At 40.1% G+C, this 288,358-nt stretch overlaps 3 protein-coding genes, 2 long non-coding RNA genes and 1 other non-coding gene across 16 annotated transcripts; 3 read left to right on the forward strand and 3 right to left on the reverse strand.

Annotated features, from left to right (window-relative positions):
- Positions 1–906: 906 nt before the first annotated feature.
- Positions 907–74,459, forward strand: SP140L (SP140 nuclear body protein like). Of its 2 annotated transcripts, none has more exons than XM_063713112.1 (18): positions 907–1,078; positions 28,928–29,090; positions 30,086–30,254; positions 32,712–32,795; positions 41,885–42,001; positions 42,633–42,686; positions 54,232–54,294; positions 55,947–56,027; positions 59,293–59,367; positions 60,647–60,751; positions 62,829–62,971; positions 64,157–64,204; positions 67,516–67,557; positions 70,854–70,969; positions 71,682–71,790; positions 72,093–72,170; positions 72,391–72,534; positions 73,526–74,459. In XM_063713112.1, the coding sequence occupies exons 1-18, from the start codon at positions 1,047–1,049 to the stop codon at positions 73,622–73,624; spliced, it is 1,722 nt and encodes a 573-aa protein (XP_063569182.1). In that variant the 5' UTR covers positions 907–1,046; the 3' UTR covers positions 73,625–74,459. The 2 variants fall into 2 exon arrangements, with proteins under 2 accessions (XP_063569182.1, XP_063569181.1); XM_063713111.1 differs by lacking the exon at positions 907–1,078 and adding an exon at positions 2,462–2,559.
- On the reverse strand, positions 64,773–71,053 carry LOC129058156 (uncharacterized). Its single transcript, XR_008523058.1, has 4 exons — positions 70,847–71,053; positions 68,505–68,655; positions 66,202–66,319; positions 64,773–65,049 (listed from the first exon to the last, which is right to left on the reverse strand). It is a non-coding gene; the product is annotated as an uncharacterized LOC129058156 (long non-coding RNA).
- Positions 74,460–88,791: 14,332 nt separating the features above from the next.
- Positions 88,792–217,873, forward strand: SP100 (SP100 nuclear antigen). Of its 9 annotated transcripts, XM_054548485.2 has the most exons (30): positions 88,792–88,959; positions 90,225–90,299; positions 115,793–115,955; positions 117,033–117,201; positions 119,691–119,774; positions 121,959–122,021; positions 122,432–122,581; positions 123,044–123,127; positions 133,758–133,910; positions 134,943–135,026; positions 136,559–136,642; positions 138,839–138,892; positions 139,659–139,754; positions 141,616–141,669; positions 142,280–142,363; positions 145,586–145,702; positions 146,654–146,707; positions 165,531–165,584; positions 166,576–166,620; positions 170,651–170,725; positions 175,370–175,414; positions 176,495–176,599; positions 178,612–178,754; positions 180,293–180,331; positions 183,326–183,367; positions 211,467–211,582; positions 213,075–213,195; positions 213,529–213,600; positions 214,141–214,284; positions 215,090–217,873. In XM_054548485.2, the coding sequence occupies exons 1-30, from the start codon at positions 88,928–88,930 to the stop codon at positions 215,198–215,200; spliced, it is 2,712 nt and encodes a 903-aa protein (XP_054404460.1). In that variant the 5' UTR covers positions 88,792–88,927; the 3' UTR covers positions 215,201–217,873.
- Positions 217,874–253,841: 35,968 nt separating this feature from the next.
- LOC112131963 (tropomyosin alpha-3 chain-like) lies at positions 253,842–256,700 on the reverse strand. 2 transcript variants are annotated; one of them, XM_054549959.2, is made up of 2 exons: positions 255,756–255,838; positions 253,842–255,621 (listed from the first exon to the last, which is right to left on the reverse strand). In XM_054549959.2, exons 1-2 carry the CDS (start codon positions 255,821–255,823, stop codon positions 255,141–255,143), a joined length of 549 nt encoding a protein of 182 aa, XP_054405934.1. In that variant the 5' UTR covers positions 255,824–255,838; the 3' UTR covers positions 253,842–255,140. The 2 variants fall into 2 exon arrangements, with proteins under 2 accessions (XP_054405934.1, XP_054405933.1); XM_054549958.2 differs by having other exon boundaries at positions 253,842–256,700.
- Positions 256,701–261,880: 5,180 nt separating this feature from the next.
- LOC129058157 (uncharacterized) lies at positions 261,881–266,918 on the reverse strand. Its single transcript, XR_010136116.1, has 3 exons — positions 266,751–266,918; positions 264,197–265,630; positions 261,881–262,015 (listed from the first exon to the last, which is right to left on the reverse strand). It is a non-coding gene; the product is annotated as an uncharacterized LOC129058157 (long non-coding RNA).
- A 2,159-nt stretch (positions 266,919–269,077) lies between these two features.
- On the forward strand, positions 269,078–269,181 carry LOC112132425 (U6 spliceosomal RNA). Its single transcript, XR_002914198.1, has one exon. It is a non-coding gene; the product is annotated as a U6 spliceosomal RNA (small nuclear RNA).
- The last annotated feature ends 19,177 nt before the right edge of the window (positions 269,182–288,358 follow it).

Below are 288,358 nucleotides of genomic sequence, written 5' to 3' on the forward strand. Positions count from 1 at the left end.
TTCTATTTCTTTACCTATGACTTTATACTGATGTAAAGCGAGTCTTCTCGGTCACTTCTTGTTCTTTGAGGAATGATGAATCAGAATCTAAATGGAAAATCTGGGCAGAGGTAGAACCCCCAGCAGGAGCCACCCTGCCCTTCCATGTCTAGATCGTCTGGGTTCTAACCTCCATCCTCCTCCTATGAGAAGCTTTTGTTCTCTCAATATTCCAGTGAGTTCTCCGAAGCTCAGATGTCTCTTCACCCCTGGCTGTTCCAAGGCGGCCCCATAGTCAAGATTCCTTAAACCCTTGCACCTAAAATGTTTGCCTTTCTTACCATGTTGGCTCCAGCCTCTGGTCCCAGGAGTGTGGAGAGTTCTCTCTTACTTCTGGCTGATTTCCAGGAAGGCTAAGAACACTTTCCCCAGGTTATAATGCTGAGCATTTTGGTTCTCTCCAGCCCCGGGTCCCAATGTCAGGACCTACCTTAGTCCAGTCCATGCTCTCCCATGGGCCTGAGAGAAGATTTGAAGTTTCTATCTTTCCCTCCAACCCTCCAACTCCCACCCCCAGCCATGTCAGCAAGGGGAAGAGGCAAACATGGAGTCTCCCCCCAACTCCCATGTAAACTATGCCCCCTCTTAGAGGGCAGAGCAGCTAAGGACAATTTTGGTTCAAGGACTTTTTTTTTTTTTGCTGTCTATTGCATAAACAAGTGGACTCCCGGGAGCCGGCCCTGCTAATCCTCTGGGCCCTCCTTCCCTGGTCCTGCAGGTCTTGCTGCTTGTCAGGCCTCTCCTCCAACCCTCTGCCACATTTCAGAAAAGCTGAGAACCGCTTGGAGTGAAAAAGGAGGAGAAACACGGTGTCTGTATCCCAGCAGGAAGCTAAATAAATACTTTCACTTCTCTTTTCCCCATTTGGGCAGAAACCTCTGAGGGTGAGTCAGTCTGTCGGCCGACTTCCTGCTCCAGGTCTGGGCAGCCACACTGCATGCGGGCTGGGCCGACTGGGGAGCTCATAGGCCAGGCTCTGAGACCCAGGCAGGGCCTAGGGTGGGACGATGGCAGGTGAGGGCAGCAACCTGAGCACCAGGTGAGTCTTTAATCTCTCTTCCTTTAACCTTTATCTCTGGCAGTATTGGAGCTTTCATGCCTTTAGTTCAGTTTCTGTCTAAAGCTTCAGTTTAGTCCTGCTTTGAAAGAACATAGGTAGGTAGTGTAATATAATGAAATAAAAGAGAATATAATAAGGAAATCAGATTTTTACAACTGCAGCAGGACAGCTGTTGGTGTGAGTCCAGCTTGCCATAACACAGATGACTTTTCTTGTTTTGAAACTACTGCTCAGCTGGCCGGGACACTCTGAACAGTTGTTTCAGTCATTTGTGACTGACAGTTATTATTTCCTCATGATCTCCGAAACCTTTCACATCCCTCTGCCCTCTCTACCTTCACCTACGTCATGTCAAAGAAGGTAGGTTAGGAAATAGACACTCCAGGGTAAACAGCTGGCTTTCTTTTAAACATTGGAAACTGTGGTTTCACCTGTCTTGGCAAGGGGCCTCGGTCAGCTTTGGGGCTATTTCCTTGACTGACTCAGGGTGTGAATTCTGATACAATTGACCTTGATCCAAAGAAGGAAAAAGAAGAAAAAGGCCCAGGATGGCAGAAAGCTAAATATTTTTATTTTTACTTCAATTTCCTGTCCCAAGATGGGGGATGCCTCTGACCAGAAAAGAAATGGAAATCCTATCTTTTCTCTAGTAACGAGTTTATAAACAACATTACTTAATCTTTTTATTTTATTTTATTTTTTTGAGACAGGGTCTCACTCTGTCACCCAGGCTGGAGTGCAGTGGCATAATCCCGGCTCACTGCAACCTCTGTCTCCTGGGTTCAAGCGATTTTAATCTTTTAAATTTTTTAATACAAAAGAAATACATTACATTCTTACTCATAAAATTTCAAACAGTGGAGAAGTATATAAAGAAAAAAGTCTTCTTCACCACTCACTTCGCCTTGTAGCTTCCTTTCACAGTCTTGTGAAGAGTCTTTGGCATAGCTTTCCTCATATTTTTCGATGCATTTATGTGTATGAAGTATGTTTTTGTAAACACATAATTTGTGTTCTCGTTTTGTAATAAATGGAATTACATTGCGCATGCTATTCTGCATTTTGCATTTTTATTCATTTTAATGGTGGAAATCTTAGAGATCTTTTCACCTTAATACATGTAGATCTACCTCATTCTTTTTACACATACTATTCCATAGAATTTACATAGCATAATTTTTTAACCATTCTCCAATTGAAGGACATTTAGATTGTTTTAAATTGTTCACGTTTATCAATAAGCTATAATAATGATTATATATTTCTCTTTTTTTTTGCACGTATACAAGTATTTATCTTGTGTCTAAACCTTAAAAAGTGGAATTGTTGAAGCAAAGGGTGCTGTTATTTACTTGTTTATAGATCCTGCCAGATTGTCTTTTTAGGAGGCTGAACGGAGGTGTTTCACGAGTAGCAAATTAGATGAACCAGCTTCCTGCACACAGCCAAAGTCTGCAAAGGTGATGAAGAATTGCATTTTGTTTTAATTTGTATTTTCCTGATAATGTGGAAAGCTGAACAGCTTTTCATGTTTCTTGGCCACTTAAATTTCCTCTTCTATAATTTTTTTGTTTATTTTTTGCCATTGTGATTCAGTTGAGGTGTTTGTCTTTTTTTCATGATATGGGAGAGTTCACTAAATATTCTGCAAAGTATAAATATACTTTTCTTGTCCCTTACATTTGTATATGGTGACTTTAGTCTTATTAACAGCTTAAAATTTCATGTATAAACATCTTACGACATACATTTTATAAGACAGATGCACCCTCATTATAAATAGTGATGCAGAGAGTTGCTGACGCACTCTGTGAGCACTGTCAGTTTTTAAAGTTGTTCTTGTGTTAAGGTGGCAGGTTGGATTCTGCCTTTGTTCCAGGAAAAGTTCCTTCTCTAAAATCTCTGACATTTTCTTTTTCAATTTTTAGGCAAAATTATTCTCACATTGGAGCAACTTCAGCCTTCACAGCTTTTATCTTCCCCGTGGTGCTTTCATCTTTTCAGTTTTTTACTTTGAGTTCATAATAGTTGTCTCAAACTTTGCCTCCATGACAATTATCTAGTAATATGGTTTGGCTCTGTGTCCCCACTGAAATCTCATCTTGAATTGTAATCAGAATTGTAATTTCCAGGTGTTGACAGAAGGACTTGGTGGGAGGTGACTGGATCATGGGGCCAGTTTCTCCCATGCTGTTCTCACGACAGTGAGTGAATTCTCCCAAGATGTGTTGGTTTTGTAAATGATAGCTTCCTCTGTGCTCTCTCTCTTTCCACCTTGTGAAGAAGATACTTGCTTCTCCTTCACCTTCCGCCATGATTTTAAGTTTCCTGAGGCACCCCCCTCCCGCCGCAAGCCATGCGGAGCTGTGTACCAATTAAACCTCTTTCCTTTATAAATTACCCAGTCTGGGGGTATTCCTTTATAGCAGTGTGAAAACAGACTAATACATCTAGCTTTTAGTAGATTTCTTGTTTCTTGTAATTTCCAACTTAAAAAAATTGATTGTGTTTATTTTTGAGGAGGGATCTTAATTTGTTTCTATAGCTCTGCAAGCTCCCCTGTATTCCACATTTTGTTAATTTCTCATTCATTCAATCTTCATGGTTTTGCTTTATTTAGGTTTTCGTGCACTGTTAAGAGCTTTGGGATATTCTCATTATCGTCTCTGAGATATTATTCCAGACTGATTCTATCTGATCTTGTGTTCCATGTGCCTGCCGTGGCTTTACAGCCCCTCTGGGCAGGCTCGACCAGGGCAGCTCATCCTAAATATCCCATTTGCTCAGTCGTAATCTGGGAGAGTCATGTTTTTTTTCACGGTTCCTATTTTATCTGAGACCAACTTGTTTTTCGTCTGAGCTACAGTTTGAAGACTCTGTTTTTATTCTTATCAAGTTTTCTGAGGACACCATTAATTATCTTATCCTTTTCCCCATGTATTGTGAACCAGGTGGCCATAGAGGCAGGGTGTGTTTCTATGTTCTCTCTTCTCTGCCCCTGGCCTGTGAGAGCCTCTCCTTATGCCAATACCACACTGCTGTAGCGATGGAGTCTTTCCAGGAACTCTTGACATCTGACGAGGCAAAATCTCTTCCTCTTCCTCCAAAATGTCTTAAACTTTGGGTTCCCAAATTAGCCTGTCAAAATCTTGGCATTTTGTGTGAAATTGCACCGATGCTATAGATCAATTTGAAGAAAGCAGACATATTTACAATATTATGCCTTCCATTCTCATGAATATGGCTCATGTACATGATTAATTTAGAAATGTTTTCTATTAAAATGTATTTTTCTCTCTGAAGGTCTTGTACTTCTGCTAGATTTCTTCATAGATATTTGATACCTTTATGCTATTATTAACTATAGTAGTCCTTTATCCACGGTTTCACTTTCTGAGGTTTCATTTACTCATAGTCAACCATGGTCCAAAAACATTAAATGGAAAATTCCGGAAGTAAACAATTCATGAGTTTTAAGTTACTTGACGTTCTGAGTAGTGTGATGAAATCTCACGCTGTCCCTCTCCATCCCGCCAAGGATGCGAACTATCCCTTTATCTATCGTATCCACAATTTGGACACCACCAGTCCATGAATCACTGAGTAGCCATCCTGGTAATCAGATCGGCAGTCATGGTATCACAGTGCTTGTGTTCAGAGAACCCTGATTTTAGTCAATAAAGGCCCCAAAGCACATGAGGACTGATGCTGGCAATTCAGATATGCCAAAGAGAAGCCGTCAAGTGCTTCCTTTCAGTGAAAATGTGAAATTTCCTGAAAGAAAAAAAAATCACATGCTAAGGTTGCTAATATCTACAGTTCAATATTTTGAGAGAGAGAAAAAGACCACATTTACATAACTTTTATTACAGTATATTGTTATAGTTGTTCTACTTTATTATTAAATATTATTTTTAATCTCTTATTGTGCCTAATTTATGTATAGATGGGGGAAAACATAGTATATACAGAGTTTGGTACTATCTGCAGTTTCAGGCATCCACTGGGGATCTTGGAAGCATCCGCTGTGGATAAAAGGGAATGAGTGTACTAAATTCTCTCTTACATATAAATTTGTATAGGTGACCCATGTTGTAATCCATGGTTATATTTTTTATTCTTGTTTCAATACTGAACTGTTTTAGTTGCTATGATCTTCTAGGTAGTGTTCTGTAACCTGTCTTGCTGGGATTCAACTGAGAGACACTAAATGAATAGATAAATCTAACAAGAATTTACGTTTTTAAAAACTCTTAATGATCCCAGCTAGAAACATGGTATATCTCTCCACTTATTTATAATTTTTTGAACTTGAGTCCTTATTGGGTCACTTTAGTGCTAGGCATTTTCAAATTGTATTTGTAAACAGGAACTCGTTTTCCTTTTACATTTTCTAGTTATTTCTTGCTGGCATAGGGGAAATCTATTTGTTTTAGTTTCATGACTTTGTGCATAGGAGACTTTCTAAGTGGTCTTCTCCCTTCTACTATTGTATTTTTCCGGAGAAATAATTACATCTTCAAAATAGCAGCTTTGTCTGCTCTTTTTCAGAATTTATACCATATATTTTTCTTTTTCTTACTTTTTTTCTTTCTTTTTCCCTTCGTGCATTAGGCAGGATTGTCAGTGTAATACTGAATAGCAACAACAAAAATGAGCATTTTAGTTTTATTCCAGTGCTCAGGGGAGCGCTTGTAATGTTTAACTTGAGACTTTCTGACAGATGCCTTTTATCAAGTTAAGGACATTTTCTGCTCTGGTTTACTAAAAGTTATTTCTTTTAATCAAGACCATGTATAGGATATTTATCAAAATGTTTGCTAAAGAATCTTTGAGGTCATCATATCATTTTACTTTTATTAATTTTGATAATTTTTCCAAAGTAAAACATACATAGAGAGATTAAAATATCAAACAGTCAACAAGACCTTAAAAAACAGAAGTAGCTCTTTTGGCCATCTTCCCCAGTCCATGTCCAGTTTCCCAGATGGATTATCTTTAACCTTTTAGCTCTTCCTTCTGTACTTACTTCTGTAATTCAAAAAGATATGCAGATACAGCTCTTTGTAATTTTTCAAGTTCCAGACATTAATCTGTTCACGTAATAGGGCAGACGATGAAGACTTCTCCCCTAATACTCCTTTTCATTCCCCATCCATTCTCATAATACATCACAGTTTGAGGTTCATCAGTAATCAGTGTTATCGTTATGAAGGTTATTTAAATGATGTTCATAACCAAGTCATATATTATGTGATGATCACATTTCCTTTCCTGTGCAACATCTTTCCCAAAAATAACTATTGCCCTCTTGTATATTTGCTTGGATTTTGTGTGCCCTCGTTATGAATTCTTCTCAGGCACCCTGCAGAATTCTAAAATTCTTCTCAGGACAGTGAGGCACATTGTGTAAATTATCAATTCCATTTTATTTTCTTGGGGGAGCCCTTCTGGAGCTACCCATTCTCCTGATCCAATTAGTTCTGGTTAGTTTCAGCTTCCAAGACTGACCTCCTGAAGCTTGACATCTCTCCTGTGTTGGGTCTTGTTTTATGTATTACATGTATCTTCTTTCTTGCTTTACTGTCTCATTTTGGCTTACCACATTTTCCAGCAGCCTCCTGACTAAGTTCATAGAAGGTATATATCTTAAGATCATTCATATCTGGAAAAAAATTTATTGTTAAACCTCACAAGCATATGAAAATTTGGTAAATCTAAATGTATAGTTTGGAAATTAATTTGGTTAACTGCCTTGCAGTTTTCAGCATTGCTAATAAGAAGTCGAATGCCATTCTGATTTTTTTTTTTTTTTTTTGACGGAGTCTTACTCTTTCTCCAGGCTGGAGTGCAGTGGCACAATCTCAGCTCACTGCAACCTCCACCTCCCTGGTTCAAGTGATTCTCCTGCCTCAGCCTCCCGAGTAGCTGGTGTACAGGTGCCCACCACCACATCCGGCTAATTTTTTGTATTTTTAGTAGAGACAGGGTTTCACCATGTTTGCCAGGAAGGTCTCGATCTCTTGACCTCATGATCCACTCGCCTCGGCCTCCCAAAGTGCTGGGATTACAGGCATAAGCCACCACACCCAACCCCCATTCTGATTCTTGATCCTGTCTTTCTATGTCACCTGTTTTGCCTGTCTGAAACTTTCTGGCTCTTCTCTTTAATCCCTTGATTCTAAATTCTCGTGATGGTTTGCCTTGGCGTGGGTGTTGTGCTTAGTTCTCCAGCGTCCTTTCAAATGGAGACCAATTTATTTCAATTCTCATCATTTTGCTTGTGATATTATTTAATTATTTTCTCCCTTCTGCCTTATCTCTCTCTCTTATGTTTTGGAATTCCTGTTAGTTGGATATTAGGTTTCCTAGGTTGATCCTCTAGAGACTTCTTTTTTTTTTTTTCTTGACAATCTTGTATGTCTTCTTCTTTTGAATCTACCTTCTATGACATTCTCTCAGGACCTTCATTTCTTCTAGTGATTTAAAAATTTCTGCCACGATATTTTTAATTTCCAAAATCCCTTTTAAAAAGTTGTTTCTTGTTTATAGCATCTTGTTGTTGTTGCTTCAAGAAATCCAGTATTTTCTCTCTCCTAATGAGGATGATGATTTTTAGAATTGCATCTGTTCTTTCCAGGTTTCTTTCCCAACTCCTGCTCCATTATTTGCTTGTTCTGAAAGAATTCATCAAGTGTCCATTGGGTGTCCATTCACATTTCAGAATGAGACGCTAGAAATCTGACTAGAAGCTCTGTGTAAGGAATGCCTCTCGTTGACTGTGCCCCATTTTGATTTTCATCTTCCAATTTATCCTCTGAAGGAACAGTGCCTCTAATTCCTAACCACTTCCAGAGTTCGAAAGCATACATGGGCTTACTCCTTGTCAGCATTTCCTCTGCAAGTAATCAGGTATTTTATTCTTTCATTCTGTGAAAATAGCTGCCATGTACACATCTATCTTCTGAAATGTTTGGTTATCTCTTATTTGATATCCTTTCCTCTCCTGTTCCCTGGTTCTCGCTGCTTTTCTGCCTGTAACTCTCTATTACAGGTGGTTTCATGGGATTTCACAGGGAACAAAGATGAATGCAGATGTGTTCAACTCGCCAGGCTTAACGAAATACATAGATCGATTATCTAATGTGATTTGTCCTGGAATTCCTGAGATAACACCTACGTGGTCATGTCACATGATTTTTTCATCCATTCCTGTGTTGGATTTACATATATTTTATTGTGGGATTTTGCCTTATGTGTTTTTAAGCAACAGTTTTTATTTTATATTTGCCTGATGTTGATAGCAAAACTATAACAGCCTTATGAAATAATTGAGGGTGATTAAAACTATATATATATATATATTTATATATATGAATGGTTTGTTTAATACAGACATTACCTGTTCCTTGAAGGATTGCTAAAAATTGTCCATTAAATGATTTGAAACTGATGTCTGTGTGTAGGTGTGGGGCGAATGTAGTTTAGGGTAGGTCTGTAAGCATATTATGCATTTCTTCTATTATTTTTAGTTCTTATGCTGACCTTTGAGCCAGTTTTGATTGTTTATATTGTCCTAAAAAGTAACTGTTTCCCTAGATTCTCTTCTTATTGGTAGAAATTGTATAGGAATTTCTTGTATAAAGTTTTAATCCTTTCCTTCTCTGAAGACGTGTCCTTTTTCCTATTCCTACCATTGTTTATTATTGTTTTTTCCTTTGTTTTCTTGATCAATCTTTCCATTTTGTTGGTCTTTTCAATGAACCACCTTTTGGTTTTATTGATCCACTACTCTTATTTTCTGTTTGAGATTTAATTAAATCTTGATTTTCTTTATTATATTTTTCTGTATATTTCTTTCCTAATTCTTTACTTCTCCTTCGTTGAGGGGATTACCTTGTGTTCTGTTTCTAATACATTGGTTTAAAACTTAATTTACTTGTCAGTGTTTCTTATTTTCTAATAAATGCACTTTAGGCCATGAGTGTTCACCTCTGTGCCTCTTTGGAAATGTTTGGCCTTTATAATGTACAGTGTTTTCATTGGATTTTATTTCTTACCATTTGTTATTTTGATTTTGATTTGCTGGTTAACCTAAGAAGTGTCTTGAAGCAGCTTTTAAAATTTCTCAGTGGAACGAGTGGGGGAAGTCGTCCTCTGTCCTTTGGTTGTTTACTCTGATCCTATCACATTGTGGTTAGAAAATGTGTTTTTTAGGATTTCGGTTTGTGAGAGTCTACTGTTGTTTTTTTGTGTGGCCTACTGCATAGTCATTTTTGAGGCTTTGCCACATTTGAAAGGCAAAATAATGTAATGATTAAGAGTGTAGTAACTAATGCCAGATGGGAGAGAGAGTGGGAGGGGCAGGGAGGATCGACACTAGGACGATTGGAGAGGGACGGCGTGAAGTCCAGCTCTGCCACTGCATAGATGTGGAGGTGGGGCAAGCCTTGTTTCTTCCCTATAAAATGATGGTATCAATAATGGTGTTACCAGTGGGCTGGTACAGGTTCTTGTCTTCACCCCAGAAAAGAATTTGAAGGCCAGACCAAACTGAAAGTACAGAAGATTTATTGCAGAGTGAAAGCAAGTACATACTCAAGAGAGGATTGTGAGTGTGCTCAAAAGAATAAGCTGAACCCAATATGGCCAGGACTCACATACTATACAGATAAGCATAATGAAGGTGTGGAATATTCCATCATAAGAGGAGGGATTTTCTGGGCAATGGGCAGGCAGTTCCCAGAATCGGATTGCCACTTTTTTCTTTACTAAATATGCTTAATCCAGAATTGACATGGCATCAGATGCATGATGGGATTGGGAGGTTTCCCCATGGAAGTTTTATAGTAATAGGGGCATAATGCAGTCAAGGGTCCACAGCCAGTCAAGTTTTTGGCCATCTTGGATTAAACCAGTTGTGGTTGATTTCTTCTTTGTTACATTCTTATCTGTGCCTACTCTAGAACGTCTAAAGTGTCTTTATTTTTGCAGCCTGTTGCAACAGTTCCTTTCCACTAAGGGGTGGGTCCTTGCGCTAACCTATTTGGCCCCATTTGTTTTGCTTTTAGCTACCTGCAAGTAATTGTGTCTTGTTCCCTCACTAACTGCCTACCACCTGTTTCATGAGAATCTGTGAGGAGGAAACAAGTTAAACTATGCACCAAGAACTTAGAAGAGTGAGTACCTCATACGGAGTGAGTACTCAGAAATGTCAGATATTTTTAATGTACTGAAACAAGTTATAACCTCTTCATTACACATCTACTTAACCCAGAATGCTCATTATTTTATTCAAATCTTTTACTTGATTTAATTTTGACTTACTGGACTTGTCAACTTCTAACAGAGATGCCTTAACGTTTTTTTACTACAATTGTTGAGTTTTTCAGTTTTCCTATATCACTGTCAGACTTTCCTTTCAATATTTTAAAGCAATTTTCTTACAGATCATGACTTCTACTACATAGACTGGTAGAATATACCTTTTATCAGTATGCAATAAACTTCTGTGCTGTTTGTATTACTTTTCAGTCTAAATTCTGTTTGTTTCTGATGTCAGTTTTGCCAGTCTTTTTTTTTGCATTTGCCTGGTATGTTGTATTAGTCTGTTCTTGCACTGCTCTAGATAAATACCTGAGACTGGGTAATTTATAAAGAAAAGAGGTTTAATTGGCTCATGGTTTCACAGGCTGTACAGGAAGCATAATGCTGGCATCTGCTTGGCTTCTGGGGAGGCCTTGGGAATCTTACAATCATGGCTGGCAGAAGATGAAGAGGGAGCAGATACGTCTTACATGGCAGGAGCGGGAGCAAAGGGTGCTACACACTTTTAAACAAGCAGACCTTGCAAGAATTGCAAGAACTCACTCACTATCAGGAGAACAGCACCAAGTGGATGGTGCTAAACCATTCATGAGAAACACCTCCATGATCTAATCACCTCCACCAGGCCTCACCTCCCACATTTGAGATTACAATGCAACATGAGATTTGGGTGAGGACACAGATCCAAACTATATCATATGTCTTCTAATTCTTTCATTTTAAATCTTATTGAGTTGTTTTATTTTTCATGTGTCCCTTATAAATGGAATATAGCTGAATTCTGTTCATTCAATTTAGGCATCTCTATGTTTTATGCATCACTTTTGTTTTATTGGCATTTATTTTTATCACCACTCTGTATATATTCTTGCTATCTTATTTTTTAATGAATATTTAAAAGAATTTCTATTTTTTCTCTCATATTCTTTCTTACCTGTCTTTGGATTGGTTGCATTTCCTTTGATCCATATTTTTTCCTCCAATGCATCCTTTTTTTTGGTTAAAAGTTAATTTTTAGTGAACAATTAAAAGACTGTTGTTCTATGAATGTCTGGAGTCACTTGGTATCTTTTCCTAAACTAAAAACTGTAACTTGATTTTATTTCCCTCCTCCATCCTCCTATCCCATCCATAAACTTTTTGAGTCCTTGTAGTCTAAAAATACCTTTATTTCACTTTCATACTTGGGTGAGTACTTGGGAAGGTTCAAAATGATTTTTCATTTAAAAATTGGACATTTTTCTTCGTTGTATTCTTGCATTGTGACCCTTATGAAAATTCCAAGTTTAATCAGGTTTTCATTCCTTTGTGGGTAAGCTGCTTTTACTTTCTAAAATCTTTGTGATTTGCTATTTTGGTCCTTGATGTGCTAGATTTTCATGATAATATATCTAGGTAAAAGCATTAAATATTCATTTTCTACACTGACAAGCTTTTTTAAAAAAATGCATGTAAGACTGTTGACTTATTTAGTTATGAGGGGTGTGGAGAATGTACATATTTCAGTTAAAATCATACCTAAAGTTTAAGAACACATTTGTCATCCTGCAGAAATCATCTAAATGTGTAAATATAATCAATAATTTAGGAACACGGAACATGATATAAATTGCTTGAATTAAAAAATGACCTAAAGTGAAAATATTTAGTTGTGATTACATTTTTCTTTTTATTTTCTTTTGTTCAGTGATATTGAGTTATAATTGACAAATTGTATAAATTTAAGGTGTACAACATGATGATTTCATATATGTTTATATTGTGAAATAATTACCACAATCAAGTTAGTTAAAATATTCATCTCACAGAGTTACAATTGTGTGTGTGATAATGTTTAAGATGTACTCTCTTAGCAAATTTCAATTGTATATTACATCAGTGTTAACTATAGCCCCCATACTATCCATTAAAATACCACTAAATTTTATCTTATAGCAGAAAATTTGTACCCCTTGACCAGTATATTTCCCCATTCTTCCCAGCCCGTGGCAACTATCATTTGCCTCTCTGTTTCTATGATTCAACCTTTTTAGATTTCATAATATGATTTTTTTTTTTAGACAGAGTCTTGCTCTGTGGTCCAGGCTGGAGTGCAGTGGTGTGATCTCGGCTCACTGCAACCTCCACCTCCTGGGTTCAAGCGATTCTCCTGCCTCAGCCTCCTGAGTAGCTGGGATTACAGGCACGGGCCACCACACCCAGCTAATTTTTGTATTTTTAGTAGAGACAGGGTTTCACCATGTAAGCCAAGCTAGTCTCGAACTCCTGACCTCAAGTGATCCGCCAGTCTTGGCCTCCCAAAATGCTGGGATTAGAAGCGTGAGCCACCACGCCCAGCTTCCATAATCTAAATCTAAGACTAATGGAGTCTTATAAAGATTTCTGTATATAAGATCATGTTATCTGAAAACAGGGACAATTTTACTTCTTCCTTTCTGATTTGGATGCCTTTCATTTCTTTTTCCTGCTCAATTAATCTGCCTAGGACTTTCAGTACTGTGTTGAATAGAAATGGCAAGAGTGGTCACTGTTGTCTTGTTCTTCATCTTAGAAAAAAAGCTTTCATCTTTTTATTACTGACTACGATGTTAACCATGGGCTTGTCATACATGGCCTTTATTGTGTTGAAGTATATTTCATTTATACCCAATTTGTTAAAAATTTTCTTTTTCATGAAATGATGTTGAAGTTTCAAATGCTTTTTCTGCATCTATTAAAATGTTCATATAATTTTTGTCCTTCATTCTGTTAATGTTGAACATTACATTTATTGATTTACATGTTGCATCATCCTTGCATCCCAGGGATAAATCCCACTTGATCATGATAAATGAACATTTTAGTTTATTGTTAAATTTGGTTTGCTTTGGTTGTATTTTGTTGAGAATTTTTGTTCCTATGTATATTAGAGATATTGGCCTGTAATTTTCCTTTCTTATAGTGCCCTAGTCTTAGGTATCAAGACAATGCTCACAAAATGAGTTTGGAAGTGTTCCCTGCCTTTCATTTTTTTGGAAGAATTTGTATTAATTTATTCTTAAATCTTTGGTAGAATTCACCAGCATAGCCATCTGGTCCTGGGTTTTTCTTTAATGGAAAGGTTTTTTTCCTACTTATTCAATCAGTTTACTTATTATCGGTCTCTTCAGATTATCTGTTTTTTCATGATTCAGTCTTGGTAGGTTGTATGTTTCTAGGAATTTATCTATTTCTTCTAGGTTATCCAATTTGTTGATGCATAATTGTTCATAGTAGCCTCATGATTCTTTGAATTGCTATGTTATTAGTTGTAGTCTTTCCTGTCTCATTTATAAGTTTAAGTTCTGTCTCTTATTTCCCTTGGTTAGTCTAGCTAAAGATTTGTCAATTTTTTTTTTATCTTTTCAAGGAACCAAGTCTGAGTTTTGTTGATCTTTTCTACTGTTTTCCTATTCCTTATTTATTTCTGCTCTAATCTACATTATTTTCTCCCTTCTCCTTACTTTGTGCTTAGTTTGCCTTTCTTCATCAGGTGTAAAGCTAAGTTGTTTGAGATTTTTTTTTTTCCAAGTGTTTATAGCTATAAACCTGATAGAATTGCTCCTGCTGCATCCCATAAGTTTTGGTATGTTTTGTTTTCTTTTATTTGTCTTTCCTTTTTCTTCCCTTCAACTTTTAAGTTCAGGGGTACATGTGCAGGATGTGCAGGATGTGCAGGTTTGTTACATAGGTAAACATGTGCCATGGTGTTTGTTGCACAGATCATCCTAGGTATTAAGCCCAACATCCATTAGCTATTCTTCCTAATGCTGTCCCTCTCCCTACACCCCCGACAGGTACCCAGAGTGTGTTGTTCCTCCCATATGTTCATGTGTTCTCAACATTCCACTCCCACTTATAAGTGAGAACATGTGGTGTTTGGTTTTCTGTTCCGGAATTAGTTTGCTGAGGATAATGACTTCCAATTCCATCCATGTCCCTGCAAAGGACATGATCTTGTTCCTATTTATGGGTGCATAGTATTCCATGGTATATGTGTACCACATTTTCTTTATCCAGTCTATCATTGATGGGCATTTAGGTGGATTACATGTTTTTGCTATTGTGAATAGTGCTGCAGTGAGCATACATGTGGTTGTATCTTTATAACAGAATGATTTATATTCCTTTGGGTATATATCCAGTAATGGGATTGCTGAGTCAAATGGTATTTCTGCCTCTAGGTCTCTGAGGAATTGCCACACTGTCTTCCACAATGGTTGAACTTACACTCCCAAAAACAGTGTAAAAGCATTTCTTTTTCTTTGCAACCTCATCAGCATCTATTGTTTTTTGACTTTTTAATATAGCCATTCTGACCAGTGTGAGATGATATCTCATTGTGGTTTTGATTTGCAAAGGACATGAACTTATCCTTTTTTATGGCTGCTTTCTTAATCTTGGTCTAATTTGATTGTGCTGTGATCTGAGAAACTGTTATGATTACCATTTTTTTGCATTTGCTGAGGAGTATTTTACTTCTGATTATGTGATCAACTTTTGACTAAGTGCTGTGTGATGATGGGAAGAATTTGTATTCTGTTGTTTTTGAGTGGAGAGTTCTGTAGATATCTATCAGGTCTGCTTAATCCAGAGCTGAATCAGGCCCTGAATATCTTTGTTTATTTTCTGACTTGATGATGTGTCTAATATTGTCAGTGGGGTGTTAAAGTCTCACACTATTACTGTGTGAGAGTCTAAGTCTCTTTGTAGGTTTCTAATAACTTGCTTTATGAATCTGGGTGCTCCTGTATTGGATGCATGTATATTTCAGATAGTTAGCTCTTCTTCTTGAATTGAACCCTTTACCATTATGTAATGTTCTTCTTTGTCTTTTTAAAATCTTTGTTAGTTTAAAGTCTGTTCTGTCAGAAACTAGGATCAAAACTCCTGCATTTTACTGTTTTCCATTTGCTTGGTAAATTTTCGTCCATCCCTTGGTTTTGAGCCTGTGTGTATCTTTGCACATGAGATAGGTCTCTTGAAGATGGCATACCGATGGGTCATGGCTCTTTATCCAGTTTGCCATTCTGTGGTTTTTTTAATTGGGGCATTTAGCCCATTTACATTTGAGGTTAGTATTGTTATGTGTGAATTTGATCCTGCCACCATGATGCTAGCTGGTTATTTTGCAGACTAGTTTATGTGGTTGCTTCATAGTGTCACTGCGCTGTGTACTTCAGTGTGTTTTTTTAGTGGCTGGTAATGGTTTTTCCTTTCCATATTTAGTGCTTCCTTTCCATAGTGTTTTGTTTTCATTTTTGTTTGCCTCATAATATTTTTAAATTACCCTTTTGGCTTCTTCTTTGACCTATTGGATATTCAAGAATGTGTTGTTTAACTTCCCTACATTATTTATGTATTCCTTACAGAGTTTATGAATTCTTCAAATTTCCTCCTGTTATGGATTTTGAGTTTCATACCATTGTGGTCAGAAAAGAATTTGATATGATTTCAGTCTTCTTGAATTTGTTAAGACTTCTTTTGTGGCCTAACATGTACACTTGAGTAGAATATGTGTTCTGCTGCTGTTCAATGAAATGTTCTGTATATGTCTTTTAGGTCCATTTGATCTAAAGTCTGGTTCAAGATCAAAATCCTTATGATTTTCTGTCTGATTCATCTGTCATTGTTAAGGGTGAGGTATTAAAGTCTCTTACTATTGTTGTATTGCTCTTTCTTTCTCCTTTCAGATTGGTTAGTATTTGCTTTAGCTATTTAGGTATTCCAATGCTATTGTCAAAATATTTACAACTGTTATATCCTCTTGATGAATTGGCCCCTTTATCCTTATGTATTGACCTTCTTTGTCTTATGTGGCCATTTTTTACTCAATGTGTATTTTGTCCAACATAAAGTTAGTTACCACTGCTTTCGTTTGGTCACTTTTTGCATTGAATATCTTTTCCCATACCTTCACCTTCAGCCTACATGTGTTCTTAAACCTACAGTGAGTCTCTTACATGCAGCAAATTGTTGGATCTTGTGGGGTTTTCATAATCCATTCTGGCACTCTATTTCTTTTGATTGGAGAATTTAATCCATTTATTGATAGGTAAGAACTTACTATTGCTGTTTTGTTATTTGTATTCTGGCGGTTTTGTAGTTCTTTTTTTTTTTCCTTTCTTTTTTTCTTGTGGCATTCCTTTGTGATTTGATGAATTTTAAAGTGATATGCTTCGACTCCTTTCTCCTTTGTGGTTACTAAGAGGCTTACATAAAATATCTTATAGCTATATCATCTGATTTTAAGCTAACAACTTCAACCACATATAAAACTCTACACTTTTGTTTCTCTCCTCTCTCATATTTTAATTGACCAATGTTACAATTTACATATTTTTATATTGGATATCTAAAACCAAATTACTATAGTTATACTTATTTAAATATGTTTGATTTTTAATTTTTATGCTAGAATTGAAAGTGATTTATGCACAATCATTACAATATAAGAGATTTCTGACTTTGACTAAATTTTACCTTTACTGGTGAGTTTTGTATATTTATATATTGTTATGTTGTTAACTAATACCATCTCATTGCAGCCTGAAGAACTAGAACTCACTTTAGCATTTCTTATAAGACAAGTCTACTGATGATGAACTCCTTCAACTTTTGTTTATTTGGAAAAACCTTTATCATGCTTTCATTTAAGATAGGTAGATTTACCAAGTGTAACACTCTTGGTTGGCAGGTTTTTTTCTTTCAATATTTTGAACGTGTCGCCCTAATCTCTCCTGGGCTGAGAAGAGGAGGTTTCTGCTGAAAAATTTACTGTTAGTCTTATGAGGGCTCCATTTTTTGTGATAAGTTATGCTTTCCTTGCTGCTTTCAAAATTATCTTTTTGTCTTTTGATAATTTAATTATAATACTTATTGGTGTAGAATTGTATTGTTGAACCTGTTTGGGGAACTTTGGGCCTCAAGAACCTAAATGTCCATTTCTCTCCCCAAATTTGGGAAGTTTTTAGTCATTACTTCTTTAAATTGACTTTCTGCTCATTTTTTTCTCTCTCTTCTTCTGTAATTTCCATAATTTGTATGTTGTTTCACTTGATGGTGTCCCATAAATGCAATAGGCTTTTTTTCACTCATTTTCATTCTTTGTTCTTTTTGCTCCTTTAAGTAGATAATTTCAAATGACTTCTCTTTCAGTTCACTGATTCTTTCTTCTGCTTAAGTAAGCTGTTGGAATTTTCTGTTAAATTGTTCAATTCAGTCGTTGTATTTTTTAGATCTAGGATTTCTGGGGGTTTGTTTAATGGTTCCTATTTTTTATTGGCATTATATTTTGTTTATATATTGTTTTCTGATTTTGTTGAGTTGTCCATCTGTGTTTTCTTGTAGTTCACTGAACTTTTTAAACAGGATTTTTCTGAATGTCAGTTAGCTCATAGGCCTTAATTTCTTTAGAGTCAGTTATTAGAGCTTATTAATTTCTTTTAGGGGTTTTATTTTTTGCTGATTTTTTATGATCCTTGTACCCTCACATTAATGTCTGTACATTTGAGGAAGAAGTAACCTCTTCCAACCTTTATAGGTTTGCTTTGGCATGGAAAGCCCTTTAGTAGTCAGTATTTCCTGGAGATCTGGACAGGTCAGCTGGTAGCATCCATAAATAGTCACAGTTTGCTTTTGAGATCTCTAGTTGTGCAGGATTATTGCCTCTGCTCTGGTGTTTGCTGGGGCCACTGGCTGGCCTGTATGGTTTGTTGAGTGTTTCGGTTGGACTCTTTGGTTGGGCAGGGCTACTGGCTGGCCTCTGAGATTGAACAAGGCCTCAAGCTACTGTTCAGTGGGACCACAGGCTAGGCTCTGTGATTAATCAGGGTTGCAGGCTGTGTTTTGCAGTTGGGTTGAGTCACTGTCTGGGTTCTCTTCCAGAGTAGAACCACTGGCTGTGCTTCAATGTCAATCAGTATTGTTATCAGGTGCCTGGGTTTGGTGGGGCCACAGGCTATGTATGCCCCAGCTTGCTGCAAGCTGGGCTCCTCTGTCAGATGGGATCATTCTCTGGAATCGCTGGTTAGGCAGAGCTGCAGGCTGTGTCCCATAGTTTGGCAGCATCACTGGCTGAGCTGTGTGATTAAGTGGGGCCATAGGACGTGCTCTACATTTGGACAGGGTGACTGGCTATACTCCCTGCCTGGAAATGGCTGCAGATCATAGACTGGGATCTCTGGTTGGTTGGGGCCACATAGCTGTGCCCCTCAGTTGGGAGGTGTCCTTGGCTTGGTTTACTGTCCATGCAGGTCGTTGGCTGGCCGCTGAGGCTGGGCAGGGTTACTACTTGGGCTTCCTGGTTAGCAAGGCTAGAGGCCATACTCTGTAGTTAGGCAGAGTGGCTGGCTCGATTACCCGCGTGGTCAAGGACATATGTTAGGCTTTGAGGCTGGGCAGAATCTCTTTGGGGGTTCCCTGGTCCGACAAGACAGAAAGCTAAACCCTGTAGCTGGCCTGGATTGCTGACTAGGCACCCAAGCCAGTTAGAATGGCTGACTATGCTCCCTGGCCAAATAGGGTCACCAGCTTGCCTCTGCAGTTGGGCAGAGCTGCCAGCTGAGCTCTCTGCTAGGGTGCTGATGGCAGGAACACAGTACCAGCATGGTGATCCATGCACTGGCCACTGTGAGCCCTGCCCTCACTTCTTCATTTCTAGTCAAACACAGGTGGTCTAGCCCCACTGATTTCCCCTTTGTTTCCCATGAGACAAGACAGAAGTGGGCCTCCTAAGATGTAGCACAGAATGCTAAAGAAGCTGGATGTCCTCCTCAGGCTCTCTTTTCCCCACTGGAGAAACTTTGGGCTCAGGAAAACCCTCTTGATGTGGCGCTTTGCCAGCCTTGGGGAGGAGCAACACAGTCAAAATGAAACTATATGACTCAAGAATTTAACTGCTGAACATCTACCTAGAAATGAAAACATATATCCACACAAAGACTTGCATGCAAATATAGTAACATTATAGTAACAGTAATGTTATAGTTAACTTTCACAAAATCTATCTTACACTGTTTCCAAAAGGCCATTTTATAGCAATGTGTATGGGTTCCAGTTTTTCCACATCTTTGCTAAAACTTGTTATTGTATGTGTTTACAGCCATTCCAATGAATGCATATTAGTATTTTGTTGTGGTTTGAATTTGCTTTTCTGTAATGACTAATGATACTGAGCATCTCTTCTTGTCTTTATTATCTTCCATGTGTCTTTTGGAGAAATATCTGTTCAAATCATTTGCCCATTTTTAAATTGGGTTATTTTCATATAGAGCTGTCAGAATTCTTTACATATCTGAATATAAGTAGTTTATTGAAAATATAATTGGCTAATATTTTCTCCCAGACTGTGGCTAGTCTTTTCTTTTTCTTAATAGTATACTTGAAACACAAAAGATTTCAGTTTTGTCAAATTTCAGCTTATCAATTTATTATTTTAAGGATTATGCTTTTGATGTTGTAGCTAACTCTTCATTTAACCTAAAGTCACAAAGATTTTTGCCTTTATTTTCTTACAAAAGTCCTACCATTTTTGCTCTTTTAGAAGATTACTACATAATTTGGGGAACCCAGTGAAAAATAAAAATGGGGGATCCTTGCTCACAAATTATTAAGGATTTCAGAACAGTGAAAGCAGAACACTAAACTAAGCAGAGTCGTTTGTGACTGCACAGGATGCATGCTCATGAAGCCAGCCCTGCCCTTACATTTAGATGCATGATCCATTTTTAGTTGATTCATGTATATGATGTGAGGTAAGAGTCTACATTCATATTTTTGTATGTATCTATGCAATTGTACTTGTAGTATTTGTTGAAAAGACTATCTTTTCCTCATTTAATTGCCTTGGCACTTTTGTTGAAAATCAATTGCCAAAACCACAAGGATTTTTTTCTGCACTCTCAACTCTGTTTCATTGAATTATGCCAGTACAATAACTGTCTTGATATTATAATAAATGTTGAAATAAGAAAGTATAAATCTTCCAACTTTTTTCTTCTTTTTATAGATTGTTTTGGCTATTCTGGGTTCTTGCAATTCCATATAAATTTTAGGATTAGCTTCTCAATTTCTTCAAAAAAACCATTTGGGATTTTGATAGGAATCACATTGAATTTATAGGTCAATTTGGAGAGAATTGCCAGGTTAAATATATTGAGTCTTCCAATCCATGAACATGTGTATCTCTATTTATTTAGGTTGTTCATTTCTCTAGTAATGTTTTGTCATTTTCAGCATACAAGTCTTGCATTCTGTTTGTTCAATTCATTCCTAAATGTTTTATTATTTTGCCTACCTTTAATTTTGAATTTGAAAACTCAATTTTTACATTTCTAAGTTTACTAGTTGGTTGTTTTACAGAAACAATATCATTGAATAAGTTATGGGGGTATTAAATATACTTACTCTAGGCTGATGGGCATGGTGGCTCATGTCTGTAAACCCAGCACTTTGGGAGGCAGAGGTGGGCAGATCACTCGAGGTCAGGAGTTTGAGATCAACCTGGCCAACATGGCAAAACCCCGTCTCTACTAAAAGTACAAAAATTAGCCAGGAGTGGTAGCACACGCCTGTAATTCCAGCTACTAGGAAGGCTGAGGCAGGAGAATTGCTTGAACCCAGGGGGCAGAGGTTGCAGTGAGCCGAGATCAAGCCACTGCACTCCAGCCTGGGGGCAGAGAGAGACTCCATCTCAAAAATAAAATAAAATAAATATACTTACTCTAAAGTCTTATTCTATTTATTTATTATTTCTCTTTTCTCTGATGTTACCCCAAAAAAATGGTAAAAAGGAAGATCTGAAGGGACCTGGTTAGAACCCTGAAACTGTCCACTAAGCCAGTGTTAACACCTGGGGTGTAGTGGTTTCATGCCTTCCCTAACACTTATTCTGAATTTTATATACAAATGAAAGACTTTTTTGTTTAATTTATATAAAAATGGGATCATAATGTATTAATCTGAACATGATGTTTTCATTGAACAGCAAAACTATTACCTTCAACCCAAATTGCTACAATTAAATAGCTATGTAATATTTCAACAGTGTACATTTATGATAATGCACTCAACCATTCTGCCAAATGGACAATTAGGTTATTTTCAGGTTTAGAAGTATGTGTTATTGTTGAGTTGTTGTTGTTGTTGTTGTTGTCGTTTTGCTACTAAAAACAATGCTTCAATAAATACTTTTGTATTTATGAGAATGTAGTCAACAAATCCTTATTGAACACCTGGTGTATATCAGGTACTCAAGAAAAATCAATGGACAAAACAGATGCCACTGCCCTTATGGCATACATATTTTTGGGAGAAGAGAGACAATGAAGATGACAAACAATAAACAAACAAATGTGTAATTTATTTAAGATGTTAGGGATTGACAAGAGCATGGAAAAAAGAAATAGAGGTAGATGAAGGGATTGGGAGTATGGGGGCAGGATGGGGGATTGTGGTTGTGATTTTAGATAGGTTGGTCAAAGCAAGTCTCATTGAGAAGGTGATAGTGAATCAAGGATCAAAAAGAGACAAGGAAATTAGTTTACTGCATAGATACATGTATCTATGCTAGGCAGAAGAAACAGTCAGTATCAATTCCCTAAGGCTAGAGTATTGTCTGGTTAGTCAAGAAACAACAAAGAGGTGAGTGTGACCAGACAGAAGTGATCAAGGGGAGAGGAGAGAAGGTTGGATCATTACATTACCTTTGAACAGTGTAAGGATCTGGGTTTCACTCTTGAAGAAACGGAGAGCACTGAAAGTTCTGCAGTTCTTGTTTCTACAGGATACATGTTGATCTTTTTATTTATATAGGATACATTCCAAAATTGGATCTGCTGGGTCAGTCTGTAGTATATTTTAAAATTTAGCAGATGTTGCCAAATCTTTTCTGAAAAGGCTGCAGTAATTCATGCTCACACCAGCCATGAGTGTCTGTTTCTCTGAATCTTCTCCCACGTGGCATAGTGTCACTAATGAAATTGTGTTTGCCAATCTAATGAGTGAGAAATGGTTTCTCATTGATGTTTTAGTTTTAATGTATTCATATGTGTATTGGACATTTTAATTTTCTTTTCTTTAAGCTGCCTGTTCAGGTCCATGCTGGAGGGATTGTTTGTTATTTTTCATTAGCAGACTTTAGTCTTTGCCTATTAATATCAGGTGTATTAACCCTTTGTCATACATATTGAAAATGTTTTTCTACACTGTCTTTTATATCTGTATTGCTTTTTAAGAACATTTAAATCTATTAAGAGAAATCTTCCTTTAACTATTCTCATCTCAAATTGTTCTTTATTGACTCAGATATTCTGTCATTTCAATATTTACATTATTTTATCCAGGTTTTTTTTTCGAGACGGAGTCTCACGGTCACCCAGCCTGGAGTGCAGTGGTGTGACCTCGGCTTACTGTAACCCTGACCACACCAGCTGAAGTGATCCTCCTGCCTCAGCCACTCAAGTAGCTAGATCTATAGGTGCACATCACCACATCTGGCTAATTTTTGTATATTTTGTAGAGACAGCATTTTGTCATGTTACCCAGACTTGTCTCGAACTCCTGAACTCAAGTGATCCACCCACGCCAGCCTCCCAGAGTGCTGGGACTACAGGCATTATCCACCACACTTGGACTTTATTCAGTTTTAGTGGGGTTTCTGGTTGCAAGTACACCATGCTTACATAATAATTTCAGAAAAATTGATGTTTTAAAATTACTACTTTTTTTCTAATTGGGAGCATTTTATATATCTCCATTTATTTAGATCTTATTTAATTTCCTTCAATAAAATTTTTATAGTTCTTATACCTTTAAGATATTTATAAATATATACATGTGTATTTGCTATTGAGTCTGAGTATTTTTTTTAACTTACGTCATTCCAAATAAGAACTAGTAAGTTTTATATATCTATTTTTTATTCATACTCCCTGGTGTATTAGTTCGTTCTCATACTGCTACAAAGAACTACATGAGACTGGGTAATTTAAAAAGAAAAGAAGTTTAATTGACTCACAGTTCCACAACCTTAACAGGAATCATGACTAGGAGGTCTCAGGAAACTTACAATTATGGTAGAGGGTGAAGGGAAGCAGGCGCCTCTTCAGAAATCAGAGCAAGAGAGAGGGAGTGAGAGACAGCAAGGAAGGAAGTGTCACACTTTTAAATAATCAGATCTCGTGAGAACTCACTCACTATCATGAGAACAGTATGGGGGAAATCCACCCGCATGATCCAATCACCTCCCACCAGGTCCCTTTCCAACACATGGGGATTACAATTTGCCCTGAGAGTTGGGTAGGGACACAGAGCCAAACAATATCATTTGGCAAATTAATTTTCTACTTCTCATGAATTTTATTAGGTCTCTCTCTAGTTTTTCTATGTATGTAATTATACAACACATAATACTGTACTTTATTTTAGTATTTATACTAATTGTTTCATTTTCATAGCCTATCGCATTAGCTAAAGCTTCCAAAATATGCATATGTGTATGTGTGTATATATATATATTTGTATACACACATGCACACACATACATATATATGTGTGTATATACGTACAATGGCAGTAATAGTAGACATTCCTATATTGTTTTCTATTTAAATGACTTCACCATTCATGTTTGTCATAACATTTGCTGATTTTAGAGAGTTCATGTTATGTTAGTTTTTATTTCATATAGAGTTTTTATTTCATATAGAGTTTTTATTTTAAAAATAGCTGTTAGGACTTATCAAATTCCCTTTTAAAACCATTTGTGAACATATTTAAATACTTCTCCTTTTATTTATTAATGTAAAATTACAGAGAGATTTTATAATGTTGAACTATTTTTTCTCTTATTCAATCTCATTGCCATTACCTTTCTCTTTCTTTCTGTTTCTAAATAGCCTGTAACTACAAGTTTTATTTTATCTTTAACCCAACACAGTGTGTTTTGTTTTGCTTTCTAAAATCTTAAGAAATTTATTTTCCTTATGCAATATGTTTCATTTCTATTGATTGTAACTTTTTGAGATTTCTTTTGTGGCCAAGATTATGCTAAATATTGGTAATGTGTTCTCTGTTTTTAAGTCACAAGATTAAATAATAAATCATTCTTATTAATTTGTATAGAACCTGTATATTTTGTCCATTTTTGATATATGGAAAGAGTAAAAAAACTAGGCGGGAATTGTTTTGCAATGCCCATAAAACATTTGTCCTATTATTTGTTTCTTGAATTTTGAATTGACATTAATGGGAACTGTTCTGCTTTTTGTTTTATTTAAAGTTGCATACCATAAATTGCCTATTTTTGATTTCAATATATTTTGTGTCACTGCATCTTTAGTTGGATTCTATCTTTGATTCCAATTAGTATCAATATCATCAATATTGATGATACCTTCGATATCACTAATATTGCTTTTCAGGATCATTTCTTCATGTATATTCAGAGTTATAATTTTTCAACCTTTTTTCTGTTTTACCTTTTATAATTCATTGTTTTTCTTGTTTTATCTCTCTAAAAATGCAAATTATGTTTGCTCTTTATTTTTATTTTCAGAGTTTCATAGGTTTTATAAGATCTGATTTCACTCAATCAGTAGTTACCTTCAACTTTTCAAATTCATTGTTTAATCTGTATTTCTGTAATTGTTACAGTTGGATCTGAAACCATATTGTTCCACCGTATCATTTTCATACTTGAAACAAATTCCTTAATTCAGTTTTTCTTCACCAACCCTGCTCAACATTTTAAGTTTGTTGATATAATTTGAAGCTTTAATTCAAATAGTTACCATTTGGAATCTTCCCCCATTTCCCATAATATCTCTGTTTCTTCTGGGGTAACTCTTTTCTCTTTTTTCTTACACTAGTCTTTCTTTCTAATATTGAAGTATTTCCTCAAATGTCTATTGATCTGTGGTTATTTGTTTCTACATAAGAGAAGGCTTTGGAAATCAATCAATGTGATTCACCAATTAAAAAATAAAGAAGAAAAATCATATGATTATCTCATTAATGCATTTGATAAAATTTAACATCTATTCATGATAAAATTCCCAGCATATTAGGAATAGGTAGGAACTCAGCAAATTAGAAATAGATAGGTAGGAAAGTCATATGACTACCTTGGTAGATGCATTTGATAAAATTAGTAGTTCATGATAAAATTCTCAGCAAGTTAGAAATAGGTAGGAATGCAAAGCACAGTGGCTAACAGCTGTGATCCCAACTCTGGGAGGCCAAGGTGGGAGGATCACTTGAAGCCAGGAGTTCAAGACCAGCATAGGCCACAAAGTGAGACTCTGTCTCTACAAAATATAAAAATAAAATAAAAAATTAGCTGGGCGTAGTGACATCTGTAGTCCTAGCTATTCGGGAAGCTGAGGTGGGGGTATTACTTGAGCCCAGGAGCTTGAGGCTGCCATGAACTATGATTGTGCGACTGCACTCCAGCCTGGAAAACAGAGTAAAACCTTCAAAGAAGGAAGGGGAGGGGAGGGGAGGAAACCTTCAAAGAAGGAAGGAGAGAGAGAGAGAGAAAGAAAGAAAAAGAAAGCAAGAGACAAGAAAGAAAGAAAGAGACAGAAGGAAAGAGAAAGAAGAAAGAAAAAAGAAAAAGAAAGAGAAAGAAAGAAAGAGAAAGAAATGGAAAGAGGTAAGAATATGTATAAAGGTATAACAAACATCACACTTAGTGATATTGCTAGTTGCTTTTTCCCTAAAATTGGAAATAAGACAAGGAAGTTGTCTCTCACTTCTTCTCTTCAACATTGTATTTAAACTCCTGACCAGTGAAATAAGATCCAAAAAAAGGAAATAATTGTTATTTTGGGGAAAGAAACAGTGAATCAGTCTTTATTTGCTGATGACATATTTATTTTCTTTAAAATATAAAGGAAATCTATAAATACTTTACTAGAACTAATACATGAATTTAGCAATGCCATAAATACATGGTTAATATTTTTCAAACCAATCATATTTCCCACAATGGTAATAAGGAATTTGAAAAGCAGTATCATTTAAAGTAGCACCAGAGAGAATAAAATAACTAGAAATAAATTTAATGAAAGATGTGCTTGATTTTTAAAATTAATCTAAATAAATGGAGAAACAAACGATGCTAACAGATTGCAAGCTCAATATTGTTGTCAGCTCCCCCAAATTTATCTATAGTTTCAAATCAAACCCAAGAAAAATCCAAAAGGCGTTTCTTGTAGAAATTGACAAATTGATTTGAAAAGATATGTGGAAAATCAAAGAATCTAGAAAGTCCAAGACAATCTTTTCTAATTGACTTCAAGACTTTCTTTAAGCCATGGTATTTAATACAAAATCATATTAGCATAAGGATAGACAAACAGATCAATGGTATGGCATAGAAAGTACAGAATAAACCTATGCTTATGTTGTAAATTGCTTTTTGAATATTTTCATGACCTTGGAGTTGCAAATTCTTCTTAGATAGTACACTAAAGTCATTAATTATAAAAGAAAAAATAATAAATTGGACTTCATCAAAATTAAAGATTTTTTCCTATCAAAAGACATAATTAAGAAAATAAAAGGGAAGCTACAGACTAGGTGAAAATATTTACAATACATAAATCAGACAAAACACTTCTATCCATAATCTATAAAAAAACTCCTACCCATCAATAAATAAAATAAAATGCAATAATATAAATGGGTCAAACATTTGAACAGACACTTCACCAAAAAATAAATAAATTGCCAGTAAACACATGAAAACATGCTTGACATAATTTCCTGATTAAAGAAATACAAATTAAAACTAAAATTAGATATCACATTGTACACAATGGCTAAAACTAGAAAGGCCATCACTGGTAGTCTTTGCAAAAATGCTTTGGCAGGTTCTAAAATGGTTAAATGGACTCTTACACAATGACCCAGTAATTCCACTCCCAGATATTTACACAAGAGAAATGAAAGCATTTTGCCACAAAAAGACTTGCACAAGAACAGCAGTTTTAATCATACTAGTCTCAAACTGAATCCACTCCAATGTCCATCAACAGAAAAATGAGTAAGCAGATTGTGGTAGATTCACGCAATGGAATACCACTCAACAACAAAAATGAACAAACTGTTCAACACAGCAACATAGATGATAAGCAAAAGAAGGCAGACACAAAAGCATGTATATGTTTTGCTCATTTATATGAAATCCAAGAGCAGGCAATGTTAACATATGACAGGATAAATGACAGCAGTGGTTGCCCCCTGAGAGGCTGCCTGGCTGCATGTGTTCAGCATGCAGGTTCACAGGCAGTATATGCATTGCTCTGTTCATTTTTCAAATAACAAATCAGTTTTTAGCTATGTGTCTCCCTTCAAATCTCCACTGTTTCTTCCGAATTCAGTAGGGCACCACGACTGCTTTCCTAACCTGTGGGAGCATCCCCTACCTATTATTGCAACCAGCACTTTTCTGACCACTTTTTGTCTTCGAGATTTTATTTGAAATCTCTTATGTGCTCATTGTCCTCCACCATTCTCTTTGTCACTGTAAATCTAATTCCTTTATTATCATTTTAATGAACTTTAACCAGAAACTTTTTTTTCAGGAATTCAAAACAATAATGAGACATCGTTTCCTGCTTTATGTTGTGTACTGGGAAGTGCCAATAATTCTCTTCTGGTTGGATGAAAAGATCTCCCGAGTTTTCATAACATTTAGGAATACTGAGATGTTGATTAAAAACATTATCAGAGCAATAACATGATCAACTAAGAACTAGAATTAGAGACTCAGCTTTAAAATTGCTTTAAAAGGAAACGGCAGCAATTTCTGAAATTCAGATGCCTAAAATGATTAACTGTATATAGCAATAGTATGGACAGATTTATATTAACACAAAGCAGAACCAGATGTTCCAGGAGATATCACTGATATTCTCATGAAATTCTCAATAATGTGGTATTATTATCATTATTAAACCACATTGTATTATTTATGAATTAATTTTATGATATATGATGGTATTTCCTTCCTAGCAGCTATAGATTAGAGAAGGACATCTTATTTTTATTTTGTTAAATTCTCTCAGTTGTTCATTAAGATGCATTTTCAACTTTAGATTTTTATTTATATTCCATTGACTTTCATTTCTCTATGGATGACCTGCTTACTCCATCTAGATTCTGTAGGAATTTAATATTTTTATTGTGAAAAATATTCCAGATATGGTTAGGTGAAGATATCTTTACAGTGACTTTGTTCAGTTTAGACTGGGCTTTTTCAGTGCCCTCTATATTAGTCTTGCGTAGGTTCCATGATATCTTCTGTTACATTTTTGTTTGTTGCTTCAATTCCATTTATTCTGGGCTCTACTGAGGACCACCTATTTTATATATGTTGGTTCTTCATAGCTTATCCTTTATACATAAAATCTTACCATCTCCACAAACATCTCAGAATCTTGACGACCATTTTCACTTGGTGTCCTTTTTCCCTAGGCTGTTCACAGAAGACCAGAATGTAGATGAGGGACTTGTCTATGACACCGTATTCACGCACTTCAAAAGACATAAGCTGGAGATTTCAAATGCAATAAAAAAGACATTTCCATTCCTTGAGGGCCTCCGTGATCGTGAACTCATCACAGATAAAATGTTTGAAGTAAGTAAAGTTTATTTCACAACCTGGCAGATATGCTTTCATATTTTACAAGTATTTCTGTAAGTGCTCCTGTAAAGTAGAAAAGGAGAGGAGAAGCAGAGGTCGCCAGAGATGGTCCTACTTCCAGCTGAGGAAATGGTGTTCCATGGCACCCTCTGAAGTTGGGATGAATGGTACTGGAGAAACTGGAACAGAAACAGGTGTTCTCCATAAATGTACAATGTTTTGTAGAATTCACACACTATAACATAAACTAAAATTTAAAAATAATTTTAATGAATTGATTTACTCAAATCATAATTGACAGAGCATTTTATTTCAATTAACATCAATTTAAAATACCTAGATCTGAGAACATTAAAACCCACAGGGAACTGGTGTCCAGAGAGGACAAATTTGGAAGTAGATGCTTGTTATTCTTTCTCCAACACATTTGTTTTCTTGTCTTTCCTTTTTTTGTGCATTTCTGGAGTCTTGGAATATGAGTAAACTCCACCCATAGGCCCTGTTGGAGATACAGAGCAGCGAGTCATCTCTGGCTATGAATATGCTTCCTCTATGGCCAAGTTCACAGCAAGGGGAGAATGATCACCTGGTTTCTTTGAGCCCTTCAGGCCAAATCAGTCTTGGGGGAAGAGCAGGGGTTGCCCAGCCAACAAAACAGCCACTCATTGATTGCCTGCTACATCTATCCCAAAAACATATCAATCAGGCTCTTAAAGAACTTTGAGCCCACTTTTATCCTTCAAAGTTGCTCCTTTTTCCATCTAATGTAAATGAGGGTAAGGCAATCAGGCTCATCAGTGGGTATTTTTAAGGAGATGGGATTTAATTCTTTCATTACTGGCTATACAAATATGTAAAAATTATAAAACTTTACATGAGAAGATACCTCTGAAGAGAAATTGAAATTCAGTACCATAAAATTTGTTTTTATGGCTCTTCTGTAACTTGAAAGTCTGTATTTGTATTTTCTCCATTCAATATTTTTAAAGGATTCTGAAGATTCTTGTAGAAACCTGGTCCCTGTACAAAGAGTGGTGTACAATGTTCTCAGTGAACTGGAGAAGACATTTAACCTGTCAGTTCTGGAAGCACTGTTCAGCGAGGTCAACATGCAGGAGTACCCCGATTTAATTCACATTTATAAAAGCTTCAACAATGGTAATTAGGTTTATTATCTACCTTTTGATTTCCAGGGCCAATTTTTTTCAATAAGCATATGTTTGAGCCCCTACCATGTGTGATACATTGTGTTGGGCAGTGGGCATAGAGTAGTTAACAAAATGTGTCATGAGTCTTCTTGAAGCCCATGGTATATGGCTATGGCAAAACAAACACCTGGAGGTCTGCTTCACTGGACACTTAGACTCACAGGACAACCAGAGCCACACTGGCATCAGATTTACTTAGAAGATAAGAAACACAGAACACCAATGGGGCAGCATCAGTTGTTTCTTCTCTTTAGTGGGAGTCCTTGCAGTGACCTACACAGCAGTCCACCAAATTGACTACTACCTGCCTTGAGTGACAGCTTAGCTGTGGGTGCAGGATCCACTTTGGCATAGCACCACATATCTGTGGGAGTCAATATATCTTGTAACAACCCCATAGTCATAGCTTTCAGGGTGCCACAGGGACAATCTGAGTTATAAGAGTTATCAATTGAAGGAAGTCCACAATTATTCCTTCCCTACAGGTATTTATAGTTCATGTATAATTTCAGGCAACCAGTCATGGGTCATTTCTAAGCCCAGAGTTTGCCCAGTAAAACCAGGAAAATTCTACCTTTATTAGGTTTCTAGAATAATGAGCAAGAAAATTAACCCTGGGTCAAGTTTGCCTTTAGTGAAGGATAAATAGTTTTGTTAACCCTTTACCCACAAGGGGTAAAAGAAACATTAATCAAATAATCACAAAACTGATTGCTCGGACAGGGACTATACCAAACTAAAGTTTGGTATTGGTGCTATACCAAACTAAAGTTTTCATTCTTGACTTTTTTCCTGAGAAGGCATAATTTATACTCATAATCGTACACAGTAAAGAAGGTGCCCTCTATTTTGTTTTACTTGCCTGGAAAACTTTAATTCTCCTCACAGTTTGATCTCAACCCAGTTCTCCAAATAAGAGATAGAGACATCACAAGAAAAACAGGGACATGCCCTGAAGAGGGTGGATGCTGTGGGGACTGGAAAGAGTGAAAGCATGTCTGCAAAACAGAACAAACTGGATTTGGCTAAATCCCAGTGTGAGAAGCAGTATAGGAGCTGACTTAAGACAGATCAATTGGAGGAAGATGGTGAACGGTCTGGAATAGAAAGCTAAGGCATTTGAAGTTTATTTACTAGGCAATCAAGAAATACTACAGATTTATAAACAAGGAAAAAAGTTTAGGCAGCTATATATGTTTAGGCTTATTGATTTGTGTTAATACTAACATTATCTAGATTAAAAATAAAATAATTTTTGTAACAAGTCATTCAAGTCAGAAAGTGAATAAAAGGAAATCACATATTTGGGCACAAATTTCGAGTCACTGTTATGTTTGTAAGCAGGATGGTCCAGGCTGTGGGGATGAAGGGAATAGTGTTACATTTACTGCCCACATTCTCAGGGGCTCTGTTCCCCTCCATGCACTGCAGGGATTCCCTTCCTAGCCCCAGTGCCTACAACTCACGTGTAAATTTCTGGCACTCCTTATGCTTGGGTGACCTGCACTGAGGCTCACTGTCACCTACCTGGGGCAGCACTGCCCACCGCCCCACCCAGCACAGCAGCCTACCCACCCTCAGGGAGATGCTGAAGTCCACACAAGATGCCCCTGTGTCCTGTGTTATGTATATTTGGGAACTGTTCATCCTCCCTGACCCAATTAAGCCAACATTCTCCTGTTTTCTAGCCTTATCTTTAAAGCTGTTGGGGTTTTCCCTTTTATTTTTTATTTATGCATGTTTTTGGAGAAAGGTCTCAGTCTGTTGCCCAGGTTAGATGGCAGGCTAGTGAGCTATCTCTGCTCACTACAACCTTGACTTCCTGGACTCAAGTAGTTCTCCCGCTTCAGCCTTCTGAGTAGCTGGGACCACAGGTGCACACAACCACATCAGGCTGATTTTGCTAATTTTTTTTCAGACACAAGGTCTTGCTATGTGGTCTAGGCTGGTCTCAAAATCCTAGGCTCAGGCGATGCTCCTGCATCACCATCCCACAGTTCTATGATTACAAGCATGAGCCACTGCACCTGGCCAGTTTTCTCTTTTATAATAGAATCTCTCTAGGACCTGAGACCATCCTTCCAGGGAATCCCTCTGTTTCTTCCTTACACTTGATGTATGCCTACCCTGCCATCTGACGATTTTGCGGGTAACACAGCTCACTATGTTTCCATTACTCCTTTATCCTTAAATCTTGAGTATCCCCTTTCTGCGTAGGACACATAAAAGCTCATTGTTGAGGTCATCTCTTCTCTGTCCCAGAAGATGATAGGAGAAGTTTAAGTCATGTGTAACCCTCTGACTTCTGAGTCAGCCTAATGCTGGAAATTCCTAAAAGCCAGTTTCCAGATGTTGTCCCTGGTTCTCGCAGATCTTTAATTGCTTTCTTCTCTCTCCCACTCTTCAGCAATCCAAGACAAATTGTCTTTCAAAGAAAGTGATCGAAAAGAAAGGAAAGAGAGGCCTGACATCAAACTAAGTCTTGAACAAGGTAAAAATGACAGAATAAAAACGGTTTCTCATCTGCTAAGAGGACAAGGAGACAAGGGAGGTGAGGGCCCAAGGTTCTGAGGGGAAATTGTGAAACAGGGAAGACATATGGAAGGACCATGGAGAAGTCAAGGAGGGGGTTGTATGAGCTCCTAACCAGATGTAGGGTCCTGGAGAAGTGGCCATGACAAGACATTGTTGGCTCAGTAACCATGAAGGAACCAGAGCCAAGTGTGTCAGTAGGCCAGATTTACAGATGCTATCTAGATGTAATTGTGATTTAGAAAGGTCCCTGTGGGAGGTCAGTATGAAGCTGTGAAGTGTTAAGAACCACAGCCCATGGCTCATGGTCAACATCAAAGAGGAGACCCTTAGAGGAAGAAAAGCTCCTGTTTCATCTGTACTCTCATATTCTCAACACTTTTGACACCAAACATGTGGAGAACCTCCCCACACCAACCAGTTCTCCAATTCCCTGCAGAATTGTGTACCCCATCCTTAAGGGCTTTCCAAAAGTCACCTTATTAACATAAACTCAGGTTTGGTTGAAATGGGGTTGTTATGCATAACAGGAAGTGCTCTTTTGACTTTTATCACTTAGGATGTTTCAAGGGTTTTAGGAGCTCTGGCCAGGAGCAGGGGATGAAGACTGAAATATGTATTTCTTATTATATCACCAGAGATAATTGGTGATGGCAGAAGAGGGGACCCATTTAAATGTGGGGATGTTGTTCAAGAGCAGGAATATTCAAAGAGAAAGGCACTCATGTAGAGAGACTCAGAGAGGAAGTGGTGCAGATGTGGAGAGGATGTAGGTATTGAGAGATAGAGAAGGAAGGAGGGGAAATTAAAGAAAGAGTGAAAAAGGCATAAAGGACAACAAAAATAACCATGCTATTAACAGCTCACTTTGATTAAATGTCTATTCTATGGCAATTGTGAGTTTAATGCTCCTGACTGCCATGGAGGTTTGTATTCTGTATTGTCCATTTTGCAGATAAGAAACTGAAATCTGGACAGACCACTTACGAAGTTTGCCTAGGGTCAGATGAGCAAGGAAGAACCCCCCTAGGCATTCTAAACCAGAGCCTTGTTCTTAACTCTGTGATACCCAGGGAACCTAATAAAAAAAGCAGAAACATAAAACAAAAATGAGGAAATTTATGCAGAAAGAAAGATACAGAAAAAAAAAAAATACCATGACTGGAGGAAATGGTGGCAACTCAGACACGGAATCCTCATGGAAAGACCAACCAGAAAATGTGAACAGATGTGGAGTGGGAGGGTGTGGTGTAAACGCAGATAAGGACAAGACATCCAGGGCTTATGATTTTTCAGCTTTACAATGGCTTTATTGAGGTATTAAGTGCATTTTTGACTTATGAGATTTTCAATTTATGTTGGGTTTATGGAGGTGTAGCCCCATCATAACTGTAGGAGCATCTGTGCTGATTTATCCTTTGGCTATATATTCAGCAGTAGGACTGATGGATCGTATGGTAGTTCTATTTTTACTTTTTTCGAGGAAACTCCATACTGTTTTCCATAATGGCTGTACTAATTTACATTTCCACTAACAGTGTCCAGGAGTTCCCTTTTCACCACATCGTCACCATTTATCATCTTTAGTCTTTTTGATAATAGCCATTCTAACCTGTATGTGATGATAGTCATTGTGGTTTTAATTTGCATTTTCTTGATGATTTGTGGTGCTGGGCATTTTTTCACATACCTGATGGTCATTTATATGTGTTCCTTTGAGAAATGTCTATTTGAATCCTTTGCCCACTTTATAATCTGTTTATCTGTTTTTTTTTTTTTAAGTATTGAGTTGGTTGAGTTCCTTACATATTTTAGATATTAGCCCTTATCAGACGTATGGTTTGCAAGTATTTTCTCCATTCTGTAGGTTGTCTCTTCACTCTGCTGATTGTTTCCTTGCCCATGCAGAAACTTTTTAGTTTGATGTAGTCTCACTTCTTTATTTTTGCTTTTGTGATTGTGTTTTTGGTGTTATACCCAAAAACATAATTGCTCAGACCAATGTCATGGAGCTTTTCCCCTGTTTTCTTCTAGTAGTTTTGCAGCTTCAGGTATTAAATTTAAATATTTAATCCATATTCGGTTGATTTTTTTAGTATGGCATGAAATAGGGTCTAATTTCATTCTTCTGAATGTGAAGATCCAGTTGTCCCAACATCATTTATTAAAGAGACTGTCCTTTCCCCATTGCATGTTCTTGGTGCCTTTGTTGAAAATCAGTTGACCAAAAATGCATGGATTCAAGCTCTCTGTTTTGTTCCATTTGTCTATGTGTCTATTTTATGCAAGTACCATGCTCTTTTGATTATTATAGCTTTGTAGTATATATTGAAGTCAGGTAGTGTGATGCTTTCAGCTTTGTTCTTTTTGCTTAAAATTGCTTTGGCTCGTTGGGGTCTCTTGTGCTTTTATACAAATTTTTAATTGTTTTTCTATTTCAGAAAAAAAATGCCTTTGGAATTTTATATGACTTGTGCTGAATCTTTAGAGCACTGTGGATAGTATGAACATGTTAAGAATATTAATTACTCCAATCCATGAACATGGGGTATCTTTCCATTTTTTTGTTCTTCTTCTATTTCTTTAACCAACATTTTAGAGTTTTCGGTGTACAAATATTTCACCTCCTTGGTTAAATTTATTCTTAAGTATTTTCATTGTAAATTGGATTGTTTTCTTGATGCCTTTTTCAGATAGTTCATTGTTAGTGTATAGAAATGCAACAGATTTTTTATGTTGATTTTGTATCCTGCAACTTTACCGAATTTATTAGTTCTAGCAGTTTTTTGGTAGAGTCTTCAGGGTTTTCTCTATATAAGATCATGTCATCTACAATTAAGAACAATTTAACTTCTTCCTTTCCACTTTGGATGTCTTTTATTTCTTTTTCTTGCCTAATTGTCCTGTCTAGGACTTGCAGTACTATGTTGACTAGAAGTGATAAGAATGGACACCCTACTCTTGTTTCTGATCTTAGAGGGAAAACTTTCAACATTTTACTATCGACTATCATGTTAGCTGTAGGCTTGTCATATGTAGGTGGTAGTGTCCTGAGGTACATTTCTTCTATAACTATTTTGTTGAACATTTTTATCATGAAAAGTTGAATTTTGTCCAATGCTTTTTCTGCATCTATTGGGATAATCATATAATTTTTGTCCTTCATTCTATTAATGCAACATATGACCTTTTAAGATTTGTGTGTTGAACCATCCATGCATCCCAGTGATAAAGCTTACTTGATCATGGTGAGTGTGCTGTTGAATTTGATTTGATAGTATTTTGTTGAGGATTTTTCACATACGTTTATCAGGGATATCATATATGTTTATCAGGGATATTGGCCTGTAGTTTTCTTTTCTTATAGCATCCTTGCCTTACTTTGGTATCAGGGTAATGTTGGCTTCATAGACTGAGCCTACAAGTAGTCCCCTTATTCAATTTTTTAGATGAGTTTGAAAAGTATTGGTATTTATTATTTAAATGTTTGGTAGAATTCAGCAGTGAAACCATCTGGTCCTGGCCTTTTGTTTGTTGGATGGTATTCAATTCTGGATTACATCTCCTTACTTATTATTGGTCTGCTCAGGTTTTTATATTTGTGTTGGTAGGTTGTATCTGTCTAGGAATTTACCCATTTCTTCTAGGTTATCCAATTCTTTGGTGTATAATTGTTCATAGCAATCTCTTATGGTCCTTTGTATGGCTGTGGTATGAGTTGCAGTGTCTTCTCTTTTATTTTGGATTTTATTCATTTGAGTCTTCTTTCTTTTTTCTTAGTCTAACTAAATGTTTGTCAATTTTGTTTACCTTTTCAAAAACCAACTCTGTTTAGTTTATCTTTTCATTGTTTTTCTAGTCTTTATCTCATTTATTTCTGATCTGTTATTTATTATTTCCTTCTTTCTACTAATCTTGGCTTTAGTTTTCCTTTTTTGCCTGAAGTTTCCTAAGGTGTAACATTAGGCTGTTTGAGATCTTTCTTCTTTCTTGATGTAGGTGTTTATTGCTACAAACTCCTCTTCTTTGAACTGCTTTTGCTGTATCCCATCAGTTTTGTTATGTTGTGTTTCCATTTTCATTTGTCTCAATATTTTTTTAAATTTCCTTTTAATTTATTCATTGGCCTATTGGCTGCTCAAGAGTGTGTTTAATTTCCATGTATTTACAAAATTAAAAAACTCTTCTTGTTATTGATTTCTACTTTTATATCATTGTGGTCAGAAAAGATATCTGATGTAATTTCAAACTTCGTGACTTTAAGTTTGTAGCCTAATGTATGATTTATCTTGGAGAATGTTCCATGTACAAGTGAGAAGAATGTATATTTCACTCCTGTAGAATAGAATGTTCTTTATAATGCTGTTAGGTCTGTTTGGTATAAAATATAGTTTACATTTTATTTGTCTTTGTGGATTTTCTGTCTTAATGATCTATCCAGTACTGAAAGTAGGGTATTAAAGTCTTTTACTATTATTGTATTACAGTCTGTCTCACCTACAAATCTATTAATATTTATTTAATATATATTTGGTTGCTCAGATGTTGGGTGCATATATATTGGTGTGCAATTATTATGTCATCTTAACAAATTGACTCCTTCATCATTATATAATGATCTTCTTTGTCTTGTTTTAGTATTCAATTTGAATTTATAGCTACTCCTTCCTTCTTTGGTTTGCATTTGCATGGAATATTCTCTTCTATCTTGTCATTTTCAGTCTATATGTATCCTTAAAAGTGAAGTGAGTGTCTTGTAGGCCATACATACTTGAGGTTTTTTTTTTATTATTATTCATTCAGCCACTCTGTCTTTTGATTGGAGAATTTAATCCATACTTAACATAATATAAGTATTTATACTTAACATAATTATTGCTAGGTAAGTACCTACTACAACCATTTTGTTCATTGTTTTCTGGTTGTTTTGTGGATTATTATTATTATTATTATTATTATTATTATTATTGGAGATGGAGTCTCACTCTGTCACCCAGGCTAGCTTGCAGTGGTGTGATCTTGGCTCACTGCAACCTTCTCCTCTGGATTCAAGCAATTCTCCTGTCTCAGCCTCCTAAGTAGCTGGGACTACAGGCGCATGCCACCAAGCCTGGCTAATTTTTTGTATTTTAGTAGAGATGGGGTTTCACCATGTTACCCAGGCTGGTCTTGAACTCCTGAGGCAATCTGTCCACCTCAGCCTCCCAAAGTGCTAGGATTACAGGTGTGAGCCACCATGCCCAGCCTGCTTTGTAGATTCTTTATTCCTTTCTTTCTCTCTTCCTTCGTTTGTGATTAAGTGATTTCCTCTAGTGGTATGCTTTGACTCCTCTTTAGCTTTTGTGTAAATACCATAGGTTTTTGCTTTGTGGTTAACATGAAGCTTACAAAAAATATCTTATAGTTATAATAGGCTGTTTTGAGCTGATAGCCTACAAAAACTCTGTACTTTTACTCTAACCTCTCATTTTCTTTTCTTTTCTCTTTTTTTTTTTTTTTTTTTTTGAGACAGAGTCTCACTCTGTCACCCAGGCTGGAGTGCAGGGGCATTATTATGTCTCACTGTAGCCTTGGCCTCCTAGGCTCAGGCTACCCTCCTGCCTCAGCCGTCCAAGTAGCTGGGACCACAGGTGCGTGCCACCACACCTGGCTAATTTTAAAAATTATTTGTAGAGACAGTGTATCACTGTGTTGACCAGAGTGGTCTTGAACTCCTGGGCTTCAATGATCCTCCCACTTCAGCTTCCCAAAGTGCTGAAATTACAGGTGTGAGCCACTGCACCCAGCCTCATATTAAATTTTTTATATCACAGTTTACATCTTTTTTTATTGTGTGTTCCTTAACAAATTATTGTAGCTAGGCTGGGTGCGGTGGCTCATGACTGTAATCCCAGCACTTTGGGAGGTTAAGGCGGGCAGATCACGAGGCCATCCTGGCCAACATGGTAAAACATATCTCTATGAAAAATACAAAAATTAGCTGGGCAAGGTGGCACGTGCCTGCAACCCCAGCTACTGGGGAGGCTGAGGCAGGAGAATCGCTTGAACCAGGGGGTTGGAGGTTGCTGTGAGCCGAGATCACACCACTGCAGTCCAGCCTGGCAACAGAGAGAGAGACTCCATCTCAAAAATATATATATATATTGTAGGTATTATTATTTTTAAGTTTTGTCTTTTAACTTTTATACTAGAGATGTAAGTGGTTTACACACCACCATTACAGTATTAGCATATACTGTATTTTGACTGTGAACTTATTTTAACAGTGAATTTTGTATTTTCTTGTGTTTTTATTTTATTAGTTAGCATCTTCTTCTTTCAGCTTAAATAATTCCCATTAGTATTTATTGTAAAGCAGGTCTAGTGGTAATGAACTTTCTTAGCTTTTGTTTGCCTAGGAAAGTCTTTATCTCTCCTTCATTTCTGAAGGACATCTTTGCCAAATACAGTATTTTGGTGGGCAGTTTTTTCTTCAGCACCTTTAATATGTCATTTCACTGTCTCCTGGTGTGGAAGGTTTTTGCCAAAAAAGTTCATTGCTATCTTTATTGAAACTCCCGTATGTTATTTGCTTCTGTTCTCTTGCTGCTTTCAGGATCCTCTCTAAGTTCTTGGATCTTGACAGCTCATGTTAGTGTAGTCTTGTTTAGATTGAATCTTTTGACCTTCCAGTACCTGAAGATTTATGTTTTTCATCAGATTTGCAAAGTTTTATGCTATTATCTCTTTAAATAATCTTTCTATCCCTTTGTCTTTCTCTTCTCCTCTATGAATTTCTGCAACTCAAATATTTGCTCTTTTCACAGTCTCATAAATCCTGTAAGTGTTCCTTATTACTTTTCATTCTTTTTTCTTTTTCCTTCTCTAGCTGTATTTTCAGAAAACCTGTCTGAGTTCAAATTCTTTCTTCTACATGATCAATTCTGATATTGATGCTCTTTGTTGCATTTTTTCATTTTATTCGTTGTATTTTTCAGCTCCAGAATTTCTGTTTCTTTTAAAAAATTTCAATCTCTGCTAAATTTCTCATTTTGGTCATTTATTGTCTTCCTGATTTCAGTGAATTGTTTCTTGGTATATTCTTGAAGTTTGCTGAGATTCCTTTAAACAATCATTGTAAATTCTTTGTGAAGCAGTTTGTTATCTTCATTGCTTTGGGGTGAGCTATGAGGAGATTATCGTGTTCTTTTGATGGTGTCATGTCTCTTTGATTTTTCACATTTCTTATTACCTTGCATTTATAGCTGTGCATTTAAGGAAGTAAGGACTTATTTCAGCCTTTGTAGACTGGCTTTGTCTGGGAAAGCCTTTCACCCTACTTAGAAATTCTAGGAAGTACATCTTGCATAGACCAAAGAAAGGCTTGCTGCTGAAGGTGCCTAGGATAATCAGTGGGCAGGTCTATGCTGGGGCAGGCCTTGAGCCAGAGTCTGCAGGAATCTACACCACTGGTGCAGCCCTCTTCAGGCACTTCAGTGAGCCTGAAGACCAGTGCATGAGAGGCAGCTTGGTACTGGGATGAGACTGAAGGCCAGAGCCACTGGTAGTAGTCTGGGTTCACTGAGGCTGAAGTAGTGCTGGGGCAGGCTGGAGACTGCATCTGTAAGGGCTGGCCTGGAGCCTGGGGCTTCAGGATTCAGCTTGGGTTCAGTGTGAGCTTGGAGGTTCAGACCATGTGTACCAGCTGGAGTATCTACAAATAAGGAAACTGCTGATTTTATATAGAGTTTTAGGAAACATAGTTCAGGCACTACAGACTTTCAGAAACAGGAGTGTATGAATAGTTTAGCATTTAGCCATCAACACGGGCTTTCTGGAGGGGGCTGCTGCTGATTGGCTGGCCTTCAGATGTGTAGAACTGCCACTGATGGGCTAGCTCTCAGAAATGTGGTTAGTGATATAAGTAATCAATGGCCAATTAGGACAAGTTGAAACAGTTACTTCTTACTACTTTCTTTTTGTTTGTTTGTTTTCTTGTTTTTGAGACTGAGTCTCTCTCTGTCACCCAGACTGGAGTGCAGTGGCACAATCTTGGCTCACTCACTGCAGCCTCTGCCTCCTGGGTTCAAGTGATTCTCCTGTCTCAGCCTCCCAAGTAGCTGGGATTACAGGCGCATGCCACCATGCCCAGCTAATTTTTGTATTTTTAGTAGAGACAGGGTTTCACCATGTTGGCCAGGCTGATCTTGAATTCCTGACTTAGTGATTCACCCACCTCAGCCTCCCAAAGTGCTGGGATTACAGGCGTGAGCCACCGCACCTGGCCACTTCTTACTGTTTTCAAAGAACATTAGTATTTTCTGGAATGATAAGAGCTTTTTAATTTTTTCTATTTTACTCTCAGGACTACAAGTAGAAAAATAAAAGTAAAGAAAAGGAGAAGGAGGTGCAAAACATGGGGAGAGCATGACTCTGTTATGTGTCAGGTGTGATTATTGGAGCAGGTATATTTTTTTTCCAGAGAGCACTTCACCTTGGCTCAGAATATTAGTGTGCAGCATCATAGCACTGGGAACTCTTCTCTGGTCACTGTCTAGAGGTCACCCAAGGAATGTGTGTGACCTCTGGAAGTTGAAAAGACAAGGAAATAGGTTGTCCTCTCCAGACCCCAGAAAGGAATAAAGGCCTACTAACATAATGACTTTAGGCAGTGAGACCCATGTCACGCTTCTCACTGACATAACTGGAAGATAATAAAATACAAAAATAAAAATAAAATAACTTTTTTGTTTCTCATTAGTATCTGGTGAACTAGAAAATTACCAAATGACCAAAGAAGGAGAATCAGAAGAGCTTGTTTCTAGCTTGCTATGATGTGATGTACCAAGTAATTATGACTTAAAAATGTTAAAAACAGAAACAGCGTTCTGACAATGAAAAAAAGACAAAAGAGGATAAAAAGGGAGACTTAAAGGAAGAGTCAAATTTAGGGAGGAGCAGTGAAAGAAGATTTCGGAGGAAAAAGTAGAGAAGAAGGCAGCAACCAGGGTGCAGAAAAGAGGGTTATTGGGGCAAATTAAAAGTTCATAAATCACAATTTTTCCCCAGGAGCAGAGCGACCAGCATGTGAAAATGAGAAGTGTTCCTATGTCATGTGTTTCTCAGGAGAAGTGCCAGAAAGCCCGGAAGCAAGGAAGGAAAGTGACCAAGCATGTGGCAAAATGGGTAAGGCTGCCTGAGGGCTGCAGGATGGGGTGGCTCAATGGGCCCCACAGACCCTGGGAAGAGGGGAGGCAGGTGCTCCAGTCCGCCCAGAATCCTGTTCTCTGCATTTGCTTCAACCAAGCCTTTGGGGAACTGCAGGGAGGCAAGAGATCATTATAAAGTTTTACTTATCAAGATGGGCTCTGTTGATTACATATGGGTGACGTCATAGAATGGTGCTCTTTAAAGTGGCAGTTACCCTGTTTATTGCATTAATATGTTAAGTCACACTCAATATTCCATGGAACCCAAGATAACCCAGTGAACTTCTGCTAGTAGATAATAGTGTCATTTTGCTACACCTTAGTAAGGCCTCACCCAAAAGACAACTAATCCTGGTACTTAATTGTCAGGGGGAAGACTGCAGGTCTACTCTTAGCCCAACATGTATTTTTGATAGAAGACCCAGGGCCCATCCTAGACTCCTAGTTCTCAGTTCAGTGGGTTTTTGGTTCCTCTAGAAGAAACAGACAAATGAGTATCCAAACATCTTTATAAACTCAAGCCTTCATACTATAGTATGAATTGTCCTAAAATCTATAACTTTTATTTATTAATTTCTGTTTCCTCACCACCACTTGTTATTTTCTAGATACTGTGGATATTGCAAACAACTCCACTTTGGGAAAACCCAAGAGGAAAAGAAGTAAGAATAAATAAGAATTTACTTGCTTTTGATGTTACCAATGCATTTTTAATGCCAGAGTTTTCTTTTTGTGATTGTTACTATTTCTGTTATTATTTGCAATACTGTGGTAGACAGAATGATGGCCACCCCAAAAAATGCCCACCTCCTAATCCCTGGACCTGTAATCTGCTATCTTACATGGCAAACGGGACTTTACAGATACAATTAAGTTAGAGACCTTGAAATGGGGAGATGATCCTGGGTTATGTGGTGGGCCCAATCTAATCTTGTAGGCTTTAAAGAGTGGAGAACTTTTCCTGGCTGTGGAGAAAGGAAAATGTGACTATGGAAGAATTGTCAGAAATATGTAATGTTGCAGGCTTTGAAGATGGAAGAGGGAACCAAGGAATGTGGGTGACCTCTAGAAGCTGAAAAAACAAGGAAATAGTTTGTCCTTTCCAGCCCCCAGAAAGGAATGAAGGCCTACACCTTGACTTTAAGCAGTAAGACCCGTGTCACACTTCTCACTGACGTAACTGGAAGATAATATATTTGTGTTGTTTTAAACCACTAAATCTGTGGTAATTCGTTATGGCAGGAATTAAGAGTAATACAGATTTTAGTAGTTGGCAGTGGGGTGTGGCTATCACATATTCCTGAAAGTGTTGGGGTGTCTTTGAGATTGGGCAGTGGAAAGAGGTTGGAAGAATTTTAAATAGTGTGATAGGAAAATCCTAGATGAAAAAATGGAAATTAAGTCAATTAATAACCCTACAATGGCCTCTAAGTGCTCAAGTTAAAGAAAGAGTCACATGTAATCACTTTAAATAAAAATCTAGAAATGATGAAGCTTAGTGAGGAAGCTATGTCAAAAGTTGAGATAGGCTGAAAACTAGGCCTCCTGCAGAAAATAATTGGCCAAGTTATGAATGCAAAGGAAAAGTTCTTGAAGGAAATTAAAAGTGCTACTCCAGTGAACACTTTAATGATAAAGCAGAACAGTCTTATTGCTGATGTGGAGAAAGTTTGAGTGGTCTGGATGAAAGATCAAGTCAGCCACAACATTCCCTTAAGCCAAAGCCTGATCCAGAGTAAGGTCTTAACTCTCTTCGCTTCTCTGAAGGCTGTGAGATGTAGAAAGCTTCATAAGAAAAGTCTGAAGGTAACAGAGGTTGGTTCATGAGGCTGAAGGAAAGAAGCTGTTTCATAACATTAAAGGGCAAGGTGAAGCAGCAAATGCTGATGTAGAAGCTACAGCAGGTTGTCCAGAAGCTCTAGCTAAGGTCATTGATAGAGCTGGCTACACTAAACAACAGATTTACAGCGTAGACTAAACAGCCTTCCATTGAAAGAAGATTCTATCTAGAACTGTCATAGCTAGAGAGGAGAAGTCAATGCCTGGCTTCAAAGCTCCACAGGACAGGATGAGTCTCTTATTAGAGGCTAATGGAGCAGGTGACTTTCTCTTGAAGCCAATGCTCATTTACCATTCTGAAAGTCCTAGGCCCCTTAAGAATTATTCTAAATCTACTCTGCCTGTGCTCTCTAATTGGAATAAAGCCCAGATGAGAGCACATCTGTTTACAGCATGGTTTACTGAATATTTTAAACCCACCATTGAGACATACTCCTCAGAAAAAAAGACTCTTTTCAAAATATCACTGTTCATTGACAGTGCACGTAGTCATACAGGAGCTCTGATGGAGGTGTACAAGGTGATTAATGCTATTTCCATGCCTGCTAACACAACATCCATTCAACAAGCCCATGAGTCAAAGAGTAATTTCAACTAGCAAGTCTTAATATTTAAGAAATACATGTTATAATGCTATAGCTGTCTTTATACATAGTGATTCCTCTGATGAATCTGGGCAAAGTCAATTGGAAACCTTCTGGAAAGGATTCACCATTTCACATGCGATTAAGAACATTCATGATTCATGACAGGAGGTCAAAATATCAACATTAGCAGGAATTTGGAAGAAGTTGATTACAACCCTTATTGATGACTTTGATGGGTTTAAGACTTCAGTGGAGGAAGTCACTGTAGATGTGATGGAAATATCAAGAAAACTAGAATTAGAAGTGGAGGTTGCAGTGGTTCACACCTGTAATCCCAGCACTTTGGGAGGCCAAGGCGGGCAGATCACCTGACATCAGGAGTTCAAGACCAGCTTGGCCAATATGGTGAAACCCTGTCTCTACTAAAAATACAAAAATTAGCTGGGCGTGGTGGCTTGTGCTTGTAGTCCCAGTTAGTCAGGAGGCTGAGGCAGGAGAATCGCTTGAACCCGGGAGGCGGAGGTTGCACTGAGCAGAGATTGCACCGCTGCACTCCAGCCTGGGCAATAGAGTGAGACTCCATCTCAAAAAAAAAAAGATGTGGAGCCTGATGATGTGACTGAATCACAGATCTCATGATAAACTGAGTGGATAAGGAGTTGTTTATTATGGATGATTAAAGAAAGTGGTTTCTTGAGATGGAATCTGCTCCTGGGAAAGATGCTGTGAACATTGTTGAAATGACAACAAAGGATTTAGAATATATTCGTTGATAAAGCAGCAGCAGGTTTTGAGAGAATCTACTGTGGTAAAATGCTATCAGTAGCTTTATATGTTACAGAGAAATCTTTTGTGAAGTCCATCAACACAGCAAACTTCATTACTGTCTTATTTTAAGAAATTGTCACAGCCACCTCAACATTTATCAACCACCACCATGATCAGTCAGCAGCCATCCACACCCAGGCAAGACCCTTTACCAGCAAAGAAGTTATGATTCGCTGAAGGCTTAAATGATTGTGAGCATTTTTTGAGCTATAAAGTATTTTTAATTAAGGTATGCCCATTGATTTTTTAAGGCATAATGCTATTGCATACTTAATAGACTACAGTATAGTGTAAACATAATTTTCATATCCACTGGGAAACCAGAAAAATTGTGTCTTGCTTTACTGCAATATTCACTTCATTGCAGTGTTCTGAAACCAAACATGCAATATTTCTAAGATATACCTATATGTTTTATTCCAAAGATGTTTGAAATTTTTATCTGATCAAATCTGTCAGTCTTTTCATTTATGGTTTCCAGGTTTTGTGTACAATTTACAAATATATTATCCTCCTCATAATTTGAAAACATTTTTACTTGCTTATAGAATATTTGAAATACTTTTTAATGTTTAAATCTATAACACACATATAATTCATTTATTGGTGTATGATGTGAGATGATAATTAAGAGATATAACCCCAATACTTTTTTCTTCGTGATTTGAAACGTGATTTTATATATGTTTTCCCATATACACAGATCTGTGTCTTATCACATTTCTTTATCCATTCATCTGTTGACGGAGACTTAGGTTGTTTCTATGTCTTAACTACTGTGAATTATGCTGCAATGAACACGGGGGTGCAGATATCTCTTTGAGATACTGGTTTCATTTCCTTTGGATACATACCCCAAAATTAGATTTCTGAATGGTATGTTTTTCTATTTTTAATTTTTTGAGGAACCTCCATACTCTTTTCCATAATGGCTGTACCAATTTACATTCCCACTTACGGCATACGGGGGTTCCTTTTCTCCACACCCTCACCTATACTTGTTATCTCTTGCCTTTTTGATAATAGCTATCCTAATAGGTGTGAGGTGATATTTCATTATAGTTTTGAGTTACATTTCTCTCATGGATGGTTAGTGATATTGAGTGCTTTTTTATAACCCATTGGCTATTTATATGTCTTCTTTGGGAAAACATTTATTCAGATCCTTTGCCCATTTTTAAATTAGGTTATGACATGGTTTTGTTTTGTTTTTTGCTATTGAGTTATGTGAGTTCCTTATATATTCTGGGCAGTAACCCTTATCAAATACATGGTTTGCAAATATTTTCTCCTATTCCATAGGTTGCCTCTTCATTTTTAAAATTATTTCCTTTGCTGTACAAATCCTCTAGTTTGATGTAGTTCCACTTATTTATTTCTGCTTTTGTTGCCTGTGCTTCTGGTGTCTTATCTAAAAAATAATTGCCCAGACCAACATCGAGGAGCTTTTTCCCTGTTTTCTTCTTTGAATTTTGTGGTTTCATGTGTGACATTTAAGTCTTTAATCTATTTGGAGTTAATTGTTGTATATGATGTAAGCCAAATATCTAATTTCATTCTTTTGCTTGTGGATATTCAGTTTTCTTAGCACCATTTACTGAAGAGGCTATCTTTTCTCCATTATTTGTTCTTGGCACCCTTGTCAAGATTAAGTGCCCCTTCTTGACATTTGTATTTATCATACTGCTGCAAGTCCTAGTCAGAGCAATTAGGCAAGAAAAAAAAAGTCATCCAAATTGGAAAGAAGTTAAATTGTCTCTGTTTCCAGGTGACATTATCTTCTATGTAGAAAACCCTATAGACTCCACCAAAAAACTGTTGAAACTAATAAATGAATTCAGTAAGGTTGCAAGATTTAAAGATCAATTGTGTTTCTATGCACTAACAATGAACTATCCAAAAAAGAAATTAAGAAAAAATCCCATTTACAATAGCAACAGAAGGAATAAAATGGGAACAAATTTAATCAGAGCTGAAATATTTGCACACTGACAACTATGACACCGATGAAAGAAACTGAAAAAGATACAAATAAATGGAAAGACATCTCATGTTCATAAACTGGAAGAATATTGTTAAAATGTCCATACTACCCAAAGTGATCTGGATAGTCAATGAAATCTCTATCAAAATTTCAATGACGTTTTTCACAGAAATAGGAAAAAGGAATCCTAAAATTTGTATAGAACCATAAAAGACCCAAATAGTAAAAGTAATCTTGAAAAAAAGGAACAAAGCTGGAGGCATCACACTGTATGATTTTAAACTGTATTACAAAGCAAGAGTAATCAAAACAGTACTGGCATAAAAACACATATAAACCAATGGAATAGAATAGGGAACCCAGAAATAAACTCATTAATGTATGTTCAAGTAATCTTTCATAAGGGCACCAACAACAGGATTTTCTTTATGTAAATGTTCCACACTTTCATTTTTCTTATCTGCTTTATAGAGCTATATATAAAACAAATTCATCACCTTAAGATATAACTGAATTTGTTTTAACAAATGTGTGCAGTTATATAAATACCTCCACAATCATGACATGTGTCATTTCTATCACCCCAAAGTCCACTTGTGTTCTTCTCACCTCTCTCTGATTCTTGACAACAGCTGATTTGTTTTCTGTTCATTTGTTTTTTAAGAAATGAGGCCTCACTACATTGTCCAGGATGGCCTCAAACTCCTGGGCTTAAGTGATCCTCATGCCTCAGGTTCCAGAGTAAGTGGGAATACAGGCATGTACCACGCACCAACCCAAGTTGTTTTTTTTTAAGTGCTGATCGCTTTACATCACTCTAGTTTTGTCTTTTCTGGAGTTTCATATAAATAAATTCATACAGTATTGAATTTACTTATGTTTAGCCCCTTTCACTTAACATAATGCTTTTGAGATACATCCATGTCGTTGTGTGTGTTCGTAGTTATTCTGTTTTTCATCGCTGAGAAGTATTTCTTTATATGAATACATTACAGATAGTTTTTTCACTTGTTGATAGGCATTGAAGTGTTTCCAGTTTCAGCTATTACAAATAAAGCTTGATAGGAACATCAAAACACAAATCTTTGGGTTGGGCATGTTTTATTTTGGGGGTTGAATGCCCAGGAGTGGTGCTATTGGGTCATATGAACATATATACGTATGTTCAGTATTTTAAGACTCTGCCAAAATGTTTTTCAAAACGATTATGCCCTCTCGCATTCCCACCAGTAATGTGTGAAGCTTCTCATTGCTCCACATACTCACCAATACTTGATAGTGTTAGTAAAACTTTAATTTTTTTATAAAGTCTACATTTACCATTTTTTCCTTTATAATCTGTGATTTTGAGGTCCTATTTAAGGAATCTTTTCCTAACTCAAGAACCTATGTTTTCTTCAAGTTTTTGGTGTTAGCGCTTATTTAGATCTATAACCCATTTTGAGTTAGTTTTTGCATGTAGTTTGAGCTAAAGATTGATTTCTTTTCTTTTTTTGCATATGGATATTCAATCATTCCAGCATAATTTGTTGAAAAGAGTATCCTTTCTGCATTGAATTAGTTACTTTGACATCCTTGTTGAAAGTCAGTTGGCCATATAGGTTTAGGTCTATTACTTGACTTTTTTTCTGTTCCATTTATCTGTATGTCTATTTTTATGCCAATATACCATCTTGATTACTACAGTTTTACAAATCCTGAAATCAGGTAGTGTAAGACCTCCAGTTTTGTTTTTCAGAATTGTTTGGCTATTTCAGACCCATGCATTTTGAAGACTCTTCTATCTTGCAGCTCAGCTACTGTCAAGATCACATCATTGTCCAAGGTGCCTGCTAAGCTGCAGCCATAATGTCCATGTTCTAGGCCATCAGAAGGAGAAAGGGTGAAGAGCAAAATTACCTTCCCCAGAGGCCTATTACTTTTGCGAGAAGTTTTCTCCAGAACTCCCCTCCTCTCATAATATTCTGCTCTCATCTTAGTGGTCAGATCTTAAACTGGTGGCCATGTCAGGTGTAAGAGAGGTTATGAACTGTGGTTTTTCTCTGGAAATATTGACATCTGCAGTCTTGGAGGTATTCTGTTAGTTGATCAGGAGTGGAAAGTAGATATGTGGAAAACAGTATGAATTGACTTTGCCAATTATTTAAAATTTGTTGAATGTTCTTTGCATCCTAATGTGTGGTCATTATTTGTAAATGTTCTATGCCACTTGAGAATAATGTACATTTGAACTATTTGTTAGGCTCTGGCTTCATTCCGTGCATATCTTTATAAAGCACAACTTTGTTGTTTAAGTTTGGGTTCATAGTAATTTATTTCCTCCATCAAATTTCTATAGAAACTTGTTAAATTCTCACACAAGGTTGTATATTTGCCAATTCCTCCTTATTTTGTTCATTTTCTTTAAATATGTTGAGGCCATTAATGACTTTATAACTTCTTAGTGGATTTCTTTTCTTTTATCATTATACAGCATTCTGCTTTATCCATATTGATGCTTTTGCATTAAAATCTTTTACCAAGTGCTAATGTTGTTATACAAACTTTTTTTTCATATTTTTCACTCAATTTATGTTAAGCCATCTTGTGCAGCTTTGTTTTATGTCTCTTGTAACAGCCTTAGCTTTTGCAATTTTATCTGATAATCTTAGCTTTTTAATGAATTTTTATTTGTTTTCATTTATTATGATTCCAGATGTATATGGACCTATATCTTCTGTGGTAGTGTTGACCATTCTTAATTTGTGTTTTTTTGTGTGTCTCTTCCCTGATTTCTGATGGATTGATATAAAATTCTATATTCTCCCTTTTCTCCTTGCTAGTTTGGAAATCAAAGACAAAATTTCTGTAATCTTATTAATCATGCCCCAAACCCCAGAGATGACAAGGATCTTGTAATGGTTTCACTACAAATTGAATACCCCATCTCTACCATTTGGCTATTATTGTTTAATATTTAATTTTTAACTCTAAATTTTGAAACTATTATTTTTACAGTTGATATTTACTTAAATCAATTTTTTAAATCATTTTATGTACTCACCATTGTTCTTTTTCTTTGGTTTCACTTTTTGTCTAGCTGAGGTGAATTCTTTAGTTTTTCTAGTGAGTGATCTCTAAGTGGTAAATTCTCTAAGTGCTGTATGTACAAATTTGTCTTTCTTTTGATAGAAATTTTTAGCTAGGTTAAAAATTCTAGGTTGATATTTATTTATTCTCAGTATAGTAAAGTGATTACTACATTGTCTTCTGGAATCTATGGTGTGGCTAATAAAAATCATTCTTTTATTGTAACTATAAATTTTTGGTAAATATTCTGTCCTTTCTCTCTAAAAGCTTTTTTCCCCAATTTTTAATCATGAAAATTTCAAGCATGCAGAAGACTTGGGAGAATTGTACACTAAACATCAATATACTTTCACACAGATTCACAATTAACATTGTATCATTCCTGCTTTACCGCTTTTCTATCTGTATTAGTCCATTTTTACACTGCTGATAAAAACATACCCAAGACTGGGTAATTTATAAGGAAAAAGAAAAGAGGTTTAATGAACTCACAGTACCATGTGACTGGGGATGCTTCACAATCATGGCGGAAGGTGAAAGGCACATCTTACATGGCAGCAGGCAAAGACAGAGTGAAAAACAAGTGAAAGGGGTTTCCTTTATAAAACCATCAGATCTCGTGAGACTTGTTCACTACCATGAGAACAGTACAGGGGAAACTGCCACCCTGATTCAATTTTATCTCCCACTGGGTCCCTCCCACATGAAAATAAGGGAGCTACAATTCAGGATGAGATTTGAGTAGGGACACAGACAAACCGTGTCACTATCCATATATACATTTTTTTATCCACTCAATAACTCATGGTCAAGTTTGAAACATTTCAGGGTTGCAGACATCAGTACCCTTCCCCCTCAAATACTTCTGCATGCATTCTTTTTTTAAGATAAAATTTACAATGAAATGCACAAGTATTAAGAGTACCATTGGATAAGTTCTTATAACCACACTTTTCTGCACCATCAAAATCTTTATCAAGATACAGAACATGATCATCACCCTGGAAAGGTTCCTTATGTCCTTTCTGGTATATCTCCACCCACTACCTATCAGGGCAATCACTACTCTTTGTTTTTACATGATAACTTAATTTGGGTTTTTAAAAAACTTTATATAAATAAGGTTTTACAGTGTGTTCTCTTTATTGTGAGATTTATTTCACTCAGCATGTTTTTGAAATTCATTCATATCATTGGATGTATCAGTAATTTGTTCGTTTTCATTGCTAGCATCCATTGTCTGAATATACTGAATTTTGTTTATAATTCTCCTGATGAACGTCACCTCAAGTATTTCCAGTTTTTTGCTATTAGGAAAACTCTCCTCAGCACATTCTTGTAGAAGTCTTCTTGTTTTCTCATATCTCTTATCTAAATACCTAGGAGCAAAATTGCTGGGATATAGAGTAGACACATCAGTTCTTTCCCCTCAAGACCCATGAAAAGGATGGTGCAGAGCAAGCCCAGGTGGATGGTGCACTCACAAGTGTGTGCTGCAGTGGAGGAATGCTTCATTGAGGAAACCCACGGGGTTTGCTAGCTAGGCGACTGCTAGCAAACCTGCCCAAACCTTACCTCCGAGGGAGATATTATCTTTTTAGCTGGAATGTAAGCAACTCACCTCTGGGGATATTAAGCAAATCTCTCCTGGGGCCATCTCCTCTGGAAAATTTCTAAGGAGGGAGATGTTCTCCCTCCTTAGAACTGGAATACTGGTCAGGGAATAAATTTGCCCTATAATCTGGAGGCTACATGATCTCTAGCTTCCAAGGCTGCTTGCTATTCTGACATCCTTGAAGTAATACCCTGATACCGTGAGTACAGAAATGCCATGGAGAATAGCTTCTCAACAAATTCTTCCCACATTTTTGCTTCTGGCAAATTTCCTCATGAAGACACTACCCCATCAGCCACTCTGATTAATTTGACTCATGGGTCCAGATACATTTGATTTGTTAAATGTTGTAGGAACAAATTGCAAATGTAGGTGCAGTGGCTCACTCATGTTATCTCAGCACTTTGGGAGACCAAGACAGAAGGATCACTTGAGGCCAGGAGTCCAAAAACAAGGAGAACAACCAAAACAAGCTTGGGCAAGATAGTGGGACCCTGTCTCTCTACACACACACACACACATACACACACACACACATTTCATAAATCGCGAATGCTTTAGGTCTTTAGGTCCCTTATGACCAGCTGACCACCTCTAAGGTACAAGTCACCTTACGTGAGGGAAGCAAGTTAATGCCTGGCTTTCATACAATAAGCACAAGCCCCAGAGCACACAAGGTGCTCGAAGAAGGGAAATGTTTCCAATTGTTGAGCTTCCCTGAGGGGGATGTACATTTGTCAGGGGGAAGGTGAACAGTGCCTCCTATATGGCTCCTGGCTGGCTGTAAGCCTTGGGGTTCCCAATTCTGTTCGTTGTGTCCAGTTCTTGATTTGTTTGTGTATGTGACTGGGGAGAGGATGGCATGTGGGGGGACTGCTTGAGGACAGTCTGTCCAATCTATCCTCTTTGTCCATGACACCAACTAGGTAACAGTCACCCCCCCACCTGCCCCAACAAATGACTGAGAACAGGGGTAGGGACAATGTCTAGAGGGTTCTATGTGGGACCTCAGAAGCTGGGCCCAGCCCCTGCCATCTCATGCCTGGTGCGGAGAGGCTTACTCACCATTCTCAGAGGCGGGAGCACTGGAGCAGGGTGTTTTCCTTCTGGACAAAGGATCCAGGGTAGTTCTGAAAGACAGATATCACCAATGCTCCTGCTTCCTCCATACCTCCTAGGGTTGGAGGTGTTCCCGCCTTAGATCTCTGGATTTTTGCTCTTGCTTCACTGCTGCAAAATCTGTGTGTACCATTCTGGTGGCTGTATCTTCATCTTTTTCTCCTAATCGTCTCTTTTCTCACTTAGATCTTCCATCCACAAAATTAGATACAAGTAGAGCAAAAGCATTTTCATTAGCTGTGTCTGGAGTGAAATCTGAATCCCCTGGGCCCTCAGAAGGCTGTGCCCACCAGGCTGATAGGGGAAAGAATGAGACATCATCCCTAGGAATGACCAGGGTCACAACAGAATCCTGAATTTTCAAGATAGGTCTACAGAACACTTGCAATCCCCACGACTTTTGTCCTGGTCACTATCCGGGAAGGAGATTATCCCTTTCTGGGGATTGCTCCCTTCAGTGAGCCTACTGCCCTCCCATAGTGTGCGGACAGGAGGAGATGAGGGACAGTCAGAAAATCAGTGCACTGTGGAGTCACTTTTCTGATAAAGGGCACCTCAGACTGCAAATGGTCCAGATGGCCAGATTCATGACACTGATGAGTTTCTGGGGTCACAATAGCATTCCTGGAGTCAGCTGCTCTGCAGCCTGAAGGAGGGCTGACAGTGTGGAGGCACTGCTATTACTTAATGAAATTATATAGAAATTCTATAATGATTATGTAATTACATAACAAAAACTCTCCATATCAGAGTTCAGAATATCTCCCAATTTCCAATACAGAATATTATCCATAACACCATCAACCTCAAGGAGGATGTCCTCTCATTGCACATTTGAATTTACACAACAAACGCTTGAAAAAGGAATATGCAACAGCAGTTATCATTCACTCTAAGGTGCCAGCAAGAGTTAATTTTCAATTAAAAATATTGTTTCAAAGGAAGGTCATCTCCTAAGTCTCTCCCAAGCCCATGGCCCAAGGCTCATGCAGAATTAGAATAGAACTCTGTACTCAACTTCCACACTACTACACTGATCATAAAGAATTTTGCCCCATTCCTGTGGACCAAAGTATGAAAAAAATCTTGTACACTACTAGCATATAAAGCTCAAATAATTATATTTATTCCTCTGTATAATTAACTTTATTCTCTTTGGTTTGAAGGAAAAAAGGGGCATGGCTGGAGCAAAATGAGAACGAGAAGGCAGAAAAACAGCCAACAAAATGGTAAGCAGGCAAAGTGAAGAAGTAGTTACAGCTTTTGAGTTTATTAGGGCACTGTCCATTGTATTCTGGAAGGCCTGCAGTTCCCCAGGGCCAGGAGAGTTCTGTACCTCCTGTATCTGTTAGGATGTAGACTAACAGGCTGTGACAAAGAGGCCTGAGAATGCAATGGCTTTCACAAAATGGTTTCTAATGCATGTAATAGTCCAGAGGCCCACAGTTAACAGGGAGGTGTTATCATCCTCAGTATGACTTTCTTTAGTAGCTCAATAAATTTTTATTAATTTGGAAAAATGTTCTTAAGAGGGTTAAATGAAGAAAGCAAGGTGTATGTGTATGTGTGTGCAACTGTAAAATATATATATACGTATATATAACCATATTTTATGTGAAATATTTATACTTGTGAAAGTATGTTTTTGTGTATCTATCAATCCTTACATAGATATATGTAATTATTTATCTGTGTGTATGAAGAGATATAAAGCTATAGAAAAATCAATGGCAGTTCATTTATAAAGATATATGCAGTGATTACATTTAGTCAGTATAATAGAGGTGATGTTTATATTTTTATTTGTGGTATTTAAGCGTGTGTGTGTGTATTAAAATTTTTAAAATCTTCAACTTTTATAATGAAAAAGTGGCCTTTAAAAGGTAACATATGCAAAAAGAAAAGCCTAGGAGAATATTTTTTAACAAATCACCATCTGGAGGTAGCCATCCTCATCTGTGGCTATCTCCAGATGATGATGTTTTAGACCATTTTATTTTCTGAATTTTCCATAATTATATATGTTATTTATTTTAGTCATGGTCTAAGGATTTCCTTTCTCCTAGTCAACGAAGGTTGTCTTATTTTCCAAATGATGCTCAGTTTTGAATCAGTGGATCTATATAGTAACATTTTAGAGTCCTATTGAAAATTGTTTATCTTCACCAATCATATATCTTCTGTTCTTCTGTTCTTGCCAGTTTAAGTGTCTGCCCGGTTTGTGGATGTACATTTTTGTTTGGAAAGAAAAACAAGTGGTTGCATTTATTTTAAGAATGGGTGTTTTTGGCTGGGCATGGTGGCTCATGCCTGTAATCCCAACACTTTGGGAGGCTGAGGCGGATGGATCACTTGAGGTTGGAGTTCGAGACCAGCCTGGTCAACATGGTGAAACCCTGTCTCTACTTAAAATACAAAATTTCACTGGATGTGGTGGCAGGCGCCTATAATCCCAGCTACTTGGGAGGCTGAGGCACGAGAATCACTTGAACCCAAAAGGCAGAGGTTGCAGTGAGTTGAAATTATGCCACTGTACTCCTGTCTGGGAGGCAGAGAAAGACTCTGTCTTAAAAAAACAAAACAAACAAACAAAAAACAAGAATGGGTGTTTTCAAATAAAAAAATTATTTGGACTGAGTCATTGTAACATTTTCATTTAAGTCTGTGTGTATTATCCTAACACATTCTAAGAGACTTCAATGTACAGTTAAATTCTGTGTGTAATTTAGAAGTCAACACTCCCCAAAGCAGAAAATGCTCTGGACACCTGCTCGAGGGGATCCAGAATGAAACCCAGGACTCCCTCACTTGCGTTTGGTCCAGCCTGTGAGCTGTTGTTCTGCCCAGTTCTATTAATACATTTTCCCCTGCCTATCCCCAGTTAACAGCAAAGCCGATGGCCAGCTGGTCTCAAGTGAAAAGAAGGCAAACGTGAATCTGAAAGACCTTTCCAAGATTAGGGGTAAGATAAAGTTTGTACCACTTTTCATTTGCCCTGCAGGGCAATGCAAATGTTGAGGTTTTGAGGAGCCTAGAACCTTTATTGTTTACTAGTCAAACTTAGTCAATTTCAGAGCAGTGAAATCTAAAAAAAAGCAAACCCATTAGAAGCCAGGGTTGTAAGTTGATTGTATTCATATCATAGATCTTATCTGTCCAGGTTCTAAAGTTGTTTTCTTCTGTGTTTTATCTGATTTTCCTGGAAATTCCTTTGCCTTAAATCATTGGCGAATTAAAATGGCTGGGCCTGGTAAATTGTAAGCAGAATACAGGTTTATTTTCTCACTGCCCTTTCAAGTCCTCCTCCTAGATGAGTTCTTTCCTGTCCTGAGCAAGTCCTATCGCTTTCCTGTTCACTTTTCACAACAATAAGAGTCTCATTTCAGTAATTGAGAGTCTTTCTGACCAAGTATTGAAATTCCAGTTTCCTCCCCAGCTTAAAGCACCTTCCCTCCTTCAGCCTGGGCAAGCCTTAGTCTGGAACACATATAGTTGGGGGTGACATGGTCAGTGTCTTCTCTTATTCTGTCTTGGCCCTACCCCCACTCCATAGCTGTTGGCTTGGTCCCATCCAGGATTGGGGAGGTGAGAGAGATGGGTGAGATCAGAGTGTGGAAGTGTCTTGCCTGACAGGTGCAGCCGTGAAATGACATTGCAAGTGGTTGATGCACAATCACTAGCTCTTTCTTCCATGAGATGCTTTCATCAAGTCCACTGCAAGGGAAGGGGAGGGGTCAGGCATCACAGCTTGACTTATTTTGAAAGAAATAGAGCTTTACTTCTACAACCTGGATGTGAGTGAAGGGCTGAACCTGGCATAATCAGTTCCACCAACTCTTTCTATGGTCCCATAGGTGGACTGGTACATTGTCCTAGGATGTGGGTGCTTGGAACTTGGATAATCAACTCAACCTACTTGCTTGGGACTTTCTCAATTTTGCCAGTGAAACTCTCATGTCCTGGGCACCCCCTTAGTCCTGGACAGACCAGGACAATTGGTCATTCTACTTGGTACTTATTGGATTGTTCCCAACAGTTGGGACTTGAAGTGAAATTTTGAGAAAACAGGAGGAAATTGAAGACTCTGTCACACTTCTTTCTAGAGGTTAATACCAACCATAACAATTATTTTAAAACAACTTTAAATGATATTCTGACCACCATAGTATTTATTAGGGTTTGTGATAGGGTTTCAGTATTGTTAAATGAGTATTACAGCCTGAGACACAATAATATTTGAATCCTGCCTTGCTCAGCCACTGGATTCTGAGAGTAAAACACAGTAGCGCTGCATTATGAATTTGCTGGATTTAAGCTCCAGATTGTTCTGTACCAAGACCTCCACAGACTAGAGTAGACTTCATGATGTTTCTTTTTTCTCCCTAAAAATATGAGGCCTAAGCAGATTTAATGAAAGCTAAATCCGACATACCCACTAGTCCCAGAAAAGATGTAACCAGACAGAAACAGATAGAGAGAAAGGAAGAAATAACTCTGTATTAGCTGGACTGTTCAAGGTTGTGGCCAGAGCTCTAGTGCCAAGCCTGGCTGGAATATAGGAGGGAAGAGAGCAGCAAGGATATGACATCTGGATCTATTCTCACTGTACGATGAGCGCGGACCCTCAGGAGAGGAGGGAGGGGGGTGAAGCAGTGAAGAGGAGAGACCTGGAGATGTCCTGGACTTCCAGAGTCCTCTTGGCATCTTGCATGGGAGAGGAGGGGAGGAGAGCTTCTCGGAGAGCCAGACCTGTGTGGCTGATGTTCTATTGCCTAGAAACCTCATCTTCCAGAGGCAGGCAGCAAGGTGGAGCAAAAAGATTAACATGCCTCATGGAGAACCACATTTCCACCTCTTTAGTAGTTTTTCTTAGCCCTTGGCTGTTACTATACAAGCCTCCTACCTCCCTATACAAGTTTATTAAACTCTCCTAAAGCTCTTCTTTGAGCGCCTGTTATCTTGGTTAAATATTAACAGGATGACAACTTGCAAATTTGAAACTTGTTTGATCTTGGGATAAGATGTCTGTAATTATCAATATTGGTTCCTTGGGCCATTTGGGTCTTAAATGGGTAAAAACCTGATCAGTAACTGTGTAGTCTAAAGACCAGAAAGTGGAATTATATTACCAAGCCATAGGTCCACTTTGGGTCCGATTGGTCCTTTCTACTTTGCTGGCCTAATATGCTCATAATATGCTTAGAGTTTAGAGCACTTAGGAATAAGTAGGTTGGAAAATAATATTTCTCCATGGGGTCTACATGACCCTGATCAGCACCCCCAGATGGTGGTCATTGGATGGTGGACATCCAACACAAGAAGGAAGGAACATTTTGCTTTCCTGCCTTGGAAAATAAAACACATTTGAACGATAGTAAACATTGAGATGCCCATCCACAGCCAATTAGCATGCGCATGGGAGAACATCGTCGGCTGCAGTGTCTGCCATGTCAGTCCTTAATTACTATTTGGAATGAAGGCTGTGGAAGTCTCAATTCTACCCATTCCTCATGATTAACCTTCTTTTGATTAGTTTTTTAGATCCTAATATTTATTTTTTCCAAAGCCATGTGGACGAAGCCCGGGTCACATTTACGATTACTTTCAGCACAAGGGTACAAATATCTTCCCTCAATGTGATATGTGCAGCATACATCTCACCTATGGAGCACCTAATAGGGTTTCCCTTAACTCACAGAACTGTCATTTATTTTTGTGTCTGCTAAGAGAAACCCAAACGCCTTCACTTAATTTTGTAGTTTTGTCTCAATTTTCTCTGAATATTTTAGTCTCTGTAATGACAGTAATCATAATTTTGATCTTGCAAAGATTAAATAAATTAGTGGATGTGTAAGTGTTTAACATATATTACATGCCATATATATTTCAAATATATATTTGAAATGAAATATGAAATGAAACTTCAAAATATGAAATGAACCTTCAAAATACGGAATGAAGTATTTATACTGTTGCTTGAGATATATGTGAAATACTGATTTCAATTAGTTTTTTTTCTAATGTAAGAATAGGAAAATGAAATATAAAGTGAACCTAATATTAGCTGTCTAATTCTTCATACCTTAAAGGCTAGGGTTTAAATCTTTTTATTTATATATTAAACAAGCTTTTGGAAAGTTACATTTAAATGGAATTTTTGAAAAGCAGCAATATATGTAATACAGCTGCTCATCTGTGACTGTGATTATATTATTCTACTTTCTCAGAGAGAAAGAGAGGCAAACCTGGAACCCGCTTCACTCAGAGTGACAGAGCTCCACAGAAAAGAGTTCGATCAAGAGGTAAAAAGAAAAGAGGATTGCACTTTCAATAACTAAACATCTAATTTCTTGCGCTTTATGCTATATTTTCAGTAATAAACCTATTTCTTTAATTGTTTTATGAAGCTGTACTAACTATTGAAAAACGTATCCTATGAAGTCATTTTCCAAAATGTATCAAGGAAAGAAGGAAGTAAGTTGGTGATGGATCTACAACCAGACCCCGGGGCCCCAGGGGTCACTAAAGTACTACTTCCACTGAAAAGATAAATTTCAAGGCTGAAGATAGTCCACTGCTGTATAAAGGGTATAACCCATAAGTTATTTAGCTGATCTTTCTCTGGCTACACAGAAAGCCATAGGTTGCACACTAAGGTTGAACCAGAGTTGTGGTTAGAGATCTGTGTCCTAAGACTTTTTGGCTTTTTAAAAAAATCTTTGTGTGATGTTGTGCTGACCACTTGGCCTTCTTTGCCTTGGTTTCCTCATCTGAGAAGCTAGAGGGTGAATTAGGCCAACCACCCTTCTTGTTAGTCCATCCCAGTCTAAATAGTGTGCCCTTTTCAAAACCAGTCTCAGGACCAAGGACTTCTTCCCCTGCCCATCATGGCGTGTACACTTCTGTTTGGAAGGGCAGGATTAGCTGCTCATCCTCCTGGAGTTTTTCTTTGAAAAACTTTCACACCTACTTCTGTAGTATCAGGTTCTCAGTTCCCCACCCCCTGCTTGGTACAATTTTCAGATTATTCTAGAGCTCCCTGAGCTCCTTTCTCAGCTGTGGAGAAAGCTGATAGGAGGGGAAAATGGAGCAAAGCAGAGATAAAAGTAGAAGGCAGGCACCGTCTCCATTAGGTTATCTCATCATTAGCCTCTCCCTCCTTGACCAGTCAGTGCTCAAATGGGAGACTGATTATGGTCTCTGGCTTCATCTCTGGCTACCTAACTGCTGCAAAACAGAATAGCTGGAGAGCACTCATCAAACCAATGACAACAACTGTATGTTTCATGGTCATATAAGAATCAGTGGAGCTTACTACATTGGAAGTTAAAACAGTTTTACTGAAGTCTAATTTCTCTGATAAAGCATTCAATTTTCTGTGAAATTTGAAAGGTGAAATTGGGGCACACATTCTGTAGTTACATATCAAAAATGCCACTTGGAAGAAAGACTTTGAAACTCTAGAGATTTATGGAATAGAATTTCCTAAGTACTCTTTGTGCCTTTATAGGATTTACCTCAGTGGGGAGGGGGGATGTGCCTTTGCAAAATGAGACAGAATGAAGAAATCCTCTCTTTCAGCTTCAAGAAAGCACAAAGATGAAACTGTGGATTTTCAGGCTCCTTTACTTCCAGTGACCTGTGGTGGGGTGAAGGGAATTTTACATAAGGAGAAATTGGAACAAGGTGGGTTTCATAGTCTTCTTTAATTTGCAGCTCCTATCTGAAGGCATCACAAGAAATGGTGAAATTATTTGTGTGAATTACACATCATTCAAGGAGTTTTGGGCCCAGTTTGGCTTGAGGGAAGGAGGAAGGGATCCCTAAGATGACATTTTCAGACTTTAAGAAATCACACCCATTAGATGCTGATTCACATATGGAGTGTCCAGGGGGTACCCAAAGAACAAAAGAGAAGGCAGGAACGTCAATTCACAGATGGAAAATGTCAGGTATTTTACTTTGAATCAGACAGAAAAGGGAAGAGGCCCTCAACCTCAAGCTTCATATTCTCTCTCCCTTCTGGAGTGCTGTCACCAAGGCAGGGTGCTTGGCTTAGGGTGATAATGATCACAGGTTTTAACATTAGGAAGCCTGAGTTCCAGCCTTGGCTGTGCCAGGAATGACTGTTCCATTCTGAGTAGAGAAGGGGACCTTTCTGAATGGGAAATTTCTCATCCAAGAGAGGGAAAAATAATTAAAAACCTACCTCATGATGTAGCTGTGAGAACTAATTTACATATTAATGTAAAATATTTTATGATTGAAAATTATAAAACTGTCAAAAATGTCTATCAGAATGGCCTTCATCTCAGACCTCTCTTAACTTGGCTTTTTGAGCACCAATTAATATAAATGTTTTCATTGTGACTTTTTTAATAGCTTAACTGAAATACAGTTCATGTATCATGTAATTCACCACTTAGAGTATACCAATCAATGACTTTTTTCATATTTTCACAGGATTGTACAGCCATTATTATCATCTAATTTTAGAACAATTTGTCCTTCACTAAAGAAAACCCCATGTGAATTAGTAGTCAATGCCCATTGACTACTAATGCCCAGCCCAATGCCCAGCCCTAAGCAGCTGCTAATCTATTTTCTGCTCTATAAATTTGCTTATTCTAGGCATTTTCTGCAAATGGAATCCTATCATACATCCCCTTTCATGACTGGCTGCTTTTAATGAGCATGATGTTTTCAAAGTTCATTCATATTGAATGTATTGGTACTTCATTTCTTTTATTGATAAATCATATATTTCATTGTATAGATATACCACATTTAGTTTATCCATTCATCCTCTTGGGTTATTTTCACTCTTTGGCTGTTATAAATAATGCTATTTTGAACATTTATGTTAAGAGTTTGGTGAGAACATATTTCAGCTCTTTGGAGTGTATATTCAAGAAAGGAGTTGCTGAGTCAAATGGTAATTCTATTCTTAACTTATTGAGGAAACACCAAAGTGTTTTCAACAGTGGCTGCACTATTCTATATTCCCACCAGAAATGTATGAAGGCTCCCATTCCTCTACACACTCACCAACACTTGTTATTGTTTGTCTTTTTTATTATGATCATCCTAGTGGGTGTGACGTGGTATCTCACTGTGGTTTTGCTTTGCATTTCCCTAATGGCTGATGGGGTTGACTATCTTTTATATATAACTTAATTTTTCTATTAGGTAACATTTCACAATTATTTTTTAATATCAGCTACCTGTGACTGCACAGATGAGAAAATCTCTGTTCAATAATGCCCTAAAACTGAATGAAAAATGTTGTAATAGAAGGTGCACATGTTGCTAGTGTGGCCTCCTGAGCCACAGGGCACCTATCTCAGACTGTACCCCTAAGTAAGGATTCTGCCTCCACATTGCCTCCAGAGCCATCTGCAGACTCAGGCCTGGTCTCTACCCCCAGAATTCAACAGCATGTTGGAGTCCTCTCATCTTTCAGAATCACTTGCTTTTCCTTCTTGTAAGTGCTTTTGAAATGCTTGAAAGGTTGCTCTTGCTGATAACCATCACTTTCTTCATGGATGAAGGTCAAAGAAATGTGCACCCCCACCAGGAAATATCCTTAGAGGGGACTTTCAGGCTGGATTTGGGGCCTCTGAAGTCTGAGAGGGAAGGCCAGACCCTCCTGCTATTGATCTTCATCACAGATTGGGTGGCTCTAGATCCAATGTGGTGAGCGGCCACAGTCTGAGTGCTGGGAACAAAGAGGGCTCAGGATCAACTTACCCTGGTCTTACAGGAACCTTCGTGAAGTGTATACAGACTGAGGATGGAAATTGGTTCACCCCCAGGAAATTTGAAATCAAAGGAGGCTACGCAAGATCAAAGAACTGGAGGCTGAGTTTGCGCTGTGGCGGGTGGCCCCTACGACGGCTGATGGAGGTATTCCAATGACAAGGGGCCAGACCTGTGCCCCTTCTTCTTGTTCCGTAATAATGAGGAGATTGTTTATTCACCAAATATTTGTTAGGTTATAGCTAAAGCCTTGATGCCAGTGAGTTTATCCTCTCACTCAGGAGAGAGGGACCCCATATCCATAACCACACTACACTGCAACACACTGATGTTGTACCAGGGGCTCCGTCAGGATAGACTCAGCAGCTTGGAGGAGGAAAGGGTCATTCTGGCTAGGGTCATGCGGACAATTTTGTGCACTGAGAAAAAGAAGAGAGTCAATAGTCAAGCAGGGCAAGAAGACACTTCAGAGAAAGAATGACCTGAAAACCAGAATGGCATTAAAACAAGAACCATAGTAAAAATATTAACAGCTCTGTGGATTTAGGCAGATGGGTTGTGTACAGTAAGGCACAATTCAGCAACTGGGGTTGTTTGTGGAGCACTTTAATGCCAGGTTAAGTAATTCAAATCTGTAATTGAGATAGCAACAATCAGTGAAATCTTCTGAGATTGGAAATGACATTTAAAACAGTATTTTAGACAGCAATGGGGCGTTGAAATGCCTTCACTGTCTCCCCTGCTAGCAAACCTATACTCAGTCTAGAGTGCTTAGCTCAAATGTTACCCTCTTCCTTAAATATTCACTGACCTATAGCCATGGGTCCTCCCTTCCCAGGGTTCCTGAGCCCCTACTAATGCCCTTTTTTCACTATTTATATTTATCCTTCTGTGAGTGCTTTTTGTCTGTAGACCCCTTTAGGTTTTCCCACCTTCATGTACCCAAGATTGATCAGAGTGACTGACACCCAGTAGCATGCAATAAGTGTGTGCTGCTTGGATAGCTCTGGTGTAGGGACTCCAGCTGGAGTGGCACTGGTGGAACTGGAAAAGAGGTGATAGATGGTATGAGATTATGAACGAAAACCTCTTAGGACTTAGGAAAGAAGCCCAAGAGAAGGGAAAATCGTCCTGAAAATGATTTTCTGGCTTCTATTGATTGGAGTCTAGAAGCACAGGTGAAGACAGGGAGATGGTATCTCATTCAGATACCTTGGGTTTGAGCAGGCAGTGGAACACTCAGGTAGAAGTATCTGGGAAGAGGTTGGAAATGCCAGACTGACAAAACAGAAACATAGGCTGACTATGTACCTTGGTCTTTTTATCTTTCAGGAAGGATTTCTACCTAATCCTCCAAGAATATATTACAGGAACAAAAAGGTGATTATTACATAATTTTCTACAGATTCTTCTCACACAACTGATTTAACATGTACAACATCTTATTTTATGGAGTCTCCAATTGGGTAACTATAATTAAGCTTTCACCTTCTCCACTTCCCACTTATAAATTTTTTTAATATATGCCTTCAGAGTTGCTACTTTGAATACTTTGTGTACATAAAGCTAGGTCCTCTTTGGATTAAACCATATTAGATGGAGATGCTGAGGAGCCATCAAAACAAACCTCCTGAATGTGTTTCAGCAATAGATGCAGATGTTCTAAGAGTGTCAAAGTTGGAAAATCCAACACGGTCACGGAATACATAAAAATATTTCATAATAAGGTGAGAGTATCATCTCCAACTCAAAATCAGATTTTTTTCATTGATGTTATTATTTTCTAACTTTCGTGAAATTGATAGAGCAAACGTTTCCTCACAGTCGCTTGAGACATGTATGAAACCATATATCATTTCATGAAATAGGTAATAAAAAGAATATTTCTTTTCTGATCTTTCACGTCCTCTTTCACCTTCCAAAAAAATGTACACACAGATACACAGAATTCTTTCTCAACGGGAAATTATTTTCCTTTGTCAACATGGTGCCATTGGGGAAGAAGATCTCCAGAGGCAAACGTATTTTGCAGGAGGAGCTGACCAGGAAAATCTTTTATGTTGATGCCACCTCTTTGGCTCTATCAGAGGGACTGTGCAGACCTGCTTTTTATCTGTGAAAGTGATTTTTCCTTCACTTAAAGAATGTAAAAAACAAATAGGTTAAGTGCCGTGTATATTCAGGACAAGGTGATGGTTTTTCCAAGACTGGGTGTAAATGAGAACCTGAGGAGGGGGAAGAGAAAAATGTCATCCTTATGCACTTCAGGTAGAAATACGCATTCAAGACATCCACAGACTTCTAAAACAGCTCACACATAGCTAGCCACTAAGCTTCATATTCCACTGGGAACCTGAGATCCAGGCCTTTACATTATCTGATATACTGGCTGATTTGAATTCTCAGCCACTGAGACATTTCATCCACTGGGTTTCCTGAAGGGAAACTATTATGTCACCTATTCAGTGAGTACACTAAAGACCAGCAACTCTACCTTTCCCCAGGTGCCAGGAGTAACTCAGCCTGGATGACCCAAATAAGCTGGCAATTTCCAACCAACCGACTCTCCCTCTATTCAGGGGTGCAACACTTAGCAGCAACAAGCTGCAGTTGCCTCTATATGTTGTGTCTCCTCATGGGGAGAACAGAGGTCCCCCAAGTGGCAGATCCAGGATCCATTATGAACTCCATGGGTCCTCTATGCCTCTCAGAGCTTCTCTTGCTTGCAGAGCCACTTGGCTTCTGGAAACTTCAGTGTCACTATCAGTGCCACATGATAATATCTCTGCTCAGGCTCATGACAAGTGCCACATAAACCTTTTGGTGGTAGCTGCGGTGTTGTAAAACAATCTGATACACTCACCCAGAATAATCGTTGTGTGCTAATGCTTGCTTAAGAGACTCCAGTAATTTTTTTTTTTTTTGAGACGGAGTTTCACTCTTGTCATTCAGACTGGAGTGCAGTGGAGCAATCTCAGCCTCCCAGGTTCAAGCAATTCTCCTGCCTCAGCCTCCCAAGTGGCTGGGATTACAGGTGCCTGCCACCACACCCGGCTAATTATTTGTATTTTTAGTAGAGACAGGGTTTTGCCATGTTGGGCAGGCTGGTCTTGAACTCTTGAAACAATATTCATTTATTCACCCATTCAACATATACTTATCAAGCACATACTAAATTCCAATGGCCATTACAGAAGATTGACCTCAAAAATCATTTCAGGCATGGTGACTAGAGGCTATAATGCCAGCATTTTGAGAGGCTGAGATGGGAGGATGACTTGAGCTCAGGAATTTGAGACCAACCTGGACACATCGTGAGATATCACCTCTACCAAAAAAAAAAAAAAAAAAAAATACCCAGGCATTGTGGTGCATACCTGTAGTCCCACCTACTCAGGAGGCTGAGGTGGGAGGATCACTTGAGCCTGGGAGGTCGAGACTATAGTGAGCTGTGATTTTATCATGGCATTCCAGCCTGGGTGACAGAGTGAAACCCTGTTTCAAAAAAAAGAAAAAAAAAAAAAAGATTGTTTCAATTTTATTGTAAACATGGATGAATTACAAATGGGTGGAGTAGGAGATTCTAGGCTAGTCAGAGATGCAGTCAGTGACAAGGTCACCTCTCAGGTGCTTGTGCTTTAGATCACACTTGTTTATAGCTTCTGTGCCCTGGGCTAGAGACAAAAGCTGAGGCTGCCTGTATCCTAGAAGGGAAAGCTGCCAACTCCTGCAATGGATATCCAAAAGCAATCTAAATAAATCTAGTGGGTTACCTCTTAAAAGACAGTCAACCTGACATCTTCTTGTGATTTGGATAGAAGGGAGAGCAGGAGACTCTCAGGAAGAAGAGCTGCAGCACAGAGGACCTTGGAGGCATTTTATCACCAGGGCTGTGTCCCTAGGGGAGCTGCAGAAAGCAGTGCTCTTCTCTGGGACACTTGCATGGCCTCCAGGACTCTGGGTCCTGTGGTCCCTGGAGGCTGTGGGGGATAAATTATCAGCCTGATTATTATTGCAACTCCTCTGGGTGGGATGACACAAAGGCCAAGTTTAGGAAATATGCCTGAGGGCCCCTTGGAGTAAGAGGACAAGTAGAGCTTCTCCGACTTGGCCTGTGCAAACTAGGTCCAGACTCCCTGCAGGGAATGGGACTTGCATTGGGCTGAACAGTAGTACTTGGGCACTTTTTCTTCCCTCAGTACATATATAGGTCCAAAAAATCAGATATGAGATAAAGGGAAGACTGTTTAAAAAAATAAAACTTCAGACAAAATAAATTTAATAGCATTTATTGGATCAAAGAGCAATTCATGAATTGGGCAGCACTCAGAACAAGAAGAGGTTCAGAGAGCTATGCTGCAGCAGCCCAGACAGTGAGGCCAACACAGGAGTACGTTAGAGAAGCTATATTTAATGGGTTATCATGGAAAGATGCTAATTAGAGGTAGATGGCAGATTCTAGTTGGTAAAGTCTCTAGTTTCATTTTACTGTTTACATCAGTTTTCAGTTTGCTTACATAGGAAATTAAAGCACTGGAGCCACCCCAGCCTACTGGCCTTCATCTCCTCCCAATTATTTTTTTACAACTGGTTCCTGAATCCCTTCAAAGATGACTATTTAAATTTAAGTAAGTGATAGATGGAAACAATGCATTCAATATCATAAATCAATCTTTCTGTTTTTTCAACAGAGAATACCGAAGTCTCAAAACAATAGCTCAGTTGACCGTTGTGTAAGTACAAATTCTGAACTACGGCCCCCAGAATATTCCACTCCTTTCTCCAGGCATATGTTCTGTGTCATGACTGCTGTTGCCTGAAGCATGTTCAGTCTCAATTGGAGTATGTGGCTGTGTGAATTCAGTTGCATCACCCAAGCCAGGTAGATGTGCCTGGGCCTTGGATGTCTTGCAGTGTGAAAGCACCCTTTCCATCTGTTTCAGTGGAAACCCTCCAATATCCTTACTTCCTTATTCCCTTGGGTAGTGAGTATGGGAGGCTGAGCTCTAGACCACTGAGGTCTCTTGAAACAGAGCTTGAAGTGGTAAAGGGTAGGGCTGGCCTGGTGATTAGGGGGAAGGGGTAAATGTGAGAGGATAACAGCATTCTCAAGTAAGGGGTATGGATGAAAGGGAAGATCCCAAAAATGCCCTCCAAGGTGCAGGTAGAGCTGAAGATGGTCTTAAGCATCAGCCAGAAGGAACAGACCAGGCCAAGCTATTATGTTTAAGGTGTGGAGCCTGTCATTAGTCCTGTAAAGGAGTACATACAGGGCAAGAGGTCCTTTACAGAGCCCCTATCACCAGTCTCAGGGAAGCCATTAGGGTGCTGAGCTGGTTAGGACTGAAACCATCACGACCTAGCAAATCCTGAGGCATTTTAACTTAACTGCTTATCTGGTGTTCAGTACTATGCAAACTTTCTGATGCCATGGGCCCCATCCATTCTCTGCTTGCTATATGACTGCCTGCTTTGGGTTCTGCTGAAATCATGGATGAGTTCTTTCTCCGAATGAAATTCTGGTTTGCTCCTTTTCATTGCAGTGAGATGCCAATTTTAGGCAAGGTCACATTCTTGCACAACTCCAGGGGGCAGCACTCACATAGACTATCATGCAATAGCACTGACACATAATACTTAACAGAGGAGGGATGCTCAAATAGTTTTATACACACCTTACCTCCAAAGCAATCCTCCAACACTGATTTTGATGCCCGGCCAACTCAGGGACTTATGAATGGTTAAAACAGCCCTGGAGGTCAGTGTTTGTGTGGCTGATTTTGTATGAGCTTGACGTGGAGGTTTATGTCTCACAGCCCACAGCCAGATGTCTGTGGGAAAAAGAGGAAAACAGTTCCAGTAAAGGTATGGTCACCCCTATTAATAATTTTTCCAAGGCCAATAACAACATCGACTTATAATATCCCCATGCCTCCATAACCAGACTTTGCTCAGGCTGAGTCTCAAATTATCTTGCATCTTGGAGTCACCTGAAGAGCTTTAAAAAATATTGCTGCCTAGATCCCACTTCTAGGGAAATTCTAAATTAATCAATCTGGACTGTGTATGACTTGAACATTAGGATTTTTTCAAGGTCCCCAGATGATGCTGATACATAGAATTGCCTATTCTGTCACCTAAAGAATACCAGTGTCTGTGCCTCAACCCTGACCCAGTGATTCAGAATCTCTGGTGTTGGGTTCAGGACATTAGCATTTTATATACTCTCCTGAGATGAGTCTAATGTACAGCCAGGCCAACAACCAAAGAACCAGAGAAATCAAATCTCTTCTTGAAAAGATACAGGTTTGGAGAAAAAAAATAGCAGATAGGAGGCAGGACTGACTTCCACCTCCAACTCAGACAGAACAGCATGCTGAGACTCACATTGTGAACATTTGCTACAAGAACCACCACAGGAACATTCCAGCAAAACAAGGAATTTACAGACCCTTTGAAAGAAGTGGCTTGCCACTGCAAACTCTGTGAGACAGCCAAAAAACTGTGAGTTCTCAAAGTGTGAGAGGGAAAAAGTCCACCTCTGAACATGCATCCTCACTGGGGAACCTGAAAATCCAGATCACAGGAGGATTTCACCTAACCTAGAGCTGAAATGAATTTAGAGAGCAAAATATAAAAGTAGAAGTAGCAGCAGAAAGAGCCCTGTAGGCACTCCACACAAGGCCACATGGGGGCTGCGCTCAGGAACAGAGGAAACAGCCAGTGGCTGTGGAGGGTGGGCTGTCCCCTGCTTCCAGAGGGAGAGTGTGATTGGCTTGTTTGAATAATTCCATGGCTGGCAGGGAAATGAAATCAGCTATTCAAAAATAAGCAGAAGGTGCAGCGGTCCTCTTGATCAGAAGTGTTGGTAGGAAACCTTATCTGCAGGAGCAGAGCCAGCAGAGGACTTGTAGATAGACCATTCTAGGCCCTTCCAGTGTTACCAGATGTCCAGGCTGCACATAATATTGAACTCTAATTTTAGTCCTTACAGCACTTTTCACTTGAATGACAAAGGGCTCAGTCACAGACCGGTTCTTTGTTGTAAATACACATGTATTTGTCTACAATACAGCATATATGTATTGGTCTCTATATTTGCTCTATAAATTCTGTTGGTTTTTAATGACTGGGATTTGCTCCACAACACGTGGATGCAAATACTATCATATTTTAATTTCCCCAAATGAAATTAAATCTGGCTAAAGGTCTCACATATTGAGACTTGTGAGAAATGGAGAATTAGTTGATTTACCATACTTTTTATGTAACAAAGCACCAGCTCTTTTATGGGCCCAGGAAATGAGGGGAGAGCCTCCGTCTTCAACACTGTATGGTGCTGTTACCACTGTCCTTGGTCATTAGAGATGGCATCTTCACACCTTACAATCCAATTTAGCTAAGTCACGGGGGATGTATGCCAGGCTCCCAGAGCCAAAGAGCTCTGTGCTCCCTGGAGCACACCTGATCATCTCCACCCACAGTCCTTCCCCCTCAGAGGTCGGCATAGAGCCCTCCAGGCACAAAACTTACAGTCTAGGAACCCCTAACTAGGCCCTCTCTTCAACTCATGGGGAACTTATGGCCAAGAATATGGGATGTGATGATATCTCAGAGCTTATTCCATCATATGTAATTATCTAGGTCTCCTTTTCACCAGTTAATTTGTGGTATAGGCAAATGGATTTAACACTTTATTTCAAAGCCTGGTTTTATCTGCAGAATAAAGAAATTATTCAGATTCCTATAAAATCATCATCTTGCTTTGTTGCTAGTCTTTCTGCATTACAATCTCTGGTTTCATAAGGAAAACTTTTCAATTCTGACCCACAACCCTTCCTCCTGAACTTCACTGCAGACCAGGATTTGTTCTGAAATCTCCATGCCATGCTTTTCCTTCATATCCCAGGGAGAAGCATATGCCTGTCTATACAGGCTCACACATAAGCAGTGTGTTCTAGATGCCCAGAGGGGTGGCCTTCCTGAATCTTGCGATTCCCAGTGACATGGACACTGTTTTACCTTCTAGATGAGAAACTTGGATGAGTGTGAGGTGTGCCGGGACGGAGGGGAGCTGTTCTGTTGTGACACTTGTTCAAGAGTCTTCCATGAGGACTGCCACATCCCGCCTGTGGAAAGTGAGAAGTAAGTGACATGCAGGCGCCTCTCTTTCACCCTTTAAGGGACCTTCCACCTGCCATGCGCACTCTCCAGCAGAATGCCTGCTTGTGTCTAGATGGGGAAGGAGCAGGTTCATCGGGTACTGGGACCCAGCAGTGTGATCCAGAGAGCAGTGGGAGATGCTGGCAGCAGGAGGTTAATGTTCTCTGTGCTCTCAGGGACACCTCCTCTGATATGCTGAGGCCAGTGTTGGGGACCTTTGCCTACATACTGGTATTGTCCTTTCCTTGAGGTTTTGCTTTAGGGTCTCCTGTCCCAGGGGGTTGAGGAAAAGAAACACCAGTTGTTTATATTTTGTGCTTATTCATACAAGACAGGAAGCACGGTTTCAGGCTGATGGAGGCCCGAAGTCCCTGGAGTTGAAAGCCCAGTTTCTGACACTCGGGCCTGGCAGGCAGGACTCCTTGTGCTCCCAGCAGCTCAGACAGGGAAAGGATAGTCCACACTCACGGTGACACCACCTTCCTGAGGCTTCCCTCCCGCTGCTACCACTGATGCGAGGGAAAGGCCAGTGGCTGGAGACCTCATGTGCAGTTCTTGGATACTCTGGGAGGTGTTCCCCTCCCTCCCATGACTGAGCCCATCAGCCATTCCTGAAGGAAGACAGTGGCAGCCACAGGAACGGTGGCCATTTCCAGGGTCCCTGCCCTCTACTGACCCATGTCCAATCTCTTAGGACCCCGTGGAGTTGCATCTTCTGCAGGATGAACAAGTCTCCAGGAAGCCAACAGTGTTGTCAGGAATCTGAGGTCCTGGAGAGGCAGATGTGTCCTGAGGAACAGTTGGTAAATCAGATGCAAACCCTAAGCCTTCTCCTTTCCCCTCACACGTGAGAATCATGAATAAGCGCAGGGGCAGGGGAATGTACCGAAAGGAGCCTGCTCTTCCGCGCCACACTTCAATGGCACTGATAGAACACCACAACTTGTTTGCACAAAAAATAACTCAGCCGTGACATGTCTGTTTCCAAGAGCCACACATGTTAGAGAAACTTGTGGAAGAAGAGTGTGAGTCGTGTGCTCTGTCTCATGCATGTGGGCTCATTCTCTCCAAGCTGCTTTTCACTTATGGCCTCTTTCTTTTGCAGAAATGTGAGTTCCTCCTCTTGAAAGTCTATTGCTGTTCTGAGAGCTCCTTTTTTGCCAAGATTCCATACTATTATTATGTAAGTAACAACAGCAACCCATGATTACAGGCTGCCATGACATTACCTGACCCTGAAATGGGCCCTCGTGAGATTTGTGATCTTAATCCCACGGGGCAAGAGCACACGCTGTCGTTAGTTGCCTTCACCTTGTTGTATTTCTGCTGGATTTTATGGGAATCCACAGAAGGTAGACATTGAACTATGCTGGTAGCTTTTCCATTGATATTTTTGTCACCAGATTAGAGAGGCGTGTCAAGGCCTGAAGGAGCCCATGTGGTTGGATAAAATCAAGAAAAGGCTGAATGAGCACGGTTACCCCCAAGTGGAGGGGTTTGTACAAGACATGCGCCTCATCTTCCAGAACCACAGGGCCTCTTACAAGGTAGGTGGCTCTTCCTGCTTCCATTTCATTTCTTTCCATCCTTCCCCTCATTTTCTGGTGCCTAGAAAAATTTAGTTTCCCTCATCCTGTGATAAGCTTGCACGAGCAAGCGTTCTGGAAGTGATTGATGGGTTTCAGTTCAGAACTTCAGCTCTTCTTAGCAAAGAAACAGTGAATCAAAAGGTGTCCCTGCAACCAGAACCCCAGGTCTCTGAGAGCTCCTCCCCCACCTGCCCCAGAGGAGACAGGAGCTCAGAGAGAGCAACTGAGTCCTGCCTGCTGCAGCATATAAAGAGGAGAGAATTTCATCTTAAAGTGGTATTGTGCTTCTTATCTGCACCCAATCCCAGAAATCCCAAACTCTAGATTCCTTTGCATGTGAATAGACCATATCCCAACAAGGATTGCCAGCAAGGAGTAGAAGTGACAGAGAAAGGAACAGATCAGTGATCTTACCTTACACCCTTCCACTATCTGAATTGTTGAAAGAACCTAGATTGCTTTTCTAACCCACTGAAATAAGCAACCAAAGCCAAAGAAGTAATAATCCCAACTGTGGAAATGATTTTACTTTTCTGCCCTGTTAATAAGAAAGGATCATGCTGGTAAGAAATGGAAGTTACTCTTAGCTGCATGAGTTTTCAAGTTTAACCTGGTTAATGTAACTTAAGGTGTTTACGATAAGAGTTCTACCTAACAATAGTGTATTTCACACTTCAACATTGTTAAGAGAGTAAATATCAAATGTTCTCACTACAAAAAATGATAGCTCTTTGAGGTGATGAATATGTTAATTAGTTTGATTTAATTATTCCACATAGCAGTCATAAATCACAACACTGCTTTGCACTCCAAAATACATACCATTATAAATTGTCAACTTACAGTTTTTATTTTTTAAAGACAAGAGTCCTGATCATTCTCGGTTGAAAGGTATCTAATGACACTAATGATAAGGAACATCGTTTTTGTCTTTATTACTTTTTTCCAGTACAAGGATTTTGGCCAAATGGGACTTAGACTGGAGGCTGAATTTGAGAAGGATTTCAAGGAAGTGTTTGCTATTCAGGAAACAAATGGGAACAGTTGACTGGTTTAGTGGATGCTGAAGGCCTTCAGGAAATATGCCACTGGTTTGCCACTGACTTCAAACTGAGAGCGCTTGGGAAATAGCACATGCAGGGAGGGGCTTTTCTCTGAGCCTCCCTCATCTGCCCAAAGACAAATGCTCAAAAGAAATGTGATCATCATGAATCCCATCCCCAAGAATCTCATCAGCCAGGGAAGAGGAACTGAAATCACAGGGAAGGAGATTGGAGGTGATACCAGCACAGACAGACTCTCGCCTCTTCTCCTGAGGTCTGCTCCAGACAACATTTATTACTCACAAGACCTTTTTCCTCTGTTTTTTTTGAGATGGAGTCTCACACTCTCTCCCGGGGTTAGAATGCAATGGCGCAATCTCAGCTCACTGCAACCTCTGCCTCCCGGGTTCAAGTGATTCTCCTGTCTCAGCCTCCCGAGTAGCTGGGATTACAGTGCTTGTCACCATGCCCAGCTAATTTTTTGCATTTTTAGTACAGACGGGGTTTCGCTATGTTGGCCAGGCTGGTCTCAAACTCCTGACCTCATGAGCCACCCGCCTCGGCCTCCCAAAGTGCTGGGACGTGACAGGAGTGAGCCACCACGCCTGGCCACTCGCAAGACCTTTTATCTGAAAACCAGCCAAACTTTATTCACAACACACTTCTTCCCTTCACTCTCCCACTTCTGTGGCCGACTCCCTGCAGAACTCCCAAACAGCCGTTCTTTTCAATAGCTCACGATGGTGTATGAGTGTCCATCATCTGACCCTTCTTGGAGTCTCATATTTCGTGGGACTCCTGTGAAAACATATATTTTTAAAATTTTTTTCCTCCTGTTAATCTACTTACGTCAATTTAATTCATTCGTAGCTCAGCCAAAGAACCTAGCAGGGTAGAGATGCTCCCCTGCAAAGCAGTAGGCATCCTGGCACCATCTCCTCTTCTGGCCAGGTCTTTTCATCCCCAGCTGCTGAGTGGTGGCTGCTGATGCCAGCAGTCCCCAGAGTATTGCCCTTGGTTAAATGGAATCAGCTTCACCTGGAAGTGACGCCCCATGGCCTGAGGCCGGCCCCTTTGCCTCAAAGCAGGACCAAGGGTGTGGTGTGCGGCTACCACGTGCTCCCAGGTATCAGGCTGGAGCTAGTCTCTAGCTGTGGCCACGTCCTGGCTTAGCTTTTGCCCACATGATGAGCTTCCCCCACTCCCTTCTGAGCGAATGTTCACCATCAATCTCTTGCTTAAGGGACTTCATCCCAGAATGTGCTTCTGGGGAATGCAACCTAAAGTAACAGCCCCAGGAAGCGAGCTCTGAGGACAGGATTCTGGAGTTGGATCACTGTCTAGCCCAATGGTGCTAGGCAGAATATGGATAGCCCCAGAAGTGCTATCACTGAGCAGTTGCCCAAATTTTCACCTGTAGTAAATTAGATGAGCTGCAGGTCAAGCTATTTTAGTACACCTATGTACTAAAATACCTGGTACGATTGTCTGGTATTTAAGAAGTGAGGAAAAGTAACTATAAGAAATATGGGTTTTGGTGGGTATTACTAAGTGCCATTAATGTCTTGAAAAGAGTAAATGACAGGCTTAGATCTATTCATTACCAGCCTAAAGAGAAGAGACCCTCATACCTGGAGCTGGAAGGCAGACAGCAAGGAAGGTCTGGTACAGACCTGATTTTATGAATCACAGAACTTCAGAGAACACTGAATTCTAAGCTCAGGATGGTCTCTTATGCCAAAGTCAAGGCCTTAAAACTCAGCATGGGGCTATCTAGATAGATGTACATGAGAACTTTGAACTCCAGATGCCCCCTGAACCTACTGGGTTTTCAGAAAAGTCCTCTTGCCCCTTGTTGGAAGAGAGAGCTACCACCCCCACCCAACTCCCAATTTTTCTGGAATGAAGACTGTGTAGAGACCACTCAGGACAAAGCAAGTGAACAGTCATGGGCAGGGCGGCAAAGTGAAGAGAGGGTTTATCCTCCGAAGGAGCTGTAGGACTGGCCAGCGTGCATCAGCAGGAGCAAGGAGATTGTGTCTGGGAGTGGATCCTGGTCCAGGAAGGGTGAAATGTGAAACCAGATAAGTGAGAATTATTGACAAAAGGGCATGATTCTCTACTACAGAGTTTAACTAGCCTGGCATGGCCCAAAGGTGATGATTCTGATATACTCCTGGGTGGCTCCTAGAGACTTAGTATAAGACATGGTACACATTAAGTCAAGTGGAAGCAGAGATGCCAGAACTACTGTGGCAGAGTCTGGGAAAAGGGGTCCCAAGGATAGGGAAGTTGGTGTGCTAGAATAACTCTGCACTCTACAACTGGAGAATCCGTCCATCAGGCGACTGAGTTCCTCCAAAGGGGAACACTACTAATGTGTCTCAGACACTAACTAAGGGGAGAAGGAATGCACTGCTGACGGGGCAGCACATCCTTGAGAAGGTCAATGGTGGCTGTCCCCTGAAGGCCAGAATAATGCTAGAGATGTTTTACAGAACTGGATCCCCCAGTAGTGAGCAAAATGATAGAATTCCAGAATAACAGAGGCCAAGTGGCAGCATTTAACTGTGAGGGCAAGATAAAGTAATTTCCCTAATGGGCATGAATGTTAGAGTGACAGCTGGGAGGCCTGGTCTGTAGGTGTCCATGAAGATGGCTAGTAGGACATGCTGTTCCTCTAGGCAAGACACATATTGCTTTAGACATATAATCAAAAGAGATTGAAAATAGATGAGCAGAAGGCTGAGGTCAGCTATCTAAAGGTAAAGTCTTAGACCCCTTGCCCAGCTTCCAAACCTCAGCCAGTTCTCAGTGGAATCCAGAACCCACTGATGGAAATGAGGGCAGTTTCTCATAAGGAAGAACTTTGTAAGTGTGCACAGCACTGATTCCCTCAAGTTTTCACGGGAGGGCTCTATGGCCAAATTTTTCGAGTAACTCACATGCTGGGGAAAGGAAAATACACAGATCTTTCAAGGGATGTTACAATATCACAGTTGATGCTAATCCCTGGGGACTCAAAGCCCTTTCGTAGCCCCTGTTAGAGTAGAGTATGTGGAGGTGAGGTAATGTCCATCTCACAATGGGCCCTCTGAATCCACAGAGCCACCCAGCAATCATTTCCCCATTTCCTGAATGTATAATCAGGGTATACATTCATACGTACATCATAAAATATAGCAATTGGCTGACCTGGTTCCTTAACCTCTGGTTTCCTAACCTATGAAATAACAATGACTGTCTCAGGGAAGGCCAAGCAGAAGCCTCTGAAACTGAAGTTTCATGGTGAAAAAAAGTATGTTAAAAGCAATATCACATTCTTGGAGAATGATAGAAATTAGTGCCACCTACAAAGACATGAAGGAGGCAGGGTTGTTATCCCAGTTACACCTCCATTTTAATTCAGCAGTCTGCCCTCTGGTATCTCCTGGTGGTTCATGCTGCTAAATGGCTCCTAAACCTTAACCAAGGAGTAGCCCCTATTACAGTTGCCGTGCCAAACGTGGTATCTTTATTATAACGGGTTAGCACAGCCTTAGCAAGTGATACGCAACTATTAATATGGAAATGCCACTTTTACAGTCCCACCAACAGTGTAAAAGTGTTCCTATTTCTCCACATCCTCTCCAGCACCTGTTGTTTCCTGACTTTTTAATGATTGCCATTCTAACTGGTGTGAGATGGTATCTCATTGTGGTTTTGATTTGCATTTCTCTGATGGCCAGTGATGGTGAGCATTTTTTCATGTGTTTTTTGGCTGCATAAATGTCTTCTTTTGAGAAGTGTCTGTTCATGTCCTTCGCCCACTTTTTGATGGGGTTGTTTGTTTTTTTCTTGTAAATTTGTTGGAGTTCATTGTAGATTCTGGATATTAGCCCTTTGTCAGATGAGTAGGTTGCGAAAATCTTCTCCCATTTTGTAGGTTGCCTGTTCACTCTGATGGTAGTTTCTTTTGCTGTGCAGAAGCTCTTGAGTTTAATTAGATCCCATTTGTCAATTTTGGCTTTTGTTGCCATTGCTTTTGGTGTTTTAGACATGAAGTCCTTGCCCATGCCTATGTCCTGAATGGTAATGCCTAGGTTTTCTTCTAGGGTTTTTATGGTTTTAGGTCTAACATTTAAGTCTTTAATCCATCTTGAATTGATTTTTGTATAAGGTGTAAGGAAGGGATCCAGTTTCAGCTTTCTACATACGGCTAGCCAGTTTTCCCAGCACCATTTATTAAAAAGGGAATCCTTTCCCCATTTCTTGTTTTTGTCAGGTTTGTCAAAGATCAGATACTTGTAGATATGTGGCATTATTTCTGAGGGCTCTGTTCTGTTCCATTGATCTATATCTCTGTTTTGATACCAGTACCATGCTGTTTTGGTTACTGTAGCCTTGTAGTATAGTTTGAAGTCAGGTAGCGTGATGCCTCCAGCTTTGTTCTTTTGGCTTAGGATTGACTTGGCGATGCGGACTCTTTTTTGGTTCCATATAAACTTTAAAGTAGTTTTTTCCAATTCTGTGAAGAAAGTCATTGGTAGCTTGATGGGGATGGCATTGAATCTGTAAATTACCTTGGGAAGGATGGCCATTTTCATGATATTGATTCTTCCTATCTATGAGCATGGAATGTTCTTCCATTTGTTTGTATCCTCTTTTATTTCCTTGAGCAGTGGTTTGTAGTTCTCCTTGAAGAGGTCTTTCACATCCCTTGTAAGTTGGATTCCTAGGTATTTTATTCTCTTTGAAGCAATTGTGAATGGGAGTTCACTCATGATTTGGCTCTCTGTTTGTCTGTTATTGATGTATAAGAATGCTTGTGATTTTTGCACATTGATTTTGTATCCTGAGACTTTGCTGAAGTTGCTTATCAGCTTAAGGAGATTTTGGGCTGAGACAATGGGGTTTTCTAGATATACTATCATGTCATCTGCAAACAGGGAATACTCTGCAGCCATAAAAAATGATGAGTTCACGTCCTTTGTAGGGACATGGATGAAATTGGAAATCATCATTCTCAGTAAACTATCGCAAGAACAAAAAACCAAACACCGCATATTCTCACTCATAGGTGGGAATTGAACAATGAAAACACATGGACACAGGAAGGGAAACATCACACTCTGGGGACTGTTGTGGGGTGGGGGGAGGGGGGAGGGATAGCACTGGGAGATATACCTAATGCTAGATGACGAGTTGGTGGGTGCAGCGCACCAGCATGGCACATGTATACATATGTAACTTACCTGCACATTGCGCACATGTACCATAAAACCTAAAGTATAATAATAATAATAATAATAATAATAATAAAAGAAAAAAAAATATGGAAATGCCACTTTTAAAGGATCCAGCAGGATGTAGGTTGAGAAGAAATTCACATTCTCAAGGATTGGACAACAGTATATCTTTATAGTCTTGCTCCAGGGCAAGGTGAATCCTGCTTTGTGTTACAATATAGCCTTTCTGGACACTCTGCAATACATTACATTGGTCAACTGTATTGGTGACAGTATGTTCATGAGCCTGATAAGCGAGAAATGTTGACTATTCTGAATGACTTAGTAAGTCATAAACACTGCAGATGGTGGGAGAGAAATGTTACAAAGATACAGAGATGTGCCACATAGGTAAGCTTTCAGGGGTTCAATGGTCTGGAGCGCGTCAGAGCATCCCCTCCAAAGCTCCAAGCTGTTGCACTTCATACCTCCTACCACTAAGAAACCCAGAGCTTGGTGGTCCTCTCCACATGAGGAGAATCACCGTGGTTGACATTCTGATGAAAGTGATTCTAGGCTTTGTAATGTGGTTGTGTGTTTGGGAGGCAGGAAGTGGGGAGGCAGTGGGCATACCATCTTAATAAATAAAAATGTGCTAATCAATGTTTTTCACTTAACAATATAAGATGGACATTGTCACATCAGTAAATACAGCTCTACATCATCCGTGCCATACCTTTCATTTATCCTCAAAACTGAATGACAGTTGGCTCTTTAGTTATTTTTGGTCTGGTAAGCATAGTAATTTGTACTGAGAGGCAGCACAGGCTAGCATTCAGGAGCACAGCCTCTGTAAGTAGAAGCCCAGTTCCTGCACTTCTCCACTTGCTGACGGTGTGTCCTTGGGCAAGCTACTCATCCTTCCCCTGTACACTTTCATCTGTAAAAAGGAGACACTAGTAGTAAATAGCTTGCTGGATTATTGTGAGGATTAATGAGTTAATATTTATTATGCACTTTGAAAGCGTCTGGCCCTCCATGCAATACATATGTAATAAACAAGCAAACTTAAAAGATTAACATAAACACCTTTGTATCAATTCAGGCTCTTTGCTGTCAAGAGAAACCCAATATATACCCAAAAGAATAGAAATCATTCTATGATAAAGATACATGCATGTGTATATTCATTGCAGCACTATTCGCAATAGCAAAAACATTCAATCAACCCAAATGCATATCAGTGATAGACTGGATAAAGAAAATGTGGTATGTATACACCATAGAATACTATACAGCCATAAAAGGAAACTAGATCATGTCCTTTGCAGGGGCATGGATGGAGCTCGAAGCCATTACCCTTAGCAGACTAATGCAGGAACAGAAAATCAAGCACCATATGTTCTCACTTATAAGTGGGAGCTGAACAATGAGAACACATGGACATAGGGAGGGGAACAACATACTGGGGCCTGTTGTTTGGGGCAGGGGAAGGGAGAGGATCAGGATAAATAGCTAATGCATGCAGGGCTTCATACCTTGGTGATGGGTTGATAGGTGGAGCAAACCACCATGGCACATATTTACCTGTGTAACAAACCTGCATGTCCTGCACATGTATCCCAGAGCTTAAAATTAAATTAAATTTAGAAAAAAAAAAAAGAATCCAATGTGAAAGAATCCAATCACAAAAGACCACATAATTTATTATTCCATTTATATGAAATGTTTAGAATAGGTAAATCCATAGAGACAGAAAGTAGATTGATTGGTGGTTGCCTAATGCTGGGAGGTTGAGGGGAAATGGGTATGTGGTTTCTTTTTATGGTGACAAAAATGTTCTGAAATTGATTGTGGTGATGTTAAAAAGCCCTGTGAACATACTATAGAACTTTTAATTGTACAATTTAAATGGGTAAATCATATGGTATGTTAATTGTATCTCAATAAAGCTGTTAAAAAAATTTAAAAAAGAGAGACCCAATTTATCTAGGGTAGACAAAAGTTACTTTGATGATGATATACACGGTGCCTCACAGAAAGGGCTGGAAGGCAGGGTTACAGAGTTGGCAAATGGCCCTGGAAAAGGGCAGGAATCAGAGCGTTTCCAGGCAATCATGCACCAGGAATGACGCAGCAATTCCCTCAAGGATAAGATTTTACCAATTGTTGTTGTTGATTTTTTTTAACTCCTCACAATACTTCACTCAAAAGCTCAACTCCCCCCAAACAGCGTCTGGCTGGCCTGGCCTGCTCAATGGCCAGCACTGTGATTAACAGCCCCTCACTCCTACACCCAGAAGGGAGGGCTCCTTCACCCAAAGGAACCGGGGACTGTTAGGAAAGGGGGATGGAGGAGGCTGGACAGCCAAGGAAATCACAGCTGACCAAGGGAACCCACCTGGGACACTCACAGCCTGGACCACTGCTGTCTAATGGAGGAATAGGGGCAATTCCAGGCCAGTCAGAGAGGCCGAAGAGCTGGGGGCTGCCAAGTTCCTTGGGTCCATGGGACCAGGTAACTGTTTCCCCATTGTCCTGTGCTGCGGAGGCAAAGGCTGAGTTGGTCACTGTTCATCTGACATGAAACTACCCCTTACTACATTATATCAACACCGAGATATTTCTCTCCTGAAATATTTGTTCACATTTTCCCCTGAACCCCGTGGTGTGTGGGACTGAAAGAGTCTACACTGGTTCATACAAGGACAGCACACTCTATGGTCGTGTAGTGTGGCCCCAGGAATGTTAAGCTGGAAACTAGGGTATGGCGTGTTCAGGGAAGGGGGTGACTCCTCTCTGAGACACTTGGTTACGTCTTTAACTGTGTCCTGCTGGAGCTGCTGGGAAGCTGGGTAGGACCACTTTCCATCCCCTGATCACCTCATCCTCCAGAGGACTCATCCACAGTTGCCTGAGTCTGGGTGAGGAAGAGGATGCAGGACCTCAGCCTTGAGATCTCAGGACCTCGAGTCTTGGTCATATAATGATGTAGCCACCACTTCTGTCTCTCTCTGGTGTCTGTGTTCACTCCTCTGGGTCTCAGAGAATGGGATTGTGCCCATGGCTGGTGCGCTCTGCACGCCAGTGGACATGTCTGCTCTTAGATGGTTTTGTAACGTCTGTGTCAGTACATGTGGCCCAGAGTGCTGTACAGGAGCTGGCTGGTGCTTTTTGTTTTGTGCTTATTCAGGAAATACAAGAAATAACTCCTGGGTTCCTGCATTGTGCCATTGTCTGAATGATAAATGGTAAATCCCGGCCCCACTTCCTCATGCCCCCAGTGGGGAAGCACCCAATTTCCAGTTCTGGATTCTTACAAGCACAGCTCAAGAATATCATTATTGTCATCACAGCTCAGCCTGGAATCCAGGTTCTGGGATAAATGTGAGCCCCTAACTTCCATAGCTCCACATTCAATGGGCTGAACACCCTCTAGAATTATTCATGAGAGAGGGTGCCATAGGCACCCAGGTATGTGCAGAGGGGTCTCCAATTCTCTCCAGAAAGGAGAGTGTCACCCACTAGACTGAGTCCACTGGCCATTCTCAAGTGGCTAATAGCTGCAGAAATGGATCTACGTCAGGGAACACTTTATTCCCTTATACACCAAGAAAATGGATCAGTAGCAGATGAGATGAATGAGTTCCCAACTTCAATGTCATTGTTTTGGAAACCAGCACAACTGTGTCAGTATGTTGCCCAGAAAAACATCAGACCAGGACAACCTGGAAGCCATCTGCTCCCCAAAAAACGATTCCACCTGGCAGTTTTATAGCCCAACTGCCCCTGAGAGCCTTATCCCAAGGTAAGACACAGGATATCCAGCAAAACCTGGTTCCCAGGGCCACTTCACGACCTGGCCGGACCAGGCGGTCCTCCTGTGTTCATGGGCTGGGGCCCCGTAGGATGTCAACCTGTTCCCTGAGCACAGCATTTGTACCCATGAGAAACAGGTGCACCAGTTAGGAGAAATGCACAGGGCTGTCCCACCAGCTCCAGAGTCGTGCTTGGCCCTGGGGAGAGCTCATTAGACTTTATTTTGGATTTCCCCTAGAGCAGATCTGTTATGACTGGCAGTCTAACAAGACCCACCTCATCCTCAAAACAGGGTCTTCTCAGCCCTTGCTAGGCAAAGGTGCCCTGGGAGAGCCCCCCAGTGCTCTGGTCAGCTGTCTCCCACCCACATTTCCAGGAGGAGCACCTGTGGAAAGGCAGACTCCACCCCTTCCCTGCACATCTCCGCCAGACAATGGTTGGCAGACGGGCATTGGCCTTTGCTGGAACTGTACTTCCTGTCTCATAACCTGTCTCGTAACCACTAAATCTTCATGAAGCTACACTTTGCAACCCTGCCCTTCCTTTATTCTGTTCAGCAATACTGAGGAACCTGCCAGGGACCCTCCTCTTCATAGAAGCACTCACTTGCAAGCCCAAAGAAGCAGAAGCTGCTGCCCAGCAGGTGCTGGCGGAGACCATCTGGAGGGACCACCAGGTATCTCCTTCCCTCGCCACACATGCATCACCCGGCAGTCCTAAGATCTAGGACAGTCTGCGGGCAATTCCAGCTCACCATGGTAAAAGTAATAGACATATGGAGGTTTGCAGAAATATTAGGAGTGCAGACTTGGTAAAAGGCTGTATCGTTCATTCAAGCCTTTCCTGGCTCCAGCCCCAGCCACTAGGCTCCCTCCGCTCCTGGTGGTGTCCAGCCCTGCCTCCTTGGCACCCTGAGGCTCACAAGGAGACCTCAGGCCGACCACAGCTCAAAAGACATTCCTCCTCCTTTCTGAGGGTAGGTCTGACCCCGCAGCTTTAGTTCCATGCTTGTGGAGGTATCCAACATGGAGCTGCCTGGTTCCATATGTCAGGTGACAGCCCCAAGTGCTGACGGGGACCCACTGGTGAACACAGGAACATGCCACCAGGAATCCCCAGAATGTGAAACATAGTGAGCCTGTAGGGTCGTTCTGTTGCAGTCCAGCAGCTGGGGCTCAAAGTGAAACGAAAGGGAACGTGAAGCCCCCTCCCCCTCACTCAGGGAGACTGGGTTTTGGGGTGGGGGGCATTGCCAAACTTCTGTGCATGAAACACACTTCTCTGAAGTCTCTTGTCTTCTAATTCACTCCATGTCACCCGTTTTTGCCGTTTGCCCACTATTTTTTAATCCTTTCAACTGCTCAGCATCGAGTCACATCAGCGTGCCCCGCAAGGACAGCAGGAGTGTCCTGCAGGGCCTTAGGGTGCGGGGCAGGCTTAAGGGCTTCAGCCTCCGGGGAGGTGCAGAAGGCAGGGCCGCTTGTGGCTCCGGACGGAATGAAACTCCTAGGGAAGAGGACACAGACCAGGAGGAGAGAAGGGCGGAGAGAGTCCCCCGCCCCTCACGGGCTGAACAGAGGGCAGGCGGCGACCCGGTGGTGCTCATGAGCTGCCAGACGGCAAAATGATCTCAGAACCCAGTCCTTACATGGGTTCGACTTTATTCAGAACGAACTACGGCTCTTCTACCACACATTTCGAAGTGTTTGGTGAGCTAGAATCCCGATAAGAGGAGGATTTTCGGTTTCTGTTTCTGCCCAGCCCTGAAGAGGCTGCACCGCTATGCGCGGCCTGGAGACTGGGCGCCGGCCCGGCGGGGGCGGAGCCCGGAGGAGCGCGCAGCGGCCGCGGGAACCGGAACGCGGGAGGCAGACACGGGGAATGGCGATCACGGGCCCCTGCTCGTTGCGCGTGCTCACGGTGTGTCCGTGGCGGGCCTCGCCAGCTAGGTGGCCTCGGAAAGGAGGCATGAGGTGGCGTCCATTGGCCACCAGGACCCTGTGCGGTCCGTCAGTTACCAGGGGACAGGGAGCTGCGGATGTTCAGCTGCGGATACAACAGGGACTCAGCTGAAGGACCCTGCGTGATGATGCGGACTCAGGGGTGGCCCTGGGCCAGTCGGTTTCCTCCTGGTGCTGCACAAGGACTGAGGGCGTCCTCCGGATTTCTCAGGAATGGTCCCCACCTTCAGAAGGTGGCCAGAGGGACTTCCTGTGTTGTCCAATGCTCCCCTTGTCTTTCTGACTCCCTACAAGCCTTCACCCATAGCCTCTTCCTCCCCTGCCAGGGTAGCTCTTCCCATTCGCCCCCTTCCAACAGCAATAATCACATTTCCACCTCCAACAATCCCACTGGCATCTTACGGTGTTGCAGGCTCAGGTGTCCAAAGCTCCATCTTTAGGCCAGTCACTGAGGCTCTGCTGAGCAGGGGACCCTGGTGAGTGGGCCGGGGAGGATCAGACCAGCCTGGTCTCACCCAGCTTCCTAAAAGCTGAAATATTGCCACCAAATGCCCGCTGAGCCCAGGGGATAATTGCATCACAATCATGCAATTGCAAGGAACTATGACCCCAGCCTCTACGCATCTGGGACACAGATGGAAGAGAACCTGAGAAGAGAGATGTATACTCATGTGCTCGAACCCTTTGAAATATATGCAAAATGGAGAGACAGATGGCGATCGAAATACCAGCTTTATTCCTGATAAAAGCTGGATTGGGGATGTGGCTTAGATATGTGGCAGTAAAGGGCCCCCCAGCACTGAACTCCAGAACTGGGCTTATCCACATGGCCTCAGGCTGCTCCAACCCTCCCCCACGCTATGCAGGCCCCTGTCCTTGTGCACTTGAGCTTGGAGGAGCCAACAGAGTCTTGGTCTCTGCAGGCAGGATGACTCCAGGGAGACCCAGCAAGGAGCAGGCTCACTCCCACTCCCAGTCAGCGAAGTGTCCCCTAGAAGAGGGCGGGGACAGGAAGGAACCGGGCCTTGATTGATTGATGTTCCACCTCCTAGAAGGAGACAGTTCGGCAGGACTGGCTGCTCCCACTAAAGATCTCAGGCGCCTGCCCTTCACTCATCACTTCTATGTCCCTTGGAGGGTGGCCAGGTTCTCTATTCTCATGCCCCAGTGGCACTGTTGCTGCAGCTGCCTCCTGCCCTGAAACTCTCTCGTCCATGATGCCAATGACCTCATCTCAGGTACAGAACTCTGGTTCCCACATGGGGGTCCCAGGTTGAAGAATCACTCCCCACCATGTTACCAGTAGAGGGTCTTGACTGCAAGTTGTCCAAGTTCTTGGCGTTTTGAACAAAGAATTGGACAAAGCACACAGCAAAGCAAGAAAAGAATGAAGCAACAAAAGAACGAAAGCAGGGATTTATTGAAAATACAAGTACATTCCACAGTGTGGGAGCAGGCCCGAGTGGTATTCAACGGTCCCGGATACAGAATCTTCTCTGGTCCAAATACCCACTGGAGGTTTCCCATTGACCACTTGGTGCTCACCTCATGTAAATGAAGTGGTGGCCTGCAATCAGTCTGATTGGTTGCGGAAAGCAAACAACCAGAGGCTGAAGTGAAGTTACAAAGGTCACGCTCCTATGCAAACATCTCATTGGTTGCAGAAAGCAACCAATCAGAGGCTAAAGTGAAGTTACAAAGTTGCACTTCTATGCAAAGGAAGACTTGGCCTGCAATCAGTCTGATTGGTTGCCAATCAGAGGCTGAAGTAAAGTTACAAAGTTACACTCCTATGCAAACATCTGATTGGTTGCAAAAAAAAAACAACTATACAAAGGTACTTTCCATTTCCCATTGCCCCACAGAAAAGGTGGGGGTTTGCAAAGGGAGTATCCTCTGGACCTTTTGCTACTTAGGCATGGAAAGTTAGGGTTTTCCTTTCAATTTAGTTCTAGGAAGTTAGCATGAAATGGCCTTAGGTTCCCTGCCTCCAGACCCTATTCTCCTGCCTCAACCGCACCACTGAAGTCTGAACTGAAGTTGCTCTTGGTGAAATGTATGAGGCCCATCATCTGGCTGGGTGCCCTGCCTGTGGTCCTTCCTCAGTCACTGCCTCCCCTGCTTTTGAGTTTTCCAGGCTCCAGTAACTGGAACTACTTCTTGACAACAGAAATATTCCCTATTGCCTGTGCTCCTTGCAGCCATGGAAAATGCCCCAGGAGTTCCATTATTTCCTTCTAAACTGTCCAGCAGGATTTTTAGTTCACACGACTTCTTAATTTGGTCCTGTCCCTTTCCCAACCCAGGTGTGTCTGACATTGTTTTCTGGATCAGAGAAACTTTGCTTTCTTCACAGAGGCCTACAGATTCTCCATATACCAGCGGAGCATGGTGCGTGCTCATCTGTCTCCAACCTCATCTGACAAGAACGTCTTCTTCCCTGCTGCCAGGAGGTGCCCCAGCATGGGCATGTCTGCCTGTGAAGTTCAACCCTTAAGGAATTTCCTGCCAGCCTGTGGCTCATTGGTCTGGAATTCCAGGTGCTGCTCTTAGCAGCCCCTAAGCACATCCAGGGAAAAGCTGGCACATTTATGTCAGTGCCACTCAGTGGCCTGGGCCTGCCTGCTGCCCAGAGGCAGCGAGAGGGGAGAACATGAACCACACCAGAGCATACTGGTGTGGTCCATGCCAGGCCTTCTTGGGACCAATGTGCCTCATGGAGACTGGGATCAAAGGACAGCTGTGCCCAAAAGAGGCTCAGCTTGCCAGTCCTTCAGCCCCATAAAGTTGGGGAGTCATGGGGGGTAGGAAGAGTGAGAGAAAGAGAGAGAGACCTACAGGTGAGAGAAAGAGAGAGAGACCTACAGGTGTGCAGTGCCTGATAGAAACAGCAACCTTTGCCCACCGGAAAAGCTGTCCTCACCAGTGTCCTGGTGCCTGGTCATTCACTCATGGGGAAAAGAAGAGCAGACATAGAGTGAGGGTAGAAAGCCCCCTCCCCCACATTTTCAAATGTACCTGGACAAGCATCCTTATTCACAGCTGGAAAAAGCTGGATTCAGTAGAATGCCATTTGGAAAACATCATTCTGAAGCACCATCCCCTCTGGCCCCTGAATCCTCACCGGCTTCCACCCTCTGCTCACCTTGGGCCCTGGATTCCAGCACCCCCAGGCTCCCAGCTGCCTCCCTGTCTCTGCCCCATGGTTTTGCCTGGAGTTCTGGCCCCTGGTTGTGTCCTGTGGCCCCATTCTCATGCGCCCTTTGCTTCTATTTCTTTACCTATGACTTTATACTGATGTAAAGCAAGTCTTCTCGGTCTCTTCTTGTTCTTTGAGGAATGATGAATCAGAATCTAAATGGAAAATCTGGGCAGCGGATTTTCCCCGGCTGCCCAGTGGGAGCCACCAGCGGCAGCCACCCTGACCTTCCATGTCTAGATCATCTGGGTTCCAACCTCCATCCTCCTCCAATGAGAAGCTTTTGTCCTCTCAAGATTCCAGTGACTTCTCCAAACTTCTCTTCACCCCTGGCTGTTGCAAGGCGGCCCCATAGTCAAGATTCCTTAAACCCTTGCACCTAAAATGTTTGCCTTTCTTACCATGTTGGCTCCAGCCTCTGGTCCCAGGGGTGTGGAGAGTTCTCTCTTACCTCTGGTTGATTTCTAGGAAGGCTAAGAACACTCTCCCCAAGTTATAATGCTGAGCATTTTGGTTCTCTCCAGCCCTGGGTCCCAATGTCGAGACCTACCTTAATCCAGTTCAGGCTCTCCGATGGGCCTGAGAGATTTGAAGTTTCCGGCTTTCCCTCCAACTCTCCAACCTTCCATCCCCCATCTCCAGCCATGTCAGCAAGGGGAAGGGGCAAACGTGGAGTTTTCCCCCCAACTCCCATGTAAACTATGCCCCCTCTTAGAGGGCAGCTAAGGACAATTTTGGTTCAAGGACATTTTTTTTTTGCTGTCTATTGCACAAACAAGTGGACTCCCGGGAGCCGGCCCTGCTCGTCCCCTGGGCCCTCCTTCCCTGGTCCTGCAGGTCTTGCTGCTTGTCAGGCCTCTCCTCCAACCCTCTGCCACATTTCAGAAAAGCTGAGAACCCCTTGGAGTGAAAAAGGAGGAGAAACACAGTGTCCATAGCCCAGAAGGAGGTTAAATAAATACTTTCACTTCTCTTTTCCCCATTTGGGCGGAGCCCTTTCTGAGTCAGTCTGTCGGCCAACTTCCTGCTTGGGGCCTGGGCAGCCACACTGCACGCAGGCTGGGCCTACTGAGGGGCTCAGAGGCCAGGCTCTGAGGCCCCCGCAGGGCCTAGGGTGGGAAGATGGCAGGTGGGGGCGGCGACCTGAGCACCAGGTGAGTCTTTATCTCCCTTCCTTTAACCTTTATCTCTGGCTATATTGCAGCTTTCACGCCTTTAGTTCAGTTTGTGCCTAAGACTTCACTTTAATCCTTCTTTGCAAGAACACAGGTATGCGATGTAATGTAATGAAATGAAAGAGCAAGTAATGAGGAAATCAGATTTTTTAAACAGGAGCAGGACAGCTGTTGGTGTGAGTCCAACTTGCCATAACACACGTGACTTTCTTGTTTTGGATCTACTGCTCAGCTGACCGGGACACTCTGAACATAGCAGTTGCTGGCGGCTGGGATTAACTATTTCCTCATGATCTGTGAACCCTTTCATCCCTCAGCCTTCCTCTACCTTCAAATATGTCATGTCAAAAAAGGTGCTTTAGAAAATAAACACTCCAGGGTAAACACCTGGCTTACTTTTAAACATCAGACGCTGTGGTCTCACCTGTCCTGGCAAGGGGCATCTGTCAGCTGTTCCCATGTCTGGCTCAGGGTCTGAGTTACTCCATCAACCTTGATCAAAAGAAGGAAAGGGAAGAAAAAGGCCCAGGGTGGCAAACGGCTAAATATTTTCATTTTTACTTCAGTTTCCTGTCCCAAGATGGGGGATACCTCTGACCAGAAAAGAGAAGGAAATCCTATCTTTTCTCTAGTAGTGAGTTGAGAAATAACATTACTTAGTCTTTTAAATTTTTTAATACAAAAGAAATACACTGTACATTATTGTTCATAAAATTTAAAACAGTGGAGAAGTATGTTAAGGAAAAAGTCATCTTTACCACTCAGCCATTCTTGTAGCTTCCCTTCCCAGTCCTGTGAAGAGTCTTGGGTGCAGCTTTTCTTATATTTTTCTATGCATTTATATATCTAATGCATTTTTTGTAAAAAACATAATTTATGTTCTTGTTTTATAATAAATTACATTACATGTGCTAGTCTGCATTTTGCATTTTTACTTATTTTAATAGTGGAAAACTTAGAGATCTTTTAATCTTAATACATATAGATCTGCTTCATTCTTTTTATACATGCTATTCCATAGAATTGATATATGATAATTATTTAACTGTTCTCCAATTGAAGGACATTTAGATTGTTTTTAAATTGTTCACATTTACCAATAAGCTATCATAACAATGATTATATATTTCTTTTTGGGTTTTTACATCTAAACAAATATTTATCTTGTCTCTAAACCTTAAAAATGGAATTATTGAGGCAAAGGGTCCAGTTATTTACTTGGTCCTGCCAAATTGTCTTTCTAGGAGGCTGAATGAATGTATTTCACCAGTAGCAAATGAGACGAACCATCTTCCTGCACACAGCCAGGATTTGCAAAGGTGATGAATGAAGAGTTATATCTTGTTTTAATTTGTATTTTCCTTATGATGGGAAAATTGATCAGCTTTTCATGTTTCTTGGCCATTTAAATTCCCTCTTCTATAAATTGCTGGTTTATTTTTTGCCAATATGATTCCGTTGAGGTGTTTGTCCTTTTTTTTCATGATACGAGAAATCACTAAATATTCTGTAAGTATAAATATACTTTTCTTGTCCATTACCTTTGTCTATGGTGACTTTTATCTTATTAAAGCTTAAAATTTAACATATAGGCCTCTTGTGATATGGATTTTTTAAGATAGATGCACCCTTGTTGTAAATGAGGTGATGCTGACACCCTCCGTGAGCACTGTTAGTTTTTACAATTGTTCCTGTGTTAAGGTGGCAGATTCGCTGCTACCGTTATTCCAGGAAGAGTTCCTCCTCTAATATCTCTGAAAAATTTTTAAATTTTTAAACAAAAATATTCTTACATTGGAGCCACTTGAGCCTTCACAGCTTTTATTTGCCCCCTATGTTTTCATCTTTTCAGTTTTTCACTTTGTGTTCATAATAGTTGTCTCAACTTTTCCTCCATGACAATTATTTACCTTCTAGTAGGTTTCTTGTTTCTTGTCATTTCTAATTTTTTAAAAATTGATAGTGTTTATTTTTGAGGAGGGATCTTAATTTGTTTCGGTACCCCTGCAAGCTCCATTATCTCTTGTCATTCAATCTTCACAGTCTTGCTTTATTTAGGTTTGCCTGTGCTGTTAAGAACTTTGGGATATTCTCCTTATTGTCTCTTAGTTATTTTTCCAGACTGATTCTGTCTGATCTTGTGTTCCACGTGCCTGTGGTGGCTTTACAGCTCCTCTAGCCAGGCTCGGCCAGGGCAGGTCACCCTAAACTTCCGGCTTGCTTAGTCATAATCTGGATGAACTTTTTTTCTTTTTTTTTTTTACATTCCCTGTTTTATCTGAGATCAAATTGTTTTTTGTCTGAGCTACAGTTTGAAGTCTTTGTTTTGATTCTTATCAATTTTTCTGAGTTCGCCGTTAATTGATTAAATTATCCTTTTCCCTGCTGATTCGCAGTGATACCCTTTTGGGGAGTATAGAGGCAGGGTGTGCGTCTGTGTTTGCTCTTCTCTCCCCTTGGCCTGTGACAGCCCCTCCTTATGCCAGTACCACGCTGCCATAGTGATGGCAGCTTCCCAGGAACTCTTGACATCTGAGGGAGCAAATCTCTTCCTCTTCCTCCAGAATGTCTTAGAGTCCCAAATTCGCCTGTCAAAATCTTGAGATTTTGTATGGAACTGCACTGGATCTATAAATCAATTTGAATAGAACGGACATCTTTACATTCATGAGACTCGCATCTCATGAATATGGTTTATGTATATTATTACTTTAAAAATATCTCCTATTAAAATTTGTATTTTTCTTTCTGAAGGTTTTGCCCTTCTGCTAGATTCCCTTCATAGATATTTGATATTTTTATGCCATTATTAACTAAAGTAGTCCTCCCTTATCAACAGTTTTACTTTCTGAGATTTCAGTTACTTGCAGTAAAACTTGGTCCAAAAACATTAAATGCAAGAGTCCAGAAAACAATTCATGAGTTTTAAGATACTTGGTGTTCTGAGGGGTGTGATGAAATCTCATGCTGTCCCTCTCCATCCTGCCCAGGATGTGAACCATCCCTCTATCCAGGGTATCCACGATGTAGACACTACCAGCCCATGAGTCGCTGAGTAGCTGTCCTGGTGATCAGATCGACTGTCCTGGTATAACAGAGCTTGTGTTCAAGGAACTCTTATTTTAGTCAATAATGGCCCCAAAGCACAAGAAGATTGATGCTGGCAATTCAGATATGCCAAAGAGAAGCCGTCAAGTGCTTCCTTTAGGTGAAAATGTGAAATTTCCTGAAAGAAAAAAATAATATGCTGAGGTTGTTAATATCTACAGTATGATGTTTTGAGAGAGAAAAAGAGACCACATTTACATGATTTTTATTACACTACATTGTTATGGTTGATCTATTTTATTATTAGCTATTGTTATTCATCTTTTATTGTGCCTAATTTATGTATAGATTGGGGAAAACATAGTATTTACAGAGTTTGGTACTATCTGCGGTTTCAAGTATCCACTGGGGTTCTTGGAGGCATCCCCTGTGGATAGAAGGGAACTAGTGTACTAAATTTTACGTATGAATTTGCACTGGTGACCCATGATCTGATCCATGGTTCTATTTTTCATTCTTGTTTCAGTACTGAAATGTTTTAGTTACTACGATTTTATAGATAGTGTTCTGTAACCTACCTTACTGGGATTTAATTGAGAGACACTAAATGAACAGATAAATTTAGGAAGAATTTATGTTTTAAAAAAATCCTGAATGGCCCCAGTTAGAAACATAGTAAATCTCTCCATTTATTCATGATTGTTTGAACTTGGGACCTTGTTGGGTCGCTTTAGTGCTAGGCATTTTAAAATTGTATTTGTAAACAGGAATTCATTTTCCTTTTACATTTTCTAGTTATTTCTTTCTGGCATAAGGGAAATCTATTCATTTTAGTTTGCTGATCTTATGCATAGGAGTCTTACTAAGTAGTCTTCTCCCTCTTAATATTGTCTTGTGTTTTTCTGGAGAAATAATTACATCTTCAAAGATAGTAGCAGCTTTGTCTCCTCTTTTTCAGAATTTATACCTGTATACTTTTCTTTTTCTTTCTTACTTTTTTCTTTCTCTTTTGCCTTAGTGCATTAGCCAGGACTGCCAGTGTAATACTGAATAGTAACAGTAAAAATGAACATTTTAGTTTTGTTCCTGATTTCAAGGGGAATACTTATAATGTTTAAATTGAGGCTTTCTTATAGACACCTTTTTTCTGGTGTCTCTGGTTTACTGGCTGGCTTTACTGGTTCAGCTGGCTCTGGTTTACTAAAAGTTATTTATTTTAATCAGGCCTGTGTATAGGATATTTATCAAAATGCCTACTAGAGAATCTTTGAGAATTGTATCATTTTTCTCTTTTAATCTGATTTATCCAGAGTAAATTATATTGAAACATTTTATTAATTCGGTTATTAATTTCACCAAAGTAAAACATATATATATAGCTTAAAGTATCAGTCAATAAGGCCTTTAAAAACACAAGTAGTACTTTCCGCCATCTTCCCAGCCCATGTCCAGTTTCCCTAATAGATTAACTTTTTGGCTCTTCCTTTTGTATTTACTTCTGTATTTTGAAATGATATGCTGATACAGCTGTTTGTAATTTTTCAAGTTTCAGACATTAATCTGTTCACATAATAGGACAGAAGATGAAGACTTTTTCCATAACACTCCTTTTCATTCCCTGTCCATTCTCATAATACATCACAGTTGGAGGTTCATCAGTAATCAGTGTTACCATTATGATGACTATTTACATGTTGTTCATAACCAAGTCATCTACTATATTATGATTACATTTCCTTTCCTGTGCAACATCCTCCCTCCCCTCCCCCTGCCACCCCACAAATAACTATTGCCCTCTTATATATTTGCTTGGATTTTTTGTGTCCTCATTATGAATTCTGCCCAAGCACTCTGCAGAATTCTAAAATTCTTCTCAGCGAGGCACATTGGGTAATTTATCAATTCCATTTTACTTTCTTGGGGAAGCCCTCCTGGAATTATCCATTCTCCTGATTCCATCAGTTCTGGTTAGTTTCAGCTTCCAAGGCTGACCTTCTGAAGCTTGACATCTCTCCTGTGTTGGGTCTTGTTTTGTGGATTACATGTATACCTCTTTCTTGCTTTACCATCTCATTTTGGTTTACCACATTATCTAGTAGCCTCCTGACTAAGAGTTTATAGAAGATATATGTGTGTATATATATATATATATATATCCTACCTTACTGGGATTCAATTGAGAGATACTATATATATATATATAAACTGTACATGTCTGGAAAAAAAATTTTATCCTTAATCCTCACAACTGCATAAATATTTGGTAAGTATAAATGCAGAGTTCGGAAATTAATTTAGTTCACTGTCTTGCAACTTCCAGCATTGCTAATAAGAAACCTGATGCCATTCTGATTCTTGATCCTGTCTTTCTATGTCACCTGTTTTGCCTGTCTGAAACTTTCTGGCTCTTCTCTTTAATCCCGTGATTCTAAAATCTCATGATGGTTTGCCATGATGTGGGTGTTAAATTCATTTGTTGTGCTTTGCTCTCCAGGGCCCTTTCAAATGGACAACTTTATTTCAATTCTGACCATTTTGCTTGTGATATTATTTGATTATCTTCTCCCTTCTGCTTTATCTCTCTCTTTTATCTTTTGGAATTCCTGTTAGTTGGATGTTAGGTTTCCTAGATTGATCGTCTAGAGACTCCATTTTTTTTCTTGAAAATCTTATATATCTTCTTTTCTTGAATCTAACTTCTATGACATTTTCTGAGGAACTTCATTCCTTCTAGTAATTAAAAAACTTCTGCCATTATGTTTTTAATTTTCAAAAGCTCTTTTGAAAAGTTGTTTCTCTTTTATATCATCTTGTTGTTTCAAGAAATCTGAAATTTTCTCTCTACTAATGAGGATGATAATTTTTTAAAAATTTCATGTTTCTTCCAACGTTGTTTTAAGTGTTAGTTCCTTCCAGGTTTCTTTCCCAGCTCCTGCTCCATTATTTGCTTGTTTTGAAAGAATGCATCAAGTGTCCATTGCGTGTCCATTTACATTTCGGAATGAGACACTAAAAATCTGATTAGGAGCTCTGTGCGAGGAATGCCTCTCATTGACTGTGCCTCATTTTGATTTTTCATTTTCCAACTCACCTTCTAAAGGAATGATGCCTCTAATTCCTGACAACTTCCACAGTTCAAAAGTATACACTGGCTTACTCTTTGTCAGCTTCCCCTAAGCAAGTAATCAGGATTTTTATTTTTTCATTCTGTGAAATTAGCTACCATATATGCACCTATCTTCCAAAATGTTTGATTATCTCTTATTTGATGCCCTTTCCTATTCCCTGATCTTTGCTTCTTTTCTGCCTCTAACTCTCCTTATAGGTGGTTTCATGGGATTTCAGAAGGAACACAGATGAATGCAGGTGTGTTCAACCTGCCAGGCTTAACCAAATGCATAGATTGGTTCTCTAATGTGACCTTTCCTGGAATCCCTGAGATAACACCTACATGGTCATGCCATATGACTCTTTCATCCACTCCTGGGTTGGATTTATTTACATTTTATTGTGGGATTTTACCTCATGTGTTTATAAGCAACTTTGTGACCTACAATTTTCATTTCTTATTTTGTATTTGTCTAGGGTTGATAGCAGAACTATAGCAGCCTCATGAAATAACTGAGGGTGATTGAAATTTTGAATATATTTATATATATATGCACATATATGTATTAGAATGATTTGTTTAATACAGACATCATCTGTTCCTTGAAAGATTGCAGAAAATTGTCCATTAAATTATTTGAAACTGATGTCCGTGTGTGTAGTTGTGAGGAGAAAGTAGATTAATGTAGCTCTGGAAGTATATTATGCATTTCTCCTATTATTTTTAGTTCTTATGCTGACCTTTGAGCTGGTTTTGATTGTTTATATTGTCCTAAAAAGTAACTGTTTCCCTAGATTCTCTTTTTATTGGTAGAAATTGTATAGGAATTTCTTGTATAAAGTTTTAATCCTTTCCTTCTCTGAAGACGTGTCCTTTTTCCTATTCCTACCATTGTTTATTATTGTTTTTTCCTTTGTTTTCTTGATCAATCTTTCCATTTTGTTGGTCTTTTCAATGAACCACCTTTTGGTTTTATTGATCCACTACTCTTATTTTCTGTTTGAGATTTAATTAAATCTTGATTTTCTTTATTATATTTTTCTATATATTTCTTTCCTAATTCTTTACTTCTCCTTTGTTGAGGGGATTACCTTGTGTTCTGTTTCTAATACATTGGTTTAAAACTTAATTTACTTGTCAGTGTTTCTTATTTTCTAATAAATGCACTTTAGGCCATGAGTGTTCACCTCTGTGCCTCTTTGGAAATGTTTGGCCTTTATAATGTACAGTGTTTTCATTGGATTTTATTTCTTACCCATTTGTTATTTTGATTTTGATTTGCTGGTTAACCTAAGAAGTGTCTGGAAGCAGCTTTTAAAATTTCTCAGTGGAACGAGTGGGGGAAGTCGTCCTCTGTCCTTTGGTTGTTTACTCTGATCCTATCACATTGTGGTTAGAAAATGTGTTCCTTAAGATTTCCATTTGTGAGAGTCAGTTGTTGTTTCTTTTGTGGCCCTAGTGCATGATCAGTTTTGAGGCTTCACCACATTTGAAAGGCAATATAGTGCAGTGATTAAGAGTGTAGTAACTAATGCCAGATAGTAGAGAGGGTAGGAGCAGGGACGATCAACACTAGGATGATTGGGGAAGGGTGATGTGAAGTCCAGCTCTGCCACTGCATACATGTAGAGGTGGGGCAAGCCTTGTTTCTTCCCTGTAAAATGACAGTATTAATAATGGTGCTGCCAGCAGGCTGATACAGGTTCTTGTCCTTGCCCCAGAAAAGTATCTGAAGGCCAGACCAAAGTGAAAGTACAGAAGATTGATTGCAGAGCAAAAGCAAATACACACTCAAGAGAGGATTGCAAGTATGCTCAAAAGAATGAGTCATGCCCAACCTGGCCAGAGCTCACATGCTATATGGATAAACATAATGAAGTCATGGAGCATTCCATAATAAGGGGAGGGACACTCAAGAGAGGATTGCAAGTATGCTCATAAGAATGAGCCATGCCCAACCTGGCCAGAACTCACATGCTATATGGATAAGCATAATGAAGTCATGGAATATTCCATAATAAGGGGAGGGATTGGCTGGGTGCGGTGGCTCAGGCCTGTAATCCCAGTACTTTGGGAAGCTGAGGCAGGTGGATCACCTGAGGTCAGGAGTTCAAGACCAGCCTGGCCAACATGGTGAAACCACATCTCTACTGAAAAATACAAAAATTAGCTGGGCGTGGTGGCAGGCACCTGTAATCCCAGCTACTCGGGAGGCTGAGGCAGGGAGAATTGCTTGAAAACAGGAGGTGAAGGTTGTAGTGAGCCGAGATCGCACCACTGCACTCCAGCCTGGGCAACAGAGTAGGACTCCATCTCAAAAAAAAAAAAAAAAAAAAAAAAAAAAAAAAAGTGGGGGTGGAGCAGGGAAGGGATTTTCTGGGTAATGAGTGGGCAATTCCCAATTGGGGTGCTAGCATTTTCTTAACTAAATATGGTTAATTTGGAACTGCTGTGGTGTCAGGTCCGTGATGGGAGTGGGAGGTTTCCCCAGGGAAGTTTTATGGTAATAGGGGCATAATGTAGCCCCTATTTGAAAACTTCAAATTTGTCGTCCTACAGAAATCATCTAAATGTGTAAATACAATCCAGTACTTCAGGAACACAGACCATGATATAACTGCTTGAATTAAAAAGTCTCCTAAGGTTAAAATATTTAGTTGTGATTACCTTTCTTTTGGTGTTATTGAGGTATAATTGTATAAATTGAAGGTGTAAAACATGATGATTTCATATATGTTTATATTGTGAAATGATTACCACAATCAAGTTAGTTAACATGTCCATCATGTCACATAGTTACCATTGTGTGTGTGTGATGAGAATATTTAAGATCTACTCTCTCAGCAAATTTCAAATATGTAATACATTATTGTTAACTATAGTTTCCATACTACACATTAAATACCCAGAACTTATCCAACTTATAACTGAAAGTCTGTGCCCTTTAACCAACATTTCCCCATTCCCCCATTCCCCCGACTTCCAAGCCTTTGGCAACTGCTATTTGACTCTCTGTTTCTATGATTCAACTTTTTTAGATTCCTCAGTCTGAATCTAATCTAGCAATGGGCTTGTCATACATGGCCTTTACGGTATATTTCATTTATACCCAATTTGTTAAATGTTTTTTATCATGAAAGGATGCTGAAGTTTTCAAATCCTTTTTCTGTGTCTATTAAAATGTTGATATGATTTTTGTCCTTCATTCTGTTAATGTTGCACAACACCATTATTGATTTACATGTTGCATCATCCTTGCATCCCAGGGATAAATCCCACTTGATCGTAGTAAGTGATCATTTAAGTGTACTGTTGAATTTGGTTTGGTTTGGTAGTATTTTGTTGAGAATTGTTGCATCTATGTATATCTGGAGAAATGGTCTGTAATTTTTTTTTTCTTGTAGTGTCCTAATCTGGCTTAGGTATCAAGGTAATGCTCATAAAATGAGTTTGGAATTGTTCCTTGCTCTTAATTTTTTTTGGAAGAGTTTTAGAAGGATTAGTATTAGTTTCTTCTTAAATGTTTGGTAGAATTCACTAGCATAGCCAACTGGTTTTTCTTTAATGGAAAGTTGTTTACTTATTCAATCTTTTTACTCATTATTGGTCTGTTCAGATTATCTGTTTTTTCAGGATTCAGTTTTGATAGATTGTGTATTTCTAGGAATTTATCTGTTTCTTCTAGGTTATACAATTTGTTGATGTATAATTGTTCATAGTAATCTCATGATTCTTTGTATTATCATGTTATCAGTTGTAATGTTTTCTCTGTCATTTATAAGTTTATTTATTTAAGCCTTGTCTCTTTTTTAACTTGGTTAGTTTAGTGAAAGAGTTGCTAATTTTGTTTATCTTTTCAAAGAACCAGTTCTGAGTTTTGTTGATCTTTTCTATTGTTTTCCTATTCCCTATTTATTTCTGCTCTAATCTACATTATTTTCTCCCTTCTGCTGCTAACTTTGGGTTTACCTTATCTTTCTTCATCAACTGTAAAGCTAAATGGTTTAAGGTTTTTCTCCCTAATGTAGGTGTTTATAGCTATAAACTTGCCTCTTAGAACTGCTCTTACTGCATCTCATTAAGTTTTGCTATGTTGTGTTTTCATTTTTGTTTGCCTCAGGATATTTATGTTACCTTTTTGGCTTCTTCTTTGAGCTATTGATTATTCAGGAATGTGTTGTTTAATGTCCTTACATTATTTATATATTCTGTACAGAAGTTATGAATTCTTCAAATTTCCTCCTGTTATGGATTTCTAGTTTCATAATATTGTGGCCAGGAAAGACACTTGATATGATTTCACTCTTGAATTTGTTATGACTTCTTTTGTGGCCTAACATATGATTTTTTTTCCTGGAGAATGTTTCATGTACACTGGAGTAGAATGTGTATTCTGCTGCTGTTGAATGAAGTGTTCTATATATGTTTGTTAGTTCTATTTGATCTAAAGTCTGGTTCAAGATCAATGTTTCCTTATATTTTTCTGTCTGATTGATCTATGATTATTGAGGGTGGAGTATTAAAGTCTCCTACTAACATTGTATTGCTGTTTCTTTCTTTTTTCAGTTCTGTTAGTATTTGCTTTAGTTATTTACATGTTCCAGTGCTGTATGCAAAAATATTTACAGTTGTTGTACCCTCTTGATGAACTGTCCCCTTTATCTTTATATATTGATCTTCCGTATCTCTTGTGGCCATTTTTTACTTAATGTATATTTTGTTTGGTATAAATATAGTCACCTCTGCTTTCTTTTGGTCACTTTTTGCATGGAATATCTTTTTTCATCCCTTCACTTTCAACCTACTTGTGTTCTTAGAGCTAAAAGGAGTCTCTCTCTCTCTCTCTCTCTTTTTTTTTTCCTTTGGCCGAGTCTCACTCTGTCACCCAGGTTGGCGTGCAGTGGTGCTATCTCAACTCATTGCAACCTCTGCCTCCCAGGTTCAAGCAATTCTTCTGCCTCAGCCTCCCGAGTAGCTGGGATTACAGGTACCTGCCACCACACCCAGCTAATTTTTATATTTTTAGTAGAGTCGGGGTTTCACTATGTTGGCCAGGCTGGTCTCGAGCTCCCGACCTCAAGTGATCATCCGCCTGGGCCTTCCAAAGTGCTGGGATTACAGGTGTGAGCCACTGCGCCCAACCTAAAATGAGACTCTTATATGCAGCAGATTGTTTGATCTTGTGGGGTTTTTTTAATCCATTCAGTCACTCTATTTCTTTTGATTAGAGAATTTAATCCATTTATTGATGGGTAAGAACTTACTATTGCCACTTTGTTAATTGTGTTCTGACAGCTTTGTAGTACTTTTTTTCTTTCTTTTTTTCTTGTTGCCTTCCTTTGTGATTTGATCACTTTTGAAACGATATGCTTTGATTCCTTTCTCTTAATCTTATTTATCTACTACAGGTTTCTACTTAGTGGTTACTATGAGGCTTACATAAAATATTTTACAGCTATGCCATCCTATTTTAAGCCAACAACTTCAAACAGATACAAAACTCTACACTTTTACTTCTCCCCTCCCTCACATTTCAGTCAATTGATGTTACAATTGATATACTTTTTATATTCTGTCTCCAATAACAAATTACTATATTAGTCCATTCTCACACTGCTCTAAAGTACTACCTGAGGCCAGGTGCAGTGGCTCACGCCTGTAATCCCAGCACTTTGGGAGGCCGAGGTGGGTGGATCACCTGAGGTCAGGAGTTTGAGATCAGCCTGGCCAACATAGTGAAACCCTGTCTCTACTAAAAATACAAAAATTAGCCAGGCGTGGTGGCATGTGCCTGTAGTCCCAGCTACTCGGGAGGCTGAGACAGGAGAATCACTTAAACCCAGGAGGTAGTGAGCCAAGATAGCACCATTGCACTCCATCCTGGTTGACAGAGCAAAAGCAAGACTCTGTCTCAAAAAAAATAAATAAATAAAAAATAAAATGGAAGTACCTGAGACTGTGTAATTTATAAAGAAAAGAGGTTTAATTGACTCATAGTTCCACAGGCTGTACAGGAGGCATGGCTGGGGAGGCCTCAGAAAACTTACAATCATGGTGGAAGGGCGAAGGGGAAGCAAGCACATCTTCAAATGGTGACAGGAGAGAAAGAGTCTGAAGGGAGAAGTGCTACACACTTTTTTTTTTTTTTTTTGAGACAGAGTCTTGCTGTGTCACCCAGGCTGGAGTGCAGTGGCGCGATCTCGGCTCACTGCAAACTCCATCTCCCAGGTTCACGCCATTCTCCTGCCTCAGCCTCCCAAGTAGCCGTCTCAAAAAAAAAAAAAAAAAAAAAAAAGTAGCTGCGACTACAGGTGCCCGCCACCACACCCAGCTAATTTTTTGTATTTTTGGTAGAGACAGGGTTTCACTGTGTTAGCCAGGATGGTCTCAATTTCCTGACCTCGTGATCCACCCACCTCGGCCTCCCGAAGTGCTGGGATTACAGGCGTGAGCCACCGTGCCTGGCCGAGAAGTGCTACACACTTTTAAACTAGATCTCATAAGAACTCACTCACTGTCACAAGAACAGCAAGGGGGAAATCCACCTCCATGATCCAGTTCCTCCTACCAGGGCCCTCCCCCAACACTGGGGATTACAATTCAACATGAGATTTCGGTGGGGACATGGGGCCAACTATATCAATTGCTATAGATATAATTATTTTAAATAGTTTGTTTTTTAACTTTTATACCAGAATTGAAAGTGACTTATGCACAATCATTACAATATTAGAGATTTCTGACTTTGACTATATGTTTACCTTTACTGGTGAGATTTTGTATATTTATATATTGTTATGTTGTGAATTAGTACCATCTCATTTCAGCTTAAAGAACTTCCTCTAGCATTTCTTGTAAGACAGGTCTAGTGATGATGGATTCCTTCAGCTTTTGTTTGTTTGGAAAGGTTTTTATCTCTCCTTCACTTCTGAAGGACAGCTTTACCAGGTATAGCATTCTTGGTCAGTAGAGTTTCTATTCTTTCAGCATTTTGAACATATCACCCTAATCTCTCCTGGGCTGAGAGGAGGAGGTTTCTGCTGAGAAATTTGCTGCTAGTCTTACGAGGGCTCTCTTATATGTAATGAGTTATACTTTCCTTGCTGCTTTCAAAATATTGTCTTTATCTTTTGATAATATAATTATAATATTTCTTGATGTCAAATTTTATTGTTCAATCTGCTTGGGCACCTTTCGGCCCAGTGAATCTAGATGTTCATTTCTCTCCCCAAAAGTTTCCAGCCATTACTTCTCTAAATGTACTTTCTGTTCATTTTCTCTCTCTTTTCTCCTTCAGTAATTCCCATAATTTGTATGTTGTTTTACTTGATGGTGTCCCATAAATCCCATAGGCTTTTCTTAACTCATTTTTATTCTTTGCTATTTTTTGCTCCTCTGAGTAAATAGTATCAAATGACCTATCTTTGAGTTCACTTAGTCTTTCTTCTGCTTGATTGAGTCAGCTGTTAAAGCTCTCTATTTAATTCTTCCATCCAGTCATTGTATTTTTCAGATCTAGGATTTCTGGCTTTTTAAAAATGGTTCCTGTTCCTTTTTGGCATTATAATTTTGTTTATATATTGTTTTCTAATTTTGTTGAGTTGTCTATCTGTGTTTACTTATAGTTCACTGAACTTTTTAAAGAGAATTATTCTGAATTATATGTCAGTAAGTTCATAGATCATTATTTCTTTAGAGTCAGTTATTAGAGCATATTCGTTTATTTTAGTGATACTATTTTTTCCTGATTCTTTATGATCCATGCATCCTATCATCGGTGTCTGCACATTTGAGGAAACAATAACCTCTTCCAGGCTTTATAAGTTTGTTTCAGCAGGGAAAGCCCTTCACTAGTCAGTCCAGCCTGGAGTTCTGGGCAGGTCAACTGGTAGCATCCATGGACAGGCAGAGCTTGCTGTTGAGATCTCTAGCTGGGCCAGATCATTGCCTGTGTTCTGAGGTTGGAAAAGGCCACTGCTGCTCTCTATGGTTGTTTAGATGTTTTGACTGGACCCTTTTGTTGGGCAGCGGCTAATGGCCAGGCTCTAAGATGGGACAAGGCCTTAAGCTACTGTTAGGTATGGTCACAGGCTGGGCTCTGTGATTAGGCAGGGTTGAAGGCTGTGTTCCACAGTTGGGTGTTGCCACTGGATTACTTATTCTCCAGAGTAGGGCCACTGGCTGTGCTTCAAAGTTTATCAGAGTTGCTACCAGGTGCCCAGGTTCAGTGGGACCACAGAATATGCCCCTCCCTTAGGTCCTTGCTACAAGCTGGGCTCATCAGTAAGGTAGCATAAATTTCTGGAATCCCTGTGCAGGCAAAGCTGCAAGTTGTGCCCCACAGTTCAGAAGTGTCACTGGCTGGGCTGTGTGATTGGGTAGGACCACAGGCTATGTTCTACATTTGGACAGGGTGACTTGTTCTACTCCCTGCCTGGGCATGGCCATAGGCTGGGATCTCTGGTTGCTTGGGGCCCCAAAGCTGTGCCCACCATTGAGAGAGGTCATTGGCTTGGTTTCCTGCCCATGAAGGTCATTGGCTGGGCTTTGCACCTGGGCAGGGTCTCAATTTGGACTTCCTGGTTAACAGGGCTAGAGACCATACTCTGTAGTTAGGCAGGGTGGCTGGCTTGATTACCTGCCTGGGCAAAGACATATGCTAGGATCTGAGGCTGGGCAGAATCTCTTTGGGGGTTCCCTGGTCAGGCAAGACAGAAACCTAAATGCCTTAGGTGGGCTGGGCTGCTGGCTAGGCACCCAAGCTACTTAGAATTGCTGACCATGCTACCTGGCCAAATAGGGCCACCAGCTTACCTCTGCAGGTGGACAGAGCTGCTGGCTGAGCTCTCTGATAGGGTGCTGATGTCAGGAGCACAGTACCAGCATGACAATCTATGCATTGGCCACTGTGAGCCCTGCCCTCACTTCTTCATTTCTAATCAAACCCAGGTGGTCCAGCCCCACTGATTTCCTGTTTGTTTCCCATGAGGCAAGACAGAATTTGGGCCTCCTAAGAAGCAGCCCAGAATGCCAGGGAAGCTGGGTGTCCTTCTCAGGCTCTGTTTTCCCCACTGGAGAAACCTTAGGCTCAGGGAAAACCTCTTGGTGTAGTGCTGTGCCAGCCTGGGGGAGGAGCAACACAGTCAAAGTGAAACCATTCCTCTTACCCCTTCTAGTGTGTTTTTTCTCAGGTTTTGTGGTGCAAGGGAGGTGGTTCAGCTTCACTCTTGGGTTCTGAAATTTTCACAAAGGCATCCTTGTCTATGGATAGTTGCTAGTTAGTCTTTCTGTGAGAGAAACTAAAGCCAGAAACCTCCTATTCTGCCATCTTAGTGGCATCCCATCCTGGATGTGCCTTTTAAATCTAAGGTTCTAGCTTCAGCTCTGGAAGACTATCTTTTTTTTTCACTGGATTTCCCTATTCTCTTTCATTCTATTCTCTTCTGGAATTCCCCTTGGCAGAATGTTGAAACATCCTATGCAGTTTAACTTTCTTTTTTCACATTTTCCATATCTTTCCCTGCCTATATTCCAGAAAGAAAAATGTGGCTCACTAAGTTACTCTTCAACTGAGTCTATTCTGCACACCCACCTTTATTTTTTAACAGCTTTAATGAGGTATAATTTACATACTGTAAAATTCTCCTGTTTTAAGTGTGTATCTCAATGATTTTTAACAGAATTACAGAGTTGTGCAACCATCATCACAATCCAAGTGTAGAATATTTTCACTACCCTTATAAGCTCCTTCATGACTATTTGGGATCAATTCCTGCTCCTATTCTCCAGCCCTAGGCAACCACCAATATACTTTCTATCTCTGTAGTTTTCCCTTTCCTGGCCATTTCATGTAAATGGACCATATATTATACGGTCTTTTACATCTGGGTTATTTCATTGAACATAATATTTTTGAAGTTCATCCATGTTTTAGCATGTATTTATATTTTGTTCCTTTTTCTTGCTGAATTGTATTCCATTATATGGCTCTATCAATGGTATTTTTTCATTTGCCAGTCAATGGAAATTTGGATTGTTTTTATTTTTTGACTATTATGAATAATGCTGTCCTGAGTATTTGCATACAAGCCTTTGTGTGGATATACATTTTCGTTTCTAGGTAGATATTTAGGAGTGAAACTATTGGGTTCTATAGTAGCATTATGTTTCACTTTTTTCAAATCTGTCTTACAGTGTTTCCAAAAGACCATTTTACAGCAATGTATAAGGGTTCAAGTTTTGCTAAAATTTGTTATTTTATGTCTTTGTAGTCATTCCAGTGAATGTATTTTGATATTTTGTTGTGGTTTGATTTGCTTTTCTCTAATAACGAATGCTACTGAAAATCTTTTCACATATTTTTATTTTCCATATGTCTTTTGGAGAAATATCTATTCAAATCATTTGTCCATTTTTAATTGGCTGGTCTTCTTATTGAGTTGTCAGAATTCTTTACATATCTGAATACAAGTAGTTTATTAAAAATATGATTGGCTAATATTTTCTCCCAGACTGTGACTAATCTTTTCTTTCTCTTTATGGTATATTTGAGGCACAAAAGATTTAAATTTTGTTAAATTTTAACATCATTTATTCTTTTAAGATTATACTTTTGTTGTAGCTAATTCTTTGTCTTACCTAAAGTCACAAAGATTTTTGCCTGTGTTTTCTTCCAAAAGTCTTATCATTTTTGCTGTTTTACAAGACTACTGCATAATTTGGGGAACCCAGTGAAAAATGAAAATGGGGGGATCCTTGTCCAAAAATCATTAAGGATTTCAAAACAGTGAAAGCAGAACACTAAACTAAGCACAGAGTCTTTTGTGACTGCACAGGATGCATGCCCATAAAGCCATCCCTGCTTTTACATTTAGAGATGCATGATCCATTTTGAGTTGATTTATGCATATAGTGTGAGGTAAGGGTCTAATTTCATATTTTTGCATGTGCCTATCCAGTTGTACTAGTACTATTTGTTGAAAAGACTATCTTTTCCTCATTTAATTGCCTTGGCACTTTTGTTGAAAATCAATTGACCAAAAACCTAAGGATTTATTTCTGCACTCTCAGTTCTGTTTTATTGATCTTTATATATATTTATGCCAGTACTGTCTTGATTCATGCAGCTCTATAGTAAGTGTTGAAATCACAAAGTATAAGTCTTCCAACTTTTTTCTTCTTTTTCAAGACTGTTTTGGATATTCTGGGTTCTTTGCAATTCCATGTAAATTTTAGGATCAGCTTCTCAATTTCTGCAAAAGGCCATTTGAGATTTTGATAGGAATCATACTGAGTCTCTAGATCAATTTGGAAAGAATTGCCATGTTAAACATATTGAGCCTTTCAATCCATGAACATGGGCATCTCTATTTTGATCTTTAATTTCTCTCAGCAATGTTTTGCCATTTTCAGCATACAAGTCTTGCTTTCTGTTTGTTCAATTTATTTTTAAATGTTTTATTATTTTGCCTACCTTTATTTTTGAATTTGCAAACTCAACTTTTAAATTCCTAAGTTTCCTAGTTGGTTGAATATTATTCATAACTTATTCAATATTATTGAATAATATTGACCTAATATTGAGTAATAGACTTTTGAGTAAGTATATTTAATAACCCCATAACTTATTAGGTCTCAATATTATTAAATAAGTTATGGGGTTATTAAATATACTTACTCAAAAGTCTTGTTCTGTTTACTGTATTATTTCTTTTCTCTGATATTACCTAAAAAATGGTAAAAGAAAGATCTGAAGGGACCTGGTTAGAACCCTGAAACTGTCCACTAAGCCAGTGTTGACACCTGGGGTGTGGTGGTTCCATGCCTTCCCTAATATTTATTCTGAATTTTATATACAAATGAAAGACTTTTTTAGTTTAATTTATATAAAAATGAGATCATAATATATTGATCTAAACGTGATGTTTTCATTGAACAACAAAACTATGACTGTCTATCCAAATTACTAGAATTAAATAGCTATGTAATAGTTCAACAGTGTATATTTACAATAATGTACTTAACCAGTCAGCTGAATACACAATTAGGTTGTTTTCAGGTTTAGGAGTATGTGTTATTGTTGAGGGTTTTTTGCTGGTAAAAACAATGCTTCAACAAAAAATTTGCATTTATGAGCATCTAATCAACAAATATTTATGGAACACCTTGTATGTATCAGATACTCAAGAAAAATCAGTGGACAGAACAGACAAAATCTCTGCCCTCATGGCATATATATTTTTGGGGGAAAAGAGACAATAAAGAATATGATAAACAATAAATACACAAATAAGTAATTCATTTAGCATGTTAGGGAGTAGTAAGGGCATGAGAAAAAAAATAGAGGCAGATTAGGGGCTTGGGAGTGTGGGGGCAGGCTAGGGGGGATTGTGATTGTGATTTTTAGATAGGTTGGTCAAAGCAGGCCTCATTGAGAAGGTGATAGTGAAGCAAGGATCTAAAAGAGACAAAGGAATTAGTTCACTACATAGATATATGTGTCTATGCTAAGTAGAGAAAATAGCCAGTATCAAGTCCCTAAGGCTAGAGAATCTCTGGTGTAGTCAAGAATCAGCAGAGGTGAGTGTGGCCCGACAGACATGAGCAAAAGGAGAGGAGCAAAGGATGTATCATTTCAGACCCTTTGAACAGTGTAAGGATCTGGCTTTCACTCTTTTTTTTTTGGAGGCAATCTGCATTTATTTTTTTTTCTTTTTTTTTTTTTCTTTATTAAGAAATTGGGAGCATTGAAAGTTCTGCAGTTCTTGTTTTTATAAGATGGATGTTGTCTTTTTATTTCTATAGGATAGATTCCAAAAGTGGATCTGCTGGGTCAGTCTGTAGTATATCTTAAAATTTAGTAGATGTTGCCAAATCTTTTCTGAAAAGGCTGTAGTAATTCATGTTTACACCAGGGATGAGTAAGTGTCTGTTTTCTGGATCTTCTCCCTCGTGACATAGTGTCACTAATGAAATTGTGTTTGCCAGTCTAATGGGTGAACAATGGTTTCTCACTGATGTTTTAGTTTTTATGTATTCATATGTTTATTAGACATTTTCATTTTCTCTTATTTAAGCTGCCTGTTCAGGTCCATTTTGGAGGGGTTATTTGTTGCTTTTTATTAGTAGACTGTAGTCTTTGCCTATTAATATCAGATATATTAACCCTTTGTCATATATATATTGAAAATGCTTTTCTACACTCTTTTATATCTGTATTGCTTTTTAAAAACATTTTAACCTATTAAGAGAAATCTTCCTTTAACTATTCTCTTCTCAAATTTTTCTTGTCTGACTCAGATATTTGATCTGTCATTTAAGTATTTACATTATTTGACTCAGCTTTTTTTCCAACTTTTATTTAAGTTCGGGGGTACATGGGCAGGATGTGCAGATTTGTTACATAAGCAAAAGTGTGCCATGGTGATTCGCTGTGTGATTCATTGCATCACACAGGTGTTAAGACCAGCATTCACTAGCTCTTCTTCCTGATCCTCTCCCTCCTCCCAGCCCCCACCCTCTGACACACCCAAGTGTGCATTGTTCCTCCTGTGTCCATGTGTTATCATCATTTAGCTCCCACTTATAAGTGAGAACATGCAGTCAGCACTATTCACAATAGCAAAGACATGGAATCAACCTAAATGGCCATCAATTATAGACTAGAGAAAGAAAATATGGTACATATACACTATGAAATACTATGCAGCCATAAAAAAAGAATGAGATCATGTCCTTTGCAGGGACATGGATGAAGCTGGAGGCCATTATCCTTAGCAAACTAATGCAGGAATATTTTATCCAATTTCAATGGGGTTCCAGGTTGCAAGTGCACTATACTTACATAATAATTTCAGAATAATGGATGTTTTAAAATTACTACCTTTTTTGTAATTGGACGCCTTTCATAATCTCTGTTTATTTAGATCTTATTTAATTTTCTTCAATAAGATTTTTATAGTTTTCTTCATACAGGTCTCATACCTTTCAGATGTTTATAAATACATACATTTGTATTTGCTACTGAGTCTGAGTATTTTTTTCAGTGTATGTCGTTCCAAATAAAAACTATAAGTTTTGTATATCTATTTTCTATTCATACTCTCATATGGTTTTGCTGTGTCCCCACCCAAAATCTCATCTTGAATTGTAATTCCCGTAATCTCCAGGTGTTAAGGGAGAGACCAGATGGAGGTAATTGAATGATGGGGCAATTTTGCCCATTCTGTTCTCGTGATAATGAGTGAGTTCTCATGAGATCTGATGGTATAAGGGGCTCTTCCGCCTTCACCTGGCACTTCTCCTTCCTGCTGCCTTGTGAAGAAGGTGCCTTGGTTCCCCTTCGCCTTCCACCATGATCGTAAGTTTCTTGAGTCCTATCCAGCCACACTGAACTGTGAGTCAATTAAACCTCTTTCCTTTATAAATTACCCAGTCTTGAGCAGTTCTTTATAGCAGTGTGAAAACGGACTAATATATACTCCTCGGTAAATTCTTTTTCTAGATCTTATGAATTTTATTAGGTCTGTAGGTTTCCTACATATATAATTATAGAACATATTGTACACTATTTTAGTATTTCTACCAATTATTTTATTTTCATATCCTATTGCATTAGCTAAAGCTTCTAAAATATGTATATGTGAACACATATGTATATGTGTATACACACACACATATATATGTAAAAGACCATGGTAATGGTAGACATCCCCATATTGTTTTCTATTTAAATGACTTCACCATTAATGTTTACTACAACATTTGCTGATTTTAGAGACTTCATGTTGTGTTAGTTTTTATTTCATAAAGAGTTTTAATTTTTAAAAAATAGCTGCTAGGACTTATCAAATTCTCTTTTAAACCCATTCATGAGTATGTTTAAATACACTTTCTCCTTTTATTTATTGATATAAAATTATAGAGACTTTCTAAATTTGAACTATTTATTTGTTTCATTCAATCTCATTGTCATTGGTTTTCTCTTTCTTCTTGGTTCTAAATAACCTCTAACTACAAGTTTTATTTCATCTTTGATCCAACACAGTGCGTTTTCTTTTGTTTTCTAAAATCTAAGTAATTTATTTTCTATATGAAGTCTGTTTCACTTCTAGTGATTATAACTTTTTGTGACTTTTGTGGCTAAGATTATGCTGAATATTGATATATATTTCAAGGATATTGAGAAATATGTGTTCTCTGTTTATTCTTTGTTTTTTTTTTGTTTTGTTGTTGTTGTTGTTGTTTGGGACAGAGTCTTGCTGTGTCACCCAGGCTGGAGTGCAGAGGCTCACTGCATCCTCCACCTCCCAGGTTCAAGGAATTCTCCTGCCTCAGCCTCCCGAGTAGCTGGGATTACGGGCACGCACCACCATGCCTGGCTAATTTTTGTATTTTTAGTGAGATGGGGTTTCACTATGTTGGTCAGGCTGGTCTTGAACTCCTGACCTCGTGATCCGCCCGCCTCAGCCTCCTAAAGTGCTGGGATTACAGGCATGAGCCACTGCGCCCAGCCGTGTTCTCTGTTTTTAAGTCACAAGATTAAATATTAAATCACTCATTAATTTATCCAGAGCCTGTATACGTTGTCCATTTTTGTATATGTAAAGAATCAAAAAACAGGGGTGAATAGTTTTTCAATGCCTGTAAAACATTTGTCTCATGATTTGTTTCTTGAATTTTGATTTGCCATTAAATGGGAACAGTCCTGCTTTTTGTTTTATTTACAGTTGCATACCATAACTTGCTGATTTTCAATTTCAACATTTTTTGTGTCATTTTTTTCTTAGTTGTGTCTTTAGTTGGATTCTCTTTGATTCCAGTCAATATCGATATCATCAATATTGATGATACTTTTTCAATATTATTAATATTGCCTTTCAATATCATTTTTCCTTTACATTCTGTTTAAATAATTTTTCATACTTTTTCCATTTTGTCTTTATTTTATTTCAGTAGTTTTGGGGGAACAGGTGGTTTTGGTTACATGGATAAGTTCATTAGTGGTGATTTCTGAGATTTTGGTGCATCTGTCACCCAAGCAGTGTACACTGAACTCAGTGTGTATTCTTTTATCTGTCACTCCCCTCCCACCCTTTCCCCTGAGTCCCCAAGGTCCATTGTATCATTCTTATGCCTTTGCATTCTCATAGCTTAGCTCCCGCTAATAAGTGAGAACATAATGATACTTGGTTCCATTCCTGAGTTGCTTCACTTAGAATAATGGTCTCCAACTCCATTCAGGATGCTGAGAAAACCATTATTGTATTCCTTTTTATGGCTGAGTAGTACTCCATGATGTGTGTATATATATATACATATATATATATATATATGTATATATATATACACACACATACACACACACATATGGTATATATATGTGTATACATATATATGTGTATATATACATCTATGTGTATATATGTATATATGTGTATATATGTATATATGTGTATATATACATATATATCACATTTCTTTATCTACTCATTGATTAGTGGGCATTTAGGCTTGTTCCACATTTTCTTAATTGCTAATTGTGCTGCTATAAACATGTGTGTGCAAATGTCTTTTTCATATCATGACTTATTTTCCTCTAGGTAGAGACCCAGTAGTGGGATTGCTGGATTAAATGATAGTTCTTTAAGGAATCTTCATACTGTTTTCCATAGCGGTTGTAATAGTTTACATTCCCACCAGCAGTGTAAAAGTGTTCCCTTTTCACCACATCCATGCCAACATCTATCATGTTTTTATTTTTTAATTATGGTCTTTCTTGCAGAAGTAAGGTGGTATCTCATTGTGGTTTTGATTTGCATTTCCCTGATAATTAGTGATGTTGAGAATTTTTTCATATATTTCTTGGCCATTTGCATATCTTCTTTTGAGAATTGTCTATTCATATCCTTTGGCCACTTTTTGATAAGATTATCTGAATTTTTTCTTGCTGATTTGTTTATTTATAGATTCTGGAATTTTTGCTTAGTCTTGCTTTGGCAATGTGGGCCCTTTTTTGATTCCATATGAATTTTAGGATTGTTTTTTCTAGTACTGTGAATAATGATGATGGTATTTTGATGGGAATTGCATTGAATCTGTAGATTGTTTTTGGGCAGTATGATCATTTTCACAATATTGATTCTACCCATCCATGAGCATGGAATGTGTTTCCATTTGCTTGTGTCATCTATGATTTCTTTCAGCAGTGTTTTGTAGTTCTCCTCATAGAGATCTTTCACCTCCTTGGTTAGGTATATCCTAAGGTTTTTTGGATTTTTTGTTGTTGTTGTTGTTGTTTTGCTTTGTTTTTTTGGTTTAATTTTATTTATTTATTTTTTTGCAGCTGTTTTAAAAGGGATTTGATTTGATTCTCAGCTTGATCGTTGTTGGTGTATAGCAGTGCTACTGATGATTTTGTATCCTGAAACTTTACTGAATTCATTTATCAGATCTATATCTTAGGATACTAATCATATCATTGGTGAACAGTGACAGTTTGACTTCCTCTTTACCAGTTAGGATGCCCTTTATTTCTTTCTTTTGTCTGACTGCTCGAGATAGGACTTCCTGTTTTATCTTTTACAACTCATTGTTTTCCTTGTTTTATCTCTCTAAAAATGCAAACTATGTCTGCTTTTTATTTTTATTTTCAGTGTTACATAAGGTTTTATAAGGTCTGATTTCACTCAATCAGTAGTTATTTTCAAATCTTTTAGAAAGGAAAGAAGGAAGGAAGGAAAGAAGGAAGCAGGAATATGTATAAAGGTATAGCAAACATCACACTTAATGGTGCTGCTAAGTGCTTCTTCCCTGAAATTGGAAATAAGGCAAGGAAGTCCACTCTCATCACTTCTCTTCAACATTGTATTCAAACTCCTAACCAGTGAAATAAGACCAAAAAACGGAAATAATTGTTTGGAAAGAAACAGTAAATCAGTCTATTTGTTCATGATATAATTATTTTCTTTAAAATACAAAGGAAATCTATAAATAATTTACTAGAAATACTACATGAATTTAGCAATGCCCTAAATTCATGGTTAATACATTTCAAGCCAATTATATTTTCATATAACAGTAATGAGGAATTTGAAAAGCATTATCATTTAAAGTAACACCAAAACAATAAAATAACTAGGAATAAATTTATTATTTTTTAAATTAAATTAAATTTTTTATTTCAATAGGTTTTTGGAGAGGAATAAATTTAACAAAAGATGTACATGACTTCTAAAAACTATAAGCAGTGCTGGGTAAAATTAAAGACATCTAAGTAAATGGAGAGATATACAATGTTAACAGATTAGAAGCTCAATATTGTTGTCATCTCCCCCAAATTTATCTGTAGCTTAAATTCAAATCCAAAAAAAAGTCCTAAAGTTTTTTCTTGAAGAAATTGACAAATCGATTTGAAAAGATAATGTATAAAAGCAAAGAATCTAGAAAATCCAAGACAATCTTTTCTAATTGACTTCAAGACTTTTGTTAAGCCATGATATTTAAGGCAAAATCTTATCAGCATAAGGGTAGACAAATAGATCAATGGTATAGCATAGAAAATACATATATAAACCCATGCTAATATTGTAAATTGTTTTTTGAATATTTTCATGACCTTGGAGTAGGCAAATATTTCTTAGATAGTACACTAAAGTCATTAATCATACAAGAAAAAAATAATAAATTGGATTTCATCAAAATTACAGATTTCTTCCCATCAAAAGACATGATTAAGAAAATGAAAGAGAAGCTACAGACTGGGTGAAAATATTCACAATACATAAATCAGACAAAACACTTCTATCCATAATATATTTTAAAAACTCCTACCCATCAATAAGTAAAATTGAATAATATAAATGGGCCAAAGACTTGAACAGACACTTTACAAAAAAAAAAAATTGCCAATTAACACATGAAAATGTGCTTGACGTCATTTTATCATTAAAGAAATACAAATTAAAACTAAAATGACATATAACATCACACACACTGGAATGGCTAAAACTAGAAAGGCTATCTCTGATAGTCTTTGAAAAACAGTTTGGCAGGTTCTAAAATGGTTAAATGTACTCTTACACAATGACCCAGCAGTTCCACTCCTATGTATTTACCCAAGATAAGTGAAAACATCTTGCCACAAAAAGACTTGTACAAGAGCAGCAATTTTATTTATACTAGTCTCACAGTGGAATCAACTCCAATGACCATGAACAGAAAATTGAATAAGCAGATTGTGGTAGATTCACACAATGGAATGCCACTCAACAACAAAAATGAACAAACTGCTGTTCAACACATCAACATGAATGATAAGCAAAAGAAGGCAGACACAAAAGTATATATACCTTTTATCCCATTTATACGAAATCCAGTAGCAGGCAGTATTAAGATATAATGGAAAAAATGACAGCAGTGGTTGCCCTGAGAGACTGCCTGGTTGCATGTGGTCAGGATGTGGGTTGACGGGTAGGGCACACACTGTTCTGTTCATTTCTCAAATAACACATCAGTTTTTGGCTCTGTGTCTCCCTTCAAATCTCCATTGTTTCTTACAAATTCTGTAGGGCACCGTGATTCCTAACCTCTGAAAGCATCCATCCCCTACCTGCTATTGCAACTAGCACTTTTCTGACCACTTTTCACCTTCAAGATTTTACTTGAAATCTCTTATCTGCTCATTGTCCTCTGCCATTCTCTTTGTCATTGTGAATCTAATTCCTTTGTTATCGTTTTAGTGATCTTTAGCCAGGAACTTTTTTTACAGAAATTCAAAACAATAATGTAACATTATTGTTTCCTGCTTCATGTTAGATACTGGAAAGTGCCAATAATTCTCTTCTGGTTGGGAAGGAAGGGCTCATAAGTTTTCATAATATTAAGAAATACTGAGATGTTGACTAAAACATTATCAGAGCAATAAAGTAATCAACTAAGAACCAGAATTAGAGATTCAACTTTAAAATTACTTTCACAGGAAACGGCAACAATTTCTGAAATTCAGATGCCTAAAATGATTCACCATATATAACAGTAATACAGAGAGATTGATATTAATACAAAGTAGAATCAGGCATTCTAGGAGCTATCATTGATATTCTCATGAAATTCTCAATAATGTGGTATCATTATTATTATTAAACTGCATTGTATTATTTATGAATTAATGATGTAGGATTATATTTCTTTCTTAACAGCTACAGATTAGAGAAGGACATCTTATTTTCATCTTTCTCAGATTTGTTTTCTCTCAGTTGTTAATTAAGATGCATATTCAAGGTTAGATTTTATTTTTATTCCGTTGTTTTTCATTTCTCTGTGGATGACCTGCTTATTCCATCTAGATTCTGTAGGAATTTAATTTTTATTTCAAAAAATATTCCATATATGGTTAGGTGAAGGTATCTTTACAATGGCTTTGTTCAGTTTAGACAGAACTTTTTCAGTCCTCTATATTAGTTTTTCACAACCTCCATTTCTTCTATTACATCTTTTTTGTTGCTTCAATTCCATTTATTCTGGCCTCTACTGAGGACCACCTAATTTATATCTGTTCGTTCTTTGTAGTTTGTCCTTTATATGTAAACTCTTACAGCCTCCACAAACATCTCAGAATCTTGACGACCATTTTCACATGGTGTCCTTTTTCCCTAGGATGTTCACGGAAGACCAGGAGGTAGATGACAGGCTGCTCTATGACATTGTATTCAAGCACTTCAAAAGACATAAGGTGGAGATTTCAAATGCAATAAAAAAGACATTTCCATTCCTCGAGGGCCTCCGTGATCGTGATCTCATCACAAATAAAATGTTTGAAGTAAGTAAAATTTATTATGTCACAATCTGGTAAACCAGCCCCAAAGTAAGTTATGCTTTGATATCCTAGACCAAAACTTCAGAGTACAATTTGCTAACTGACAGGTCTCCTATGAGTGGGGAACTTTTTCAAGTGTTTCTGCAAGTGCTCCTGTAAAGTAGAAAAGGAGAGGAGAAGCAGAGGTCACCGGAGATGGTCCCACTTCCAGCTGAGGGAACGGTGTTCCATGGTGCCCTCTGGAGTTGGAGTGAATGGTACTAGAGAAACTGGAATGGAAACAGGTGTTCTCCATAAATATACAATGTTTTGTAGAATTCATACACTATAACATAAACTAAAACTTAAAAATAATTTTAATGAAGTGATTTACTTGAAATAGCAAGTGACACAGCATTTTCTTCCAGTTAACATCAATTTAAAATGCCTAGATCTGGGAACATTAAAACCCACAGGGAATTGATGTCTAGAGAGGACAAATTTGGAGGTAGATGCTTGTTATTCTTTCTCCAACACATTTGTTTTGTTTTTCTTCCCTTTTTTTTTTGTGCATTTCTGGAGTCTTGGAATATGGGTAAATTCCACCCATAGGCCCTGTTGGAGATACAGAGCAGCGAGTCATCTCTGGCTATGAATATGCTTCCTCTGTGGCCAAATTCACAGCAAGGGGAGACTGGTTGCCTGGTTTCCTTGGGCCCTTCAGGCCAAATCAGTATTGGGGGAAGAGCAGGGGTTGTCCAGCCAACAAAACATCCACTCATCAATCGCCTGCTACGTCTATCCTAAAAACATATGGATCAGGCTGTTAAAGGACTTTGAGCCCACTTTTATCCTTCCAAGTTTCCCCTTTTTGCATCTAATGTAAATGAGGGTGAAGCAATCAGGCTCATCAGTGGATATTTTTAAGAAGGGACTTACTTCTTTCATTACTGGCTATACAAATAAGTAAAAATTATAGAACTTCACATGAAAATACCTATGTAGAGAAATTAGAATACAGTAACCATAGAATTCCTTTCTAGAGCTCTTCTGTGACTTGGAAGTCTGTATTTATATTTTCTCCATTCAATATTTTTTAAGGATTCTCAAGATTCTTGTAGAAACCTGGTCCCTGTACAGAGAGTGGTGTACAATGTTCTCAGTGAACTGGAGAAGATATTTAACCTGCCAGTTCTGGAAGCACTGTTCAGCGACGTCAACTTGCAGGAATACCCCGATTTAATTCACATTTATAGAAGCTTTGAAAATGGTAATTAGATTTATTATCTACCTTTTGATTTCCAGGGCCAATTTTTTTCAATAAGCATATACTGATCTCCTACCATGTGTGACATGTTGTGTTGGGCAGTGGGCATAGAGTAGTTAACAAAATAGACACGTCATGAGTCTTCTCTTAGCTCATGGCATATGGCTATGGTAAAACAAGTACCCGGAGGTCTGCTTCACTGGCCACTTAGACTCACAGGACAACCAGAGCCACACTGGCATCAGATTTACTTAGAAGAGCATAGGGTAAGAAACAGAATCCCAACAGGGCAGCTTCTTATCTTCAGTGGGAGCCCTTGCAGTGGTCTACATAGCAGTCCACCAAATTGACTACTACCTGCCCTGAGTGACAGCTTAGCTGTGGGTGCGGGATCCACCTTGGCTCAGCACCACATGCCTGCGGGAGTATATGGCTCTTGTAACAACTCCATAGTCACAGCTTTCAGGACCCCCTAAGGGGCAAGCTGAGTTATAGGAGCAAGCTGAGTTACAAGAGTCATCAACTGAAGGAAGACTACAACTATGGCTTCCCCACAGGTATTTGTTGTCCATATATAGTCCCAGTCAACCAGTCATGGGCCATTTCTAACCTCAGTGTTTGCCTAGTAACACTGCAAAAAAGGCTACCTTTATTAGGTTTCCAGAATATGAGCAAGAAAGTTAACCCTGAGTCAAGTTTGCCTTCAATGAAGCAGAAGTGGTTTTGCTAACACTTTATCCACAAGGGGTGAAACAAAGATTGACAAAACTGATTACTCTGCCAGGGACTATTTTTGGTGCTATACCAAACTAAAGGTTTCATTCTTGACCTTTTTCCTGAGAATGCATAATTTATACTATTAAGATGGTACATGTTAAAGACGTCCTCCAATTTTTTTTTACTTGCCTGGAAAACTTTTTACTCCCACAGTTTGATCTCAACCGAGTTCTCCAAATAAGAGATAGAGACATCACAAGAAAAATGGGCACATGCCCTAAAGATGGTGGATGCTATGGGGACTGGAATAAAAGTGTGAAAACATGTCTGCAAAACAGGACAAATTAGATTTGGCTAAATCTGAGAGTGAGAAGCAGTATAGGAGTTGACTTAGATCAATTGGAGGAAGATATTGAAAGGTCTGGAATTTAAACCTAAAGAATTTGAAGTTTACTCGCTAGGCAATCAAGAAATACTACAGGTTTATAAACAAGGAAAGAAGTGGAAGCAGTAGTTGTATATGGCTTATTGATTTGTGTCAATACTAACCTTATCTAAATTAATAATAAAATAATTTCTATAGCAAAAATTCAAGTCAGAAAAGGAATAAAAGGAAATCAAATACCTGGGCACAAATTTCAAGTCAGTGTTATGTTTGTAACCAGGATGGTCCAGGCTGCAGGGATGAAGGGAACGGTGCTACCTTTACTGCCCACATTCTCAGGGGCTCTGTTCCTCTCCATGGACTGCAGGGATCCCCCTTCCTAGCTCCAGTGCCCACAACTCACGTCTTAGTTTCTGGCGCTCCTTGTGCTTGGGCAACCTGCCCTGAGGCTCACTGTCACTGACCTGGGACAGCACCGCCCACTGCCCAACCCAGCGCAGCAAGCCCACCCACCATCAGGGAGACGCTGCTGACTCTTGGGCCCTAAAGTCCACACAAGCTGCCCCTGTGTCCTCTGTTATGTTTATTTGAGAACTGTTCATCCTCCCTGACCCAAATAAGAAAACATTCTCCTGTTTCTAGCCTCATCTTTAAAGATGTTGAGGTTTTCTCATTTATTTTTATTTATTTATGTTTTTTGAGACAGTTCCAATCTGTTGCCCAGGCTGGAGTGCAGTGGCATAATCTTGGCTCACTGCAGCCTCAACCTCCTGAGCTCTAGTGATCCTCCCACCTCAGCCTCTTGAGTAGCTGGGACCATAGGTGTGCAACACCACATCCAGCTAATTTTATTTTTCTTTTCAGAGATGAGGTCTAGCTATGTGGCCCAGGCTGGTCTCAAAATCCTGGGCTCAAGCAATCCTCCTGCATCGGCCTCCCAAAGTGCTGTGATTACAGGTGTGAGCCACTGCACCTGGATGATTTTCTGTGATTACAGGTGTGAGCCACTGCACCTGGCTGATTATAAAATAGTGGAATCTCTCTAGGACTTGAGACCTTCTCCCCAGGGAATTCCCCAGTTTCTTCCTTACACTTGATATATGCCTACCCTGCCATCTGACAATTTTGAGGGTAACACAGCTCACAATGTTTCCATTACTCCTTTATCCTTAAATCTTGAGTGTCTCCTTTCTGTGTAGGACAATAAAGGCTTCATTGTTGGGGGTCTTCTCTTCTCTGTCCCAGGGGATGACGGGAGAACTTTAGGTCATGTGGAACCCTCTGAGCTCTGAGTCACCTAAGGGCTGGAAATTCCTAAAAGCATGATTTCCAGACATTGTCCCCGGTCCCTGTAGATCTCTAATTGCTTCTTCTCTCTCCCGCTCTTCAGTAATACATGACAAATTGCCTCTCCAAGAAAGTGAAGGAGAAGAGAGGGAGGAGAGACCTGGCATCCAACTAAGTCTTGAACAAGGTAAAAATGACAGAATAAAAACTGTTTATAAGAGAGGTTAGGGATCCAAGGTTCTGAGTGGAGATTGTGAAACAGGGAAGACATATGGAAGGACTATGGAGAAGTCAAGGAGGGGGTTATATGAGCTCCTAACCAGGTGCAGGGTCCTGGAGAAGTGGCCATGACAAGGCATAGTTGGCTCAATAACCGTGAGGGAATAAGAACCAAGCGTGTCAGTAGGCCAGATTTACAGATGCCGACTACCTAGAAGTAATTGTAATTTAGAAAGGTCCCTGTAGGGGATCAGTGTGAAGTTGTGAAGGGTTAAGAACCACAGCCTGTGGCCCAAGGTCAACATCAAAGAGGAGACCCCTGGGGAAAGAAAGGCTCCTGTTTTACCTGTACTGTCATATTCACAACACTTCTGACACCAAACATGTCGGTGGTCTCCCCACATCAATCAGTTCTCCAATTCTCTGTAGATACCACCTGATATCTTATAATTTAATTGAATTCTGGCACTAATTGCCCAGACTTGGCACAGACTCCGCAGGTTAAGGTGCATTCCCATAAGATTGCCCCCGACTTCAGATGCCAGTTGCAAGTCTCAGGTTGTGGCCTGTGCCTGTAAATTGGAGGTTCCCGCAAGCCCTTCATTGGCTTTGATACTTTCCTAGTAGATCACACAGAGCTCATGGAAATGTTGACTTATATTTGACATTTATTATAAAGGATACAACTCAAGAACAGCCAAGTGGAAGAAATGCATAGGGCAAAGCGTGGGGAAGGGCACAGAGCTTCTGCCCTCTCTGGGACACGACTTTCCTGGCACTTCCATGTGTTTGCCAACCCAGAGGATTTCTGAACCCAGTCACTTAGGGTTCTTTATGGACATTCTATTATACAGCCTGGATTGATTAAATCATTGGCACCCGATTATTAAGTTAACCTCCATCCCTCCTCTCCCCTCCCTGGAGGTCAAGAGATGGAGCTGAAAGTTCCACCCCTCTAATCTCATGTTCAGCTCCCCTGGCAACCACCCCCCAATCCTTAGGGGGTTTCCAAAAAGCTACCTCATTAACATAAACCCAGGTGTGGTCGAAAGGGGCTTGTTATGAATAACAGAAAGTGCTCTTTTCACTTGTTATGACTTAGGATGTTTTAGGGTTTTAGGAGCTCTGGCCAGGAGCAGGGAATGAAGATTGAAATGTATATTTCTTATATCACGGGAGAAACTTGGTGATGGCAGAAGAGGGGACAAATTTAAACGTGAGGATGTTGTTCAAGAGCAGGAATATTCAAAGAGAAAGGCGGTCATGTAGAGAGACTCAGAAAGGAAGTGATGCACGTGGGAAGAGGATGTAAGTGCCTAGAGGACAAAGGAAGGGAAATGAAACCATGAAAAGGGGTAAAAGACAACAAAAATAACCGTGTCATTAACAGCTCACTTTGATTGAACATCTACTCTGTGGCGGTTGGTTTAATGCTCATGACAGCCATTGGAGATTAATATTACTTATATGCCTATTTTGCAGATAAGGTAACTGAAGTCCAGAGATACCACAAATGGAGTTTACCTAGGGTCAGATGAACAAGGAAAAACCCAGGCGTTCTACCCCAGAGCCTGCATTCCTAACCCTGTGCTATCCAGGCAATCTAAAAAAATAAAAACAGAAAAATGAAACAAAAATGAGGAAATATTTGCAGACAAAAAGATCCAGAAAAAAAGAATACCAAGAGCTGGAGGAAGTAGAGGCTACTCAGACACTGAGTCCTCATGGAAAAGCCAATGAGAAAGCATGAACAGATGTGGAGAGGGAGGGTGTTTTGTGAAAGCAGGTGGGCATGAGGCAACCAGGACTTCAAAGAAACTGAGCTAAGGGCCCTGGGCAGGGTAGCTCTGGGGACAAAGGCAGGATCACTCTACCATCATCAGTTACCAGAGTGTCTCACAGAGGACACGCAGCAGAGTTGTCTGGCCAAGGCCCCTGTCAGCCAGGGGTGCAGCTGACCCAGTCCCCTACTCTCAAGGCTGGAGTCTGACTTCAATAATTAGGTGGCATCTGCCAGCTCCAGGTGGCCTTTGCATTGAGACCTAGGAGGGGTCTTTAACTCCTACATTACAGAGACCAAAAAGGGATTAGGGGAGAATGGCAAAATCCATACCTCGATTTCTGAAATAAACTTCTAATTTCTTCCTGCCAGGAACTGGTGAAAACTCTTTTCGAAGCCTGACTTGGCCACCTTCGGGTTCCCCATCTCATGTTGGTTTGTTCCTGTTTACTACTCTTTCAGCCTCTGCTATTCTTGCCCCATTCTGGAATGTGCTGTGGGGTTGCCTCTTTGTGTTAATGCTTGCCTAGAATTTTCAGTTTTTGCATCTATAGTTTTTCCATTTCTGGGATTTAAATAACAAGTCCTTATCCTCTAGGTTGCCTAGGAGGGTTTCTTCCTCCCACACCCCTTAATCACACTTGCTGCTGGTTCCCGCTGCCACTGAGCCTGATCATTTTACCCATGTGCCTGCTTCACCATTTTCTGCCTGCATCTGCTTGAATCTGGCTGTTGCCTTGGTGCCTTGACCTTTCGTCCATCAGTGGCCCATGCTGTAGTGGTTGGAGGGGAGTGACAGGCAGCAGGGGGCAAATAAAATACCTGTGAATCAAACCATGGTTTAGGTACAACCCCACCTGAAAATGGACTCTCAGAGCACCCCTGTGAAACAGAACAGATAAATGCAAAGAGAAAAGATACAACCAGTGACAAAAATGATTCGCTAGGAAGCCAACAAATAAATGAACAATGTGCTCAAAAGGCTGAGCCAACAGGTAAGACTGACTGGGTTCGCATGAATGGGGAGGAGCCAAGGGGCCCTGGCTGGTGGCAGAGGAAGAGTCTAATGCACAATGCAAGGAGACACCTGTTTAACAAGCAGGGGAAAATCATATAGACACAGAGGGGGCCTGATATACAGATGAGCCTGATACACTGATATACTGATGACAAAGACCTGGAGGAAGAAAGTTAGAAGCAAAAAACTGAGAGAGAAAGGGGAAGAGTTGCAGAGTCTCACCAAAGAAGAGAGACGGAAACAAAAGGCAAAATGAGAAAGTAGAGAGAGATTGGCCAGGAATCAGTGAAGCACAAACACCTTCACGCAGCAATATATGCAGACAGGGGTATCAGTAGAAACAGGAGAAGAAAGGAGAAGCAGGGTGAGGTCTAACCAAATGGAAGTAGGACAGAGCAAGGCTCCACTGAATCTCAGCTGTGATCTCATTTATCTCCAGAGTCCTGCGAACAAGTCACTGTCCAAGTGAATAACGGGGATGCTGGAAGGGAGACGCCCTGCCCGTTGCCCTGTGATGAAGAAAGTAATTATTGCTTACCTCGCCTATTTTCTTTCCTTTCTTGTTCAGATGCTATACATTTGTTTGGTTGGTTGGTTGGTTGTTGTTTTACCATCGTAACCGCTTTTTAAAATTACCAAATTAAAAACTGGATGTATTTATCATTACATGTTGTTTTGAAATATGTACACATTGTGAAAAGGCTAATTAGAGCTAATTAGCATAAATATTACCTCACGTACTTATCATTTTTGTGGTGATAACACAAAATCTATTCTCTCAGTAATTTTAAAGAATACAATACATTATTAACTATATTAATCGTGTTGTATAATAGATCTCTTAATGTATTTCTCTTATTTAACTAAAATTTTGTATCATTTGACCAGCATCTCCCCAGTCCTCTTCCTCATATCCCCAGCCTCTGTTACCACCATATACTCTCAACTTCTATAAATTCATCTTTATTACACTCTACATATAAGTGAGATGCCATATATGTCTTTCCATGCCTGTCTTATTTTACATAACATAATATCCTCCAGGTTCATGGTTGTTGTTGCAAATAACAGGATTTCTTCCTTTTCAAAGGCTAGATAGTATTTCAGTGTGTAGATGTATTTCATTGTGTATATATTTTCTTTATCCATTCACCCACTGATAGGTACTTAGGTTGTTTCTGTATCTTGGCTATTGTGAATACTGCTGCAATGAACATGGGAGAGCAGATATCTCTTCCGTATACAGATGGTCCCTGACTTATGATGGTTAGACTTATGATTTTCAACTTCACAAAGGGCTTATTGAAGTATTAAGTGCATTTTTGACTTACGATATGTTCAATTTATGGTAGGTTTATGGAAATGTAGTCCCATCGTAACTCTAGGAGCATCTGTACTGATTTCATATCCTTTGAATATATATTCAGTAGCGAAATTCATGGATTATATGGGTAGTTCTACTTTTTATTTATTTGAGGACACTCCATACTGTTTTTCTTAGTGATTGTAGCAATTTACATTCCCAACAGTGTACAAAGGTTCCCTTTTCTGCACATCCTCACCAACATTTGTTATCTTTAATCTTTTTGAGAATAGCCATTCTAACCAGTATGTGGTGATGTTCATTGTGGTTTTAATTTGCATTTTCTTGATGATATCTGAGGCAGGGCATTTTTTCACATACCTGTTAGCCATTTGCATGTGTTCCCTTAAGAAATGTTTATTCAGGTCCTTTGCCCATTTAAAAATCTGTTTGTTTGTTTGTTTGTATTTAATATTGAGTTGTTTGAGCCCCTTATATATTTTGGATAATAACCCTTATCAGACACATGGTTTGCAAATATTTTCTCCCATTCTGTAGGTTGTCTCTTCACTTTGTTGATTGTTCCCTTGCCTATGCAGAAGCTTTTTAGTTTGACGTAATCCCAGTTTTTTTGCTTTTGTGATTGTGCTTCTGGTGTTATACCCAAAAAATATTTGCTCAGACCAATGTCGCGAAGCTTTTCCTCTATATTTTCTTCTAGTAGTTTTACAACCTTGGGCATTAAATTTCAGTATCTAGTCTGTTTTAATTTTTTAATATGGCATGAGATGTGGTCAAATTTCATTCTTCTGCATGTGGATATCCAGTTGTCCCAACACCATTTATTAGAGAGATAGATATCCTTTACCCATTGCATATTCTTGGCACCTTTGTTGAAAATAAATTGACCATAAATGCATGGATCCAAGCTCTCTATTTTGTTCCATTTTTCTACATGTCTATTTTATGCAAGCACCATGCTCTTTTGATTAACATAGCTTTGTTGTATATATTGAATCAGGTAGTGTGATGCTTTCAGCTTTGTTCTTTTTGTTTAAAATTGCTTTGGCTAGTTGGAGTCTTTTGTGCCTCCACACAAATTTTTAAATTGTTTTTCTATTTCTCAAAAAATGCCATTTGAATTTTTTTTTTTTTTTTTTTTTTGAGATGGAGTTTTGCTCTTGTTGCCCAGGCTGGAGTATAATGGTGCAATCTCAGCTCACTGCAACCTCCACCTCACGGATTCAAGTAATTATCCTGCCTCAACCTCCCGAGTAGCTGGGATTACAGGCATACTCCACCACGCCCAGCTAATTTTTTGTATTTAGTAGAGACAAGGTTTCACCATGTTGGTCGGGCTGGTCTTGAACTCCTGACCTCAGATGATCCACCCACCTCAAACTCCTAGGTGCTGGGATTAACAGGCGTGAGCCACTGCACCTGGCCGCCATTGGAATTTTTATAGGGATTGCACTGAGTCTTTAGAGGACTTCGAGTAGTCTGGACATTTTAACAATATTAATTCCTCCAATCCATGAACATGGGATATCTTTTCATTTCTTCAGTTTCTTTCATCAATGTCTTAGCGTTTTCAGTGTGCGCATATTTCACCTCCTTAGTTAAATTTATTCTTAAGTATTTTGTTGTAGTTATTGTAAATTGGATTGTTTTCTTGATATCTTTTTCAGAGAGTTTATTGTTAGTGCATAGAAATGCAACTGATTTTTGTATGTTGCATTTGTATCCTGCCACTTTCCTGAATTTGTTTATTAGTTCTAGCAGTTTTTTTTTGGTGGAGTCTTCAGAATTTTCTATATATAAGATCAGGTCATCTGCAAATAAGGACAATTTAAAACTTCTTCCTTTCCAATTTGAATGCCTTTTATTTCTTTTGCCTGCCTAATTGTTCTAGCTAGGACTTGCAATAACATGTTGAATAGAAGTGAGAATGGGCAATCTGTATTGGTCCATCCTCACACTGCTAATAAAAGACTGGATAATTTACAAAGGAAAGGGGTTTAATTGACTCACAGTTCAGCATGGCTGGAGAGGCCTCAGGAAACTTACAATCATGGCAGAAAATGGGAAGCAAACACGTCCTTCTTTACATGGCAGCAGCAAGGAAAAGTGCAGTGCAAAGGGGGGACAAGTTCCTTATAAAACCATCAGATCTTGTGAGAACTCACTCACTGTTGTGAGAACAGCATCGAGGTAACTGCCCCCATGACTCAATTACCTCCCACTAAGTCCTTCCCGTGACATGTGGGGGTTATGGGAGCTACAATTCAAGATGAGTTTGGGTGGGGGCACAGCAAGACCATATCAGCATCCTACTCTTGTTTCTAACCTTAGAGGGAAATCTTTCAGTTTTTTGTCATTAAGTATGGTACTAACTGTGGGCTTGTCATGTATGGCCACTATTGTGCTGAGATACATTTCTTCTATATCTATTTTGCTGAGAGTTTTTATCATGAAAAAATGTTGAATTTTGTCAAATGCTTTTTCTACTCTATTGAGATGATCATATGGTTTTTGTCCTTCATTCTATTAATGTGGAGTATGACCTTTTAGATATGTATATGTTAAACCATTCTTGCATCCCAATGATAAATCTTATTTGATCATGGTGTTTAATGTGCTATTGAATTTGATTTCATAGTATTTTGTTGAGGATTTTTCATATACGTTTATCAAGGATAGTGGCCTATAATTTTCTTTTCTTGTAGTGTTCATGTCTAGCTTTGGTATCAGGGTAATGCTGGCTTCATGAAATGAGTTTGGAAGTAGTCCCTCTTATTCAATTTTTAAGAAGAGTTTGAAAAAGATTGCTATTTGTTCTTTAAATATTTGGTAGAATTCAACAGTGAAACCATCTGGTCCTGAACTTTTGTTTGGTGGGTGGTATTTTATTATGGATTAAATCTTACTTATAATTGGTCTGTTCAGATTTTCCTGTTTCTTTGTTATTCAGTCTTGGTAGGCTGTATGTGTTTAGGAATTTATCCATTTCTTCTAGGTTATCCAATTTGTTGGCATTAAATTGCTTATAAATATATGTGATATGAGAAAGGTAGTGTCTCCTCTTTCATTTCTGATTTTATTCATTTGAGTGTTTTCTCTTTTTTCTTAGTCTAGCTAAAGGTTTCTCAATTTTGTTTATTTTTTCAAAAAGCCAATGCTTTGTTTTGTTGATCTTATTTTTTTCTAGTTTTAAACTCATTTATTTCTGATCTGATATTTATTGTTTCCTTCTTTCTGCTAATTTTTGCCTTAGTTTTTCTTCTTTGTCTAGTTTCTTGAGGTGTAACATTAGGTTGTTTGAGATCTTTCTTCTTTCGTTATGTATTCTTGTGTTTATTGCTATAAACTTCCCCTCTTATAACTGCTTTTGCTATATCCCATAAGTTTTGATATGTTACATTTCTATCTTCATTTGTCTCAAGATTTAAAAAATTTTTTCCCTTTAATTTCTTCATTGACCCATTGGTTATTTGGGAGTGTATTTAATTTCCATGTATTTGCAAATTTTTCAAAATTCCTCATTATTGATTTCTAATTTCATATCATTGTGGTCAGAAAGTATATCTGATATAACTTCAGCCTTCTTTACTTTGTTAAAACTTGTTTTGTAGCCTAACATATGATGTATCCTATAGAATGTCCCATGTACAATTGAGAAGAATGGTACTTTTCTGCTTGTAGATAAAATATTCTATATATGCCTGTTAGGTCCCCTTGGTCTAAAGTATAGTTTAAGTTTGATGTGTTCTTATTGATTTTCTCCCTGAACAATCTGTCCACTGCTGAAGGTAGGGTGTTGAAGTCCCCTAGTATTATTGTATTAGTCTCTCTTTCCTTCAGATCTATTAATATTTGTTTTATATATTTAGTTGCTCAAATATTGGGAGCATATGTTTACAATTGTTATATCATCTTGGTAAGTTGACTCCTTCATCGTTACATAATGACCTTCGTATTTTCTTTCTTTCTTTTTGTTTCTTTTGTTTTTTGTTTTAGTTTTTGTTTTGGAGACAGTGTCTTGCTCTGTCACCCAGTCTGGAGTGCACTAGTGCAATCATGGCTCGCTGCAGCCTCAACCTCCTGGGCTCAGGCAATTCCCCCAAGTAGCTGAGATGACAGGCGTGTACCATCACATCTGACTAATTTTTTTTAGTTATTTATAGAGACAGGATTGCCCTATGTTGCCCAGGCAGGTCTCAAAATTCTGGGCTCAAGCAATACTTTCACCGCAGCCTCCCAAAGTGTTGGGATTACAGATGTAAGCCACCATGCCTGGTTTTATCATGAACTTTTTTGCCTTGTTTTATATTATTTGATTCAAACTGTATCTCATCTGATGTAAGTATACCTATCCTTTCGTTCTTTCATTTCCATTTGCATGAAATATCTTTTTCTATCTTTTCACTTTCAGTCTATGTGTGTCCTTAAAAGTGAAGTGAGTGTCTTGTAAGCCGCATATACTTGGTTCACGTTTTTTAAATTCATTCAGCCACTCTATGTCTTTTGATTGGAGAATTGAATTTATTTACACTTAATATAATTACTGATAGGTAAGTACTTTCTAAAACCATTTTGTTTATTGTTTTCTGGTTGTCTGTAGATTCTTTATTCCTTTCTTTCTCTCTTACTGTCTTCCTTTGTGATTAGGTGATTTTCTCTAGTGATATACTTTGATTCCTCTTTATCTTTTGTGTAATCACTGTAAGTTTTTGCTTTGTGGTTAACATGAAGTTTACACAAAACATCTTATAACCGGCTATTTTAAGCTGATAACAACTTAATTTTGATTGCCTACAAAAACTGCACTTTTACTTTACTCCCTCATTTAAAATGTCTGATGTCAGAGTTTACATTTTTTATATGGTGTATACCTTAACAAATTACTGTAGCTACTTTTTTTTTTTTTTACCGTATATTTACTTTACCAGTGAGTTTTATACTTTCTTATATTTTTATATTATTAGTTAGCATTTACTTCTTTCAGCTTGAGCATTTCTTGTAAGACAGGTCTGGTGGTAATGAATGTATTCATCTTTTGTTTTCCCGGGACAGTCTTTATCTCTCCTTTATTTCTGAAAGACAGCTTTGCCAAGAAAAGTATTCTTGGTTGTCAGGTTTTTTTTTCTTCCTTTGGCACTTTGAATATTTCATCTCATTCTCTCCTGATCTGTAAGGTTTCTGCTAAAAAGTCCACTGCTTTCCTTGTTAAAACTCCCTCATATGTTAGTTGCTTCTTTTCTTTTATTGCTTTCAGGATTCTCTCTTTATCCTTGAATCTTGACATCTCGATTATAGTACGTTTTGGTGTAGTCTTGTCTGCACTGAATCTGATTGGAGACCATTGACCTTCTTGTACCTGGAAATTTATATCTTTCACCAGATTGGCAAAGTTTTATATTGTTATCTCTTTAAATTAACTTTCTACTTTTGTCTTTCTCTTCCCTTTTATGAATTCCTGTGATTCAAATATTTGCTCTTTTGATGTGTTTCATAAATCCTGTAAGCTTTCTTCATGACTTTTCATTCTCTTTTCTTTTTCTTCTCTGACTGTATTTCAAATAACCTGTCTTTGAGTTCATATTCTTTCTTCTGCATGATCAATTCTGCTGTTGATGCTCTCTGATGCCTTTTTAAATTTCATTCATTGTATTTTTCAGCTCCAGAATTTCTGTTTGATTTTTTAAATAATTTCAGTATCTCTGTTAACTTCTCATTTTGGTCATTTATTGTCTTCCTAATTTTAGTGAATTGTTTCCTGTATTTTCTTAAGGTTTGCTGAGATTCCTTAAAACAATTATTTTGAATTCTGTGTAAGGCAGTTTTTTTATCTCCATTGCTTTGGGGTCTGCTATGGGGAGATTATTGTGTTCTTTTGGTCATGTTATGTCTCTTTGGTTTTTATGTTTCTTGTTGCCTTACATTTATGTCTGTGCATTTGAGAAAGTAGGAATTATTCTAGTCTTTGCAGGGTGACTTTGTCTGTGAAAGCCTTTCACCCTATTTAAAGATTCTAGGAAGGCCATCTGGCATGGTGCAAGGGCAGGCTTGCTGCTAGAGTCCTCAAGCAGGCTAGTCTGGTGCCTAGGACAACCAGTGGGCAGGTCTGTGCTGGGGGAAACTTGAGCCAGAATCTGTAGGGCTCTACACCACTGATGCAGGCTTCTTCAGGCACTTCAGTAGGCATGAAGCCCAGTGCTATTGAAGCTAGCTTGCTGCTTGGATGGGCCTAAAGCCCAGTGCCACTTGGTCCAGTTTGGCACTCGGTCTGGTCTGGATCCTGGGGTCACTGAGGCTGAAACAGTGCTGTAGGAGACTGGAGACTGAGTTCGCAGGGCTGGCCTGAATCCTGGGGCTGCAGGATTTAGGTTGGGGTCAGGGTGAGCTTGGAGGTTCAGACCATGGGTACTGGCTAGAGTCTTGGGCTTTGGGAGCTGGGTTTTACTGAAGACAGTTCTGTGGTTTGGGTCTAAGGCAAAGTTTGGTGCTCACTTTCTTCTCCTTTCCCCAAGCATATTGTATCTTTCTCAATGCTGTGCTTCCTGGAGTTGGGGAAGATGACACAGTGAAACTTTTCTTCCTGCCCTTTTCAATGTGCTCTTTCTTATTTCTGTGTTACACTCAGGTGCTGTGATCTTTCATCTGGTTTCCTCAGCTCTTGCAAAGGTATTTTCATGCATAGGTAGTTGTTCGCATCAGTGTTTCTGCAGGGGAAGGAGGGCTGGAGAGTCCTATTCTCCCATCTTGCTCTACTTCTCCCAAATTTTCTAATTATATCTTTGTTTTTCTATAAGCGCAAAACTTTCGTTTGTTTTCTCATACTAACTGCCTACGCCCACCCAAGACACACAGACTTTGTTCACAGCCTCTGGCTGCTTTTAACAGGTATGAGATGGAAGGGAAAAAGAGAGTGAGTCTTTTTAACAGAGGGACTGTCCCTGGTTAGAGAATGCAAGAAGAAAGAATACAAAAGAGGTCAACTAGGGAATATTAAATAACAAAATACAGTTGACCCCTGGACACTGTGGGAGGTTAGGGGTACCAATGCCCTATACAGTCAAAAATTTGCACATAACTTTTACCTTCCCCAAAACTTAACTGCTGTTGACCAGAAGCCTTACTGATAACATAAACAGATGATAACACGTATTTTCCATATGTATTATGTGCTGTATTCTCACAATGAAGTAAGATCTCCAAAGGAAAATGTTATTAAGACAATCATAAGGAAGAGAAAATATATTTACTATTCATTAAGTGGCAATAGATAATCATAAAGACCTTCATCCTCATCATTGAGTAGTTTGAGAAGGAGGAAGGAGAGGAGGGGTTGGTCTTGCTGTCTGAAGGGTGGCAGAGGTGGAAGAAAATCTGCATACAAGTGGATCATGTAGTTCAAGCCCCTGTTGTTGAAGGGTCAACTGTATATGAGTGAGACAGATTTTAGATAAAGTGACATGGTATCCATACATTGCCATGTTGTGGAGTTGTTGAATAGAAATATGTTGCAAGTTACTTTTCAGAAGTTATCATGAAAATGTAGAAATTATGCATGATGCTGCTTGTCAGATTTGCAAAGGAAGGAAGCCCAGGTGAAAGACCTTCAGGAAGGAATGGCAAGTGGAGGGCCTCTGGGGTGGTAGACGATGACACTGGAAGAGACCTTTCGTAATGACTGTAATGTTTGAGATGAGGAAGATATACAAAGACAAAAAGTGATATAGTACTCACACATCAGATGCAAAAGTATTTTTGAAAAAAAAGTGACATAGAAGAAGTTTGCAGGGGTAACATTAATAATTAAGAAATAAAGGCCGACTCAAAGCAGGTAGGAAATGTAACAGAGATGCAACATTACATATGGGACAACAGGCCTGGCACGAGGTGAGGCAGGGAGGCCCCCAGGGCACAGCATGTAAGGAAATCTCACTTGGCATGTGAGACTGAGCTTCCTTAAATTTCAAGGCACCCCATAGCACCACCTTCACCTCACCCTAGTTCTGTCTCTAAGAGACAATAATTTTTAAAAAGTGTAGATAAAAAGAGTATGAATAGAAAAAATATAGAGGGAAATAAATACCAAGAAATAGGAAAAAAGGAGGGAGGCACAAAGAGAAGTATGCAGAAAATGAGTTAAAGGACAATGAATGAAAAATTGGTAGAGAGTGGATCATGCAAAGAAGGGAAGAGAGAAGACAAATCAAGACATTCTCTGATCTGAGGAGACAAGAGCTAGAAAGGAGGCACAGGGTCTCCTATTACTATGGAGAAGGATCAGCTGCCCCCTTATCGAAATGGCCCCTGTGACTCCACCTTCACCCCCAGATTGCAAAGGCCCCTCCTCAGGCATCGCTTCCTCTCCATGGTTCAATCCCCATCTAAGATCTGTTGATTTCTAAACACACGTCTCCAGCTCAGACCTGTCCTCTTGACTCCCTTCCCCAATTGCCTGAAGACCTTTATTTAAAGACTCGAAGAACATCTCTCTTTGGAAGCTGCATCAGTCATCTATTGCTATGTCATGTAACAAACTATCCTGAAACTTAGTGGCTTAAAACAATCATCATTTCATTTGCCACTTCTGTCAATCCCAACTTTAAAATATCTCTAACTTGTCCATTTCTCTTCATCCCCAGCACGAACACCCTAATCTAGACCCCTGTCACTCTCACTAAAATTAGAGTCTGCTGTCTGGCCCCCAATCTTGCTCCTCTCAAGTCTGCACTTCAGCTGAATGGACTTTTCCAAAATAGAAACCAGTTGATATTACTTTCCTGTTTGAAACCCAGTGCCTTCGTGTGGCCCTTAGCAGTAGGTCAACACTGCTTGGAGTGGTGAATTGAAGGATGTCTACCACGCACCTGCGCGTTCCCCATCACCCACCTCTCGCCCCTTTATGCCACATTCCCACCACACTAAGCTTCCTTTACTTACTGGAATTTGCCAAGCTCTCTTTCTTTCGTCTCTGCCTTTATATATGCTTTTGGGAAAACAGTTTGGGGTAATCTTCCAAAGCTGAAAATATACATACCCTATAACCCAACAATTACATTCCTCAGCAGAAACCAACAGAAATGTGTGTTATGTCACCAAAACACATAGCAAAGAATGCTCAGGGCAGCATTATTCATAGAAGCCAAATGCTTGAAATTGCACAAATGAATAAATAATTCATGGCTTATTTCTATAATGGAATACTATCTAGTAGTGAAAATAATTATACAAAATGAATACAGATGACTTTCACAAGCATGTTGGGTAAAATATCCATACAATTTTGGGGGATTTGGCTTCTTTTGGGAGATCTATATATATTGAGAGAGAGGTAAAGGGAGAGAGAAAAAGTGGAGAGAAAAGAGATGATTCCATTTTTATAAATTACACAGCAAGCAAAATTAACCTTGGTGTCGGAAACCTCGATGGTAGTTGTCTTTGAGCAAGTTAGTGGAAACAGTTAGTGGGAAGTGTCACTAGGAAGTGTCTGGGGTATTGGTAATCTGTTTCTTGATCAAAGTGATTTACTTCCTTCGTGATCATTCAAAACCCACTTTTATTCATGTGTCTTATACTGCAATTATAATTTTTATTTTTTTTTTAAAAAAGCGAAATATTAACCATCAAGAATGAGAAGAGTAGGTAAAGGGAAAGGTAAAAAACAAAACAGAGCCAACAGAGGTACAAAGGAAGGGACAGAGTTGAGCAAAAGGAAAAACAGGGAGGTGGGGTGAAGGTCTAGCCCCAGCAGTGGAATTGCAGAGAGGGGGGGTTATTAATGATAGTGAAGGAGGTCCACTGGGGAGACAAATGAAAATTCTTCATTTATTACAATTAGGCCCAGAGGCAGAGCTACACAACTATGGAATCCAAATTAATTCCTGTTCTGTGCGACTGGTGGATATAAAAAAGGAAAAGCCATTTTCTAATTCAAAAGTTGAGTGCCAAGCCCAAGCAAGAACTCATCATAACCAGGCATCTGACATAATAGGTAAGGCTGACTGGGAGAATTTGTAACTGTGAGTCACAGGTTACCAGGTAAGGGGCTCGGGGACTTCATCAGGGACCATCGAGGCAGTTCAGGTAGCCTGGGATGGAGGCAGGAAGGGAAAGGGGCTGGCACCTGATGCAGTAAGTCTTCAGCTTGACAGAAGAAAGTCCTTAGGAGTTGGGAAAATACCAGAAGACAGAAATGGAGGTAATCAGTAAGAATGTCAGAGAGGCTATTTCTGAAGTCAGAGAGGGCTGGGCCTGATGGCTCATGCCTGTAACCCCAGAAGTTTGTGAGGCTAAGGCGGGCGGATCGCTTGAGTCCAGGAGCTCAAGATCAGCCTGGGCAACATGGCGAAACCCCATCTCTACAAAAAATACAAAAATTAGCCAGACAAGGTGACACATGTCTGTAGTCCCAGCAACTTAGGGAGCTGAGGCAGGAGCATCGTTTGAGCCTGGGATGCGGAAGTTGCAGTGAGCCAAGATTCCGCCACTGTACTCCAGCTTGGGCAACAGAGCAGGACTCTGTCTCAAAAAAGAAAAAAAAAGGAAAAAATAAATAAAAAATAAAAAAGTAAGAGAGGAAGGCATGGGAGAGGAGTTTAAAAAAAAAAAAAAAAGATAAGGGAGCCAAGATATTCACAAGAGGAGATTGGGGGAGAAACACATCAAGACAAAGAGAGGTATAAAGAGACACCCTTGCTGGAAACAGAGGCAGAAGCAGGGGAGATGGCAGAACAAAGAGGAAACATGAGAAGTAAAAAGAGAGTGAAAGAAAAAAATAGAATGAGGGTTGGGGTAAGAACAGTGTCAGTGGATGGGCACAACTGCCTTCTGTGTGTCAATTTTATCAGCTTTTGGTTAAGAACTTGGAACAAACTGCAGGTGGCATGCATTCAAGGAACACTCCAGGGTCTTGAGTTAACTTAGCTTCCTGGGTCTTCCTAGTGCTCTTATTGTGGAATTTCCTGGTGCATGGACTCCTCGGTCACACCCTGAGACTCTTAATGGTTTTTGCTCCTTTGTGCAGTCATCAGCAGTGAGGACTCTGAAGGATCCACTGACGTTGATGAGCCCTTAGAAGTCTTCATCTCAGCACCGAGAAGTGAGCCTGGTAAGGAAGTTTGGGAGAGCAAGGCTTGGGCTGTGGGAATCTGATTTAAGAGCTACTGTTTCCTGAGGCATTTTATTCTGAGCTCATTCTGTACGATGGGTCTAGTTTATCCTGGGATCCCATTCTTTGCATTAATTTTACTTGACCTTTTTGGAAAATGCAGGGAGACAAGAAATTGTTATAAACTTATTTTTGAGAATTAGCCTTCTTTCTTGATGGATTCAATTAATCAATATTCATACCCATACATTGATTATATAGTAGGAATAGGCTAGCCAAGTGATGAGTTTGTTTTTAAAACTAACTAGTTGCTATGCCTATATAGTGTTAGATTTATATAGTGATTTTTATGGAGAACAGAAAACTAAATATTCCTTTATGGGAAGATCTTATTGTCATCTGATCACAAACTTTGAATAGGGTCAAAAGACATCTCATCCAACTATCTGGTGTTGGCAAAAACAAATACCTGAGATAAAGTATTCTGAAACCTGAAGTATTGTTTCTGATAGAGTTCTTCAGCAAGTCATGGCACATTTAGTGATTTTTTAAAAGACTTTTGCAAATTGTCTTATTTTTAAATTTACAATAACCTTAAAAGGGTAAACAGAAGAGAGATTCTCGTCCTTGTTTCCTAGATGAGAGAACACAATTGCATAAATGTTTCAAAGTCATCTCCAAAATCTCATGGTAAATTAAAGGAAAGACAAGACTAGCATCCTGGATTCTGAGTTACTTCCTTTGTGAAATGAAAGAGAGAAACATTATTAAAATCCTGTATTATCTCAATCCTATTTGCGGCATGAGTTGTCATAAGATTTATAACTTTTTAGTATGCACATTGGTTGATTTGTTTTGCCCTTTACTTTCTAGATCCAGAGGATATTAGAAACATGCCACTTTAGGGAAAATACACTAGGGAAAGACCTAAGAGCAAAGAAGAACCTCATCTTGATGTTATAAAATAACAATGTAATAATACATTCATTCTAATTGCTCACTGTATTTTTCAAAGTAAAATGTAAATTTGCATTAGTTTTTAGACACTATGTACTCTAACTTTGAACTTAGTGTAAGCAATCTGCTCTAAAAAATAGTCCCAAAATATGTCTTTGGCTCAAATACATGAGGAGATTATTTCTCAGCCTTGTAAACAATTCAGGAAGGCACTGGGTTGGTGGGAGGTAGAAGAAGCTCATGTATTTAACAGAAGATCTTCAAGGTCTCCCTGCATGAAAAATAGAAGCAGAAACAAAGGAAATGTGGAATGGCAAGCAGAAGGGATAAGAAGTAAAAGAAGCGTGGGAAAGCAAAGGCCAAGCAAGGCAAAGTTTCCCTCTGGGGACAAGAATGGAGTATCACTAACCCACAATGCAGGTTACTTGAAAGGAAAGACAAGCATGGCCTGTATACAGGTGAGGACTTGCACAGATTTTCAAGGTTTTCTAGGTTTTCTTATTAGGGAATTTCCTACTGAATTGATTCCTTGGTCACACACTGAGACCTCTAAAGAATCCCATTCTTTTGTGCAGTGATCAATAATGACAGCCCTTTAGGATCAAATGAGGAAAAGGAGGGCCAAGAAGCCACTTGCTCACGACCCCAGATTGTACCAGGTAAGAATATTAGAGTTGCAACCTGAGACTGTAGAATATCCAGAGTACAAATCCAGAGCTCTGTTTTCTTGATTAATTTCATTCTGAGTGGTCTCCTTATGCCTTGATTCCATAAATTCTAGAATATCACTTTCTACATTTAACCTCTCTGGCCCTATTGGGAAAGGGAAGACAATGGGAAGGCGTTATAAACTCTTGTTTAACTGGATTGGTTCAATTGATTGATACATTGAAAATGTAGCAAAAATATGCTAGTAAAATAACAGTCTTTTTAACAACAAACTGTCAAGAGTTATTATTTCAAGAGTTGAAACAATGTACTTATTCTCTACTACTAACCCTTTATATTTGATAGAGCATGATAAGCACAGTCTTCCTTTGGTCATTGATAATATTGTCTTAATCACAAGCTCAGAAAGTCTTCAAAGAATACTTTGTGCTGCTATTTAATTATTAATGGGGAAAAAAAAGTGACTTCAACTACACCCAAACCCAAATTATAGTTTACTCATTGGCTTACCTGTGATTTTTCACAGGGATTTTGAAAATGAACCTTCATTTCCCCATTACAAAAACCTTAACAGGGAGATAGGGTAACTAGTTTATCCCTGCTTTATATGTGAGAAAATGGGAGCTAGTGGTGTTTAAGAGTCATTTATGACCAGGTACGGTGGCTCACACCTATAATCCCAGCACTTTGGGAAGCTAAGGCAGGTAGGTGGCTTGAGCTCAGGAGTTGAGATCAGCCTGGACAACATGGACAAACTCCATCTCTACCAAAAATACAAAAATTAGCCAGGCATGGGCCGGGTGTGGTGGCTTACTGCTGTAATCCCGGCACTTTGGGAGGCCGAGGCGGGCGGATGATGAGATTAGGAGTTCGAGACCATCCTGGCCAATATGGTGAAACCCTGTCTCTACTAAAAATACAAAAATTAGCTGGGCATGGTGGTGCTTGCCTATAGTCCCAGCCACTCGGGAGGCTGAGGCAGAAGAATCACTTGAACCCGGGAGAGGGATGTTGCAGTGAGCCAAGATCATGCCGCTGCACTCCAGCCTGGGTGACAGAGCAAGACTCCATCTCAACAAAAAAAAAAAAAAAAAAAAAAAAATTAGCTAGGCATGGTAGTGTGTGTGCACCTGTGATCCAGCTACTCGGGAGGCTGAGGTGAGAGAGTCACTGGAGCCTGGGAAATTGAGGCTGCAGTGAGTTACGATTGTGCCACTGCACTCTAGCCTGGGTGACAGAGTGAGACCCTGTCTCAAAAAAAATAAGTAAAAAAGAACAAGATCATGTATTTTGAGAGAACGTAAATGGAGCTGGAGGCTATTATCCTTAGCAAACTAACGCAGGAACAGAAAACCAAATACCACATGTTCTCACTTGTAAGTGGGATCTAAATAATAAGAACTTATGAACACAAAGAAGGAAACAGCAGACGCTGGGGTCTACTTGAGGATGGAGGGTTGGAGGAGGGAGAGGAGAAGAAAAGATAACTATTGAGTACTGGGCTTAATACCTGGGTGACGAAATCATCTGTACAACAAACTCCTGTGACACACATTTACCCATGTGACAAACCTTCACATACACCGCCAAACCTAAAATAGAAGTTGAAAAAAATTAATTAAAAAGAGGCATTTCCAAATAATACACACAGAGGATTACAGGGAGAGCTGGGCAGGATCCCAACATTATGACCCTAAACCTCCAGAACTGGATTCACTAGAAGGAGAGACAGAAAAATGCTCATCAAAACTTCGTTATTGGCAGGGCACGATGGCTCATGTCTGTAATCCCAGCATTTTGGGAGGCCGAGGCGGGCGGATCACCTGAGGTCAGGAGTTCGAGACCAGTCTGACCAACACAGTGAAACCCCGTCTTTACTAAAAATACAAAAATTAGCTGGGCTTGGTGGTGCGCAACTATAATCCCAGCTACTCAGGAGGCTGAGGCAGGAGAATCACTGGAACCTGGGAGGCAGAGGCTGCAGTGTACCAAGATTGCGCCACTGCACTCCAGCCTGGGTGATAGAGCAAGACTCCATCTCAAAAACAAAACAAAACAAAACAAAATAAAAACAAAACAAAAACAAAAACTTTGGTATTAACCCAAGCCCATTTGCCATGTCAGTTGTCATAGAATTTATAAGTCTCTTGCATACAAATAACGGTTTTCTCTCTTTTACTTTACAGAGCCCATGAATTTCAGAAAATTATCTACATTCAGAGAAAGGTTTAAGAAAAGAGGTAAGAGAAAGCTTTAGGAAAAGAGGTAAGAGAAAATAACTACTCTTCATGGTTATAAATGAACAATATTTTCTACAAAAGAGTCAGTCTAATTCCTTGCTGTATCCTTCAAAGTAAAATATAAATTTGCTTTAAATTTCAATGGTTCCTATTTTAGCTTTTGTATTAGGTAGGTTGGCTAACTGCTATAACATATGAACCCAAAGAAGTCAATGACCCCAACACAACAGAAGGTTTTTTATGTTTTTAGTAGAAGTTTATATTTTTTTCAACTGAATATTTCAAGGATTTTTAGATGGGGGAAAGATTGGGCTCTGTTTCAAGCAGTTCTTCAGGGAAGCAGGCAGGTAGAAGATCTGCCTTCTCCCATCCTAGACTTTCATAGTTGCCCTGAGAGAGAAGCAAATTTACAAATAAATACAAATCCATATACAAAAACCACAACAAATCCATAAAGGGACAAGTAAAGAAAGAAAGATAATGTGGTGTAAGAAGACAGGGGGCCAAGACAAAGCAGAGATGCCCACTGGGGCTAAAATTTTCTCAGCCTCAGGCTCAGGTGACAGTGAGGGATAAAATACTAACCTTGAGCCACATGAATTTGAATGAAAAGGCAGATCATGGAGGTTTGAGAGCACGGACATTCTTGCCCTGAAGTTTCAGAGCATCACAAATTTTCCTAGTTTCCTTTTCATAGAATATTATTCTGACTTGGTTCCCTTATCATACATTGAGACCTCCAAAGGACATTTGCTCCTTTCTGCAGTAATAGGACAAGACTACGACTTTTCAGAATCCAGTGAGGAGGAGGCGCCCCCAGAAGCCTCAAGCGGGGCACTGAGAAGCAAGCATGGTGAGAAGGGTAAGAACAGCTCCCTTGACTTCAGGGCTCTGACTTCAGAGCACCTCTTCCTTGATGCACTGTGCTCTGAGCGCACACAACAGCTATCCAGGAGTCAGTTCTCTGCATCTACCTCATCTGACCATTTTGAAAAATGCAAAGATAGAAGTCACTCTAAATTCAGGCTTAACAAGATGGTTGTGGTTGAGTGGCAGTGCCCTGTTTACTACAGACTGCCTGTATTAGTCCATTTTCATGTTGCTGATAAAGACATACCTGAGACTGGGTAATTTACAAAAGAAAGAGGTTTAATGGACTTACAGTTCCACATGGCTGGGGAGGCCTCACAATCATGGCAGAAGGTGAAAGGCACGTCTCACATGGCGGCAGACAAGAGAAGAGAGCTTGTGCTGGGAAACTCCCCCTTATATAATCATTCAGAACTTGTGAGACTTATTCACTATCACAAGAACAGCACAGGAAAGATCTCTCCCCATGACTCAATTACCCGCCACCAGGTCCCTCCCACAACACATGGGAATTCAAGATGATATTTGGGTGAGGACACAACCAAACCATATCACTGCCAGACCTATTAACTCTAAAGTGTTGGATTTATGTAGTGATTTCTACTTCTGCCCGTTCCCTGTTTTGTAAAGAAAAGAAAGTACACTAGTCTGTTATTGCTTGATTTTGTCACAAACTTGTTCAAAATTCCAAAGCTTCTGGTCATACTCTCTAGTTATTGACAGAAAGAAAGCCTCCTGTTTCTAACCATCACATTCAATTCATACTTTTGACAGATGGCCCCCAACATGAAATTGGCCAAATAGTGATATTTGAAAATATATTTGTAAATAAGATCTACTTGCATCTTTACAATAACCTAAAAGGTGGGCAAGATAACTATTGTCCCCCCATTTGACAGATGGGGAAACTAAGGCACACTTAAGGATCTTTTTTCTTTGCACATCACATATGGAAAGTTATAGGAGGAGACAAGGCTAACAACCCAAACTCTTAATAAACACTCATAATCCTCTATAAAACCTTCAAAGCCAGATGTACTTCAAAGTTCAAAAAATGTTTTATTATTTTAAAAAGACAATGTGGTTTATATTCTATATAAAACAAAATACCCCAGTAGGATCCAGGGAAGAATCCCATTCTCAAATATACGAATGTTTATACAGCAAATTATATAAATATTCACACCAAATATGATAAGATTTTACATGGACTCATGGCAACTCAAGTCCGGATTCACTGCCAAATTAGTTAGCTGCAAACCTATGAAAACAATATTGATTATTAAAATATCTTTGAGATCGCTTCTCGGCCTTTTGGCTAAGATCAAGTGTAAAATATCTTTGAGGCCAGGTGTGGTGGCTCACGCCTATAATCCCAAAACTTTGGGAGGCTGAGGCAGGTGGATCTTTTGAGCCCAGGAGTTCAAGACCAGCCTAGGCAACATGACAAAACCCCATTTCTACAAAAAAATACAAAAAATTAGCTGGGCATGGTGGTGGTGCATGCCTGTAGTCCCAATGATGTGGGAGGCTGAGGTGGAAGGATCATTTGAGCCTGGAAGGTCAAGACTGCAGTGAGCCAAGATTGCATCACTGCCCTCCAGCTTGGCTGACAGAGTGAGACCCTGTCTCAAAACAAAACAAAAAAAAAGGTCATTGATTTTGCAATTAGGGCTAAAGGATTGTGGGTCTGTGCTCCATTTGATAGTAATCTCTTTCCCTTAGATAGGAAGAGACAGAAATGATCCTCATAGAATATTTATAGTCCAAATTCTGTCAACAATGTAAGCAGTCATAAGATTTATAGATCTTTTAGTTAGATATTATTGATTTGGTTTTCCTTTACTTTCTAGATCCTATGATTTCTAGAAGTACATCTACTTGGAGAATACCCAACAGGAAGAGACGTAAGAGCAATTAAAAACTCTTGATGTAACAAATGTCTTTCTTTGCTGAAAAAGCTACATTCACTTTTTATGTTATATCCTTTAAAATAAAAAATTAATTTGTTGGGATTTTAGATGATTTGCATTTTACATTTTCAATTAGATGAGTTGGGCTGGTATAAAACATAAGCCTCAAAATGTTCAAAGGCACAAGTGCAACATAAGTTTATTTTTCACTCACATAAATAGGATAAAGTAGTTCCTGAGTGGAGGGGGTGCCCACACAGTCATTCAGGGCCCAGCTGATGGAGGCTCTGACATCTTTAAGATGTTGCTTCCATGGTTCCCTTGGATAAGAAACTGAGATGGAAGCAGAAGTATGTGCAAACTGATAATGAAAGGATAAGAAGCATAAGAAACAACATCATCCCCAGCCCCAGCCTCAGAGAGGGCTCCTGGAGCAATCTTGACCAACAGGTCAGATGATCAAAGCCAAAGGATGGCCTAGTGGTGGGAATATTTCTCCCCCTCCTCCACAAGCTTCTCTTCTTCAGTTTTGCTTTTAAAGAATTCCCTGCTGGTTCCTAAGACTCAGACTAAGACTGTTAAGGAATTTTATTTTTTTCTGCAGGTTTCAGCAGTAGTGACTTTTCAGACCTGAGTAATGGAGAAGAGCTTCAGGAAACCTGCAGCTCATCCCTAAGAAGTGGGTCAGGTAAAGAAGATTAGGATGCCAAGACTTGGCCTGCAGAATGTCAGGAATGTGAATTAAAAGCTGCTGTTTCCAGACACTTTTTATTCTGAGCACCTTCACTACCTTGTATCCAGTTCATCTGGGAACTCCTTTTTGCATTTTAGAAAATGGAAAGAGGCAGGAAGTTATGATAAACTCATGTTTAACAGAAAGAGTTTCACTGACTAAATGTATGTAATTATATTTTGCTGTTGTAGAAGAAATAAATAGCAAATTTGTGGTATCCTTTTTTTGAAACCTGCTCTCATTCCTATTAACACTAAGATCTTAGATTTTTATAGTGATACATGGATTGACATCAATGTCATTTGTAATTGTAAAGCCTCAAAAGACAACTGTTCCTACTATGTAATTATAGACAGAAATAAAAACTTCAGATCAAACACTCTCAAACATTAGTATAGTTTTTGGTAGATGTCCTTCATCATGTAATTGGATTATATTGTGTTATTTCAATGTATTTTGGCAAATAAGATCTTATTTTGTCATCACAAAATTTTTAAGACATAGGCAGGCTAACTATACCCATTTTGGGGTGAGGAAATAGATGTACAGAAGTATTAGGGCCAAAAAACTAAAGAAACAATAGAAACTAGCAACCCAGGTGTCTCATGGTGGGTGACTGTTGTATGTAACAGACAGGAGTATAAGAGCTGTGTCATTTAAGTCAAAGTCCAAAGAAGATGCGCAAGGAACTCAGAATATTCACAGGAGACTGTACCAGTGCCTGATGCAAGAAAGCTTATTTAACAACCACTGTGTGCGTGTGTGTGTGTGTGTGTGTACACATGCATATATTTGTTACATATAACATGTATACATACATAAACACACACATATGTGTGTGTGTATATATATATATTGGTTAATACATATAATCTTTATGGGGTGGGAAAAATAAAAATCGCAAAGAGACAGAGATAATAGGAATGGAACCAGCTATATAATATACAAAATACCTGGAAAGATAGAAGCAAAATGGATAAACATAGAAATAAAGGAGAACAGAACATCATTGATGGAAACAGAAAAAGCAACACAGGAGACAAGAAAAATCAAAGGGAGATGAGCTCACCAAATCAAAGAGACAGAGACAAAAATGTATAGCAGCAGGGCAATGGGCAGAAAAATGAGAAGTGAGGAGGAGAACGAGGTGTGGCCAGATAGAGTAGGGCTATGAGGTGTACTCATTGATGTAGGTGTATTTTTTTGTCAGTCTGTTTAAGCTCTGAAAATAGTTCAGCATGACCACATTGAGACAGGTTCGCTGGTTTCCTGGTCACTGTCTATAGTCTATTATTTCCTTGTTTGTCTTCATTGTCCTGTGAATTTAAAGCTCCTCCAATAAATACACAAAGAGAGTCAGAAGAGATGCAGCCCATTAGCTGTGATGCAGAAGCCAATTATGGTGTTCATTATTAATTATCTTTGTTTTCCTACTTGCATGGAGGAAAAGCTCTTTTTTCTTTTCCTTACCTCTCCCCCAAAACATATGCACACACACATACACACCACACACACAAAGACTTGTGCACAGACTCGGGCTGCTTTCAACAGGTTTGAGGGAGCGAAAAAAAAAAGAAGAGCTGGGCTCCTGAATGGAGGGAGGAGACACTGAGCGGATAAAGTAAGGAGGAAGAATGGAGAAAGGTAGGCTAGAGTCACCAAATGAAAAGATATAAGAGTCAGCTTCAAGTTTTTCTAAGTGGACAAGGAATTCAAATATTCCAGGTAGGGGAATTTTGTGGGGGAGGGGGGGATAATTTTCGAGATACTTCTCAGAAATTGTACCAGAAATGTGAAAATAAAGTTGCTGATTGATTAACAGCCTGCAAGGTAGAAAGCTCATAAGGAACAGACAAAGGTAATAGAGATGGCTATGTGGTCAGTGTCCAAACAGCAGGCATTTGGTGATGAAAGTAATAACCTGCGAGATAAAGATGAATATAGATGAAGAAAATGTGGATAAAGACAAAGATTGAAATTGCAAAAAGAGTCAAGATCAAGAAAAGGGCCAGGCGCGGTGGCTCACGCCTGTAATCCCAGCACCTTGGGAGGTCGGGTGGGTGGATCACGAGGTCAGGAGATCAAGACCACCCTGGCTAAAATGGTGAAACCCCATCTCTACTAAAAACAAAAAAAATTAGCCAGGCATGGTGGCGGGCAGTGTAGCACCAGCTACTCGGGAGGCTGAGGCGGGAGAATGGCATGAACCTTGGAGGCAGGTCTTGCAGTGAACCAAGATCGTGCCACTGCACTCCAGCCTGGGCGATCGAGCAAGACTCCGTCTCAAAAAAAAAAAAAAAAAAAAAGTCAAGATAAGATTCAGAGAAACAAGCTAGAAGAGAGAACAGAAGGAGGAAGTGATAGTAGAAAGAAGTTCACCTCAATAATAAAACTAGATCTAAAGATATAAACAGGAAAACAGGTGGAATGAGATACATTCAAAGGGTGATGAGTGGTGTAAAAAAATAGGTACAACAAGAAGTATGTAGAGAAAGAATTAAAAGATGAGAGAAAAATAGAGGCAAGAAGGGGGAAGTGTAAAAGGGTGAGAAGAGAATGATGGAGAAATTGTAGGATCTGAAATGACCAGGAGATAAAAGCAACTTTAGCACAAGGCATGATTCATAATAGCAGTAAGTTTTCAGAATAAGGTGTCCCCTGGCCCCTCTGACTCACCCAGATTACAAAAGGCCTCACCTAGGCATTTCATCCACTCCTGTGATTTCAGTCACCACCCACAACCTCATGATTCCTACATATGTATCTCCAGCCAGCCCTGTCTTCTAAACTCATTCATCCAAGTGTCAGAAGGCTCCTGTTGGAGGTCCTGAAGGCCTTAGACTTCACCACTTGGATGTTACTCAAGACCTTCAAACTTAACACCTCCAAAACTGAGTGTGTCATCTTTTTCCCTACAACCAGCCTTTGCTCCTCCAGTGTTCTTCATCACTGAAACAAACTATTAATTGACCCTTTATTTCAAGATGAAATTCTCAGGGTTATTTATGAACAGAAGGGACAAATACAGTGAGGAACCACAAAAGAAAAAGAGATTTCAGATGTAGAGCCCATCCCTTAATTTAGCTGTGGGGAGTGGGTAGTCACTAATGTTGGGGGAAAGGAGAATCTTTGGAGGGGAGTGGGCACAAATAAAAATGTTTACAAATCACAATTTAGGATCACAGCCACAAGAACCTGAAAATGAGAAGTGCTCCTGTGTCATGTGTTTTCCAAAAGCTGTGCCAAGAAGCCAAGAAGCAAGGACTGAAAGTAGTCAAGCATCTGACATGATGGGTAAGGCTACCCTAGGGTCTTGGGATGGAAGTGGCTCAGTGGATATCACAGACACTGGGTAGGGATGTGGGAAGTGATCAGAGTTGAAGCAAAGCATCAAACAGCCTCTGGATCACCAACAGGAAGTGGGCCCACAGGCCCCAGGCTTCAGAATTTCAAAAGTCTGAAATCATAGTCCCGGTTTCCTGCTGCACTTGACTGTGAGCAGACTGTGACAAAGAACAGGTTTGGTGCTGCCAGAATCCTGTTCTCTACATTTGCTTAACCTGACCCTTTTGGGAACTGCAGGGAAGCAAGAGATCATTATAAAGTCATATTTAACAGAATGGGCTCTCTTGGTTAGGTGGTAAAAAAAAATACACTGGTAAACATAGTAGTATCTCGCTATATTAGCATATCAATAGTAAAGTGTTGAATTTATAAAGCGAGTTCCATCCTTGTTCTTGAAAAAAAAAAAAAAAATGTTCTTCCACTCACAGGTAATACTGTCATTTTGTCACAACTTTGGAAAGGCCTAAAAAGACAAATAGTCCTGCTACCTGTCAGGAAAAAAAAAATCAGATACCTACTCTTAAGCTAAAAATACATAGTTTTGAAAGATATCCTCTGGACTGTTATTGATATATATAGTGATTTCCTATTAACTCTTGCAAGTAAGATATTTAATATTCATAAAAATTTTAAAGCTGAACGGGATAACTGTTGCTGTCCCTGTTTCATAAATGAGGAAATTGGTGCATAAAAGTAATGAAGAGCTGTTTCAAAGTCTCAGAGAACTAGAGGAAGACCTTAGACATCAACTCAGTGTCTGTTTCCTTTGGAAGGAAGACACATAAATTATACTCAGAATATTGTTATAAACGCAGCCTTCCACGCAGTGTGAATTATCATAAGATTTATAAATTTTACTTATAAATTACACTTCTCTGACCACTACCTGTCACTTTCTAGATACCATGGATGTTGAAAACAATTCTACTTTGGAAAAACACAGTGGGAAAAGAAGTAAGAATAAATAAGAATTTACTTAATTTTTATGTTACAAATGAACTATTTTTTAATGCTAAGGTTTACTATCATTATTTTCTTTTTTCAACTTTTATTATAGATTAAAGGGTGCATGTGCAGGTTTGTTACATGGGTAAATTGTGTGATGCTGAGGCTTGGTGTCCCAAAAATCCCGTCACCCAGGCAGTAAGCATAGTACCCAACAGATGGTTCTTCAGCCCATGCCACCCTCTCCCCCTGCCCCATCTAGTGATCCCCCGTGTCTCTTGTTCTCATCTTCACATTTATGTGTATTCAATGTTTAGCTTCCACTTGTAAGTAAGAACATGCAGTATTTGGTTTTCTGTTCTTGCATTAAGTTGCTTAGGATAATGGCCTCTAGCTCCATCCATGTTGCTGTGAAGGGCGTGATTTCATTCTTTTTATGGCTGCATAGTATTTCATGGTATATATGTGTGCCACATTTTCTTTATCCAATTCACTGTTGATGGGCAACTAGATTGGTTCCATGTCTTTGCTTTTGTTAATAGCACTATAAGGAACACATGAGTGCATGTATCTTTTTGATAGAACAAATTATTTTCCTTTGGGTATATACCTAAATGTAGTGGGATTGCTGGGTAGAATGGCATTTCTGTTTTTAAGTCTTTGAGGTATTGCCACACTGTCTTCCACAATGGTTGAACTAATTTTACACTCCCTCCAACAGTGTATAAGCATTCCTTTTCCTCCACAACCTCACCAGCATCTGTTATTTTCTTGACTTTTTAATAATAGCCACTCTGAGTAGTGTGATATGGTATCTCACTGTGGTTTTGATTTGCATTTATCTGATGATTAGTAATGTTGGGCTTTTTTTTCATGTTTGTTGACCACTTGTATGTCTTCTTTTGAGAAGTGTCTGTTCATGTCCTTTGCCCATTTTTTAATTGGATTTTTTTTGTTTTTTGCTTGTTGATTTGTGTAAGTTCCTTGTAGATTCTGGATATCAGACCTTCATTATATGCACAGTTTGCAAAAATTTTCTCCCTTTCTGAAGGCTGTCTGTTTACACTTTTGGTAATTTCTTTTGTTGTGCAGAAGCTATTTAGTTTAATTGGGTCCCACTTGTCAATTTTTGTTTTAGTTGCAATTGCTTTTGGAGACTTAGCCATAAATTCTTTGCCAAAGCCTATGTCAGGAAGGGTATTTCCTAGGTTTATTCTAGGATTTTTATAGTTTTAGGTCTTACATTTAAATCTTTAATCCATCTTGAGTTAATTTTTGTATAGGATGAGAAGTATGGATCCAGTTTCATTTTTCTTCGTATGTCTAGCCAGTTATTCCAGCATCATTTATTGAATAGACAGTCCATTTCCCATTGCTTATTTTTGTTGATTTTGTTGAAGATCAGATGGTTGTAGGTGAGCAGGTTTGTTTCTGAGTTCTCTGTTCTGTTCCACTGGTCTATGTGTCTGTTTTTGTACCAGTACCATGCCATTTTGATTACTGTAGCCTTGTAGTATAGTTAGAAGTCAGGCAATGTGATGTCTCTAGCTTTGTTCTTTTTGCTTATAATTGCTTTGGCTATTCAGGCTCTTTTATGGTTCCAACTGAGTTTTAGAATAGATTTTTCTAATTCCGTGAAAAATGACACTTTTATTCTGATAAGGATGGTGTTGAATCTATAAATTGATTTAAACAGTATAGTCATTCAAACTGTATTGATTCCTCCAATCCATGCTATCTTTGATTTCTTTCAGCAGTGTTTTGTAGTTCTTCTTGTAGACATCTTTCACCTCCTTGGCTGGATGAATTCCTAGGGATCTCATTTTCTTTGTGGCTATTGTAAATGGGACTGTGTTCTTCATTTGATTCTCAGCTAGAACGTTTTTAGTGTATAAAGATGCTACTGATTTTTATGCATCGATTTTGTATTCTGAAACTTTACTAAATTTGTTTGTCAGTTCCAGGAGCATTTTTTTCTACACCTTTCATAAGATAAAACCTGAATGCCTTTTAAAGTAGCCATTTACTTTTTTCAAAATGCTCATGTTGCTTTATTCTGTCTTCATCTTGCTTTTTATTCTGATTTGAAAATAGCTGTTCTTGTGAACATTGGTGTCTATCTTTCCAGAATTTTACTATGCATGTATTAACACGTTTTGGAATATAGTTTTATTTATTTAAATGAGTAATTCTGTACACACTTGTCCTATCTTGCTTTTTAAACTAATATACCTGGACAATAAAAACATTTTAAATTGAAATATAAAAAGTCTTATTTCAGGGCTGCTTTAATGTGCATTGTTTTCATTTTTAGTGTCGTCAGGAATTTTTCATTTATTATCGGTCATTTCTTTTTCTTCTTCATAGAACTCTTTGTCAGAGAATGCTCTCAGTGTTTTTTTGCTTTGTTTTGTTTTGTTTTTGTTTATTTTTGATGGAGTCTTGCACTGTTGCTCAGGCTGGAGTGCAGTGGTGTGATCTCGGCTTACTGCAAGCTCCACCTCCCAGGTTCACGACATTCTCCTGCCTCAGCCTTCCGAGTAGCTGGGACTACAGGTACTTGCCACCACACCCGGCTAATTTTTTGTACTTTTAGTAGAGTCGGGGTTTCACCATGTTAGCCAGGGTGGTCTCGATCTCCTGACCTCGTGATCTGCCCGCCTTGGCCTCCCAAAGTGCTGGGATTACAGGCGTGAGCTACCACGCCCGGCCCTCTCAGTGTTTTAAGTCATGGTGTTTTTCTTATTATTCTGAATGAATATAGAACTCTTAAATATTGTATATATTAAATCTTGGTCATATGCATTGCTAATATTTTGTCCATTTGTTGTTTTTTTTTTAGATTTGTTAAGGGAATCTTTTGTCCTAGAGAAGTTTTAAATTTTTATGTAGTCAAATTTGTCAGCCTTTTTCTGACTGGCTCTTGGGTTCCATATCATATTTACAATAGCTATTTCTTCCTCAATATTTTAAAAATATTGTTCTGTATTTGATTCTGGAAGTTTGATATAACTGATCATTTTTAATGTTTACATATGTAATCTGCATGGGGTTTGCCTTTCTGTGTAAGTGAGGTGGGAATATTAAAAATATTCTCCACACTATGGCATGGTGATTTGAATCACCACTTTGATTACACAGTGCCTTTACCTGTCTATATTCTATGTTCTTCTTTTGTAATTGAAGGGACTACAGAAAAGAAAGAAGAGCTCAGAGGTAGAACCATCCTGATGCCTCAGTGGGGTGAATTTTAGAATGAGCTCAAGAAGATCTCTCCCAATTCCTTCCCAAGTCCATTGAAAGCTCTGATTAGAAATACATTGAACTGGCTAGGCATCGTGGCTTACACCTATAATCCCAGTTTCTCAGGAGGCTGAGGCAGGAGTATCGCTTGAACCCGGGAGGCAGAGGTTGCAGTGAGCTGAGACTGCGCCACTGCACCCCAGCCTGGGTGACAGAACAAGACCCTGTCTCAAAAAAAAAAAAAAAAAAAAAAGCATTGAATTTGAAGGTTAATTTGGGAAGAACAGAGACTTTTTTATTCATGTCTTATGTAATGTTCTTCCACTAAAAAATTTTTTTGTACAATTCTGGCATTTTTAAAAAGTTTTATATGTTGTATAAATTTATGTGTTGCTATGAATATCTTTTTTTCTATTACATAATAACTGGAGTGAATTTAAATGAGACAAGACTCTCAAAAATCTTTATTTAAAAGGAAATCTGTAGTCAACTTATTACCTACTTGCATATGAGAGAATCAGAATGCCACTGAGTTAATATAAAATTTTACAAGCATTTATAAGTTTAGGGATCCAGATATCACTTAAAATATTATGGCCAGGCCCAAAAATTATCAAATAAAACAATCGATCAGAATTACAGGTTTCTTTGGAAATTGGTTTCATGAGAAGTGGCAATAATTTTCTATTTTGTGGGATTATTACAAGACCTCTTCAAATAGCTCTCCTAAGGACAAGTTTATGTTAACATAGAACAGAACAAATCAGTAACGGTTATGAAAAGACACACTTCCATATTTTGCAAGAGAGTAAGACTGATCTTCTTTTGAAATTTCTCAATTTAACACTTTGTCAAATCAGATTGTTTATGTTAGTATTGTGGTGCAGAATGTTCTCTCTCCTTCCACAACTATGGGTCAAGGGGCCTTTCCTTTCATCTCCTTCAGTAATTTCTTTTGTTAGTTATGAAGACTTACATTTTTAAAATCTGGTCTGTGGAATTCATTAGTTAGCCTTACAAGAAATGTAAGCCCATGGAGCTCAATGTTACTGGGAAAAATAGAGGTGCCTGAAATGAATTTCACCTAAAAACAGTGAAATAGGATGCATATAGATTTTTTTTTCTTTTGGAATGGAGTCCAGCTCTGTCACCCAGGCCAGAGTGCAGTGGTGCGATTTCGGCTCACTGCAACTTGTGCCTCCCGGGTTCAAGCAATTCTCCTGTCTCAGCCTCCTGAGTAGCTAGGACTACATGTGCCCACCACCATGCCTGGCTAATTTTTGTATTTTTAGTAGAGAAGAGGTTTCACCATATTGGTTAGGCTGGTTTTGAACTCCTGACCTCAGGTGATCCACCCACCTTGGCTTCCCAAAGTGCTGGAATTACAGGCGTGAGCCACCGTGCCCGGCCTAGGATGCATATAGATTTTTCAACTACAGCTCTCCCATTCTCCATTCTGAATGAGCTCCAGATCCCATATCGCTTTATTTTCAGATTTCCCTTCTGTCTTGTCTTCACCTAAATACATAACGTGAAGTTAGTTCAGTATTTAGGTGAAGATGCTGATGGTGTCTTTCTTTTAACACTACATCTTGTATAATATTTTATAGGCATTGCTACTGTTTATAGGCTATTATTCCCAGCATCATTAAAATACTTTCTGCATTTTATTTTCTTTTATCTCAAAATACTGATGGCCTTTTTTTATACCACTTCCATTTGCCAGACCTCATCCTATGGACCTCATCCTATGGACCTCATCACGCTTCCCTTTTTATTGTTCTACTTATCTATTTCACACTCCCAACCCTCCCACAACTTTTCTTTCCTTGTAAATTAGACCACAGCTGTACTAAAGACTCAGTCTTCCTTCAGGGTACCTGTTTTGGGTTAGGACGTACAAACGGGCTTCAAAACTGTCCATCACTATTGGAGTAAAATAGGAAATCCAGTGAAATGGAAGAAACGGCCAGATTTAAAGGGATCCCCCAACCAATAGTGTGGAAGGCTTCAGCACAGACGCCAAGATTTTGAGAGATTTTGGCCAAGCCCATGCTCACAGTGAAGATGGTGGAATGTTTTTGGTTGGAGATGAAGTCACCATAGCTCAGTCTATAGGACATGGCAAGACAATTCACAGTGACCCCCAGTTCCACAGGATAAGGCAGTGTGCTCAGAGCCTGCAACAGTCTTTCTAGAGCATGATTTGGGCATCTTGACCAATGAAGGACAGGATTCATGGCTTACTCTCTGACTTTTTGTCAGGCCTCTCCTCAAATGCTGACTTATGAGAAGTTCTTCCTGGCTCTTCTACATAAAATAACATATCTTCCTCCCACACACACTTCTAGCCCCATTCACCACTCCCTGAAGTCCTTATTCTGGTTTACTTTTCCACAAAACACTCTGCCATCTTCTGTGTTTATTTCTTCATTGCTGTCTCCCCACTAGACCGTAAGCTCTACGCCAGCAAGGACTTTGTTTTATTCACAACTGTATCCTCAGCATCTAGGATAGTGGGTTGATTCACAGTAAGTGCCTGATTAATAGTTATTGGATGAGTAATTTGCATGAATAAATTAATTCTACCAGCTTGTGAAAATTTAATCCAAATATATGATTGTACAAAATATGTACTTAAAGCCAGCAAAGAAAAAAACATTAAAAATAAAAGGATGGGTAAAGAAACGTCGAGAAACTATAAATTAGAAGATCAGGGATTTTTCATTGCTTGCTCTTTGTCATAAGTAAGCACATGGTAATCAATATTGTCAGCTAATTCAGGTTCTCTGTGGATCTCATTTATGGGGGCCAGTCTGCTTCTAGACTACATGTTCTCAGTAGGCAGCCGGGCTTCTCCCTAGGAGGACTGTACAGATTGGCCAAGGGTGGATGTCCTGCTGGCTTCACAGATGAGGCAGGGGGTAGATAGCAGGTGTGTAGAGCAATGGTGGAAGGGGAGGCAAATCTCCTGCCAGGAGCCTGAGGTCTGAGGCCTGAAAAGATGTTTCCAAAAAGCTGGCTCCTCCAGTCAAAGAGATCGAGCTGGTGTGGCTTGTCTGAGAATGGCCTTCAGTGATCACCTGCTCATGGCCTTTCTGACTGGAAGTTATTGGCTGCCCTTTGCCTCTTAACACCTGGCAAGTATTGGCATGACCATGATCAGGTGAGTCTCCAAAGGCAGAAGGTGGTCTCCTTTGGGCCATGTGGATGGATGCATTCTCTTCTCTTGTCTTCTGGAACACCCCAATCTCCTACTGGCTAATATAGCTCCTTCGTGGCCATTTGCTGGTGATGTTGGTGGTAGTGTGGATAGTGGTATTATTGGTGTTGGTATTGGTGGTGGTGGTGGTGGTGGTGGTGGTGGTGGAGGTGGTCCCTTCGTGGCTTCCTGATGTCTACATATTGGAGTGCCCCACAGATTGGAGCTGAGTGCTTTCCTTGTCTCTATGCTCTCTCCCTAGGAATTGGATCCAGTCCTGTTCTTTAAATTTTATCAATACGTGAATGACTACCAATTATATTTCTCTTCTTCTCTCTCTCCTCAACTGCGAAGTCATAAATTCAACTTCTTACTCCAAACTTCTACTTGAAGTCTAACAGGTGTCTTAAATCTGATGTGTCAAACACATTTCTTGATTCTCATTCCCAAACTTGTCATCCTCATCAGTAATCCTCATCTCAGTAAATGGCACTACATTTACTAAGTTTGAGCCAAAAATGTAGAAGGTGTGCTTGATTTCCCTCTATCCTAACCCCTCGCACTCTCTCCATCATCAAGTTCCAAGACTATATATCAGATTTGTCCATTCTTTATCTCCCCTGCCACTGCCCCGGCCCAAGCCCTATTATCTTGCATGTGGAATACCGCAGAGTCCTCCTAACTGGTCTCTCTGCTTTCATTCTTGCCCACTAGAACCTATTCTCCATTCAGCAGTTGGCCACCCAACTGCTATACCCTTTCAGTGGTTTTCAGTCGAACCTAGAAAAGTTTCCAGTTGAACCTAGAAAAAAAAGTCTAAACTTCTTACCGTGCCTATGAAGCATTACACAGGCTGCCCCTGATCAGCTCTTAAATCTCATCCTTTATGATTCCCCCTCACTTGCTACTCTAGCCTTCCTTGAATAAACCAAGTAGTGTTCAGCCTCAGAACCCTTGCACTTCGTGTTGACTCTACATAAGATGCTTTTACCTGGTAGGAATGGTTTCTTCTTATTCATGTTTCAGCTCAAGTGTCTCCTCCATGGAGAGGCCTTGCCTGATCTCCATTTCTTAAAAACTCCCCCAGCCTCTTTGATATCACCTCTTGACCTGTCTTTTCACTTGATTGTAAGTTTTTGATGTACAGAATATTTTATCCTGGTAATTGGTCTGTTTTATCATTTATAATTATGTTTTTAAATCTTGTTTAAGAAATATTGGCCTAATCTCAGGTTACCAAGATATTTTAATACTTTTCTTACTTTATTGAACATCTTGACCAATAAAGTCAGATCCAGTGAATAAATACTCTCGCTTCCATTCCTAAGATGGGCAGCCTGAGGATCATTCATTATGGTTCTTCAGAGAGTCCCCAGCAAGAATGAGGCTCGGTTGACCACACTGGTGACCAGCCCAATTGGCTTCCCTTCTCACCCTTTCCCTCTTCCTGGTTCCTCACTTCTAATCCTTGTGATCACTTGAAAAATAAACCTATTGAAAACAAAACCCTATCTCAAGATTTGCTTTCGGGAATATTAGGTGGAGACATTCTTATTTTTTTTCTCATTTGGATATTTAATTCTTTTGGAATTGATTTTTTTTTAGTGTGGCATAATGTAAGGGTCTAATTTTTTCCAACATGGATAACCAATTGTCCTAGCTTCTCCACTGATGTGTAATGTCACACATAGCATGCATCAAGCTTCCATTTACATATATATATATAGGGTTTGTTTCTGGGCTTTCTAGTCTGATCCATTGCCCTATCTATTCTGCATCAATACATATCACACTCTAGTAAATACTATAATTTTATAACATATTAATATCAGGTAGGGTAAGTTCTCTCAACTTTTTTCTCTTTCAAAATTGTCTTGGCTATTGCAGCCATTTTATCATTCTTATAACTTTTAATATCATTTTGTCAACCCTTGAAAACCCTGTTGAATTTTTATTGAAATTGCATAGAATAAATGTGGAGAGAACTGACGTCTCTAAAATATTGACCGTTTCTATTCACGAACATAGAGATATCTCACTATTTATTCTTTCATTTTTAGACCCTTTATTCATTTATTCAGCAAATCCTTATTTCCAATGCTGCTCAATAGGGATAAAGAAGTGAGAAAAATCTCATCGAGCTTACATTCTATTTAGGGTATACAGACAGTACACAAATAAGTACATAATATTTCAGATAGTGACAATGTCATAAAGAAAAATTAAGAATAATGGAGGTGTACAGTGACAGAAATGTGCCATTTTATGTAGGGTGTCCAAGCAGAGCCTTGCTAACAAGCTGCCTGTAACTCAAAATCTGAATGCAGTGAGGGACTAAGCCATGGAGCTGAGGCAGAGAAAACCTCAGTTGCAAAGACCTGAGAGAGGACTATAATGGTCCTTTAGGGAATGGCAAGGAGGCCACTGGCTGGAGAGGTAGAGAGGGGTTGAGCAGGAAGTGGTTTCTCAGAGGTATATAGAACTTATAGGCTATGGCAAAAGCTTTGGATTCTTAAGTAAGAGAAGACATCAGAGAGTTTTGAGCTGGGGACTATAATCTGAATTATGTTTTGAGGACATGCTCTGGATTCTACATGGATAACAGACTTTAGGAGGGCAAGGATGGGGCAGGAGTAAGGAGGCTATTGCAATGGTCTTGGAAGGGTGACAGTGAATTGGACTAAGTTGGTAGCAGTGGAAGTGTTCAAAAGTGGGTAGATTCTGAAAATGCAGATACGTGTGTGTATGTATTCATATACACATATACAGTAAATTCTCATTATTCCTGATAGTTATATTCTATAAAGTCACCAGAACATAGACTTAGCAAATATTGGACCATTGCTTCTAGTAGAAATACAGAATAAGGTTTTTGGAAGCCTCTGGTCATATTTTCCTCAACTGATCAATACATAACCTTGTTTTATATGTGTTTCTGTTTAAAGACACCTTATGTAATATCACATTGATTTATTACTACTGAACTCATATCTAACAGCACTATAGCTCATGCCTGAACAAAGCTTAACTAACACATGTACTTTCTGTCCCACGTCACAGCCTTCTTGTACTTAGGAACACTAGACAACTCTTCAGCATTTGCCACTTTATATAGTGAAATTACCAACGAAAATCACAAAAACACACACAAAAAAGTGGCACTAAATAGACCACAAATGGACTCTTGTTTACAGTGTGAAAGCTGAAACAAGAAGGCAAAGCATCACCTTGTTTTACCTCAGCTAAGAGCATGCATAGGTGACTCAAATAATTTGCCACACTGCATGTCTGCAAATGACCAGGGAAGTGCCATAAGTATTGATTGGAGGGTTCACATAAATTTGAACTACTAGACAAATTTGCAGATATGGAATCTGTGAATAATGAAGATTGTGTGTCAATTCGCTTTACTCAACTTTTTAAAAATCTATTGGTACTTTTAGTGGGATTGTGTTAAATTTATAAATAAACATAGGGAGAACTCCCCTCTTTATGATGCTAGACTGCCCCTCCAAGAACATGCCATGATGATCCATTTGTTCAAGGGTCCTCTGTGCGCTCAGTGGAGCTTTTACATTTATTTCCTGCATGTGGGTGGGTGATGCAAACTTTCTTTGCACTTAGTCTGAGCTTTGGTAGCAGTGTGCTTTCGTTGTTATTATAAATGAGGTCTTCCCTTGCATTATATCTTTTAACTGGTTTTTACTCCCATATAGGAAAGCTACTCATTTCTATATCTTAATTTTGAAACTTACTAAATTTTCCTATTATGATAGTATATTTTTAATTGCTTCCCTTGGGTTTTTCAGGTATATAATCATATAATCTGCTTTACTTTTTTGTACTTGTTCTAACTCTTCTGAGGCAGATGTTTAATTCAACTGGTATCTTTTTTTCCCACTGGTTCATTATTTAAGGCTATTTATTGGTTTGGTTTGGTTGTTTTTGGAGACAGAGATCCTGGTCTGTCACTCAGGCTGGAGTGCAGTGGTGTAATCATAGGTCACTACAGCCTTGAACTCCTCAGCTTAAGTGATCTTCCTGCTTCAGCCTCCCAAGTAGCTGGGATACAGGCACGTGGCACCAGGTCTCACTATTTTATTTTATTATTTTACTTTAGAGATGGGGTATCACTATGTTGCCTAGGCTGGTCTTGAACTCCTGGTCTCAAACGATACACTCATCTTAGCCTCCCAAGTAGCTGGGATGACAGGCATGAGCTACCACACCCAGCTAAGACTTTTCCCCTCCCTTTGGGCACTGTATTAACAGTCTTCCATAGCTTCTCATAGGCAATGTTTCTTATTATTGTCATTTGCTAAATACCCTGCAATTTGGATTTGTATTTCCTCTTTGACTCAGTTATTTAAGAGAGGGTGGGGAAAATGTGTATACTCTATTTTCTGGCTATGGAGTTCAACATGTATCAATCATATTGATCCTGTTAAACAAATCATTTGGGTCTTCCATCCTTTTCTGTTTTCTGCACTGATCTCTCATGGGCTAAAAGAAGCAAAAATAAAGTCTTCTATTAATAGTGTGTTTCTACCCATTTCTTATTGCATCTCCTATAATTTCTACTTTCTTAAAACTTTTTGGCCTGAATTACATGGCCCCTGATTTCTTTTATTGATGTATACTGAATATATCTTTGCCTATATATTTATTTTCAATGTTTTATATGTTTTTAAATGAGTCTTTTATACATGATAAAATGTTGGGTTTTACTTTGTAATTCAATCTCTCAAAACTTCTTTTATAAATAAGTGAGTTAAGCCCATTTACTTTTATTGATAGAACCAAGATGTTTGATCTTGTTTTAGTCACATTGGTTTATATTATATATTCTAGGGATTTGGATTTTTTAAAAGTCAACACTCTGCATTCTGTCTTCTAGCATTTTATGTGCATGTGTGTACTTCCGATAGTAAGGAAGATTTGCATTTTTCTTCTAGTGGTTACAACTAGCTAGTGGCTACCTAGCTGAGACTATCTGTATTAGTCCATTCTCACACTGTTATAAAGAACTACCTGAGACTGGGTAATTTATTTTAAAAAAAGAGGTTTAATTGACTCACAGTTCCACATGGCTGGGAGGCCTCAGGAAACTTACAGTGGAAGGTGAAGGGGAAGCAAGCACATCTTACCATGGCAACCCAGGAGAGAGGGTGAGCTAAGGGGAAGTGCCACATTTTTTTTTTAAGTTCTGGGATACATGTGCAGAATGTGCAGGTTTGTTACATAGGTATACATGTGTCATGGTGGTTTGCTATACTTATTGACCCGTCCTCTAGGTTCACTCCCCTCCCCTTCCACCCCACAACAGGCCCTAGTGTGTTCCCTTCCCTGTGTCCATGTGTTCTCATTGTTCAACTCCCACTTATGAGTGAGAACATACAGTGTTTGGTTTTCTGTTCCTGGGTCAGTTTGCTGAGGATGATTGCCTCCAGCTTCATCCATGTCCCTGCAAAGCACATGATCTCATTCCTTTTTATGGCTGCATAGTAGTCCATGGTGTAGATGTACCACATTTTCTTTATCCAGTCTATCATTGTTGGGCATCTGGTTTGGATCCATGACTATGCTATTGCAAATAGTGCTGCAATAAACATACGTGTGCATGTGTCTTTATAGTAGAATGATTTATATTCCTTTGGGTATATACCCAGTAATGGGATTGCTAGGTCAAATTGTATTTCTGTTTCCAGATCCTTGAGGAATCGCCATACTGTCTTCCACAATGGTTGAACTAATTTACATTTCCACCAACAGTGTAAAAGTGTTCCTATTTATTCACAGCCTCACCAGCATCTGTTGTTTCTTGACTTTTTAATAATTGCCATTCTGACTGGTGTGAGATGGTAACTCATTGTGGTTTTGATTTGCATTTCTCTAATGTTCAGTGATGTTGAGCTTATTTTCATGTTCATTGGCCACGTAAATGTCTTCTTTTGAGAAGTGTCTGTTCATATCCTTTGTCCACTTTTTGATGGTGTTGTTTGTTTTTTCTTGAAATTTGTTTAAGTTCCTTATAAATTCTGGATATTAGACCTTTGTCAGATGGATAGATTGCAAAAATTTTCTCACATTCTTTAGGTTGCCTGTTCATTCTGATGATAGTTTCTTTTGCTGTGCAGAAGCTCTTTAGTTTAATTAGATCCCATTTGTCAATTGTTGCTTTTGTTGCAATTGCTTTTGGCATTTTTGTTGTGAAGTCTTTGCCCATGCCTGTGTCCTCAATGTCTTGCCTACGTTTTCTTCCAGGGTTTTTATGGCTTTGGGTTATACATTTTAAGTCTTTAATCCATCCTGAGTTAACTTTTGTGTAAGGCATAAGCAAGGGGTCCAGTTTCAGTTTTCTGCATATGGCTAGCCAGTTTTCCCAACACCATTTATCAAATAGGAGATCCCTTCCCCATTACTTGTCTTTGTCAGGTTTGTCAAAGATCAGGTGGCTGTAGATGTGCGGTGTTATTTCTGAGGTCTCTGTTCTGTTCCATTGGTCTATATGTCTGCTTTGGTACCAGTACCATGGTGTTTTGGTTACTGTAGCCTTGTAGTATAATTTGACGTCAAGTAGGCTGATGCCCCCAGCTTTGTTCTTTTTGCTTAGGATTGTCTTGGCTGTATGGGGTCTTCTTTGATTCCAAATGAAATTTAAAGTAGTTTTTTCTAATTCTGTGAAGAATGTCAGTGGTAGTTTGATGGGAATGGCATTGAATCTGTAAATTACTTTGGGCAGTATGGCCATTTTCATGATATTGATTCTTCCTATCCATAAGGTTGGAATGTTTTTTCATTTATTCATGTCCTCTTTTATTTCCTTGAGCAGTGGTTTGTAGTTCTCCTTGAAGAGGTCCTTCACATCTGTTGTTAGCTGTATTCCTAGGTATTTTATTATCTTTGTAGTGATTGTGAATGGCAGTTCATTCATGATTTGGCTGTCTGCTTGCCTGCTGATGGTGTAAAGGAATGCTTGTGATTTTTGCACATTGATTTTGTATCCTGAGATTTTTCTGACATTCCTTATCAATTTAAAGAGTTTTGGGGCTCAGACGATGGGGTTTTCTAAATATAAAATCATGTCATCTGCAAGTACAGACAATCTGACTTCCCCTCTCCCTGTTTGAATACTCTTTATTTCTTTCTCTTGCCTGATTGCCCTGGCCAGAACTTCCAATACTATGTTGAATGGGAGTGGTGAGAGAGGGCATCCTTGTCTTGCGCCAGTTTTCAAAGGAATGCTTCCAGCTTTTGCCCATTCAGTATGATATTAGCTGTGGGTTTGTCATAAATAGCCCTTATTATTTGGAGGTATGTCTCATCAATACCTAGTTTATTGAGAGTTTTTTTGTTTGTTTGGGTTTTTGTTGTTTTTGTTGTTGTTGTTTTTTGAGACGGAGTCTCACTCTGTTGCCCAGGCTGGAGTGCAGTGGCGTGATCTTGGCTCACTGCAAGCTCCGCCTCCCAGGTTCATGCCATTCTCCCGCCTCAGCCTCCCAAGTAGCTGGGACTACAGGCGCCCGCCACCACGCCTGGCTAATTTTTTGTATTTTTAATAGAGACAGGGTTTCACCATGTTAGCCAGGATGGTCTCAATCTCCTGACCTCATGATCCACCCGCCTTGGCCTCCCAAAGTTCTGGGATTACAGGTGCGAGCCACCATGCCCAGCTGAGCATTTTTAACATGAAGTGATGTTGAATTTTTTCAAAGAACTTTTCTGCATCTATTGAGATAATCATGTGGTTTTTGTCTTTGGTTCTGTTTATGTGACAGATTACATTTATTGATCTACAAATGTTGAACCAGCCTTGCATCCCAGGGATGAAGCCTGCTTGATCATGATGGATATGTTTTTTAATGTGCTGCTGGATTCAGTTTGCCAGTATTTTATTGAGAATTCTTGCATCAATGTTCATCAGGGATATTGGCCTGAAGTTTCCTTTTTTATTGTGTCTCTCCCAGGTTTTGGCATCAGGATGATGCTGGCTTCATAAAATGAGTTAGGGAGGAGTCGCTCCTTTTCAATTGTTTGGAATAGTTTCAGAAGGAAAGCTACCAGCTACTCTTTGTACCTCTGGTAGAATTCAGCTGTGAATCAGTCTGGTCCTGGGCTTTATTTTGTTGGTGGGCTGTTAATTACTGCCTCAATTTCAGAACTTGTTATTGGTTTATTCAGGGATTTGACTTCTTCCTGGTTTAGTCTTGGGAGGGTGTATGTTTCCAGGAATTTGTCCATTTCTTCTAGATTTTCTAGTTTATTTGTGTAGAGGTGTTTATAGTATTCTCTGATGGTAGTTTGTATTTCTATGGGGTTGGTGGTGATATCCCCTTTATCATTTTTTATTGTGTCTATTTGATTCTTCTCTCTTCTCTTCTTTATTAGTCTGTCTAGCAGTCTATGTATTTTTTTAATTTTTTCAAATAACCAGCTCCTGGTTTTTTGGAGAGTTTTTCATGTCTCTAACTCCTTCAATTCTGCCCTGATTTTAGTTATTTCTTGTCTTCTGCTAGCTTTTGGATTAGCTTGCTCTTGTCTCTCTGGCTCTTTTAATTGTGATATTAAGGTATAGATTTTAGATCTTTCTAGCTTTCTGATGTAGGCATTTAGTGCTATAAATTTCCCTCTTAATATTGCTTTAGCTGTGTCCCAGAGATTTTGGTATGTTGTCTTTTTGTTCTTATTGGTTTCAAAGAACTTCTTGATTTCTGCCTTAATTTCATTATTTACCCAGGAGTCATTCAGGAGCAGGTTGTTCAATTTCCATGTAATCGTGTGGTTTTGAGTGAGTTTCTTAATCCTGAGTTCTAATTTGATTGTGTGTTGTGGTCTGAGAGACTATTTGTTATGATTTCAGTTCTTTGCATTTGCTGAGGAGTATTTTACTTCCAATTATGTGGTCGATTTTAGAATAAGTACCATGTGACACTGAAAAGAACATATATTCTGTTGATTTGGGGTGGAGAGTTCTGTAGATGTCTATTAGGTCCACTTGATCCACAGCCGAGTTCAAGTCCTGAATATCCTTGTTAATTTTCTGTCTCATTGATCTGTCTAATATTGACAGTGGGGTGTTAAAGTCTCCCACTATTATTATGTGGGAGTCTAAGAACTTGTTTTATGAATCTGGGTGCTCCTGTATTGGGTGCATATATATTTAGAATAGTTAGCTCTTCTTGTTGAATTTTTCCCTTTACCATTATGTAATGCCCTTCTTTGTCTTTTTTGATCTTTGTTGGTTTAAAGTCTGTTTTGTCAGAGACTAGGATTGCAACCTCTGCTTTTTTTTTTTTTTTTTTTTTTTTGCTTTCCATTTGCTTGGTAAATTTTCCTCCATTCCCTTATTTTGAGCCTATGCATGTCTTTGCTGGTGAGATGGGTCTCCTGAATACAGCACACCAATGGGTCTTGACTTTTTATCAGTTTGCCAGTCTGTGTCTTTTAATTGGGGCATTTAGCCCATTTACATTTAAGGTTAGTATTGTTATGCGTGAATTTGATCTTGTCATCAAGATGCTATCTGGTTATTTTGCACACTAGTTGATGCAGTTTTTTCATAGTGTCACTGGTCTTTATATTTTAGTGTGTTTTTGCAGTGGCTGGTACTGGCTTTTTCTTTATTTATTTAGTGCTTCTTTCAGGAGCTCTTGCAAAGCAGGCCTAGTAGTAACAAAATCCCTCAGCATTTGCTTGTCTGAAAAGGATTTTATTTCTCCTTCACTTATGGCACTTAGTTTGGCTGGATATGAAATTCTGTATTGAAAATTTTTTCTTTAAGAATGTTGAATATTGGCACCCAATCTCTTCTGGCTTGTAGAGTTTCTGTTGAGAGGTCTGCTGTTAGTCTGATGGGCTTCCCTTTGTAGGTGACCTGGCCTTTCTCTCTGGTCTTTCCTTCATTTGGACCTTGGAGAATCTGATGATTATGTGTCTTGGGATTGATCTTCTTGTGGAGTATCTAGGTAGTGTTCTCTGTATTTCTTGAATTTGCATGTTGGCCTGCCTTGCTAGGTTGGGGAAGTTCTCCTGGATAATATCCTGAAGTATGTTTTCCAACTTGTTTCCATTCTTCTCATCTCTTTCAGGTACTCCAATCAATCATAGGTTTGGTCTTTTTACAAGGTCCCATATTTCTTGGAGGCTTTATTCAATGAAGCACATTGACTGTCCCTTGGTGTAGGAGGTGTGCTTTGCGGGGGGGAAACCCAGTTGTCCGGGCTGTGCAGATTCCTCAGAACTACCAGGAGGAAAGGCTAAGTCTGCTGGTTCATGGAGACTGTGGCCTTTCCGCTATGGGCTCAGGCCCAAGGAGATCTGGGTTCTGTCCCTGAGCCTCTGGCTGGAGTTGATGGAGTTCCTGCAGGGAAGCCCCACCCAGTGAGGAAGGATGAGTCAGGGTCAGGCCTGAAGAGGCACTCTGGCTGCAGTAGGCCACAGCCAGTGTGTTGGGCTGTGAGGGACACGTCTTGGGGCCAAGCCATCCAGCCTCCCTGGCTCCAGCAGAGGAGAAGCATGGCCTGGAGCTATAGAGATGGATGCCACCCTTCCCCTGCCCAGGGAACTTAGAGTGTTAGGCAGTTGTGAGTCCCAGTGCTGGCTGCTGAAGTGTCACATTTGTAAACCACCAGATCTTGTGAGAACTCACTATCACGAGATCAGCAAGGGGAAAATCTGCCCCCGTGATCCCATCACCTTCCACCAGGCGCCTCCCCCAACACACAGGGATTACAATTCAACATGAGATTTGGGTGGGGACACAGAGCCAAACCATATCACGATACTTTCAGCCTTCCTTACAGTTCACTCTGACCATGTCATTAGGTTCTAGCCAACAGCATATAAACACAAGATATATGAGCCACCTCTGAGTCTTTCCCTTGAAATAAATGAATGGGTAAGCAGCCACACTCATTTCCTATTTTTTCAGTGGTTAGGAGTGTATACTTCCAATTTAAAGAAGGTTTGCATTTTTGTTCGAGTGATTGCTTTTAGGATTACCTTTATATGATTCCTTTGGTGCTCTATTTTAGACAGTATTCTTTAGTTTCCCACCCAGAAGATTTATAAAATCAGCCTGTGTGCCATTCCATTGTCCAGTCTTTTTCCTCTCCCACCCAATTTTAGGCCATGACATTACTGTGTTTACCTTTCAGCCATTAACCTTTCTTTACATCCACTCTTGGATTTGTCAACACAATACCTTTGGATTCCTACCTATAAAATAAACAAAGAACTTGCCCTACAGCCTATTTTTGCTCTCTCCTCCCTGTTTTTTGTTTGTTTGTTTTGTTTTGTTTTGGTTAGAGACAGGGTCTCATTCTGTCACCCAGGCTAGAGGGCAGTGGTGCAATATTAGCTGCAACCTCTAACTCCTGGGATCCAGTGATGCTCTTACCTCAGCCTCAAGAGTAGTTAGGACTACAGGTGTGCACCAACATAGCTTGCTAATTTTTCAAATTTTTTGTAGAGATGAGGTCTTGCTGGGTTGCCCAAGCTGGTCTCAAACTCCTGGCTTCAAGTGATCTTTCCACCTATGCTTCCTAAAGTGCTGGGATTATAGGCATGAGCCACTGCACCTAACCCTTCTCCTCATATTTTTTGTTATTATACTATTTCTATATTGTTAGAGCATATGCACTTCATATTCTCATCTGTCACCCTACTGCCCACTTTTATTTTGGTACTTTTGCCAGAATTTTTCAGTTCCACCTTAGTTTGCTGAAGTATATCTTCCAGTAATTTTCTCAATAAGGACTCAGAAACTACATTCCAAGAATTTTTCTGTTCAGAATTATGTGTTTGTGTTATTTATACCTGAAAAATAGTTTGCCCATTCTTTATTTCTAGAAATATCTTATAGGTTTTTCTCCACTTTCCTGTGGCATTAAATGTTGCTGTGGAAAATTCTGTGGCCAATAAGTCTCCCTTGAAAATAACTTTTTGCCTACACCGCCCATTAAATTCTTTATTCATCTTTAACGTCCAATAAATTTGTTGGAAATATATCTCAGTGTTGGCTGTTTTGGGTCAATTTCTCTGTGACAGGGTGAAGAGATAGGTACTTTTGATGTATACATTTCAATTTATATTGTAATTCCACAAACTTTTTTCATCAAGTATTTCTTCTATTATTTTGATCTTCTTCTTTGGGAACTCCAATAATTTGTTCACTTACATTGATTATTTTCTCTCTAATTTTTATTTTATGTTATTTTATTTTTGAAACAGTGTCTCACTCTGTCACCCAGGCTGGAGTGCAGTGGAGCCATCTCAGCTCACTGCAACCTCCACCTCCCAGGTTCAAGTGATTCTCCTGCCTCAACCTCCCAAGTAGCTGGGACTACAGGCATGTGCCACCATGCCGACTAATTTTTTTATTTTTAGGAGAGATGGGGTTTCGCCGTGTTGGCCAGGCTGGTCTCAAACTCCTGAGCTCAGGTGAGCCACCTGCCTCGGCCTCCCAAAGTGCTAAGATTACAGGGGTGAGCCACTGCACCCAGCTTATTTTCTAATTTGTTTAATCGTTCTTAAAGTTTCCTGTTTCTTTTACCTATTTCTGTAATCTATGTCCTTCACTTTAATCTCTGAAATGCCTAATCTCCTTTATTTGCCTTCTAAATTTGTCTTCATTTCTCTGATTTTTTTTTCTACTTATTTCTTAAATTCTGGCTGTTATAAACACAATTATGGCTTTAGCTATTCAAAGCATGCCTCTGAATTCCACGAAGTGTACTTCACTGGTAATTTCTTTCTTTTTTTATTTATTTATTTATTTATTTTTTATTTTTGAGACAGAGTCTTTCTCTGTTGCCCAGACTGAAGTGCAGTGGCACAATCACAGCTCATTGCAATCTCCTCCTTCCAGGTTCAGGCAATTGTCCTGCCTCAGCCTCCCAAGTAGCTGGGACTACAGGTACATGGCACCACTCCAGGCTAATTTTTGTATTTTTAGTAGAGATAGGATTTTGCCATGTTGATCAAGCTAGTCTCAAACTCCTGGCCTACAAGTGATTCACCCACCTTGGCCTCCCAAGGTGCTGGGATTCCAGGCACGAGCCACTGTGCCCGGCCACCACTGGTGATTTCTTAGACCTACTATTGCTTGACCCTCTTGGTACTCTTCTGCTGCTGCTGTCACCTTCTGCTTGATTTCAGCTACTTTAAAAACTTTCCTTATTGTGAATGATAAGACCACATATGGATATGTACAAGCATAGTGTAAATGATTAGCACTGTGTAAAAACAGGTTGCTTTGTGGTTATTGCTTTCTGCGTGACAACAACCAAGATGGGATGTTGGTAGCCGAGGACTTAGCGCCACAAAAGTAGAAGGAAAACAAAATTAAATACTTGGAAACTATTGACATATAAAGTGTGTAAATCTTTGTTTATAGTTCTAAAGGATTATTTTCTTTCTCTTCTGTTTGCAGGAAAAAAGAGAAGACATAGATCTAAAGTAAATGGTCCCCAAAGAGGTAAGAAGAAATGTGGGGATTTACTCCTCTGAACTCGCTGTGGTCCTGTTCTTCCTGCCAGACCCCATCTTTGCTGCAGCCTCAAAATCTCCTATGGGCCACGGTAGCTTCAGACCTAATGGATTATTTAGAGTACCAGCTAAGTCATTGTAACAAACAGATCCCAAAATACAGTGGCTTAAACCAAATAATCTAAGAGCCCAGAAGTTGTAGGCAGTCTGCCTTCCTTAACATGAGGTTTCCAACTGTGGGTCCACAAGGGCTGATCTGGTTGACATTGTCTCCCAACCAGTGGGAATGAAAAAAAAAATTGACAAAAGAACCAGCCATTTATTTATTTTAATAGAAAGACTCAAAAGTCTTCTGCCCACATCCCATTGGCCAAAACTTGATCACACAGCCAGAGCTAGCTGCAAAGCAAGGCTGAGAAATGTAACACTGGCCAGGCAGTCCTTGGTTCAGCTGTAAGCCTATTCTTATGGAAGAAGGAATGATTATGGGTGACAAATAGCAATATACCTACTTGCCCTTTATGTTTGCTGCCAAAGTCACTGATTCCCTTAAATGAGGAGGAAACCTCAGACTCTCATTGATTCAGATCCAGCCTTTTTGTCACCTGAGACTCTTTGGCAAGGACAGGAGCTGGAAGCTGAGATGCATTACAGAGATATGTGGGCAGAGATATGCCAGCCTTGATTAGGAAATGAGGAAGCAGGAGGCAGTGTTAGAAAGGTGTGTTGTAACTAATACAGTCCAGGACAGAACATGGAGAAACAGACAAAGAGAACTTGAATCAATTACATGGAAGCCAGAGTACTGGTGCCACATCAGATCTAAGCCTGAGAAACACGGGGTTATTTTATTTTATTTATTTTTTTGTTTTGTTTTTTGAGATGGAGTCTTGCTCTGTCGCCCAGGCTGGAGTACAGTGCTACAATCTCAGCTCACTGCAACCTCCACCTCCCAGGTTCAAGCAATTCTCCTGCCTCAGCCTCCTGAGTAGCTGGGATTACAGGTGCATACCACCATGCCAGGCTAATTTTTGTATTTTTAGTAAAGACAGGGTTTCGCCATGTTGGCCAGGCTGGTCTTGAACTCCTGATCTCAGGTGATCCACCTGCCTCAGCCTCCCAAAATGCTGGGATTACAGGCAGTGAACCAAACTCAATCAGAACATATGCCACACTGTGAAGATAAAAAAGATGTGACAGTCCATTCTCTTCATCAGATCTTGTGAATTTTATGCTTATTGCATTCCTCCTTTTCTTCCTCTTCTTTGTCTCTCTTTTATTTCCTTCCATCTCCCATTCTACTTATGCTTCTCTTGCATACTTTATTTCTTTTATTTATTTATTTTTACATCTTGTAAAATACTTCTGGCAAGTTGATACGGCAATGTAGAGATAGTAGCACTTTTTCCTCTAGAGCTAAAGCATATTTGGATATATTTTTTCCCATTACTTCTGATTATTTGTCTGTCACTCATATACATAGATACATATGTTTATGTAAATGATATATTTTCAAGTATAAGTAACTTTAAATATAACTCTACTATAAATAAGTATATGCATATAATATTTCTGGCATCTCTATCATTTTTATTTCTATACCTATCTGTCATCTTGTTTATATTCCAGTTTGTACTTACCCAGGTCTAAGATGTTTTTTCCTTCATGTTTTTACTGGTTTCTATGGAAGGCTCTCTACTTTAACTATTTTATTAAAATACTTGGATTTGTTAAGTCTAAGCAGAAATCACATTTGTTCCTTCTACTTCCTTTTCAAACCTGTTCTCTCAAATAGTTCTTTTCCTGCCAATGGATGAAGTCTTAGGTAAGCCGTAGAGCTATGCTAGTCCCTTTTAGCAGTAATATCTCATTTAATATTAAAAAGCCTGAGCAGATATAATATTAAAACTGGAAATTATGTGGTAGGGAAGCTGGGTGAAGTCAGTATTTACTTTCATCCACACTTCCTCTCCAACTCCAATCAGTGTCTATTGCTTTCAGCTAATTTGGGTCTAGGAGGAGGGGGAGAAGGAAGTGGACAGGAGCAGGAATGGCCCTCATGCTATATAGGTTGGTGCAAAAGTAACTGTGGGTTTTGTCTTTAAAAAAAAAAATGGAATAGCAAAAACTGCAATTACTTTTGCACCAACCTTATAGATTTTGGTGTCTCCTAGATATGGTGGATGCATGAGCCATATTCATTTGTGAGTTCTTCAGAGACACTCGACTTAGAGAGAACCTCTCAACCGAAGTTCCCCTAATTCAGGAACTTCAACTGGCTTCTTACCAATTCCCTCAGTCTCCCAGCTCTGGGAGGTCCACCCTACACTCCTGCTGGGGTCAACTCATCCATCCAAGTGATTCTCCCAGACAGAATATCTCTCAAGAAGAACTAAGTGAGTTCCTCCTTTCCCTAGGGAGACCTATAGGAATTATGACTCTTCATACCCTCTCAACATTCTAGGATTGAGTCTATAAATGTCTCTGTCTTCCTCAAACTCCTGAAGGTGAAGATCAGTTACCTTGAAGCTGAAGTCTTCTCAGTTGCCTTAAGGAGGGAGGAGCACTTTACTCAACTTCTATAACATGGTGTTAACCGTTAGTATTCGGATAGGAAATCCAAGAATAGCCACACTACTTCCTGTGGGGTATTTGAGCAAGACAATTTGCAAAGAATAATTACAAAGGAAGTCCCAAGAGCTCTATAGTATTAGCAGATCTTAAGCCCCAAATCTTCTCATAAGTAGAGCTCGAGTAAACTGAACTAAACTACTTGTATACCTCTAATTTGTTTGTCCTCAATGGACTTTGATGAAAGGCGACTACAACAGGACCAAAGACATAGATGAACAGAAAAAGAGTCTTTGTTTGTCTAAGATATTTATGGTTGGACAAGTTCAAATTGTGGCCAGGCCATATAAAGAAAGAAAGGAAAGAAAAATACAGGGAGATGGTGTGGGGAGGGAAAGAGGGAAGGAGGCAAGGATGAAGGGAAGGAGGCAAGGATGAAGGGAAGGAGATGGGGGGAGGGGAGGGGAGGGGAGGGGAAGGGAGGGGAGGGAAGAGGAGAGGAGAGGAGAGGAGAGGAGAGGAGAGGAGAGGAAAGGTGAGGAAAGGAAAGGAAGGGAAGGGAAGGGAAGGGAAGGGAAGGGAAAGGAAGGAAAGGAAAGGAAAGGATCAGCACCTTTAAACATGGCACTCCTGAGATGCTCCTGCACATACCTCACTGTCTTTCTACCTACCCCCATCACCTGCTGAATCTAACAGCATATTCCTGAAATAGGGTTTTAATCAACCCTTTGTTAGTCCTAACCCTAAGGCTTTCTGGGACTTGAATCTCTATACAAATTCCCCTTGGACAATAATCTCTTGGTTAGTTTCTTAGATCCTAATTTTTTGGCCAAACCTATGTGAACAAGGTCTTTGGTCATTTTCGCTGTATTTTCAGCCTCAAAGCCTTCATTGAGGGCTAAGATGGTGACTAGTGTCTCACCATCATAATGAGCAGGACAATCCAAATTCTTGCGTTGCTGCCATTGATTTCTGCCTACAACCAGAGGAAATCTGCATTGCTTCACTTCATGTTGCAATATCTGTATGCTGAAGTTTCTTCATTGGTCATAGGGGTAGTAAAAGTCTCTATCTCGTAAATGAATTAGTAGATGTAAATATCTTGTGTTAGTGTCTAGCACATAATAAGCACTTAAGTCTTAGCCCTCATTATTATTCTTCTTACAGTATTCTTTGGGATATAAATGAAACTGTCATAAATTCTTTTTTAAAATTAATGTTTGGGGGAGGCAAATGAATTTGGATTAATGTCACGGTAAAGAAAAGAAAATCTAGGATGAACCCAGGTTAACCATTGAAGGCTTGGTAATTGCAAGGCTATGTATTACATATTTTTCTTTGTGTGTTAGGCTCTGGAAAGGTTATAGCTAAATAAAATTTTTGAAAGCACTATTATATATAATGTGAGTTTTTACACCATCCATATTTATATTTTCCTATTTTCTCAGGGAGAAAGAAAGACAGACCTAGAAAACATTTAACTTGGAATAACAAAGTCCAAAAGAAAAGATGGCAACCAAGAGGTAAAAAAAAAAAAATTTTAAATAAATAATGTCTAAATTCTCATGCTCTTAGTAAGAAACATTTTTTTCCTAAATGCTTTATGTGGCTGTACTTACTGTTGAGAAATATATCAGATTTAGTCAAGTTCCAAAATATGTCAGAGAAAAAAAGATGATAACACCACAAACAAGTAGCTAGGTGATGAATCTGCAACCATACCCCAGGGCCCAGGAGCTGCTTGCAGTGCTTCCTCTGCTGAACTGATAACTTTCAAGGCTGGAAATAGTTGTTCTCATAAAAACAAAAAACAAACAAACAAAACCTATGTAATTCACAAGTGATGTAGATGTCCCTCCTCTTGCCCATCACCAAGTGGTAATTGTGTGGACTTGGGTCTGCTCCAAGTAAATTACAGTTTACTCACCTGTAAAGTGAAATTAAGTCAGTTAGACTAGACTGGCTGCCCTCCAAGGCCCATCCCAGCTTCCCATGTGGCTTCTCATTCCATGGATCTCCTACAGGACTCAGTAAAAACCATGGACAGCCCCCTGTCCTGCATCATCAACACAGAGCTCTTGTAGACTGTGCCTCTTCCCCAGTGTCACTGGCTGGAAGGGTTGTAACAGCAGCTCAGCATCCTCAAGTTCATTTTAAGACCTTTACATCTGTTTCTACTAAGTCAGCTCTTCAGTCCCCACCTCCACCACATAGAGGCTCTGAAATGCAAAGCCTCCTCCCTGTGCAATTTGCAGATGATTCTGGAACTCTGATGAGTTGTTCTTTCAGCCAGGAGAAAAGTGCATGAAGGAGGAGGCAAGCAGAGAAGACAGACATCATCTCCTGCCAGACTGCCCTATTGTTATCCTGCTCAAATTTACAGACAAATTTGTCATCTAAAAGAGTTTTAACACCTAAAACTCTTTCTCTGGCCACATAACTTCATATAGACTCTCTCTCTCTCTCTCTCTCTCTCTCTATATATATATACATATATATATATATATATGTGTGTGTGTGTGTATATATATATATATATATATATATATGTATGTATGTATGTATGTATTTCCTTTGGCTATGAATTCCCCCACTAGAATGGCAGAAGCAGTGTATGCAACTGCCTGTCCATAGTTGGTGGTGGCCAACCTGCTTGGGAATTAAGACACTGGATGGTCCTTCTAGAAGATACACAACCCACTGCTGTTCCCTCAGTGAGAGTATCTCTTAAAAACACCCAGTCCATCTCCCATCCACAAGGTCTCCACCAGACCATGGGAATCGTGCTTCTTCATTATTCCTCTGCTGGCTCTCAGCTCAGCCCTCTGGCACCCTTGACCCTGCTAGCCATGACCTTCACTTTTACGCTTCTCAGAGGTGAGTCTGAGAGTCTCTCATTCCCTGACATTCCCAGGGACAAAGGTCCATCTCCTGCTTAGATGTCTTTAAACCTCATTTGGCTTGAGAGAAGGTATCTGACAGTTCTCTCCAGAGAAATGTGGCCTCTCTCATAAGGCCTGGAGATGGGGAAGGCTGATGCTGGCAGAACCAGGCTCCCAATCCCCTACCATGTTCTTTGCAGATAGACTGGCATCTTGCCTTATGATATAGGAGTACTGGGCTCCTATTGTGGCATTCTTGGATGTTGAGGTTTCTGCTAATATTCTGAGATAACCAAAGAGTCGCCTAAACATGGTGATATACTCTTTTGCCAAGAATGATTAGTCCCTGCTATGAAAAAATATATATTTTAAAATAACTTTTAATTTTTTCTGACCATATTATTATTTTACATGGTTAATGTAGAACTAAAACTGGTAGACCCAAGAACAGTTAAATCCTACTTTGTCCAGGCATTTGACTGCCTGGATATACAATTGTAGTGAGGTGCTGGGGCCAGCGAACACACAAAGAACCACTGGAAAGCACAGTTCTGCAGCACTTTATTACACATGATCTGCTCCTCAGCCCAGATATCTCCATGCCAAGAGCTGGAAAGCAGTGCAATGAGCTTCTGGTGTTTTTCCCTGAAGTTGTTTGCCCTCAATAGGTTTTGATTGAAAGGAAATCCCTGCAGTCCAAGAAGGATTTAAACAGAGATAAACCGAGAGCAAGAGAATATACATTGACTAATAATGCCTAGGGCTGAACAGACCCAGGTTATGGCCAGAGCTGGATCTCCAGTTTGACCACTTTATGAGAAAGAAGAAAGTAGACAGAACACAAGTGTCTTTTGATGGAACTGTGGGGAGAAGGGAGAGTTGGGGGAAGGAGGAGAGAAGAGTTAGAAGTGGCCAGTTTTCCTGGGTGCACCTGCAACTTGAGCATCATGAGTGACAGGAGGGAGAGTCCCACACAGAGCCACCCCTGTGTGGATGACATTTTACTGTGGCAACCGCATCAACTACCACACTTGGCCCAATCATGGTCTTTGAAACTGATCGATCTAGAGCAATTTTATCTGAGAGACAAGGAACGAGTGATAAGAAAGCTTCATCTAATTATTTGAGGTCTCCATTTTTCCACATTTTACATGTTTCTTTTAAACCTTTAGTTCGGGCCAGGTGTGGTGGCTCACACCTGTAATCCCAGCACTTTGGGAGGCTGAGGCAGGTGGATTGCTTAAGCCCTGGATTTAAGACCAGCCTGGGCAACATGGTAAAACCCTGTGTCTACTAAAAATACAAAAATTAGCCGGGTGTGGTGGCGCACACCTATAATCCCAGCTACTTGGGAGGCAGAGGAAGGAAAATCACTTGAACCCGGGAGGTGGAGGTTGCAGCCAGCCGAGATCCGTGCCACTGCACTCCAGCCTGAGCAACAGAGCAAGAGGGCAAGACTCGGTCTCAAGAAAAAAAAGGGGGGTTGGGGGGAAACCTTTAGTTCAATAGCCAAGTTTATAATTCTTTTATACGGGTTTAGTCATCTCTCCTCTCCATGTATCTCCATAATATTTTAATAAACTTCCTAAGGGCAACATCTTGTGCGGTAGAGCATGCTTTTTCTCGGGATATGATTCCTCTTGACATGTGAATTATCAGTAAATGTCTGATGGTACCATTTTTATCTTGATGAAGTTAAAAAACAAAAAAAAACCTCTAAGTAATTGTTACGACAGAGGCCCAGAAAATACAGTATCATCAATCCCAAGGTTTCTTTATGCTAGATTGAAGGAAAGATGCCTTTCCAGCCTAATCTGGTCATAATTTGCTCAAAGGAAGGAGCATTCATGATTGAGTATCTGGAGGAGTTTTTCTCCTGGGGCTTGCAGGACCCAAATCCGCACCCTATGATACCAGCCACGGGCACAGAATAATGGGCACAGACCTTTAGAAAGAAAGAGCATCCACTTTGTGTCCCTGACTTCAGCAAACACGTTTGAACGATGCGGATCTAAACATACATCTGGAATGACTGGCTCTTTATTTAGACACACCGATCAACACATAGATACGTGCTTCCAAGGTTTGTTTCTTTTTTGAGATGGAGTCTCACTCTGCTGCCCAAGCTAGAGTACAGTGGCGCGATCTTGGCTCGCTGCAATCTCTGCCTCCCGGGTTCAAGCAATTCTCCTGCCTCAGCCTCCCTAGTAGCTGGGATTACAGGCACATATCACCATGCCCAGCCATTTTTTTTTTTTTTTTTAATTTTTAGTAGAGACGGAGTTTCACCATGTTGGCTAGGCTGGTTTTGAACTCCTGACCTCAGCCTCAGAACTCTATCCGCCTTGGCTTTCCAAAGTGTTGGGATTACAGGCATGAGCCACCAGGCCCAGCCCTGAGATATCTTTTAAGTCAATCCTTTGTGCTATCTTTAACCATACAACTCTTAGGCCTTGTGCCTTAATTTCTACAAGTTCCTCTTGAATAGCCTTCGTTGGGTTAGTTTTTAAGTCTTTGGTCATTTTCCTCACCATTTTCAGTACAAAACCTTCCAAGTTTACATATCTGACTGGTAGAGTCTACCATGAAGTCTGTCTTGAGACCTTATGTTTCTACTTTTTATCTCTGACTCTTTCCCAAAGAAAATTGTCAACACTTTAATTTATATATTTATCTCTGAGCATCAGTTTCCTCATCTGCAAAGTGAGGATAGTACTAGTGCCTATTTAATAGATTTTGTTGTAAAGATGAAGTCAGTTAATAGAGGCAAAGATCTAAGGATAGATCCTGGCATACAACGAGCACTGAATACGTGTTCATTCTTGCTCTCCTCCTGTCGCTTGGGAAGCAGGTAAAATACTGTTTCAAATTTATTTGGAATGATTTGGAGATATTAATAGAGAAATATAGGATGCATCTCAGTTAAGCATTGTGGTTGTAACCAATTCTAGATCAGAGGTCATCAAAGTATGACCTACAGGGCAAATCTATCCTGCTGACTGTAAATAAAGTTTTACTGGAACACAGTCACCGTCGCATCCTTTGATGCATTCATGACACAACTACAGAGTTGAGTAGTCACAACAGAGGTTATGAACTGAAAAACCTTAACTACTTACTATCTGTCCCTTTACAAAAAAAGTTCCTGACTCCTGATCTAGGCATTTGATATTTTTCTTTAAGTTCTAGACAGGATCCTGAAAAGTTGCATTTGAATGGTGGTTTTGTAAAACACTACTATTTGCAATGTAAAGAGACATTTATGTTGTTTTTCAACTTTCTCAGGAAGAAAAGCCAACACTAGACCTTTGAAAAGAAGAAGAAAAAGAGGTAAAAAGAAGTGATCGATATGCTTTTCATAATTAAACATTTAATATTTAATATTCTGTACTGTGAGTAATAACTCAGTTTTCTTAACTGGCATATGGAGCTAGTACTGGAGACTTAACGTTGACCAGCAGTTCATTTTAAGACCCTCAATACCTGCTTCAGTGGAACCAGATCCCCAGTGCCCCAGTCATGTGCTCATGCAGGGTTCCCTAAGCAATGTGCACTTTCTTTTTTGTTGATTGATTGATTAATACATAATAGATAGAAATACTTGGGGGTACGTATGACAATTTGATACTTTCTTATAATCAAATCAGAGTTATTGGGATATCCATCACTTTAAATATTTACCTTTCTTGATGCCAGGAACATTCAGATTATTCTCTTTTAGCTATTTTGAGATGTATAATCAATTCATGTTAACTATAATCACCCTATTGATCTATTGAAAGCACCAGGTTTTATTTCTTCTATCTAACTGTATATTTGAATGCTTCGTCAATCTCTCTTTATCCCTCCTCTCTCAATGTGCAGTTTCTTCTAGAACCCCCCCACACCAAGCTTCCCTTTTAGCAGCAGAGAAAGCTCAAGTGAAAAAGTGAAGCAAAGCAGTTGGTAAAGAGGGAGACAGACGCCACCCCGAAAGGTGCCCCATTAGGTGCCACTCTGCCATCCTGCCCTCTGTCCCCTCAGTCAATGCCTGGAATGGGGAGATAGGCTAAAATTTGAGAGTTTTTTTTTAACATAACGTCAAAGCAATAATATGAGTGGAAATCTCCCTTCAAAACATCAGGAGGAAAATCATTGTGTGATAGGTGGATATGACCAACCAGCTTGAAAGTTGAGATCCTACCACATGCCAGGCTGTTGTGTCATATTTTAGAAGGTGGAGTGGAGGACAACAGTATCTACTGCTATCTAATGTGCCATGAAAGAAAGACTTTGAAATGTAACTGATTCATGGGGGAAATCCCTCCAATACATTTTGAATTATAAAAGAAAGCTCTCAAGACAAGTGGGGAGGGACAATGCACAGTTGTAAAAGTAGATGGAATGGAAAAAAAAAATGCTTCCTCGCAGGTCCAAGAATTCCCAAAGATGAAAATATTAATTTTAAACAACCTGAACTTCCTGTGACCTGTGGTGAGGTGAAGGGCACTCTATATAAGGAGCGATTCAAACAAGGTGAGTTTACTGGTCCATCTACGATTTTCAGCTAGAAAATATCCACACAGATAGCATACTGTTTAGGAGTAGACACCTGCTTTGAGGTTCTGCAAAACCAGCCCCAGCCTTGATGATTTGCTAGGAGCTTTCCTAGGACTTGGGACATCATCACATTTACAGCTAGGGTTTATGAGTGAAGCATGCAAAACATACCATAGGGAAAAACGCACATGGGATGAAATTCAGAGACAACCAAAAGCAAGCTTCCAGGAGTCCTCTCCCAGTGGAGTCATGCAGGACTCATTTAATTTTTGCAGCAACAAATTGTGACAACACATGTAAAATGTTGTCTACCAGGGAAACCAGCCTGAGTTTAGGAGTCCAGGGTTTTTACCAGTCACATAGGTGCCCTCTGCCTAGCACATACCAAAATTCCAGATTCCCAGAAGGTAAGCGGGTGTTCAGCATAAACCATATCATTTGTGCAAACAGTTTAGGCACAGTGAGCCCTCTTCTTCATTTATGGTTATAGATAAATGTAATTTATTTACGTATGTCTGAAAATAATACATCAGGATAGGTAGCTCCCAGATTACACAACATTTTAACAAGATTTCTTTGGATAGGCTATCTCAAATTTATTCTTGTAAGAAAATATAAATAAATTGCATTTGTTTATAACCATAAATAAGAGGGATTTATCTCTAAAGGGCTTTATCTTTATGGATAAACAATATGTTTATCCATATTGTTTATTATGAACAGTTTAGCCCACAGTGAGTTATGGGAATGATAGAAGTCTCCTAAAATCCAAATTCCTAAATGCCAGTGGCCAACCTTGCATATAGACAATGGCGAACCTTGCATATAGGCCCTCTAAGGAAAGTCTCAGGCCCACTCTGTTAACTCTGTTTTGCACAACAATGACATTTTCACGCTTTTAAAATTCATAAAACATTAACCTATGAGGCCATCTCCTCTTACCCTATGTGAAAGGCCCACAAGACATCCAACTAGCACCCACTACAAGGGCAAGCACCTCAGTACTTGGGTGGAAAATGTACACATCTAAGAATCTCAGCAGTAACTTTCACAGCCCCATTTCCCATAACATCTGTATAGCCTTCTGCTAAATGGTAAGATCACAGGGTTTAGAATCAGAAGACCTGCATTCAAGTTGCAGCTATACCAAGAGTGTCTGATTCATCTACAGCCAGGTGCTCCGTCTCTCTAACCTTGAACTTCCTTCTCTACAAAATCAGAACAATAATATAACTTGCCTCGCTGTATTATTATGAGAAAAAAATAAAAAACAGACATAAAATACCTCACAAGTTGCAATTGTTAAATTACAGAACTAACGTTCGTCTATCACGGTTGACACCTCCCCACGACATAGTTCTTTGAGCACCAACAAATATAAATGTTTGCCCCATGACTATGTTGCATAAGCATAATTTAACTTCTCCCACTATATAACATTTCCATAATTACTTTTAATATAAAATAGCCATGAGTTCAAAATATGAAACATAATTGATTGTACCACATGTACAACATGGTACAAGACAAGGCAGATGTGGCTGTAGTAACAGCTGTCACATGGCCACCTGGGGACCCAAGAGCATGGTAGAGGGCTTTGTGCCTTCATCCACCTCTCTGAAATTCAGGCTGACTCTACATCAGGTCTCAAAGAAGGGAGGAGGAGGAATTCTGCTCATTCTTTAGGGCCATTCTTTGCACCCACCCCCACCTTTGGAATATAGCAAAATACATTGAAAAGGTAAATGTTGGTAGTAATATTTCTTCTCATTGCATGAGGGTCAAAGAAACGTACACACACAACAGAGAGTCCCCTTCATCTCTGTTCCTGCAGGCTGGGTATGAAGCCCCTGATATCTGACAGGAAAACTCAGACTTTACTGCTATGATCCTAAGCCCAAAGTGGGTGGCTCCAGACCCCAGCATGGGGGGAGGCCAAGTTCAGGTGTTTTCACAGTTGGGGAGCTCACCTTGCCTTGGTCTTACAGGAAGCTCAAAGAAGTGTATACAGAGTGAGGATAAAAAGTGGTTCACTCCCAGGGAATTTGAAATTGAAGGAGACCGCGGAGCATCCAAGAACTGGAAGCTAAGTATACGCTGCGGTGGATATACCCTGAAATTCCTGATGGAGGTATTCTAGAGACAAATGGCTGAAATCAAGGATTTAGCTGTCATGCTTCACTAACACCAACCTTTAGCAGAATTTCTCAGTGCCCAGAAATTCATCGTGACTTCCTTCCTCTGCCCAGGTCTCGATGCATATGTTATTACTAACATTCTCGCCTGAACATTACGTTGGCTGGCTTATATTACAGCTTAATCCTCTAAGTACTTTATTTCTTACCCTTTTGAAGGTTGGACAGTAAATTGTGGCCTTGACTCTGCCATTAATAAACTGTGGAATCTGGTCACATGAAAGTAACTTAAGTTGGAGGGGAGGTCTTAAATTTGGGGGGGAGGTAAATGTTAAATATACACACACACACACACATATATATATTTAACATATATAGATATGTAGTTCCTGGATTACAAAATATTTCAACAAGATTTCTTTGGATAGGCCATCTCAAATTTATTCTTGTAAGAGAATATAAATAAATAGCATTTTAAAGTAACATTGCTTCTCATATGAACCCCTTGATGTTACAAAGCAGGCACAGGGTCTTTGCTGCAGATGAACCTGTGTCTTTTGACTCCAAATACAGTGCTTTCTGTTGCACACCCACAGACAGTCCTTCCTTGTGCCACTCTAACAATTAAAAAAAAAAAGATCTGCCAGGCACAGTGGCACATGTCTGTAGTCCCAGTTACTTAGAAGACAGAAGCAGGAGGGTCACTTGAGCCCAGAGGTTCTGGGCTTAGTGTACTATGCCAATGAGGTATCCATGCTAAGTTCAGCATCAACATAGGGGACCACCAGAGTGCCTAAGGAGGGGTGAACCAGTCCAGGTTGGAAACAGAGCAGGTCAATACTTTCCTGCCGATCAGTAGTAGGATTGTACCTGTGAATAGGCACTGCACTGCACTCCAAACTGAGTAACATAGCAAGACCCCATCTCTAAAAATAAATAAATAACTATTACACAAATAAAAGATCTTTGCTCAGTAAATACTTATTGAACCAACATCTAAAGCTATGGAGGGTACACAAATTGTGAGCCCCTTCCCAGAAGGCAGGCTGTGCTTTCATAATTATAGGCCTGGACAGGGTCTCAATGTTCTCACAAGAGACACCTGCAGGAAGAGGTACAATAGATCAGAGAAGAGAAAGTCATTTCTGGCTTTGAGGATGAGGACCATTTTGTGGAACTCTTGCACTGAGCTAGGTCTAAAAAGATGAACAACTAGCAAAAATGTAGAATGGGGCATTCTACATATATAGAAAGGACAGCATGCAAATCTGCTCCACAATGCATCAACAAGTTGGGAGTAATGAGGCGGCTACATTCTGTGTACTGATTGTAGAAGTCATGAGGCCAGAGGAAGGCATTGAAATGCTTCCTTTAATCCCTGGAGAATCATGAAAAGTAATTTCCATGAAAACACCTTGAATTTGAGTTAATAGTGGGTTATCCAGGTAGGAATATTTGGAAGGCAGTCAGAAAAACTAAGCTCACAAAATAAAAGCAAGAACCCATCAAATCATTTATCTCTTTTCTTTTTTAGAAAAAAATTCTGCCAGAACCACCAAGCACAAGAAAAAAGGTGATGATCAAGTGATCTTCTGCCAATGTCTTGTCTATTATGTTGTTGATTTTCTATCTCTGTGGCCTTACAGTCTTTAAATTGACCCATCAAATATAATGCTTTTGCAGTTGCTGCTTTCAAACATTATTCAATGTATAAGTCCAGGGCTCCTTTGAGCATCAAAACGTTTGAGATAATCCTCAGAAATAGATTAAAAGACAGAACTGAATTGTATGTGTTTTTTAGTAAAGGAGCTAAATGCCATACTTTTTTTTTTTAAGAGAAAGAGTCTCGCTCTGTCGCCCAAGCTGGAGTGCAGTGGTGCGATCTAGGCTCACTGCAACCTTCACCTCCCTGGTTCAAGCGATTCTTGTGCCTCAGCCTCCCCAGTAGCTCAGACTACAGGTGTGTGGCATGACGCCCGGCTATTTTTTTGTATTTTTAGTAGAGATGGGGTTTCACCACATTGGCCAGGCTTATCTCAAACTCCTGACCTCATGTGATTTGTCCGCCTCAGCCTCCCAAAAGGCTGGGATTACAGGCATGAGCCACCATGCCTGGCGCCACACTTTCTTTGAACATAAAAGATAGGGCTGGCATTGGAAAAATAAGCATGAGTTTGAAATGCACAAAGCAGTGTGCCTTTGCAACCTCAATATAAACACTGGTTGTTTTTCACTGGTTTTTCTGGATTCTATATTTTAGAAATAAATATGAAGCAAAAGTTCCCCTAGAAACATCCCATGGTCACTACACATGACCTAATGGAGAATTCCCCCTAAAATGTATATATAGGCATATGTCACCCAAGGAAGCAAACGACAAAAAACATTCTCTCCTTTTCTTTTATCTTTTACCTCCAACACACACACACACACACACACACACACACACACACACACACACACAGAGTTCTTCAGGTGAAAATTTTTGAGTGGGAGGCAGAGTGCCCTGTGAGGCTGCTGACCTGGAAAATCTTTTCCTTTGTGGAGAGGCCCTTTGGCCCCAGCAAAAGGGCTGCACAGACCTCACTTCTATCTGTGAAGGTGAATTCTCCCTCCGTGGAGGTAGTATGTGGAGTTCATAGACCAGTGGTCTTCATACTATATGTATTCTATGGAAAAATGCTGAGATCACTGATGCCTTCCACGGCCTCTCCAAGGCTGGGGATAAGAGAGAACCTGGTGAAGGAAGGAGATGGAAGAACTTCTATTTTCCTAATCTCTGACATAGGTGACCTTGGATATTTCTGCCATACCAGGAAGCCACAATCTTTACAAAGCTGGCTCCTGGGGCTACCTGCTCCACTGGCTTTATGACTAGAGATTCGGTGACTAGGCTCTGTATCACTGGGTTTTCTGGAGAAAGAGACATTATTTGATATAATTATTAAAACCAAACATGTCTACCCACTGCCAAACAGTCAAGGCTGATGCAGTCTGGACTAATCAATTGAGCTGGCCATCTCCCATCCCTTCATCACAGGCACCCTCTCTCCATTCCCTGAGGGCCCACAGCTCTAGAGGTGAAATTGCCTCAGTTCTCAGAGGATCTCCCCGGAGGGTCTATCTTCCCTCCTCTCCCCTTGGTTTCTAATGCTTGTGTCACTCTCAGCACCGTGTAGTAAGTGCTATTGTTGCCAGCTTTCCTGCTTATAAGTTTTTTGTTAAACCTGCTGGTGATAGCTGAGATACCCCAGGATAATAAGACATAAAAGTCCAAGCTAATCATTTACTGGCTGCTAAGAAACCTCTTCTCCCAAGTGACAATTGTGTTCATTTGTTCATGCACTTATGTATCCATTAAACAAACAACTGTGGAGCCACTGCAAGGCTCCAGGTGATGGGCTTGGCCAATGAAATAATGCAAAACAAAGGAGGCCAAAAGGATGAACCTTAAGGATTCTGTCAACCTCATTGTCTTACCTGGGTGAATAACTAATGGGATGCAGTGGGAGATTCTAGGCCACTGAGCTGCTATATTTTATCTTAGCCGAAAGGCCCAGATTGCTTCTGGCAGGTGGTAATATGGCCACCTCTCCTATCATCATGCCTTGGATCCCACTGAGTAGTTTGTCTAAGGCCTCTCTGCCCTGAGCTACAGGTAAAAGCTTAAGCAGTCATTGTTTCATTCCACAGATACCCTAGGTCAAAGCAAGCTCTCGAGATTCAGGAGAAAGTGGAGAGGTGCTTACCTTCAGAAGAGCTACAGTACTGGGGATCTTGGAGGCATTTTGTCTTCAAAGATGTGTTCCTGGAGAGCTGCAGAAAGGGGTGGAGTTATTCCTGGGATACCTGCATGGCGTCCAGGACTCTGGGTCCCGTGGTCACTGGGAGCTGTGGAGGAAGAGTTGGCCGATTCCCTTTGCAGCTTCTCTGGATGGAATGACACTTCCTTTTTTTTTTAAAGAGTCTAACTCTGTTACCAGGCTAGAGTGCAATGGCGCAGTCTCAGCTCACTGCAACCTCCACCCCCTGGGTTCAAGCGATTCTCCTCCCTCAGCCTCCCAAGTAGCTGGGACAACAGGTGCGCGCCACCACACCCAGCTAATTTTTGTATTTTTAGTAGTGAGGGGGTTTCACCATGTTGGCCAGGATGGACTCGATCTCTTGACCTTGTGATCTGCCCTCCTCAGCCTCCCAAAGTGCTGGGATTACAGGCGTAATCCACTGCACCTGGACACTTCCAAATTTAGACAAACGTGCCTGCAGGCCCCTTGAAGTAGGAGGACCGATAGAGTTGCTCCAGCTCAGCCTCCCTGAGTGGTTTCACGAAGGCCTGCCTTGGGTGTGAGAGCCAGGAAATGGCACTTGCATTGGGCGAAACTGTCACTGACACATAATTTAGTGCTTTTTTATTCTTCAGTTAGATGTACAGGCCCATAAAAGCAGACATGAAACAAAAGAAGGGCTGTGGCATGAATCCCCTAAAAATAAAGAAGTCTGTTCCAATGTGGGGTTAATGAAAAATCACACTCAATATTGTACCAATCTTTCTGTTTTTTTTCAACAGAGAATACTGGAGTCTCACAACAATACCTTAGTTGACCCTTGTGTAAGTATAAATTTCCGACTATGACCCCAAAATAAGTCAGGCCTTTCTCCAGGCACACTATGTCATGACTGCCTTTCCCTGAAGCATGCTCAGTCTCAGTTGGAGTATGTTTCTGTGTGTGATGAGCAGATGCAAGCCAGGTACCTGGGTCTGGGATTGGGTGTCTCAGTGCAAAAGCATTCTTTTGTTTCAGTAGAAATCTTCAAATTTCCTCATTTCCCTTAGAAAGTGAGTACGGGAGGCTGAGCTCTAGATCACTGAGGCCTCCATAGACAAGAACTTGAAGTAGTAATGGGTAGGGCTGGCCTGCTGATTAGGGAGAAGGATCAAATGTCAGAAAATAAAAGCATTTTCAAGTAGGTGGTGTGAATGGAAAGGAAAATCCCAAATACCCGCTCCAAGGTGCAGACAGAGCTCAGTCAGCCAGAAGGAACAGACTGAGCCAATCTGGTGAGTTCGAGGTGTGGACTCTGTCATTAGTTCTGCAGAGGAACACACACAGGAAAAGTGAGTCTCTTATGAAGCCCCTATTGCCACTCTTGAGGGAGGTTTAGGCTCAGTGTGCTGAGCTGGTTAGGACAAAAACCATCACCACTTGGCAACTGACGAGGCATGCTTACTCTCACTTCTTGACTGGTGCTCAATGACATACAAAGCTGATTCCACAGGCTCCATTATCAACCAAAATTAAGGCTGTTCAGGAATAAATAAATTTTTTGAGACAGGATCTTGCTGTGTCACCCAAGCTAGAATGCAGTGACACAATCACAGCTCACTGCAGCCTCAACCTGCTGGGCTTAAGTGATCCTCCCACCTCGGCCTCCCAAATAGCCAGGACTACAGGTGCATGCCACCACATCAGCTAATTTTTTTAATTTGTTGTAGAGCCAGGGTCTCACTCTGTTGCCCAGGCTTGTCTTGGACTCCTGAGCTGAACTGATCCTCCCAACTCAGCCTCCCAAAGTGCTAGGATTACAGGCATGAGCCACAGTGCTGGCCAGGAAGAAATAACTTGATAATGATTTATTAAAAGCCAAATGTGAGGAGTGACTCAATAAAACACACCAACAAAGTTGGGAGTGTTTGGAGTTTTTTACAAATTGAAATGCCTTTTTTTTTTTTTTTTTTTTTTTGAGACGGAGTCTCGCTCCATTGCCCAGGCTGGAGTCCAGTGGCACGATCTTGGCTCACTGCAACCTCTACCTGCTGGATTCAGGCACTTATCCTGCCTCAACCTCCCAAGTAGCTGGGACTACAGGTGTGTGTCACCATGCCTGGCTAATTTCTGTATTTTTAGTAGAGACAGGGTTTCATCATGCTGGTCAGGCTGGTCTCGAACTCCTGACCTCGTGATCCGCCTGCCTCAGCCTCCCAAAGTGCTGGGATTACAGGCATGAGCAACCTCACTGGCCACAAGTTGAAATGCTCTTTTAGCAGAGGTCCCCAAACTTTTTGGTGCCAGGGACCAATTTTGTGGAAGACAGTTTTTCCACAGACTGGGATGGGGTTGGGGGCAGGATGATTTTGGGATGTTTCAAGCACATTAAATTTATCCTGCACTTTATTTCTATTATTATTATATTGTAATAGATAATGAAATAATTATACAACTCACCATCAAGTAGAATCAGTGGGAGCCCTGAGCTTATTTTTCTGCAACTAAACGTTCCCATCTAGGGGTGATAGGAGACAGGGACAGATCATCAGGCATTAGATTCTCAAAAGAAGCACACAACCTGGATCCCTCACATGTGGAATTTACAACACGGTTTGTGCTCCCATGAGGATTTAATGCTGCTGTTGATCTGACAGGAGGTGGAGCTCAGGCAGCAATGCAAGCAATGGGGAGCTGCTGTAAATACAGATGAAGCTTCACTCACTCACCCACCACTAACCTTCTGCTGTGTGGCCCATTTCCTAACAGGCCATGGGTTGGTACAGGTCCTTACCCTGGGAGTTGGAAACCCCTGTTGTGTAGAAGAGTTTAGGAGAAGGGAGAGGGACTCCTCACACCAGAGCTGTCCTTTCTCATTGAAGGGTACAATACAGAAGTTACAATCATTGGATACAGATCGCAACTTGCAGGCTCAAATGTCTCCATGCAAGACAATCAGTAAAACTCTAAGATCCAGAAATAAATCAGTGTCCTTTTCAGGGTCACTGGGTTATGCATTAATCACTGTGTCAACAATTTGAGAGACTCATGATAAGATTCAGGGACAAGATTTCACCATGAATCACAAGACCTTCCCAAGGTGGGTTAATTGGAAAGCCTGTTTACTTTTAAACGAAACTGTCAAATGTGACCTGTAGATTATCACATTTCCTTTCTGATTAAAAAAAAAATCTTCCCATGGAAGCATTGCTGATCAATCTGCTAGGTTAAGGGGATAGATGTTCCTCATTCTTTGTCAATGAGAAGGCTTATTCCAGGAGGTCATGTCCCTCGGTGGGGGAAAAAAAACCTTGTTATTGCAACCAGGCCAGTTTGCTGACAAGATGAGGTAGGTCATGACACACAGCTACATGCTATTCTCCTGAATGATAAATCATCTCACTGGGAAATCAGTATTTTGGCCTTAGCCATGGATCTAAAGCAAGCACAATGCAAATCATGAGTGACTTAATAGCCAAGAAAATAAACTATGTTTATTATTAGGTTGGGGCAAAAAGGTAGTTGCGGTTTTCGCCATCAGAAGTAATGGTGAAAACCGCAATTACTTTTTTGCACCAACCTAATATTATAATCATAACAACTTGAAAACACAATAGAACAAAGAAATTAGTCCTAAGAGTAACCAAATGAACAAGTCATCAATTTATAGTTGCTGTTGCTTGTTGAATCATCTCTAGTCTTCAGAATTTCATAATTTCACTTTTCTTGGAAGAAGTAAAACAATGAGTGATTCATAGCATTAATAATTTGAATAGCAGAAATATAATGCACACAAAAATTATAATCAAAAGGAGAATTTGTGTACAAGAATGGGGGGAAAAAAACCTGTTCCATTAGGGAGCCAACTAAGAAAAAAAAGTAAATCCAGGTTCTTCTTTAGAGACTTATTATAGCCAGGAAATAATTAAGTCCAAATTGCAAGCAAATAATAATTTTTGAAACAAAAACAATGGTCTGGGCTAGAATCTAATAACAACTATGCTATAATTTTCTTCTGAAAGATAATTTTTCTCTCTTCGATCTCCCTTTTCTGCCAAAGAAAAATCATAGGCCAATTTTATTTGCAGTATAAGTTTTAGTCTTATTGTACTTGACCTGATTATTTATATAAAAGGCAACAGGAATAGTGATTGTCCATACAGGCTCCTTTTAAGTTGGCTTTGCTGGAACTTTTTCATTAGGCATTTTAGATTAGACTTTTAAAAGCTTCTTCAGGCTAGAAAGCCAAGCCAATGATTTATCATCAGATTGTGCCTGTACTACTTGTAAGAATTGGGTAAATTTCTCCTTTCTTGAAGTCCCCCAAATACCTCAAGGTTTCTGGGCCTGTCGGGAAGGGACATTACTTAACACAAGGTCAAAAAACCTACAAGAGATTGCAGTACATTGAGGTCCATAGAGACAGTGCTGGCGCAAGTGAGAGCTGGATGGGCCCTGGGTGACTCTGTATCTTGCTGAGGAAAAATAACTAAACATGGACAAAGCAGATCCTAAGAAGCTGAGAGGCGAAATGTTATCATATGCATTTTTTGTGCAAACTTGTCAGGAGGAGCATAAGAAGAAGAACCCAGATGCTTCAGTCAAGTTCTCAGAGTTTTTAAAGAAGTGCTCAGAGATATGGAAGACCATTTTTGCCAAAGAGAAAGGAAAATTTGAAGATATGGCGAAGGCAGACAAGGCCCATTATGAAAGAGAAATGAAAACCTACATCCCTCTTAAAGGGGAGAAAAAAAAGAAGTTCAAGGATCCCAATGCACCCAAGAGGCCTCCTTTGGCCTTTTTCCTGTTCTGCTCTGAGTATCGCCCAAAAATCAAAGGAGAACATCCTGGCCTGTCCATTGATGATGTTGTGAAGAAACTGGCAGGGATGTGGAATAACACTGCTGCAGCTGACAAGCAGTTTTATGAAAACAAGGCTGCAAGGCTGAAGGAAAAATACAAAAAGGATATTGCTGCATATCGAGCTAAAGGAAAGCCTAATTCAGCAAAAAAGAGAGTTGTCAAGGCTGAAAAAAGCAAGAAAAAGAAGGAAGAGGAAGAAGATGAAGAGGATGAACAAGAGGAAAATGAAGGAGATGATGATAAATAAGTTGGTTCTAGTGCAGTTTTTTTCTTGTCTATAAAGCATTTAAGCCGCCTGTACACAACTCACTCCTTTTAAAGAAAAAAACTTCAATGTAAGACTGTGTAAGATTTGTTTTTAAACTGTACACTGTGTTTTTTTGTATAGTTAACCACTACCGAATGTGTCTTTAGATAGCCCTGTCCTGGTGGTATTTAGCCGCTAACCTTTGCCTGGTACAGTATGGGGGTTGTAAATTGGCATGGAAATTTAAAGCAGGTTCTTGTTAATGCACAGCACAAATTAGTTATATATGTGTAAGATTTGTTTTTAAACTGTACATTGTATTTTTTTGTATAGTTAACCACTACCGAATGTGTCTTTAGATAGCCCTGTCCTGGTGGTATTTAGCCACTAACCTTTGCCTGGTACAGTATGGGGGTTGTAAATTGGCATGGAAATTTAAAGCAGGTTCTTGTTAGTGCACAGCACAAATTAGTTATATATGAGGATGGTAGTTTTTTCACCTTCAGTTGTCTCTGATGCAGCTTATACAAAACAATTGTTGTTCTGTTAATTGAATACCACTCTGCAATTGCAAAAAAAAAAAAAAAAAACAGTTGCAGCTGTTTTGTTGACATTCTGAATGCTTCTAAGTAAATACAATTTTTAAAAAACTGTATGAGGGAACTGTGTCGACAAGGTATCAGGTCAGTCTTCTTCCATGTCTATTAGCTCTACAAAGCCAATCTCAATCCCTCAAAATTATCTTGTCATACTTGAAAATATGACATTCTAGTCAAAGCCTTGGTAAAATAATCAATGTTTCCAATCTGTCCTGTTACAAAAGAAACAGATTGTTATTGAACTTATGCAAATAACCATTGCCAAAAGAATGTTTATGAATAGTTTCCAAATTATGGCGAATTCATGTAGAGAGAGAAAAGTAACTGTTTTGGTTTTGCTCACAAAAGTCTACTTTACCTAAGTGCTGTCAGATATAAGTAACTTAAAAGAAAGAGAAGTTTTCTTGACTTTTGAAAACAAAATATAAAAAGAATCGGCAATGTTTCAAACAAAAAGTCATAAAAGTCACTTTATTCCTCCATCAATTTAGTCTCATGTAATTCTTATTTTGCTGGTGTTGGGTTAGCAATCTTCATGAAGACATCAGTTTTTCATTAGAGTTCTGAAAGTTTTATCTAGTCTAACTATATCATCTCCAAAGTTATCAGAAACCTATGTTCAAGAGTACTTGTCAGAGCCTTTTCCATAAAAAAGCAATTTTGGATTATAGTTAACTTCAAATGCTTGTAGAGAAAATTTTAAAACAATAACTGTGGATGTCAAAAACTTAGAATAGCCATGGTTAAAATCTAATAGAAGTACCCAATTGACAAGGAAATTTAGATATTTTGATTACCTGCAGCATTTTAAGATAACAACCAGAATCACGACTGATAGTGTCCCATTAAAACTACGAGATTTTTACAAATGTCATATAATCTTTAGGATATTCACATTAATAATATATCTATACAAATATTACTTTAGAAAACAATCAAAATTATGACTGATTACAGATTTTTATAAATTTATATAATTTGGGGAACATTTTATCAATAACATACTCATAAGTGTAACTGAAAGAAGATCTAGTATTACGTATCATTGGACAGTTACTCCCATACAATTTACCAAATCAGTCTAATCATTTAATATCTCTGCAAGAGGAGAGATACATTCTTTGAGGTCCCTCAGAGATCTAACTGGAAAATAGCAAAGTAAATTTTAGGCCAAAAAAATATTTAGGATTTTGATCTTGGGGAAACCTGCCAAAGATGTAGAAAGGTGTAAAACATTTGATCAAAATGGAATCACAGATCATTGTAAAATAATAATTATTCATTTAACCAGAGTTTTAATCAAAAGACTTCAAAAGCAATACAGAAAGTTACATGGATGTAAAAATCTTAGCCCTTTTAAAGCTCAGTTTTCTTGAGTAATCAAAAACTTAATAAAGACAATGCAGGAATTATCTTAATAAAAATAAGTTTTGGGCCAGGCGCCATGGCTAACAACTGTAATCCCAGCACTGTGGGAGGCCAAGGCAGGCGGATCACCTGAAATCAGAAATTTGAGACCAGCCTGGTCAACATGGTGAAACTCTGTCTCTACTAAAAATACAAAAAAAATTAACCAGGCGTGGTGGCAAGTGCCTGTAGTCTCAGATACTCGGGAGGTTGAGGCAGGAGAATTGCTTGAGCCCAGAAGGCAGAGGTGACAGTGAGCCAAGATTGCGCCACTGTACTCTAGCCCGGGCAACAGAGCGAGACTCCATCTCAAAAAAAAAAAAAGTTTTAAAAAGAAAGAGATTTCAGAATTAAAAAGCAGTATCTCTTTTAATTTTATTAAAAGCAAAGCAATATTTTAAGCAAACCTTGTTGTTCTAACATAGGGGACTAAATTTTTTGTTTTTTATTAGTGTATTTTTAATATCAAATCTCAATCTTTAGAAAGACTTATAATTTCCTTTTAATTATAGCCAACTTGATCATATACCAAATTTATTTCATAGGGTTTCTTTTCACAAACCTTATTATGACTTAGACTGTTTATGAAACGCTTGGACTTTTTGCTTTTCTCTGTACTTTCTTAAATAACTAGACATTTTACTTTAGAACAAAAAATTTACCATACAAGACTTTTTTCTCATGCAAAATTATTCTCTTTTAACCTATCTTACCAAAAATATTCATAACTTTCTTCACTTTTCTCTCTCCTTCTTACTGGTTCCTTTCTATATTGCTCCTTATTTTAAAACAGCCTTAAATAACCCCTGAATTAAACACAATTACCTTTTCTCAGTAAAGAACATATTTTTATGCCTTCTTATAATTTTCTGTCATCAAAAACACATCTTACTTTTTTTGACACATTTTAAATTTAGAATTATATATATTAATTAGAATGTTTAAACTTTCTGTAACTTTAAATTTTATTGAAAACCTAGGAAACAAGAAATCTTGAATTGTCTATCACATGACAGTATCTTACAAATGAGAACTCTTTTATAATTTTTAGAAACATTTTCGCATAACAAAAACATTTTTTATCTTAATTGGAATTGACCTAGATGTTTAACGAGCATCTATTTTTTAATTTAATTTAGCAAAACTTTAAGATTATAAATTACATTAAAAGTTTATTTATATATGTTTATCCCATTTACATTTACTTTATTTTTAACAGTTTACCTAGATTACTTATGAAAATTGATATATTAGACAAAGCTAGTCATCATTTCAAGTTATTTTCCTGTCAATCAATTTTATAGCCTGTGAATATCAGATGTTCACTTAAGAAAGAATCTTAGAGTTAAATATATGAGTATTTTGCTGATAACTTAGAAGATAGTTGTTTTATTAAAGCAAAAATATTTAATCAGTCATACTTATCAAAAGATTTATTCAAGTCATGTGAACTTAGATGTTTGGGACTACTAATTCCTAAGCATTAATGTATTTATAAGTCAATCTGTTACTACATAGAGGTTTTATAGCTTTGATTTTAAAATTTGGGTCATGAATCAGGTAAATTTCACTTGTTTTAAAAGGAGAATTGAATTAAATTGTGCCTTTCAAAATGGTACAAATTAAAGTTATCTGTCCTACATGACTGAAGCCCTTACTGAGTGTAGCAAATTTATATCTCAAAGCACAGGGAAAGAATTTAATCCTTCCATACGGCTAATGAAGTTTTACATCTCCAAGGGACTGTGAAGTCCAGCAGGGCATTTAAAGGGTATTGTCTGATGTTGGATAAAGGGTTTAATTGGGTTTACTTCCACTTTAATGGGGTTGGTTGAATATGTTTTACCAATGTCAGTGGGAGATTGGGAGCATAAGTGAACCAGCAAAGCTTGCAGTAACTCATCAGTGTCATTCGTTAGTCTTGGGTCAGAAAAAATTGTTGGTGATAATTATGATAATTTTAATTGTTTCATTTTCATTCTTTAGTTGTTCTGTTTGCTCCTTCTGTTCCAAATGTAAATACGTTTTCCCCCTTTTGAGAGAAGGAAATGTGTGTATTGTGACATTCCAAAAATCTCTACCTAAGAGACAGATGGGAGCCAAGAGAACAAGTAGAAAGGAATACATTCAGTTAAGGAAGAATATGAAGGCATGGGGTAGAAGGAGGAGAAGCAATTGGAATGAAAGGGAGAAAGCTTTTGAAGTGGTTTTCAAATCAGAAATAGTGTGGGATAGCCTTTTGCTTATCTCTTCAATGAAGGCCATTTTTTTTCCCAGAATTTCTTTTAGGAGCATCTCACTGCTATCAGAAGTAAGTCAATTTGTCTGGTTCTAAAACCAGCTTTTTCCAATTGTGCATGGTAATACATCAGCTTAGGCATTTTCAAAAGATCCCTATTTTGGCCACTGCTGCTTATGACCATCCCGGGTTACATGGGTCCACTTATCTAAGTACTTGCAAGAAGAAGGACCCTAAGTGTTACACATCAAACCAGCTGGTGCTGATAGAGGCAGTGTACCCTGAGTCTTAGAAGACATGTTTCCCATCTTGGTTGTTTTGAATGAGACAAGTAATGTAGTGGATCAAGTGTGGTGGTTTTGAATTTTTCTTCCCCAAAATTTCACTCAATAGGCTGAAAAATTATCTTACATGTCTCTGATTCCAGAGTCACCTCCAAAGAAGTTTCTAGGGCATTCATGGGCAAGAGACAATCAGTTTTTATGAAGCCTGCCAGCTGAGCAAAAAGTTAACAGTGTGGGGATTTTCCTATGAGACTGCTCCATGTTGTGGGGGGTATGCCCTGACACCTATGCTATTGTGGGTTTCCTAAAAACTATTTGGTCGCAGACAGAGAACGTTTCTTAACTTCAGAGCAAGAGTGCCCTCCCTCATGCACTCAAAAATGAGAAAGCTAAGGAAAGGTTGTCCCATCCAAAACCTTGAGAGAAACAATTCACAGAGCTCCTATTTTACACTGCCCTAGGATTCAACAAAAACTCCTGTCTAGCCAAGGAGAAAACCAGCTTCAAAAAACCAGAACTTCCACCACGATAGGAGGCTCATTGATTTTGGGAGGAACTCATCTGCAACACCCAGCCAGGGCATCCAAGTTCAGGAATACAATGTGTTCATTGCCAGTACCTGCACAAAGGTCGGAGGCCACACTATGTGGTCCAGGGAGGTCACTCCAAAATTCTGCCAACTACACCAGAATGTTGACCAAAATTAAGCCTGTTGAGAAAGAAAGAATTTATAATGGTTTATTGAAAGCCAAATATGAGGATCAACCCAAGAAAACACACCAACAAAGTTGAGAGTGTTCCAGAGTCTGTTACAAGTTGGAATGATTTTATAGGTAGGGTCAGGAGAAGGAAGAGGGGCTCTTCACACCAGAACTGTCCTTTCTCATTGGAGGATACAATAGAGAGGTTACAATCGTTGGATACAGATTGCAACATACAGGCTCAAATGTCTTCTTGTAAGACAATCAGTAAAACTTTATGATTCAGAAATAAGTCAGCACCCTTTTCAGGATCAGTGGGGTATGCATTAATCACTATGTCAACAACCTGAGGAACTCATCATGAGATTCAGGGATAGGATTTCACCATGAATCACAAGACCTTCCCAAGGTGGGTTAATCTGGAAGCCTGTTTACTTTTAAATTAAACTGTCAAAAGTTGCCTGTAGGTTTTCACTGTCCTTTCTCTGCTTGCCATGTGGATGCAGAGAAAAGGGGGTCTGCCAAACTTGAAACTTACCCAATTGTCCTATAGAACTGATGTTTATAGTTTCTTTTGAACAAACATGAAACTTGAGCCCCCCAGTTTTAAAATCTCAGAAAGCTCCATTTGTCTTATCAGAGGCCATTTCTGAGGAAACCAACCATCAGGCCTCTAAGATTGTATCAAGGAGCTGAAACACACCAGGTCACGGCATCTGGACAATGCAATCCAGATAACTGACCCCCAGTGGCTGCCTAACTGACTACCTGCTTCTTGTTGACATATTCCTCTTCTTTACCCCTAATTCCTGGTTTGCTGCATGTAGTTACATTTCTGCCCTATAAACCCCTAATTTTAGTCAGTTATGGAGATGGATTTGAGACTGATCTCCCATCTCCTTGGCTGCAGCACCTGATTAAAGCCTTCTTCCTTGGCAATACTTGTTGTCTCCATGATTGGCCTTCTGTGCAGTGAGCAGCTGGACCTAGATCAGGGTGTTTCAACAACAGATTTTGGTTTCCTGACAGTAAACATGTTGCTTGTGGCTTGGCTGCCATGGGCCACGAGTCTCAGAAGCCCTCCTAAGCAGCTGCCCACTCAGTTTTGACTGGAGGTGAGTTTTGGATTCTCTCTGGCCCTGCTGCTACGGGCCCAAACCACATTCCTGATTGCCTAGGAAGAACAGCCTTTGAAATTCTACATCTGTATCTGGATAGATGAGTATCCTTTGTGGGTCCAGACAGCAAGATCTGCTCTTCTCTGTTGAGGAACATTTTAAAGGAATTTCCATTTGCAGGTTGAAAAAACCCAAATGGCTGAGAAAGGGAAGCACCCTGACTGTTTTGATATGGACTTTCTTGATGGATTGTTTGTAATTGTGTGTGTGTTCCAGCAACTGAGTGTTCATTGCAGGTACCAGACAGTGGGATTGGCTCCTATCGATTTGGGAAATTCCAAAGGAATTTCTGTTTGCAAGTTGAAAAAGCCCAACCAAAGGAGAAAGGAGAAAGGAAAACACTCTTGACTGTTTTAGTTGGGACAGTCTTGGGGCTTGTTTGTTGTGGCAGCAGATGGATCATTGTGTTTTGGTGATTGTGTGTGTGTCGATACAGTCATGGGAAATTAGAATTTGATAAACTGATATTCTTTCATAATACTGTTTAGCCCCAGTATTCTTTGGAATCTGGAGTTTGTTGTTAAATGAGAAAGTGGAATGGAGTTCCATGTATCCAGGCTTTTAAGCTGCTATTCTAAACAGAGTTGGGCCTGGTTAGTATGTGATGTTCTCCTTTAGTGCTCTTTGGCCCCAGTGTTTTTTTGTTTGTTTGTTTGTTTGTTTTTTGAGACAGAGTCTCACACTGTCACCCAGGCTGGAGTAGAGTGGTGTGATCTCGGCTCACTGCAACCTCTGCCTCCCGGGTTCAAGCGATTCTCCTGCCTCAGCCTCCCGAGTAGCTGGGACTACAGGTGCACACCACCACACCCAGCTAATTTTTTGTATTTTTAGTAGGGATGGGGTTTTGCAGTGTTGGTCAGGATGGTCTCAATCTCTTGACCTCATGATCTGCCTGCCTCGGCCTCCAAAATGCTGGGATTACAGGCATGAGCCACTGGTGCCCAGCCCCAGTGTTCTATTTTTTAAAAAATATTTTTTACTTTATTTATTTTTTTGAGACAGAGTCTCTCTCTGTTGCCCAGGTTAGAGTGCAGTGGTGCCATTTCAGCTCATTGCAACCTCCATTTCCTGGGTTCAAGTGATTCTCCTGCCTCAGCCTCCCAAGTAGCAAGGATTACAGGCACCCACCAGCATGCCCGGCTAATTTATGTATTTTTAGCAGAGACAGGGTTTCATCGTGTTGCCCAGGCTGGTCTCAAACTCCCAACCTCAAATGATCCACCTGCCTCAGCCTCCCAAAATGCTGGCCCCAGTGTTCTTTGGAGCCTGGGGAGATTTGGCCTTTAAAAATCAAACTGCCTTGAAAACTGCTTCACCCAAAATTTTGGTTCACAGCCTTCACTGGATAACATATCAGGGCAAAGTGTAGCCATGTGAACATGTTTGTAGACCAGTGAATTTGTATTGCTATCTCATGGCTATAATTCTGAAGTAAAAGCAATTGGATCTTTGTTTGTGTGTATACACGTTTAGATGTGTTTATGTGTATGTACCTTTATTATGTTATATGTTATGCCTACCAAATTGGCTTATTTAAAAAAAGTGCTGGCCAGGCATGGTGACTCACGCCTATAATTCCAGCACTTTGGGAGGCCAAGGCAGGTGGATCACTTGAGTTTAGACGTTTGAGACCAGCCTGGGCAACATGGTGAAACCCCATCTCTATAAAAAATATAAATAAATAAATAAATAAAAGCAAAACAGTATTCATTAATTAAGTTCAAAGTATTTTTCAAGTTCATATGACTTAAGAACATCTTTAATAAACAATCTGGCTTTACAATTATTGGTAAAATAGGCTGGACGTGGTTGCTCACACCTGTTATCCCAGCACTTTGCGGGGCCAAGGCAGGCAGATCACCTGAGGTCAGAAGTTTGAGACCAGCCTGGCCAACATGGAGAAACCATGTCTCTATTAAAAATTTAAAAATTAGCTAGGCATGGTGGCAGGTGCCTGTAATCCCAGCTACTCAGGAGGCTAAGAAAGGAGAATCACTTGAATCTTGGAGGTGGAGGTTGCAGTAAGCTGAGATCATGCCATTGCACTGTAGCCTGAGTGACAAGAGTGAGACTCCATCTCAAAAAAAAAAATTACTGGTAAAATAAAAATATAAATGTCTTTAGAATTGTCAGCATATATTTCTGTCTGGATTTTATATTTGTCTCTGCTAGATATTTTGAGGTGACAGAGCTTGGCACAGAAGGTTATAAAACTATAAACCAGCTGGGTGTGGTCGCTCATGCCTGTAATCCCAGCACTTTGAGAGGCCGAGGCAGGTGGATCACCTGAGGTCAGGATTTCAGGACCAGCCTGACCAACATGGTGAAACCCTGTCTATACTAAAAATACAAAAAAAAAAAAAAAAAAAAAAAAAAGAAAATTAGCCAGGCGTGGTGGCAGTTGCCTGTAATCCCAGCAACTCAGGAGGCTGGGGCAGGAGAATCACTTGAACCTGGGAGGCAGAGGTTGCAATTAGCAAAGATCGCACCATTGCACTTCAGCCTGGGCAACAAGAGTGAGAGTCCATCTCAAAAAAAAAAAAAAAAAAAGAAAAGAAAAGAAAAAAAAAAGTATAAACCCAGCCAAAACAAAATGATCATTCTTTTAATAAGCAAGACTAATTTAATGTGTTTATTTAATCAAAACAGTTGAATCTTCTGAGTTATTGGTGAAAATACCCATGTAGTTAATTTAAAGTTCTTATTTAGGTGAACATTTGATATTCATAGGTTATAAAATGGTTAACAAGGAAATGATGCATAAATAATCTCATAAACTACTAAAAATAAATAAAATATAAATGGATAAGTGCTATAGATAAAGTTTTTGTGTAATTTAAAATCTTAAAGTCATTTTGGATGCTCATTGGATGTCTGGTAATTTCCAATTAAGAAAAGGTGATGATATGGGGAAACATGTTTCTAAAAATTACAGAATGTTTCTCATCTATAAAATGCTAGTATCTCATAGGCAACTCAGGATTTCTTGCTTCCTGGGTTTTCACTAAAATTTAACATTACTAAGGACAAGAATTCTAGTTAATATGTAATTCTGTATATAAAATGTGCCAAAGAAGATGTGTTTTTATTGAGAAAAAGAATAATTTTGTCTAATTCAGAGGTTATCTGAAGGTTACTTCAAATTATGGGCTTGAAAAGGTTATTTATGAAACAAGGTAAAAAGGAACCAATAAGTAAAGGAGAGAGATGTAAAGAGAGTTATGGATATCAAGACGTAATTTTGGTAAGGAAGGTTACAAAGAAAGGAGAATAATTTTGTATGAGAAAGGATTTTGTATGGTAAATTTTTGTCCTAAAGTAAAATGACTTATTTTTTTAAAAAAAGAAAAAGAAAATTTAGGACAAAACAGAAATTTCAACCATGTCATAGATGGTCTGTGTAAGCCATAGGTAATTTTTTTCCCTGTTTCCCTGTGTGTCTATCTTCATGAGCATACAGAAAAAACAGTAAGTTGAAAAGTTTGGATAATATTATTTAAAACCTGATAGAAAATTGGAGAAACTTGACTAATTAACATTGCTCATAGTTAAAGCTCTTAGTCTTGATGAAGGTGAATTAGTAAATTACGAAATGTTGTGAAGAAATACATTCGCACTCCAAGATGGCCGAATAGGAAGAGCTCCAGTCTGCAGCTCCCAGCGAGACTGAAGAAGAAGACAGGTGATTCCTGCATTTCCAACAGAGGTACCTGGTTCATCTCATTGGGACTGGTTGGACTCTGGGTGCAGCCCACAGAGGGCAAGCTGAAGCAGGGCGGGGCGTCGCCTCACCCAGGAAGCACAAGGGGTGGGGGAATTTCCCTTTCCTAGACAAGGGAAGCTGTGACAGACTATCTGTCTGGTTAACAGTACACTGGAGAAATGGTATACTCCTGACCAAATACTGACTTTTCCTGCAGTCTTAGCAACCGACAGACCAGGAGATACCCTCGCATGCCTGCCTCGGTGGGTCCCGCACCCACAGAGCCTTGCTCACTGCTAGCACATCAATCTGAGATCAACCTGTGATACTGCAGATTGGTGGGGGGAGGGGCGCCCACCATTGCTGAGGCTTGAGTAGCTCACACTGTAAACAAAAAGGCAGGGAAGCATGAACTGGGCGGAGCCCACCACAGCTCAGCAAGGCCTACTGCCTCTATAGATTCCACCTATGGGAGCAGGGCACAGTAGAACAAAAGACAGCAGAGAGCTTCTGCAGACTTAAACATCCCTGTTTGACAGCGCTGAAGAGAGCAGTGGTTCTCTCAGCAAGGCATTCGAGCTCTGAGAATGGACAGACTGCCTCCTCAAGCAGGTCCCTGACGCCCATGTAGCCTGACTGGGAAACACCTGCCAGTAGGGGCTCACAGACATCTCAAACAGGCAGGTGCCCCTCTGGGATGAACCTTCCAGAGGAAGGATCAGGCAGCAATATTTGCTGTTTTGCAGCCTCTGGTGGTGATACCCAGGCAAACAGGGTCTGGAGTGGACCTCCAGCAAACTCAACAGACCTGCAGCTGAGGAGTCTGACTGTTAGAAGTAAAACTAACAAAAAGAAAGGAATAGCAAAAATATCAACAAAAAGGACATCCACACCAAAACCCCATCTGTAGGTCACCAACATCAAAGACCAAAGGTAGGTAAAACCACAAAGGTGGGGAGAAACCACAGCAGAAAAGCTGAAAATTCCAAAAAACAGAGCGCCTCTTCTCCTCCAAAGGATTGCAACTCCTCACCAGCAAGGGAACAAAACTGGACGGCGAATGAGTTTGACAAGTTCACAGAAGTAGGCTTCAGAAGGTCGGTAATAACAAACTTCTCCAAGCTAAAAGATCATGTTCTAACCCACCACAAGGAAGCTAAAAACTTTGAAAAAAGGTTAGACGAATAGCTAACTAGAATAAACTAGAATAAACAGTGTAGAGAAGAACTTAAATGGCCTGATGGAGCTGAAAACCATGACACGAGAACTTTATGACTCATGCACAAGTTTCAATAGCCGATTCAATCAAGTGGAAGAAAGGATATCAGTGATTGAAGATCAAATTAATGAAATAAAGTGAGAAGACAAGACTAGAGAAAAAAGAATGAAAAGAAACGAACAAAGCCTCCAAGAAATATGGGACTATGTGAGAAGACCAAACTTACGTTTGATTAGTGTACCTGAAAGTGACGGGGAGAATGGAACCAAGTTAGAAAACACTCTTCAGGAGATTATCCAGGAGAACTTCCCTAACCTAGCAAGACAGGCCAACATTCAAATCCAGGAAATACAGGGCACACCACAAAAATACTCCTTGAGAAGAGCAACCAGAAGACACGTAAATGTCAGATTCAGCAAGATTGAAATGAAGGGGAAAATGTTAAGGGCAGCCAGAGAGAAAGGTCAGGTTACCCACAAAGGGAAGCCCATCAGACTAACAGCAGATCTCTCAGCAGAAACTCTACAAGCCAGAAGAGAGTGGCAGCCAATATTCAACACTCATAAAGAAAAGAATTTTCTACCCAGAACCTCATATCCAGCCAAACTAAGCTTCATAAGTTGAAGGAGAAGTAAAATTCTTTACAAACAAGCAAATGCTGAGAGATTTTGTCACCACCAGGCCTGCCTTACAAGAGCTCCTGAAGGAAGCACTAAACATGGAAAGGAACAACCAGTACCAGCCACTGCAAAAACATGCCAAATGCTAAAGACCATCGATGCTATGAAGAAACTCCATCAATTAACAGGCAAAATAACCAGCTAACATCATAATGACAGGATCAAACTCAAACATAACAATATTAACCTCAAATGTGAATGGGCTAAATGCCCCAATTAAAAGACACAGACTGGCAAATTGGATAAACAGTCAAGATCCATCAGTGTGCTGTATTCAGGAGACCCATCTCACATGCAAAGACACACATAGGCTCAAAATAAAGGGATGGAGGAAGATCTACCAAGCAAATGGAAAGCAAAAAAAAGCAGGGATTGCAATCCTAGTCTCTGATAAAACAGACTTTAAACCAACAAAGATCAAAAGAGACAAAGAAGGCCATTACATAATGGTAAAGGAATCAATTCAACAAGAAGAGCTAGCTATCCTAAATACATGCACCCAATACAGGAGCACCCAGATTCATAAAGCAAGTCCTTAGAGACCTACAAAGAGACTGAGACTCCCACACAATAATAATGGGAGACTTTAACACCCCACTGTCAATATTAGACAAATCAATGAGACAGAAGGTTAACAAGGATATCCAGGACTTGAACTCAGCTCTGGACCAAGCAGACCTAATAGACAGCTACAGAACTCTACACCCCAAATCAACAGAATATACATTCTTCTCAGCACCACATCACACTTATTCTAAAAATGACCACATAATTTGTAGTAAAACGCTCCTCAGCAAATGTAAAAGAACAGAAATCACAATAAACTGTCTCTCAGACCACAGTGTAATTAAATTAGAACTCAGGATTAATAAACTACTCAAAACTGCACAACTACATGGAAACTGAACAACATGCTCTTGAATGACTATGGGTAAATAACGAAATGAAGGCAGAAATAAAGATGTTCTTTGAAACCAATGAGAACAAAGACACAACGTTTCAAAATCTCTGGGACACATTTAAAGCAGTGTGTAGAGGGAAATTTGTAGACCTAAATGCCCACAAGAGAAAGCAGGAAAGATCTACAATGAACACCCTAATGTCACAATTAAAAGAACTAGAGAAGCAAGAGCAAACAAATTCAAAAGCTAGCAGAAAGCAAGAAATAACTAAGATCAGAGCAGAACTGAAGGAGATAGAGACACAAAAAACCCATCAAAAAATCAATGAATCCAGGAGCTTGTTTTTTGAGAAGATCAACAAAATAGACCACTAGCAAGACTAGTAAAGAAGAAAAGGGAGAAGAATCAAATAGATGCAATAAAAAATGATAAAGGGGATATCACCACAGATCCCACAGAAATACAAACTACCATCAGAGAATACTATAAATGCCTCTATGCAAATAAACTAGAATATCTAGAAGAAATGGATAAATTTCTGGACACATACACCCTCCAAAGACTAAACCAGGAAAAAGTTGAATCTCTGAATAGACCAATAATAGGTTCTGAAATTGAGGCAATAACTAACAGCCTACCAACCAAAAAAGTCCAGGACCAGACAGATTCACAGCCAAATTCTACCAGAGGTACAAAGAAGAGCTGGTACCATTCCTTCTGAAACTATTTCAATCAGTAGAAAAAGAGGGAATCCTCCTTAACTTATTTGATGAGGCTAGCATCATCCTGATACCAAAGGCTGGTAGAGACACAACAAAAAAAGAGAATTTTGGGCCAATATCCCTGATGAACATCAATGCAAAACTCCTCAATAAAATACTGGTAAACCAAATCCAGCAACACATCAAAAAGCTTATCCACCACGATCAAGTCACCTTCATCCCTGGGATTCAAGGCTGGTTCAACATACGCAAATCAATAAACGTAACCCATCACATAAACAGAATCAATGACAAAAACCACATGATTATCTCAATAGATGCAGAAAAGGCCTTTGACAAAATTCAACAGCCTTTCATGCTAAAAACTCTCTCAATAAACTAGGTATTGATGGAATGTATCTCAAAATAATAAGAGCTATTTATGACAAACCCACAGCCAATATCATGCTGAATGGGCAAAAACTGGAAGCATTCCCTTTGAAAACTGGCACAAGACAGGGATGCCCTCTCTCACCACTGCTATTCAACATAGCATTGGAAGTTCTGGCTAGGGCAGTCAGGCAAGAGAAAGAAATAAACGGCATTCATTTAGGAAAAGAGGAAGTCAAATTGTCTCTGTTTGCAGATGGCATGATTGTATATTTAGAAAATCCCATCGTCTCAGCCGAAAATCTCCTTAAGCTGATAAGCAACTTTAGCAAAGTCTCAGGATACAAAATCAATGTGCAAAAATCACAAGCATTCTTATACACCAATAACAGACAAACAGAGAGCCAAATCATGAGTGAACTCCCATTCACAATTACTACAAAGAGAATAAAATACCTAGGAATCCAACTTGCAAGGGATGTGAAGGACCTCTTCAAGGAGAACTACAAACCTCTGCTCAACAAAATAAAAGAGGACACAAACAAATGGAAGAACATTCCATGCTCATGGATAGGAAGAATCAATATCATGAAAATTCCCATACTGCCCAAGGTAATTTATAGATTCATTGCTATCCCCATCAAGCTACCACTGACTTTCTTCACAGAATTGGAAATACTTAAAAGTTCATATGGAACCAAAAGAGAGCCCACATAGCCACGACAATCCTAAGCAAAAAGAACAAAGCTAGAGGCATCATGCTACCTGACTTCAAACTATAATACAAGACTACAGTAACCAAAACAGCATGGTACTGGTACCAAAACAGATATATAGACCAATGGAACAGAAAAGAGGCCTCAGAAAAAACATCACACATCTACAACCATCTGATCTTTGACAAACCTGACAAAAACAAGAAATGGGGAAAGGATTTCCTATTTAATAAATCATGCTGAGAAAACTGGCTAGCCATATGTAGAAAGCTGAAACTGGACACCTTCCTTACACCTTATACAAAAATTAACTCAACACAGATTAAAGACTTAAATGTTAGACCTAACACCATAAAAACCCTAGAAGAAAACCTAGGCAATACTATTCAGAATATAGATGTGGGCAAAGACTTCATGACTAAAACACCAAAAGCAATTGCAACAAAAGCCAAAATAGACAAATGGGATCTAATTAAACTAAAGAGCTTCTGCACAGCAAAAGAAACTATCATCGGAGTGAACAGGCAACCTGCAGAGTGGGAGAATATCTTTGCAATCTACCCATCTGACAAAGGTAATATCAAGAATCTACAAAGAACTTAAATTTACAAGAAAAAAATAACCCCATCAAAAAGTGGACAAAGGATATGAACAGACACTTTTCAAAAGAAGACATTTATGAAGCCAACAAACATATGAAAAAATGCTCATCACCACTGGTCATCAGAAAAATGCAAATGAAAACCACAATGAGATACCATCTCACGCCAGTTAGAATGGCGATCATTAAAAAGTCAGGAAACAACAGATGCTGGAGAGGATGTGGAGAAATAGGAACACTTTTACACTGTTAGCAGGAGTGTAAATTAGTTCAACCATTGTGGAAGACAGTGTGGCAATTTCTCAAGGATCTAGAGCTAGAAATACTATTTGATCCAGGGATCCCATTACTGGGTATATACCCAAAGGATTGTAAATAATGCTACTATAAAGACACATGCACACATATGTTTATTGCAGCACTATTCGCAATAGCAAAGACTTGGAACCAACCCAAATGTCCATCGATGATAGACTGGATTAAGAAAATGTGGCACATATACACCATGGAATACTATGCAGCCATAAAAAAAGGATGAGTTCGTGTCCTTTGCAGGGACATGGATGAAGCTGGAAACCATCATTCTAAGCAAACTATCACAAGGACAGAAAACCAAACACCGCATGTTCTCACTCATAGGTGGGAGTTGAACAATGAGAACACATGGACACAGGGCGGGGAACATCACACACCGGGGCCTGTTGGGGGGTTGAGGGGCTGGGGGAGGGATAGCATTAGGAGAAATGCTAAAACCAACATGGCGCACGTATACCTATGTAACAAACCTGCACATTGTGCACATGTACCGTAGAACTTAAAGTATATTAAAAAAAGACAAAATAAAAATAAATTAATTAAAAAAAAGAAATACATTGGCAGTTTGGCAGTTCTTTTTTTTAATATAATTAAGCATGAAGCCAGATGTAGTGTGGAGCCAAATTTCACATACATGCCTGCATTGCTTCACATTCTATCTGCTATTGTGCATAGATAGTACTAGCACTAAAGTACTTCCTAGTTACATACCTAAAGTGAGTTTCTAAATTGTACAAAATGTATAGTGGGTGTAGTGGACCTAAGGACATTTAATTGTGTATCAGGAACAAAATATTCATCATATGTTTTTAGGCTCTGAATAATACTATAGCCTCCAAGGTAAACTGAGTAGAAGAAAAATTGGAGGTTGGTTTCCTATTTGTTTTTGCTCCTAATTTTCATGTATTTGCTGTTTGTTCTCCTTTGGATTTTACTTATATATACATACATGAATTTATGTTTTTTAGTTTCTAATGGAAGGCTTTTATTTGGTTCTATGAATAGTCATTTTGTTTCCTATGCATTTCCAACAATTCATTATTTTCTCTATTTATCTAAACTTCCTAATCTACCTTTGTCAAGCCTCCAAAAATTAATAGAGGACACCGACCACTTAAAATTTGATGGTTTTCCTTACTTCTAACGATCTAGAGAGCTGTAAGAGCTTTAAGGTTCCTAGCAAAAAATAAATAAATAAAAGACATATAAGTTCTGAAAAGTAATAGCACTTTTTTGTTATTTGAAAAGTAGGTGAGAATAGAAATGTTTAAATGGTGTTTTTTTCCAAGGTAATTTAATTCAATTAATAATTTGAGTTAGTTTCAGATCTTTTCCTTTAATGAGGAAAAAGTGTGATATAGGTACAAAGTTTTAATGTTCAGAAAATATTGGCCTATCCTTAAGGAAATTATACTAATTGGGATTTCTCTCAAATTACTTTAGTTATCTTTACCATTATTAAAATTAAGTGACATTCACTTGGATTAAGTAGTAATAAAAAAAAAAAGATGTGAGACTAGTGAGTTTTGATCCCAAGCCTTCTATCACTGTTGAGTCTTTCATGTGTGTACTTGAAAACAAAATATCCACAAGTGTTTCACTGGTTTGAAGAGTCTAGTGGTGAAAGTTACCTAATCAGTTGTCAGTACTGTAACTGATTAGAAAGTTACCTAATCAGTTGTCAGTACTATATTACCAATCATGGAAATGTGTGCTAGTGCTCTTTTATTTTTATTTTTATTTATTTATTTATTTTGAGACGGATGCTCGCTCTTTCACCCAGTCTGGAGTGCAGTGGCGCGATCTTGGCTTACTGCAACCTCTGCCTCCTGGGTTCAAGCAACCCTCCTGCCTCAGCCTCCCCAGTAGTTGGGATTACAGGTGCCCACCACCACGCCCAGCTAATTTTTGTATTTTTAGTAGAGACAAGGTTTCATCATGTTGGCGAGGCTAGTGTCGAACGCCTAACCTTATGTGATCCACCTGCCTCGGCTTCCCAAAGTGCTGGGATTACAGGCATAAGCCACCGTGCCCGGCCTTGATGCTCTTTTAAAATAGCTAAAAAGAAATTACTGTGTGTGTGCTTAATTTCACTTTGTCCCTGTTTTGTTGCATAGTACCTAAATGAAAGGAGATTATTTATCCTCATGCTAAATTTCCAAAACTGATATTTACATTTACCATTTTTTAATGATGGAGAGAAAAGTTAATTGTCCTATTTTGATAAGTTTAAAATAGGACCAATCCCATTTTTTACACTTTTAGTCGCAGTTCTGTCACCAGAATGCTAGCAATTAGATATATGCGAGGAGTAACCTAAATACTTTAATACAATGGTTTGAAGTGCTATAGGAAGTAATAACTACTGGACACTAAATCACAGTGTTTGTGACATGTCACAGAAAATGATAGGACTTTCTGCAGCATAAATATCCTCTTAACCAATCCTTGTGCTGTTAAGTTACAAGGCTTTGACTTCTGGGTCTAAAAAAGGCACCTACTTCTGCTAAATCTTGAACATTACCCTAGTTTAAGGCTCATCTTCAGACCTGGGAGAAAATTACAGTCAAAATGAACTGCTTTCATGAGACCCTGGGCCAGAAATTAAAACTATTCAATCTGTCTAGGCCAAGGGACTGTCATGGAAGATGTGGACATGTGAGATTTAAGGGTTTTCTATAAATTAAATATTAATATCAAAAGCACACTGATACAAGGCCAGTGTCTAGGCCCGTGTGTCAGAATAACAGCATTTTCTTGGAGCATTAATCTGCTCTTTAATAGAAAATTGTAAAAGGTTTATGGAGATCTTATGTTACGATCAAACTGATTAAAATAAAAATTGTTTATAAGGTTTTAAAAATTACTTTTAATATTAATAATACACCATACAAAGGTGAAATTTGGTTTTCTCTTTTGAACAAAATTTTCATATGAGAGCTAATGAAAGATTTTTATTTACCTTTTGAATAACTACAGGGTGCAAAAAAAGGAGGAAAGAAAGACATTTAGGTGGCCTCATGCTGTCTTTATTAGGTTTCATTGTTTGGGAAACTGAGTCTACTCTCTAGAAAAGGGTAAATGTTAGCGGGTGCGGTGGCTCACGCCTGTAATCCCAGCACTTTGGGAGGCCGAGGTGGGTGGATCAGGAGGTCAGGAGATTGAGACCATCCTGGCTAACATGGTGAAACTCCATCTCTACTAAAATACAAAAAATTAGCCGGGCATGGTGGCGGGCACCTGTAGTCCCAGCTACTCGGAGGCTGAGGCAGGTGAATGGCGTGAACCCGGGAGGCGGAGGTTGCAGTGAGCTGAGATTGCGCCAGTGCACTCCAGCCTGGGTGACAGAGTGAGACTCCGTCTCAAAAAAAAAAGAAGGGTAAATGTTTTGTTTCATCTTCTTAGCTAAATCAATGACTACTTTACAGTGACCTGTGATCCTATTTTGTAATATCAAATGTCTTAAAACTTCGATATTTGACAGACTTTCCAAGAGTAAAAATTTCAAGTTCTAAATTCAGCCTTTTTGACCTCAAACTAACTTATTTGCATATTAGGTTCCCTGAAGTTCAAGAGAGACATACTAGACTTATTGACTTATTTGTTACATTAGAATTATGCAGAAAGCGTTGTCACATCTGAGGTGGTGTTTAACTTCTTTTGGGTTATATTTATATAGATGTGTTGTTAATATGTGTTCCAGGATCGTATGATTCTTACATGTTTTAATATATGCCATCAATAATAATTATGCTTATTATGTTGAATTGTTATATGTCACAGAAATAACCAAATTTCCTCATCAACTGTGTCTTCAACTATGGCTTGCTTAAGACTTTTGACATCCACTATTGTTATTTTGCATTGATTCTTCTCAAAAAGTAACTTATAATCAGCTGGGCGCAGTAGCTCATGCCTGTAATCCCAGCACTTTGGGAGGCCAAGACGGGTGGATCACAAGGTCAGGAGTTCGAGACCAGCCTGGCCAAGATGGTGAAACCCCGTCTCTACTAAAAATAAAAAAAATTAGCCGGGCATGGTGGCAGGTGCCTGTAGTCCCAGCTACTCGGGAGGCTGAGGTAGAAGAATTCCTTGAACCTGGGAGGCGGAGGTTGCAGTGAGCCGAGATCGTGCCACTGCACTCTAGCCTGGGCGACAGAGCGAGACTCCATCTCAAAAAAAAAAAAAAAAAGTAACTTAAAATCAGCTACAGTCCATGGTTTGCTTCTTTGTGGGAGTTCATGAAAAGGACTCTTGAATGTAGGTTTCTGATGACTTTGGAGGTTGTTCCATTAGATTAGAGAGAGAAAACATCCAAGAAACTAACTGAAAAACTGATACGTTCATTAAATTTACTAACCTAATATGAAGCAGAGCAGGAGTTAGTTGCCTACACTGAACAAATGGAGGCCAGAAATAATTTCTTATGGATTTTTTTTGTTTGAAACATTTCTGCCTTTAACAATTGAGAGGAGCATTACTCTTGTAAACTAAGTTTGAGGCATATTTCTCTCTGCCTAATTTCTCCAAAATTCATAAACTATTTGTGAATATTATTAATTCATGGCAATGTGTTTGCGTATGTTTAATAATGTTTTCTGCTGGGCGTGTTGGCTGACGCCTGTAATCCTAGCACTTTGGGAGTCCAAGGCAGGTGGGTCACTTGAGGTCAGGGGTTTGAGTCCAGCCTTCCAACATGGTGAAACCCCATCTCTACTAAAAATACAAGAATTAGCCAGGAGTGGTGGTGCTTGCCTGTCGTCCCAGCTACTTGGGATGCTGAGGCAGGAGGATCACTTGAACCTGGGAGGTGGAAGTTGCAGTGAACCGAGATCATGCCACTGCACTCCAGACTGGGTGACAGAGCAAGACTCCACCTCAAAAAAAAAAAAAAAAAAGTTTTCTTTTATAACAAGACACAGTTGGAGGAACTGGTCATTTTCCCAGGGCTTTGACTGAAATGGCCTTGTGAGAGGTTCCAGCAAAGCCAGTTTAACATAGCCTATATGGACAATGGTTCTTGCTGCACCTTGTGTGGGCAAATAAGCCAAGTATACGGGACTGAAGCTTATTTGGCAGGTAGGTTGGTCCTGCTGTGATTTGTCTTTAGTGGAAGTGGGAGACTGGAGAGAAAAAGAGTGTGTTTCAGAAGAAACCTATAGTATTCAGTTAACTTTTTATTTTTGGGTGGCTATGTGGGTCACCCATGGTACAGAGTTGCCCACGACACTCCTCATCAGCATGAAACAGCCAGAAAGATTGACGACCAGTTCCCCATGATTGAGGAATTGATAAACAGAAAAGGGGCACTGAAATGAACCCAATTGTCCCATAAATCTGATTTTTACAGTTTATTTTGAATAAACATAGAAATTGACCCTCTCAGTCTTAAAATTTGAGAGAGTTACATTTGTCTTATCTGAGTTCTTTCTCAGGAAACCAACCGTCAGACCTCCCACATAACATCAAGGGACTGAAACTCACCAGATCACTGTATTTGGACAATGAGATGCCAAACTCCTCACCCCTTTTGACTGCCTAACCAAAAATCTCATTCCTGTTAACCAACTCCTCCTCCTTACCACTCCCTAATTCCTGCTTCCCTGCATGTAGACACATTTCTGCTATATAAACCCCTAACTTTAGTGAGTCAGGGAGACAGATTTCAGACTGATCTCTCATCCCCTTGGCTGCAGCACCCGACTAAAGCCTTCTTCCTTGGCAATACTCATTGTCTCAGTGATTGGCTCTCTGCGTGGCAAGCAGCAGGACCTAAACTGAACCCCTGGCATTTCAAGATCATGGGTGACTTCCCTGTCTAAACAAAGTCACATTTTGATTCTTTTCATTGCAATGAGATGAGCATTTTAGGCAAGGTCAGCCTTTTGCACAACTGCAAGGAGCACTTTTCATTGTAAGAATGCCATGTAAGCTAGGCACAGTGACTCATGCCTGTAATCCTAGCACTTTGGGAGGCTGAGGCAAGAGGATCACTTGAACCCAGGAGTTTGAGACCAGCCTGGGCAACATGGCAAAACTCCACCTCCACAAAAAATACCAAAAATTAGCCAGGCATGGTGGGACACACCTGTAGTCCCAGCTACTCCAGGGGCTGAGGTAGGAGGATCACTTCAGTCCAGGAGGTTGAGGCTGCAGTGAGCTGTGATTGCACCACTGCACTCCAGCCTAGGTGACAGAGTGAGACCCTGTCTCAAAACAAAAATGCCATGCAGCTGGACTGGTACAGGACACTAATTGAGAGGGGATAGAAAAGAGGTTGCCATGCCCTCTATTTTCTTAGCCAATGCACTTTCCTAGCAAGATCTAGATCAACCCACACTGTTTCCATTTCTCTGCTGGAGGTGAGATCCTTCAGTAGTCAAACAGCTCTCATCTCTGGGGTCTTCATAACTTGTTTGATGACTAAGGGCGACCCATAGGGCCATTTCTTACAGCCCACAGCCAAGCCCTCTGTGAAGAGGAGAAGGCAACTCTTCCAGCAAGGAAATCCTCACCCCTTTTCAAAAACTTTCCCAGACAAACTTGTGGGCTGTTAATGACTCTAGTTATGACCTCCCAGCCCTTACTCATGAGAAACCACTTTGTAATGTGGGTTTTCAACCTTGGCTGCACAATGCAATCACCTGGGGATCCCCCCTACCCCCCACAAAGATTCTGATGTTATTGGTCTGAGGTGCTGCCTGAGAATTGGTGTTTCCAAAGCTCCTCTGGTGTTTTGTGTTTTTCTAGCACAAGCAAAGTTGTGAGTCACTGTAGTGCAATACAGTTCAATCACAATTGCCACAATTGTGTAGGGTCCATCAGAACCACCTGAAGGACTTCGTAGACCACAGCTGGCTGGGAACTACCCCTAGGCTTCTGATTCAGTGAGTGAGAGGCAGAGCCCAAGGTTGTACATTTCTAACAAGTTCCAGGTGCTGCTGCTGCTGCTTGTTCAGAGACCACTGCATTAGAGGCCAGAGTTCTCAACTATTGACCGCACATTAGAACCATCTGGACAACATTTAAGACATACTGATGCCTATACCCCAACCCAGGCTAACTGAATCAAAATCTCTGGTAATGGGGCTCCAGAGATTTTTTTTTAATGCTCCCAGGGGATTCTACTGTAGAGCAAGTTGAGAACCACTTCTAAACAAAAGAAAAAAATTCTTACTAAAAAGGTTAAAGAGACATACATCAAGTTTGCAGGCTTTCTAGACAATGGAACTTCAAACATAGGATTTGCCTGTGGTATTTATTCTTTCTTGGGGCCCACTTGCAGTGTACTTTATAGGATGATGGATCAGAAGCCTTGACCCAGCAGCCTAAAAATAATGGTCAGCATCGATGAGTCTCATCTGTTACAACAAAAAGGAAAAACAGTTACAAGGCCCCACTCCGGGGGAAACTCAGGCACCCCCCATGGACATGTGCCCAAGAAATGGCTCCTAATAGGCCATTCAAGTTCTGCCATTGAAAGGGAACACATGGGCAAGATATATCTTGCAGCCTAGAATTTTTTTTATATATGTGACTTTGTAGATGAAGAGAAATTACACCACCTTACATGCCAAGTTGACTAAGTCATGGGGACTCTTCCTCCAGGTTCCCAGAGCAAAAAGCCCTGTACTCCCTGCTGCCCACCTGGTCATCTTGCCCATGGTGTTTCCATCCCAGAGGTACTGCTGCAGGCCCAGAGCCCTCCAGGCAAATAACTGACATCCAGGAACTCCTCCCCAAGCCTTTTCTTCAACTCATTCTTGCTATGGCAAGAGTGTGGGTTGCAGTGATATCTCAGAAGTTTATTCCATCATATTAAATTCTCAGTAAATCACACTTAGACAAGTCAGTTTAACGGATACAAAGTAGACAGCTAGAAAAGACACTATTTCTGGGCCAGGTTTTCCCAGCTGTTTAATAAATTGCTCAAATTATCTCTAATTCATCCTATTTTTTGTCACTAGTCATCATGTCAGAATCTCTGGTTTCATAAAGAAAACTTTTCTGGCCTGACACACAGCCACTATCTACTGAACTTTGCCGCAGACCAAAATGTCTTCTGAGATCTCCACTCAGCAATCCTTAATGTTTTGAGGAGAGAAATTTACAAGTGTGCCCTTGATACATAAAAAGATCACATATTCTAGAGTCCAAGGGTCTCACTGATCCCAGTGATGTCTACATCTCCCTTTCTAGCCAGAAAACTCAAATATATGTGAGGTGTGCAACAAATGGGGACGGCTGTTCTGCTGCGACACTTGTCCAAGATCCTTTCATGAGCGCTGCCACATCCCACCCGTGGAAGCTAACAAGTGAGTAAGACATGTCCCCTTCCCTGAGCCCTTCCTTCTTGTGGTACAGCTCCTCCTGTCACTCATGAGTACTCTGCAGAGTTTCTGTACCTGGTTATGTGTTTCTTGATGAATAAGGAGCAGGCTCCTTAGTATCAGGATCCACAAGTATTATCCAGAGCTGTTGAACAGTGCTGGCAGCAGCAGATTAATGGGAAGCAAAAACTCTTCAAGTGGTTATTGAGTGCAATAGTAAGAGGTGTCAACTTCTACCTCCCCTGCTTGGCTCCCAGACCCATGCTCTCTGATGGGGTGATGCCATCATACACTGCCTGCTGGTTTAAAGCATATGCCACCTGCTGTGGGACCATCACACAGCTGGTAAAGCCAGTGCTGCAGCAGTCTATCAAGCCAACTGACTCTGGGTCACAGGTCACATGTTGAGACCTGTGAATTCTGCAAGTGTGAGTCCCCTGCTCACTTCCTTTGCTAAAAAATGTGCCTTTGGACAGAGGTGATGGTGTGCAGGATACCATGGAGATTGATAAGGTGCTCTGTGAGTGGTGTGTGGATAGAATTGTTAAGGCTGAGAGGATGATCTCTACCAGAATGTGTCTGACTCTATGAGGGCAAAGCATTGCCCTTCCACAATGGAGGAGGCTAATGTGACCCACCTGCTCCCAGGGTGTCATCTCAGGGGATCAGCATAAACCTCTGCTTTTGACCAGTTGGCCAATCTGCAGAGGCAGAAGAAAAATCAGCTTTTTGGTTGAGCCTATGTATAGCCCCTATCTCTGCACCAGAGATACAAAGTTCTTTCAAAGGAGCACTTTGTAACAGGCTCCTTGAGCAAGCACTACATGGCCAAGGGGATGCTGGCATCACTAGGATGGGTCGTTGTGCTTGCCTGATTATCAAGAGCCTCCTAGCACAGACAGCCTAGTAGAGAAGGTTGGAGAATGAATCTAGGAACAAATGGAAGATATCTGACACCTATCTGGAGATTTCCTTTTCAAGAAGTCTCTGCAGCACAGATTCTAGGTATATGATATGGCAGGGCCAAGGGAGAGGATGCCTATAGCCTGTGCTCTGTGCTTACTCAGCAAAGGTGAGAAACAAGAACTTGTTTTCTGATTTTTCTATGATCTGATTGACTCACAGAGGCCCAACACTTTGTGCTTAAGGTATTCATTTCCAATAACTGTAGCAAACAGTGCTCATTATCAAGTTCCCAGTGTCTGAGATGGAAACCCTAAGTTTTGAGGTGAATGAGATTCCGTCACGCATGGGGCACTTCACCCAACAGATGATCACCCCTACTATCGCTATGGGTGGGAGGGCATGCCTTTGGCCATTGAGTCCAAATGGGGCTCTAGTGCAGAGGCCTCCAAGAGAGAAGTTGGATACAAGGTGGAAACCACTAGGCATTCTTGAGCAGAGGACTTGAACAACTGTAGGAATGGCGGCTGATTCACAGAACCTGCCATTGCTCACTTTATGCCCCATCTCTCAGGAACCCGTGGAGTTGCATCTTCTGCAGGATAAAGACTATTCAGGAAAGATGCCCAGAAAGCCAATCAGGTCATCAGGAATCTGAAGTCCTGATGAGGCAGATGCTGCCCGAGGAGCAGTTGGTGAGTAAAAATGTGAACCTGAAGCCTCTCCTTTCTGTTCACTTGGGCAGGAGAAGCACAGTCTTACAAAGTGCTCAAGGAATGGAGCCCAAAAGCAAACTGCTGGCCTATGGTGTGCTTTGCTTCACGACCTAATGCTACAATTCATATTCCAAAGAAAAATCCCAGTCCAGAGAAACTCCCCATGCCATGTTTGTTTCAAAGAGTCCACAGGTTTGGGAGTCGTGTGTTCTCTTTGGGCACGCATATGAGCTGTTTCTCTCTAAATTGCATTTAATTTGAAATGGCCTCCATCTTTTGCATTTAATTTGAAATGGCCTCCATCTTTTGCAGAAATGTGAGTTCCTCCTCTTGAAGGTCTACTGTGATTCAAAAAGCTCCTTTTTTGCCTCAGAACCATATTATGTAAGTAACAGCCAAAAAAAAAGTGTATACTGGCATTTGTCAAATCTGTGATCTGAATCCCATGGTACAAGGTGCCATTCTATTTGCCTTGTTGATGAGTTTTTAGTTCAGGCTACTATAGAAATTTATCATAGATTAGGTGGCTTAAACAGCAGAAATGTTTTTCTCACAGTCCTGGAGGCTGCATGTCCAAGACCAGGGTGTCAGCAGGGTCCAGTTCTGGAGAGGGCTGTCTTCTAGGTGGCAGAGACAACACAGGGAGCAACACAGGGACAACACAGGGTTGCTCCCTGTGTTCTTGAGTGGCAGAAAGAGAAGGAGAGAACTCTCCGGAGTCTCTTTTATAAGAGCTCTAATCCTATTCCTGAGGGCTCCACCCTTCTTACCTCATGACCTCCCAAAGGTCCCACCTCCTAGTACCTTCACAGGGGGGTTAGGATTTTGACCTATGGATTGGGGGACCCCACAAACCTTTATTCCATAATAGTGGGAGTCTATGGCACTGGGCTGATAGCCTCATTTTGGTCTTTTACTCAACAGAACAGAGAGGGGTCTCAGGGCCCACAGAAGCCCATGTGGTTAAACAAAGTCAAGAGAAGGCTGAATGAGCAGGTGTACTCCCGAGTAGAAGGGTTTGTGCAGGACATGCGTCTCATCTTTCATAACCACAAGGAATTTTACAGGGTGAGTGGCTCTCCCTGCTTCCTTTGCTCTTTCAATTACATCACTTTAAAGTCACTTTCCCTCTCATCTTTTCATGTCAGGTAAATGTTACAATCGCCCTTATCATATGACAAGCCCATACAAGTACAAATCCTGGAAGTACCCTAAAAGCCCTGTGGTGCATGTGGAGAAAATAACAACAAACTGGAAGGTGCCATTGCAAACATGGTCCTATAACCTCAGAGTTGACTCATTCCTAGATGGTTTGTTTTCACCCATAGAGAACAGTAGGCTGCAGACTCATTTGTTTCTACTGGAAATAGAAGTGCACTTTAAAGGCATTTAAAGTGTTTCTCTTCTCTAGAGGAAGATACCAAATCAAAGGTCTCAAATGTCAAAATATTGAATTTCTTTACATCTGAATTTCCTGGCACTATTTCAGAAATTAACAAGGATTATGTCAAGGGATGAGAGTGAAGGGAAAAGGAAGACATTATTAAATGGCCTTAAACATTTCTGTACTACCATAAGGTTACTCAAAAAATGCTGTGCATAGAAATCACACAAGTAGAATTTTTAAAAGTTAAATTAATCCATAAGCTTTTGATCAGAAATTAGATTTCAGTGTAGTAGTATTTCGACTTCTCTGTCTTCCAGATAAAGATAAATAATAAAATTATCAAGGAACATAAGCAACTCTTAACTAGATTAATTCTCACGTAACATTTGGGATAACCTAAAATGAGGCTCCGGATTATCTGCAACACTGGGTGTCTCAGCTCATTGCATAATTGTTGCTATATTGTTTTTTTCTTTGCTTTTTTAGGCAGATAAATTCATCAGACTGGGAATTCAAGTACAGGACAACTTTGAGAAGAATTTCAGAAACATTTTTGCAATTCAGGAAACAAGCAAGAATATTATAATGTTTATTTAGCCGTTCTCATCTCCTCCCTTCAGATCCTCCGGCAGCTAGCTACACAATGTGCCTGTGGTCCCACTAATCTCTGACTGCTACTGTGGAAACTCCATATCACAATTCTCCAAAATTTATCATCGCCATTTTAAAACTGTCTTTTCAGCTTTCAATAAAATTCAACACCCCTTCATGTTAAAAATTCTCAATAAGCTAGGTATTGAAGGAACATATTCCAAAATAATAAGAGACATTTATGACAAACCCACAGACAACATTATACGGAATGTGCAAAAGATAGAAGCATTCCCCTTGAAAACAAGCACAAGACAAGGATTCCCTCTCTCACCACTCCTATTCAACAAAGTTTTGGAAGTCCTAGTCAGAGCAGTCAGGAAGCAGAAAAAAATAAAGGGCATCTAAATAGGCAAAGAGGAAGTCAAACTATCTCTGTTTGCAGACAACATTGATTCTATATCTAGAAAACTGCCTAGTCTCAGCCCAAAAGCTCCTTCTGCTGATAAACAATTTCAGAGAAGTTTCAGAATACAAAATCAGTACACGAAAATTACTAGCATTCCTATACACCAACAATAGCCAAGCCAAGAGCCAAATCAGGAAGGCAATCCCATTCACAATTGCCACAAAAAGAATAAAATACCTAGGAATACAGCTAATCAGGGAAGTGAGAGATTTCTACAATGAGAATTACAAAACACTGCTCAAAGAGATCGGAGATGACACAAACAAATGGAAAAACATCCCATGCTCATGGGTAGAAACAGCCAATATCATTAAAATGACCATACTGCCCAAAGCAGTTTACAGGTTCAATGTTATTCCTATCAAACCACCAATGACATTCTTCACAGAACTAGATAAAACTATTTTAAAATTCATATAGAACCAAAAAAGAGCCCAAATAGCCAAGGCAATTCTAAGCAAAAAGAACAAAGCTGAAGGCATCACATTACCCAACTTCAAACTATATTACAGGACTTCAGTAACCAAAACAGCATGGTACTGGTACCAAAAAAAAGGCACATAGACCAATGGAACAGAATGAAGAGCACAGAATAAGACCACACGCCTATGACCATCTGATCGCTGATAAAAACAAGCAATGGGAAAAAGACTCCCTATTTTATAAATGGTGCTGGGATAACTGGGATAGAAGATTGAAGCTAGACCTCTTCCTTACACCATATACAAAAATCAACTCAAGATCAATTAAAGACTTAATGTAAAATCAAAAACTATGAAAACTCTGGAAGACAACCTAGGCAATACCATCCTGGACATAGGAACAGGCAAAGATTTCATGACAAAGACAAAAGCAATTGCAACAAAAGCAAAATTTGACAAATGGGATCTAACTAAACTTAAGAGATTCTGCACAGCAAAAGAAACAATCAACAGAGTAAACAGACAACCTACAAAACGGGAGAAAATATTTGCACACTATGCATCTCACAAAGGTCTAATATCCAGCTTCTATAGGGAACTTAAACAAATTTACAAGAGAAAAAGAAACAACCCCATTAAAAAGTGGGCAAAGGACATGAAAGACACTTTTTTTTTTTTTAAGATGGAGTTTCAATCTTGTTGCCCAGGTCAGAGTGCAATGGCGTGATCTTGGCTCACCACAACCTCTGCCTCCCGGGTTCAAGCAATTCTCCTGCCTCAGCCTCCCAAGTGGCTGGGATTACAGGCGTGCACCACCTGACTAATTTTGTATTTTAGTAGAGACGGGTTTTCTCCACATTGGTCAGGCTGGTCTTGAACTCCCGACCTCAGGTGATCTACCCGCCTCGGCCTCCCAAAGTGCTGGGATTACAGGCGTCAGCCACCATGCCCGGATGAAAAGATACTTTCCAAAAGAAGATACACATGCGGCCAACAAGCATGTTTTAAAAGCTCAATATCACTGATCATTAGAGAAATGCAAATTAAAACTACAATGAGACACCACCTCACACCAGTCAAAATGCCTCTTTCTAAAAAGTCAAAAAATAACAGCTAGTAAGGTTGTGGAGAAAAGGGAACATTTATACACTATTGGTGGGAGTGTAAATTAGTTCAACCATTGTGGAAAGCAGTGTGGCAACTCCTCATAGTGCTAAAAGCAGAACTGCCATTCCACCCAGCAATCCCATTACTGGGTACATACCCAGAGGAATATAAATCATTCTACCATAAAGACACATGCATGCAGATGTTCACTGCAGCACTATTCACAATAGCAAAGATACGGAATCAACCTAAGTGCCCATCAGTAACAGACTGGATAAAGAAAATACGGTACATATACACCATGGAATAGTATGCAGCCATAAGAAACAATGAGATCATGTCTCAGGAACATGGATAGAGCTGGAGGCTATTTTCCTTAGCAAACTAATGCAGGAACAGAAAACCAAATACCACATGTTCTCACTTGTAAGTGGGAGCTAAATGATGAGAACTCATGAACACAATGAAGGGAACAACAGACACTAGGGTCTACTTGAGGGTGGAAGATGGGAAGAGGGAGAGAAGCAGAAAAAGTACCTATTGGTGATGAAGTACTCTGTATAACAAACCCCTGTGACAAGAGTTTTCCTATATAACAAACCTTCACATGTACCCCTGAACCTAAAAGTTTTTTTAATTGTAAATAAATGGATCATTATAAAGAAAATTTTAATAATAAAATTGTCTTATCAAGTTCTCTTATTGAATAATTTGGAATGAAACTTACAACTGATAACATAAAGTCTTTCTATAAAGGATATTATGTCTTCCCAATTATTCAGTTTTATATTTTTTGTTGTTGCTGTGAAAGTAATCTTTTCCCATTGAATTTTATTACTGATTATTGCCTATTACAGAAAGCACTGTTATTTATATATAATTTTGTCACTGATTACCATACTGAATACTAGATGGTATCATTTTCACCTTTTACCCAGTGGCATCAGGAAGCCTGTGGTGGCTACATAGCATCTCCAACTTTCAGTTCATGGAATCGTATTTGGTTTAGGGGATGGAAGCATTCCTCAGCTGAGCACTAGAATCTCTGACAATTCTTTTTTTTTTTTTTTTTTTTTTTGAGATGGAGTCTCACTCTGTAGCCCAGGCTGGAGTGCGGTGGCACGATCTTGGCTCACTGCAAGCTCTGCCTCCCGGGTTCATGCCATTCTCCTGCCTCAGCCTCCCGAGTAGCTGGGACTACAGGTGCCTGCCACCACAGCCGGCTAACTTTTTGTATATTTAGTAGAGACGGGGTTTCACCATGTTGGCCAGGATGGTCTCGATCTCTTGACCTCGTGATCCACCTGCCTCGGCCTCCCAAAGTGCTGGGATTACAGGCATGAGCCACGGTGGCCAGACAATTCTTGGTTCTGTTGGAAAATGATTCTGCCAGGGCACCCTGGTGTATTTGCATGTGTAAAGGAGGAAAAAATAATTTTCCCACTACCCTTCTAAGTTTCCCCTACCCAGATCCTCTGGGGCCCCTGTAACAAAAGACAGATTAACAAGAGAAAAACAGAAGTTTATTAGCATATATATATATACACACACACACACACACACACACGTATGTATATACATACGTATATGTATATACACATGTATATGCATATATGTGTGTGTGTATATATGAGAGATACTCAGAGAGATGAATAACTCTCCAAGAGGTGGCTGAGACTTCAAACTTAAATACCATCTCCAGCTAAAGACAAAGAAGATTATGGGAAAGCCAGTTATGGGGATGACCAGGAAGAGCATGATAAACAAGAGTAAAGTCTGCTGTGGAGATTTGAGGTGTCTTCTGTATTGATAAGAGTCCCTTGTGATTTAGAATCATCCTTCTCTTCCTGGGACAGAGAGGGAGACATCCTTATGAATAGAGATTTCCTTTGTAAATGTAAAGTTCCCTAACAAAGGAGTAACTTCTACTCTGTTTTTAGAGCTTCTCCTATGTCCCCTATTTCTCAAAATAATCCTTATGCCAAAGAGGCATATTCTAGGGTGGCATATTCTGGCCTCCCATACATGTCTCCACATAGACCCCAGAGACAGGGCTTAACTGCAGTTGGTCTGATCTAAGTCTTGGCAGAATACTTGTGGTCTTTCCAGAACATTTGCACAAGGGAGGCATAAGAGGAGCTGCTTGAAGGCCATTCCCCACTATCCTGCTCATATTTTGGAGGCTACCATGACATTCATCATTTCCTAAGTTCTGATGAGGTCTGAGGCTTTCTGTTTCACCCCTACTAGGGTACAGCTGCAGGCCATAAAGCTGCTAGCCACAACATGAATGTGGGCCATCACTCACGTTGCATTAGGCGTCATCCAGCCCCTTTTCTTTCAGTGCTATCCTGGGGAACAAAGGACATGGAGAGCTAGCACTTTGCTCTTTTTGTTTTTGTTGCCTGTGTAAGTGATAAACTGTCTGAATCTAAAATGTGTCAACTGTTTCTTTTTTTTTTTATGCTTTAAGTTTTAGGGTACATGTGCACAATGTGCAGGTTAGTTACATATGTATACATGTGTCATGCTAGTGTGCTACACCCATTAACTCGTCATTTAGCATTAGGTATATCTCCTAATGCTATCCCTCCCCGCTCCCCCTACCCCACAACAGTCCCCAGAGTGTGATGTTCCCCTTCCTGTGTCCATGTGTTCTCATTGTTCAATTCCCACCTATGAGTGAGAACATGTGGTGTTTGGTTTTTTGTCCTTGCGATAGTTTACTGAGAATGATGATTTCCAATTTCATCCATGTCCCTACAAAGGACATGAACTCATCATTTTTTATGGCTGCATAGTACTCCATGGTGTATATGTGCCACATTTTCTTAATCCAGTCTATCATTGTTGGACATTTGGGTTGGTTCCAAGTCTTTGCTATTGTGAATAGTGCCACAATAAACATACATGTGCATGTGTCTTTATAGCAGCATGATTTATAGTCCTTTGGGTATATACCCAGTAATGGGATGGCTGGGTCAAATGGTATTTCTAGTTCTAGATCCCTGAGGAATCGCCACACTGACTTCCACAATGGTTGAACTAGTTTACAGTCCCACCAACAGTGTAAAAGTGTTCCTATTTCTCCACATCCTCTCCAGCACCTGTTGTGTCCTGACTTTTTAATGATTGCCATTCTAACTGGTGTGAGATGGTATCTCATTGTGGTTATGATTTGCATTTCTCTGATGGCCAGTGATGGTGAGCATTTTTTCATGTGTTTTTTGGCTGCATAAATGTCTTCTTTTGAGAAGTGTCTGTTCATGTCCTTCGCCCACTTTTTGATGGGGTTGTTTTTTTCTTGTAAATTTGTTTGAGTTCATTGTAGATTTTGGATATTAGCCCTTTGTCAGATGAGTAGGTGGGAAAATTTTCTCCCATTTTGTAGGTTGCCTGTTCACTCTGATGGTAGTTTCTTTTGCTGCGCAGAAGCTCTTTAGTTTAATTAGATCCCATTTGTCAATTTTGGCTTTTGTTGCCATTGCTTTTGGTGTTTTAGACATGAAATCCTTGCCCACGCCTATGTCCTGAATGGTAATGCCTAGGTTTTCTTCTAGGGTTTTTATGGTTTTAGGTCTAACGTTTAAGTCTTTAATCCATCTTGAATTAATTTTTGTATAAGGTGTAAGGAAGGGATCCAGTTTCAGCTTTCTCCATATGGCTAGCCAGTTTTCCCAGCACCATTTATTAAATCGGGAATCCTTTCCCCATTGCTTGTTTTTCTCAGGTTTGTCAAAGATCAGATAGTTGTTGATATGTGGCGTTATTTCTGACGGCTCTGTTCTGTTCCATTGATCTATATCTCTGTTTTGGTACCAGTACCATGCTGTTTTGGTCACTGTAGCCTTATAGTATAATTTGAAGTCAGGTAGCGTGATGCCTCCAGCTTTGTTCTTTTGGCTTAGGATTGACTTGGCGATGCGGGCTCTTTTTTGGTGCCATATGAACTTGAAAGTAGTTTTTTCCAATTCTGTGAAGAAAGTCATTGGTAGCTTGATGGGGATGGCATTGAATCTATAAATTACCTTGGGCAGTATGGCCATTTTCACGATATTGATTCTTCCTATCTATGAGCATGGAATGTTCTTCCATTTGTTTGTATCCTCTTTTATTTCATTGAGCAGTGGTTTGTAGTTCTCCTTGAAGAGGTCCTTCATGTCCCTTGTAGGTTGGTTTCCTAGGTATTTTATTCTCTTTCAAGCAATTGTGAATGGGAGTTCACTCATGATTTGGCTCTCTGTCTGTTATTGGTGTATAAGAATGCTTGTGATTTTTGCACATTGATTTTGTATCCTGAGACTGCTGAAGTTGCTTATCAGCTTAAGGAGATTTTGGGCTGAGACAATGGAGTTTTCTAGATATACATTCATGTCATCTGCAAACAGGGACAATTTGACTTCCTCTCTTCCTAATTGAATATGCTTTATTTCCTTCTCCTGCCTAATTGCCCTGGCCAGAACTTCCAACACTATGTTGAATAGGAGTGGTGAGAGAGGGCATCCCTGTCTTGTGCCAGTTTTCAAAGGGAATGCTTCCAGTTTTTGCCCATTCAATATGATATTGGCTGTGGGTTTGTCATAGATATCTCTTACTATTTTGAGATACGTCCCATCAATACCTAATTTATTGAGAGTTTTTAGCATGAAGGAGTTGTTGAATTTTGTCAAAGGCCTTTTCTGCATCTATTGAGATAATCATGTGGTTTTTGTCTTTGGTTCTGTTTACATGATGGATTACATTTATTGATTTGCATATATTGAACCAGCTTTGCATCCCAGGGATGAAGCCCACTTGATCATGGTGGATAAGCTTTTTGATGTGCTGCTGGATTCGGTTTGCCAGTATTTTATTGAGGATTTTTGCATCAAGGTTCATCAAGGATATTGGTCTAAAATTATCTTTTTTGGTTGTGTCTCTGCCTGGCTTTGGTAACAGGATGATGCTGGCCTCATAAAATGAGTTAGGGAGGATTCCCTCTTTTTCTATTGATTGGAATAGTTTCAGAAGGAATGGTACCAGTTCCTCCTTGTACCTCTGGTAGAATTCGGCTGTGAATCCATCTGGTCCTGGACTCTTTTTGGTTGGTAGGCTATTGATTATTGCCACAATTTCAGAGCCTGTTATTGGTCTATTCAGAGATTCACCTTCTTCCTGGTTTAGTCTTGGGAGGGTGTATGTGTCGAGGAATTTATCCATTTCTTCTAGATTTTCTAGTTTATTTGTGTAGAGGTGTTTGTAGTATTCTCTGACGGTAGTTTGTATTTCTGTGGGATCGGTGGTGAGATCTCCTTTATCATTTTTTATTGCGTCTATTTGATTCTTCTCTCTTTTCTTCTTTATTAGTCTTGCTAGCAGTCTATCAATTTTGTTGATCCTTTCAAAAAACCAGCTCCTGGATTCACTAATTTTTTGAAGGGTTTTTTGTGTCTCTATTTCCTTCAGTTCTGCTCTGATTTTAGTTATTTCTTGCCTTCTGCTAGCTTCTAAATGTGTTTGCTCTTGCTTTTCTAGTTCTTTTAATTGTGATGTTAGAGTGTCAATTTTGGATCTTTCCTGCTTTCTCTTGTGAGCATTTAGTGCTATAAATTTCCCTCTACACACTGCTTTGAATGTGTCCCAGAGATTCTGGTATGTTGTGTCTTTGTTCTCGTTGGTTTCAAAGAACATCTTTATTTCTGCCTTCATTTCGTTATGTACCCAGTATTCATTCAGGAGCAGGTTGTTCAGTTTCCATGTAGTTGAGCGGTTTTGAGTGAGTTTCTTAATCCTGAGTTCCAGTTTGATTGCACTGTGGTCTGAGAGACAGTTTGTTATAATTTCTGTTCTTTTACATTTGCTGAGGAGAGCTTTACTTCCAACTATGTGGTCAATTTTGGAATAGGTGTGGTGTGGTGCTGAAAAAAATGTATATTCTGTTGATTTGGGGTGGAGAGTTCTGTAGATGTCTATTAGGTCTGCTTGGTGCAGAGCTGAGTTCAATTCCTGGGTATCCTTGTTAACTTTCTGTCTCGTTCATCTGTCTAATGTTGACAGTAGGGTGTTAAAGTCTCCCATTATTATTGTGTGGGAGTCTAAGTCTGTTTGTAGGTCTCTAAGGACTTGCTTTATGAATATGGGTGCTCCTGTATTGAGTGCATATATATTTAGGATAGTTAGCTCTTCTTGTTGAATTGATACCTTTACCATTATGTAATGGCCTTCTTTGTCTCTTTTGATCTTTGTTGGTTTAAAGTCTGTTTTATCAGAGACTAGGATTGCAACCCCTGCCTTTTTTTATTTTCCATTTGCTTGGTAGATCTTCCTCCATCCCTTTAATTTGATCCTATGTGTGTCTCTGCACGTGAGATGGGTTTCCTGAATATAGCACACTGATGGGTCTTGACTCTTTATCCAATTTTCCAGTCTGTGTCTTTTAATTGGAGCATTTAGTCCATTTACATTTAAAGTTAATATTGTTATGTGTGAATTTGATCCTGTCATTATGATGTTAGCTGGTTATTTTGGTCGTTAGTTGATGCAGTTTCTTTCTAGCCTCGATGGTCTTTACACTTTGGCATGATTTTGCAGTGGCTGGTACTGGTTGTTCCTTTCCATGTTTAGTGCTCCCTTCAGGAGCTCTTTCAGGGCAGGCCTGGTGGTGACAAAATCTCTCAGCATTTGCTCGTCTGTAAAGTATTTTATTTTTCCTTCACTTATGAAGCTTAGTTTGGCTGGATATGAAATTCTGGGTTGAAAATTCTTTTCTTTAAGAATGTTGAATATTGGCCCCCACTCTCTTCTGGCTTGTAGAGTTTCTGCCAAGAGATCCGCTGTTAGTCTGATGGGCTTCCCTTTGTGGGTAACCCGACCTTTCCCTCTGGCTGCCCTTAACATTTTTTCCTTCATTTCAACTTTGGTGAATCTGACAATTATGTGTCTTGGAGTTGCTCTTCTCGAGGAGTATCTTTGTGGCATTCTCTGTATTTCCCGAATCTGAATGTTGGCCTGCCTCACTAGATTGGGGAAGTTCTCCTGGATAATATCCTGCAGGGTGTTTTCCAACTTGGTTCCATTCTCCCTGTCACTCTCAGGTATGCCAATCAGACGTAGATTTGGTCTTTTCACATAGTCCCACATTTCTTGGAGGCTTTGTTCGTTTATTTTTATTCTTTTTTCTCTAAACTTCCCTTCTCGCTTCATTTCATTCATTTCATCTTCCATCACTGATACCCTTTCTACCAGTTGATTGCATCGGCTCCTGAGGCTTCTGCATTCTTCATGTCGTTCTCAAGCCTTGGCTTTCAGCTCCATCAGCTCCTTTAAGCACTTCTCTGTATTGGTTATTCTAGTCATACATTCATCTAAATTTTTTTCAAAGTTTTTAACTTCTTTGCCTTTAGTTTGAATTTCCTCTTGTAGCTCGGCGTATTTTGATCGTCTGAAGCCTTCTTCTCTCAACTCATCAAAGTCATTCTCCGTCCAGCTTTGTTCCATTGCTGGTGAGGAACTGCATTCCTTTGGAGGAGGAGAGGCGCTCTGCTTTTTAGAGTTTCCAGTTTTTCTGCTCTGTTTTTTCCCCATCTTTGTGGTTTTATCTACTTTTGGTCTTTGATGATGGTGATGTACAGATGGGTTTTTGGCGTGGATGTCCTTTCTGTTTGTTAGTTTTCCTTCTAACAGACAGGACCCTCAGCTGCAGGTCTGTTGGAGTTTGCTAGAGGTCCACTCCAGACCCTGTTTGCCTGAGTAACAGCAGCGGTGGCTGCAGAACAGCGGATTTTCATGAACCGCGAATGCTGCTGTCTGATCGTTCCTCTGGAAGTTTTGTCTCAGAGGAGTACCCGGCCGTGTGAGGTGTCAGTCTGCCCCTGCTGGGGGTTGCCTCCCAGTTAGGCTGCTCGGGGGTCAGGGGTCAGGGACCCACTTGAGGAGGCAGTCTGCCCATTCTCAGATCTCCAGCTGCATGCTGGGAGAACCACTGCTCTCTTCAAAGCTGTCAGACAGGGACATTTTAGTCTGCAGAGGTTACTGCTGCCTTTTTGTTTGTCCGTGCCCTGCCCCCAGAGGTGGAGCCTACAGAGGCAGGCAGGCCTCCTTGAGCTGTGGTGGGCTCCACCCAGTTCGAGCTTCCCAGCTGCTTTGTTTACCTAAGCAAGCCAGGGCAATGGCAGGCGCCCCTCCCCCAGCCTCGCTGCTGCCTTGCAGTTTGATCTCAGACTGCTGTGCTAGCAATCAGCAAGACTCCGTGGGCATAGGACCCTCCGAGCCAGGTGCGGGATATAATCTCCTGGTGGGCCATTTTTTAAGCCCGTCGGAAAAGTGCCGTATTAGGGTGGGAGTGACCCGATTTTCCAGTTGCCGTCTGTCACTCGTTTCTTTGACTAGGAAAGGGAACTCCCTGACCCCTTGCACTTCCCGAGTGAGGCAATGCCTTGCCCCTGCTTCGGCTGGCGCACGGTGCGCTCACCCACTGACCTGCGCCCACTGTCTGGCACTCCCTAGTGAGATGAACCCGGTACCTCAGATGGAAATTCAGAAATCACCCATCTTCTGCGTCGCTCACGCTGGGAGCTGTAGACCGGAGCTGTTCCTATTTGGCCATCTTCAACTGTTTTTTTACCATCCAGATCTATTAGCCTTGCTAGACAATTTCCCAGATTCAATAGATTCTGGTTATGGGAAACAGAGTAACATATACAGGTAGCTGGTTCCAAGCATTTACTGCATTCTTTGAGGAAGTGCTCCAACCTCAGAAATTATTGTTTGGGACCACAGTTATCTAGAGTAACTGAATAAATTTCATCATAGACCAAGCAAAATATTTTATCCTTGAAGCTCTCTCTTAGCAGATTCTATTTCCAGTTCTTTGGCTCCTAAGTTTTATTTTTCATTTAGATTCAGGGTTTAAATTTTGGCCTTTTTTCTTTTTAATTGCTTTTAATTTACATTGGGGAGATTCAGCAATGTGGCTTCATTGATTCATCATTACCTAAGATTGGTCCTTTTCCAACTACCATTTTTATTTGTGGCATAGAGAGTATGCACCGAATATCACAAGCACTCCCACACATAGTCAAAAATCCACAGATAACTTTTGACTCTCCAAAAACTTAACTACTAATGGCCTGCTGCTGACCAGAAGCCTTACCAACAACATAAACCATCAATTGACACATATTTTATATGATATATATATTATACAAATATTGTATATTATCTTCTTACAATAAAGTAAGCTAGATAAAAGAAAATGTTACTAAGAAAATCATAAGGAAGAGCAAAATACATTCACAGTACTATACTGTATTTATCAATACTGTAAGTATACATCATCTATTAACAAGATGGTCTGTCTGAAATGGCAGGCAATTGCAGCTGCAGACCTCAATCTATGGTACATATCAAGCAATTCAGCTTTTTCTTGTAATGTCATGACTTTTCCCTGCTTTTTGAGACAGCTTCCAGCATCACTAGTGGTATTTTGTATGGATCCCATGGTATCATTCAAGGTGTGCAGTGCTATAGTAAATATGATGAAAAAATATGTGAGAACCTTGAAAGATCACTTTTTACTGCAATAAGCAATTTACTAGAGAGATGAACTGCAGAGAGGACTAATGTCACAGCATTTGAAGCAAATATTCACAATATTTGAGCTCACAGCAATAGCAACAGAAGGTAGCTACAAAATTATTACAGTAGTATAGTATGTAGTATAGTTAATTTATGCAGTTATTATTTAATATTGTATCTTTACATTTGTTTACATTTCTCTTCAGTGCAAATGGTGCCATGTACAGTCTGTATGTGTCTGTGTGTGTAAGTTTAGATAAATTTAACTTTTTATAAAGTTTGTGTATATTTTGCGGGAGTAAATGATAAAATAGGCCAGTATATACATATATTTTATAGATTCAGGACACAGTTAACGTCTTAATTTTGTTGATATTTGTAGGTTATGTTGTTGGTCTGTGAGTCTTTTCAAATTGTTACATATCTCAAAAAAAATTTCCAATGCATTTACTGAAAAATATTTGCATGTAAGTGGATCTGCACAGCTCAAATCTGTGTTGTTCAAGGATCAACTGTGTGTGTGTATATTTATTATATACAGATAGCCTATTGTTTTATTATATATAATATATTATATTTTATTATTATTTATTTTATATATATAGCCTATATTTTATATATATAGCCTATTGTTTTATTATATTTTTTTATATATAGCCTATACTATATATAGCCTGTTTTATTATATAAAATATATTTTATATATTATTATTTTATATATAGCCTATATTTTATATAGCCTATTGTTTTATTTATTATATATTATGTATATTTATTATTATTTTATATATATAGCCTATGTGTGTGTGTGTGTGTGTGTGTGTATATATATATATATATATATATATCCTATTGTTTCTAGGCTATAAACCTGTACAGCATATTACTGTACTAAATATTATAGGCAATTATAACACAAAAAGTATTTTGTATCTAAACATAAAAAAAGGTACAGTAAAAGTATGGTATAATCTTATGGGGCCACCTTTATATATGTGGTCCATCGTTGACTGTATTAGTACGTTTTCACACTGCTATAAATAAATACCCAAGACTGGGTAATTTATAAAGATAAGAAGTTTAATTGACTCACAGTTCTGCATGGCTGAGAAGCTTCAGGAAATCTACAATCATGACAGAAGGTGAAGAAGCAAGTACCTTCTTCACTAGGTGGCAGGAAAAGAGAGAAGTGCAAAGAGGAAACTTACAAACATTTTTAAAACCATCATCTCTTATGAGAACTCCCTCACTTATCATGAGAACAGCATGAGGGAAACCACCCCATGATTCAATCACCTCCCACCAGAACCCTCCCTCAACACCTGGGGATTACAATTCCAGGTGAGATTTGGGTAGGGACACAGAGTCAAACCATATCATTGACCAAAACATCTTTATACAGTGCATGATTATATAGAGAGAAAGAGACTAGGGACAGTTTTATTATGGGAATTGACTCATGTGCATATATTAATGGAGACAAGAAGAGCCACCATCTGCCAGTCATGAGCTGGAGAACCAAGAAAGCTGATGGTCCAAGTCCAAAGGACTGAGAACCAGGTACCCACTGGTGTAAGTCCTAAAATCTGAAGGCCTAAGAACCAGTAGCTCCAAAGTCCAAAGGCAGGCAAAGAAGGATGTCCAAGCTCAAGAAGAGAGAGACAATTCACTCTTCCTCTGCCTTTTTGTTCCGTTTGGGCCCTCGATTGGATGAAGCCTGCCTACATTGGTGAGGGCAGATCTTCTTTACTCATTCTACTGATTCAAAAGCTAATCTCTTTCAGAAACACCCCCAACAGACACACCCAGAAATAATATTTACCAGCTATCTGGGCATCCCTTAGCCAAGTTGACACATAAAATTAACCATCACAACCACAAAGGAAAATTGAAATTATTCATCCAGATTTTATATCTAAGCTAGTTCACAAACTCATAGCCCATTCACTGAAAGACTCTGCATGCCACAACAAGTATGTACAACAGATAACACCAAATCCTTCTCCAAAGGGGCCTGCAGCCTCTTACCAGAGTAGCAGTGCACTTGTGAAAAGGGAATACCAGCCAATTTCAGGGATGTTGAACACAGGGTCTGTGCTAACACTAATATAAAGAGATGTAAATCACCTCCATGATCATCACAATAGATTCTTACGGAGGCCAGGTGAGAAATCGAGAACTAGCCTAAGTCAGCCTCATGGTGTGTCCTTTGGCTTCATAGACAGACCTTGCAATTTTTTCTCCAGTCCCTGTGTACATAATTTGAATGACTGCACTTAGGAAATAGCAGAACCGTCATTGGTTCACTAGCCTGTGACATAATATCCATTGTAGTAGGAAAAGCAAAGTGGAGACCCTTGAAATTGCCATCCCCCAAGCAAAAACATGGAATTGCAGGGATTAGCACTCTCAAATACCTAAAAAATATCAACTGGCCTCTGTCATATCTCCATTCAATTCACCTGTGTGTCCTCTGTTAAAAACAAAACAAAACAAACTGATAGGTCACATAGATGACAGGGAACATTTAATCCTATAATAGCCCAATTGCAACTGGTGTGCCAAATATGATAGTATTACTAGAACACAACAACATACCTTTTGGCACTTGGTATCCAGCTACTGATATGGCAAAAAACATTTCTTTCAATCCCTATTAGTAAAGAGTTTACTTTTACATTGAAAAGACAGGAATACATATTCATATCCCCAGGGCTATGTTAACTGTTGTTTTCTGCTACAATATATTCCTCAAGGACCTTGTTCTCAGAGACATTCCATAGAACCCATAGAACATCACACTTTCCACTATATGGGCCTGGTGTGCAGGTAAGGACAAGTGACTTCACCTTGTCTTGTGGGGATCTCTGGCAACAGCTAATATGCCATGATGTTCCTAGAAGTGAGATAGGTAGGCAGCCATAAAGAATGTTTCTTCACCAATATAACTAGAAAAAAATCAAGAGCTGGACAACTTGGTAAATGAATGAGTTGGCCAAGTACACATATTCAACAGGTTACAGGAGGCTCTATAAAGATTCCTGAAGGGAGATCACACACGTATGCAGGTTAAATAAATACATATGTTACATATGACCCATGTTCACTTTGGGGTGGAGATAACATTAAAATGCAGTAAAATTAGGCTCCACATGTCAAAAGGTGAAACAGAACATAAAGGTGCTATGTGCACAGCCTCCATAACCTTGCCAGAACCAGTCTGTGGACAGTGGTCATTTATCAGGAAGCAATGATTTGTAAGTTGGTCAACTATTATGTTGAAATCTTGAAAAGGGAGGGGAGTCTGGCAACAGTGTCAGGCCATTGGTTGAAACCAGCAGAGAAGTCTTCCATTCTTCGTTTTCCAGGGCTAGTTTCTGTTTATCTCTTAGAGAATAAAAGTCTGGCGAAAAGCAGGGACGACAACAGTTCTCCCGCCCTACCTCTTCAGGTTTGTGAAAGGAAAATAAATCTTGGAACCCCAAATTCATTAAGCCAAAGTGAAAAGTTAAGCTGAGATCTGGGTCATGCACACCTGCCTCCTCTTTTGGTTCCTAAATAAAATGGTTACAAGATGAAAAGCTACACGCCTCCCGCATATTTTTCCCACAAGGAAATTCCTAGTGAGCTCCAACAACTTTACCCTAAGGTGTTTCTGTTAAAATTTCACCATGGCAGGCTAGGCATGGTGGCTCACGCCTGTAATCCAAGCACTTTGGGAGGCCGAGGCAGGCGGATCACTTGAGGTCAGGAGTTCAAGACCAGCCTGGCCAACATGGTGAAACCCTGTCTCTACTAAACACACAAAAATTAGTCCGGTCAGGCATGGTGGCAGGGGCCTGTAGTCCCAGCTACTCGGGAGGCTGAGGCAAGAGAATTGCTTGAACTCAGGAGGGAGAGGTTGCAGTGAGATCATGCCACTGCACTCCAGCCTGGGTGACAGACAGAAACTCTGTCTCAAAAAAAAAAAAAAAAAATTCACCATGGCAATGTAAATTGATAGCTTATCCTTACAGGTGCAGTCACCTCCCTGCCCACCAGACACAAATGCATATCTGATTGTTTCCCTGCCCTATTTTGTCTATGTCATCTTATGTAAAAAATGCAGATTCACTGAGCCAGAAAAAGGCATGAATTTTTTCCTGCCATTTCTTACATGAAAACTGTGTACTTCTTAATATCCCATCCTTTCCCTGTTAAATTTGGAGCCCTCAAAATCATCTTCGGAGAAAGGCATAGACCTCCTGGGCACACGTTCTTAATTTTGACAAGTAAACCTCCTAAAATGATTGAAACTTGTCTTGTCATTTTTCTCGATTGGCAGGTTGTTGGAGTGATAGTGTTACATTTTAGTTGCAAACGTGCTTTGGAAAATCACTTCTAATAAGCCAATATCACGCTAGAGGATATCTTTCAACAGCTATAATTAAAATTTTTGAGTGGCTGGCTGATTGAAAGATTATCTTTCTAGCCGTAACTAAATAAAGTGAACATTTTGTTTAAAATGGCTCCTTCAAGTTTTTTACTAATAAAAAAGTGTAGCTATCTGTGTTCTATAGAACATTGTAGACAGCAGATGGTAGCGATCATTATATACCCAGCCTGAGCAACATAGCAAAACCACATCTCTACTAAAAATACAAAGAATTATCTGGACATGGTGTTGCTTGCCTGTAGTCGCCATTACTTGGCAGTCTGAGGCGGGAGAATCACTTGGGCCCAGGGAGCAGAGGCTGCAGTGAGCTGTGATCACGCCACTGCACCCCAGCCAGGGCAACAGAGTGAGACCTCGTCTTGAAAATTTAAAAATGTTAAAAAAGAAAACATTATATACATTCAATTTATAGGCATAGAGAATGTTTTGCCTCATCTTTTCTCAAGAAGATAAATATATGACTACATATATTCAGTCCATAAAGCCCATCTATTAAGTGAAAACTTCACATTTCTTGTGTCCCTGCATTTTAAAAGTGAAGGTAAAGAAAACGTAGAAAATAGAACCCCAAGTTAAAGTGACTCCATTGCAAGAACAGTATCTCTGGGTATAAACTGATAATCCACAGCTGGCAGTCTGAGGTGGGAGAATCACTATGTTCCAGTCACTATTACCAGAAATTAAGAGCAATTCGTCCACATGGAGCATCTTCACTTAGTCTGGCTCCCCCTCTTACACCTTACTCTTGTTCCTGTTTTCCCTTCCCACTTGTCCTTACATGTTTATTATACATCTGCCTCTGTGTACATCTTATACATCACCATGAAGACTTTGGAAGCCACATGTCAAAGAAAGCAGCAGGACTCCCATCAGCCAGAATCCCTAAATGGCTGTGTGACTCAAAGACCCCTGATAATCAGAAACCACCTTATCCTGATAACATGAGCAAGAAATAATCCCCTTCTTGTGTTTGAACCAATAAACGTTTTGGGACCTATTTCTGACAGCAGTTATCCTACTTGATATACAAAAAAAAAAACTTGTATTGGAAGAGGATGCCATACAAAAACCTGAAATAGAGGCCATTGGCTTCATGATTCGGTAACAGGCAGTGAAGTTAGAGAAAATGTAGAAAATAGAATCCAAAGTTAAAGTGAATCCATATCAGAGGAAACATATCAGAGGCTGGAAAGATTATGCAGCAGCAAATCAGGAAGGGAAGGGGAAAATGAGGTGAAAATTGCAAGTTGCTCACCAAAACCCAGCTTCTCCTCTTTTCCCAGAACACATAGCTGAACTATCTTTTTTTTTTTTTTTTTTTTTTTTTTTTTGAGACGGAGTCTCGCTCTGTCGCCCAGGCTGGAGTGCAGTGGCGCGATCTCGGCTCACTGCAAGCTCTGCCTCCCAGGTTCACGCCATTCTCCTGCCTCAGCCTCCCGAGTAGCTGGGACTACAGGCGCCCGCCACCACGCCCAGCTAAATTTTGTTTTGTATTTTTAGTAGAGACGGGGTGTCACCGTGTTAGCCAGGATGGTCTCGATCTCCTGACCTCGTGATCCACCCGCCTCGGCCTCCCAAAGTGCTGGGATTACAGGCGTGAGCCACCACGCCCGGCCACTGAACTATCTTTCTAAGGCTTCTTTGCAGTGAGGTAGGACCATTTGCCTCAGTTCTAGCCAAAGAAGTATGCACAAAGGTGATGTGCTTCCTGTATTTCTTTCACAAATTCAGCGCCAATCCCCAGGTGACTGGGGATTGAATCGGGAGCCCTGGGGATGATAGAATGCCAAAGCTTCTATCAGCCTAGGTCCTCACCTAGGTCCCCCACTGACTATGTGTGAAAAAGCCACCCAATATTCTGCCTCCAACATTTTTTTTTTGGAGACAGGGTCTGGCTCTGTTGCCCAGGCTGGGGTGCAGTGGTGCGATCGCAGCTCGCTGCAACTTCCACCTCCTGGGCTCAAGTGATCCTCTCACCTCAGCTTCCCAAGTACCCGGGACTACAGGCACGCACCACCATACCCAGCTAATTTTTGTATTTTTTAAAGAGATGGGGTTTCACCATGTTGCCCAGGATGGTCTCGAATTCCTGAATTCAAGCAACTAGCCTCCCTTGGCCTCCCAAAGTGCTGGGATTTCAGGCACGAGCCATCACGCCTGGCCTGCAACCTTCTTAGACTTTTTATATAAGTGAGGCATAAAGTTCTACATGTTTGAGTCACAATGGGAAGGAGATTATTTGTAAAAGCAGATAGCTTCCTCTAACTAACTAAAATATGCTATATATTATATAGAGAATTTAAGTAAGAAGATAAAATATGGATCATTTATAGTTTAAACATTTTTCAATTGGGAAAAATAAAGAAAATAATTAGAATGAACTCTTTGTAAACCACTAGTAACATCATGAGTTTATGATTGCTTACATTTTTTCCAAACATGTCCTCCCATAGAAGATATGTTTCAACTATTCATAGAATCTAGAAATAATAGAGGAAATAAAAAGGCAAAAACATATTAAGTAAAAAAGAGCAACACATTTTATAACGATTTGCACTTTGAAGGGTATTCGGATCATAATGGCATTTTGATTACCATTTTCTGTCTTATCTAGCCATTTCTCTATTTAAGAATTGAGTTCTGGGTGTCCAGGATTTTAGTCCTGGCTCATTGTTTATATCTCATTGAGACTGCAAAAAAATAGCCTTAAACAGTAACATGCCATGATTCCCTCATTTATAAAACAGAGAGATTGCTGGGTACAGCGGTTCACACCTAATCCCAGCATTTTGGGAGGCTGAGGCAGAAGGTTTGCTTGAGCCCAGGAGTTCGAGACTATCCTGGGCAACATAGTGAGACCCACATCTCTATTAAAAAAAAAAATTAGGCTGGGTGCGGTGGCTCACGCCTGTAATCCCAGCACTTTGGGAGGTCGAGGCAGGTGGATCACGAGGTCAGGAGATCGAGACCATCCTAGCTAACACGGTGAAACTCCGTCTCTACTAAAAATAGAAAAAATTAGCAGGGCATGGTACAAGTCACCTGTAGTCCCAGCTACTTGGGAGGCTGAGGCAGGAGAATGGCGTGAACCTGGGAGGCGAGCTTGCAGTGAGCCGAGATCACACCACTGCACTCCAGCCTGGGCAACAGAGTGAGGCTCCGTCTCAAAAAAAAAAAAAGGAAAATTTAAAAATTAGCCAGGCATGGTGGTGTGTACCTACAGTCCCAGCTACTCAGGAGGCTGAGGTGGGAGGATAGCTTGAGCCTGGGAGGTCAAGGCTGCAGTTAGCTGTGATCATGCCACTGTACTCCAGCCTGGGCAACAGAGCAAGATTCTATCAAGCAAGCAAGCAACAAGCAAGAAAGAGAGAAAAGAAAAAACAGAGACAACAATTTTCCTGCTTAATTCTTCTGAGTGTATTTTTAAAATACCTTAATCGTTTGTAAAATTACTCTGTAAAATTATTACATTAGCCAATGACATGCTGGAGGAAATTTTTCAAAGCTACTGTTTGGGTTAGAAATAGTTTAATATGTAGCTTTTCTTTCTGGCATTAATTAGATAATGCAGCAATTGTCATTTTTTTTTTTTTCTTTTTGAGGCAGGGTCACACTCTGTTGCCCAGGCTGAAGTGCAATGATGCAATCATGACTCACTGCAGGCTTGACCTCCCAGGTTCAAGCGATTCTCCCACCTCAGCCTCCCTAGTAGCTGGAACTACAGGCATGTGCCACCATACCGAGCTAAATTTTTGTTTTTGTTGATGTAGAGACAGAGTCTTCCTATATTGCCTAGACTGGTCCTGAATTCCTGGGCTGAAGCAATCCTGTTGCCTCTGCCTCCCAAAGTGTTGGGATTATAGGCATGAGTCACTGTGCCCAGGCCCAGTTGTCTTTTGAGGCTTTTTCCACATTTGTGCCCAAAGGACATTATCAACCAGTAGAATTCTTGGCTTTCTGTGCCCTATAAAAGACAAGGTATAAACAGGTGTAGAAATCACACCATAAAGTCAAAACTTCAGTATTAAGAGGCACGACAATGTGTCATTTATACAAGAGCACATAAAACAGTTTATCTACCACGATCAAGTAGGCTTCATCCCCAGGATGCAAGGCTGGTTCAACATATGCAAATCAATAAGCATAATTCATCACATAAACAAATCTAAAGACAAAAACAACATGATTATCTCAATAGACACAGAAAAGGCCCTCAGTAAAATTCAACATCCCTTCATGTTTAAAACTCTCAATAAACTAAGTATTGAAGGAACATATCTCAAAATAATAAGAGCTATTTATGACAAACCCACAGCCAATATTGTACTGAATGGGCAAAAGCTAGAAGTATTCCCCTTGAAGACCGGCACAAGACAAAGAATGCCCTCTCTCAGTACTCCTATTCAACATAGTATTGGAAGTTCTAGCCAGGGCAATCAGGCAAGAGAAAGAAATAAAGGGTATTCAAATGAAGAGAGGAAGTCAAATTGTCTTTGTTTGCAGATGACATAATCCTATGTCTAGAAAACCCCATCGTCTCAGCCCAAAAGCTTCTTCAGCTGATGAGCAACCTCAGGATATAAAATCAATGTGTGAAAGTCACAAGCATTCCTATACACCAACAACAGGCAAGCAGAGAGCCAAATCATGAATGAACTCCCATTCACAATTGCTACAAAAAGAATAAAATACATAGGAATTCAGCTAACAAGGCAAGTGAAGGACCTCTTCGAGGAGAACTGCAAACCACTGCTGAAGGAAATCAGAGAGGACACAAACAAATGGAAAAACATTTCATGCTCATGGATAGGAAGAATCAATATTGTGAAAATGGCCATACTGCCCAAAGTAATTTATAGATTCAACACTATCCCGATTAAACTACTGTGGACATTCTTCACAGAATTAGCAGAAAGTATTTTAAAATTCATATGGAACCAAAAAAAAAGAGCTCATAGAACCAAAACAACCCTAAGCAAAAAGAACAAAGCTGGAGGCCACACACTACCAAACTTCAAACTATACTACAAGGCTATAGTAACCAAAACAGCATGGTACTGGCACAAAAACAGACACATAGACCAATGGATCAGAAGAGAGAACTCAGGAATAAGGCCTCACATCTACAACCATCTGATCTTCAACAAACCTGACAAAAACAAGCAATGGGGAAAGGAGTTCCTATTTAATACATTGTGCTGGGAGAACTGGCTAGCCATATGCAGATAATTGAAACTGGATCCCTTCCTTACACCTTACAAAAATTAACTCAAGATAGATTAAAGACTTAAATGTAAAACTCAAAGCTATAAAAACCCTAGAAGAAAATGTAGGCAATACCACTCAGGACATAGGCACAGGGAAAGATTTCATGACAAAATCACCAAAAGCAATTGCAACAAAAGCAAAAACTGACATTTTCACAATTAAACTAAAGAGCTTCTGCACAGCAAAAGAAACTATCGCCAGAGCCAATAGGCAACCTACAGAGTAGGAGAAAATTTTTGTAATCTATCCATCTGACAAAGATCTAATGTCCAGAATCTACAAGGAATTTAAACAAATTTACCAAAAAAAAAAAAAAAAAAAATCAACTCCATTAAAAAGTGGCCAAAGGACATGAACAGACACTTCTCAAAAGACATTCAGGTGGCCAACAAACATACAAAAAAAAGCTCAACATCGCCGGGCGCAGTGGCTCACGCCTGTAATCTCAGCACTTTGGGAGGCCAAGGCGGGTGGATCACAAGGTCAGGAGATAGAGACCATCCTGGCTAACAAGGTGGAACCCCATCTGTACTAAAAAAAACCACAAAAAATTAGCCAGGCATGGTGGCAGGTGCCTGTAGTCCAGCTACTCGGGAGGCTGAGGCAGGAGAATGGCGTGAACCTGGGAGGCAGAGCTTGCAGTGAGCCAAGATCGCGCCACTGCACTCCAGTCTGGGTGACAGAGCAAGACTCCGTCTCAAAAAAAACAAAACAAAACAAAACCAAAAAAAAAAGCTCAACATCACTGATCATAAGAGAAATGTAAATCAAAACCACAGTGATATACCATCTCATGCCAGTCAGAATGGCAATTATTAAAAAGTCAACAAACAACAGATGCTGGCAAGGTTGCAGAGAAATAGGAACGCTTTTACACAGTTGGTGGAAATGTAAATTAGTTCAACCATTGTGGAAGATGGTGTGGTGATTCCTCAAAGATCTAGAACCAGAAATACCATTTGACCCAGCAATCCCATTACTGGGTATACACCCGAAGGAATATAAATCATTCTATTACAAAGATACACGCACACGTATGTTCATTACAGCACTATTCACAATAGCAAAGACATGGAGTCAACCCAAATGCCCATCAATGATAGATTGGACAAAGAAAATGTGGTATGTATACATCATAGAATACTATGCAGTCATAAAAAGGAATGAGATCATGTCCTTCACAGGAACAGGCATGGAGCTGGAAGCCATTACCCTCAGCAAACTAATGGAGGAACAGAAAACCAAACACCACATGTTCTCACTTATAAGTGGGAGCTGAACAATGAGATCACATGGACACAGGGAGGGGAACAACACACTCTGGGACCTGTTGGGGGTGGGGTGAGGGGAAAGAGAGCATTACGAAAAATAGCCAATGCATGCTGGGCTTAATACCTAGGTGATGGGTTGATACGTGCAGCAAACCACCATGGCACATGTTTACCTATGTAACAAACCTGCACATACTGCACATGTACCTAGAACTTAAAATGAAAATGAAAAAGCCTCATAATTTTGCTAGCATATTTAAAATAAAACATCAATATATGAATACACATATTCAATCAAAGCTTCCATTTGTTAAACATGGAGTTTATAATTATGCAGAGAATGGATCCAGTGAGTTGCTTGGATCCCTTTCATGTGGATGCACTGAGAAAGTTCAGACTCCTAATTAGAATCTTTTTCTTCTTTACCTGACCAAATTCTTGGTGAGGAATTTTGTTTCTTGACCCTATTCTTTATTATTATTTCCTAAAGGATAACAGCTGCTGATCATAGGAGAAAGTAATAGAATTCTTTAGGGGTTTTGGTGATAACCAACTCAGAAGAAAATCCTGTATTACAAAAACGAAGAAAAAAAAGAAACCTAGGAAAGACCTGGAAAAGTTCCGGGCTGGAATATACCCACCCACAGCCAAATTAGTCTGCTTTTTGATTCATCTGAGGGATGACCAGAAAGGCTGGGAAAAACTTACCCACAGTAGGCAACCTTGCATTGTCTCCCAAAACTCCTTACACTTTACTCCCTTCTGATGTCCTACCCTTTCAAATAGTTCTAAACATTTCCTCTTCCTCTGCTCTTTTCCTCATACATGGAAGCCTTGGAAACTATGTGTTAAAGGCACTAGAGCCTCCACCAACCACGGTTCTCAAACAGGTGAAATAGAGCCTTGCCCATCCATCCCATCCTCTATCAACATGGAACCCCCTTGTTTATAAGAATGTCAAACAAGCCTCAATTTTGCTAGAGCTGTTACATAGTTTTTGGTCTATTTAACAGCTATTATCCTATAACATTGAATATAGAAGTTATAATGAAAACTGGTACTGGTGATGAGAATGCTGTGGCCCATGCTTGTAATTCCAGCTGAGCCAAGAGGATTGCTTGAGTCCAGGAGTTCGAGGCTGCAGTGAGCTAGAATGGTGCCATTGTACTCCAACCTGGGTAACAGAGCAAAACCCTGTCTCTAAATAAATAAATAAATAGAAACTAGTACTGGAAGTGAGGTGTTGCCATAATAAAAACTTAAAATATGTTCCATTGGCTTAGTGATCAGGAATTTGATATCAGAGCATGGAAAATGGTTTCCTTTATTAGGCAATGGCAAAACATGATAGATTTCTTGCATCATATATCACAAAAGGTAAACATTATTTTAATGCCTCTAAGTCCTGTAGCTCTAGGAAAAGGAAATGGAAAATATTATCAGTAGAGTCTGTTGGTTACTACTCACTGGGTTTGAAGGCTTATTACAGTTAAGAGATGAGCTCCAGCAATAATTGGCTCATTTGAGAACAAAAGTGATTGGGACTCAAGAGAGTACAGAAAAGTGGCTTCTCGTAGGGTTGGAGAAGCCAAAAGATTCTGAACTCCGAAGAGTAAGAGATGAGACTCAAAGAGGCTTTGAGCAACAAAAAGCTAGTTAGGGTTTCTTGATTAAACAGAGGAATTGAGCACTGAGGTGAACTTCTTTTATTTTTTTATATATTTTTTTTTTATTATACTTTAAGTCCTAGGGTACATGTGCACAACATGCAGGTTTGTTACATATGTATATATGTGCCATGTTGGTGTGCTGTACCCATTAACTCGTCATTTATATTAGGTATATCTCCTAATGCTATCCCTCCCCCATTCCCCCACCCCACAACAGGCCCCAGTGTGTGATGTTCCCCTTCCTGTGTCGAAGCGTTCTCATTGTTCAATTCCCACCTATGAGTGAGAACATGCGGTGAATTTCAAAGTAAACAAAGCCTTGACACCTGATCCCCTGGCATCAGATAGCCTCAAGGGAGTACCATTCAACTAAGAGAGAAATTTGGTTTGGGAGGGAAAAGTTAAGAAATAAATCAGGCGTATGGATTAAGTTTAGAAAAGAACTCTAGATGTTGTTATAAATATGTGGAATTCATGGACAAGAAATCAATGAAAAGCTAACCAAGCTTTAATAAAATCACTGAAAGAACCATAAACCTGAACATAAAGCACTTTTCAAGGACTGTTGAAGCCTTAATAAAACCCTTAGGCATCCAAACTTAAACATGCAGAAAAAAGCTGTGAGTATATACAGTGCTATAGAAGGGTGTGTCCCCCGGTGGATACTTCAGAGGTGGCCAAGAAGGAAATGGAAAGAGAAAATGAAAAAAAAAAATAGAGGGCAGGGTCAGGAGAATTATTTCAAGAGAGTAGACTCAAAGTCAAGAAATTTCCAATTTCCTCCACTGCTAGAGGAGAGGGACCCCTTTAATCACAGCCCAGTAGATTTAGATAATAGACCATTGGCCACTGTGTGTCTCCCATTTTTCCATTTCCTAGATAGTAGTTGTATTGGGATTACTCTGTCACTGACCAAACATTGTATATTGGAAGTGCGGTAAGGGAAGACAACCTTATTGAAAGGTTACCAAAACATCAAGAACATCATCCAGATCTGATAGGGAGAACTGTACTTCACACAAAGTAAGTGGATATTGGCCTGTGTGCAGTAATTATATGGGAGTTTGTGTTATCTGCTGTAAGGGAGGGGCAGGAAGAGAGAGGGTAAGGGGTTCTATATGTGGGAAGATGGGAAAAAGGGTGATACTTGAGGACAAGATAGAAAGCGTATAGGAGAGACAGCTAGCTGCTTACCCAAACTGTGTTTTCCTCTGCTTCCAGGGCACACAGTTAAACTATATTTTCCAGGAATTCTTAGAGGTAGGAGTGGCCTATGACTGAGTTCTAGATAGAGGAACATCTGAGGAAGACATGTGCCTAGTTCCAAGGCTGACCCATAAAAACTTCTTACATGTACTGCCCCACAATCTTTCCTCTGCCATGAACTGGATGGCAGTCTCCAAGTAAGGACACCCTTGGAAGCCATGAGTGTCAAAACCTCCATCAGTCTGAAACCATGCATAATTACATGGAAGAGAGCCCCCAACAACCCCACAACCCTCCCACCTCACCAACTTGTAACTCATTAGACTGTTTTAAAAGAAATAAACTTAAATTTTGTTTGAGCATGTTATACATATTGGGGTCTGTTCGTTAGAGCAGATAGCCTAATCTAACTACTACAAAGCAAGCTAACTACTACTATTATATGAATCTTCCAAAACCAAAAGGAATTATTTTCTATTTGTAACATATGCAGCAAACAATTAGAATAATTCTTTTGTAAAGAAAAATATGTTTATGTGAATATTAAGAGTTTTATTGGCTTTTCTCTTTTCCAAGTGGCTTTTCCCAAAGTAGATTTACTTCTAATATCTATAAGATTCATAAAATGGCAGGAGAAATCTAAAATAAGAATGTGTAAAGTCCTTATGTTGTCTAGAAAATGGTAAGAGTATTAATGTTTATTAGGCATTGATAAACCAAAAATGACTATAATAATGTAATTTTAATGTAATCCAATAAAGAAGTAAGAAGAAGAAAAGGAACATAAAACAGGTAAGACAAATAGAAAACAAGTAGGAAGATGATAGATTTAAACCTAAATATATCAGTAGTTACATTGAAAGTAAATGAAACAACTTCTCCAATTAAAAGGCAAACATAGGCCAGGCACAGTGGCTCACGCCTGTAATCCCAGCACTTTGGGAGGCTGAGGCAGGTGGATCACAAGGTCAGGAGTTCGAGACCAGCCCGGCCAACATGGAGAGACCCCATCTGTACTAAAAATACAAAAACATTAGCTAGGCGTGGTGGCGTGCACCTGTAGTCCCAGCTACTCAGGAGGTCAAGGCATGAGAATTGCTTGAACCCAGGAGGTAGAGGTTGCCGTGAGCCAAGATCGTGCCACTGCACTCCAGCCTGGGTGACAGAGCAAGACTCCATCTCAAAAACAAACAAAGAAAAGGCAAACATTGTCATACTGGATTAAAGAAAACCTATAGGCTGCTTACAAGAGACATGATTAAATATACAAAGATATATAAACTAAAAATAAAAAGATGGAATAAGATATAACATGCAAACACTAAGTCATCGCAAAAAAATATAAAGCCGGTGAATGGTATCAGAACATATCACCCCAAAATATGCCACTTTGCCATGTTGATTATTTTGAGCTGAAGGCAATTGAGAAACAGCAGATGCAGAAAGGGGTCTCTTCCTTACACCTTTATGCCTAAGAAAAGTGCCAACCCTGTGCCAGGAATAGAACATTCTTATCACCAGAGTCAAGCAGTTGAAGCCATGATGAATCTGTACAAACAAACCTCACTAAAATAACCCTTATCTCCCATTAGTTTTCTCCATATATTTCTTAGTCACTTCCCCATAATTTACCACTCTTAGCCCAAATCCCTTTTTTCTTTTATATTGTTACATCTCCACAAGTTATTGCTCTTTGTTAAAATAGTATATAAGCCTCTGGTCAATTCATTTCTTTGGGGTTTTTATTTCTTGCTATGAGGTTTCCTTTGTCATGTAAAAATATTAACATTAAATAAAATTTCTGTGTTTTTTCTCCTGTTAATCTGTCTTTTGTCAGTTTAATTTATAGGTCCCAGGCATTAAACCTAAGAGAGTAAAGAAAAAAAAAATTTTTTCTACACTGGTGTAGACTTTTAAGCAAAAGACATCATTAGGGATAAAGAGGGACATTACGTAATGATAAGAAATTCAACACACACAAAAGATAATTCTACATTTATTGGTACCTAACAGAAAAGCCACAAAATATATAAAGCAAAGATTGACAAGATTAAAAGGAGAAATAGACAAATTCACTACCAAAGCAGAAGCTTGTAACTCACCTCAGTCGCTGATGGCACAAGCAAAAAATCAGTAAGGATGCAGAAAATCTGACCCACATGATTAACAAACCTGACTTAATTGATACAGATAAAACAATGTACCCAACAACTTCCAATGTCCATTCTTTTTAAGTACACATGGAACATGTAAAAATGATAAATGTTGGGACATATAGTAAGTCTCAAATTTCAAAAAACTAAAATTGTGCCAAGTACATTCTCTGACAATAAGAAACAAAGCTAAAAATCAATAACAAAAAGAAAACTTCCCATGTAAATGGAAATTAAGAAATAAACTAATAAACACCTCATAGATCAAAGAAAAAATTATAATTGAATTCAGAAAACAATTCCTGAATGATAATAAAAATATGACATATCAAAACTTATGAGATTCACCAAAAACAAAACTTAAGAAGGAAAAATTTAGCCTTAAATGCATTTGTTAGAAAAGAAGATCCATCCCTGCAAGGTCTGAGAAAAAAAAAAAAGAAAAGCTAAAAATCAATGATCTAAGCATCCAAAGGTAGAGATATGAAAAAAGTTAAGAAAGAAACTGATATAGAAAACAAGCATTCAAGAAAGGGGATCAGCAAAGTTAAAGTCTAAAGTTAGCTCTTTGAAACAGCTATAAAATTAACAAGCTCCTAATAAGACTAGACTTTTTTTAAGACAAGGGTCACAAGAGCAAATATTAGAGGGAAAAAGAATATGTCAATACATATTCTAAAGACATTAAACTATCTCAGGATAATATGATCAGCTTTATACCAAACAATTAGAAAGTTTAAATTAAAAACACAATTTACAATATAGGCAAATGCAAAAATATAAATTTTTTCTATTTTTTCTATAATTGTTCTGTAACTATTAAAAAATTGAATGTATAATTTAAAACCTCTCTTCAATAAAATTTTCAGGCCAGATGGCTTAAGTGATGTATTTACCAAGCATTTAAGGAAGATAATACACTGAATTTTATCAACTACTTCCATAGAATAGAAACAGAAGAAATAACTACTGATTATTTGTGAGACCAGTATAACCATGATTCCAAACTCTGAGGAGGGCAAAACAAGAACCTAATGATTTCAGACAAGAACCTCTTTCATGAATACAGTTGTAAAACTCCCCAACATAAAAAATAAAGCCAGTTATACATTAAAAAGTATAATTCTTATGACCAAGCTAGGTTTATTTCAGAAATGCAAGATTGGTTTAGCATTCAAAAATCAATCAGTGGGCCAGGCGCAGTGGCTTACGTCTGTAATCCCAGCACTTTGGGAGGCTAAGGAGGGCCAATCACTTGAGGTGAGGAGTTCCAGACCAGCCTGGCCAACATGGTGAAACTCCATCTCTACTAAAAATACAAAAATTAGCCAGGTGTGGTGGCGTGTACCTGTAGTCCCAGCTACTCAGGAGGCTGAGGTAGGAGGATCACCTGAGCCCAGGAGGCGGAGGTTGCAATCAGCTGAGATTATACCACTGCACTCCAGCCTGGGCAACAGAGCAAGACCTTGTCTCAAAAATAAATAAATAAATAAATGTAATAAAATGCATTAACAGATTACAGGAAAAAAGCCATTTGATCATGTCCATAGGTCCAGAAAAACATTCAATAAAAATCAAGATGGGCACAGTGACTCCCACCTATACTCCCAGCATTTTGGGAGGCAGAGGCAGGTGGATCACTTGAGTCCAGGAGTTTGAGACCAGCCTGGGCAACATGACGAAATCCCATCTCTACAAAAAATACAAAGAAAAAATTAGCTGGGATTGGTGGTGCACACCTGTGGTTCCTGCAACTCAGGAGGCTGAGGCAGGAGGATCACCTGAGCCTGGGAGGCAGAGGTTGCAGTGAGCCATGATGGTGTCACTGCACTCCAGCCTGGGTGACAGAGTGAGACCCCGTCTGGAAAAAAAAAAAAAAAATCAACATCTATTCATGATTAAGAAAAACTTAGCAAACTAGGAATTGAAGGACATTCCCTAATTTAGTAGAGGGCATCCATAAAATACTTACAGCATGGCCAAGCATGGTGGCTCATGCCTGTAATCCCAGCACTTTGGGAAGCCGAGGCAGGCAGATCACGAGATCAGGAGTTTGAGACCAGCCTGAATAACATGGTGAAACCCCGTCTCTACTAAAAATACAAAAATTAGCCAGGCATGGTGACACCTGTAATCCCAGCCACTCAGGAGGCTGAGGCAGGAGAATCACTTGAACTCAGGAGACAGAGCTTGCAGTGAGCTGAGATCGCGCCACTGCACTCCAGCCTGGGTGACAGAGCGAGACTCCATCCCAAAAAAAAAAAAAAAAAAAAAATACCTACAGCATACTTCACACTTCACACTCAATGATGGAAAGTTGAAAACTTTCTGATGATGATGAGACCAAGACAAAATGCTCCTATTACCCCTTTTATTCAGCATCGTACTGGAGGTCTTTGCTGGTGCAGAAACTCAAAGAAAAGAAATATATGGTAAAGGATCGAAAACAAAGATATGAAACTTATTTTTCACAGATGGTAAAATTGAATACACTGAAAATCCAAAAGAACCTATCAGTAAATCACTAAAATTAATAAATAGTTTGGCAGGTTTTCTAGATCTGTGTCAAGTTACAAAAATGAAATGCATTTTACAAACCAAAAACAGTTACTACACGAAGTGTTGAAATATACATTTACCATACTACTGAAAAGAATATAGGAAAACAAATCTAATAAATGATGTGTAAAAATCTATACAGAAAGGTCTAGAACATTGTTGAGAAACATTAAAGAAGACCTGAGTAAATGGAAGGATATATTATGTTCAGGGATTGGAAGATGAATATTGTCCATTCTCCTCAAAACAATCTATAGAAACAACCCATATTGTTTCCATTTGAAACATCAACAGCATTTTTGTGGAAATTGATCAGTTGATTCTAACGTGTAATATGGGAACGCAAAGAACTGGAAATAACCCAGACAATTTGAAAAAGGTGAACAAAACTAAAGGACTTCACTACAAGATACCAAGATTTAAATAAAGCTACTCTAATTAAATGGTACTGTCTCAAAGATAGAAAAATAAGCCAGTTGAAAGAAAAGACTCATGCCTATTTGGACAGTTGATTTACTACAAAGGTGACATGGCAAAACTGTGTGGCAAAGACAATACTCAGTTACTTGGATACCTACATCTAATAAATCTCGAAGAAAAAGAAATCCAGACCCTCTAATCCACACCAAGCAATTACTGGTGGATTTTAGATAAAAATGTAAAAGATAAAACAATAGCATTTTGACAAGATAATCTAAAATAACATCTTCATAACCTCTGAGTGAGTAGGAAAAGTTTTTTTTTTTTTTTTGAGATGAAGTCTCCTCCGTTGCCCAGGCTGGAGTGCAGTGGCACGATCTCAGCTCACTACAGCCTCTGCCTCCCGGGTTCAAGCAATTCTCATGCCTCAGCCTCCCAAGTAGCTGGGATTACAGGTGTGCACCTCCACACCTGGCTAATTTTTGTATTTTGAGTAGGGATGGGGTTTTGCCACGTTGGCCAGACTGGTCTTGAACTCTTAACCTCAGGTGATCCGCCCACCTCGGCCTCCCAAAGTGCTGGGATTGCAGGTGTGAGCCATCGCACCTGGCCAGATTTCTTAAACAGAACGCAAAAAGCACTTAACCCTAAAGGAAATAATTTATATACTGGACTACACTAAAATTAAAAAATTTCCTTCACCCAAAGATACCATTAAGACCATGAAAATGCAAACCGAAGAGTAGACAAAGATTTTTGAAACCTATGTATCCAAACAAGGGCTCATATTCAGAGTATCTAAAGGACCCTTATACTTCAATATGAGAAATGCAGTGAACCCCAAAAGTAAAGATACTTGAATAGGCACTTCACAAAAGTAGATATTCCAAAGGTCAGTCTAAACACACGAAAGTGCTCTATCTCATTCGCAATTAGGGAAATGCAAATTCAAATCACAATGAAATATCACTACACACCTAAATTGGCTTAAAAAAAATAAATTGCCAATACCAAATGTTGGCAAGGATATGAAAAAATTGGAACTTCTATAAACTGATAGTGGTAGTGTCAGTTGGTGCAATCACACTGGAAAACCGGCATAATCTTTTGAAGTTGGACATACATATACTCTATAATTCAGCAATTTCACCCAGGCATACATAGTCAACAGGAATGCAGGCATGTTTGCAAATATTCAAAATAATACTATTCATAATACCTCAGTACTGAAATTAATCCAAAGGTCTATCAACAGTAGAATGGGTAAAAACACTGTGGTACATTTTAATATATAAGTGGAATTTATAAAAAGTAATCTTCTATGTCTGACTTCTTTCACTTGAACTTAACATTTGTGAGATTCATCCACATCATGGCAGGCTTCTATTGTTGGGAATCAGGATAGTGTTTTTGTCTTTGGAAAGGAGGGGGAGTCTGGTGGTTGGGAGGGGTCACAGAGTGGTTTCTGGGGTGATCGGTTTCTATCTTGATTTCTGTAGTGGTAGCATGGGTATGTTCATTGTGTGATAATTATTCTGTAGGCTTATGGTTTGTACCCTTTTTAGTAAGTATGTTGTACTTCAATAAAAAATGTGTTTTTTACAAGGCAAAACAAATTTTAAAATTATTTAAATTATTATATAATGACATGCATCAAAACTATTATATGTCAGAAAGTGATTCATCTAAAACATTTCTTTCTGTAAATTCTCGATAGTAATTTCAGCTGTCTTTTGAGACCTTTTCAAGGTTGTGACTAAATGACAATAGAAATCATTCTGTTAACATGAGTTTAAAGTTATTTATTGTTTATCATTATTTTCCCCAAACACCTAGTGCTATGGTTTGACTGTGTTCACCAAAGTTCATATGTTGGAAACTTAATCCCAATGCAACAGTGTTGAGAACTGGGACCTATAAGAAGTAATTAGGTCACGAGGCTCTGTTTTTAATGAATGGATTAATTCCGTTATCCTGGGAGTAGGTTAGTTATCTTGAGAGTGGGTTCCTGATAATAGCACAGTTTCTGCTCACTTCCCCTTTCTCTTTCACATTCTCTTCCCCTTCCACCTTCCACCACAGAATGACATAGCAAGAAGACCCTCACCAGATGCCAGCACCTTGATATTGGACTTCCTGGCCTCCAGAATTAAGAAATAAATTTCTTTTCTTTACAAATTACCTAGTCTCGGGTATTCTTTTATAGCAGCAGGAAAAAAAAAAAAACTAAGATACCCAGATAATATGAATTGCAATCAGAGTAAACTTAATTGGGAAACAGTAGTTCTAATTTCAAGCCCTGTTTGTGGCCATTTGGCATCTTCCTTGCCTGGACCACTTCTTGGTGCTGAGCTAGAGGTTTCCTATTACTCTATTAGTCACTTGCAGAGTAAGCCCTACTGAACTCCAAACAGAAATAAAACCCCTCGGAGGTTTTAGTGGTGCCCAAGGAGCCAACACAAAAGGAAATCACGTAACAAGACCAGGGGCACCTGGGGAGCTCCAGGAACTCAGGAGTAGGACCAGGCCCACCTGACACCACCCTGGTGTGACTCTCAGACGCATCTCACATCAGAGGTTAATGTGGCAGCAGTACTGTTGCCAGAGACAGAGAAAACTTTACCTACCACAGGCAGTTCTGCTTTGTCATCCTGCTTGCCATGTTCCTACACCTCACTGCCATTCTGCTACTTACCCTTCCTACTTGTCTACACATCTCTTCTGACTCTTATTCTTTTTCTTACTGTGGATCATCTTGGAAGATAAGTGTTAAAATGTTAAAAACGGCAGAGCCTCCAGCATCCTAGGTGTCTGAATGACTATAGGGGTCACAGTCCCCTATCCTCTCTCCCAATGTCCCCGCAACTCCACTCATGACCTGGAACACTGTAGATTGTCCACAAAGCAAGAATTAATTTCTATTTATTTTAGCAATTACAAAAGTTCAGGGTCTATTTAATACAACATAGCGTACCCTAACTAACAAAAAAGATTAATCTGGACTCTTCAGAATTTTTTGTTTTACTTGTGAATGATTTCACAAACAATCAGATTTAATGTTTCATAGAAATTTTTTTATGTTCATTTGTATACCAAGAATTCTAATTTGGACATACTTCTTTTCCTAACATACATTTTCAGAGATTTCTCCCCAGTAACCAGTTAACTATAAAGCAATGCGAGGAAAACAGCCTGGGCTACAGAGCGAGACTCCATCTCAAAAAAAAAAAAAAAAAAAAGAATTTTCTTCAGCTATATAAAGTCACAACCCCTGACTGTGGGGGTTTCAGAAAACAAAACGCTGCACGGCAAAAAAAAAAAAAAAAAAAAAAGGCATAACAATCCCCCTTTTTAGTTTTGTATCAAATATGCTTACCCAGAATCCTCTTTTTCTGGGTAAGAACACTGCTTTCTTACTTGTTAAGGAAACTTGCTGTCAAAAATCACACACATTTCTTCTGCCTCTGTTTCTTGCCTGGGGCAATGTTTGAAGATGGATCCCTGAATGGGTATGGGAATCTCTCCTCCTCCCTCCTTGCCGCCAGTCCCACTCAACCTACCTTAACCCAGAATAGAACCTATTCGAGTGGTTTTCATATGTAACAAATAGACTTCTAGTGTTTACGACATTCTACACCTGTTAAAAATAGATGGCAAAGGCCAGGGGCAGTAGCTCAGGCCTATAATCCCAACACTTTGGGAGGCTAAGGTGGGAGGATAGCTTGAGCCCCGAAGTTTCAGACCAGCCTGGGAAGAATAGCAAGACCCCATATCTACAAAAATTTGAAAAATTAGCTGGGTGTGGTGGTGTGCACCTTCAGTCCCAGCAATTTAGGAGGCTGAGATGGGAGGATCACTTGAGCCCAGAAGGTCAAGGCTGCAGTGAGCCATGTTCGCACTCCAGCACTCCAGCCTGGGTGACAGAGAAGACCCTGTCTCAAAACAAAAACAAAAACAAAAACACATGGTGGAAACTCCCATTTAAAAAATGCTATTTTTACTTATCAAAAATGTAACAAACAATTAAAATGAGTCTTTTGTAAGAAAAATATGTACATTTTTACATTGACTTACCTTATTTGACATCATACCTAGTATGTATTTCCAAGTTAATTTTGTTCATAAAATCCATGGAAGAGAAACAGCTGCTGGTTAATAAAGTTATAAATCAGCTGGGCACGGTGGCTCACACCTGTAATCCCCGCACTTTGGGAGGCTGATGTGGGTGGATCACCTGAGGTGAGGAGTTCAAAACCAGCCTGGCCAACATGGTGAAACCCCATCTCTACTAAAAATACAAAAATTAGCCAGGTGTGGTGGCAGGCACCTGTAATCCCAGCTGCTCGGGAGGCTGAGACATGAGACTCTCTTGAACCCTGGAGGCAGAGGTTGCAGGGAGCCAAGATTGCACCACTGCACTCCAGCCTGGGCAACAAGAGTGAAACTCCATCTAAAAAAAAATAAAAAATAACAGTAAATTTAAAATGAAGTTATAAATCCTGTAACAATTAACACTGCAAACATGTTTGATTACTATTTCCCTCTCTTCTTTCTGAAGAAAACAGACATCCGCTGAACCGAGACTCGGGCATATATATTTCTCGTGCTACCTCTGCCCTCAATTCTCCATGTGACTTTGTAAAAGATCTTTAAACATTTATGTGCTTATGTTTCTGCATCTATAAAACAAGGATAATGACAGTTATCCTGCCTACCCATTATGAATGTTGTAAAGATACAAAAAGATGTTATTTCCAAAATTGTTTTGAAAAAAGTTTGTAGATAAGGCAATGGTATACTGAACACCACCTGTCAGAAAGACTATTGTTTGGATCTTTTAGGTCTTTCCAAATTTTTGATGACATTATTATGTATCAAGCAATCAAAAATTACTTTTTGTTTTTTTTTTTTGAGACGGAGTCTCACTCTGTCGCCCAGGCTGGAGCGCAGTGGCGCGATCTCGGCTCACTGCAAGCTCCGCCTCCCAGGTTCACGCCATTCTCCTGCCTCAGCCTCCAGAGTAGCTGGTACTACAGGCACCGGCTACCATGTCCGGCTAATTTTTTTGTATTTTTAATAGAGACGGGGTTTCACCATGTTAGCCAGGATGGTCTCCATATCCTGACCTCGTGATCTGCCCGCCTCGGCCTCACAAAGTTCTGGGATTACAGGCGTGAGCCACCGCACCCGGCCCAAAAATTACTTTTTTGTGATCTTTAGATGATGAGGGTTGTTTGGGGTGGAAATCAATACATAAAGGAAGGACCTCAATATGAATAGGTATGTGTTTTTTTCTGACACCAAATGTGTGGCGTCTTTTCCAACAACAAACATATTCTTCCAAAACCAATCAGTTCTTTAACTTCTCTGAAACCGAGTATCCAACAATTCAATTTAATTATTTATTTTAGCAATTACAAATGTTCAGGTCTATTTAATATAACATAGCCTACCCAAATCTCTGAAAGTTGGGGTCAGTGCCAACTCTGACACTACCCAGAGTTGGCATTGGCCCCTCAGTCTAAGATGTCAGTCCCACAAGATGCCCTACTGTAGATAACAATCATGAATGGAGTGACCAGGCCACCCACATATCTGTGGATAAGACTACAACTTTAGGGGTTCACAGGACTTCCCTCAGGTTGGGTAATTCCTTAGAATGACTCACGGAACTCAGAAAGTATTCTACTTATGATTATAAAGTTGTATTCTTATAAAGAATACAACTGAGGGATGACTGGCTTTGTTGAGTGAGTGTGTGGAGGTGTTCTGGTGGCTGGATGTGACTGGCAATTCATAGCATCCTCATATCCACTCATGGGTCAAAATGAAAATGTTCATGAGGACCTTGATCGGCAAGACCATCAACTTGGAGGTGGAGCCAGGGACACCATGAAAAATGAAAAATGTGAAGGCCAAGATCCAGGATAAACAAGGCATCCCCAGCCTCCTGAGTAGCTGGGATTACAGGCGTGTACCACCACAGCTGGTTAATTTTTTTTTTTTTTTTTGGTAGAGATGGGGTTTCATGATGTTGAATAGGCTGGTCTTGAACTCCTGACTTCAAGTGATCCACGTTTATTCTTCACTCTCGCATTCACAGTGCCCAGTGATGGCATTACTCTGCACTATAGCCATTTGCCCCAACTTAAGTTTGGAAATTACCAGTTTCAGTAGACAGTTGAACCTGCTCAAAATGTTAGTCAAAGTTTTGTTGCATGGAAAAAAATAAAACCTCAGGAAGAACCAAATATAGGGCAAGGTGGGGAAGGAGGGACAGAGCTTTCATGCCCTCTCCAGGTGAGCCTCAACCCCACCTCCAACATATAAATGCATTCACCAATTTAGAAGCTCCCTGAACCCTGTTGTTCAGGGGTTTTTATCAAGGTTTCATTATGTAGGCATGATTGATTAAATCACTTGCCACTGGCAATTGACCTCAATCTTCTGCCCTTCTCTTCTCCCTAGACATCAAGGTTTGGGGTTGAAAATTCTAATCTTCCAATCATGTGGTTGGTACTTATAAGACACCCATCATTCTGGAATTTCCAAGAGTTTTAGGAACTTCGTGCCAGGAACTGGGGACAAAGATCAACTATGTATTTTTTAAAGTATACCACAGTAGGCCTGATCACCTGTGTATTAGTCTGTTCTCACATTGCTATAAAGGACTACCTGAGACTGGGTAATTTATGAAGAAAAGCGGTATAATTGACTTACAGCTCCACAGGCTATAAAGGAGGCATAGCCAAGAAACCTCAGGAAACTTACAATCATGGAAGACGGCAAAGGAGAAGCAAGTACATTTTACCATGGTAAAGCAGGAGAGAAAGATTGAAGGGGGAAGTGCTACACACTTTTAAAAAACCAAATCTCATGAGAACTCACTCATTATCATGAGAACACCAAGGGGGATGTCCTCCCTCATGATCCAATCACCTTCCTCCAGGCATCTCCTCCAACACTGGGGATTACAATTCAACATGAGATTTGGGCAGGGACACAAATCCAAACCATATAATTCCTCCCCGGACCCTCCCAAATCTCATGTCCTTCTCACATTGCAAAATACAATTATCCCTTCTCAATAGTCAACAGTCCCCCAGTTTAAACTCATTTCAGCATTAACACAAAAGTCCATAGTCCAAATTCTCATGAGACAAGGTAAGATCCTTCAGCCTATGAACCTGTAAAATCAAAAAGAAGTTAGTTATTTTCAAGATACAATGGGGGTACAGGCATTGGGTAAATGCTCCCATTCCAAATGGGAGAAGTTGGCAAAAACAAAGGGACTATGACCCTATGCAAGTCTGAAACCCAGCAGGGCAGTCATTCAATCTCAAACCTATAATCTCCTTTGACTGTATGTCTCACATTCAGGCCACACTCATATAAGGGGTGGGCTCCCAAGGCCTTGAACATCTCCACCCCTGTGGCTCTGCAGAGTACAACACCCTCAGCTGCTTTCATAGGCTGATATCGAGTGCCTGTGGTTTCTCCATGTGCACAGTGCAAGCTGTCAGTGGATCTACTATTCTGGGGTCTGGAGGATGGTGGCCTTCTTCTCACAGCGGCACTAGGCAGTGCCCCAGTGAGAACTCTGTGTGGGGGCTCCAACCCCATATTCCCCTCTGCACTGCCCTAGTAGAGGTTCTCCATAAAGGCTCTGCCCCCTGAAGCAGACTTCTGCCTGGACATCCAGATTTCCCATACATCCTCTGAGATCTGGGCAGAGGCACCCAAGACTCAACTTTTGCATTCTGTGTACCCACAGGCTTAATATCACATGGACGCTGCCAAGGCTTGAGGCTTGTACACTCTGAAGCAATGCCCTGAACAGTACCTTGGCCCCTTTTAGCCACAGCTGGAGTTGGAGCAGTGGCAATGCAGGGTGCCATGTCCCAAGGCTGCAAAGAGCAGTGGGGCCCTGGACTTGGCCCACAGAACCATTCTTCCCTCTTAGGCCTCCAGGCCTGTGATGGGAGGGACTACCGCAAAGGTCTCTGAAATGCCTTCAAGGCATTTTCCCTATTATCTCAGCTATCAACATTTGGCTCCTCTTTACTTATGCAAATTTCTGCAGCCAACTTGAAATCCTCTGCAGAAAATGGGTTTTTCTTTTTTTTTTTTTTTTTTTTTGGAGGGACTGGTTCTTTATTTCAAAAAGGCACTTGTCACTATTCAGTATCAAAACAGTTGCACTATTGATTTCTCTTTCTCCCAATCGGCCCCAAAGTGACCACATAAAAGAAGCGTACATTTTAAGCCAATAAGCTGCAGGATGTACACCTAACAGACCTCCTAGAAACCTTACCAGAAAATGGGGACTGGGTAGGGAAAGAAACTTTAAAAGATCAACAAACGGCCAGCCCACGGACTGCAGAGGCTGTCACAGCCAGATGGGGTGGCCAGGGTGCCACAAACCCAAAGAAGCAAAGTTTCAAAATAATATAAAATTTAAAAAGTTTTGTACATAAGCTATTCAAGATTTCTCTAGCACTGACTGATACAAAGCACAATGAGATGGCACTTCTAGAGACAGCAGCTTCAAACCCAGAAAAGGGTAATGAGATGAGTTTCACATGGCTAAATCAGTGGCAAAAACATGATCTTCTTTCTTTCTTTCAAGGAGGCAGGAAAGCAATTAAGTGGTCACCTCAACATAAGGGGGACATGATCCATTGTGTAAGCAACTGGGAGGGGGTAGAGATGGGACAAAATTTTGGTCTCAGAGGTCTTACCATCTTAATTTGGTCACTTCTAATGAAAAAAATAAAAAATAGAAATAACATTATCCAAAGATATCTTAAAGCTGAAAACTTGAACAGCACATTTTTTGTTTTTGATGTTGTTTGGCTAGCTCCTCCTGGAATCACCTTTCTGGTTTAGCTAGTACTTTGTACAAAGCAATGAGGTTTCTGATAGTGGAGTCTCCCTGGGCTCTGTTTGGCTCTCAGTAAGGCAGGCCTATACATTTTCCTCTCCTCTATGGAGAGGGGAATATGCTTTAAGGTGAAAAGTCATCTTCCAAAAGTGAGAAAGGGATTCAATTGCTGCTTCAGGGCTGTGGAATTATTTGGAATGTTTTACAAATGGTTGCTACAAAACAACAAAAAAGGTAATTACAAAATGTGTACATCACAACATGCTTTTTAAAGACATTATGCATTGTGCTCACATTCCCTTAAATTTTGTTTCCAAAGTTGCTCAGCCTCTAGCCCAGCTGGATTCTCCGAGAAGAGGCAGAGACAGTTTGGTGAAAAAGACACAGGGAAGGAGGGGGCAGCAAAAGGAGAAAGCAGCCTTCCAGTTAAAGATCAGCCCTCAGTTTAAGGTCAGCTTCCAGCAGGCTGGCCTCAGGCGGAGTCTGGGTCAGAGGGAGGAGCAGCAGCAGGGTGGGACTGGGGCATTCTACGTCTCATTCAGGTCAAGCAGAGTCTGGTCCAGCATCCTTTGTGTACAGAGGTGCTCCTCTTTGGTGCATTTCAGTTTATCTTCCAAGTCATCAATTGTCTTTTCCAGCTTGGCTACCGATCTCTCAGCAAACTCAGCACGGGTCTCTGCCTCCTTGAGTTTATCAATAAGAATTTTGATCTCTTCCTCATATTTGTCTTCTTTTTGAGAGTACTTTTCTTCAGCAGCACTCAGACACTTCAGGTTCTGGTCCATCAGTCTAATCTGCTCATCCGTCTCTTGGCAACAGGACTCTCCCAGCTCAGCTCGTTCCTCTGTGCATTCCAAGTCTCCTTCAATGATTACCAACTTACGAGCCACCTCTTCATACTTCCTATCTGCCTCTTCTGCAATGTGCTTAGCTTCTTTGAGTTGGATTTCCTGGAGTTCCATCTTTTCTTCATCTTTTAAGGCCCGGTTTTCAATAACCTTCATACCTCTCTCACTCTCATCAGCAGCTTTTTCCGCTTCTTCCAGCTTTTGCAGGGCAGTGGCCAGGCACTCCTGAGCATGGTCCAGCTCTTCTTCAACCAGCTGGATCCTACGGTTCAAGGAGGCCACCTCAGCCTCAGCCTGTTCCTGGGCCCGCCTTTCTCCCTCAACTTCTCGCTGGAGGCACTCAGCTCGCTCCTCTGCATCATCTGCCTGCTGCTGCAGAACCTGGATCTTGCACTTCACTGCCTTGATGGTGGTGATCTCAGTCATGGTGCCCACCCAGCTACTGCTTGTGCTCCGGTTCCTGCCTCCTCCTAGATTTTTCTTTTCTACCACATGGTCAGGCTGCAAAATTTCCAAACTTTTATGCTCTGCTTCCCTTTTAAATATAAGTTCCCATTTCAGATCATCTTTTTGCTCACACATATGGCAGTATGCTGTTAGAAGCAGCCAGGTCACATATTGAATGCTTTGCTGCTTAGAAATTTCTTCCACCAGATGCCCTAAATCACCTCTCTCAAGTTCAAAGTTCCATAGATTCCTAGAACAGGGGCACAATGCCACCAGTCTCTTTGCTAAAGCATAGCAAGAGTGACCTTTACTCCATTTCCCAATGAGTTCCTCATCTCCTTCTGAGACCACCTCAGCCTGGACTTCACTGTCCATATGATGATCAGCATTTTAGTCACAACAATTTAACAAGTCTCTAGCATGTTCCAAACTTTCTCTCATCTTCCTGTCTTCTTCTAAGCTCTCCAAACTGTTCCAATCTCTGCCCATTACCCAGTTCCAAAGTTGCTTCCACATTTTCCGGTATCTTTATAGCAATGCCCCTCTCCCAATACCAATTTTCTGTATTAGTCTGCTCTCACATTGCTATAAAGAACTACCTGAGACTAGGTAATTTATGAAGAAAAGAGGTTTAATTAACTCATAGTTCCATAGGCTGTACAGGAAGCATGGCTGGGGAGGCCTCTAGGAACTTACAATCATGGTGGAAGGTGAAGGAGAAGCAGGCACATCTTCACATGGTGAGGCAGGAGAGAGTGTGTGAAGGGGGAAGTGCCACACACTTGTAAACAACCAGATTTCATGAGAGCTCACTCACTATCATAAGAACAGCAAGAGAGGAGTCAACCCCCATGAGTCAATCACCTCCCAACAGGCCCCTCCTCCAACCTTGGGGATTACAATTCCACATGAGATTTGGGTGGGGACAAAAATTCAAACCAGATCAATGTGAAAGGGAAAAGCAACAGAAATATCCTAGCTTCTTTCTAACCTAATGTCAATACCAGAGCACATATATTCAACGAAGGTTGCCTCCCCCATTTCCCAAAGTGCCAGGTGAGGTGAGAGCACAAAAAGAGCACCAGGGATAACTGGATCATGGCTATGGAGTGCACTCCAGTTGAAACGCATTAGGAAGCAGACACTCTAAACTCAGACGTCTGAGGTCCTGGTGCCCCGCACAAATGGTCCTTGCCCTTCTTACCAGGCCTGGGCATTGATGCTGAGCTGGAGACTTCCAGGGGCTCTTTGCCCTCACAGGAATCAGAGTCTTCACTGCTGATCACTGCACAAAGGAACAAAATCCTTTAGGGTCTCAGTGTGGGACCCAGGAGCCAAAACTGCAGGAAACGCACAATTAGGGACCCCAGAAAAGACCCGGGAGCTTGTGTGACTTGCAGGTAGGAATGTCCCTGCCCAGCACAGTTGCAGTGCTCCTGCGGAATGCTGACCCGCAGGGTCCTGGTGCTCCAGGCACTGAAACTAGACCCTGAGGCTGGGGGCAAATGGCCATAGTGGCCAGCTTTGCATGTCTTGCTCTTCATTTACTTACCTCCTCTCTCTTCTTTCCCTTCCCATTGTCTCTGTCCATTTCTCCACTCCTGCTTCTTTCTTGCAGCTTCTCCCTCTTTGTTTCTCAATCTCTGTATGTCCTCTCTCTGGCGTTTTCTGTTTCTGCCTCTTTTGCCTCCTTGCACCTCTCTCACTCTCGCCTGGCTTTCTTGCATTACATACCTGCCCTCCACGTCTCCTCTGAGCCACTTCTCCCTCTCCCAGGTGTCTCTGTACTTTTCCATTTCCCCACCAACTTTCCTCTGTCGTGCAGAAGCTCCCTGAACTAAGCACCAGAATCCACATCTCCCAGCATTCATCTGGGCTCCCTGGGCCACCACGTGGGACTTTGACCACACAGCCAGCCTGTCACTTCTGCTGTGACTCACACAGTGTCACCGCATCAGCCTTACCGATTATTACACCCTCCACCAGCCTTACTGATTATTTCAGGGGCTTGGTTACATGCCTTCCTTGCCATCTGGATGTCTTCTGGGAGCACAAAACTAGGTTGCACCCAATTTTTGGATCTGGATAGCTTTGCCCCTAGAACAAATAGTGATCCTTGAAGAATTTTCATCTTTCTCCCTCAAAAAAGCCTTATAGTACCCCTCTTCCTCTCTCTCTACACACTTGACTTCAGAGGATCACTCTAGCACTAAATTTCACCTTCTTTCATACTGCCTCACTCCAGATATGTTTCTTCATTTCTGTCTTTCTCTCTGTGTTTATCTTTTTACCTTGAAGTCTATTTTGTTTTTCTCTTTTCCCTTTACCTGTCTTTCTTATTTACTAACTGATAATTGTCTTGGCTAAATTTTGTGGTCTTCACTTAATTAACTTAATCATTAATAAAGACCTTAAGGGCTGGGCGCGGTGGCTCACGCCTGTAATCCCAGCACTTTGGGAGGCCAAGGTGGGCGGATCACGATGTCAGGAGATCAAGACCATCCTGGCTAACACGGTGAAACTCCGTCTCTACTAAAAATACAACAAATTAGCCGGGCATGGTTGTGGGCGCCTGTAGTCCCAGCTACTTGGGAGGCTGAGGCAGGAGAACGGCGTGAACCCAGGAGACGGAGCTTGCAGTGAGCTGAGATCGCGCCACTGCACTCCAGCCTGGGCAACAGAGTGAGACTCCCTCTCAAAAAAAAATTTTTTTAAATAAATAAATAAATAAAGACCTTAAGTTCTTAATTCTTATACTTATTTCCACAAAAGTAGCTTATTACATGTACATGTACATATAAATATAATTCTTAGGCTGGGTGTGGTGGCTCACACCTGTTATCCCAGCACTTTGGGAGGCCAAGGCAGGCAGATCACCCAAGGTAGGGAGTTTGAGACCAGCCTGGCCAACGTGGTGAAACTCCGTCTCTACTAAAAATACAAAACTTGCCGGGCATGGTGGTGCGTGCCTGTAATCCCAGCTACCCAGGAGACTGAAGCAGTAGAATTGCTTGAGCCCACGAGGCAGAGGTTGCAGTGAGCTGAGATCGCACCACTGCACTCGCCCTTCAGCCTGAATGGCAGAGCAAGACTTCATCTCAAAAATAAATAAATAAATATAATTCTTAGAACTATTTTTGTGAAGCTTTCCATACAAATACATCAGTGATGTCATGTTTGCCAAAATATATGTCCAGTTTTTAGAGCACAGAAATATGAAGACTTTCATTTCCTGACAATATGAAGTGTGCTGTTTATTATGTGCCAGACACTGTCATGCTAAGTTCGAAGGACACGGTGAGAAAAAGCAGCTGTGGTCCAGAGAGAGCACATGCTAAGCGCATCCTAAGGCAGTTTTATCTCACAGCAAGCAAGAAGTGCTCTGGAACAGACAGGCCCATCCAAGAGACAGGAAGAGGCTTATGGGAAGAAATATCACATGGGCAGGAAGTAGCCAGATTAGGGAGAAGATGAGAAGGATAGAGGCCAAGAAAACAGAACCTGATAGAAGACAGAGCATGGGCAAAGTAATTTGAGTAACTAAAAGAAGCCAGCATGACTTCTTGGAGTGAGAGAATAGAGGCTGGAGAAATAGGAAGGGTCCTCACTGCCCAGCCTTGGAAGTCTAGTAAAAGGATCAGCTTAAACCCAGGTGTCATGCCAGTCATTGGAGGTTAGGTAGGAAGACAGCACAAACATACCTGAACTTTGGTACGATATGGCAGCTGAAGTTTATGGGGGAGTTATCAGAGATCTGATTAGCATCACAGCATTAGAGATAGAGAAAAATGATCAGGTGGCAAATGCCACCAGGTACAGTGCACCGGGCTTGATGGCTGATGGGGCATGGGGGTTGAGGGAGGGAAGAACTCAGGAAGATTCCTGAGTTTTTCTTTTTTTTTTTTTTTGAGACACAGTTTCGCTCTTGTTGCCCAGGCTGGAGTGCAATGGTGCGATCTCCCCTCACCACAACCTCCACCTCCCAGGTTCAAGCGATTCTCCTGCCTCAGCCTCCTGAGTAGCTGGGATTACCGGCATGCACCACCATGCCCGGCTAATTTTTGTATTTTTAGTAGAGACAGGGTTTCTCCATGTTGGTCAGGCTGGTCTCGAACTCCCAGCCTCAGGTGATCTGCCCACCTCAGCCTTCCAAAGTGCTGGGATTACAGGTGTGAGCCACTGTGCCTGGCAAGATTCCTGAATTTCTTGCTTGAGAAAACTTGACAGTAATGGCCACTTTACCAAAAAGGGAACTCTGGAAGAGGAGGAGGAAGGGGAAAAGGATGAGGATGTGGTTTCATGAAAGACTGTCTCCTCTCTCACTGCCACACTGACCCCACCAATTTTTTATTTTCTCTTTACACTCACTCTCACTTCCAGGCTTCTTCGTGCCTCTCCCCCACTTTCTCTGTTCCTGGTATTTACATTGACCTCATGTTCCCCTCTCCGTATGATTTTTCTCACTGCCCCTCATTCGAGTTTTCAGTTTATGTCTCCTCTGCCGTGTCTCTCACTTCCTCCCCTCCCCCCATCTCTGTGTTTCTGGGGCTTCCCTTGATCCTCTGTCTGCCTTGCCCCTTCCAAGCATTTTCCTCCTGTGTCTTCTCCCTGTCTCAAAAGTCATGTCCCTCCATTCCTTTTTTGGCTTTAACTCTACCCCCAGGGTCCCTTTCCCTCCCCCTCCCCATTCTGAAGGTTGTCTACAATGACCTTTCTTCCTTGCAAATCTGATGGTCACAGACCTTGTTTGCCTGATCTTTGTGGCAACTTCTAGCAAACAGGACAAACATTATTTCCTTGTCAATCCTCCACCAATCTGGGAAAGCTTAGACATCATGTCCACTTAGGTAGAACTGGGCTCCCTCCTAAAACTTGCTATTCCATGGCCCAATCATCCATCCACCTTTTCTATACTCGTGCTCCTCAGCTTCTCCACCCAGGGTGCCATGCTCCAGGGAGGCGTTCACCTCTCCTTTCTCTCCTGCCTGGAAGACTTAGGGTGCGTACTCTCGGGGTCCTGCCAGTGAGTGCCTCTCACAGTGTTGCAGCCTGGGCACATCACATGCCTCATCCTGCTTGTTTCCCCTCACAAATATGAGAGCAACCAGAGGCTGGGCTCCTGTCGGGGAGGGAGGGGAGGAAGAGAAGCCCTTCCTCCCTCCACACCATGAGCTAATCAGGTAATCGGTCACTTAAAGGGCGGGATTCAATTGCAGTACCTTGTCTACCATGTGGCAGTCTGCTGGGCACCTCTTCTGACCCTCTCTCCTTTTTTGCTTGGAGAGCCTCGAGTTCCCTAGGCACTGAAGAGAGAACATAAAATGAGAGACCAGATCCAGTGGCCGGGAAAAGGACTGAGATGTGACCACACTGAGCACCGCGGTTGGGAGCGGAAGTGAAATGCTCCTGGGGAAGTGATGCTACTCTCCGAGGACCCCTGCTGATATCCAGCCAAGCCCTGCTCCGCCTCTTCTCATCTTGTCAGACCTGGTTCTCTCTCTCTCTCCTGCTCAGCCTTCCACCAGGATCCAATCCCCAGGCTTCTGCCCTAGGAAGGCATTTCTGCATCATGGACTTAGCCAGCTTCTCTCTTGTCTCCCGGTGCATCTGTCTCTCTCCTTTCCAGCAATGCTGCAGGAAAACGCATTCCTCATTCTCCATTTTCCCTTCCCAACTCTCTTCTTCTACCTCTCTTCCAACCTACATATCAGGCTCCAGTCCTGTTCTGTCTGTCTCTCTGTGTCTTTTTCTGTCTTCCTCACAGCAACTAAAAGACATACTTTTCCATTACGTCAATGTCTGCCTGCAGTGGACACTGGTCTATCCTTCTACTGTCATTCAGGACTCCTTGGGGTCTCCCCTTAGATACTGATCATTTGACACAGCACTTCCTTCCCCCTTCTGTGTGTGCTAAAGACTCCTACCACTAGTCACCCACGCAAACACCTGGCCATCATCAGCCTTACCTACTTGGGTGCATGTGTTTGCTTGCTGTGTTCCAAGAGCATCACCTGGGCCAAGGATAGAATGTTCTGGATCTATATATGTTGACTTCACATCCCAGACAGGCTCAGAGGTTTCTGTTCTGGTTCCAGAATGAATGGCCCCTAGATGACATTATGATTTCATAAATATGGCACTGTGATGTCATAAATCAAAACCTAAAGTTTTTATTTAAATGCATTAATAAATTAATCAAATATCCTTTTTGATCATGTGTCCCAATTATCAATGACATCAGAATGACCTTCCACAGCTCTGAGAGTTCTCTTATATTTCTTCTATGTCATTTCAGAAAAAGTGATCATGAAACACTGAACAAAGAAATAAAATTTGTTATGGACATTATGGTCTAAGGATGAGGGACATTAGGAAAAATAGAAACAAGATGACTGAGAAGCTAGAAACAGAGGCTAGTTATGGCACAAAAGTACTGAAGGGTTTTTGAAGAGGTCCATCTGGCATCTGAAAGGTAGCTCCTAGCTGCCTGCCCCGGGGATGATGGGTGAGGGTTTGTATGGGAGGCACAGTGGTGCCATGATCCTATGTGAAGGACCCAACAGGGAAGAAAGCCTGTCCCACAGAAGGAACATGCCCATCATTTCCCTCCAGCCACCACAGCACAGGCCTTCACTGGATGTAAGCTCAAAGCACCAAGGCAGCAGCCAGATTCAAGCAGATGCAGGCAGAAAAACTGTGAAGCAGACACATGGGTAAAACGAGCAGGCTCAGCACCAGCAGGAACCAGTAGCAAGTGTGCTTAAGGGGTATAAAATGAAGAAGTCCTCCAAGGCAACCTGGAGGATAAGGACTTGTTATTTAAATCCTGAATTTGGAGACACTGCAGATGCAAACACTAAAAATTCGGGGCAATCATAAACACAGAGGCAACCATCTCTTCCCTTACCCCCAGCACGTTCCAGAATGGCGCAAGAACAGCAGAGGACCACAGCACAATCAAGAGGAACAGACCAACAGAAGATGAGGAATCTAAGCATAACAAGGTCAGGCTTTGAAAAGGGTCTTCACAGCCAGGTGCAGTGGCTCACGCCTGTAATCCCAACACTGGGAGGCTGAGGCAGGAGGATCGCTTGAGCCCAGGAGTTCAAGACCAGCCTGGGCAATATAGTGAGACCCTATCTCTACAAAAAATTAAAAATTAGCTGGGCAGGTTGGTACATGCCTGTGGTCTCAGCTACTGGGAGGCTGAGATGAGAGGATCGCTTCAGGCCAGGAGTTCAAGGCTGCAGTGAGTTATGACTGTGCTACTGCACTCCGGCCTGGGCAACAGAGGGAGGCTCTGTCTTTAAAAAATATATAGAGGGGCCGGGCGCAGTGGCTCACACCTGTAATCCCAGCACTTTGGGAGGCCGAGGTGGGCGGATCACGAGGTCAGGAGCTCGAGACCATCCTGGCTAACACGGTGAAACCCCGTCTCTACTAAAAATACAAAAAATTAGCCGGGCGAGGTGGTGGGCGCCAGTAGTCCCAGCTACTCGGGAGGCTGAGGCAGGAGAATAGTGTGAACCCCAGGGGGCGGAGCCTGCAGTGAGCCAAGATTGCACCACTGCACTCCAGCCTGGGCAGCAGCGGGACTCTGTCTCCAAAAAAAAAAAAAAAAAATATATATATATATATATATATAGAGAGAGAGAGAGAGAGAGAGAGAGAGAGAGAGAGTTTTCACCATCTGGAGCTGGCAGATGCTGCCTGATCCTTTTTTTTTTTTTTTTTTTTTGAGACAGAATATCACTCTGTCACCCAGGGTGGAGTGAAGTGGTGCAATCTCAGCTCACTGCAATGTCCACCTCCTGGGTTCAAGCAATTCTCATGCCTCAGCCTCCCAAGTGGCTGGGACTTCAGGCATGTGCCATCAAGCATGGCTAATTTTTATTTATTTATTTTTTTGTAGAGATGGGTTTTCGCCATGTCGGCCAGGTTGGTCTCGAACTCCTGGCCTCAAGCAATCTGCCCACCTCAGCCTCCCAAAGTGCTGGGATTACAGGCATGAGCCACCGCACCCAGCCCCACCTGATTCTTGAAGTCAGACTCCAGCCCTGAGAGTGGGGGACTGGGTCACTGCACCCTTGGCCGAGAGGGCCTTGGCCAGACAACCCTGCTGAGTGTCCTCCATGAGACATTCTGGTAACTGGCGATGGCAGAGTGAACCTGCCTTTGTCCCCAGAGCTACCCTGTCCAGGGCCCTTAGCTCAGTTCCTACGAAGTCCTGGTTGCCTCATGCCCACCGCCTTTTACACCACACCCTCCCTCTCCATATCTCTTCATACTTTCTCATTGGCCTTTCCATGAGGACGCAGAGTTTGGGTCACCTCCACTTCTTTCAGCTCTTTGTATTCTTTTTTCCCTGGATCTTTTATTCTGCATATATTTCCCCATTTTTGTTTCATGTTTCTGTTTCTAGCTTTTCCATTAGATTCCCTGGATAACAGGAAGAAAGTAACTTCTGTCACAATAGCGGAAAGATAGAAACAACCCATCATTAACTGATGAATGAATAAACGAAATGTGGTAGAGATGTGTGATGGAATATTATTCAGCCATCGAAAGGACTTGAGATACTAATTCATGTTACCACATGGCAAAAACCTGGAAACATCTTAGTAAGTGAAGGAAGCCCAGACACAGAAGGCCACATATTGTGTGATTCCATTTTCATGAACTGTCCAGAATAGGCAAATCTGTAGAGGCAGAAAGTAGATTACTGATTGTCAGGGATTACGGGCAGAGGGAAATTAGATGATTGGTTAATGGGCATAGGGTTTCCATTTGGGATGATTAAACCATTTTGTAACTAGAGACAGGTGATGGTTGTACAACATTGTGAATATACTAAATGTCACTGAATTCCACACTTTAAAATGGTTAACATCTGAATTTTACCTCCTTCCCTCCCAAAAAAAAACCAACAACAAAGGCTCTGGGTTCATCTTTTCTCATTTGACCTAGGCAACCCCACACATTGTCCCTCTGGGTTTCAGTTTCCTAATGTGCAAAATGGGCACATAAATAATACTAATCTCCAAAGGCAGCCATGAGCACTAAACCCACAGCTGCCATGGAGCAGGCATTCGATCACAGGGAGCTGTTCGTAACACAGTTATTTTCATTGTTGTCCTTTACTGTCTTTCATTTCCCCTCCTTCTTCCTCTCTCTCTCTCAAAATACCCTCATCCTCTTCTCAGCACATGCATCACTTCCTCTTTGTGTCTTTCTGTATGACTACATTTCTCTTTGAATATTCCTGCTGCCGAACAACATGCCCACGTTTAAATCGGCCCCTTCTTCTGGCATCACCAAGCGTATCTTCTTTGACGTTGTTGGCCATAGGCGTGTCCTTCTTAGCCCTTCACGGCTTCTCACTGAAGGTCTCCTGTAAACTAGTAATTCACACTCAGATCCTCATTCTACCCTCCGGGTTATTGGGGGGAAAGTCTGTTTTTGCCACCTCTTGAGAGTGCTCTTGGATTCCAGCTGGAGTTAGGTCACTTTGGAATCAACACAAAGTGATCCTCTCAACCAGCTCTGCCACCATCCCCAGCAGTGCAGTCTTCCCTCAGACCTCGGTTCCCTGTCTCCTTTTCTTCTTAGTAGACCAGAAAACAAAGTTTTTATCCAGATATTATTACCTTGTTTACAGCTTGATTGAAAGCTGGGCATTTTTGTTGTCTCTTTTCCATCCCTTTTCTGGGAAAAGGGGAGAACTGAACAAAGAAAAAATTAATTAGGGTCTGCAAGCAAGTGACCAGGAACTCCATCTCATGACCACATGAATGAAGCACCCGTGTGTTCTTATAATTCAGTGGGAAATGCCTAGCCCTTCAGTCACTCTGAATCTCAGTGGTTTGTGACTTGGTGTTGCTTCTTTCTTCCTCTGAGGCAGCCAAGAAAGAAAATAACACAACACAAAACCACTGAAATCCTATAGGTGATGAGCCTCTCAGGTTTTAAGGATGATGGAGCAGTAGAAAAATTGTAAACCATAATTAATCATCCAACAAGATGATCAGAGAGGCGTGAAAGCTTATCTCAATACAAATTCCATAAGCGGAATGTCTCTGTGAACTGTGCAAATCTTACAGAAGAAACAAAGGGGTTTCCTGAGGAGAAGAGCTAAGATCCTAGAGAGATGCGAAAACAGCAGAGTTTTGGCTAAATTGGGTCTGGAAAGATGAGAGGCTCCCAAAGAGAGAGGACATGGTGGAGGAACTAGACAGACTTCCCCAGGGGTGGCCCAGACCCAAGGAACAAAGGGAGGACTCTCTGAAGGCTACAAGCAGGGAGCAAATATTGCAGCACTGGAAAATGTCCTGAGATGCCTGGACCAAGGTCCTCAGAGACTGCCAACGAAGGGAGGCCAGGGCACAGGTTAGTTATATTCACACCGCCTAGCACAGGGCCTGGGACATGTAAGCATTTCTTTATTATTATTATTTTTTTTAAAGGAGTCTCACTCTTTGTTGCCCAGGCTGGAGTGCAATGGCGCAATCTCAGCTCACCGCAAACTCCGCCTCCCAGGTTCAAGCGATTCTCCTGCCTCAGCCTCCCGAGTAGCTGGGATTACAGGCATGCGCCACCATGCCCGGCTAATTTTGTATTTTTAGTAGAGATGGGGTTTTTCCATATTAGTCAGGCTGGTCTCAAACTCCTGACCTCAGGTGATCCGCCCGCCTCGGCCTCCCAAATTGCTGGGATTACAGTCGTGAGCCACCGCCCCCAGCCGCATGTAAGCATTTCATGAATACTTGCTAAATGAACAACTGACCAAATGAAAGAATGAAAAGCAGACCTAGACCCCAAAAGACAGGGGAGATAATTGATTACCCTTTTTGAAGCTTTTATGAATCTCAATTAAATCAGGATACTCCTTCAGGTTAATCCTGCTGAACAGGACTGACAGAACTGAACAATCAAACACCTTCTCCAGGTGGCAGAGAACCTGGTACACAACTCTCTGTAGAGGAATCAAGTTTATACAGGCTTCTTGAGAATACTGTTTAAAAATTCAATGGTAAAATATACAAAATAATAGCTTTAAAGTTAAACAAAGATTGACAATGTAATTCCATAGAATACTTCCATTGTTCTCAGTGTAGGCTACTATTTTTCATGCAATATTCTAGAACTTCTTAAATATTTGATCCACTGCATTAGAAAAACAAGTCAACCCTTCTTCTTGTCTTTTGAGCGCTCATCCTGCCCAGGATGCCTTGGGAATAAATCTTACGGTGATTTTGTTGACTGCACAGCAGTCACTGCCCCCACACTCCCCACCTTCCCCCTATGGTATGAGAAGTCCTGAACAGGCTCCCAGAGATAGGGAGATGATTCTTCCCTTGCCATAAAGAACACTACAGGAAGAGTACAATCACACACTGAAGACATGGCTTCCTTCTCTGTACCTCCAGGGCACTGTTCAAAACACCTGGCTTCCAAGGCTCCAGAACTATCCAACAAAATTTAAACACTTTAGACAAGACAACAGCAAGGCAGAAATTTGTTTGATAACAATTATAATGGCACAATTCTCTGGAGATTTCATCTGACATAAATAGACATTACAAAGAAATACTGCTTCCATCATCTTAGCTATCTTAATTTTGTTTTATTCTTGTATATTGTATAAATCACTACATATTTGCAGAGCATATCAGTTTCAGTTTCACTCCAGCCATGTCACCATTACCGTCCACTCCCACTCCAATACTTGCTACAAAAGAACAGAGTGGCCAGGCACAGTGGCTTACACCTGTAATCCCAGCACTTTGGGAGGCCAAGGCGGGTGGATCACCTGAGGTCGGGAGTTCAAGACTGGCCTGATTAATACGGTGAAATCCTGTCTCCACTAAAAATACAAAAATTAACCAGTCATGGTGGTGGGCGCCTGTAGTCCCAGCTACTTGGGAGACTGAGACAGGAGAATTGCTTGAACCCTGGAGGCAGAGATTGCAGTGAGCTGAGATTGTGTCACTGCACTCCGGCCTGGGTGACAGAACAAGACTCCGTCTAAAAAAAAAAAAAGAACAGGACTTCAGTTAGAAATAGAGTGTCTTGTCCAGGCAAGGTGGCTCACACCTGTAATCTCAACACTTTGGGAGGCTGAAGTAGGAGGTTCACTTGAGGCTAGGAGTTTGAGACCAGCCTGAGTAACAGAGCAAGACCCCATCTCTACCAAAAAAAAAAAAAAAATTAGCCAGGTGTGGTGGCATGCACCTGTAATTTCCCAGCTACCCAGGAGGCTGAGGTGAGAGGTTTGCTTGTGCCCAGGAGATCTAGGCTGCAGTGAACCATAATTGTGCCACTTTACTCCATCCTGGGCCACCGAGTGAGACGCTGTCTCTAAACAAAAACAAAAACAAAACAAAACAAAAAGAAAAGAAAAGAAAAAGAAATAGACGTCTCTTTAATGACATCTGTTTACCCCATTACCTTCTATCTTATACAATAATTAACCAACAGAAAAGGGTCTTCCCACAAACGGTATAAAAGGCCTTTCAGGCAGTTAGCAATATACTAAACTTTGAATCCAGGATGCCAAATATAAATTAATATGGGGGCCGGACTACAGTGGGTGATGTAATAAACTTCACTTACAGTATACATTTTTTCAGTGATAAAGGAATTGTCTCTGAGGCTTTCAAGAAAAGGAAATGACTTTGTTATTGCATTTGCTATCTCCACCTTATTGTCCTTGAAGTGATTGGAAAAGATCTCACAGGAAATCTTCTTCTGGACCACTGCAAACATCCTAAGGAAAAAAAATACAAAGAGAAAGTAAACATCAAGATTCCCAGATGCCTTTCCCAGCCAAAACATTCCAGGCCCAGATGACTTCACTTGCAAGTTCTTCAAAACATACATTTAAGAAAGAAAATAACCAATCTTACACAAACTCTTCCAGTGAAGAAAGAAAAAAGGAACGCACTCTGACTCACTAGAGAAAGATAACATAATTCTGATATACAACCTGACAAAGACATTACAAAAATGAAAAGTGCAGGTTACTATCTCTTGTGGACAGAGATGGGAAAACTGCAACAAAACATTAGCAAGCCAAATCCAGCAATAGGTAAAAAGAATAATACATCATGACTAAGTGGGACTTATTCCAGGAATGCAAGAATTCTTTAACATTTAAAAATCAGGAAATGGTGCTTGCTTCGGCAGCACATACACTAAAATTGGAACAATACAGAGATTAGCATGGCCGCTGCACTAGGATGACACACAAATTTGTAAAACACTCCATTAAAAAAAAAAATCAGGTGGCCAGGCACCATGGCTCATACCTGTAATCCCAGCACTTTGGGTGGCTAAGGCAGGTGGATCATGAGGTCAGGAGTTCGAGACCAGCCTGGCCAACATGATGAAACCCCGTCTCTACTAAAAATACAAAAATTAGCCAGACATGGTGGTGTGTGCCTGTAATCCCAGCTACTCAGGAGGCTGAGGCAGGAGAATCACTTGAACCTAGGAGGTGGAGGTTGCAGTGAGCCAAGACTGTGCCATTGCACTCCAGCCTGGGTGACAGAGCAAGACTCTTGTCTCAAAAAAAAGAAAAAAATCAGGAAATGTATATCACCAGATTGACAAAATAAAGGGGAAAAATGTATGATAATTTCAATAGATCCAGAAAAAGCTAAAATATAATAAAATATCTGTTCATGATTTTTAACTCTCAGAAAACTAAGAATAGAAAGTAACTTTTTTAATATAATGAAGTATATAAACAAACAAAACCCTATGGCTAACACTATACTTAAATGTGAAATACTAAATACTTTCCCACTCAATTTGAGAACAAGACAAAAATGTCTACTGTCACCATTTCCATTTAACACTTACTAGAAATCCTAGACAATGCAATCAGGTGAGAAAAAGAAATGAAAAGAATAAACCCAAAAGGGAGGAAATGTAACTACCATTATTTGCAGATGACTATATACTTGGAAAATCTAAAGGAATGAATGAACTATTAGAATTAATTAGTAACTTCAGTAAAGTATCTGGATTCAACGTTAATATGAAAAATTAATTGTATTTTTGTATACTAGCAAATTATAAGTTTAAATAAAAATAGAAAAACAATGTCCTTTTCAAAAGCATCAAAACCACTAACAATAAAGGTAAATCTAACAAAAGATGTTCCAGAACACTACACTGAAAATCATAGAACTTTTGCTGAGAGAAATTAAAGAAAGCCAAAACAAATGGAAAGGTGTATTTGTGGATTGAAGACTAAATATTAATATGTAAATTATCCCCAACTGATTCATAGATTCAATATAATTTTAATAAACTTCAAGTGGAATTGTTTGTGGAAATTGACAAATTGATTTTAAAATATAAATGAAACTGCAAAAGACCAAGGTTAGCCAAAAGAGTCTTGAAAAAGAATCACAATGTTTTAACTTCATATAAAGTTACAATAACTAAGACAACATGATATGGGCATAAAGATAAGCATATAAATCAACAGAGACTACAAGAAAGAGAAACACACACATAAGGTCACCAAATTTCCAACAAAGACACTGCCACATTTCAGTGGGGAAAAGGATGGTCTCTTCATGAAATGGTGTTGGAGCAATTGAACACCCTACCTCATACCATACACAAAAATTTATTTCAAATGAATCATAGACCGAAATATGAAAGATAAAATAGTAAAGCTTCTAGAGCAGGTAGTATAATATCTTCTTGGCTTAAGGTAGGCAAAGATTTCTTGCAAAAGATCCCAAAACACTAGCTATGAAAGAAACCACTGACAAATTAGACTTACTTAAAATTAAGAACTTTTGTTCATCAAAAGACACTATTAAGACAGTGAAAAAAAGCCACAGAATATGTGAAGATATTCACAACACATATCCAACAGAAGACTTCTATGTAGAACATGTAGAAAGAATGTCTAGTAATTAGAACACAAAAATCCCAATTTTTTTAAAAAAAATAGGCAAAATAACAGGCATTTCATAACAAAATACTCAAATGACCAATAAACATATCAAAAAGGGCTCAAAAGCATTGTTTTTCAGGGAAATGCAAAGTAAAACTCAATGAGATACCACTATGCCAAGATACCACTATCTATTCACTAAAATGGCTAAGATTTACAAAAAAAAAACAAAACCTAGCATCAAATGTTGAGAAGAATATGCTGTTTGAAACACTCATACATTGCTAGTGGAGTGACAATTAGGACACCAACTTGGGAAAACTGGCAGTGTCTACTAAAGCCACCCTATGACCCGGCAATTACACTCCTAGGTCTATACCAAGAAAAACAAAGCAAAACCAATACAAGAAACCTCAGGGTTGAAATGTCTTTGTCTCACCCAGGTAACATTTGCAAAAGGGTAAGTCAGGATAGGCAGCATTCCATCAGCAGCTATCACTTGCCACTTTTTACCTGATTTCTCAGAACTTAGTTTCTTCTACTTTACAATATGCAGTTGGCTTTATGACCCAGTTCAAAGAAGTTTTGGAATAAAACTGAGTATAAGTAAATAAATATAAAAACCCACATGGAGAAAGATGACAAAGGAAGGGAGAAAAAGATGCATCCTCTGTTCACTTGCCACCTCCACCTGCTGACTTCCTGGTCCTGCTACTTTCTAGGCTGCAGAGCCCCATGGGGGCTGACGCACCATCCACCAACATCTATGCACTCTCAGGCCCAATGTGGGCTTTCCAACATGGCTCCCAGGGACCAGAACAAAAAGTCTGAACTGACTCACCCAGAAAGTAGAAAAGGGAAGTGAAAGTATTAATATTTCTGAATGCCTCTATATTTGTGAAAACTAGGCCACAGATAGTGGGGTTTCTCAACTCTTGGGAAAATACGGTAGCAGGGAATTAAGAAGGACTTACAGAATCATGTCTGGAGGACCAGAAGAGGGTGCAGCCCGAGGAGGAGGAACAGGAGGCCAACTCCAAGGAGTCCATGGAAGTCAGGGGACCATGTGTTTATGCAAAGGAAAGAGGGCAGAAAACTCTATTTGACCAAAGTTGACTGAAGTTGTTTCTAGGTGAAGTAACATAGTTGATGTTAGAGAGAAGTAAACCTCTATGTTTGCCTCCTCCCCTTGTAGACATGGCCATGGGGGAAATAAAAGGGAAAGACAGAAACTTCCAAGCCTTTCTCAGGCCTATGAGTTGGCGGGGCACATTGTGACCTTGACTGGACAAGTTGGACCCCAAGCATTTGGATATAGGTTAGAGGAAGCTGAAATGCTCTACATAATAAAGTCAGGGGAATGCCCTTAGAGTTTCTGGAAAACAGCCAGGGAGGAAAAAGAGAAACCTCTGGACCACTGGGGCCAGAGGCAGGAGCCAAGTTGGTAAAAATAGCCAGCCTTTTAAAGATAGTACAGATATGAGGCTTTTAAAAAATACCCCCAGAATTTGACACTCCTCCCATTGACAAGTGGAGTCTGTGTCCCCTTTCCTTTAATCTGGGATCTGTGACTGCTTGACCAACGGAATGCTTGAATATGGCAGAAGCAATGCTATGCTGATTTTAAGACCAGGCCTTAAACCACAGGAGGGCCCCAGCCAGCCAGCCAGCCATGTGGTGCGCCATATTGGAAGTTGATGCTGCAGCCCTGGTCCAGCTGCCAGGAGATACCCATCTAGAGCAGACACACACCATCTCCACTGAGTGCTGCCCAAACTGCAGGTGTATCACAAAATAAAATAAGACTTATTGTTTTAAATCACTGCTTTAGAGTAGTTTTTTTTTTTCACAGTAGTATAACTAGAACAGATTTTGAAGTAGGATGAAGTTACAACAAAAACATAAAACATGGGGCATTTGGCTGTGAGACAGAGCAGTGGATGGAAGCCTAAAGGTGTTCCAGAAGATGTCAGTGCAGTGTATGAGAAAGCAAGAGAAACACTAGTGGAATCTGGAGGAAGGAGACCCTAGTTATGTAGTGGTAAAAGTTCTGTAAAACTCTCACCTGCAGTCATGGGGAAGTAGAAAATGTACCTAACAAAATCAATGACCTAGAGATGTCCAGGCAGTGGAGCTCAGAAATGTTTCTCATGGGATGGGCCAAGAGGATGAGAACCAAGATTATCTAGGTCTTAAGGGGTGAGATGAAGATCCAGCTACATTTATGTTTGTACACGGTGATTTTTTTCACTCATACTCTGATATTATTCAAGAAAGATTTGAAGAGACTTTTTAAAATACTGAAATCTATCAGTACAAAGTTAAAGATAAATTGGAGCAAAGAGAGAATGAAAGTAGGACATGAACTAAAACCAGAGACCAGAACTCTGAGCCGAACTGTGGGGCAGAGACAGGGAGGCAGCTGGGAGCCCCAGGGATGCTAGAATCCAGGACTTGAGGTGAGCAGAGCCCAAAAGCAGGTGAGGATTCAGGGGCCCCAGGGGGACCGTGCTTCAGAACGATGCTTTCCAAATCATGTTCCACTGAATCTGACTTCTGTTTTTTGGTTTGTTTGTTTTGTTTTGTTTTTGAGACAGAGTCTCGCTCTGTTGCCCAGGCTAGAGTGCAGTGGCACGATCTTGGCTAACTGCAACCTCTACCTCCCTGGTTCAAGCAATTCCCCTGCCTCAGCCTCCCAAGTAGCTGGGATTACAGGCACACACCACCACATCTGGCTAATTTTTGTTGTATTTTTAGTAGAGATGGGGTTTCACCATGTTGGCCAGACTGGTATCAAACTCCTAACCTCAGGCAATCCGCCCACCTCAGCCTCCCAAAGTGCTGGGATTACGGGTGTGAGCCACTGCACCCGGCTGACTGTTTAAGAGGAATCCCAGGACATAAGGGTTCTGCGCCCAAATAATGAAAAATGTGGGTCAACGAGGCTTCTATCCTTCTCCTGCACCCCCAACCCCTGGCTTGCGTTCTTGCGTTTCTCTCCATACAAATTGGGTACACATTCCAGCACGCCAATGAGGTCATCTTCACCGGTGGACAGGCACATGCAGGTCCTGCACATGCGTGGGTCTCTCCCTCTCTCTGCCTTCTCCCTCCCTCTCCCTCTCTCTCCCTCCCCCACCCTCTCTCTCTGGCTCTGACTTGTCACTTGTGTGTCACACGTCTCACTGAGGCAGGATGTGCTCCCTCCCAGCAGAGCCATCTCTCTATAGTGCTGCTCTCTTTTGCTCCCAACCATTATGGGGCAAGTTAACCTGAGCAAGAGAGTGGCCCAAATGTGCTGACTTCTCTGACTCCCTTGAAAGAACAAAGCACTTTGGTGTTCCTCAGATGGCTTTTGGGAGGATTAGAACTCTTGTGGTTCAGAAATAACCCTTTGATTCTAAACCCCATGCCCTAGTCAATAGGACTCCTTCCTGGAGTCTTTCAAAAAAATCATTCCAGGCCAGACACAGTGGCTCACGCCTGTAATCCCAGCACTTTGGGAGGCCGAGGTGGGCGGATCACTTGAGGTCAGGAGTTCAAGATCAGCCTGGCCAACATGGTGAAACCCCATCTCTACTAAAAATACAAAAATTAGCCAGGTGTGGTGGTGTGCACCTGTAATCCCAGCTACTCAGGAGGCTGAGGCAGGAGAATCACTTGAACCTGGGAGGCAGAAGTTGCAGTGAGCCGAGATCATGCCATTACACTCCAGTCTGGGCAACAAGAGCAAGACTCCATCTCAAAAAAAAGGAATGAGGATCTTTACATTATGGGGAACATATCAGATTCTTGGTTAAGATTCAAAATAAACACAAACCTAAGTGGTAAGGCGATTAAAAGACCTATGTCAGAGCACTTGGCTTAAAGAGAGAGGACACTCTGGTTGACTCTGCAAATCCCCTCTGCCTCAGACAACTGCTCCAAGCCAGTTGTGGTCATCTCTCATCCTCTCTGGTCACTCGCTCATGGATGGTCAGGACTAAGCCAGTTTACACTGATGACATGCAAGGATAGTTTTCCTGGAGCTTCTGTGCAAAAGCAGCCAGTCTTCCTCACCCTGTGTCTCTAAACAAGGCCCTGTCTCTGAGCTGCTGCCAGCAGTCATCTTATGACCACAAGAGGAACCACCAACCTCAGGGTGAACATATTCTCATTATTTAGGCCAACTTGAGTCAAGATATTTGTTAACTTGTAGATCCTAACTTTAAAAATCTTCAGAATTTATTATGTGAAAAGCAAAGGGTTGGGAGGAAATAAAAAGAAACAGGAAAAAATAGGATCCTTTAAGAACCAGGCTTGGGAAGAAGAAAAATTGTCTGTTTGTAAATGACATGATCTTACATATAGAAAACCCTAAAGACACCATCAAAAAAACTGTTAGAACTAATAAACGAATTTCATAAAATCACAGGATATAAAATCAACATTAAAAGTTCATTGTGGGAGGCAGGACAAGACAGCCAACTAGATGCAGCCAGGAAACATTTCTCCCACTGACAGAAACCAAGATGTCATGTAAACCATCACATCTTGGATTGATTTTCTGAGAGAAAATACTGAAAGTGGATAGAGAGGCAATGCAGACATCAAGGCTGAAGAGGGAGGAAACTGGGAAGCCTGCATGGGATTGTCCAGCACCAGGACCAGATCCTAGTCCTGAACAGGACCTAAGAAAGGAACTGTGGGGCATCATTTTCCTGTTGCAGGCCTCTGGGATCCTAGCCACAGGAGAACCCAGCAACTCCCACAGACATTTGAATTGGCAGGGGGAACTGTCTGAAGAGTAGGCAGAGGCAGAGTTGGAACCTCTGTGGAGTCCAGAAGGTTTTGCTTGTGGGGCAGCTGCAGCAATACACAACCATAGGCACCTATCCCCCAAGGCTCTCAATCTTGCTCTGAATGACGGTAAACCCTGAGGACCGCCCACCTGGGAGAAAGCAGGGCCTTTTCTGCAGGACTGAGGTGCATCTGATCTACATGCCCCTTTGTATACCAGCCCCTCCCAGGGCCCCTGCCTCACTGCTCCCACAAAAGTATGCACACAACACAGCCTCCACTGCCCTGCCTGAGTGATTGGCTGGTGGCCTGGGAGCAGTTCAGCCCCCAGCACAGCCAGTGCTCAACCTAGAGGAACTAGAGGACAAAGCCACGGTCCTAGCCCCAGTTGCCCAGGGTTTGAGTACACTGCTCAGGAGTATTGAGCTGGGATCTGTAGCCTGAGCTCAAGTGGTAGAGGAGCCCCCACTCTCAGACACTGAGAAGAGGAAGGCACGGGTTCATGTGCCGGTGCAGGAGCTTGGCATGTATCCCTCACAAGACCCATCCAGGTAGGGTGTAGGTCAGCTGCAGCCTCTGCCCAAGGGAGCCCCATGGCCCAGAACACCTAATAGCCCAGTGATCTGGGCACAAAAGGCTAAGGGTAAAACTAGCTGGTCAGGCCTGCCCCAGGGGCAGACAGTGGTGGGTGATCCATTTGGGGGAGCATGAGCTGCATAGTCCCACAACAGTCTGCTGGGTAAAAACCCCAGGCCACAGGCGCCAACCAGCTGCCCACCCACAGTACAACCACCCTGCCCAGGGAATCCTCCGCCCTGACCCACTGCATCAACAGACCACCCACAGACATACCTACAACCTGCCCTGACTCTGCCAAGCACAGAGAACCAGCAGGCCCCCAGGAAGTTTCCAGGTCTCCCGGTGACCTAACCTTTAGCTTGGACCACCCCTAAGGGGGAAGTACAGCCCTCCTGGGCCTTGGAGCCAAGGCCCAGAAATAAACTTGGCCAAAGCCCAGGAATAAACTTGGTGAGAGGGTCATTTCTCATCCCCCCCAACTCCCCTTCCCCAGAGCACTGCAGCAAACACACTGAAATACAAAAAAAAAGCACATAGCTGAGTAAGACCTGTCTGCTGGCCCTTACTCTTAAGCACCATTGACTGGATCACAGCCTGAATTACACCACCAAACAAAAATAAATTCCTTCAACACACGTCGCCTGTGAAACAAAATACAGGAAATTAGCCACAACTAAGAAACAAGTACAGAGCTTTGGCCCCATGGAAGCACCCAGAAACAAAGTCAATCAACTATACACAACATACACCACAGTCAAACCCTCATGGGAAAAACAGAATATATAAACAAAAAGCCCTATCCAGATGACAGCAACTTCAAAAAGATAAAGAAACACCAGCCTTCTCCAATGAGAAAGAATCAGCACAAGAACTCTGGCAATTCATAAAGTCAGAGTATTTCCTTGCCTCCAGAGGTTTACACTAGCTCCCCAGCAATGGATTGAAATGTCTGAAATGACAGATATAGATAGAGTTCAGAATCTGGATGGCAAGGAAGGTCAACAAGATTCAAGAGAAAGTGGAAACCCAATACAAATAAGCCAGTAAAACAATCCAAGAATTGAAAAATAACAGTCATTTTAAGAAAGAACCAAACTGAACTTGTAGAATTGAAAAATTTACTACAGGAATTTCAAAATACAATTGGAAGCCTTAACAATAGACTAAACCAAGCTGAGGAAGGAATTTCAGAGCTTCAAGACTGACCCTTTGAATGAACATGGTCAGACAAAATAAAGAAAAAAAAATTTTTTAATGAACAAAACTGCTGAGAAATATGGGATTATATAAAAAGACCAAACCTATAACTTACTGGCATTCCTGAGAGAGAAGAAGAGAGAGTAAGCAACTTGGAAAACATATTTGAGGATACTGTTCATGAGAAGTTCTCCAATCTCACTAGAGAGGTCAACATGCAAATTCAAGAAATTCAGAGAACTCCTGCAAGATACTATACAAGACAACCATACCCAAGACACATAGCCAAGGTCAACGCAACAATGAAAACCTTAAAGGCAGCCAGAGGAAAGGGTCAGATCATGTACAGAGGGAACCCCATCAGTCTAACAGCAGCCTTCTCAGCAGAAACCTTCCAAGCCAGAAGAGTGGGGACCTATTTTCAGCATTCTTAAAGAAAAGAAATTCCAACCAAGAATTTCATATCCCATCAAACTAAGCTTCATAAGCAAAGGAGAAATAAAATCCTTTGCAGACAAGCAAATGCTAAGGGAATTCATTAACACTAGACCAAGCTTACAAAAGATCCTTAAGGGAGTTTTAAACACGGAAATGAAAGAACAATACCTCCTACTACAAAAATACCCTTACATACTTAGGCCACAGGCCTTGTAAAAGAACTACACAGTCAAGACTACAAAGCAGCCAGCTAACAACATCATGACAGGAACAAAATCTCACATATCATTGTTAACCTTGGATGTAAACAGTCTAAATGTCCCCCCTTAAAAGTCACAGAGTGGGCCAGGCATGGTGGCTCACACCTGTAATCACAATACTTTGGGAGGCCAAGACAGGCAGATCACCTGAGGTTAGGAGTTCGAGACCAGCCTGGTCAACATGGCAAAACCTCGTCTCTACTGAAAATACAAAAATTAGCCGGGCATGGTGGCAGCTGCCTGTAATCCCAGCTACTAGGGAGGCTAAGGCAGGAGAATCACTTGAACCCAGGAGGCGGAGGTTGCAGTGAGCCAAGATCGTGCCACTGCACTCCAGCCTGGGCAACAAGAGCGAAACTCTGTCTCAAAAAAAAAAGAAAAGAAAGAAGTCACCGAGTGGCAAATTGGATTAAAAAAAAAAGACCCAACTGTCTGCTGTTTCCATGAGACCCATGTTACGTGCAACAACAGTCATGGGTTAAAAGTAAAGGGATGGAGAAACATGTATCATGCAAACAGAAAACAAAAAAGCAAGGGTTGCTATTACACATCAGATAAAACAGACTTTAAACCAACAACAGTAAAAAAGAACAAAGAAGGGCATGACATAATGATAAAGGGTTTAATTCAACAAGACTTAATTGTCCTAAATATACATGCACCCAACATTGGAGCACCAGGATTCATAAAACAAATACTTCTAGCCTACAAAAAGATGTAGACAGCCACACAATAACAGTGAAGTACTTAAACACCCCACTGACAACTTTAAACAGATCATCAAGACAGAAAACTAACAAAGAAATTCTAGACTTAAATTTGACACTTTATCAAATGGACCTAACAGACTTCTACAGAATACACTACCCAGCAACCACAGAGTATACATTCTTCTAATCTGCACAGGGAACATACTCTAAGATTAACCATGGCCGGGCACAGTGGCTCATACCTGTAATCCCAGCACTTTGGGAGGCCAAGGTGGGTGGATCACAAGGTCAAGAGTTCAAGACCAGCCTGGACAACATAGTAAAACCCCGTCTCTACTAAAAATACAAAAATTAGCCTGGCATGGTGGTGCATGCCTGTAGTCCCAGCCAGTCAGGAGGCTGAGGCAGGAGAATCGCTTGAACCCAGGAGGTGGAGGTTGCAGTGAGCCAAGATCATGCCACTGCACTCCAGCTTGGACAACAGAGTAAGACTTCGTCTCAAAAAAAAAAAAAAAGATTAACCACGTTTGGCCATAAAGTCAGTCTCAATAAATTCAAAGAAATCAAAATCCTACCAAGTAGACTCTCAGATCACAGTGGAATAAAAATATAAATCAATACCAAGAAGATATCTCAAAACCACACAATTACATGGCAATTAAACAACTTGCCTTTGAATGACTTTTGAGTAAACAACAAAACTAAGGCAGAAATCAAAAAAGTATTTGAAATTAATGAAAACAGAGACACAACATACCAAAATCTTTGGAATACAGCAAAAGCAGCATTAAGAAGAAAGTTTATTATGCTAAACACCGACATTAAGAATTTAAAAAGATCCCACATTAACAATTTCACATTGCACCTAGAGGAAACAAGAATAAAACGCCAAAGCTGGCAAAGAAAAGAAATAACTAAAATCAGGGCAAAATCAAACAAAATTGAGATTCGAAAATGCATACAAAGGATTGATGAAACAAAAAATTGGTTCTTTGAAAGGATACACAAGATAGACTGCTAGCTAGATTAACAAAGAAAAACAGAAGATTCAAATAAGCACAATCAGAAATGACAAAGATGACATTACACGCCTGTGGTTCCAGCTACTCGGGAGGCTGAAGCAGGAGGATGGATGGAGCCTGGGAAGTCGAGGCTGCAGTGAGCTGAGATTGTGCCACTGCATGGTAGCCTGGGTGAAGAGCAAGACACTGTCTCAAATAAATTTTTTTTTAAATAATAATAATCCTATTAAAGAGTGGGCAAAGGACATGAACAGACACTTCTCAAAAAAAGACATACAAGTAGCCAACAAACACATGAAAAAATGTTCATCATCACTAATCATCAGAGAAATGCAAATTAAAACCACAATGAGATACCACCTCACACCAGTCAGAATGGCTATTATTAAAAAAGAAAAATAAGAGATGTTGGCCAGGGCTGCAGAGAAAAGAGAAGGCTTACACATTGTTCTTGGGAATGTAAATTACTTCAGCCACTCTGGAAAGTGGTTTGGAGACTTCTCAAAAAACTAAAAACAGAATTATCGTTCAACCCAGCAATCCCATTACTGGGTATACACCCAAAGGAAAATAAATCATTCTACCAAAAAGACAACCTGTTCACTGCAGCACTATTTACAATAGCAAAGCCATGGAATCAACCCAGGTGCCCATCAGTGGTGGACTGGATAAAGAAACTGTAGTACACATACACCATGAAATACTACACAGCAATAAGAAATAATTCTCCACATGGTGCAGCTGGAGGTCATTATCCTAAGCAAACTAATGCAGAAACAGAAAACCAAATGCTACATGTTCTCACTTATAAGTGGGAGCTAAACATTGGATACACATGGACATAAAGATGGTAACAGTAGACACTCGGGACTAAAGAGAGGGGAGGGAGGAGGACCAGGGTTAAAAAACCAGCTATTGGGTACTAAGCTCACTACCTAGATGACAGGTACAATCATACTGCAAACCTCATCATCACACAATAGACCTTTGTAACAAACTTGCACATCTACCCCCCCACCCACCAAATCTAAAATAAAATTTGAAAAAGAAAAAATAAAAATAAAAAATTAGTTGCATTTCTATAATATATACTAACAAGAAACTGCTTGAAAATGAAATTAAGAAAACATTCCCATTTATACTGGCCTCAAAAAGAATAAAATACTTAAGAATAAGTTTAAGCAAGGAGGTAAAAGATTTGTACAATAAGAACTATAAAACACAGATGAAAGAAATTGTAAAAGACACAAGTAGAATAATTAATACCATTAAAATGCTCATGCTATACAAAGTGATCTGCAGATTCAGGCAATCCCTATGAAAATTTCAATGATGTATTTCACAGAAATTTTTTTAAAATCCTAAAATTTGTGTGGAACCAAAAAAGACCCCAAATAGCTTAGGCAATCTTGAGAAAGAAGAATGAAGATGGAGGCATCACACTTCCTGATTTCAAAGTATATTACAAAGATATGGTAATTAAAACAGTATAGTACTTGTATAAAAAACAGACACATAGGCCGGGCATGGTGGCTCATGTCTGTAATCCCAGCACTTTGGAAGGCTGAGGCAGGTGGATCACCTAAGGTCAGAAGTTCGAGACCAGCCTGGCCAACATGATGAAACCCCATCTCTACTAAAAATACAAAAATTAGCCGAGCGTGGTGGTGGGCAACTGTAATCCTAGCTACTTGGAAGGCTGAGGCACAAGAATCGCTTGAACCTGGGAGGCGGAGATTGCAGTGAGTCAAGAGTACAGCATTGCACTCCAGCCTAGACAACAGAGTGAGACTCCGTCTCAAAAAATAAATAAATAAATAAATAAAACAGGCCCATAGACCAATGGAACCCTGTAGAAAGTTCAGAAATACACCCATATATACATGGTCAACTAGCCTTCAGCAAAGGCACCAAGAATACACAATGAGAAAATGATGGTATCTTCAATAAATCATGTTGGAAAAATGAAATATCCATATGCAACAAGAATGAAATTGGATCTTTATCTTACACAATACACAGAAATTAACTCAAAATAGATTAAAGAGTTAAAGGTAAGATCCAAAACTGTAAACTTCTAGAAGAAAAGAAGAGAAAAGCTCCATGTCATTGGTCTTGGCAAAGTTTTTTTGATATGACACCAAAAGCACAGGCAGCAAAAGCAAAAATAGAAAAGGGGAATTGCCACAAACTAAAACACTTCAGAGCAGCCAAGGAAATAATCAACAAAATGAAAAAGCAACCTACAGAATGGAGAAAATATTTGCAAACCATATATCTGATAAGTGTTTTTTTTTTAGTTTTAATATATTTTTTAAATATACTTATTTTAATTTTTGTGAGTACAGAGTAGGTGTATTTATGACGTATGATAAGGATTAAATATCTAAAATATATAAAGAATTCATGCAACTCAATACAAAAACAAAAAAAACAAAAAAACACATAACCCAGTTGAAAAATGGGCAAAGGACCTGAATAGACATTTTTCCAAAAAAGATATATGAATGGTTAAAGGGTTTATGAAAAGGTGCTCAACATCACTAAACATCGGGGAAATGCTAGTCAAAACCACAGTGAGATATCATCTCACACCTGTTAGATGGCTATCACCAAAAGGTCAAAAGATAACAAGTGTTGGCAAGGATGTAAAGAAAAGAAAACACTTAAATGTTGTTGGTGGGAATGTAAATTGGTGCAGCCATTCTCAAAAACAGTGAGAAGGTTCCTCAAAAAATTAAAAATATGGGCAGGGCACGGTGGCTCACGTCTGTAATCCCAGCACTTTGGGAGGCCGAGGCGGGAGTTTCAGACCAGCCTGACCAACATGGTGAAATGCCCATCTGTACTGAAAATATAAAAATTAGCCGGGCATGGTGGCACGCACCTGTAGTCCCACCTACTCGGGAGGCTGAGGTAGGAGAACCATTTGAACCCGGAAGGCAGAGGTTGCAGAGAGCCGAGATCACACCACGGCACTCCAGCCTGGGTGACAGAGCAAGACTCTGTCTCAAAAAAAAAAAAAAAAAAAAAAAAAAAAAAAAAACTACTATAGGATCCATCAATTCCCACTACCGGGTGTATATATATATCCAAAGTAAATTAAGGACAGGCGCAGTGGCTTGCCCCTATAAATCCCAACACTTCTAGTTATACAGTATAGCCATAAAATTGAAAGCATTACCTTGGATATTTGCAAACCCATGTTTACAAGAGCATTCAGTGGCCATGCACAACGGCATGGTGTTCAGCCATGAAAACGGAATAAAATATTGATATGTGCTACAGTGTAGATGGACCTTGAAAACACCGGGCTAAGTGAAATCAGCCAGACATGGAAGGACAAATGTGTGATTCCACTGAGCTGAGGTACCTAGAATAAGCAAATTCATAGAAACAGAGAATAGAATCGAGGTCACCAGGGGATGGGGAAGGAATGTGGTGTTATTTGTACAACGGGTAGCGAGTTTACGTTGGGAATGACAAAAATGTTTTGGAAATAATGGTGATGTTTACACGAATGTATTGTGAATGTATTTAATACCACTGAATTGCACACTTACAAATGACTAAATGAGAATTTGATAATGATAAATAATCATATATATTAACAAGCAAACGATAACTATTATGTATACTTTGCTACAATAAATAATAACCATAATGATAATGGGAGAGGACTCATGTTATTTGAATGTGGAGCTTTGTGTTAATTAGTCCAACTAAGCTATCACATGCTGCTCTCTGGAGCATGGGGACAGACAATAGCGCTGAGCATAACTGGGGACAGAAAAATAAATTGGCGGGGGCAGGGAGGCTCAGCTTAATTGAGAGTGAGATTTTGTAGAGAATGAATGTCATGACCAATATCAGAAGTTTCTCAGAGCCACAGCTGAGCTGCTTTTTCTGCTGGTTTCAGGTGACTGCAAAATAGCGGCACAGGTGTGAGCCTGAAGCCCGCATAATCGAGCTTTCCCCTCCTCTCTGGATTCAGCCACACCCAGGGCGAATGAGGTTTGGCTGCAAAACTTAATAGTTTGGGGGATTTGGGGGTTTTTGTTTTTTGTTTTTTGAGACCGAGTTTCACTCTGTCTCCCAGGCTGGAGTGCAGTGACATGATCTTGGCTCACTGCAACCTCCACCTCCCAGGTTCAAGCGATTCTCCTGCCTCAGCCTTCCCAGTAGCTGGGATTACAGGCCCTGCCACCACGTCCGGCTAATTTTTGTATTTTAGGAGAGATGGAGGTTTTACCATGTTGGCCAGGCTGGTCTCAAACTCCTGACCTCAAGTGATCCACCTGACTTGGCCTCCCAAAGTGCTGGGATTACAGGCATGAGCCACCGCACCCGTCCAATTTAATGGTTTAAGAGAATATGAGGCTGGGCACAGTGGCTCACGCCTGTAATCCCAGCACTTTGGGAGGCCGAGGCTGGTGGATCACTTGAGGTCAGAAGTTCAAGACCAGCCTGACCAACATGGTGAAACCCCATCTCTACTAAAAATACAAGAATTAGCCAGGCGTGGTGGTGCACACCTGTAATCCCAGCTACTCAGGCAACTGAAGCAGGAAAACCACTTGAACCCAGGAGGCGGAGGTTGCAGTGAGCCAAGATCATGCCACTGCACTCCAGCCTGGGTGACAAGAGCAAAACTCCGTCTCAAAAAAAAAAAAAAGAGAAAACAAAACAAAAGTGAGGAAATCAAGGGGAGGGAAATCACTGCCCCAGCTCAGGGTTCTTGCCCTGAGGAAGGAGCTGCACTGCCAGAGTCCCTTTCAGGAACCCTCCAGGAAGGCGCCAACCCCCAGCTGCAGTGCCTGCATGACAAAAGGTCAAGTTCAAGGGCCTGGCTTCCCCTCTGTTTCCCCCCCCTCAACACCCCCGCCCACTCCCAGCAACACAGACAGGAAGCAGGGCTTACTCTTCCTGCACCAGTGCACTTACAGGAAGTCAGCTGCTGTCACAAGTACAGCCTCCTGAGAGCCCAGGCCCTTTCCCAGAACCCCACCTATCCTAGTGGGGCTGATGTCCAGCTAGGGTGCTGCACTAAAGCCCTACACAATACTGAAGCATTAACATGCTTTTAACCCAGTTGGGGAAAAGCCACTGCCCTGAGCCCCTTGAAAGAGCTCAGGAAATGCCACCCCAAAATATGCCGCTTTGGTGTGCTGATCACTTCGAGCTGAAGACACTTGAGAAAGACCAAAGGCAGAGAGACATTTTCTCTGAACTCCCCCTATCTGCCTAAAGACAGATCCCCAATCCCCTCCCAGGGAGTTTCGGGGAAATGAAAATCAAAACCACAGTGAGATACCATCTCACACCTGTTAGATGGCTAGCATCGAAAGGTGAAAAGGTAACAGGTGTTGGCAAGGATGTAGAGAAAACACATATATGTTGTTGGTGGGAATGTAAATTGGTGCTGCCATTCTGTAAAACAGTGTGAAGTTTCCTCAAAAAATTAAAAATAAGGACGAGGTGGGGGTGGCTGGCAAAATGGCCAAATAGGAACAGTTCCAGTCTGCAGCTCCCAGCAAGATCAACACGGAAGGCAGGTAATTTCTGCATTTCCAACTGAGGTACCTGGCTCATCTCATTGAGACTGGTTAGACAGTGGGTGCAGCCCACAGAGGGTGAGCCAAAGCAGGGTGGGGTGTCGCCTCAATGCCCAAGAGGTCAGGAAACTCCCTCCCCTAGCCAAGGGAAGCCATGAGGGACTGTGCCATGAGAAACAGTGCACTCCAGCCCAGATACTACACTTTTCCCATGGTCTTTGCAAACTGCAGACCAGGAGATTCCCTCAGGTGCCTACACCACAAGGGCCCTGGGTTTCAAGCACACAACTGAGCAGCCATTTGGGCAGACACTGAGCTAGCTGCAGGAGTTTGTCTTTCCATAATCCAGTGGCACCTGGAACGCCAGTGAGACAGAACCATCACTCCTCTGGAAAGGGGGCTGAAGCCAGGGAGCCAAGTGGTCTAGCTCAGCAGATCCCACCCCCACGGAGCCCAGCAAGCTAAGATTGACTGGCTTGAAATTCTTGCTGACAGCACAGCAGTCTGAAGTTGACCTGGGACACTCAAGCTTGGTGGGAGGAGGGGTGTCCACCATTACTAAGGCTTGAGTAGGTGGGTTTTCCCTTACAGTGTAAACAAAGCCACTGGGAAGTTCAGAATAGGTGGAGCCCACCACAGCTCAGCAAAGCCGTTGTAGCCAGACTGCCTCTCTAGATTCCTCCCCTCTGGGTAGGGCATATCTGAAAGAGAGGTAGCAGCCCCAGTCAGAGGCTTATACATAAAACTCCGACCTCCCTAGGACAGAGCACCTGGGGGAAGGGGCGGCTGTGGACACAGCTTCAGCAGACTTAAACATTCCTGCCTGCCAGCTCTGAAGAGACCAGCAGATCTCCCAGAACAGTGCTCAAGCTCTGCTAAGGGACAGACAGCCTCCTCAAGTGAGTCCCTGACCCCTGTGCCTCCTGACTGGGAGATAACCCCCAGCAGGGGTCGACAGACACCTCATACAGGAGAGCTCTGGCTGGCATCTGGCAGGTGCCTCTCTGGGACGAAGCTTCCAGAGGAAGGAACAGGAAGCAATCTTTGCTGTTCTGCAGCCTCTGCTTGTGATACCCAGACAATTAGGGTCTGGAGTGGACCTCCAGCAAACGCCAGCAGACCTGCAGAAGAGGGACCTGACTGTTAGAAGGAAAACTAACAAACAGAATGCAATAGCATGAACATCAACAGAAAGGACAACCACACAGAAACCCCATGTGAAGGTCACCAACATCAAAGACCAAAGGTAGATGAATCCACAAAGATGAGGAAAAACCAGCACAAAAAGACTGAAAATTCCAAAAACCAGAATGCCTCTTCTCCTCCAAAGGATCACAACTCCTCACCAGCAAGGGCACAAAACTGGAAAAAGAAGGAGTATGACAAATTGACAGAAGTAGGCTCCAGAAGGTGTGTAATAACAAACTCCTCCAAGCTATAGGAGCATGTTCTAACCCAATGCAAGGAAGCTAAGAACCTTGAAAAAAGGTTAGAGGAATTGCTAACTAAAATAACCAGTTTAGAGAACATAAATGACCCGACGGAGGTGAAAAACACAGCATGAGAACTTTGTGAAGCATACACAAGTATCAATAGCCAAATTGATCAAGTGGAAGAGAGGATATCAGAGATTGAAGATCAACTTAATGAAGTAAAGCGTGAAGACAAAATTAGAGAAAAAAGAATGAAAAGAAATATGGGACTATGTGAAAAGACCAAATCTACGTTTGATTAGTGTACCTGAAAGTGACGGGGAGAATGGAACCAAGTTGGAAAACACTCTTCAAGATATTATCCAGGAGAACTTCCCCCAACCTAGCAAGACAGGCCAACATTCAAATCCAGGAAATACAGAGACCACAAAAATACTCCTCAAGAAGAGCAATCCCAAGACACATAACCGTCAGATTCACCAACTTTGAAATAAAGGAAAAAATGTTAAGGGCAGTCAGAGAGAAAGATCAGGTTACCCACAAAGAGAAGCCCACCAGACTAACAGCAGATCTCTCTGCAGAAACCCTACAAGCCAGAATAGAGTGGGGGGCATTATTCAACATTCTTAAAGAAAAGAATTTTCAACCCAGAATCTCATATCCAGCCAAACTAAGCTTCATAAGTGAAGGAGAAATAAAATCCTTTACAGACAAGCAAATGCTGAGATATTTTGTCACCACCAGGCCAGCCTTACAAGAGCTCCTGAAGGAAGCACTAAATATGGAAAGAAAAAACCAGTACCAGCCACTGCAAAAACATACCAAATTGTAAAGACCATTGACACTATGAAGAAACTGCATCAACTAACGGGCAAAATAACCAGCTAGCATCACAATGAAAGAATCAAATTCACACATAACAATATTAACCTTAAATGTAAATAGGCTAAATGCCCCAGTTAAAAGACACAGATGGGCAAATTGGATAGAGAGTCAAGATCCATTGATGTGCTGTATTCAGGAGACCCATCTCATGTGCCAAGACACACATAGGCTCTAAATAAAGGGATGAAGGAATATTTACCAAGCAAATGGAAAGCAAAAAAAAGCAGGGGTTGCAATCCTAGTCTCTGATAAAACAAACTTTAGACCAACAAAGATCAAAGAAGGGCACTACATAATGGTAAAGGGATCAATGCAACAAAAAGAGCTAGCTATCCTAAACTTATATGCACCCAAAACAGGAGCACCAGGAATCATAAAGCAAGTTCTTACAGACCTACAAAGAGACTTAGACTCCCACACAATGATAGTGAGAGATTTTAACACCCCACTGTCAATATTAGACAGATTGACAAGACAGAAAATTAACAAGCATATTTAGGACTTGAACACAGCTCTGGACCAAGTGAACCTAATAGACATCTACAGAACTTTCCACCCCAAATCAACAGAATAGATATTCTTCTCAGCACCACATCACACTTATTCTAAAATTGACCACATAATTGGAAGTAAAACACTCCTCAGCAACTGCAAAAGAATGGAAATCGTAACAAA

This window comes from Pongo abelii, chromosome 11 (genome assembly GCF_028885655.2).
Source record: "Pongo abelii isolate AG06213 chromosome 11, NHGRI_mPonAbe1-v2.0_pri, whole genome shotgun sequence".
NCBI classification, from domain to species: domain Eukaryota; kingdom Metazoa; phylum Chordata; class Mammalia; order Primates; family Hominidae; genus Pongo; species Pongo abelii.

Excerpts from the sequence above, each read along its gene's own strand:
- SP140L (XM_063713111.1), top strand. The coding sequence starts at position 2,522 with ATGAACCAGCTTCCTGCACACAGCCAAAGTCTGCAAAG. Across the intron at positions 32,796-41,884 it reads CAAACTAAGTCTTGAACAAG|GAGCAGAGCGACCAGCATGT; the intron begins GTAAAAATGACA and ends ATTTTTCCCCAG. Across the intron at positions 54,295-55,946 it reads GAAAAACAGCCAACAAAATG|TTAACAGCAAAGCCGATGGC; the intron begins GTAAGCAGGCAA and ends GCCTATCCCCAG.
- SP100 (XM_054548485.2), top strand. The coding sequence starts at position 88,928 with ATGGCAGGTGGGGGCGGCGACCTGAGCACCAG. Across the intron at positions 88,960-90,224 it reads GGCGGCGACCTGAGCACCAG|GAGGCTGAATGAATGTATTT; the intron begins GTGAGTCTTTAT and ends TTGTCTTTCTAG. Across the intron at positions 213,196-213,528 it reads TGCTGCCCGAGGAGCAGTTG|AAATGTGAGTTCCTCCTCTT; the intron begins GTGAGTAAAAAT and ends CATCTTTTGCAG.
- LOC112131963 (XM_054549958.2), bottom strand. The coding sequence starts at position 256,283 with ATGGACAGTGAAGTCCAGGCTGAGGTGGTCTCAGAAGGAGATGAGGAA.